Source organism: Schistocerca nitens, chromosome 4 (genome assembly GCF_023898315.1).
Source record: "Schistocerca nitens isolate TAMUIC-IGC-003100 chromosome 4, iqSchNite1.1, whole genome shotgun sequence".
NCBI classification, from domain to species: Eukaryota; Metazoa; Arthropoda; class Insecta; order Orthoptera; family Acrididae; genus Schistocerca; species Schistocerca nitens.
In genome coordinates this window covers 694,488,789-694,777,146 of record NC_064617.1, presented here as the reverse complement: position 1 = coordinate 694,777,146, position 288,358 = coordinate 694,488,789, and the positions used below count along the sequence as shown (strand labels likewise).

The window sequence follows — 288,358 nt, the reverse complement described above, 5'->3', positions numbered from 1 at the left end:
GACAACTTGGGGTACAGCACCGCCTTGGCTTCGTCCCCGGATCTGTCTGCTCCGTGATCTTTGTCAATTTCCCAAGGATGGTACGCCTTCACTTGTTTATCGTCGGGCATTTGCTGCTCTATGTGCACAAATGACAGACGCCACCTTTATTTACACCGACGGCTCGAAAACATCGTTGGGTGTAGGGAGTGCCTATATTGTTGGCGACGCCCCAAATCACTTTCGGCTTCCCGACCAGTGTTCTGTTTATACTGCGGAGCTTTTCGCTGTTCTCCAGGCTGTCCACTACATCCGCCGCCATCAGCGGATACAGTACGTAATCTGCTCAGATTCTCTCAGCTCTCTCCTCAGTCTCCAAGCTCTTTACCCTGTGCACCCTCTGGTCCACCGGATTCAGGACTGTCTGCGCTTGCTCCACCTGGGGGGCGTCTCGGTGGCGTTCCTCTGGCTCCCGGGACACGCTGGTATCTGTGGGAATGAGGCGGCTGATATAGCAGCCAAGGCTGCAGTTTCTCTTCCTCGGCCAGCTATTCAGTCGCTTCCCTTCACCGATCTACGGAGCGGTTTATGTCGCAAAGTTGCTCATTTATGGCATGCGCATTGGTCAACACTTCCCCGCAATAAATTGCGGGAAGTGAAAGCCCTTCCTTGCGCTTGGACCTCTTCCTCCCGAACGAGTCGTCGGGAGGAGGTAATTTTAGCTAGACTCCGGATAGGGCACTGTCGTTTTAGCCATCGGCATCTTTTAAGCGGCGATCCTCCCCCACTCTGTCCCCACTGCTCTCAGCTGTGGACGGTAAGACACCTTTTAATTGAATGCCCCTATTTTAATCCGTTACGCTCCCGTCTACAGCTATCGCCTGATCTATCGTCGATTTTAGCAGATGACACGCGCTCAGCCGACCGCGTTCTCCAGTTTATTAGTGACAGTGAAATGACGTCAGTCATTTGAAGTTTTATCGGGGACCATCAACCCCTCTCTGTAGTGGACTTTTAAGCCTTGTTTCTGCTTTTCGTGTCCAATTTTTTGAGTTTTGTTCCCATTTTTGCTGTTTTCCATTTTCAGTTTTTATTCTTTCCTCAGTCGCGGACCGGGCGCGAATGACCATAGCAGTTTTGCGCCCGAAAACCAAAAAAAAAAAAAAAAAAAATTCCTTCTCTGTGTACTGTATCTACCCAAGTATGTTCAGAAACAGTCAGTAGGTGTGCCACTTATCCCAAATGTTTCTATATGTTGTAGTAGAATCTTATGCTCAATTGTATGAAAAGCTTTAAAATGCTCTGAGAATATGTTCGTGACATATTTATTCTGTCAAGAGAATCGGTATCATTTTTGTACTTCTGTAACTTTGGAACCTGAACTTAGAAGGATCTATTTATTCAAGTAGGCTAAATCATTAATCTTCCTTCCACAAATTAATCTTATAGAGGAGTATGACCACAGGGATATGGGCCTTTAGTCTGCCTCTTCTGGATTACCCTCATGTAACAGACACATCTTTTGCCTGGTTTAAATACTCTGAAAAGTTCGCAATGCTTTTATTCTTTACATTGTACATTATTTTGTCATTATATGGCTTTTTGCACCTTACGAAACATCTTTTGGTACCTATGATAGGTGTAGTAGCAGTAAAGATTGTATGTTGTTTCATTGCTGGAAGGTCTTTACGGCATTGCATAATCCAAAATGCACCCTACTGATCTCAAATAAACCAAACGTAACACAAGCTACAGTCCTAGGTATTTCTTCTGGGGCAGTGGATATTTGATAGAAAGAAGGTACCACATCTGTTGTTGAAGATTTGCTTGCTGTGGATTCTGAGTGAGAAATCTTAACATATGGGACTGTGCACCATTTAGAAATTGTTCTGATGTTTAGTTGGTGATAATTATTACATGAAACAATGTGGAGAGAGAAGGTGCAGCTTCTGGCAGATGGACAACAGATGCCACGGATGAGCCTGAAACAAAATTTCTGCTTCACTTCCCACAGTTACTTGATTGGTAGCTGATGGGACCAGGTGTGAACTGATGGGTCTACTATTGTTCGAGCATTTTGCATTGTTGAATGCTGTATGGGGTCTGGGAGCAGAGGTGCTAAGAGAAATCTGGGTACTATTAAAGGCATCTTAGATGATCAAAATCGCTATTGATCAAGCATATGGCAGTGTTGTCTAAAAGGTGTAGACGTGCCCATGGTTAGCCAACTTGGTGGTTTCATGAAGGATGTCTGGTAGCACCCCATGGCAAGATAAGATTTGCTCCAGGGGTGTGTTATAATGTGCCTGCCTCTGTGAATCACTATACACTTATGGTGAAAACTGAAGTTCAGTAGAGGACAGGGCAATATGACTTGATTGTAGAACTGTTGCCAACAAAGAGGCAACAGTAATCAATGTAGGTAGTCGCGAAGGTGGGAATGCCAATACTGCTATTGTGTTCTCTAGAAACTGTAATTTTATTTAATATTCTGTGACAAACAATTGATGGTTGCCATCTGCAAAGCCAGTTGCAATCATTACCAACTTCCTGGCACATTTCCCATCTCATACAGGATGACATTATTTCTCTTCTGAGACAGATCAGTAGTCATGTCAGACTAGAATAACATAAGATTCTGTGTTGTTGATCAAGCAATTGATAGGAATGCCTCATAAGTTTCTGGTTTCTGTATGTGTTTCCCCAAGACTTCATTGTATTTTACTCAGTTCTTCATATAAATTTTGTACAGTTCATGTTGTGATCTTAAATGAACATGGCAAAACATTATTACTGTCAGTTATAGTATGTTGATAATACTGTAGCATACAAAAACAGGTGCACTGTTTTAATTTTGATAAAAGCTCGGGTAGGTGACTGTAGATGGCACTGTAGATTACAGTGTTTTTTTTACTGACTCTTGATGTTTGGTGCTAATGTTATAGGTTTTATACTTCCCAAATTTAGGTCCACTACAGCAATGTGATTTCTTCATGGTGCTTCACAATGCCCTGGAGCTTAAGTCTGGCATTGTAGAAATTGTTCAGTTGAATAATTCTTTGCCTAAGGGACTAATTTTGTATCCGGATATGCCTGCAATTAGCATTGTGACTAACATAATACACAACATTAAAAGTGCCTTCTGTATTAATTACAGGCTCTCGTCATTCTGTCTGTACTGCATAATAAATCAGATGGGTTGAAATTTTCCTGGGAAAGTGTTTCCTTACATGGCCGTCAACATGATGTTACGGACAGAGAATCATTGGACTTCACATGGATTCTTTCTGCTAGTAACTATGTTACCCCATCCAGTGCTATTTGTAACACTGTCAGATTAAAAGGGCCCTTCACTGGGTGGACTGCTACAGAGCCCCATAGCTTGCCACCTATTCTTCTTTAGAATTTAGTCAGATGTCTGGCATTCAATACTCTGTTGTCTACCAGCACCTTCACTGCCATCATCCACTTTGAACACTTATTAATGACAACCTGTGAATATCTCATTAGTGTCACATTTTTCATTATATTTGATCTGAACTTTGGGTAATAACAGTCAACTGAATGATTTATATGTGTATTAAACATCTGTTAGATACCTTTTGTTATATGTCATGGTCTCATCACTATCATATAAGTGTGCTCTTTCTGCTACTAGATGGATTTGAATATTATAACTGTGTATTACATACAGTAGTTTTGCTGCAATGCTCTTCATTCATTGTATGTGTTGCTGTATAGCTGACTTGAAAAGAAGTGTAATACACCTTGGAATGTAAAATATGTGATGCAAACAGAGTGAGGTAGCTCATTCTGGAGAACAGTAATTCAAAGCCCCATTGACCATCCAGTACGCAATTTTCCATTGTTTCCTTAAATCAATTAAGGCAAATGCTAGGATGTTTTCTGTGGAAAGGACACAGCCAATTTCCTTCCCCAATCTGAGTTTCTGCAGAGTTTCCAATAATCTCACTCAATATTCCTTGTATTTAATGAACTTTTCATATGATCTCCTTCAACTGGACAAAGTACTCAGAACCATATATTCTTTTATCTGTGATTATTTTCTGTAAATTATGTGCATTATGAGATGTGTACGTGGGAGGAAGTCCAAATAGTTTTTTCTGAAAACAGGTTTTAAATTTTATAAAGGCTGTGTTTTGGCTTTCACCAAATTCCTTCTATGCAACTGAGTATTGTAGAGGAAGTGTTAGCAGAATTTCATAAGCAGCGTCTCATAGAAAAAAATTGTTCTGGATTCTCTTTAACTGAGATCATTTCAACTAGTCCATCAACTATTTTATTTCTGCCACACTAGAGATAGTGATAAACTTGAAGTAATTATGTATGCAAGAGAACTTATTTGCTATACTGTTCCCATTTAGGAGAACAGTGGTTCAAATCCCCATCCGGCCAACCAGATTTGGGATTTGTGTGATTCCCCTACATCACTTGAGGCAAATGCTTGCAAGTTCCTTTCATAAGGGCACAGCCAACTTCTTTCCCCATCCTTCCGAGCTTGTGTTCTGCCTATAATGACCTCATTGGCGAGCGGATGTTAAACTCTAATCTTCCTTCTTACCATGGAGTAAAAGACCCTGGACCGGTTGACTTGCCAAGGGGCTAAATGTAAATTTGAACGATTACACCCCATTCGGTTGACATCCACATACGCTGCAGCTACATTACCATCACCATCACAAGCACTAGTTGTACCACACTCTGTGCCACAAACAGTGGGCCCTCCGGGCCTCCAGAATGCATCTGCCCCCTTGGTGGTAGGGGGAAAATCTCCTTCCATTACTCCCAAAGCACCTACTTTGGGAGCAAGGTCCCGCCAAAAGCAGGGGTCATTGGTCCCCTCCCCCCAGCTGGAGAAGCAACCGCCTCCTCTGGCTCCTCTTGTGTGGAAGGGATCCCTTGGGACCCTACCTCCCGAGGTCTCCACTAATGCTACAGCGGACACTCGCCAGTGGCTAAAGGAGCCAAAAGCTGCTGGACAAAGAGCTTCAGTCTTCCTCCGAGCCTGAAGTTACTTTGGAGAAGTCCTCCCAGCAAGCCCCTAAAGAGAAGCGAGAGAGCAAGCAAACAAAGAAGTCTGCTAAGAAGAAGGACCCTCTTGTGACCCCAACACCACCATTCCCTACCAATTCTGCACCTGCGGTTGAGGTGGAGATCTCGGTGTCCCCTGAGGACCTGGATGTCACTGATGCCTCGTCCACAGTAGGAATGGATACAAATACCCAGTCGGTGGTAACAGGTGACCCTGAGGTGTAACCTGCCATCTTACATGCTTCATGGCTTCTAGCCTCACAGTAATGTTGTTATCCAGTGGAATTGCTACATATTTTTTTCCACCACCGGGCTGAGTTACAGCAGTCGTTAAGCTTTACACCTGCTTTCTGCATTGCCCTCCAGGGAAACTGGTTCCCGGCAATGCGGACCCTTGCCCTCCATGGCTATAGGGGATATTACACGAACCCTAGTGACTATAATAGTGTGTCAGATGGAGTTTGTGTCTGCCCTGAACTCAGTATGCAGTAAACCTGTGCCCCTTCAAACCCGTCTTGAAGCTGTGGCTGTTAGGATAAGGACGATGCAGGAAATAACTGTCTGCAACATATATCTTCGTCCAGATGGTGCAGTACCCCTGAACACATTGGCTGCACTGATTCATCAACTCCCTAAACCCTTCCTACTTTTGGGAGGTTTTAAAGCCCATAACCTCTTGTGGGGGTGGCATCGTGCTTACTGGCCGAGGTAGAGATGTCGAAACTATCCTGTCTCAACTCGACCTCTGCCTCTTGAATAACACTGGACTTGCATTCGGGAGGACAACAGTTCAATCTCGTCTCCAGCCATCCTGATTTAGGTTTTCCATGTTTCCCTAAATCGTTTCGGGCAAATGCCGGGATGGTTCCTTTGAAAGGGCACGGCTGATTTCCTTCCCCATCCTTCCCTAACCCGAGCTTCCGCTCCGTCTCTAATGACCTCGTTGTCGACGAAACGTTAAACACTCTCCTCCTCCTCCTCCTCCTCCTCTTGAATACTGGGGCCCCCACACATTTCAGTGTGGCTCATGGCACTTACTCGGCCATTGATTTATCCCTCTGCAGCCCAAGACTTCTCCCATCTGTCCACTGGAGAGCCCATGATGACTTGTGTGGTAGTGACCACTTTCCAATCTTCCTGTCACTCCCCAAACGCCATTCCCCTGGACCTCTACCAAGATCGGCTTTAAACATGGCAGACTGGGAAGCTTTCACCTCTGCTGTCACCGTTGAATCTCCCCCACAAGGCACCATCGATGTGGTAGTTGACCAGGTCACTAGAACGATCATTTATGCGGTGGCAAACACAATCCCTTGTTCTTTAGGGTGCCCCTTGCGAAAATCAGTACTTTGGTGGTCACCAGAAATCATTGAGGCCATTAAAGAGTGTTGGCAAGCTCTAAGCATCATAAACAGCATCCTTCCCTAGAGCACCTCATATCTTTTAAACGGCCCACATTCGCCAGCTTATAAAAAGACGGAAACAGAAGTGTTGGGAGAGATAAGCCTTGACCATTGGGTGCCATACGTCACCTTCCCAAGTCTTCATGAAAATCAGACATGTTTTTGGGTACCAGACCCCAACAGGTGTTACTACCTCCACCATCCTTTGGTAGAGATCATCCAGTAGTCCATCTTTGTGCTGGAACAGTCCAGTTGTTCCATAGTGTTTGTGTGGACCCCAGGCCACGTCAGAATCCCAATAAATGAACTTGCCGAAAGGCTGGCCAAACAGGCTACACGGAAACCGCTTGTGGAGATCGGCATCCCTGTAACTGACTTGCGATCATTATCATGCCGCAAGATTTTTCAGCTTTGGGAGACAGAATGGCATAATCTCAGTACATACAACAAACTGCATGGCATTAAGTAGACTATGAATGTGTGGAAGACCACCTTGCTGGCCTCTCGCAGGGACTCTGTGGTTCTCTGCCAGCTCCGCATTGGCCATATGTGGATGATACATGGCTACCTTCTCCATCGTGAGGACCCACCTCGATGTCACTGTGGCTCACATATGACTGTCGTCCACATCTTGCTGGACTGCCCATTTTTAGCTGCTCTTTGGCGGAGTTTTAACCTTCTCAGCACCCTACCTTCAGTGTCGGGCAACAATACCTCAACAGCAGATTTAGATTTATGTTCTATTCGTGAGGTTTTTTTTTTTATTGTACCATTTAAGGGTTGGCATTTAGCCTTCTCTCAGAGGCCGCCACCCTCCCTCCATTTTAACTCTGTCGCACTTTCTTTGCAATTGTTTGTCCTGTTGGCCGTCTTTTCCCTACATGTGTTCATCTTGCCTTGTATTTTTGGGGTGGACATTTTAACGTGTTACAGAGTGGCTGGGTCATCCTCTTTTTTTATTGTTGTGATCAGCCAGCCCAGACCATCTGCACTGTGGTTTTAATACCCACTTCTACTTTTCCTTGTGGTGTATGTTTCCTCCGTTTTTTGTTCATTCCATTCGTTTTCTTTTTAGATGCAGTGTTGGCTGTTTTTGTACCTTGAGCCTTGCTTGTGTCAGGGAAAAGGGACTGATGACCCCGTAGTTTGGCCCCTTTATACCCCAAACAAACCAACCAACCAACCAACCATCATCACTCAGTGGAGTGTTCACAATTTATAGTTTGTACATCTTGCTTTATAGGAATGATGTCATTTGATCAGATGGCTGCACACTGTTACTTTCAGGTCTTTAGGGTGCTCGTCAAACTGTTCCAGTCCAATTTGGAAACAGTGACTTGGGACATGGTGTTGCTAAAGGTGCAGGTAACCTTCAGGGTGCTGTAGGTGCACATCTCCACCACATGCCTAAATGATGTCACGTTAGCAATCAGGATTCATTGCCTCATGTTTTCCTGAGTGCTCTTACCCTGGCATCTGCATATACCAATCTGTACTACCTCATCACTCCAGGTAATCTTTTCCTATCGTCTGTGTGTTCTGTATTCTTATTAATTTTTATTGCTCGTCCTGCACTTGACTATCATGCTGACGGTCAGTGTAGGTCATATGGCATGTGGAGAACATCCATTTACCAGCCTACAGAAATACTGTCTCTTAAAGTCAGCAGCTGTGTATTATATTTTGGGGCAACTTTGTGCATTCACCAACATTTTTAACTCAGAAAAGAGCAGTCAATGTGATCTTTGGTTTCAAATTGCTAACTTTAGCAGGCCATTTTTCAGATGTCTCAGAATTCTAACTCTGCAATTCCTGTGCATACACTCCATCATGTGATATGTTGCTGACAATATTAACTCATCCAGAAGAAACTGCAACTTTTGTTATGTGAACACTACACAGACAAATGTTGTTCGCCTAGATAACACTTCTTTTAGCATCGCACAGAAAAATTTGTGCTATTCAGTAAGCGTAATTTTCAGTAGTCTTCCAGTAGAACTAAAAAAATCGAATGAGAAATCACAAGTATTCAAATCAAAGTTCAACAGTTTCCTTGCAGCACACTCCTACTCTGTACAGGAGTTCTTCACAAAAGTTGAAAATGTTTTTCTGTAAGTATTATTTATTCATATATTCTCACAGTTTCTTGGTGTTTTATAAATCCTTTCATTTACAAATATTCTAATGAGCCTTCTGTAAACTATGTATTGACTCTTTCTGTGGCCAACTAGCTGTGGCTCATATTACCCCATGGAAAATGATAAGATTAATTAATTAAATTGCTTCTGAGTGTAGTTGCCATCTAGAGGTTCCTAATTTGCACCAGGAAACTGCATAACCGTTTTAGTAGCATAAAATACACATTCAGTACACTTTTATAATGTGTGAGCAACTGGTCATTCATGTAGTGTTAATTTATTTTGTGCAATTCGTGTGGTTACAATTTGTTAGTTATGATTGTAGTATAATATTTTCAGAGTCTACATTTTATAGACTCATGTAATTTGCTTTGTTTCAGAAATCACAACCAAATGGGCCAGCAACAGTTCTGAATGAAGAGCCAGTCGAAAGTAAACATAAATCAGAATTGGGTAAAACTGTTAAAGTGCCAAAGCAACCAAAAGATAATAAGGCAGAGTCAGAAAAATTGTTGAAAGCAGAAAGACAGGCAAAGTCAAACAAAAGTGAACCTTCTTTGAAAGAAAATGTTAATAGGACAACCAACAAGGAACAGAAACTCATTCAGAAAGAGAGGGAAAATGAAACAGAGAATTTGCAAAAATTAAAGGAAAAAGAGACAAACAAAATTGTAGCTAAGAATGACAGTAATATAACAGCAAAGAAGGTAACTAATAAGGGAAAAGAAAATAAAGTCGAAGAGATAAAAAACAAGAAGAATGAAAAAAATCTTGCAAAACTGAAAAAATCTGTGGAAAAACCATTGGATTTTGATGAAGGTAATAATTTAGTTAAAAGGGTCCACTGAATCCTAGTTAAGTTTGTGCTATCTCACTATTCCTATTACAGATCGGTAGAGCCAATCACTATCGATAAACCACCTTCTTTAGAAATTGTATCACCACCTACAATATTATTGAAATCTGAAAAAGTAAGGGCTTGTAGAACGCAACTGTTCAGCTCAGTTGCCTTATGTATTTTGTCTAAAATGCCCCTCTTCACATTACCAGCCGATAGAGGTTTAAGATTCTTTTGTGAATATATGTGTGGTGAGCATAGAGCTCTAAACTTTTGCAGCACTGCTTCAGTTTTTTGTGCTGTAATCTCTGATCTCCAATTATCTGTAATTGCCTTACTTTCAAAACCATGGTGAAAATCTTTGAAGCTGACCTAGCTGTTTCTGTAGGTTGTTCTTTCTTTTGTTTACACCTTTAAAGTCTTTGAAGCTGACCTAGCTGTTTCTGTAGGTTGTTCTTTCTTTTGTTTACACCTTTCTTGTCATTTTTTCGTTATAATCTTGTGGCTGAAGCAAGTTTAAGTTCCCTTTTGGATCTGACCTCCATTTGTCTAATTTTTTTTCCTGCAATGGGATCAGTTGGCAAAGGACACCTAGATAGTACCAACTTACCTAATAACACTAAACACACAGAAGTGCTGTTACAGCCTATGCTGTATCCAGTCAGTTGTGGTGGGTTCATCTTGTACCATCTTACTGGAGTCCCTCCAAAACAGAGTATATAACTTTTAATTGAGAGCTGTTAATTCCCCATGCACACTTAGGAGTAGACACCTGTCTTCAGAGGGTGCCAGGACTCTTGGAAATGGCTATCGTGGCAGATGACCTTTGCTGCAGCTGGGTGGTGACCCTGGGGAGAACCCTTTGTGGAACAGATGTTTTGCAGATGGAATGAACCAAATTGACCTAAAACAATGGCTGTAATGACCTGCTTGTCTCAGTGAATAGAAATAAATTCTTTAATGAAGGAATGTGTAACCCCATTGTGTTCCTACTCCTGACCATGCCAAAGAGTGAGCAAGAAGCACAGTAAAATAGTTCAGACTCACTCAATACCTAGAATGTACTAGAATTCGTGGAGATGCCTTTGTAGCAACAAAACCATTACTTCCTCAAATATATTAAGGATAAATTTAGTGAGATAGCCACACTGGAAAAAAATATAAAAGGATCCCTGCTTATCAAAACTTCAGTGGCTACACAATGATATCCACTCCCAAAATGTGGCAGATTTAGTGATATTCTTGCCACTTGCTACTCCAGTAAGCTTCAGTATAATCCAAGGTTGAAATTATAAATAAATAAACCTCTGACTGCAAGCATGTTTTTAAAATGTGGCAGACTTAGTGATATTCTTGCCACTTGCTACTCCAGTAAGCTTCAGTATAATCCAAGGTTGAAATTATAAATAAATTAACCTCTGACTGCAAGCATGTTTTTAAATTTCTATATTGTATTATCAATTTCAGGACCATTTGCCCCATATTCAGATGCTCCTATTCACATTAACTCAACAAGAAAAATACAAAATTACAGTACAGCAGTGCATATATGAAACAATGGCATCTCTGATAAACTGCATGTAACAGACTTTTAGACCTCTGATACTCATAAGATCAGATTAGTTTTCTAAATTTAAAGGAGTCAGGTAATTTCCTGTTACTATAACTATTCTTTGTGTACCTGCAGAGAAGTAACTAGCTCTACACAATGAAGTGACCTCTGGTTACTCTATTAGGACCTTTGGGTTTGACATGTGACCGTCAATCAGTTCACTGTATACATAAGTCTGCTGCTGACTGCTGAGTATTCAGTTTTATATGATGTTGTAAAGGCAGATTTATTTAAATATTTTGTTCTTGTTGAGGTGGCTATTTACAATTTGTACAGAAACCAGATGGCAGCTATGAGTCGAGGGGCATGAAAGGGAAGCAGTGGTTGGGAAGGGAGTGAGACAGGGTTGTAGCCTATCCCTGATGTAATTCAATCTGTATATTGAGCAAGCAGTAAAGGAAACAAAAGAAAAAATCAGAGTAGAAATTAAAATCCCTGGAAAGAATTAAAAACTTTGAGGTTCGCCGATGACATTGTAATTCTCTGAGACAGCAAAGGACCTGGAAGAGCAGCTGAATGGAATGTACAGTGTCTTAAAAGGAGGATATAAGATGAACATCAACAAAATCAAAACGAGGATAGTGGAATGTAATCGAATTAAATCGGGTGATGCTGAGGGTATTAGAGTAGGAAATGAGATGCTTAAAGTAGTAAAAGAGTTTTGATATTTGGGGAGCAAAATAACTGATGATGGTCGAAGTAGAGAAGATATAAAATGTAGACTGGCAATGGCGAGGAAAGCGTTTCTGAAGAAGAGAAATTTGTTAACATCGAGTATAGATTTAAGTGTCAGGAAGTAGTTTCTGAAAGTATTTGTATGGAGTGTGGCCATGTATGGAAGTGAAACGTGGACGATAAATAGTTTGGACAAGAAGAGAATTGAAGCTTTCAAAATGTGTTGCTACAGAAGTATGCTGAAGATTAGATGGGTAGATCACATAACTAATGAGGAGGTATTGAATAGAATTGGGGAAAAGAGAAATTTGTGGCACAACTTGACTAGAAGAAGGGATCGGTTGGCAGGACATATTCTGAGGTATCAAGGGATCACCAATTTAGTATTTGAGGGCAGCTTGGAGGGTAAAAATCATAGAGGGAAACAAAGAGATGAATACACTAAACAGATTCAGAAGGATGTAGGTTGCAGTAGGTACTGGGAGATGAAGCAGCATGCACAGGATAGAGTAGCATGGAGAGCTGCATCAAACCAGTCTCTGGACTGAAGACAACAACAACAACAACAACAACAACAACGAGTTCAAACTATTTGAAATACAATGCAGAATGTCATAACCAGGAATAACATGATAAACATATCACTATTCTATGATTTATTGACACAACACTGTTACCAGGCATCAAGTTGTAAATGAACAATTACCAAAATTATATAAATTGATGGTGGTTAAACCAGTGTCCAGGAGGAAGAAGTGAAATTCAGAATTCTGGTAAAAATCACAAGTCCATTGACATAATAAGCCTAGTGAATATTGAAGTCCAAGTTCCAGTAAAGCATTTAGATTCTGACTCCAGAGAGCAGCCAAATCAACATTGAAGAGCTGTTACACCGCAGTGTAGAACTTCCTGGTTGTGGAGTAGAACATATCATGATGAGGACTGGCTTGTAGTTGTCAGTAGCAGTGTTAAATAAGGCTCCATAGTTAACAGAGCTGGTGGTTGGGGTCATTGTATATTCTGGACAGACAGTCGCTGAGTGTTATGGGTGGCCAGTTGCTGCGATGCTCGCAACGGGCTGCGCAAGGAGAAGTGCGGCCAACAATGCATTTTTTTACAACACTGCTGTTTGGTGGGGAGATTTGATAGCGGTGGATGCCACACCCCTTCCCCCTTAGGGAAGTGGGGAAGCATCTGCCGCGAATGAATGACACGTCCATGGAGTCCGCCTCAGGGCCCTCAGGGTCGTTAGCAACTTGGGGCATAGGAGCATATGGATGAAGAAGCCCTGGTTGGAGACGAAGGTTGTGTGGTGTGGATCTCAGCAGTGGAACAGGAGGAGCCAGCTGCATGTCTTCATCTTCATGCGGAATTACTCGTGGTTGGTGACTTCGTGACATCTTGTAGCCTGGGAGGGATGGCCTCTGGGGCTGGGTGATGTCGGGGGTAAATCTCGCTTGTTGGGTTGTGGTGCTGGTCAGCTGGCTGTGGACAAAAGGCATGTATAAGTCTGGTGTTACACTGGCTGGGTGGCTTGGGAACTAGGGGACTGGCAACAATGGTGTGGAGAGGGGGGCAGAAAAAGTTGTTGGGAGACTAGTGAGAGACAAATTTGGTTGGCATGTCGCGGAAGCTCCCGGTTCAGATGCTTCAGACGCTGCACCCAGAAGACCTTCTGGCCCTGGTGCTGAATGGTTGTTCCCGGAATCCAGGCTGGTTTCCAGCAAAATCCTTTCACCCATACCAAGGTTCCTTGGAAGTAGGTAGTGGTGGTGCTGGCCATGACTTCGACATGAGCGGGCTCAAAAGGGTCCAGGTCTGCCATCCATGGAAAAGTAGTTCTGCTGGACTTTTGTCTCCCATGGGTGTGGACCTGTAACTGCTCATAAAGTTGGGGATGCATCAGTGGAGTGATCCTGGAGGTATTTCTTCATCTGAGTTTTGAAAGCGTGGACCATCCTCTTGGCTTCTCCGTTAGATTGTGGATGGAAGAGGGGCACTGAAATGTGGCGAATGCCATGCTGGCCACAGAAAACTCAAAATTTCTCATTACGAAATTGTGGACCCTTGTCAGTTAAGAGCACTTCTGGCAGACATTCAACCAAAAATAAATATTTTATGCCTGTGATGGTGTTGGTGGTTGATTTGGCATTGCATCGGACAATGTATGGAAATCTGGAGTAAGCATCATTCACTATCAACAACACAGTGTTAAACAGGGGCTTGGCAAAATCAATGTGTACCCACTCCCAAGAGCAAGCACTTGGGGGCCAAGAGGTAACGAATGTCGTGGGGCTGCCTGCTGGCTTTGGCAGGATGGACACATTCAGGTGAGTCGTTCAATATCTTGGTTCATGCCCAGCCAGTAAGTGAACCTGCGAGCCAGGAGTTTAGTTCAGGATAGCCCCTCCCCATTGACCTTGGTGCAATAGTTGCAGGACATGCTGATGTAAAGAATAAGGAATTACTACTTGGGTATGTCCCTCATCGGAAATGAGTAGAATTACTCAGTTGATCAACATGAGCTGATGGTGGGCATTAAAGAACTGACAGTGTGCCACGGAAGTCTTGGGAAGTTGTCATTAGGACCATCCATGAAGTATGTGACTCTGGACTTGTTGGAGTACCTTGTTGCCACTGGTTGCATCTGTGGCCTGTGGTCTGGTAATGAGAAAAGAATCTATGGTGAATTCTGCTTCTTCATCGATGTTGTGAAAACACAGAATTTCTTCTTTGTCAAACTCTGTATTGGGTCCCCATGGAAGGTGGGAGAGGGCAACAGTGATGGCATGCTCAGTCGTGTTACGGAAGTGAATCTCTTACTGGTAGTGCACTCAAAATAAAGCCCAATGCTGGAGGCAGTGCGCAGTGTGGTTTGAAATCTTTGCTGCTGGATTGAATAAAGAGATCAGCAGTTTAAGGTCTGTGATGAGGTGAAACTTTGTGCTATAAACAAAAACGTGGAATTTCTTTTACACGAAGATGATGGCCAGTGCTTCATTTTCTATTTGAGAGTACCTGCATGTCAGTCAATATTCTCAATGCATAGGCCGCAGGGTGCTTGGAGCCATCTGCTGCCCTGCGTGCCAGGACCACTGCAACACCTATATCAGATGCCTCCATTGCAGTAACTATGTGCTTTGTTGGATCAAAACATGTGAGGCATGGGGCCATAAACAACTAGAATTTCAACCTGTGGAAGGCACACTCACAAGCTGGTGCCCAGTGGAAAGGCACCCCTTTTTTGCATAACTGGGCAAGTGGGCAGTTTCTGTTGCTGCTGGAGGTAAGTGTGTTCAGTAATCTGATATCTTCCCAAGAAAGGATCGAAGCTGCTTAAGCGTTTTTGGTCTGGGAAGTTTGTGTATGGCTTTGACATGTTTATCCAGTGGATGAATGCCTAAGCTGGTAATGATGTGGTGATGTGATGATAAAGCCATGCAGCATGTTAAGGTTAAGAAACTGTTGAGATTCTGCGTCAAGGGGAACTTGGAGGTATCCATCCACTAGGTTTATTTAAAAGTAGGTTCCACCTTTTAATTTTGGCAGTAATTCTTCCAGCTTAGGAAAAGTATATGTCTCAATCTCTGATTTGTTGACAGTTCCTCTAAAATCGCCGCACAGGTGGATCTTCCCCAATGGCTTTCACACTGACTAATAGGGTGGCCCATTGACTAGAAGGAATAGGATCTAGAACTCCAATTGGAGCTAGGCAATCCAGTTCTTCCTTTACTTGTTCTCGGGAGAGCTAACGGAACGGCGCGGACTCGAAAGCACCCAGGCCATGCATTATGTTTCAGTGCGATGTGCACCTTAAAATCCTTTGTAGAACAAAGTTCCAGGGTGAACAGGTCCTCATAATCTTGCAAAAGTGTCTCTAGGTCCGAGCGTGGTTCATCTTTAGATACCAAATTCAATGAATCGTCTATTGAAAATCCAAATTTCTGAAGAGAGTCCTGTTCAGACAAGTTTGCAGCAGAATCACTCTTAACGATTAAGAAGGTAATATGGCGGGTGACATTAAGATATAAAATTATAAAGAATGTAGCAACCAATCACGGAAACTAATTTATTTATCTTGCCAATCTATTTCGACTGATATTGGTAATCATCGGTGCATTTTTGTAACCAATACATGTCATAAGTAGAAGTACTGTCCTTGGCAGATTTCTATCATGATATTACTGAAATTTTTAGTTCTACACACGCAAGTACATTTGTACATTTAAAGGTGCTTTTTACCAGTTCTGAAACAGAAACTCGCCTATGGAATAGACAAATACTTGGTTAAATACTGATGGTGACTGCTTCAAAAATTGTAAAGGCTTTGGCCACACGCACGCACATAGAGAGAGAGAGAGAGAGAGAGAGAGAGAGAGAGAGAGAGAGAGAGATATTAGGCCAACAAATGTCTGAGATGATAGATGTTGATCCCAGAATCAGTTTCACTAAGGCAGTGAATAAAGCCTGCTTTGCATTAGATAACATTATTATCAGAACATTGACTAATAAATGTAATATGTAGAACATCTGAAATACAAAGTCAAATACAAAAAGGTGCGGATGCATGTGACAGTCAGAAGTAGAAGTGGAATTTTCATAGAACATCTTAACTGTTTCAGTATGTGACCAGATGGCTCTTGTCACAGGAATATGCATAAATGATGATGTACTTGGCTTATGGTTAATTTAACTAGTATCAAAGCACAGTATTGCCTACGTTGCTACTGAAAGGAAAATAATTCACAATAAATAAATAAGTAAATAAAAGTATTGCTATCAACTGTTCTAAAACGTTTATTATTAAAGAAGGTGGGTTACATAATGACTTTTCATATGCAAGATCTCTTAAAGTATGTGTAATTTCAAGAAGAGACTGGGTTACTGTACTTACATTTCAACTTAAAAAGTAACAATACACTATGTAATGTACCAATTGTTTGTTGTAGTACACACAGAACAGTTTCTTAATTAATGTTAAATGCTATGCAAAATGTATAATCACAATGTCATCACTTAGTGATAGTCCTCACTCATGTTGCTGGTGATAAACTTTTGGGATATTTGTTGGACAATTATTATGTATCTAATCTCATGGGTGATTTGTTCTAGGTGAATGGGAACAAGCATATTCACGTAAAGATAAGAAGAACCGCAAGAAAGATGACATTGAAGCCTCTGCTGGTAAGTTACAAAGCTATTTAGATGTGTCAATGTTGAGGTGGTACTTGCAGTGTACAGTCTCTCTCTCTCTCTCTCTCTCTCTCTCTCTCTCTCTCTCTCTCTCTCTCTCTCATATGATTCCCTGTCTCCTTTCCCACTCCTCCTCCTCCTCCTCCTCCTCCTCTCCTTTGTCTCCCCAAAGCCTCCCCCTTCATCTTTGTCTCCCCTCATCTTGACTACAGTTGGGTTCCTCACAGCCTGTGGTCTGAGAGACCTTGCTCCCCCTTTTCCAACCTCTCTTATCAATTCTGTAAGCTAGATTTAGTTTTTTTTCCTACTTTTAAATGTCTATTAGTAGTACTTGTAATTTTTTTGCTCCTGAAAGTAAATACCAACCTACTACCTTTTCTCCCTGTAAATTCTGTTTTCTGAAGTGACTTTTCCTTTTGAACAAATAATGGACCAGCAGACCATTTAGTTACTTAAAATAATGACTTTAATGCCAATACACAAAATAAGTAAACAAATGTAGCAGAAAACCTGGAACAATCAAAAGGCTCCTAAAAGTTAAAATGTGGAGGAAACATGAATAAAATTTTATTAAAAGGAAAGAAAACCATGCAGTTGGGCCCCAAAGAGCATGTGATAGTTGACAGACTGTTATGTCATCCTCAATAATTAATCGTCGGATGCAATATAGAGGGACATGGTGTCAGCACACCACACTCCTAGCCATTGTCAACATTCCAACTCTAGAGCCACTACCTCTCTGTCAGCTAGCTCCTCAGTTGGCATCACAAGGCTGAATGCACCCCAGCCCAGTCAGCCCATCAAGGAAAAGTCCCTGCCAGTGCAGAGAATCGAACCTGGGTCCCCCACATGAGGGTTGGTTGCGTTGACAATTTGCCAATGGAGACGAACATAAAATTTTATGAGATGGATAAACTCCTAATATTGATGTATGAAAATGAATCGTAGGAAACAAGAAAAATATATATTGATAGTGCAGGAATAAAATAAAAGTATGTAGAAAGACAATACCAGAAATGAGTCGGTTAGGAAAGAATACAAAAAGTCTGACTGACAAAAGTAAAGTTGTACATGCATGCGCGTGCTCATGTGCAGCCGCAGGATGTGAAGTTGTATTTTACAAGTGTCATTGTACCGAAATTTTTCACTGAGAGGCCACCTGTGGGCCCTGGGATTAGAATAGGCCCAAGGTATTCCTGCCTGCCGTAAGAGGTGACTAAAAGGAGACTCTCACATTTTGGCCTTTATTGTGACGGTCCACTGTAGGGTTTGACCTCCATTTTTAAAAATTTTCCTGAAGAGGGACTCGGTTGGGGAAGGGCGCCTTATATGGTGCATAGTGTCCATGATGCATTGAGATGTTTAGCCCACTTTCTCATTGTGGCATTGCAGTCCCGCTCATTCTCCATCTCTTTGAGCAAGGACACCTTCCTGGGTGCATTTTTCTCCATCCACTATGCACTGTTGTTTTCTGTGCCGACGATGGCTGTGGACTACTTTACACCTCATATCCAGCGCAGTAGCCAGTCCATTGTGGTGGGGCCGCCATGTACCCTGTTGGGTGTTGCCCCCCGACTGCACAGGGATTGCTGTGCTGATACCTGTGCCGTTAACTCACCATGTGTGCCCAGGAGTAGATGCCCATCTCCCTGGGGCATCAGGACTCCCGGCAGTGGCCATCCTGCCAGGTGGCCCTTGCTGAGGCTAGTGGCACCTGTAGAGATGGCCTTGGTCAGAGTGGGTGGCATCAGGACAGATGAAAAGCCATGAAGCGTAGTATGTCATCTCTTGGTGGTGGTCCACCACCAGCTGTCTCTAAGTGGTCAAAGTCTTACTTCAATGCTAAGAAATAAGACTCCAAATTGTTTGCCTCCCTGGCCACACCATGGGAGGAATGCCAGGTTAAGGATGGCAGCGAAGCTTATTCACCCCGGTACCTCGTCTGTATGAGAGTTGATGGGGAATCTTTCATGTCAATGAAGCCTCAGTTCTTTGTGGAGCATTTAGAGGACAAGTTTGGGGAGGCGGAGTGCTTGTCCAAAATGTGGTCAGGGTCAGTCTTGATAAAAACAGCATCATCTGCCCAGTCATGGGCATTACTCACTTCTGACAAGTTGGGGATGTATCTGTTACCGTCACACCCGTAAGAGCTTAAATATGGTCCAGGCGCATCCATCGGGGTCCAAGGGATAATCAGGGTGACACATTACCCAAAAAGGTCAAGGTGATGGTATACCGCTGTGATGTCAAGCCATATATCCCTCCCCTGATGCGGTGCTGGAAGTTCGGCCATATGTCTTTCCACAGTACTTCCAGTTTCTGTGTCGAGAGTGTGGACTACAATCACATACCAATAATCCATGTGTCTACTGCGGAGAGGATCATTGACCTTGCTCTCCAGATTGCAGGATCTTAAAGAAAGAGAGGAAAATCATGGAATACAAGATTCTGGACCAACTTAACTACACTGAGGCTAAGCGAAAATATGAGAGGCTACATTCTGTGCTTATGACATCCACTTATGCTGCCACTGCGACAATGGCTCTAGCACCTTCCATTTGGCCGCATACAGTTGGCTCTCAGAGCCGTCAGACTCCAACTGCGCTGTTGATGGTGGGGGCACATCCCTCCCTGTTGCTCCTGCACCTCCTACTTAGGGAGAAACACACCCCTCCCCCTCCAACCTTCGGGGACATTAGTTCCCACTTCTCAACCGGAGAAGCGTGAATCTTCTTTGGTTCCTCTCGCTAGAAAGGGGTCCCTTGGGTCACTCCCTTCCCACGTTCCTAACAGTGGCAAAGCAGACACCTGCCAGTGGATGAAGCAACCACAGGTACCTGGTTGTAGGGCTTCACGGTCCTCCTTAGACCCCAAGACTGACTCAGTGAAGCCCTCCCAGCCAGAACAGCCAAAGGTGCAGCAAGAGAAAACCAAAAAGAAGAAGACCCCCAAAAACCTAGATATTGCGGTGGCACCCATACCAGCACTTGCCTACAAGCTGTGCATTGGAGGATGAAGTGGAGATTCTGGTGTGCTGAGGACCTAGATCTCTCTGGGCCCTCAGACACAATGGATGTTGATAACACAGTTACTCATCTGGTGGCAGCAGGTGACCTTGAGGTGTAAACAGCCTCATTGAGTGTTGCATGCCTACCCAGTCTCATGGGCACGTCATCCTCCAGTGGAATTGTGGCGGTTTTTTCCACCACCGCCTGAGCTACTTACAGCAACTCATAAGCTTGACACGTGCTCTCTGCATTGCCCTGCAGGAAACCTGGTTCCTGGTAGTGTAGCGAACCCCTGCCCTCCACAGCTATAGGGGATGTTACAAGAACAGTAGCGGCTATAATAGTGAGTCAGGTGGAGTTTGTGCCAATGTCCTGAACTCGGTATGCAGTGAACCTGTGCCCCTTTACACCCCTCTTGAAGCTGTGGCTGTCAGGATAAGGTCGACACAGGAAATAACTGTCTGCAACGTATATCTTCCTCCAGATGGTGCAGTACCCTGAACGCATTGGCTGCATTAATTGATAAACTCCCTACACCTTCCCTACTTTTGGGAGAGTTTAATGCTCATAACCCCTTGTGGGGTGGCACCATGCTTACTGGCCGAGGCAGAGATGTCGAAACTTAACTGTCTCAGTTTGACCTGTGCCTCTTAAATACTGGGGCCCCCACTCATTTCAGTGTGGCTCACAAAACTTAGTCGACCATTGATTTATCCCTCTGCAACCCAGGACTTCTCCCATCTGTCCATTGGAGAGCACATGACTACCTGTGTGGTAGTGACCACTTCCCCATCTTTCAGTCAGTCCCCCGGCATTGTACCCACAGACACCTACCCAGATGGGCTTTCAACAAGGCAAACTGGGAAAACTTCACCTCTGCTGTCACCATTGAATCTCCCCCACATGGTGCCATCCATGTGGTTGAGCAGGTCACTACAATGATTGTTTCTGCTGCGGAAAACGTGATCCCTCATTCTGTAGGGTGCCCCCAACGAAAGTCAGTGCCTTGGTGGTAGCCGGAAGTTGCTGAGGCAATTAAAGAGCGTCAGTGAGCTCTACAGCAGCATAAGCAGCACCGTTCCTTAGACCACCTAATAGCCTTTAAATGGCTCCGCCCACATTTGCCAGCTTATGAAAAGACAGAAACAGGAGTGTTGGGAGAGATAAGTCTCGACCATTAGGTGCCATACGTCACCTTCCCAAGTCTGGACGAAAATCAATGTGTTTTTGTGTACCAAACCTCAACAGGTGTCCCTGGTGTTACCATCAATGGCATGTTATCTACCGACGCAAACATGATTGCCGAGCACTTTGCTGAGCAGTATGCTCGAGCCTCTGCATCGGGGAATTACCCCCCAGCCTTTCGCACCCTTGAACAGCGGATGAAAGGATAGTCTCCTCATTCATTACACGCCCCCTTCTACAGAGTGGGAGCTCCTCAGCACCCTTGTACATTGCCCCGACACAGCTCCTGGGCTGGATCGGATCCACAGTCAGACGATTAACCGTCTCTTGTCCGACTACAAGCGACATCTCCTCGTCATCTTCAACTGGCTCTATTGTGATGACATCTTTCCATAGAAATGGCAAGAGAGCACCATCACTCTGGTGTTCAAACCTGGTAAAAACCTGCTTGATGTGGATAGCCATCAGCCTCACCAATGTTCTTTGTAAGCTGCTGGAACGTATGGTGTGTCGGTGGTTGGGTTGGGTCCTGGAGTCACGTGGCCTGCTGACTCCATGCCAGGGCGGTTTCCGCCAGGGTCGCTCTACCACTGATAATCTTGTGTCCCTCGAGTCTGCCATCCGAACAGCCTTTTCCAGATGCCAACACATTCTTGTCATCTTTTTTTATTTACGGAAAGCATATGACACCACCTGGTGATATCATATACTTCAAGGCAAGCTCGCGATTTTTATCTTATACTTGCTGTCAATTCATACTGTCCGTTTCTAAGTTGGTACCTCCCATAGTTCCCAACATATCCAAGAGAACAGGGTCCCGCAGGGCTCTGTATTGAGTCTATCTGTAGCTTTAGTTAACGGTCTAGAAGCAGCTGTAGGGCTGTCCATCTCACCTTCTCTGTATGCAGACGACTTCTGCATTTCGTACTGCTCCACCAGTACCGCTGTTGCTGAGTGGCACCTACATGGAGCCATTCACAAGGTGCAGTCATGGGCTCTAGCACGGTTTCCAGCCCCAAATTCGTGTGTTATGCACTTCTGTTGGCGTTGTACTTTTCATCTGGAACCAGAACTTTACCTTCATGATGATCTACTCACTGTAGTGGAGACACATTGATTCTTAGGACTGGTTTTCGATGCCCGATTGACTTGGCTTCCTCACCTTCTTCAGCTTAAGCAGAAGTGGTGGCAGCACCTCAATGCCCTCTGCTGCCTGAGCAACACCAACCGGGGTGCAGATCGCTCTACACTGCTGCAACTCTACAGAGCCCTTGTTCAATCCTGCCTTGACTATGCGAGTCTGGTTTATGGTTCGGCAGCGCCCTAAGTGTTGCATTTACTAGACCCAGTGCCCCATTGTGGCGTTCGATTAGTGACGGGAGCTTTTAGAATGAGTCCGGTGACCAGCGTCCTGGTGGAGGCTGGAGTCCCTCCGTTGAAGGTTAGGCGTGCACAACTGCTCGCCAGTTACATTGCACATGTTCATAGTTCTCCTGCGCATCCGAATTACTGTCTCTTTTTCCCACCCACGATGGTTCATCTCCCGCATCAGCAACCCAGGTCAAGGCTTACAATTGCAGTTTGCACCCGATCTTTTCTATCCGAGTTAAGAGTCCTTGCCTTTACTGCCTATACTTGAGGTCTATTCACTTACACCTCCATGGTGTACACCTAGGCTGTGGCTTCGCATGGACCTTTGACATGGCCTTAAGGACTCAGTTAACCCAGCAGCTCTCCGTTGCCACTTCCTCTCAATTCTTGACGTGTACTGAGGCCATGAAGTGGTTTACCCTGACCGCTCAATGGCTGATGGTCTCATCGACTTCGCGTGTGTCCGCGGAGGACATATTGAACAGCATTTCTTGCCCGTTGGCTGCAGTGGTTTCACTGCAGAGCTGGTGGCTATCTCTCGTGCTCTTCAGCACATCCGTTCATGCCCTGGGGAGTCATTTCTTCTGTGTACTGACTCCTTCAGCAGCCTACAAGCTATCGACCAGTGCTACCCTTATCATCCTTTGGTAGCGACCATCCAGGAGTCCATCCATGACCTAGAATGGTCCAGTCATTCAGTGGTGCTTGTCTGGACCCCAGGTCACATCAGAATCCCAGGCAACGAACTTGCTGACTGGCTGGCCAAACAGGCCACACGGAAACCGCTTATGGAGATTGGTATTCCAATAACTGACCTGCGTTTGTTTCTATGCCGCAAGGTTTTTTGGCTTTGGGAGACAGAATGGCATAGTCTCAGTATGCACAAAAACTACATGCTATTAAGGAGACTACAAATGTGTAGAAGTTCGCGATGAGGGCTTCTTGTGGGGACTCTGTGGTTCTCTGCTGGCTCTGCATTGGCCACCTCCTGCGCTGTGATGACCCGCCTCAGTGTCAGTGCGGTGTCTGGTTGACAGTGGCCCATATTTTGGTGCACTGTCCCACTTTGAGTGCCCTGCGACGAAATCTTGGGTTACTGGACTCACTGAAATCACCTCATCGGCTGATTTAGTTTTATGTTTTATTCGTGAGGGTGGGTTTTATCATTTACTCTTAGTTTTAGCGCATGTTCTTTGTCCCTGTATGTCCTCCACTGTAGTGCTTTTAGGGTGAAGGTTTCAGTATGTTGCATAGTGGCTGGTTTCTTCTTTTTATTCTCATGGACATCCAGCCATGGTCCCCCCAGGGGGTCCACAACTCTTTTGTGGATACGTGCGTAGCGAGCACGGGACCCTGAGCTAATGTGGCCTTCCTTCCTTTCCGGGCTGCATACCTTCCCTTTCCGCATCCTTCCCCATCCCCCATCTTCGTGCCCCCCCCCCCCCCCCACCTCCGCCTCTTTCCTTCCTTTTCACCCCCTCTGGGAGTATGTTTTGTGCCTACGTCGGGAGACGGACGCTCGAAACTGTAACAAATTCTTTGCTTTCTCAGCTTGCAAGTCTTCGTCCTTCCCTAGTCCTTCTCTTTTCCTTACCTCTTCTCTTTGCCCTTTTCTCCGCTACGGCGTTTGAGACCTCTCTCCTTTCGTTTCCCTTTCTCTTTTTTCCTCCCTGTGCGTGTCTGAAGGCCGACACACGCATTTCCATGCGTAGCCGATGACGGGGTAACGCGTAATTCCCCGCCCCGGGTAGACAGGTAGGACACGTACGTACCCCCTGGTGACGGCCAGGCCCAGGGAGGGGTGGTTACCCGAGCTGATACCTTCTGAAAGTGCCGATTGGTCCCTCTGTCCGTTTGTCGGGAGGTGTGACCTGAGGTGTGAACAGTCACCTAAGGCGGGAGTGCCCTCAGAGAGGGCCCCCACAAGGAAGGAGCGCGCCATCGGAGACGCCGGTAATCATGGGGGATACTTTCGCAATGGTTTCCTCATCTTCTACTATGTCAGCTCACAAGTGTAAGTTCAATGAGTCTCAGCCACAGACAGTCCTTCCATCGTTGCCACAGTTCCTTGTTGTTTCTCGGTCTGACGAAGGTCACGACTTCTCCACGGTCAACCCTTTCATTATTCAGAAAGGTGTCGACGCAATTGCGGGTCCTGTAAAGTCTTGTTCCAGATTACGAAATGGCACCGTGTTTTTAGAAACAGTCAGTGCCCTCCAGGCACAAAAATTGCTGCGTACTTCACTGCTACACACCTTCCCTGTCCGGGTGGAACCGCACCATACTTTAAATTCATCACGTGGGGTCGTTTATACATGCTCCCTCGACGGATTGTCCGACGAGAAAATTCAGCACTACCTGTCTGACCAGGGCGTAACGGCTGTTCATAGTCGTGAAAAGGGTTGACACGAACATCATTCCAACCCGTACTGTCTTCTTGACATTTGACAAAGTTCAACTCTCATCGAAAATCAAAGCAGCCTATGAGATAATTTCCATTCGCCCTTACATCCCAAACCCTACGCGTTGCTATCAGTGTCAGCGGTTCAATCACATCAGCCAGTCCTGTTCCAATCCGGCCAAATGTGTTACGTGTGGCAAGGATGCCCATGAGGGTGCTTGTCCACCTCCATCCCCTCGTTGCATCAACTGTATGGGTGACCACGTTGCTTCCTCTCGAGATTGCCCCATTTTTAAGGATGAAAAGCTCATTCAGGAAATCAGAGTGAAGGAAAAGGTGTCGACCTTTGCTGCTCGAAAATTATTCGCCAGTCGACAGCCCACCGTGCCTCAGACAGGAAAATACAACACTGTCCTTGCCTCTCCTCGGCCAACAAAGGAGGCGGCCATGCAGACTTGTGACCTTACCTTTAGTGCCACGGTCGTCAGATCGGCCAGCGCAAAGATCACCCGTTCAACCTCCCCACTTTCGCCTGCCCACTCTATGGCTCACCCTTCATCGGGTTCTGCTAAATCTCGAGCCCAAAAGTCAGACACGAAGACTTCGAAAAAAGAGCATACTCGTGAAGATTTTTTACGTACCCCAACTTCACAACCATCGATTCCCCCTTCATCTAAACATCATGTTTCCAAGAAGGCTAGTAAGAAACCCAGTTCATCTCCTTCTCCGCCAAGGCGTGTCTCATCTACAGCACCACCTGGTGGTAATCGCCCTCGGCCGTCTTCTGTGTCACCGAGGCGCACTGCTGGCGGCCGATCAACCGGCAGATTGCTGGTGGCAGGAGCTGCTCCTGAACAACCTATGGATGAGGATCTTCTGCTTTCGGCTGAATGCCATTCCATGCTGTCGGTCGCATGCTCTGAGCAGTCGCTGAGTTGATGGCAACCTTGGTCACATTCCTCCATTTTCTGTTCACCCTATGTCCATTATCCACTGGAATATCTGCGGCCTTCGAGCCAATCGGGATGAATTGTCGATCCTCTTACGATCCTACTCGCCGGTCATCTTCTGTCTTCAGAAAACAAAGCTGCGTCCCCATGACCGCTTTGTTCTCCCCCATTTTCAGTCCGTCCGATTTGATCTCCCCTCTGATGAAGGCACTCCGGCACATGGAGGACTCATGATTCTTCTCCATGATACTCTCCATTATCACCCAATCCCCTTAAACACTTCCTTCCAAGCTGTCTCTGTCCGTCTTTCCCTATCTGGATATACCTTTTCTCTTTGTACTGTATACATGCCATCGTCCACACCAATGGCACGAGCTGATCTCCTTCATCTTCTTGGTCAGCTTCCACCCCCCTATTTGCTGGTTGGGGACTTCAATGCCCACCACCCGCTTTGGGGATCTCCACATCCTTGTCCGCGTGGCTCACTATTGCTAGACGTCTTCCACCAAGCGGATCTAGTTTGCCTCAACACTGGGGACCCTACATTTTTGTCTGCCTCCACAACAAATTTCTCTCATTTGGATCTTTCGGTCGGTACTGTTCCGCTAGCTTGGTGCTTCGAATGGTTCGCCCTTGATGATACACACTCAAGTGTCCACTTTCCATGTGTCCTTAGACTGCAGCCTCAACAGCCATATATGCGCCCGTGACACTGGAAGTTTGGCGAAGCCGATTGGACACTTTTTTCATCTCTAGCGACATTCGATGACCGTCACTTTCCTAGCGTCAACGATGAGGTCACACATATTACAGACGTTATTCTTACAGCTGCGGAACGTTCAATACCACGCACCTCCGCATTGCCCCGGCGCCCCCCAGTTCCTTGGTGGAACGCGGCACGCCGTGACGCAATACGTGAACGGTGACGTGCTCTTCGCGTTTTCCGCCACCATCCTACTTTGGACAACTGTATCCGCTATAAGCAGTTCCGAGCGCGATGCCATCACGTCATCCGCAATAGCAAGAAGGAAAGCTGGAAATTCTTTACTAGCTCATTTAACACCTTCACTCCCTCCTTGGAAGTTTGGAGTCTGATTCGACGGTTCTCAGGCGCGCCTAGTTTCTCCCCGGTCTCTGGGCTCACTGTCGCACATGGTACATTAGTGGACCCCGTCACAATTTCTAACTCATTGGGTCAACACTTTGCTGAGATTTCGAGCTCTTCAAATTACCTGCCAGCGTTTCTCCCGAAGAAACGTGCAGCGGAAGTGCGACCTCTTGCTTTCTCCTCTCAAAATTGCGAAAGCTACAATACTGTTTTCTCCATGCGGGAACTCAAACATGCACTCTCTTCTTCTCGCTCCTCCGCCCCAGGACCGGATGGTATCCACATCCAAATGTTGCTCCATTTGTCATACCATAGTCTGCGTTACCTCCTTCGCCGTTATAATCGAATTTGGACCGATAGTACTTTTCCCAGACGATGGCGGGAAGCTATCGTCGTTCCTGTTCAGAAACCTGGAAAGGACAAACATCTCCCCTCTAGCTATCGCCCCATTTCTCTCATGAGTAGTGTATGTAAGGTTTTGGAGCGTATGGTGCATTGCCGTTTAGCCTGGTGGCTGGAGTCCCGCAGTCTTTTAACACCTGTCCAATGCGGTTTCCGAAAGCATCGTTCTGCAGTTGACCATCTTGTTGCTCTCTCCACTTATATCATGAACAATTTTCTCCGGAAACGCCAAACAGTAGCAATATTTTTTGATCTGGAGAGAGCATACCATACCTGTCGGACAGGCATCCTCCGCACGCTGTTCTCTTGGGACTTTCGAGGTCGGCTGCCCATTTTTCTTCACAAATTTATGGCAGAGCGCACGTTTAGAGTGCGGGTGAACACCACTCTCTCCCGTCCTTTCTCCCAAGAAAACGGGGTACCCCACGTGCTGAGTGTTGTACTGTTTGCCATTGTCATAAATCCCATTATGGATTGTCTCCTTCCTGATGTCTCGGGCTCCCTCTTTGTGGACGATTTTGTGATCTACTACAGCTCTCAATTGACCAGCCTTCTTGAACGACGTCTTCAAGGATGTCTCGATCGCCTCCACTCTTGGAGCCTCGAAACCGGCTTCCGTTTTTCTCCCAGTAAGACCGTTTGTGTTAATTTTTGGCGATGTAAGGAGTTTCTTCCACCCTCCTTACATCTAGGACCTGTCAACCTTCCGTTTTCGGACGTCGCTAAATTCTTGGGTCTTATGTTTGACAGAAAACTGTGCTGGTCCTCTCATGTTTCCTATCTTTCGGCTCGCTGTCTGCGATCCCTCAACACCCTCTGTGTCCTGGATGGTACCTCCTGGGGAGCAGACCGAGTGCTCCTTCTCCGCCTCTATCGCGCCTTAGTGCGCTCGAAATTGGACTATTGAAGCATAGTGTACTCCTCTGCTCGGCTGTCTATTCTTCGGCGTCTCGACTCTATCCACCACCGTGGATTACGTTTAGTGTCTGGAGCTTTTTACATCAGCCCTGTGGAAAGCCTCTATGCTGAGACTGCTGAGCCTCTGCTGTCCAATCGGCGAGCTGTCCTTCTGAGTCGTTATGCTAGCCATCTGTCTTCCATGCCTGCTAATCCGGCCCATGACATTTTTTTCGACACCTCCTTGGATGTAGGGTATGCAGGCTGCCCTTCCTCCCTACTACCACCGGGAGTCCGCTTCCATCAACTGCTCCATTCTCTTTCCTTCCACTTTCCTAAAACCTTCTTAGCAACTTGGGGGCACAGCTCCGCCTTGGCTCCATCCCCGGATCTGCCTACTCCGTGACCTTTGTCAATTCCCCAAGGATGGTACCCCTTCACCTGTTTATCGTCGAGCATTTGCTGCTCTATGTGCACAAATGAAGGAAGCCACATTTATTTACACTGATGGCTCGAAAACATCGTTAGGTGTAGGGAGTGCCTATATTGTTGGCGACACCCAAATCTATTTCGGCTTCCCGACCAGTGTTCGGTTTATACTGCGGAGCTTTACGCTGTTCTCCAGGCTGTCCACTACATCCGCCACCATCAGCGGATACAGTATGTTGTGTGTTCAGATTCTCTCAGCTCTCTTCTCAGTCTCCAAGCTCTGTACCCTGTCCACCCTCTGGCCCACCCGATTCAGGACTGCCTGCGCTTGCTCCATTTGGGGGGCGTCTCTGTGGTGTTCCTCTGGCTCCCAGGACACGTTGGTATCTGTGGCAATGAGGCGGCCGATATAGCGGCCAATGCTGCAGTCTCTCTTCTTCGGCCGGCTATTCGATCGATTCCCTTCGCTGATCTACAGAGTACTTTATGTCGTTGTGTTGTTCTTTTATGGCATGCACATTGGTTGACACTTCCCCATAATAAATTGTGGGACGTGAAAGTTCTTCCTTGTGCTTGGACCTCTTCCTCCCGAACGCGTCGTCGGGAGGAGGTAATTTTAACTAGACTCCGGATAGGGCACTGTCTTTTTAGCCATAGACATCTTTTAAGTGGCGATCCTCCCCCACTCTGTCCCCACTGCTCTCAGCTGTGGATGGTAAGACACCTTTTAATTGAGTGCCCCTATTTTACTCAGTTACGCACCCGTCTACAGCTGTCGCCTGATACATCGTCCATTTTAGCAGATGACACACACTCGGCCGATCGCGTTCTCGAGTTCATTAGTGCCAGTGCGATGACGTCAGTCATTTGAAGATCTTTTTGGGGACAACCAACCCCTTTCTGTAGTGGATTTTTAAGCTTTCTTTCTGCTTTTAGTTTCTCCAATTTTTTGAGTTTCGTTCCCATTGCTGCTGCCTTCCATTTTCGTTTTTTACCGTTTCCTAAGTCACACACAGACCAGGCTCTAATGACCATAGCAGTTTTGCGCCCTAAAACCAAAACAAAAACAAAAAAAATCCAGCCACGGTAATCTACTTTGTCGTTTTAATCTCTTCTACCTGTTTCTTGTGTTTCTTGTGTTTCTGTGGTTTTCTTGTCCCCTTTCATCCATTTAAGTGTAAGTGTTTGTTGCCCTTCCGTCGTTCTTGTGGTTTTTTCTTTCATTCCATTTTGTGTTGTAAGTCTTGTTTGTTTTATTCTCAGCCTTGGGGCATTGTTTAATTCGGAACTAGGGACCGATGACCTAGCAGTTTGGTGTCTTCTCCCCTCCCCCCCCCCCTCCCCCTCTCCTGCCTCTTTTAAACCAACCAACCATCTCACTGAGGTCTGTGTTGTAAACAGTATTGTGAGAAAGCTGTAAGGGTCAATGAATGTTCCGTGATTGTCCCTGATGTGGAGATTTGTCCAAAGTTCATAGTATGATAAGGAATCAAACTCAGAAACCATACAGTAAAGTAATTTTTGTGGCAAGGATGCCACATATATTGTCAGGGGATAGCAGATATATTGTCAAGGGATGCCACATACATTGTAAATGAGAAAGCTGAATAGCCCTTACTATCATTCTGTTTCTCTTCGCAGAAGCCACTGTTAATAAAGAACTGTTTTGTTAACATTGCCATGCGCAGAATTCAACAGATGCACAAAATTAATATTGTGTGCGCTTAAAGTTGAATCCCTGCCAGTCAATATTTTTCGTATCATTGTATCATAGGCTTCTATTAAATATTGATTGATCACACAATTGATGATTGCAGAGAATGCAAATCCACTTGTATTTTTCACTTAACTACTTGTGAAGAGTTCTAGGTCATCATGTAGCAGTTGTCGACAACTCAGAACTAATTACCAGTAATGTTGTATTGTAATATTTTTTTTGTAAACTGCTGGTAAAATTCTGTTACTTCTTAAGTCAAGTCTTTGTCACTTAGTAAATAAAAATGAAGTAAATAAGTTGTTTAGTAATTCCTCACAGTATCACTTAAAGTTTTACAGAGTTATTGGGATTTGTTACCATTTTGACAAATTAAATGAGAAATAGCTGCTTGTACTTAATTATGCAAAAGTTGAACAAGTTTGAAATTTCCAAGTATAAAGAGCAATTATATAAATTTTAAAAGCTTGAGATCAGACTTTGTGACTTTCTGTAAATGAAAACAATATTGAATTTTTTCAGTATCCTGTAAAAGATGTCATTGTTCAGCTTCTTTAATTTTACTTTTAAAGTGTTGATCATTATCACTGCAGTCAGACCAGTCTAAACAACTTTTATCCATCCTAACTTGAAATGCCCTTTCTTGATGAGATTGTGGATAAATTGTGGGCAAAAAAAAAAAAGTACTTGCTTTAACTGTAGCCACCATAAGTTATTTTCAGTAAATTATTGAATGAGCACTCAACTTGTGAGAACAACAGACTAATCATTGATTCCATTTCTATGTGTTAAAAGATAATTAGCACTGAGGTCACAATTCTTAGTTAAATCCCTGTTTTAAACCACAGAATCGCATTAATTAAAATCTAAAAATACCCTTGCATGTGAGCTTTGTACCTACCAGACAATATTTTCCCACTTCCATTTTATATAAAGTAAAAATTCTTCTGTCAAAATGTTAAGCTGACTGTTGAACAAATTAAATGATACGTTATCTGAAATAGGAGAGCAAAAATTTTGTGGAATTCTTCAAAATTTCTATACAAGTCTTTTAAATATTGCACCGACATTTATTTGTTCTTAGCTGGTTAGATGTCATCAGATACAACTGCTGTGATCTGTCAGTGCACAAATCGAAAGCACTTGTTGCCAAACATAAAGTTAAAGAGTGGAGACAAAATGTAACCTAAGAACTTTTGTGGACAGTGCTTTTTCTTTACAGCAAATCTCATTTCTTTTGTTTTTTACACTAAGGTTTAGGCAACTATTGTGCAAATAAAGTGTAAACAATTACTGTTACTATTTCTTTTAGACTTTCTATATCTTATTAGCATAATTGTATTTTTCCAAGTTTTCTGTTATGGTGAACTGTTTCAGCTTTCATTAAAGAAGAAATTGGGACACCAAGCAAGAAGAAGAAGAAAAATAAGACTTCAGAGACCAATAATGAAGGTGGAGATGAAAAAACTGACAAGGGAAAAGAAGACAAAGTTGCAGTTGATGAGAAATCTAATGAGAAAGGAAAAAATAAGATAAAGTACGTAATTTTTATTTGCGAAATTTTGTTGGAGAATTTATCATCCAAACGTTTATCTTATTTTAACATTTCAACAGGTAAAACTCCACTTGTCATAATTTTAGTTGTCCCTAGAAAAACCATTAATTTGAAAATAGTGAGCTAATATGTAAGACTTTTTGAATTGCATAATGTGTTTTTAATTTTGTTTTGTTCTTTTAATTCAGTCTTTATCTGTTTTAGGGATGATGGTTCTGTTGAGCTCATATTGACACCATTCACTGTGGAGCCGCAGACAGTGGTCTCTCCAGACACACCAACTAAGTCAAAGAAAAAGAAGAATAAGAAAGGTACTGAAACATCAGATAAAGACAAGGAAGTTGATAGTACTGAAGATACAGCCCCAAAGAAAAGTGATTCTAATAAAGGTAAAGAGTTGAGTACATCAGAAGGAAAAAAACAAGATGCCAAAAGTGAGAAAAAATCAGAGAACAAGGCAGATGTGAAACAAGACAAGAAAACTGGGGCAAAGGCAGAAAAAAAGGTGGACACAAAACCAGATAAAACTAATGAAGGTAAAGGAGATAAAAAGGCTAACCAAAAAATTGAGCCAGAAACAAAACCTGGCCCCAAGAGTGAAAAAAATGAAAACAAGACTGAGAAGAAAGGTGAAGAGAAAGTAGATTCAAAGGCTGAAAAGACGAAGGCCTCAAAAGCTGATAAATCTGAGAAGAAATCAGATGGAAATGGAGACAAAAAGGTAGAAAAGAAGCAGGAATCTAAAACCGAAAATAAGGATGTGAAAGGGGAAAAGAAGACAGAACCTAAAGCAGATGGTATGTACTACTGGCTTAAGATTCAGTGGGAAGTATAAACCTTCACATAATAAATAAATGTATGTATGTTCATTGTCTTCTTGCCAAGCACTTCACTTGAAAAAAATCCTAAATATTTGGATATATCTACAGTCCTCATATTTGACTTGTATGTTTGTGATGTTCGTGTTACTTTTAGTCAAATATTGCTTGTGAAAATTGTTTTTGTTGCATCTTACTATCTCCTGGAGTAGTAAAGTTGTCTTTAATGTTTGAGCATTAGAATAGCATTTCTGGGACACAATTGTCCTATGAATAACAATGTAGGAAGTTAAGTCATACTGGTAGTTTAGTTCAGTGATGGCATGACGTATTGGATGAATTTCATTTGTCAAGCACAAAATCACTGTTCACTGTTTGTGTCATGGGATAGTTACCTACACTATTCACAAATAAGACTAGTTATTTTAATTGAAATGTATGGCACCCCAGCAAGAAAAGTGACACAAGGTAAAAAAATAGTAATTTTTAGTGTGTCACTGAAAAATCTATGTGAAATACCCCGTCGTGCATTAAAATATAATGGAAATTTCTGCCAACAATGCTTTAATTGAAATTTAAAGGAATGTTGTAGAATTAATTGTCAAGTTTTCTCATGTATTGCAGTGTGTGATGTGTAATGTTGACACTTTGGTATTTGAAGATGGAATCCAATTTATTATCCATATTGGTATCATCTCCTTGCCATTAAAGTAACAGATGAAAAGTGTATGGGGAGATACTAAACAGATATTGCTCCCCTGGAAGTATTACCTCTGTCATGGAAGAATTTGCGTTGCCATGAGAATAATTGTAGATAATTATTCTATTTTACATACTTTCATCCATATATTTATACTCATGTTTAACGTAAAAACCACAATAATGAAGGGGCCCTGATATAAACTGGCAGCAGTAAACAAGGACTCCGTATTCTAAAAAGTTTAACGTCCCTTTTAAGAAGGCATTAGTAAACCGTCTAGGAAAAGTCGTCTCGACATACATTAACTTAAAGGACAACTGTATAGACTCTGTTTCATTCACTAGATGACCTAATAGGTACAGGCCATTGGTAATAGGCTTGACAATTTTGAATATTGTCTGTAGTCATCATTCATTAGACGTCCACTGATGGAGAAAGGCTGATCGCTAGACTTTTCTGTCTTATATCTTCAGTTGTATGCCATTTGTGTTAATACTGCACATTTTCTTGTATGATTTACTTTCTTTTGTTTGGTTGTTGTCTTAATTTTTCCATATTTCTTGGAATCCTGCAAACAACGTACTTGGTCCATCTACCATCTATTAACCTGGCTATGCGTTCTTTTAGTGTAATTACATCTTCTATTCCAGTCTCCTCCCTATGTATTTCTTCTTCTTCTTCTTCTTCTTCTTCTTCTTCACCTTCAACTTCACCGTCAGAGGAGGTGGACTTTGACTGTTAGGGAGCACTGTAGCCATGTAGTGCTGTGCTCAGATGGTGAAAGCACCACCATCTTGGGCCACATGAATATGGTAGCCAATAGCATGCCACACAGCTGATATATAGGCGGCCATCCACTGCACAGCTGGTCAGTTCAGTGCTCGTGTGTGATATTTTTGAATCTATCTCTGCTTGAAAACTACCTTGCTTGTCACCTGGTTACTATTTTTGGTTGCATCTTGCATTTGTCCCTCCGCTTCTCTGGGCCTTGACTTCATCATTGAGGTGAAGGCTTCACTTAGTGTCTTGTTGTCTAGATTGTTTGTCCTTGTCCTGGTCTGTTGTTTTGTCCACTGTCTGTTGCATTTTGCTCATATGTCTTTGGTGTGAGTTACTCTTCTGCAAGTGGTTCTCCTGCCTGCAGGCTTCTTACATTTCTCCATTTTCTTCATGTGCACCAATATCCAGCTACCAGAAGATGTAACAGTGTTGTATTGAATTGGTCCTATGAACTAAGCAAGCATCCTGTGTGCGAGATGCTACACACATCAAGTTACTTACAAGATAAGTGCATACATAGCCGTAAAGCATACACAGACGACTCAAAACTTGGACTACTGCTCAGAATAAGATTTAGTGCCACCTGGTAACATTGCAGGCATGTGATGTGGTAAGCAAAGTAAGTGAAGCAGTTTTGTCCATACATAAATGGTATGGGAAACAGGTGAACAGCAATCTGCACGGATTATGCTATGGTGTACGAGAAGGTGTGATTGTTGAGTGACTGTAGGAGGATACAGATGACTTAGACAGAATTTCTAGTTGGTGTGATGAATGGCACCTAGCTGTAAATATGGAAAAATGTAAATTAATATGGATGAAAAGGTAGAACAAACCCGTAATGTTCAGATACTGTATTAGTAGTGTACGGCTTGACAGTCATGTTGTTTAAATATGTAGGCATCATGTTGCAAAGTGACATGAAATGGAATGAGCATATGAGGATTGTGGTAGGGAAGGTGAATGGTTGACTTTGGTTTATTAGGAGAATTTTAAGAAACTCTGATTCAGGTGTAAAGGTCTCCTCAGAGAGCTCACAACTCTTTGGTGAGTTTGTGCTTGGCTATCACGGGGTCTCAGCCTGTGCAGCACCTCTTCCCTTTCCATATTGAATGTCTATCCTCCTGCTGTTCTTTTTCGCCTCCCTTGGGGAACATGTGTGGGATAATTTTGGGAATGTGTTCAGCGGTTTTAATAGCCTAGCATCAGAACAACCCCTCATCTTTTTGTTTACTTTCTCTCTTTGTTCCCCATCTCGTACCCTTTCTCCGCTTCAGAGTTTGAGGTTCCTTTGTTTCTTCTTCCTCCCTGTGTGCTCCTGAAGGCTGGCCCAGGCATTTGACATGTAACAGGTAACTGGGTACTGCGTAATTCCCAGCCCCAGGTCTACAGGTTCTGCCCCTGGCACAGGTCAGGCCCAGAAAGGGGTGACTGCCTGAGCTGTGACTATCCAAATTGCCAATTGGTCCCTCTGTCAGAAGTTCAGGAGGTGTGACCTGACGTAGGTGAGCCCCCCTCCTAGGGGGTCCTGCAGTTGGAAGGAGTGCACCATCGGACATGACGGCAATCGTGGAGGATTTTTTTTTTTTTTTTGTAGTGAGCCACTCATCATCATCTCTGTCTGTGTCTGCTAAATGTAAACAGAATGAGGCTAAAGATTCAAAGACTCTCCCAGCTGCACCTCAGTTCCTCGTGGATCCGAAGGAGGTCTGTCCTTTGCTAAGATTAATCCGTTTATTATTCAGAAAGTTGCTGGCCCTGTGAAATGTTAATCTCGTTTATATAATGGTACTTTTCTTTTAAAGGCCAATAGCAGTTTTCAACCTGCACACAATTTCTCTCCTCCACAACTATCCTGTTTGTTTCAAGGCCCATTGAATGCTGAATTCTTTGAGTGGTGTGATTTATGCTTGCCTGCTTGATGGTCTGATGGAGGGAGGATTCCAAACTTACTTCTTGGATCAGAGCGTCACTGCAGTCTATCAGGTAATGAAAATGGTTGATACCACTTTGTTCCTATGCGTACCCTTTTTCTCATTTTTGATCGAGCAGTGTTTCCAATCGAAGATGGAAGGAGGCTGTGAAGTCATCACAGTCCGATCGTACGTTCCAGACCCGATGCGTTGCTATCAGTGTCAATGTTACAACCATACTCACTGCCAAATATGTTACTTCTGGTAGGAATGCTCAGAGGGTGATTGCGTACTTCCTTCTTCCTGCTGTATTAATTGTGATGGAGACCATGCCGCTTCGTCCCACGAGTGTCCTGTGCATGTTGATAAGTGGGCTATCCAGGAGATCTGGGTGAAGGAAAAAGTACCTTACCCTGTTGCTCGCAAGTTGTTGGCTAGTCAAAAGCCCTAAATTTTACTGTCTGGCACTTACAGTACCATTGTTGCTATGCCTACCTCCACAAAGGATGTGGCAAAGCAGACTTGTGACCTCAAATTCAGCACTCCAATTTATAAGATTGCCCAGTTTCGTGATGGAACCCCTGTCTTCTTCTCTTCCAGCTGTGCAATAAGCCATCAAATCTTCACCCCCACTAACAAAATCCCATGTATCACAACTGGCAGGCCATAAAGGACGAAAGGAGCAATCCCATGAAGACAACTCGTGTTCCTCCAGCCAACAAACATTTCAGTCTTCATCTTCCAATCACAAAGGCTCTCAGAAATCAATCAAAGAGAAACAGTCTTCTCCTTTGCTGAGTCAGAGATTCTCTTTAATGGTGTTGCCGCATCATACCCTCACCTGGCTGACCTCCATTTTGCCAGTGTGCACCGCCAACCATTTTTTTGCCCTGGAATCCACAGACTGAACCAGAGTGTGCCGATGCCTCTGTAGATCTCGTGGAGCGGGATCCTCCAGCCTCTGCATGCTGCAGCAGTGAGTCTTCGCAGGCTGGCACTCAGCAATTGCTGAGGTGATAACCTTTCATTTTTTCCTTCCTCCCCTTTCCTCATCATGACTGTCTTCCAATGGAATGTTCGCGGCATTAGATCAAACAAGGAGGAATTACAGCTACTCTTGGAATTGCAGCATCCACTTGATTTCTGCCTCCAGGAAACAAAACTGCGTCCTCACTTTCGCTTTGACCTCTTGGATTTCTTCCCAGTCTGTTTTGACCTTCCCTGAAGACAGAATTCCATTCCATGGGGCAGCAAAGCTTCTCATCTGGATGACATTCATAGTCAAACAGTCTCACTGGACACCCACCTGTAAGCTGTTGCGGTCCACATTTTCCTTCTTTACTTCACATTTTCTCTCTGTTATGTCTCCATCCCACTGTCATTTGGTGTCACCAGGGCAGACTGCTTCCATCTTGTTGGGCAACTCCCTCTTCCCTTTTTGTTCCTCAGTGACTTTAATTTTCGCAATTCCCTTTGGGGCTCTTCCAGAACCCGTCCAAGAGGTGCCCTCTTGGCTGACCTTCTCAGTAAACTCAACCTCATTTGCCTTAACACTGAAGCACCCATTCCTTTCAGATTCCACGAAAACCTATTCCCATTTGGACCTCTTGTTCTGCACAGCCCAGCTTTCCCATTGTCTCGAGTGGTCTGTTCTCTCTGACACATATTTGAGCGACGATTTTTCCATATGCTATCTGGTTGCTGACTCCTACCCACTTATGTGTAAACTCAATTGTCAGCTTTCTAAGGCCAATTGGCAGCTTTACTCCTCCCTTGTGACCTTCAATGTACATTTCCCCAGTTGTGACGAGTAGGCAGAATATATTAGAGACGTTATCCAACCACCGCAGAATGTTCTGTTCCTCACAATTCATCTTCACTATGCTGTGGCCCGGTCTCTTGGTGGACTGAGGTGTGCTGTAATGCAATTCACACATAGACATGCTCTCTGCATTTTTAACCATCGTTCTACAATGGCAAACAGTATTAGTTATAAACGATTGTGTGCACAGTGTCGTCACATTATTTGGGATACCAAAAAATCTAGCTGGATTTCATTTACTAATTCTTTTAACAGTTCCACTCCCTCGTCCATTGTGTGGGCCAACCTCCGATGGCTCTCTGGGACCATAGCAGATGACGTCATTGTGGACCCAGTTGCTATCTCCAATGCCTTAGGCTGCTATTTTGCGGAGATTTTGAACTCCATCCATTCTCAGCCTGTCTTCCCCATCAAAAATGAGTGGAGTAGGCTTGGGTGAAACCCTTCTCCTCTCAGAATCCTTAGTCCTACAATGCTGTGTGACGGAGCTGGACCATGCTCTCACTTAATCCTGATCTTCTGCCCCAGCTCCAGATGGTGTTCACATTTAGATGTTGCAGCACCTCTCTCTTGCAGGCAAGCACTTTCTCCTTCATATGTACAATCGCATCTGGGCAGATGCAGTGTTTCCCAGATGCTGGCATGGAGCCACTGTCATTCCCATACCTAAGCCTGGTAAGCTACTGACCAATTTCTGTCACCAGCTGTGTGTGTGTGTGTGTGTGTGTGTGTGTGTGTGTGTGTGTGTGTGTGTGTGTGTGTGTGTGTGTGAGGTGATGGAACATGCCTGGCTAGTATGGTGGCTCGGATCTCACAATTTACTAACCACTATACAGTGTTGATTTTGAGCATGCCTTTCTGCAGTTGACCCTCTCATTACCTTGTCAACCCATGTCATGAATGGGTTTTCTGTAGAAATACCAGACCGTGGCCATGTGTTGTTGATTTTGAGAAAGCCTATGACACCTGCTGGAGGACTAGTACCATCCATACTCTCTACACATCGGACTTCCAAGGCTGCATGCCCCATTTCCTTCATGAATTTCTAAAAAGCAGAGTTTTCAAGATATGTGTGGATTCTGCCTTGTCGGACATCTTTATCTAGGAAAACGGGTGCCTCAGGTCTCTGTCGTGAGCCTCGATCTCCTGGCTATACCCATTAACCTTATTTTGGTGTAACTCCCACCGGACATTGATGGCTCCTTTTTTGTTGACGATTTTGCGATCTATTGCAGTTCTCCACAGACTTGTCTCCTTGAGTGGCATCTTCAGCGGTGTCTCAATTGTCTTTACTCATGGGGTGTCAACAATGGCTTTCGCATTTGCTCTGACAAAACCATTTGTATGAATTTCTGGTGGTGCAATGGGTTTCTTCCACCATCTTTACATGTTGGCCCTTTTGCTCTTCCATCACTGAAACTAGAAAATTCCTGGGGCTCATGATTGATAGAAAATGTTCTTAGTCCTCCCACGTGTCTTACCTGGCCACCCGCTGTACCCAGTTCCTCAATGTATTACATGTCCTCAGTGGTACGTCCTGTGGCGCAGATCAGACCATCCTCCTCTTTTTGTACCAATCCTTTGCCTGTTTGAAACTAGACTATGGGTGTTTAGTTTATGCATCTGCACATCCGTCCATCTTATGTGATCTAAATACAATCCACCATCATGGAGTCAGTTTGGATGCAGGTGCCTTTTACACTAACCCAGTTTAATCTCTGTGCAGCATTGCCGAACTACTGCTGTCTTACTGGCGCGATGTTCTCCTGTCATATGCCATTTGTCTGCCATGCTTGGCCACCCATGCTATGCCCAGTGGTTCAATGACTCCTTTGACCACCATCATGTGACACGCCCTCTTCTGTTACCTTCTAGAGTATGCTTTCAGCTATTGCTCCAGGAGCTTAACTTCACGCTACCTGCGTCTTTCCCAGTGGGTGTGAACCCTTCATCATCTTGGTTTCGTGTGGTGGCCCATGTTCATCTTGGACTTCATTCACTTCCTAAGGAAACTACACCAGATTCGATCTATCACTGTAAGTTATTCTACCTTCTCATGGAACTTAGCGATACTACCTTTGTGTACACTGGTGGTTCCTGGACTGACAGTGGTGTCGAGTGTGCCTTCATCATTGACACCAATGATTTTTGGTATCGGCTTCTGGACCACTGCTCAGTATTTACAGCAGAGCTCTTCGCCTGTATCAAACCACACAGTACATTCCGTGACAGTGTTTTCAATTGTCACCTGCTGCGATTCTTTTAGTGCCCTTCAGAGGCTTTGTGTGCTGTACACAGTCCTTCCCTTAGTGCAACAGGTCCAAGAAATCTTCCACTTGCTCACTCTTGAGGGACCCACTGTGATGGTTATACGGTTTCCTGGTCATGTCGGTCGGACAGGAAACGAGACTGCTGCCAAGGCTGTAGTCGTCCTACCGCAGCCCCCTAGTTCTTCCATTCCTTCTGAGGATCTCTGTGTTGTCGTATGTCAGCAGGGGTTGTCACTTTGGCATCACCACTGTGCTTCTTCTCATGGGAACAAGCTCTGGCGAATTAAACCTCTTCCAGTGGCTTGGCTGACTCCTTTCGGCCCTCTCGCCATTAGGAGATCGTTTTAGCTAGGTTGTGTATTGGGCACTGTCACTTAAGTCATTGCCATTTGTTAAGTGGAGATCTCTCGCCACTTTGTGCACATTGTCCTGAACCTTGGATGGCCGTGATGGAAAAGCCCCTTTTTAACCACTTATATTCTAATGTATGTTTGCCATCTGAGTTGTCAGGTGTATAAATTAAAAGAATCAAAAGGTGGTGTCATTTTCCACTTTGGTTCAGAATACTGGGCTCTCTCTCTCTCTCTCTCTCTCTCTCTCTCTGTGTGTGTGTGTGTGTGTGTGTGTGTGTGTGTGACCAATAGTTTATTATCTACTGCAATGTGTCCATCTGCTTCTGAATGCTGCTTCTACATGGTGAGTAGTGCTCTAACCTCTTTCATTGTGTTATAATACACTTTATACATAGTGTGATGATAAAAAAAAAATGAAAATTTTTTAAAGTTGTGGGATTTATACATCCAATGTTCAAAAATTTTTTTTGTCTTGTTGGTACACATGTTTCTGATATGTTTTCATTTTCAGCTATTTTGAATATTTAGTTTGTTGACAGTTAAAAGATTATACTTGTTTTTGAGTGCTCGGAGTATTTTTACTTTCAAAAAAGGTTGTTCTTAGAATTTCTGTTAAATTATGCCTGAAACATGAATGAAAGCCGGCCGAAGTGGCCGTGCGGTTAAAGGCGCTGCAGTCTGGAACCGCAAGACCGCTACGGTCGCAGGTTCGAATCCTGCCTCGGGCATGGATGTGTGTGATGTCCTTAGGTTAGTTAGGTTTAAGTAGTTCTAAGTTCTAGGGGACTAATGACCTCAGCAGTTGAGTCCCATAGTGCTCAGAGCCATGAATGAAAGTACAGTATTGCAATTGAAATGGTGACTGTGGCTTTTACTGAATCTACTATGAGTAAGACAAGAATTTAAGAGCTTCAAAAAGGACTGAGAAGATGTTGAAGACAATGACTTCCCTGGATGCCCTAACACATCAATTATTGATGAAGTAAAAAAAAATGATTGTGGAAAATCACCAAATCACCATCAGAGAGATTGCTGATGATGTCGGCATATCCTTTTTTGCCTCATGCCAAACATTTTTTTCGCATGTTTTTGGCATGAAACATGTTTGTTCCAAATTGTTGAATTTTGACCAAAACCAGTTGCATAAACATTGCTCAGGAATTGCTGACTGAAGTAGTCAACGATCCAGGGCTTCTAAAGGTTCTCGCAGGTGACAAAATTTGGGTGTATGGTAGGATGTTGAAACCAAGGTCCAATTGTCCCAATGGAAACTGCATGAAGAGCCAAGATCGAAAAGAATTCCACAAGTTTAATCACATGTGAAGGTTCTTCTCACTGTTTACTTTGATTACAATGGGATAGTGCATCATGAGTTCCTACTGTATAGTTTTGTGGTCAGTAAGGAATACAATCTGGAAATTATGCTTTATTAGCATGAAGCAGTCCAAAGAAAAAGACCAGAATTGTGGCTAAACCACTCCTGGAAATTGCATCATGATAATGATCCTGCTCACATTTCAGTGCTTCATGATTTTTGTCAAAAAACAATACCATTATGTTGTCTCAGCCACCGCATTCGCCAGACATAATCCCCTGTGCATTCTTTGTATTCAGGCTGAAGAGACCCATGACAGAACGCCGCTTTGCCCCCGTTTATGAGATAAAAAAAAAGAAATGCTGAAGAAGCTGAACACCATAATGAAAAGTGAGTTCCAGGAGTACTTAAAAGATTGGAAAAAGCATTGGCACAAGTGTATTATGTCTCAGGGGGATTACTGTGAAAAATGAAAATTACTTTTTGATCACACCTGATATACTTAAATATGAATCTATATAATGCAGGCATTGATGCTTTGAATGTTACACTAAAGATTATAATATCAGAGAGTTCATAATGTTCTACTCCCATGTGAAAAGTAAATTTGTGATACACTAATTGCTGGGATAGGTCAAATAGAAGTTTCTGTTGTGTATCGTAGTAGGGCCACAAATATCAATTTGCTTTAATAGTCAGTTGCCCTTAACTATACTAAACTCCACCCAAACAGACCATGAAGGCCCAATGGTACCAACCAGCAGCCATGTCATCCTCAGCCCAAGAGCTTCACTGGATGCGGATATGGTGTGGCATGTGGTCAGCTCTCTGCTCTCCCAGCCATATGTCTGTTTACAAGACTGGAGTCACTACTTCCCAGTCAGGTAGCTACTCAGTTTGCCTCACAGGGGCTGAGTGCACCCTGCTTGCCAACAGTGCTCGGTAGACCAGATGCTCACCCTTCTAAGTGCTAGCCCAGCCTGACAGCACTTAACTTCAGTGATCTGATGGGAACCGGTGCTACCACTGTGGCGAGGCTGTTGGCAGTTGCCCTTAACTATTTACATTATTTTAAGTAACAGAGGAGTTATGTAATTTATGTACATAATAAGGAAGGAATAAATTATACCTGAGATTGGTTTACAAATCTCGTGGTTTGGTTTCTTTGCAACTGGGAACTATGAATAGCTGCTGTTGAGTTCCCCAATATATGTTCCTGAGTTAGTGTTGGAATTAAACTAGACATGATAAACATTCTTTACCGTTTTCTCACAGTTGCTGGTTAACATACTAACTTTATGGAAGCTTTTGCTTAATTTTGCATTTGAATATACTAAATGCTTATTCTACTGTAAAGTCTGTAAGAATTTAGTTTATGTTCTGTTACAAACTGTTTATTGTTTATGGAGATAACTGTGAAGTAAAGATGTTTGTTCTGAGTATTGTGCAATCATAGTGAGCTAGTCTTTGTGCTGCATCTCATAAGTTGAGTAGTCTGTAACCAGTTGCTGAGCTGTTTCATTCCTGTCTCTTCTAGTAATTCCCAAAATGTTCTATTAGCATATGTCAGAAATGGTTCTACACTTTAATTGTAAATTTAATGTTTCATGCAAATTTTAGACTTGGTTTTCAAAACACTGTTTAGTTTCCCATAACCCTTTCAGATAATTTTTAGTGTTCTGTTTATTTCTTTATCTATACAGTCATCATCTTCACCTGCGCTAAATACAAAAACTCCTCAACTGATCATATAACTTCACTGGCAATGTATACAACTTTCATTTGATTTGTTCCTTGTACCCAATTTTTGTATTATTGTAGTTGACTTTCAATCCTACTGTCGGACTTCTTGTATTAAGTTTATTTGTTGTTTAGTTTTATCCATACTAAAGCAAATCAGTAAACAAAGGTGGTTTATATATGTTCTATGGGCTCATATTTCTTTTTTGCTTTCCATTTTTAAGGAGTTGAGAACTTCCTCCTAAACTCCTCCTTTTGTTCAGAATTTTGTACTGTGCTGATGATTTGTAATAGAATCAGTAGTATTTACATATATTCTTCAATATCCGTATAGATTTAAGAAATGTGTTGTTTCTGTCTGGTTGTTAGTAAAGATGGTGCTATGTTATTCCAAATGTAGAATGTTCCTTTTCTCAGTTAATATCTAATGATTTGCTGTTTTGTTGAAGACAATTTTAATAAGTACATTGTCTAGTCACATTAATGTGACCACCTGTCAAAAACTTGAATAACCACCTTTTGCAGCATGGACCACTGCGAGACATGCAGAAAGAGTCAATAAGGTTCTGGAAGGTATTGACATGTGAAACCATGCCGACTCGAGTGCCATGGCCAGCTGTGCAAGGTTTCTTGGTTGAGGATCTATGGTGTGAACAACCTGATTGAAATGAAGTGGTCCCTCAGATTCTCAAGTAGGTTTAAATCTGGGGAGTTTGGTGGCCAGAGGAGTACGGTAAACTCGTGCTGGTGCTCTTCGAACCATGCATGTACACTGTGAGCTGGTGACAGATAGCATAGTCATGCTGGTAGATGCCATTGTGCTGAGGAAAAAACAAACTGCATGTAGTGTTGGACATGGGTCTCCAAGGATAGATGCATACTTTTGTTGATCCATTGTGCGTGCCAGTATGGCAAGATCACCCAGGAAGTGCCACAAAAACATTCCCCAGAGCTTAACGCTCCCTCCTGGTTGCAGTATTTGGTTTCAGACGTTTCACACTGTGCACACCAACGACCTTCTGTCTGATTTAGCATAAAACATGATTCATCTGAAAAAAAAAAAAAAAAAAACACCTGCCACCACTTGGGGGATGTCCAGTTGTGATACTGACATTCAACTTCCAGCCTTCATCTCCGATGAACAGCAGTCAGTACAGGTGCTGCCTATATCCATATGCAGCAACATTCACTGATTGGTAATTGAGGAGACACTGCTGGTAGCCTGATGGTTCTTTGGGGTAGTCAGTCATTGAGATTGCCTGTCCTCATTTCTGCAACCGTCATCTATGACTGGTGCACAACAGTTACCTCACTGCTGGTTTTGGATAGCGCCATTTTGCTATGCATGGTATACTTCAACCATGGTGGTACTCAAATGATTTACAAACTTAGCTGTTTCGGAAATGCTTGCACCCTCGACCTAAAAGCCATTGATCATGCCATTTTTGATGAGAGGTAAATCACTTCATCTCCACATTACAGTGCTATTTTCCACTTAACACCCAACATACTTTATATACCCTCCACTGTTAGTGCTGCCACCAGTCGTGAGTGATTGGTTATTGCATATTGACACACAACATGGCGGTGGTCATATTAATGTGACTGGACTGTGTATATTCTTCATTTTGCAGAGCTTGGTGATAGATGCAAAGTACTTTTTAACAGGGCAATTGCAGTGGTCAGATTTGGGGAAGTAACTTTCTCCAAAGACATTCTAAAAATAGTTTTGCAAGTATCCTTTCCATCACTTTACTTTTGTATACCATTCATTTTCACCATTCTTCAAATGATTTCATACAACTAATTTAACATTACTTCTGGTATGCCATTATTTTCATTATTAATTAATCTGTGTTTTGTGATTCATTACTTAAACTATACTAATATTTCTTTAAATGTGTGAATGCTTACAAAATGTTCTCTCTGTTGTCAGTTTTGGTCCTCATCTACCATCAAAAGAAAATGAATGTTGTACCTACGTGTCATATGTTCTTGTTTTATTTTCTCCATGGAATTTTTCAGTTGCTCATCTTAAGAAATTTTCATTGTATTTTCTCACACCCTTTTGAAGATATTTCCAAATATTTTTACTTAGTTCAGCATACCTAAAATATAATTACTGCAATAGATTAAATGTAGTAGAAAATACTGCATGATTTAAAGGGTCACAGCAGCTGCAATTATTATTGAGCAACACTCCACTTCCAGGTAAACGGAAGGACCACTGGCTTCATGTAAATGATTCTCATGTAGAACGAAGATACTAAAACTGTGCCAAGCAGCCAGTTTCCAAGCCTATGCATCCAGTACAGTTATGCACTGTTGCCTAATGAAAAAGATTTGAACATGTGTAATGTGAGACCAGCTTTGTGATTGGACTGAAGTAGTCAAGGCAAATAGACCACAGCACATCATTCTTCGGTTTTACACCAATGGATTGAGGCCAGACTGAGATTTATTGGAAGGATCCTCAGAAGATGTAGGAGGTAGCTTAAAGAACCTTCGTTTGGTTGATACCTGAGTACTGCCTATCAGTCTAGTTCCTGTACATATGGGATTGACAGAGGAGATAGAGAAGATCCAAAACAGAGCATTGCGTTTCATCACAGATTTGTTTAGTAATCACAAAAGATGCCACAAGAGTTTTGTGCAACATGATGCGGTTTCTAGAAGAGTCAGCAATCTATTGCTGCCTTTTATGTGTATCAGAGCTCATATGAAGGCTTACCAGAAATTGTTCTTTCTCTGCATCATTTACTTTTGGAACAGGATAGTGGAGGATATGACAGTGGTACACAGACTGTCCTCTGCCACACATCATAAAGTGGCTTGCCGAGTGCAGATTTATATGTAGAAATATTACCATTTATCTAATAGATATCATAGTGAAACAAGTTTTAATCAGAAGTTACTAGAATTGCAGGCGGAGTGACACCTTTGCACATGTGGAAAAATCCTTGAGATTTTACTCATCAAAGGCAACCTATATTTTGAAATTTATTGTAGCTAACTCCACTGAGTTTCTTGTTCAAAACCTTCCACTTGACTTGAAACCAGGGGGACCAGAATAGTTCTGGGGACAACACTGCTAATTGTGAGCAGGGCTGGTCTTCTTAACATTGTCTTCCAGTCACTGGAATAATCCAGGTACAATCTCAGAGCACAGACAGTAGACGTCATTTCTTCCAACGTGCCATAATCTGCAGTTAGAAACAAACTTCTTGGCAGATTAAAACCATGTGCCAGACCGAGACTGGTATCGTGACCTTTGCCTTTCATGGGCAAGTGCTCTATTAACTGAGCTGCCCATACACTACTCATGACATGTCCTCATGACCTTATTTTTACCAGTACCTCATCTCTTATCTACCAAATGTAACAGGTCTCCTGCAAAACTTGTAGGACTAACACTCCAGGAAGAAAGGATATTGTGGACACATGACATAGCTACAGCCTGGGAGAGAAGGTAAGAGTCAAGGTATTGGTGGAAGTAAAGCTGTGAGGATGAGGATGGGTTGTGAGTCACACTTTGGTAGGTCAGTTGGTGGAGCACTTGTCCACAAAAAGCAAAGGTCCAGACTTCGAGTGTCGGTCCAGCACACAGTTTTAATCTGCCGGGATATCAGTGCACATGACACTGCAGGGTAAAAATTCATTCTGGTGACAGTCAGAATGATAACCTACTACTTCTGAACAATTACTAACTGAACGTGTGTCTGAGAAATGCATTCACATTGAGCTGCATTCCAACTGGTGCATTGTATTTTTGAACTGTAAGCAGCTAGGGCTTAACTTGAAACTAAAAAAGAATTATTGTGGTTAATTTCAAGATCTGTTGTGGTACAAGCATTAAAAAGTCCCTTTAAGGACTGAAGTTACAACACACGTGGTTTTTTAACACATAGGACAAAATTTACTGGTTTCCTGAAGCTACTCAGAAGATTGTGTCTGGCACTTTCGTATCAGGGCTTTGCTCACAAACACTTATCTAACAAACTCATAATAGTAGAATGCAGACAGTGTTCACTTTGAAACGGGTAGCCAACTGGAACACAATATGACCATTATAATGTACCCAAACACAGTATTATCCCACAGCAGTTGACTTTGCTTGAGTTATGTTTACATTGTGAGCTTAAACTTTCAAACACATCCTTAGAATGAACTGGTAAAAAGATTATAAAACAGTAGAAAAGGTGGATTAATTATGTAACACTTATGCACTTAGGGGGTGATTATCATCTGAAAAAGATATTCTTGCCAAAGTTAATAGGATACGCAACTGAGCTCACAACCATCAGTTTACTATGAAATATGTTATGCACAAAAATTGTAAGTGTATTATGCACAAACTTGAAAGTTTCCAATAAATTCTCAAAATATACCAAATCATGTTATATAGACTGAAATTAAGGGGAATGATTGCCTGCAAAAATTTGGACAAACACAAATGTAGTATGTAACTGTCAATGCTGTATGAATTTTCCATGGCTGTCATAGGTACGTAGAAATATTTCGAAGGAAATTTGATATTTATAGCTGCTGTATCAAAAACATTGTGGTGTCTGTACCATCGGACATGTCCGACAGATGACCACACACTTATGCAAACATAAGTGCTAGGTAATATGTAAGTTTCAATATAGTTTATGAAATGTAATGGGGAATATATGTGCATGATTTTTTTTTTTTCCCCACACTCCTGATTTAGAGAACTTCTACTCTAGAGTGCCCAAGATGAGAACTGTAGTGTCAGTCTGTGGTAAGACATGTCTCCCCTTCAAGACCAAACTACTTTGGTTGAGGCTTTCAATGTTAAGATCTGTCAGTGATCAAAGAATGTAGTAGCGATTTTCAGGTAAAACAGTTTGATTTTGAGCACTAAAACTGTAACTACGGTGTTCTTGTAGAGGTGTGCAGATAAGAAGGCAGATACATGATGGATTCTGCATGTAAGATATAGAGAATTGTTGTGCTCTGTTCGTCTCTGTCCCATGCCATATGCTCCAGCCATTGCCTATCCTGGAAACTGGCAACAGTGACGTGAATGCCACACTGGGCCAGTCTTTCTGCATCTAACTCCCTAGAAGGATTGATATGCTCAGAAAACCGCTGTTCCTTAACATAATACTTCTGTCTTTGCTTTATGCTACCCACAATGAACACCATGGTCTCAAAGTACCTTCACCATACCTAAAATAAAGTGGACGTCAATTCTAGATGTTATATGCACACCCCGTAGTGCATTTTAAGGTCAACCCACTGTGCATCAACTCCCATCTGCCTTCTTATACTGTCCATCCAGAAAGTTCTGAGGCTGATTTTATTCCTGGTTTGTAAGTGACGTCAGTGTAGTAATTACAGTGGCAGCTTGAACTAACAATTGTAAGCAACAGAGGTGCAATTGATCAGTCAGTTGTGAGCATTGGTGTTTAGTAATGGATATGTGGCCATAGTGTGTCAACGTTGTCGTCGCAAATTGCAATGGGACAGTGAGTAGTGATTTGATTTCATGTTTTACTGTGTAAAAAGGTTATTGAGACATTAGTCCATTGGAGAGGCTTACGGTGATAACTGTTTGTCATGTGTGAGTGTTTGAGTGGTTTAAACGTTTCAAAGAGGGCCGATGTCCCCCAAGGACAGCGAGGTCAGTGCATCCCATCTGAAGATCATCAGATGGAAACATTGAGAAAATTTCTGATCTTCTAAAACAATCATCTCTCGTGCAGAGCTGTTTTGAAGAAGAGAGAAGTGTGTGCAGAGTTCGTCCCCCACACCCTGACTCTCTGATAAGGACGACATTGTGTAGTTGCCTGCCACGAGTTGATTAAAATGAAAAATGTGAACAGTTACTTTCTGGGAAAAAACTCGTCACAGGTGATGAGACTTGACGTTATTTATAAGAAGATGCAAATGACAAAATCAAAAGTGAAGGTAATGCTCATTGCCTTTTATTGATGCTTGCAGCACTATCCATAGGGAATTTGTCCCCACGAGCACCGCTATAAATTCCCAGTATTATTTGGGTATCATGGATCAATTGTGCAATATGAGTCAGAGGGTTTGCTCACAAGAGTGGAAGGGGAGGGAGTTCTTCTTGCTCCATGACAATGCGACAGATCACATGGCTGCAGTTGCAGTGCAATTGCTAGTGAATAAACAAATTCCCATTGTTATCCATTCTTAATGTTCACCATATTTGGCACTGACTGACTTTGTATTTAATTCTCAAGAATATTAATTCATGTGAAGGATCAGTGTGTTGACTGCATGATTGAAATTCAAGCCAATGTGACGTGCAAGTTGAACATCATCCCAAGGAAGGACTATTCTGACAGTTTCATGTGACTGCATGAACATGCTGTGCATTGTAATCAGATGGGGGGGGGGGGGGGGTAGGTAGGTTTGTGTGTGTGTGTGTGGGGGGGGGGGAGAGAGAGAGAGAGAGAGAGAGAGAGAGAGAGAGAGAGAGAGAGAGAGAGAGAGAAGGGGGGGGGGGGAGGTCTTGAATGTAGTTACATAAAAATGATCACATTTTTATCTGTTCTCATTGAAAGAAGAGGAGGCCAAATATTAGAGACAGCTGCATATTAATATTATCTTGTTCAGTTTGTGCTCTGAAATTAAATAATTGAAAATTTTTCAGTGACTTCAAAATCTGCCCCAAAACAGAAGGTGGAGCCAGAGAATGCTGTAGCTTTCGATGAACTTGGAGGTAATAATTTGTACTTTTTTTTAGTTTTAAAAAGTTTGCCTGTATCTTAACTGAAAAAAAATTATACTGTAGCACAGTACAAGGATTAAAAATCCTGGAAAATAATTGTAGAAACTGAGGCCTGTAATATTCACTGCACTGAACAATCTACTGAATAGATGAGCTGTAATGTATATTCCACACACTTCTTTGTTGTACATTGTATGTGAAACTATTTAACCAATTTATGTATTGAATGAAGGGAAAAAATGTTGACATTGCTCTTACATTGCCTTTGTTACGTTAAATAGTACAGAAAATGACATGCAGTATTATGGAGGCAGTAGAATTCTATCACATCATTATCCTGTTCTGTAAACCTGCCTGATAATAGTTTATAGCTATAAATGTCTGTCTTTCAAAAAATTCTATTTTTATTTTTCTCTGCATCTGTATTTCATCTAATTGATCATGTGATGAAAGTTTCCTACTGTACCAATCGACCCAGCCCTCCCTGTTGTCTCCATAAACACACCCCATATTTCTGTTGTGTTCTCTATAGGGTGCCTATGAGCCGTAATTTGTAAAAAGTGCTCATCAACTTGACTGTAGGTAACTGCTCTGAGATAAATCATTAGTGATTTATGTAACATGATACTGTTGAATGTTTGAAAGAGGTTGCTGTTGCATATGCCAATTTGATAGGCAGTCTACCAACCTGACAACAGTTTCTGTTGTTAAGTGATGGTCTAAGCTTGAAATGACCCTGCAAGGCATGTTGATTGACTGAACTGCCAAGCTGTTTCTTTTGGGCAGGTCTTGCCAAGTTCCTTTCTCCTTCTTTGTCCATATTTGAGCTGGTATACTAATCATAGTATGTTGCTAAGTTTTTATTGCACTTTACTCAGTTTTAGAGAGCTTTTAACTTAAACATATAAAAACTTCATTAGATATATAAGATGTTATTCATTTTACAGATGTCTGGAAAGAGGCAAAGCCTGATAAGAAAGCCAAGAAGAAAGTCAGGAAGGATCTCTGAAGAGAGATACCACACCATGAAGGAGGGAAGAAAACTTAAATTTTGTCTTGAGGATTTCAAGATTTATTTTTGTACAGTCCTGGGCAACTAAAATCTGGAAGTTATGTATGCTATAGTGGTTGCTGTTTGTTTTCATGGCCTACATGCTGTAGCATTTCAGCCTTAAAATATTGGTTGCTGAGCAATCACATTTAAATGGTACTACTTTTGACTTCCTTTCTGGAGGTTGTGTTCTTTTAGGGCAGTGTGAAAGGTCCATTGAACTTCTGCAGTTCAAGGCAATTTGTGGTAGAGTACCTCCTATGTACATGTGGGTTGTCAGACAAGAGTTGAACAAGTGGAGATGCATTGGACAATCTTAAGTACAGTCCAAGCTGTAAAAACCTTAAAGCCCATGTACTAGAGCAAAGAATTTCATTATTTTTTTCAAAAATATTAAGTGTTCGAAAACCTCATAGATTTTTCCTGTATTTCAGTAGGCAGTGACTCGTAGTGTGGGGAACAGTTGCTAAATGTTATTGTAGTACAGATTTTGTGCCACGTGCAAATCTAAAGAAAAAGTTAGTACCGAAAAAAACTGGGGCCAGACTTAAGATTAGTGTTAATTCACAGTGTTGGTCCTTATACCTCTAAAGTGAGCGTAAAGAGTTTGACTTGCATAAAATATTGGATTGGACTTCAAATAAATCTTATTTTTAATAATTTCCAGTATTTGGGGAAAGAGAAAGAACAGGTAATTATTTTTCATCGCCTGTACTTCAATTTTCATCTTAGTGAAAGTATTTAAACCTCTGCAGAAGAATATAGATGTAGAACTGAATCACATTGCCTTTGCTTGTACTTCATTCTTGTTTAAAGACAATAAGATCTCATATAATTAATTTAAAATCAAGAATATTTAATTTTTGTATGGTTTAAAGATAACAATAAAAATATTTTGTTGGGTTTTGTAAATGTGTGAAGTATAATATATGAATTATTGAGAAGTGCAATCTGTCCTGTGGAACTTGCATTACTAGCACCATTTTTGGGGGCACATACATGTCAAAGACACTTAAGGCCATCTCAGAGTTATGAGATTTACAGCAGTTACAAAAGGGGAACAACTGTCAGTACAGTCAGTATCTTTTCTATATAATAACATATACACTGAAAAATTTGCTGATATTATATTTTCATAATGTTCCCCTTATTTCACAAGGCTTTCACATTATGCATGTATCTACTTGTATTAAGGGCATCTTACGAGACACTGACAGTCCTTTTGCATTACATTTGTGGTGCATTCAACTGTGTCATAGTGCTGTTTGTGCAATATGTATAAGCAATGCATATCTGGAGATTCATAAGATATATGAAAATTATTTTTTTACAAATGTGATCATAGTTATATCATTTAATGCTGCATGTGATATGTCAACTAAATAATGTACAAAGTTTGATCATATTTTTTTGTAAATCATATATGCATTACCTAGGGAATAAGAAAGTGTTCAACATGAAACTTCTTTCCTGTAAAAGTGAACTGTTTTTACAATGCTCTGTTAAGAAAAATATTCCGGTGCTAAATTTTGTGCATGAGCTAATGTGATTTAAAATTATGATCTCCGTTGAGAGTGAGTTAAACATGACATACTGTTATGAGTAATAAATTAATCCATATTAAATTAAATTGGAATAGTAGAAAGCTTGTGCCAAAATGATATGTGAAAGTAATAGTTTGCATACATAAGAACTTTGGGATCCATTTTTAACATATATTGGAAATAGCACAGATTGTTTTAATATATGTTCCTTTATGTGTTGTGCATTCTCTCTCTCTCTCTCTGTGTGTATGTGTGTGTGTGTGTGTGAGAGAGAGAGAGAGAGAGAGAGAGAGAGAGAGAGAGGAGAGGGGGGTGGGGAGCTAGCTTCATTTTTGGCTGTTTTAATATATATTGTAATTTATTTTACTGCTTTTTACAAAAAAAAATGAAAGAAGTTAACTGAAGTTACTGCTATTTTTGACCAGTGTTTTCTTGCAATCATTATGTCATTATGTTGTGTGTATTAGTACTCTCTTACTATTGGGAATGGTGTAACGCAATATCAATGTTTCACTGGAAATGTGTACAAATTAATAAATGTGAAGATGGCAATACATCCTTGTTTCCATAAAAATGAGTTTTCTGCTTACAAACATCCATTATCAATATAAATATTGTGTATTTTAGTTTTATGTTAAGAGATGTGAAGTGTACATTGGCAGCAGTAAGATCACTCTGTCAGCTTCAGATGCAGGTTCTCTGAATTTTCTCAGTGGTGTTCCTTGCAAAGAATGTTGCCTTCCTCCGAGGGATTCCCATCTTAGTTTCTGAAGCATCTCCATAATACTTTCTTGTTGTTCGAACCTACTAGTAACAAATCTAGTAGCCCACTTCTGAATTGCTGGCATTGTTTAATAAGGATACACTTGATCATTTTAGATTTCTCAGTGTACAAAAAGAACTATACCACAGGCTATGTTTTTAGTTCTGTGTTTTATTTGAGCACTCAATTGGGTTTTAGTTTACACTGATAGTTCTAAATAGGGAAATTCACTTGGCTGCACTGTGTTATTTCCAAAATATGCTCTCAAGATTTGCTTGCCTAATACATTCACAGTGTATGACACTGAATGTTATGCTAATTTGAGGGTGCTGGAGCAGATGTGGTGTCACTGTGCTACCAAATTATTCATCTCCACAAACTCCCTAGATCTCTTCAAGCTATCCGTTACATGTGCACAGCGGAATGCTATATTCAGATCACCCATGACACGCGTTTCCAGTTAGAGGGTGCGGGGCAAGGAAGTGTCTTTCTGCCAGGTACCATTGCATATGGAAATGCAGGATAATGAAGCAGCTAAAGATTCCTGCTTGGAAAATACAATTTATGAATGTGCTGTCCCTGTGCATGTATTTATCTTGCTGTTGAGGCATAGATCCTGCACCTGTCCGAAGAGAAGTGGTTAGTGTTGACGAATGACAAGCTGTGGTTGGTGAGTCAAATGTCATGGCTATGGTGTTCTTCGTCCAGCTACTGTGAGGGGAGGAAGTACTTCTAACTCCCCTCCAGAATAGGCACTTTCCTCTGATGCGTGGATTCTTCCTCAGGCCGCAGGAGCCACCGTTAAGCAGTGCTCGTGGTGTAAAGAGATCTGTACACTGTATTTGAACTGACTGTTTATCTCAATATATGAGGACCACAGTCATCTTACCAGCTGACCTCCCATCTATTTTGGAAAACAATGAATTGAATGTGGTTCATGTTTTAAGATTCTGTGTGATATCCATCCATCTACATAGTAGATTCTAATGTTTTTCCGGGGGCGTCTGTTTTAACTTTTGTTTTCCCATTGATGAACCAGGCACTGTTCTGTGTTAACATTTTAGCTGTAGCATAGTTATAGTTTGTAATTTTAACCATAAAATGACTTAAGACATAAATCTTAGGGTCATTTGTGTGAAAGTGTTAAGTGCTTTAATGTTCCTTTTGTTGGTTATCGTGGTACTAAGCGGTGGTGTAAAGTTTCTTTGGGAGCTATGATTTCTCATTCATTTGCTCACATTGTTATTTCTTCACACTCTGCAGTATTTCATGGTCAGACTTTGTTTCTCAAAGTGTTGCAGTTATTGCTGGAAGTTAGACTACAATTAAAGGTGCCCATACAATAACTTGTAGGGAGGGAAGGGGGGTGTCTAGACTTGACAGAACAGAGTACTTTTCATATTTTGATAGATGAATGGCCACTTGTAAGTAGCCATAAAAAAGCTGCAGCTCTGTCCCTGTTAAAAACCTGCGCAATACTGACTCATAATATTTTTTTGTAAGACAAATACCTGATTGCACTAATTTTTTTCCTTTCCCTGAGACCCTGGGGGAAGGGGGGAGCATGGACCCCTTGCCCCTGGTATGAGCACCCTCAAGTACAATACAGTATCCAAATTCTCGAAGTAAATGTGACGCTTTTCAGAAACAATGTGTTGTACATTCGATTCTCATTTACAGTGACCATGCATAACAAAGGCTGTTCGTTATTCAGAACATCACAAATACATTAATATGGACTACTTCCAAAACTGTCTGACAAAGTTAACAGATTCTAACTATTGCATCATACCTCCAAGGCAGGACTCAACAACAAAATAAACCACCCAACCAACAGGTACTACAAATGTAGTAAGATTGTTATCAACCTGAGTTGCAGACCCATCCACTCCAGAATGCATGCACATAAGTAAAAACAAACTACTGAATAGCAGACTACGCCAAGTCATTACTGAAATAAACTTTTTATCATGATGATCATCATTTGTTGGTTTCGCAGATGCTTGTGCAACAGATCACTTTGCCAAAGTGGCATGTCTAACTACAGATTCCTCCTCTTAGGCAAATGATGTCATCACTATTGTAAAAGACAAATATACAAGTAACATTTTAAGTTCAAAACTAAATTTAACCTTCTTAACTAAAACTATCAACAGCTCATCTCTGCTTGGTGCATAATCACAACTGCAATTGTATCTCATATGTAATAGATATACTTATGAATATGAATCCTCAGATAACAAATATTTACAACCAGTATTGTTGTGGTCCTCAGTCCAGACACTGGTTTCATGGAGCTATCCATGCTACTCTATCATATGCATGCCTCTTCATCTCAGAATAACTGCTGCAACTTCTGAATCTGTTTAGTGTATTTATCTCTTGGTTCCCCTGTATGACTTTTACCCTCCAAGCTTCCCTCCAATACTAAATTGGTTGTCCCTTGATGCCTCAGAATGTGTCCTACTGACCCATCCCTTCTTCTAGTCAAGTTGTGCCACAAATTCCTCTTCTCCCCAGTTCTATTCAGTACCTCCTCATTGGTTACGCGATTTACCCACCTAATCTTCAGCATTCTTCTGTAGCACCACATTTTGGAGGCTTTACTCTCTCCTTATCTACACTGCATATCATCCATGTTTCACTTCCATACATGGCTACACTCCATACAAATACTTCCAGAAACGACTTCCTGACACTTAAATCTATACTCGATGTTAACAAATTTCTCTTCTTCAGAAATGCTTTCCTTGCCATAGCCAGTCTACATTTTATATCCTCTCTACTTTGACCATTATCAGTTATTTTGCTTCCCAAATAACAAAACTTATTTACTACTTTAAGTGTCTTATTACCTAATGTAATTCCGTCATCACCCCCTTATTTAATTTGACTACATTCCATTATCCTTGTTTTTCTTTTGTTGATGGTAATCTTATATCCTCCTTTCAAGACATTGTCAATTTCATCCTGCTGCTCTTCTAGATTCTTTGGTGTCTCCAACAGAATTAGTGTCATCAGCAAACCTCAAAGTTTTTATTTCTTCTCCATGGATTTTAATTCCTACTCCAAATTTTTCTTTTGTTTCCTTTACTGCTTGCTCAATATACAGACTGAATAACAATGGGGATAGACTACAACCCTGTCTCACTCCCGTCCCAATCACTGCTTCCCTTTCATGCCCCTTGACTCTTGTAACTGCCATCTGGTTTTTGTGAAGACTGTAAATAGCCTTTCACTCCCTGTATTTTACCCCTGCCACCTACATATTTTGAAGAGAGTATTCCAGTCAACAGTGTTAAATGCTTTTTCTAAGTCTACAAATGCTAGAAACATATCTTCTAAGATAAGTCTTATGGTCAGTATTGCCTCGTGTGTTCCAAAACTTGTACGGAATCCAAACTGGTCTTCCCCAAGGTCAGCTTCTACCAGTTTTTCCATTTGTTTGTAAAGAATTCGTGTTAGTATTTTGCAACTGTAACTTATTAAACTGATAGTTCAGTAATTTTCCCACCTATCAACACCTGCTTTCCTTGGGACTGGAAGTATTATATTCGTCTTAAAGTCTGAAGGTATTTCCCCTGTATCAGACATCTCGCTCACCAGATGGTAGTGTTTTGTAAGGGCTGGCTCTCCCAAGGTTATCAGTAGCTGTAATGGAATGTTGTCTATGGCAGGGGCTTTTTTTTTAACTTAGGTCTTTCAGTGCTGTGTCAAATTCTTCACACTGTATCATCTCTTCCATTTCATCTTCATCTATGTCCTCTTCCTTCCATAATATTGCCCTCAAGCACATTGCCCTTCTATAGACCCTCTACATACTCCTTTCATCTTTCTGCGTTCCCTTCTTTGCTTAAGACTGGATTTCCATGTGAGCTCTTCATATACACACAGATGGTTCTCTTTTCTTCAAAGGTCTCTCTAACTTTCCTGTAGGCAGTATCTATCTCACCCCATAGTGATATATGCTTCTACATCCTTACATTTGTCCTCTATAGGCATACCTGCTTAGCCATTTTGCACTTCCTGTCACTCATTTTTGAGACATTTGTATTCCTTTTTGCCTGTTTCATTTATGGCATTTTATATTTTCTTCTTTCGTCAATTAAATTTAATATCTCTTCTGTTACCCAAGGATTTCTACTAGACCTCGTCTTTCTAACTGCTGCCTTCAATATTTCATCTCTCAGAGCTACCCATTCTTCTTCTACTGTATTTCTTTCCCCTGTTCTTGTCAACTATACCCTAATGCTCTCTCTGAAACTCTTTATGATCTCAGGTTCTTTCAGTTTATCCAGGTCCCATCTCCTTAAGTTTGTACCTTTGTGCAGTTTCTTCATTTTAATCTATAGTTCATAACCAATAAATTGTGATCAGAGTCCACATCTGCCTCTGAAAAAGTCCTAAAATTTAAAACCTGGTTCCTAAGTCTGTCTTACATTATATAATCTAACTGCAACCTTCCAGTGCCTCCAGGCCTATTACACATATACAAACTCCTTTCCTGATTCTTAAACCAAGTGTTAGCTATGATTAAGTTATGCTCTGTGCAAAATTCTACCAGGCGACTTCCTTTTTAATTTCTTACCCCCAGTCCATATTCACCTACTAAGTTTCCTTCCTTTCCTTCTCCTACAGTCGAATTCAAAGCCCCCCTTGCTTATTAAATTTTCGTCTCCCTTAACTATCAGAATAATTTCTTTTATCACATCATACCTTTCTTCAATCTCTTCATCATCTGCAGAGCTAGTTGGCATATAAATATATACTACTTTGGTAGGCGTAGGCTTTGTGTCTATTTTGGCTCCAATAATGCATTCGCTATGCTGTTCGTAGAAGCTTCTGTCTCTCTCTCTCTCTCTCTCTCTCTCTCTCTCTCTCTCTCTCTCCTTTTCTTTTTTATTTAAGCTTACTCCTACATTACTGTTGTTTGATTTTGTATACATAACCCTGTATTCAGCTGACCAGAAGTCTTATTCCTCCTGCCACCGAGCTTCACTAATTCCCACTATATCGAACTTTAACGTATCCATTTTGCTCTTTAAATTTTTCTAGCCTACCTGCCCAATTAAGGGATCTGACATTCCATGCTCCAATCTGTAGAACACCAGTTTTGTTTCTCCTGATAACAATGTCCTTCTCAGTAGTCTCTGGCTGGAGATCCAAATGGGGGACTATTTTACCTCCAGAATATTTTACACAAGATGATGCCATCATCATTCAACCATTCAGTAAAGTTGCATGCCCTTGGGGAAAAAATATGGCTGAAGTTTGCCATTGCTTTCAGCCGTTTGCAGTACCAGCACGGCAAGGCTGTTTTGGTTGCTGTTACAAGGCCAGATCAGTTAATCATCCAGACTGTTGCCTCTGCAACTACTGAAAATGTTGCTGCTGCCCCTCTTCAGTAACCACATGTTTGTCTGGCCTCTCAACAGATAACCATGCATTGTGGTTGCACCTGGCTATCTCTACCGCCGAGGCACACAAGCCTCTCCACCAACAGCAAGGTCATTGTCCATGGTTCACGGAAACCAATATAGTTCATTAAACAGTTTTACAGTATCTTGCTATTTTATACTCGCGGACTTTCTCAAATTGTCCATATCTCACTTAACCAACTATATTTTTCATGGAACTTGGGCTTTACTAGCCATACTTGTTATTCCTTTGGAAATCACTGGGTGTGTGCTGTGCTATCACTTAGAATCTCCAATAAAGTTGGAATTTCCTCTAATAAAAACAATTAGCAAAGTAAATTCCCTTCCCTCTTCCCCTAGGATTGGTATATGAAAGTCTACAAAGCTGTAATGGCAAATTGGCCTAGGTTAAGTTGTTATGGGAAATACATTCATTGTAATGAGGCTGGTTTCCTCATCAGACACTTGTGAGCTGTGTTAGAGCATACTTTTAGAATTCATGGAACTGTTGCCAGACCAGAGGAGTCATATGTTTTGAACACTTAACAACTCTTGGTTGTCTGGCATTCTATTATCAGTTGCCTATTTTTCCAATCCTGAAGAATAGCATACAAAACTCAAGATACTTGCTTGTTTATTATTCCATTTTTAAGTTGGCTTATAGAACAGGTTAACAAACTTGGGTAAGTTCATCTACTGTGTTACTATTGAGAAACCTCTAAACTAATGCTACATACTTCTGTAGTAACTGTTAAGATGCACACCTTTCCATTGAAAGGTTATTACTAAACAATCATTTAACTGTCTGCAGTGACGATGTGCCTATTTGTGTATCCTCCTTTCTCTCTCAGGTATAGGTCATCCTTTTCCTTTACATTTACCTGTCCTTTCCAATGCAACATACATACATACATAAGTACTTACATACATACTAACATACATACATAAGTACTTATATACACACGTAACAATAATGGAAATTTGTGGATGGAAGAATACATAAAATAAGGGAAAGGCAATCAGTTACAGAGAATTTGTGTGTGGTGTACAGAAATACAAAATGGAAAACAGTTAACTCTAGTTTTTGAGCTCTGGCTCTTTTTCCTTAGGAGTAACAAATCCATGCACCCCCCTGCGGGTCCGGGGGTAACAATAGGCCCGAGGTATTCCTGCCTGTCATAAAAGGCGACTCAAAGGAGTTTCACACATTTAGCCCTTTATGTGATGGTCCCCTGTATGGTTTGACCTCCACTCTTCAAAATTTTCCCGAAGAGTGAGCCAGCTGGGGAAGGGTGCCTTACATGGTGCATTGTGTCTGTCGTGCATTGAGATCTTTAGCCCACTTTCTCGTCGTCACATTTCAGTCCCGCTCATTCTCCATCTCTTGGGTGGGGACACCTTCCTGGGAGCATTTTCCACCATCCACTATGCAGTGTCGCTTTCTGCATCAACGATGACCATGGACTTCATTGCACCTGCATGGTAACCAGTCCGTTGTGGTGGGGCTGCCATTTACCCTGTTGGTTGTAGCCCCCTGACCACACAGGGATCGCTCTGCTGATGCCTGCGCTGTTAACTCCTCACATATGCCAAGAGATAGATGCCCATCCCCCTGGGGCATCGGGGCTCCCGGCAATGACCATCCTGCTAGGTGGCATCTTTGCTGTGGCTGGGTGGTGCCTGTGGGGAGGGCTCCTGGTCAGAGTGGGTGGCATCAGGGCAGATGACATGCGATGAAGCGTAGTCCATCATCTCTTGCTGGTGGTGAAACACCAGCAGTCTCTAAGTGTTCACGAGCTCAATTCAACACACTTAAGTACGACCCCAAATTGTTCCCCTCCCTGGCCACACCATGGGAGGAACATCAGGCTAAGAATGGCAGCGGATCTTATTCGCCCCTGTACCGTGTATGTTACAGAGCTGATGTGGAATCTTTCATTTTCAGTTTTTTGTTGAGCATTTAGAGGACAAGTTTGGGGAGGCAGAGGGATTGTCCAAAATGAGATCTGGGTCAGTCTTGATAAAGAAAAACTTCTTCTGCCCAGTCACAGATGTTACTCGCTTGTGACAAGCTGGAGGATGTTTCTGTAACCACCACACCCCACAAGAGCTTACATATGGTCTAGGGTATCATATTTCACAGGGATCTTCTTTTGCAGTCTGATGACGAGCTGCACACCAATTTAGAGCAACGAGGTGTACATTTCGTCTGGCATGTTCTCTGGGGTCCGAGGGATAATCAGGTTGACACCAGTGTCTTCATCTTAGCCTTCGAGGGTGATAAATTACCTGATGGTGATGTTATACCGCTGTGATGTAAAGCCCTATATCCCTCCTACAATGTGGTGCTTTAAGTGCTGGAAGTTCAGCCATACATCTTCTTGCTGTACTTCCTTTGTCACATGTCAAGATTGCGGATGCCCATCACATCCCAATACTCTGTGTGCCCCGCCTCCTATCTGTATCAACTGCAGAAAGCACCATTCGCCTTGCTTACCAGACTGCAGGATTCTCCAGAAAGAAAGGAAAATCATTGAGTACAAGACCCTGGGCCGACTGACCTACACTGAGGCTAAGAGAAAATTTCAATGCCTGCATCCTGTATGTATGACATTGTCTTATGCCGCTGCTACAACAGCTCCGCCAACCCCAGTCACCTCTGAGCCAGGAAAACTACACCTACCGCCTTGATGGTGGGGGGGGTACTTCCCTCCCTGTTGCTCTCGCACCACCTTCCACCTACTTCGGAAGCAATACCCCCCCCCCTCCCCCGAATCATTGTGGACGTCTGTCCTCACTTCTAAGCCTGAGAAGCATAAGTCCTCTTTGCCTTCTCTCGCTAGAAAGGAGTCCCTTGGGTCACTCCCTTCCCAGGTTTCTGCTAGTGGGAAATATGAGACCCACCAGTGTCTGAAGAGCTCAAAAAGCTGGATGCAGGGCTTCACACTCATCCTCAGTCCCGGAGACTGAGCCAGTGAAGTCCTCCCAGCCAGGAAAACCCAAGGAGCAGCGAGAGAAATCCAAAAAAAAAGACCCCTAAGACCAAGGAAATTTCAGTGGCACCCACACTACCACTATCTACAAGCTCTGCGTTTGAGGATGGGGTGGAGATTCTGCCATCTGCTGAGGACCTAGATCTCAACAGACCCTCAGACACAATGGATATAGACTGCTCAGGAAAAAAGTCGGTGGCAGCAGGTGACCCTGAGGTGTAAACTGCCTCATTGAATGTTCCATGCCTTCCCAATCTCAAGATGATGTCATCCTCCATTGGAATTACGGCAGTTTTTTCCACTGCCTGGCTGAGCTACTGCAACTGTTAAGCTTTACACCTGCTATCTGCGTTGCCCTCCAGGAAACCTGGTTCCTGGCAATGCGGACCCCTGCCCACCGTGGCTGTAAGGGATATTGCAGGAACATAGTGACTATAATAGTGTGTCAGGTGGAGTTTGCGTTTATTTCCTAAACTCGGTCTGTAGTGACACTGTCCCCTCTTCAAACCCCTCTTGAAGCTGTGGCTGCTAGAATAAGGATGACACAGGAAATAACTGTCTGTAATCTGTATCTTCCTCCAGATGGTGCAGTACCCCTGAATGAATTAGCTGCTCTGATTGATCAACTCCCTAAACCTTTCCTACTTTTGGGAGATTTTAACACCAATAACCCCTTGTGGCCGAGGCAGAGATTTCGAAACTTTACTATCTCTGTTCGACCTCGGCCTTTTAAATACTGAGGCCGCCAAACATTTCAGTGTGGCTCATGGTAGTTACTCGGTCACTGATTTATTGATTATAGCCCAGGACTTCTCCCATCTATCCACTGGAGAGCACATGATGACCTGTGTGGTAGTGACCACTTCCCAATCTTCCTGTCACTGCCCTGGTGTCAGGCCCACAGACGCCTGCCCTGATGGGCTTTAAACAAGGCAGACTGGGAAACTTTCACCTCTACTGTCACCATAGAATCTCCTCCACACGGTAACATCAATGTGATGGTTGAGCAGGTGACTACAACAATTGTTTGTGCGGCAGAAAACATGATCTCTTGCTCTTTAGGGTAACCCTGGCATAAGGCAATCCCTTGGTGGTTGTCGGAAGTCACTGAAGCAATTAAGGAGCATCAGCGAGCTCTACAGCCTCATAAGTGGCACCCTTCCCTGGAGCACCTCATAGCCTTTAAACGGCTCTGTGCTCGCGTTTGCCAACTTATCAAATAACAGAAGCAGGAGTGTTGGGAGAGATACGTCTTGACCATTGGGTGCCACACGTCACCTTCCAAGTCTGGGCAAAGATCAAACGTATTTTCAGGTACCAGACCCCAACAGGTGTTCCCGGTGTTACCATAAATGGCTTGTTATTTACCGATGCAAATGCAATTTCCAAGCACTTTGCTAGAGTCTCTGCGTTGGCGAATTACCCCCCAGCTTTTTGCACTCTCAAACGGTGGCTGGAAGGGAAAGTCCTTTCATTCACTACACGCCACAGTGAATCCTATAATGCCCCATTTACAGAGTGGGAACTGCTCAATGCCCTTGCACATTGCCCCGACACAGCTCCTGGGCTTGATTGGATCCACAGCCAGACGATTAAACACCTCTCATCTGACTACAAGTGACATATCCTCGTCTTCTTCAACTGGATCTGGTGCGATGACATCTTTCCATCGCAATGGCAGGAGAGCACCATCATTACAGTGCTCAAATCCCGTAAAAACAAGTTTGATGTAGATAGCTATTGGTCCATCAGCCTCAACAATGTTGTTTGTAAACTGCTGGAACGTATAGTGTCTTGGCGGTTGGGTCGGCCATTAATGGTCTAGTAGCAGCTGTCCGGCCGTCACTCTCACCTTCTCTGTATGTAGACGACTTCTGCAATTCTGATGGCTGCTCCAGTACTGGTGTTGCTGAGTGTTGCCTACAGAGAGCCATCCACAAGGCACAGTCATGGGCTCTAGCCCATGACTTCCAGTTTTCCGCTACGAAGACGTGTGTCATGCATTTCTGTCAGCGTTGTACCGTTCATCCGGAACCCGCACTTTACCTTAATGACGATCCGCTCACTGTAGTGGAGACATATCGATTCTTGGGTCTGGTTTTCGATGCTCATTTGACTTGGCTTTCTCATCTTTGTCAGCTTAAATGGAAGTGTTGGCAGCACCTCAATGCTGTCCTCTGCCTGAACAACACCAACTGGGGTGCTGATAGCTCCACACTGTTGCAGCTCTACAGAGCCCTTGCTCAATCCCGCCTTGACTATTGGAGTGTTATTTATGGTTTGGTGGCGCCCTCAGCATTGCATTTGTTCAACCCATTGCAACATTACAGAGTTCTACTAGCGACAGGAGCTTTTAGGATGAGTCCGGTGACAAGTGTACTGGTGGAGGCTGGAGACCCTCCATTGAAGATCAGACGTGCACAACTACTCGCCAGTTAAGTTGCACACATTCATAGCTCTCCTGAACATCCTAATTACAATCTTCTTTCCCCAGCCACGGCGGTTCACCTCCCACAGAGGTGGCCCAGGTCAGGTCTAACAATAGCGGTTCGCCTGGACCTTTCGTGTGGCCCTAGGGACTCCGTTAACCCTGCGGCTCTCCGCTCTTACTTCCTCTCAATTCTTGAAGTGTTCCATGGCTCTGAAGTGGTTTACACTGATGGCTCGATGGCTGATGGTAATGTTGGCTGCACCTTTGTCGACAGATCCCATATTGAACAGCATTCCCTGCCCAATGGCTGCAGTATTTTCACTGCAGTGCTGGTGGCCATACTTCGTGCTCTTGAACACATCCATTCATGCTCTGTGGATTCGTTTCTTCTGTGTACTGACTCCTTGAGCAGCCTACAAGCTATCGACAACTGCTACATTTGCCATCCTTTGATGGTGTCCATCCAGGAGTCTGTCTATGCCCTGGACAGTCCCATCATTCGGTGGTGTTTGTGTGGACCCCAGGACACATTGGCATCCCAGGCAACGAACTTGTCGACAGGCTGGCCAAACAGGCTACGCGGAAACTGCTTCTGGAGATGGGCATCTCTGAACCTGACCTGTGTTCTGACTTACGCCACAGGGTTTTTCAGCTTTGGGAGACGGAATGGCATAACAGTACGCACAACAAACTGTGTGTCATTAAGGAGTCTTTGAATGTGTGGAAGTGTTCCATGCGGGCCTCTCACAGGGAATCAGTTGTCCTCTGCCGGCTCCGCATTGGCCATGCTTGGGTGACCCATGGTCATCACCTGCGCTGTGAAGACCCACCTCAGTGTCGGTGCGGCACCCGGTTGACAGTGGCCCATATTCTGGTGCACTTTCCCACTTTGACTGCCCAGCAACGAAATCTTGCATTACCAAACTCATTGCCGCTCATTTTATCTGACAATGCCTCATTGGCTAATTTAGTTTTATGTTTTATTTGTGAGGGTGGGTTTTATCATTTGATCTAAGTTTTAGCGCATGTCCTTAGTCCCTCTGTGTCCTACACCATAGTGCTTTTAGGGTGGAGGTTTTAATTTGTTGCAGAGTGGCTGGCTTTTCCTTTTTATTCTCGTGGTCGACCAGCCGCTGTAATTTGCTTTCTTGTTTTACTCTCTTCTGTTTCTAGTGTCTCTCTGTTGTTTTATTGTCCTCTTTTGTTCCTTTTAGTGTTCATTGCCTTCCCTTCATCTCTTGTGGTTTTTCCTTTCTTTCCGTTTTGTGTTATATGTCTCATCTGTTTTATTCTCACACTTGTGGCATTGTTTTAGTGGAACAAGGGACCATGCAGACACCCAAACTTACGAGCTTGCAGTAGTAGTAAGACTTGCTTTATATATGTGCAATTTAAGTAATTTAACTCCTTAGTTAATTATTTATAGACAAGTTCAGTAATTTTTCTGTATTTTTTTCTGTTTCTGCATTAGAATGAGGCATACCGACAGATGATTCAATCTTTTTCCATACTTTATAACTAATTAACTCAACTATACACTCCTCCAAGCTAACAAAAGTAGCATCTGAAATAACAGCCACATCTGAATCTTTGCTTTGTTCCAATGCTTTTAACCTTAGTTGTGTGGATGAGATTTGTTTGTGCACTGTATTAAACTCCTGCTCTGTTAATTATTTTAATGGTTTTAAGTCTACATCGACATCTCTAAATTACTCGTTCACTTTGTTACAAACTAAACCACAATGTTTAATTATCTCAGAATTTAACACCTCTGTTAAGATGGAAAGTATTGTCAGCAGTTGCGACATTAATGTATTTTTTGTTTTTATTTCATTTTTTAATTCTAGTTTAATATTCTATATACTAAGAATTGACTTCTCTAAATCACTACTTAACTGCACACTAAATGTTTTGAACCATTGCCGCACTTCTGTCTACATATTTCTTGTGCCTCTGGCATATGATATCTACAGTAATTCCTGGTTAATTAAACTTAGTTTAACACTGTAACAATGCCAGCCATGACACTGTGGTACATCCAAAAACTCTGATTGTGAATCCACTTACAGTTTACCCCACAACACAAACACCACCACCAAAAAGAATTGCAACTAATCAAGCTATATTTCATAAATCTCTCTAAATTTTCTGTGAAGCCCACCATGTTGAGATGCTGACAGGAGACTGGATCAGGGTGGTAATTGGACTGTGTTGTCAAAACACTGCTGCTGTAGTTTTATGAGCCAGAGCTGCAATCCGCGATTGATGCTGAAAACTTGTGGGATTAATAATATAACTGAAGCCCTCTGAAGTCGTAATTGAAAATCTTCAGACTCATGGACCAGAGTGTTTCTTCTTCATTGTAATTGTAGCAGGAGGATTTAATACTTGGTCATCGATTACTTAAATGTCCCCAAAATCCTTAAGTTGCCATACTATCGATTGCTTTTGCACAACAGTGAAATCTAGGCCGTGCACCTCCAATGTTAAGGACAACAGCTGTCAGCTCCACTAAATCTTCATACAAAAATTATTGTTGTTCTTCAAAAATTTAAATTTATTACTCTTAATCAATTTAATTACTCCCAACATTATTTGTTCTGGGTCCTTTCATGGTCTCTCTATGCATTATTTCTTTTGCTGGCTATTGTGATATTGAGTGGTGATGTAAAGCTTGCTTGGGAACCAAGATTTTTTATTATTCATTTCCTCACTTTGTTATTTATTCACACTTGCCAATCTCTCTCTCTCTCTCTCTCTCTCTCTCTCTCTCTCTCTCTCTCTCTCGATTTTATGGTCACTCAACGGCGATGTTATCAGTACCCATGTCTGTTGTACTTTATTTCTCAATGTGCTGGAGTTATTTCTAGATGTGGAGTACAGATTCTTGAAATAAGTACAGTGTTTCTCAGAAAAAAATGTCATATATCAATCATACTCTCATTTAAGTGACCATGCATAACAGAGGTTGCTTGCTGTTCGGAACATCATAAATACAATGATACGGACTATGTCCAAGTTAGATTCCAATTGAATATTGAGATAACAGTTTTTCTCATGTCCCTCTGACTTCATTAGAATTGTCACATCATTCTTCTTCCATGGCTCACCTCGTATCTCAAAGACAGAACCCGACAACACAGAACAAACCACCCAACCAGCAAGTACTGTGTAAATAGTAATATTGATGTAGTTGTCCTGGCTTGCAGATACACTGTGTCCATCCACTACCAAATACATGCACATAAGGAAAACAAATTTCTAAACAGTAGTCAATACTAGTTTGATATTTAAGTAAACTTCAACTTTTTATATGCTGTTGCAGTGCCTGTGTTGTTCTGAATTACAGTGCAATGTTCCTTTGGACGTGTGTGCAGTTTTTATGAAGTACATGAAATGTATATAAATGAACAACCATCAGGTGTATAATGGAATGACTACAATGAAACTGTGTCAGACAAGAAGCCGAACCCAGATTTCCCACTTATTGCAAGCGGTCACCTTATCTTTAGGCTATCCAAGAGCATCTCATGGCCAGACCAAAATTACCATATTTTGTCAACTGTGTGTCTACAGCCTGTATTCGTATGACCATTATGTATATTCTCGTAAAAGCAAAACATTTTGCTTGAAAATGAAGTTTAAGTAAAATGTCTCACCTGTAAAGGAATATAAATAATGGATGTAAGGTCCAGGTTGTAGGCACATGGTTGACGACATATGGAAGTTTGGATCTGGCTGCGAGTCATGTTCGGGTAGCCTAACAGTAAGGCAAATCCCCACAATAAGTGGGAAATCCAGGTTTAAGTCCTGTCCGGCACAGATTTTTCATTCTCGTCATTCCATTGTACAACTGATGTTTGTTCATATTCTCAATTGTGAATACATTTCATTCATAAACTTTTTATGGTGGTCATCATCATGCAGCAGTTCAATAAATGCTTGTGTAACACATCACCTTCACCAAAGTGATATATTGCACTACAGGGCAAGTGACAGAGGGTGTAGCAGGGTGCAAAGAATTACATTTTAATGCATGTTAGTTTCCAATTAGTTTTATAAGGCCACTGATGGCCTCACTGTTGGGTACCTTATACGTACCACCACCAGTAAAGCTGAGCCTTTAGAAGTGAAGAGAAACAGAAAAATTAATCGAAAAGTAGGGCATGAATTAGTCATTGCAAATGCACTTTTTGGAAACACTTTGAGAAGAACGTGTACCTGAAAGATGAGTGGTTCAAAAATGATAGACTATGTTTTTGTGAAACAAAGGTTCTGGAATAAAGGTGAGGATTGGAAGTATTGTCTATAAGTTGATTTTGATAGTGATCATACAGTTAATCTAATATATAACAGACAATCAAAAAGTTTCTGTTGAAAGGCCGTACAGCCCAGAATTGGTATGCCAATTAGGCAAATTCACCATGAGCACTGAGGCACCAGATTGAACATAACCATCTGGTAAAACACCATGTACTGCTTTGTGAGGAAGTCCGTAAATATCTGCCACACGTTTTCGTCTAACAGGAATTGTCAGCTCTTCAAGGCCTTTTTTAAGGGACCCAAGGTGTGATCATTGCATGGGGAGAGCTTGGTACTGTAGGGCAGGTGCTCAGCTGTCTCCCACTTGAGTTGTTGTAACTTCTGCATTACAACATTTGCAATATGGGCACTTGGTTATCATCAAGCAGAAGCATCCCAGCATGGAACTTGGCACACCATTCCACAACTGTGGTTTTCGACTGACATGCTGGCCCATACACATTCTTCACCCCTAATAGATGTCTACCAATGTTCTCTGTATGTCCTTTTCAGAAATGGTTGTGAGACTCAACTGTTCAGTGCAGGATATCAAATTAAAAACCTTTTAAGTTACGTTGTGCAAGACGCGACAGTTGGCTGCGACTGCGACGCTGCCCCCTCCTCTTTTCCCACCCTGGCAGACGGCGACACGGCCGCAACACGACTGGAGTCGTCGCCGTTTCCCAAGCTCCGGTCGGCGGCGGCGGATTCAAATACATAAGAAAAATAAGAATTCCGATTTTCTTGCTGTAAAAAATACTGTATGTTAATGCAACAAAGTTACATCGGCTCCCAGAGTTACTTTTTCGATACAGATTCTCCTTTTACTTTAAAAAATTGAAAAGTATCTCTTCCGGTTTTGCGTGGTTTTTTCGCTGTATATTACTTCTCTATCAATTGTGAGGAAAGTAAAAGGCACAAAAAATTGATGTTTGCGTATCTTACAGTTTCACATCACAGCTTGATAATGAGGTGTCTATTTTTCCGATATTCGTCACAGTTATTCCGATACTTAATTTACAAGTAACCTACTGCATAAAATTTGAATTGTGTACAGTGAAAAATGTGGTCGCTGGCTACTTTACGTATGGTTCACGTTAGGTCATACATCGTTGCCGATGAAAAGAAGCTAACATATCGAAATTATTTTTAAAGTTGAGATCAGAATGATATCTATCTCCGTTTCCGAGATTTGGGCTCATATATCTCCGGGAGCGTCGCGACTAGCCGCCAGTTCTGTCGACGCGCAACGAGAATCGTGTGGTCATCACACGATAGAGAATGCATTTGTTTTGTTTCGCTGACACATTTCGACCTAATGAAACCATTTTATGTCATATATTTCTCCGGTATGAGTTACTAATATTTCTCCATATGCTCTTGACAATTTCATTTAAAATGCCACGAAATGTAGGTTTCTTAAAGCCAAGTGATCAAGCAGAACCCATTTTCTTGGTTTTGCTGAGGCATCTGAACCTGTTCCAAGCTTTCTTTCTCGTTTATTTCTCTGATACGAGTCCCGAATATTCCTCCATGTGTTTTTGCACATTTCACCTAAAATTCCAATGAAAGATAAGTTTATTAACAATAAGCGCACGCTAGCGTCATTGCATTGTTTCAAGTTCTTGACAACAAGATAGGGTTACACCTTAAACATTTCTAGAATTTTCATTCTGAACGTCTACAGTATACACTAGCAGAAATGTGGAAGAAATAATGTCCGTGCTTGTTCACAAAATTTCCCCAAATTATACTTGTCAGTTTCTCCCATGCAGAAACTTTTGGAACAAGCTAAGGCAACTTTCATAGCCGGCTGACTCTTTATTCCCATCCAAATGAACTTCCATACTCTTATATTCTGACAGCATACATCGTTATGGATGACATGAACATTTAATCTTGCCAAGCTGCACTCAAAAGATGACTCCAGGATTTACAAAAGACGAATTTCAATTGTGAACTGTGTCAGACCAGAAGGGTCTTGTAAAACAGTAGTGCACTTTTGGCACAAGTTTTTTGAGCACCATCTTCTACCAATGAATTGAAGTGAATGTGACAAATTACTTATTGCAGCAAACTGTTTGCGCAATCTGTTGAGAAACGCCTTCCTCAAAAACGATTTTTTGAGCACCATCTTCTACCAATGAATTGAAGTGAATGTGACAAATTACTTATTGCAGCAAACTGTTTGCGCAATCTGTTGAGAAACGCCTTCCTCAAAAACGAACATCTATTGATCACAGAAAGCTGTACAACAATCTGGTGGTGGTTTTTCACAACTAGAAGGTATCAAGACACCAATCTACCGTTTACTTTCGAAGTGAAGGTATTGTAAAATGTAACTTTCTCGTTGTACTTTAGATTGTTCATTTTGTAATGTACTTGCCGTTTTCAATTTTTATCGTCACAAAAAAGAGTAATGCGAAAATTGACCTTCAAGTTCATTTTCATCATTCTAATTCTACATCTGCATGGATTATATGATTTTCATAACAGGCCTGAAAAATTTGCATTAGTGGGAAAATATTATATATTTCACTCACCTGCCAGTTTCAAATGTGCACCAATTTCTTCCCAAATTCTGTGTCTGAACATAGTGTCTATATTTAGGGTTCTTCAAATCGTAAAGGCAAGGATGTTGCGAGACCAGCTCACAGAGCATCACATCCTGTGAGTGGCTCATTTCAGTTTTCCTTGACTGGCTCGACATCTTTCTGGCAGCCGTACGTCTTTGTGTCGTGCGACTTCCGTCGCAACACTGCTCACTGGTGCAGTGCTGCGACGGCTGCCGCAACAGTCGCGCGTCGCATCCCAAACTCGAACTGCGCATGCGCCAGCAGGCAACTTCTGACGTCACGTAGCGACCCGTCGCAGTCGCTAGTGTGCGTCGCGTCTTGGACAACGTACCTTTAGCCGTCTAATTTCCAAACTCGTTTTATTTGGCTACTAGTTTTGGTGATTTACTATGCCATCTTCAGGACCCCTGACCAATGATTAGCAAGATTCCAACCTTGGTTCCAGTCAAAATAGGGACCAGCATTCAAATACTGGTATCTGAAGATATCTGCTTGATATAGTGCAGAACCGAGATTGCAATCTTCCTACAAGTCAGTCAGGGGGCCTGCAGATGGCGTAGTAAATCACCGAAACTGGTAGCTAAATAAAATATGTTTGGAAATTAGATAGCTGAAAGGTGTTTGATTTGAAATCCTCTACCAATGTTTGTCCTTCCACAGCCAAGAAAAGAATAACACCACGTTGGTCCTATGTGGACACATTTGATAATAATGTCACTATAGTTCATGTTTCTGCATCTACAGCAAACGTGTTTGAAAGACACAATCCATTGCCTACATGTCAATGCTTATATACACACACGTCAGTCATGCCACATTGCATATACACTGCAGCAATGTCCAGAAACAGAAAATTTTTGATCACCCCTTATATTAACAGTTGAAACAGTAAAGAAATTAGAGCGCAGCTAAAATGTTGAGATCTAGGCAAGCTATAGGAACTAAAACTCAGTGTCTGACAGCAAGCAGTTACTTGAGTGGAAAACCAATGTAATCGCGGCCACAGCAGAACTGCACACCTGATGTCATGTGGCTGCCCTGGTGGTGAAACATCCACCACCAAGTATGTGGCAATCAGTGTATTAAGAAGTGTAATAAATGCAACAGTAATAGGTTTGAAAAAGGTACAAAAGAGGCAGCCATGGATAACAGATGACACACTAGAGTGAATAAGAGATTGATAAGAATGTAAATTGTTGAAAGTGAGTAGCAACAATATAGGTGTCTCAAAAAAGAAATTATTTGTGAGTATGGAAAAGCTAAAAAAAATAATTTGCAAAGAATAGATGCCATGAAGTAAGATACAAAATTGAATAGGGTAATGTAGATTTTTTAGACAGACACTTAACAATCACTTGAGGGAGCAAAGAAAAAGAGAGAATAATAATGAGAGATGAAAGTGTAAGTGGGTAATGCAAGCCGAAAATTGGATCAGAAGAAGGAAACAACACTGGAAGAAATTTTATAGTTGCTGAGAACAAATTATGCCAACTGACAATGAAGATGTTATGCAAAATCCAAAGCAAGATTCATTATTTATTTCTAAATTTCAAACAGCTGCGTGAGTACTCAGAAAGGACAAATGGGAAGTTACTGACGAAATTCCAGCAAAACTCTTAGTCAGGCCAAAGGACAGATCTACAAATATACAAGCTTGTTAATGAAATTTATACAACTCATGAAGTTTCATCTGATTTTGAAAATAACATAATTATTACACTTCCAAAGAAAGCAAGAACAGGTAGATGTGAAACTTAGCGCATAATCAATCTACTATCACAAGCCTCAGAAAGAGAGTTACTTTACTGAAGAATGGAAAGGAAATACAAAAATAGATTAGGAGAGGATCACTTGGGTTTTAGGAGACGGCATATTTCAGAAGCAATTTCAGACTGAAGATTTAGGAAAAATAACAAAATGTACAAGGCATTTGTCGATTTGGAGAAGCTTTTGATAATGTGCAATGTAATAAAATGTCTTTTGTGCATAGACAATGTGATAACTTCTTGATGGAAGGACAATCTAGCCAAAACTGATGTGATGATACAAGAGACTCAAATCAGACTCATTATCATCACTGATACTTAATTTGTAACAATATTATGAAAAGGATAGTTGCTACTCACCATATTGGAGATGCTGAGTTGCAGACAGGCACAACAAAAAGACTGTCAGCAAGTGAGCTTTCTCCCAACAAGGCCTGAGTTGAAAATAGATAACGGGGTAGGGCTTGGGGACTGTAAAGTGCTGCTTGTGGGAGTGTACAGGGCATTTGTCGATTTGGAGAAGCTTTTGATAATGTGCAATGTAATAAAATGTCTTTTGTGCATAGACAATGTGATAACTTCTTGATGGAAGGACAATCTAGCCAAAACTGATGTGATGATACAAGAGACTCAAATCAGACTCATTATCATCACTGATACTTAATTTGTAACAATATTATGAAAAGGATAGTTGCTACTCACCATATTGGAGATGCTGAGTTGCAGACAGGCACAACAAAAAGACTGTCAGCAAGTGAGCTTTCTCCCAACAAGGCCTGAGTTGAAAATAGATAACGGGGTAGGGCTTGGGGACTGTAAAGTGCTGCTTGTGGGAGTGTACAGGGTTGGGGCGGAGAGAGGGTAGGGCAGTTATGTACAGTCGGGAGGTTAGATGCAGGGCAGGGAAGGGGGGAAAGAGTTAATGGAAAAGGAGGAAGTAAAAAGACTGAGGGTGCATTGTTGGAATAGAGGGCTGTGTAGCGCTGAAATGGGAACAGGGAAGGGGCCAGATGGGTATGGACAATGACTACCAAAGTTTGAGGCCACGAGAGTTACGGGAATGTCCCAACCCTGACTGTATCTAACTGCCCTACCCACTCTCCACCCCATCCCTGTATCTTCCCATAAGCAGCACTTAACCACTTCCTCCTTACCCCCACCACCTGGCTGCCTATCCCATCACGCACTGCTGCTCGCAGTCTGGCTTCGACAGCCAGAGATGTGGTCATGTGTGTGTGAGGTGCACTTGCATGTGAGAGAGAGAGAGAGAGAGAGAGAGAGAGAGAGAGAGAGAGAGGGAGAGGGAGAGGGAGAGGGAGAGGGAGAGGGAGAGGGAGAGGGAGAGGGAGAGGGGGGGGGGAGAGAGAGAGAGAGAGAGAGAGAGAGAGAGAGAGAGAGAGAGAGAGAGAGAGAGAGAGATTTTCTTGTGCCTATCTGTTACTCAGCATCTGTGCTATATGGTGATTAGCAGATTCATTACTGATTTTGAAAAAATGCAAAAAATCAGATAGGGGGTCTGACAAGAAAGTGTGACCTCACCAGCACTCTCCAATAGTCATGGGCAACAGCATAAGGAAACTTAGCCAAACAGCAGATGATATGAAAATCATAGAATATGCATACAGTGTGATGATATGGGAAAACAATGAGTAGAAATTGGAAGAATAACTTAAGATAATGAAAACCAGATGGAAAATGAATGATGTAAGCTGTAATGGAAAAATTATTAAAGAAGCAGCTGCTTTCAGATATCTAGGAAGTAAGCTAACCAGGCAAGAAATCATTGAGGAAGGAATTTGGAGCAGTTAGAAAACTGATCAATATTTTATTATTGTGTATCAAAGATAATTAGGAATTGGAAAATCATGAAATACAAATCATATTATCTACCAATACTGTCCTGTGAGTCAGAAAGTTGTATCTGGACAAAGAATGGTCTGAACAGAATACAAGTGACAAATAGGCTTTCTATGAGGAATTCTAGTTGAAACAAGAAGGGCCAGGATAAGAAATGAAACAACACAAAAGAAAATTCAGAATGGAATGTAACAATATTATGAGAAGGAAAGTTGCTACTCACCATGTAGTGGAGATGCTGATTCTCAAATGGGCACAACGAAAAGACTGTCACAAATAAGCTTTTGGCCAACAAGGCCTTTGTGAAAAATAGACCCCCCCCCCACACACACACACATGCACACACACACACACATGCACACGCACCAGCAGCCTCTGGCATTTGAAGCCACACTGTGAGCAGCAGCAGCAGCAGTGCATGATGGGAGTGGCAACTGGGTGGGTGTAAGGAGGAGGCTGGGGCAGGGAGGGGGAAGGATAGTAGGGTAGGTGGGGGAGGGGCAGTGAAGTGCTGCTGAGGAGTGCACAGGGACGAGGTGGAGAGAGGGTAGGGCAGCTAGGTGCAGCTTAGACAGAAGGAAGAGGATATGTGGGAGTGGGTGGAGCAGGGTAGCGGAAAAGGAGAGAAGTGAAAAGAATGGGAGCATTGGTGGAATGAGTGACAGAATGGGAACAGGGAAAGGGTTGGATGGGTGAGGACAATGGCTAATGAAGGTTGAGGCCAGGAGAATTACACCTTTTCTTTGATCACCCCAAATTTAGTGTGTGTTTGCCTTTTGCTATTGTCGATTCCCTCGGATTTCATCTTATTGCCCCCCTTTTTCATCCATTTCATCCCTATTGTGATCTTTACCACATACTTGGGTGTATTTTTTCAAATTTTTTCAGACATAATTCTATGTTATTTATGTAATTTATCACATTTTTTTCTACCACCATGGATCCTTGCTCCTTCCATCAGCATCAATACAGAAAAGTTTCATGTGCCTGCGCTGTTGCTTGGGTCATGGAATATCCCCCTCCCCCCTCCCAAATGGCCTTACCATCAAATTACTCATCTCCAACTGCTACCCCTCCTTTCACAATGACCTCCATGTGTTCAGATTCTGCCAATCCTTAGCCCTCACCAACATAATCCTGCAAAACCATATCAACCAAGCCCAAACCTCCTTGCATTACCTTCTCTCCATCTGCAAAATTCTCCTGCTGTGCAATCCCAAATTCCTGGAATCCATAACACACATTGAAACCCTTGCCTTCCAGGAACTAGAGCAAGATGCAGAATGCCGCCTCAAAAAACTCTCCACCCTGCTCACTTCCTACTCTCACGTTGGAGCACCACTGTCCACCATCTCTACAACCACCTCCAAACCTCCCTCACACCCCCTCATTGGTGACAAACCCTGTGTCACAGACCTACTACATTTATCCCACCCTCCAACACTCCCTCCCATCGTCACCACACAGAATCCAGAACCTAAACAGACCCAAATACAGTCATGAACCTTTCCTGCACAAGCCTTAGCCCCACAGAAATATCAGTCCCTTCCAAAGGCCTCACCTTTTGCCCCCACTCCCAAATTCAATCATGCAGGACTTGTTAAAGACCTTCTCTCCTACTCCCGCTCCGTACAGTGGAATCACTTTTTCACAACCAACCCTACCTATCAGACACAACCAAAGACCAATGTTGAACCTTGCACAACTCAGTTCACTCCTCCATCCAACCATGATCCACCTCCACTGCACCCACTTCAACCTCCAGTAATTTTCCAGAATTTCTTAACTTCGAACCTTGCCTCATCAAGATTCCCCAAATCCCTCAACATGCAGGTTAACCTTACATCCACAGAAAGAACCACTGTCCACCATCCAAAAACTTATCCTGACCATATAAACCTACCTGCAGACAAAGGCAGCACCATTGTTTTTTTGAACTGCATCGATTACCTGGCACGAGGACTCTGCCCGCTGTTAGATGCATCCACCTACAAACCTTGCCTCAGTGACCCCATTACAGACATCCAGCATGATCTCCAATCACTCCTCAAATCCTTAGACCTTCCGAGAACCTGTCCCTGGAGTCCATCTCTCTGCTCATCCATACCAGTCCCTGAAGTCCATCTCTCTGCTCATCCGTACCAGTCCCTGCTCTCCTACTTTATACATGCTTCCTAAAGTCCATAAACCCAACCACCCAGGATGCCCCATTATGGCCAGTTACTCTGCCCTCAATGAGAGAATCTCTTCTCTCATAGACCAACACCTTCAACCTATTACCTGGAACCCACCCTCCTATGTAGAAGATACCAACCATTCTTCCACTAACTCTCCACAGTTCCTGTCCTTTTACCACATGGCGCTCTATTCGGCACTATCGATGCCACCTCTCTTTACACTAACATCCCTAATGCCCATGGCCTTACTGCTATTGAACGCTACCTTTCCCAATGCCCAACTGATTCCAAACCAACAACTTCTTTCCTGGTCACCATGACCAAGTATATCCTTACTCACGATTACTTCTCCTTCGAAGACATCACCTACAAACAAATCTGGGGTACAGCTATGGGCACCCACATAGCACCATACTACGCCAATCGTTTTATCCTAAACCCCTCACCTGGTTCAGATTCATTGACGACATCTGACACACCTGGATCAAGGATGAGGACACACTATCCACATTCCTCCAGAACCTTAACAGCTTCTCCCCCATTTGCTTCACCTGATCTTGCCGAACCCAACAGGCCAGCTTCCTAAATGTTGACCTCCACCTCAAAGATGGCCACATCAGTACCTCTTGTCCATATCAAACCTACTAACCAACAATAATACCTCCACCTGACAGCTGCCACCCGTTCCATACTAAGCAGTCCCTTCCATACAGCCTATCCACCCATGATCGTCCCATGTGCAGTGATGAGCGGTCCCTCTTGAAATATACTGGGAGTCTCACTGATACCTTCTTAGACTGTAATTATCCTCCCAACCTTGTACAAAAACAAATCTCGTGTGCCTTATCTTTCCTGACTCCCACCACCTCGTAAAGTCTCACTGTCTGGTCACAGAGGAAATTCCCCTAGTAACTCGGTACCAGGAGCAACTGAATTACATTCTCCACCAGGGTTTCAACTATCTCTCGTCATGCCCTGAAATGAGAAGTATCCTGCCCACTATCCTTCCCACAGCTCCCACAGTGCTATTCCACCATCCACCGAACCTACACAATCTACTTGTCCATCCCTAAACAATCCCTGCTCCAAACCCCTTACCTCATGGCTCATATCCCAGTAATAGACCTAAATGCAGGACCTGTTCCATAGAAACTCCCACTCCAGCCTGGCCACAAACATCACCTATCCCATCAAAGGCAGGGCTACCTGTGAAACCAGTCATGTGATCCACAAGCCAAGCAGCAACCACCATGATGCATTCTATGTGGGCATGCAACCAACAAGCTGTCTGCCCACATGAATGGCCACTGACAAACTGTTACCAGGAAACAAGTGGACCACCCTGTGGCTGAGCATGCTGAAAAACATGACATCCTACACAGCCTGTGCCATATGGATCCTTCCCACCAACACCAGCTTTTCTGAATTGTACAGGTGGGAACTCTACGTGCACTATATCCTATGTTACTGCATCCGTCCTGGCCTCATTCTTCATTAGTCATGGTCCCCACCCATCCAGCCTCTTCCCTGTTCCCATTCCAGCACTACACAGCCCCCTTTCCATCAGCACATCTAGTCTTCTTACTTCTCTCCTTTTCCTCTTCCCCCTGCCTCATCTCTCCCCTGCCTTCTGTCTAACCTCCTGACTGCACCTAGCTACCCTACCCTCTCTCAATCTCGTCCCTGCATGCTCTCCAGCAGCACTTCACTGTGCCCCACCCCTCTCTCTCCATCTCCCTGCCCCAGCCTCTTACTTACTCCCATCCAATTGCCACTTCCATCATGCACTGCTACTGCTACTGTTACTGCTCACAGTATGGCTTCAGCTGCCAGAGACTGCTGGTGTGCGCGCATGTGCACCTGTGTGTGTGTGTGTGTGTGTGTGTGTGTGTGTGTGTGTGTGTGTGTGTGTGTGTGTGTGTTTGGCAAAGGTATTGTTGGCTGACAGTGTATTTCTGACAGTCTTTTTGTTGTGCCTATCTGTGACTCAGCATCTCTGCTACGTAGTGAGTAGCATCTTTCTTTTCCATGGTATTGAAACAATACAACGAACACTTCAGATCAATCCCTAAAAAGAAATTATGGAGAGAAATAGGCTGAAATTGTTTTGTCATGTTAAAAGAATTGGAAAAGAAATATTACAAAGAAGAGTTTAGATTGGACAGAATCTGGATGAAGAAGAATTGGAAGACTATGGATGAGACGGAGAGACCAGGTGAAGGATGATGTGAATTGGAGAGGATTACAATGGTTGGAAATGCTGAATGATAGATGGTGGAAGAAAAGAGAAGATTGGAAGAGGCTCTATGAACAACCTACATAAGCAGAAATGTTTCAGGAACAATAAGTAATAAGGGAAATGAAATATCAAAGTGAGTGTATGAGGTGTGTTGAAAAGAAGACAGAACTTTCTAAACAGCACATCAACTGGAAGAGGGAGCATGGTGCAGCTACTGAGTGCACCTAGTGACAGGTGTGATATCACATATCTATGCCACCCTACGGGCATAAAATTTGCCAACGGAATTGCAAGTTTCCATCGAATGCTGATTTGGTTGCAGGGGATGTGAGGACACAATGGCAAATGTACTATAGGCCATGCCTCCAGCAGCTGGGTAACACGAGTGTCCTCTGCCGTCACAATACAGGACAGTCAGCAGCAGCACGGCTCCATTACCATTGTTTGTGCTTTAGTTCTGAGGGCCTCTTCCTTGTTGACTTGGAGAGCTGGATTCTCTTTCTTGCTGCACTATTTGTAATGAGTCTTTGAACTCTTGGAGAAAGGCAAGTTAAGTAAATGTTCTGTTTACTGTGTTTACTCATTCGCTAATCTTTTCTGCTCCTGTCTAGCTTTCCTACAATAACAGTTTCCACATCACTCTGCAGCCCACCTCTCCTCACCATAGTTTGTGAATCTGTACTCAACAGAAGGTTTAGACAAGAGATTATCATTAGTGTGTTTGGCTGTGACTGTTAGTTGTCAAGCTACAGCAACTGAAATGAGCACTTCATAAGTTATTTACCGGATTAGTGACAAAGTGCCACAGAAAAAAATTGAGGGGCAACATGTATGAGTGAAATTTTGCTACAAAGCTGCCAAAACTTTTATTGGGGGCATTTTGGTTGCTTAGTCAAGCATACCAGGAGTCAAAGCAGAGGGTGGACAAAGGGTCTCCTCAGCCAAAAAAAGGACACATGGGTCAGTCAGAGATCAAGCTGACATCGGTTGTGTCTTTTGACTGTACAGGCATCATGCATCAGGAACTTGTACCACCTGGTTAGGTGGTAAACAAGGATATCTTTTAGGGAATTTCAGTGCATTTGAAGGATTCTGTGTACAGGAAGAGGCCTGAACTCTGAAAAAACCTCATTTGGACGTTGCATCACAACACTGCACTGTCTCATGTCACCCTAGGACCTAGTCCCGGCAGACTTTTGCTGTTTCCCAAACTTAAAACCACATTGAAACAAAACATTGAGGAGATTCAGGGCAATACAGCTAGAGACATGTAACATCCCAGAAAGTGTGTTCCAGGATGCTTTCCAAAAATAGGATAAATGTTGAGGACAGTGTATTGCTGGTGGAGGAGACAGCTTTGAGGTAGACAGTGCTTAAATTGTAGAGTTATGATTAATAAAGCTTTTATAATCAATTTCAGTCTTTTTGGGTACTTAATCAAACTGGTGTTGGCATATAGCCTAATCCTCTCGAAGAGCGCCAAGCGGTCTGCCAAGCTTAACATTCCCAACTGACGGATGTCACATGCCCTCACTTCACGAGACACTTTGGAGAGGTTTGGAATTTAATCCAGGACACTAGTGCAAAGACTAGTGACCAAAGAGTTTATGCTGCCATTCCTCCTCTCCCCTCTGCTGTAAAGGCAAAGGGAAAATGGTCAACAGTGCAAGGCATACCAGGACAGTCACCCATACAAGTACTGGTCTTGCCCAACTGTCCTCAACTTCAGTGACCTGGTGGGAATGGGAGTACCCACCTTGGAATGGTAGTTGATGGTTTTCCCATTAAATGTCAGATCTCATTCCGACCCACTAAGTTAAAACTGGATTGTAAACTTTGTTGTCAGATACATTAGAAGATTAATTTTTTTACAGATCATTTTTAGTCTTGTTATTTCATTTGTGTCCTTTCGGTAACAGTCTTCGGCACCTCTAGGTACAAAACTGATCATACAGTCCTGTAGCCTCATTGGTAATTTCCTCTGTTATCTTGTTAATGTGTTGAGCACACATTACTTTAGTCTTAAAATTGATTTTAATACCTACATTTCAACTTGCAGTATTATTTCTTTCATTAGTTGCTGAAGTTCATTGGCACTCGAAGCAAACAATACAGTGTTATCACCAAAATAAAAATGTTCCATTAAACTGTACAGCTCCAAAGTTTCCTCGTTTAAAGATCAGAGAGTAGTTTACTTGCTGTGGAATCCCCGTACTTGACTCCTCTTTCAATGCAGTTCTGAAATTCCCCTCTCCTGATGAAAGCTGTAGCATTGATGTATATGTTATTTAGTTACTAACATAGATTTAATAAATGTTCTGATTCTCAAAAATGTTAATATAAATTTTGCTGAAATTAAATAACAAGCTCACTCAAAATCTCCGAATCCTAGGCAAAAGGGTAATTCACTACTTGTAAATAGTCCACTGTGCTACATCCACTTGTAAAGGCAGCTTCTTTCTTCACATGATTAAAAGTATTTTTTCTGTAATTGATATAATTTTAGTGAGTATCTTGAACTTTAGATAGAGGAGACTTACAGGTCCTAGTTTTCAATGTCTTGTCTGTTTCTTTTGTTGTGAAGCAGAACAATTACTGCTTTATTGCAGTTGTGGAAGTTTTTTGTTTTTTTATTTATTTATTTTTGCACACATTTTCTAAATAATTTTAAATGTTTCTTTTGTATTACTTGCCTCCAACTTTAATCATTTATGATGAAATTCTAACCTCTCGAAGCACCATTCGCTTCTTCATACTTTGAGTGGCTTTACATATCTCAATTGACTTTATTTCTGGTATCTCGTTTTTGCATTATTACTTAATCTGTCTTTCTTGGTTCATCTCTTAAATTATAAAAACATTTAGAGAAATCTTGAATTACTTGTACATTTTTCTCTTTCTTGTTAATTACTGTGCCATCTAATGTTTCAACAGATGAAACGGGTTGTCTATTCTACATAATTTTTTTTTTTTAAATTTCAGTTGTTTCTCTTGCAAATTTTTCATTACTTCTCACATCATGTCAGAGACCATTGGGAACAGTTTTGCTAAATTCAGCATATTTTATCATTTGCTGTTTGCTTGAATCTCTTGTCTTCTCTTTAATAACTGCCTCATTCAATTTGAGATTTTCCTTTTTTTTCTTTCTTTATAGCTGCAAAACAAGAAATTGCAGAATGATAATTGGACCTGGATAAGTTGAAAGAGGCAGAGGTAGTTGACAACTTTAAATAGTGCGTTAGGCTACCACTGACTGTAATAGGTAATAGAAATTCAATGTACATAAATGTGTAATTATGTTAAATAAAATGTTGAAGGTAGCAGACAAACAATTAGACATAAAGATATGGCCTAGTAGGAAGCGAATCATGCAAAATGCAATATAGTCACCTAAAAATTGGGTTTATAGAAACTGCAAAATGGTAAAGCAAGAATGGCTACAGGAGAAATGCAAACTGTAGAAATATGCATGACTATGGAAATGATTGATAGTGCACACAGTAAAATGAAGAAACCCTTGGAGTAAAAAGAAGCAGCTGTATGGATAATAAGAGCTCAGATGGCAAGCCTATACCTGCTAAAGAAATAAGGGAAGCTGGAAAGTGAAAGGAAAAGAGACCTTGAAGAAAACAATTTGGAAAGGCAGAGAAAATAGATGAAGATGAGGAGGGAGATGTGATATTGCAAGAATAATTTGACAGAGCAAGATGTAAGTCAAAACAAGGCTCCTGGAATAGACACTATTACGTTCAAATTATTAAGACTCTTCGGAGAATCACAGTGACAAAACTGTTCCACATATTATGCAAGATGTATAAGACACACACAATACTTTCAGGTTACAGGAAGACTGTAATAATTCTAATACCAAAGACAGCAGCTGCCAACAGGTGTGAATATTAGCAAATTGTCAGTTTAATAAGTAGTAGTTGCAAAATACTAACACAAATTATTTATGGAAGAATGGAAAGACTGGCAGAAGCTGACCTTGAAGAAAGTTCAATTTGGGTTCCTGATACTTTACAGCAACACACAAGGTAGTACTGACTTGGTGACTTTTCACACGAAATAGACCGAAAAATACAAACTGACATTTATAGATTTAGAGACAGCTTTCAGTAATGTTGAGTGGAATACACTGTTTGAATTTTAAAGGTAGCTGGGGTAAAAATACACAGAGGAAAAGGTTGTCTACAATTTATACAGAAATCAGGCTGCAGTTGGAAGTGTAGTGGGATACAAAAGGTAGGCAGTAATTGAGATGGAAGTGAGACAAGGTCGTAGCCTACCCTAGATATTATTGAATCTGCATATACCAGATGGTTATAATTAAGTGCAGCTTCTCACAAAAGTCCAGTCTGGGCTGTAATTATCATATGGCAGTGAAACTTGGTTGACATGCAAATGCATTAACATGGAACTGATTTATGCCAGAAAAAAAAACTTACAATTTTGGCCACCAGTTGCATATTTGTCACTGTACAACATCTTGTCGACATCTCTGGTGCCCATACTAAACAAACTGTGAGTTGTGTAAGTGGCGGTTAATAATAAAATCAGCATTATGCCTTTACACTTGTTTGACCTTTTCTACCTATATCCCATTCATAATCCATTACATATGGAAACATTTCTATATGTGTTTCTTGCATTCACAGCAACAGATTTGCACATGGTGGCCAAAACTGGGACTAATTTTTTCCAGCATAAATCAGTTTATCATTAATGTATTAGAATATCTACCAAATTTCACTGCCATATGACAATTACAGCCCACACTGGACCTATGTTAATAGCTGCACTTTAGTTATTCGCCCAGTACATCAAGCAGTAAAGGAAATTAAGAGCAATAATGAAAGCAAATTAAAGCTCAGAGAAAAGATTTAAAAACCATTTAAGTTTGCTGAGCACATTGTAATTCTGTAAAAGACAGCTAAGGACTTGAAAGATCTGTCTTGAAAAGAGATTATGAGGTGGCCATCAATAAAAGTAAAACAAGGGAAATTGAATGTAGAGGTCTTTTCAAAAAATTCCAGAAATTTGTCCACAACATTTTTCTATACTTACCTTTTCCTTATTATGCATGGTCTTCTTTGAAATACTCTCCTCCACAACTGATATACTGCTACCAACGCCATTGTCACTTCCAGAAGACGTCTTCGTATGCCTCTTGCTGGATTACATGAAACAATATTTGTGAATTTTCTTTTCTCGTTTATCGTTGCAAATCTCCATCCTTTCAATGAGCTTTCAACTTTGGAAACAACAAAAAATTTCCACAGGGGCCAGGTCTGGAGAGTATGGAGGAAGAGGCAGCACAGTGATTTCGTATTTTGTGCAATAGTCATTCACCAACACGGATGAAAGTGCAGGTATGTTATCATGATTACAAGAGCCATGAATGATCTCATCACATTTCAGGCAGTTTCCTTCCCACATTTTCTCGCAGGTGTCATAATATGTATCAACAGTACCATCAATTAACAGTTTCTCTCTGTGGCAAGAATTCATGATGAATTAATCCTTCAATGTCAAAGAAAACTATCAGCATGACTTTGACATTTGACCTGACCTGATGAGGTTTTTTTTTTATCTTGGAGAACATTTCCCAACCCATTGTGAAGATTGAACCTTGGTCTGAACACCATAAACATAGACCCATATATCGTCACCAGTTGGATTGTCTGATGGAATATCTCATTCTCATTTGTGTGATCCAAAAGCTCTTCAACAACTTCCAGGGGACAGTTTTCTGGTTTTGACTCATGAGTTATGGGATGAATTTGAACAACACAATGCATTCCAAGATACCATGTCAGGATTTCATGACATGATCCACCTGAAATGTTACATTCTTCTGCAATCTATTGGACAGTCATTCTCTGATTCACACACACAACTTCATAAACTTTTATGACATGAGCGTTGTTGGTAGATGTCAAAGGGCATCCTGAACTAGGATCAACTGTCACTTCCATCTGGCCATTTGTAAACCATGTGAACCATTCATTACTCCGAGTACAACATTAGTTCTCATAATTGTAGGCTTTCTGCATCATGTGCTGTGTCTGTGTAAAGGTTTTCTTGAGTTTCATGTGAAATTTGATGCAGATATGTTGCTCCGCTATCACTGACAGCTCGAAATTCTCAAACTATGCAACACAATGTTCTGCTCAATACAGCACTGAGCAATAACTAACAGACATGCAACAATGAAACTTCCACTTCAGATTAAATCAGGTGAAGCAGAAGCACTAGATCAGGAAACGAGACACCAAAAATAGTAAATTAGTTTTGTTATTTAGGGAGCAAAATAACTGACAAATACAGAAGTAAAGATTATATTAAATGTAAATTGGCAATAGCAAGAAATGCTTCTCTAAAAAAGAGAGTTATGTTAATATCTTCTTTTTCTTATGCCTTTGTCCTCCATCTACACGGGGTGACTTGGTTACTATTGGATTGGCATGGTTAGTTGAAGGAATGGCTGGATACCCTCCATGTTGCCATCCTACTACCCACCTGGGACAGAATATGTGCACCCCAAGGGTCTGCATGTAGAGTTATCTATGTGAAAGAGTGTGAATGTTTTCAAAATGTTGGTGAATGTTGTAGCTGTGGCAGTGCTTTGGTACCAGCCAGATATGAACCAAGTGGGAAGTCACCTGAAAACTACATCCACAATGGCTGGCACATCAGCCCACATTGTGAATCCAATGGGGGATTCGATCTGGAGCTGGTGCACTGACTCAAGTCCTGGAAGTGGTGCACCAGCACACATGATTATCTGGGTGGATGGAAGTATTTTAAAAAAGAATATAAATTTAAGTGTTAGAAATTCATTTCTGGAAGTATTTTTCTGGAGTGTCACATGTGATTGATGGGTACATCAGATAATTATTAGAGGTGCTGAGTTGAATCAGGGAGGAATAAATGTATAGCACTACTTGACCAAAAGAAGGGATTGGCTGATAGTACATGACCTGAAGCAACTAGGAATAGTTAATTTTCTAATAGAGGAACTGTGACACTTAAAATATGTAGAGAGAGACCAAGAATTGACCAGATTAAGCAGGTTCAGGTGTATATACCTTTCTGTCCTGACTATTATTAGAGTTGTTGTAGACATCCTCTTTCCTGCTGTTTTGATATTAATTTCCTTCCAGTCTCTCAAGTTAATTTTATACTTATACTTTCTAGCTTTGGAAGTCTTATATTATACTGCAGGATGGACTATAATTTTCATGTTGCTCTTATGAAGTGCTACACCATATTCTTCTGAAGGAAAAGTTTTAGATTCCACATTATTAATCTCATATAGTATAGATTGTGGACATGACTCTTTAGCATTATCAGTATCTTCTGTCCCTTGTACCTCTTTGAAGTAGTATTGTTTTGTTGAGTGCCAGTGTGATTCCTTACACTTTCATCTGGGGTAAGTTTGTGATTAACCATTTCCTGCTAAGGGGACTGCAGTACCTCACTCGGTGTGATCACATACGAGAACAGGATGCATACTATGCTGTGCACTTGCACATGTCTTCAGGCACAAGGTATCAGTAGGTTATCTGATCTAGATGGCTAATGCACAATATACAAATAAATCTATAAAGAACAGAATGTGCTTCATTAGAACAACTTTAACTTACCTTTTAAAAAAAGGCAAGCTATAACTGTTTCTCTACTTCGAATATTCTCCTAATGCAGAACTTCAAACCCGCATATGATGTTTTAACGTCTAATAAGGGAGAGCCGACAACTTACCTATAGCAGATCGATGCATGGAACACAGAAATATGTTACAGAAAACAACATTCTTTTTCTTGCAAAAGTGCACACATTCACACATGCAACCACTCAGACACCCAAATGCACACTCTCGCTCAGAGGTGGCAATGGGAGCATGTGTTTGGGTGTCTGTGTGGTTGTATGTGTGTACATGTATACTTTTTGGTAGAAAAAGCATTAATGCTCGAAAACTAGCATGAATACTGTTTTTTGTTACATGTTTCAGTACTCCACATATCAATCTGCTATAGTTGAGTGGTTGCTTTCCCTTATTTTACATATTGCAACATCCAGGAATTTCCATTATTGTTACATTTTAGTGTGTGTATTCTTCATATAGCCTCTGGTATTTTCCATTACATGACTGCACAATTTGCAGTCTTTTAGTTTAATTAAAATCACAGAAGCAAGCTTGAAAGACATATTCCAGTAATACCTAGTAAAGAAATTCTAACTTTCTCAGCAACAAAATTAATAAATTCAAGAGCACTAGGTGTCAGACAACTGAGAAGATGTAAATGGAAGTGTATGCATTTTTAAATTGGTGTGATTTTTAGCTTAAAACAAAGAAGGGATTGAAATCAGATTTACGTTAGAAAATGGATGTTGACACCGCTAAGTTATTGATCAGCTTACAGAACAATCTACTTATATTGAAGGAATATTCAGTCGAGAAAACTAGTAAATTATGAGACAGAATGTTTGACCATCACTTTCCATCAGGAAGAATAATGTGCAGTATTGCCAACAGACACACACAAAAAGTATAGCTCGATCCCCCCTGAGGAAGGAACTATTAGTTTTGAAAATTAGGAAGTGTATCACTTTTACTTTTATGTGTGTTTATTGGTACCACTACTTATTTCATCTTCAGAGGGAAAGTACTGCCAACAATAATTTATTGGACCAAAATAACTGCTAATGTTCAGCAGTAACCAAGTATACTCATCTTATTGAGAGTGTTTTAGTGAAGGGAGGGTTTTCTGTAATAGACTTTTATACTAATCATATAGAACATGTGTAAATGGAAGTGTATTGATTTTTGTCTTATTTATAGAACAGCATGTCAATTATTGAACTATATGGAAAAACACAAATTAATTACAAACTACAGTGTTCACACACTGTATACAACATGTAAATGTCACAACAGACATTCAGATTTAGATTAATGGTGTGTTCAATATGCCTGCCATCATGGCAATGATGTGGCACCATGAACAGCGAAATTCTGCATGACCTGCTGAAGTGTCGGAATATTGATGCTGTCGATGACCTGCTGAATGGCTGTGTTGGGGTTATTGCTGTACATCTTGTCTTTAACATAGCCCCACAAAAAGGAGTCGCATGTGTTCCGATCTCGAAAATATGGCGGCCAACTGAGGCCCATGCCAGTGGCCTCTGGGTACCCCAGAGCAGAAATGTTATCCCCAAAGTGCTCCTCCAGGACATCAAACCTCTCCTGTCAATGGGATCAAGCTCCATCTTGCATGAACCACATCTTGTTGAAATCAGGGTCACTTTTGGTAACAGGGATGAAAGCATCTTCCAAAACCTTCACTTACCTTTTGGTAGTCACCTTGCCATCAAGGAATATCACACCGATTATTCCATGACTGGACATTGCACACCACTCAATCACCTGTAGAGGGTGAAGACTTCTTGATTGTGAAATGTGGATTCTCAGCCCCCCAAATGTGTCAATTTTGCTTATTGATGAACCCATCCAAATGAAAGTGGGCTTCATTGCTAAACCAAACCATATTCACATCAAAGTCCTGTTTGTAAATTCTGTGTACAATAGTGTTGGTGACATACAGCTGCTGTTGCATGGCCATAGGGCTTAATGGCTGATGGGTTTGAATTTTGTATGGGAAGAGATGCAGGTCTTCAACAATAATATGTCGCATTGTCTGCCAGTTGATTCCCACCTGTTGTGCAGATCTTCTGATCTATTTCCTGGGACTGGTGTGAAATGCATATTGTGTCTTGTTGATGTTTTCAGGTGTTTTCACTCTTTTTGGATGACCAACATTGCCAACACTGGTTCTCTCAAACTTGCGAATCAAATTCTTGATTGATAGCACAGCAGTTGTCTTCAGCTTGAACTCACTCGCAAACTTTCTTTGAGCTGCAGTTGGGCTGTTAGTGCTTGCATAGTAAGCTTCCACAAGCACTACATGTACAGGCATGCTGTACTGTGACATTTTCAGATGTGAATGGCCGACAACAATAAGGCATGTGGACATGTGCATACTAATTACCATCTTGCCCTGCAGCCAACTGTGCAGTTTGAACATCCTAACGCAAACCATTCAGAAGTTACAACAGTTTTATTTCATGAATTCAATAACTGTCACCCTGTAAAAAGAAAACAAAAAGCGTCTTCGACAAATGTATTAATCTGCTTATTTGTAATAATGAAGCTAACGATAGATACATTTCTGTGGTTATTTATATTTTGACTTATTCAATGACCCATTCAGTATGACATCTATGGAACCAATGTGTGAATAAATTAATCCTGCACTCTGGGCTTTCACAGTGTGTCCTTTTACAAACACAAATAAATCCTTTTGTTTTTCCATCATGGCTGGATGCTCACTCTGTGATAAGTCCTGTGAACTGTGGGGTTTGTACTGTGTTGTGGACACTATGTGGTCACCAAGCTGAGACTACAAGACTAGTGAAGTGATCATAATTAAAATTGATCACTCATTGTATTTTTGAGCAAAAACGGGAAAGTGCTGCAATTGTAAATTTAGAGTGTGCATGAAGGCTTTGTGAATAAGCAATATTTGTAATTGTAGGGAGCAAACTTGTTACCCCTACATGTAATAAAGCTAATCATAATTTTGAATAACTAATGGCCATTACCTTCCAGACACAAAGAAACCACAGTGATAGTAAATTTCCTACCAAGATCAGATCTTGGAAACCTCATCGGTAGGGTGCCATATGATGTATTCAAATCAAAGAACACAGCAACTGGATGGCAATTGTGTATAAAGGTGTCCTTAACTACAGAGATTGAGGGCATCAGTTACTCAGCAGTGGATCAAAATTTTCAGAAGCTGCATTATTGACTCAAGTAGCCAGAGAAGCTTGCAATTTAGCCTACCATCTTTTGAAGTAGCTTGCATAATCCATTTGTCAGACTGATTGGTCTATTGTGGTGTGAAAATTGTAGGTTCATTCCAGGCTTCAGTAGCGGGACAATAGTACTTTTTTTCCACTAGAGAGGGGATTGGGAGGGGGGAGTTTCTCCTCTTGCCACATGCAACTGGAAATGTTGAGGATGCCTGTTTTTGATTTCCTCTTTAAGGTGTTTGATCATCTGATTCCAAGTTGTGTCTGATCCTGGAGATGTAGGTCTGCAATGAGTTGGGGCAGTAAGGAGTTTCTGTTCACCAAAGTCTGCTCAGAACATTGTGTGTGAAATGATAGGTTGGAAGACTATGCTGTGCACTTATAAAATAGAAATGTGGGATGATAATTACTGGATGCAGATGTTTCAGCAGAGTTTTCAGTGATGGCTAGAAGGTGAGTGATGATGTCTCCATTAGAGATTCCTGTGATTGTCTTGGGGATAAGATTAAAGACTTACAAAAGTATGACAGGACTGTCTGGTCAGCCTAAACTTTTTTGTGGCCTAAATTTCTCCAGTCTCATCCTCAACTTTTTTGTGGCCTAAATGTCTCCAGTCTCATCCTCAATATGCTTGGCAAACAAATGACTTCCCATCATTCTACGAACAAACCAGATACAGATCAAACCATTTTGATCCTCATCTTTTCATTTGGTCTTCTTCTCATGGCACAGAAAGTGCTACGAAAACAATGGTATTTGTAATTCCTTGTGTTAAGCACACTATTTGCCACAGTCACCACTCAACAAAAGTTTGCTCTGCTTCACTGCAGGTCACCCATATCAATGCCACTTCTTCTGATTAGACACTCTATTTGTCATACTGAAGGTGGTGATGCAGGGGCTAGCAAACAGGCGCCACATTCAAGATGACAGTAGTCCAAATTCTTGTCCAGCCATTCAGGTTTAGGTTTTCAGTGGTTACCCTAAACCACTTAAAGAAAGTGCCAGGATGGTATTCGAAAATACACAATGCAACCATTTCGCTTTTACATCAATCTCCCAATCTGAGCTTGTGCTTTGTCTGTAAGGCCTCATCATTGATAGGACGTTAATCCCTAATCATCCTTCCTCTTCTTCCTGGTTTTCTACCTAGCATGCTAACTGTTTAAGTCCAAGTGATCCATCTTAAAAGAGGCACAAACACTGTAGATTCTATGCAGATGGCACAAATCAAACATGAGTATGTAATATCTGTGTCACCTATGGGTTGTAGCCCCAAGAGTACATCATGAATATTTTATGATGGACTGGATATCACACTGAAATTTAGTTAATGGCATTTTATCCCTTTGAATGTAAGGTGCTCAGGTCTTTAAAAGATACTGGAAATATTTTTTGTACCATATAAGATGCCCTTCCCCAAATGATTCCACCTCTGTAACTCTTTTTGCAGGGTGAGAAGAGGAGTAAAGAGAGAAATGAAAAATTTCACCACATCACTATATAATGTTTTGTCCTTATGTTGCATAGTCAACTCTTGAGCATTAATATCAGATTGGTTGATACAGAGATACTAAACCCACTCCAGAACAGGCAGGTGCTACCACCGACTTAACACAGAGGGTGGAAAAATGAATGCCCACTGTTGGTTGCCTTCTTCAGTCCATCAAGCAAAGTTGACCAGGTATACTAACCTTCTTGAAACCACTCTTGTTATCTTTCTAAGTTGTTGTTATGTCTGTACATACAGTATGCACAGGCACATCCTGATCCTATGTAGCAAATGCACTGCCCTTATTTGATTTGTTGTTATTTATTTTTTTTCTTCTTAGAGATTCCAATTGATTGAATTGTTGGGTGGGTTAATCAAGCACAATACCCAAGAGCAATTTAATTTAGATATTTACTGGGGAAAAATCTCCAATTGCGTAATCCTAGTAAATTGTTAGCATGTAGCTATGTTTGAAAGTTCTGACAGATTAAAACTGTGTGTCAGACTGGGACTCAAACCTGGATTGCTAATCCAACAAGGTATTGTGGTAGCCCTTTGCAGCACATATGTCACAGCAGTTCTGTACATTCCTAGCTTGCTGTGGCCATCTGTTAAAGCAGTGAGTTTCTTCTTTTGTGCTTTTACTTCCATCCCCAGCTGCCATTCTGCCATGCAATCGAATACCTGCCTACTACAGTCACTGGCTACTGGTACAGGGCGATGGCTGGGCTCTTGCTGAGGTTTCCACTGACCTAGCATCACTCTCAGTCTTAGTCTTCCATTCTCAACATCAGCATTGACATTGTCCCCATGCCCATGCCACAACGAACACGCCATGTGGTGATGTGTTTCAAACCGAGATGCTTATTGAGAAGTTGTAAGACTCACCCATGATGTACAATTCTATGCCTGCTACACAGCCCAGTGTATAAATTCATTTTTCACAGCACAAGGTATTCTGACCGGTGAGTGTTAGTGAACATTTGACTGCTGTCCTAGTTCCAAGCTCTGCCCATCAATACCAACTCGCTAATGTGTTAAGTGTATGCCTTTGGTTCTGATCTTGCCCAGACCATTTCTTTTGTGAGGGATGATTAATTCCACTCCCCACATCAACAAAAATCTTTGTCATGCTGATGGATACTCTGGACAAGTTGTGACTTTGTTCAGTGTCTGCTATTCTTACTATGCCAGTGAATTTGTTTCATGTCTGCTATTCTTGCGCTTTTATCTAATGCTATCACATTGGTGAGTGTCTTTTGCCAATACCTGTTAAATTTGTGACTATTCATGTTTTTTTTTGTAGCAGTTTATTTGTTTAATAAATGTTATTTCTTAACCACTTGCAGTCATTGAGCTCTGTTCAGCACCTGTCATGCCTTATTTCACAATTTTGTTGTTATCTTAGCTAATTAAGTAGAGAAACATTCCTACAGCATGCAGGAGAACATCTGAGAAGTTTGGAAGGTAGGAGATGAGGTACTGTGGAAGTAAAACTGTGAGTGTGGGTTCTGAGTCATGCTTGTATAGCTCAGTCATTAGAACACTTGCCGGGGAAAGGCAAAGGTCCCACACTTGAGTCCCGGAAGTTTCAAATCAATTCATACTCTGCAGAAAAGTGAAAATGAATACTGGACGCAGCTATGTATTCACATAAACAAATTATTTTCATAAACTAAACATCACGGTATAACAAGACTTGCCTACGATATGCTTTTCCATCCTCTTTTGAAGTACTGTTACATGGTCTGGGATCCTTACCAGATAGGATTAACAGAGTTCATTGAGAAACTTCAAAGAACAGCAGCACATTTTGTATTATCGTGAAATACGGCAGAGAGTGTTACTGACATGATACAAGATTTAGGGTGGACATCATTAAACAAAGCCATTGTTCGCTGTGGCAGACTCTTCTCATAAAATTTCAGTCGCCAAGTTTCTTCTCCGAATGCAAAAATATTTTGTTGACACTGACCTACATAGGGAGAAATGATCATCATACTAAAATAAGGGAAATCAGAGCTCGCACAGAGAGATATAAGTGTTGGTTTTTTCTGCACACTGTTCAAGACTGAAATAATAGAGAATCATTGTGAAGGTAGTTTGATGAACCCTCTGCCTGTGACATGCAGAGTATCCATGTAAATTGCTATCACATATGTATCCTCCCATTGCAAGATTTAAACTTGTTATTCATGGAGACATATTCATACTTATATTGCAGGATATGATGTCATCTCTTTTTTTTTTTAAAAAAAAAAAATACCTATGTGTTATAGAAACTGGACATGAAAAGTGACAATGGCAAGGAGAGCAATGTGCTGAACACATGCCCCTCTGTATCCGCATCCATTGACGCCTAAGGGCTTAGAATGACATGGCAGTTCGTTGGTATCATTGGGCCTTCAAGGTCTGTTTGGGATGGTGTTTATTTTTTATATGTAACAGAAATACCAAACATGACATGTAGAAAATTTCAGTCACTGTCAGTGTAGGTGTGACAAATAAAGTGTACTAAAACAATATTTCCAATATCGTGTATGATAGTATTTTAACAATGGCACACTGCCCTCTACATGAGATGTAACATAACCACATTACACATGAAGGAAATATAAATAAGTGTTAATCTATTTTTTATACACATACATAATGATTTTGTAAGGAAATCTTATTTTTTTGAGAACATTATTCAAATCTACACATTAAAAAAGTTTTTACAGCTATATTTCATAATATATTAATTAATTTTATTTTATTTGAGAAAAGGCACAAAACATTTTCATTTGTGTGTTTGTTATGCTGCTGCATACAATGAGTTTTTTAAAATTTGTCTTGAGAAAAGAAATACCTTACACAACTGCAGATGTGAAATACAGACGTAACATTTCTGAATGTACTGAGTTCTGTATCCTTATGCTCTTGTCATTTCATCCTAATTATGAAATTATTTGTTCTTGAAATGAAAATGTTAACATTAATAAATGGTAATCACTATGAGAATATAATGGTTGTCTAGCTGAAATATATATATTTTTTAAATCTGCATAACACATAATTTTCTTTTCATACATGATTATTATTTACCCTTTTGCCATTTTGTGATTAAAATATGACATTTTTTACTTCTGTTTTTACTTTTGTAAAGTAGCATTTGACTTAACATTAATTTTAATGTATTTTTTCCCATTGCAAGTGACCTTGCTTGGAACTCACACTTTAAAATGAGTACTTCCTGTATTCGCCCTAGTACTGATACGTAGTTTGATTTCAGCATCTGATTAGTTCTTTCTGGAAGTTAAAGATTTGTGTGTTGCATCTGTTTATAAGTGAACACTATTATCTTATCAGATACTTTTCGGTCTCTAAAACTGCTTATATGTGTTCTTTCTGCTAAGATACTACACTTTTTTTTATTTTCTCAGATACATTTCTATTTGGAAAATTTCCTCAAAAAGTAGGTCCTAACTATATTTACAACTAAGAAAGAAATTTAAAAATAATGTTGATAATATTGACACTGAGTTTGCACCAAAGCCACTATTCTTTCTCTTCTGTATTATTTGTTTTGCTTTTTTTTCGCCTCTTCTTTCCTTTCTTCCATCGTTTACCTGTTCCTGTTCCCATGGCCTTTCCCTTTTGGCCTCTATGTTTCTTTCCCTGGTTCTTGGACCGAGATGCAGAGTTCCCATTCAATTTCATTACATCTTCTTCATCTTTATTTATATCACAGCGAAAAAAGGAATCATAAAGGAAATCTTGACAGGCAGTTCCATCACAAAACTCGTCCAAACACTCTAGACAGACTGGAGGTCTTGAATCAAGAATACCAGCTCGATTCTTCACTCGGTTTATCAGATTTTCTGGCTTGTTCTGGGACTCTTGAGCAGCAGTGTAGAGATGTAGTTTTCCAAGGAGCACCAGTCTGGCATTATAAAGAAAGATTTTATAAATTATTATAAAATTTGATTAAATAAAATTGATATAATAATTTGTCTACTGTGGCAGAAACTTATGTCATAAGCCTTCCACTTTGTCCACAAACCATTTGGAATATAGCAAATTAGGCTAATTAAATGTATATAAACATTAGTCTCTACTTGTGTTCAGTGAAAATATGTAAATTCCTTTTTTACATAAATTTATGACAGATGAGTTCCAACCCATTAATTTGCACTGATGAGCCAAAACATTATGACCACAGCAAGGTTGTATGCTAACTGGTGGCACTGAGGGAACATGACCTGGTAAGAGAAGTATGTGAGTGGAGCAGAGATGAACTCTAGTGACGAAAAGTGGCGCAAATGTGAAAATCCGATGACTCAAGTGACTTTGACAAAAGCCAGATTGTGGCTCAGTGTCTGGGAGCAAGCATCTCAGAAATGGTGAAGCTGGGCAGTTATTGGCATGCTACTGTTGTGAGCATCTATGGAAAGTGGTTTAAGAATGCTGAAACTATGAGTAGGTGGCAAGAAGTTGGACGTCCATACCTCATCACAGAACATACGGATTGGAGGCTTGCCCACTCTATAAAGCAGGATAGATGATGATGTGTTGCAGATCTGACAATAGAGTAAAGTGCTGGCGCTGGTGAAAGTGTTTTGGAGCACACAGTTCAGCGCTCAGTGTTAACACAGTGTTCCGCAGCAGAGGACCCAACATCATCATCAGTTATGGTTACAGTAGGCATGGGATCATCAAGGTAGGATCAAGGAGCAATGGAATTGTGTTGCCTAGGCAGATGAATCCTATTTATTGTTAACCAGGTCGATGGTCATTCCAGATACACTTTCAGCCAGGTGAATGGCTGCTCGAAACATGCAGTGCGTCTTGGATGCAGGCTGGTGGGAGCAGTATTATGTTATGGGGGATATTCATCTGGGCTTCCATGGGACCTGCAATAGTAATTGAGGGCGCTGTGACAACTGTTGACTATATCAACATTATTAGGGACCATCTGTAACCCCCTATGTTTGATGTCTTCTCCAACAGTGATGGCATCTTCCAGCAGGATAACTGTGCTGCAGTGGTGTGAGGAGCATGATAGTGAACTCACGCTGACATCTTGGCCATCAAATTCAACTTATCTGAATCCAATGAAACCCAACTGGAATGTTCCACACCCACGAACCAACTGCCCATAAATTATCGGAAGTGTGTGACCTATGCATAGGCATCTGGTGTCACAAACCTCTGTAAACCTGTCGAGTACTTCTCAAATCTATGGATGGCACAATCACTGCTGAATTGCGTGCCAGAGGCAAACCGACACGCTTTTAAGTAGGTGGTCATAATTTTTTAGCTCATCTGTGTAGTTCTCAAGTGTTATGATGAAAAACTAATAAAAAATGAAGAAAGACACCAGAGATGGTAGTTGAAAAATGACCAATGGAGCTATATTGATGTCTTGTCATTTACATGACAGAAGAATTTATACACAAATAAGGAAAACACAAGCCTCTAAAATCTGAGGTTACTCTTTTACATGTCCAATAGAAATATGCAATCTGCTCATTTATTTTTGGGCCAGTTTAATGTGGAAGTTTTGTGATTAAGATGGAAGGGCCAGAATTCCAGATTTATATTTCCTGTGGTTTTTCTAAATTGCCAATACCAGGAAAAGGATCTGTCTAATTGCCTCTGCTATCCTAACCCAACCCGAACTAGTACTCTGCTTCTAAAGATGGGATACTACACCTGATTATCTTTCAGTTTGTTCGAAACCAAATGGACAGAAAGAATTGTTTTCTCACATTGTGGCTATAGTATAACATGGCTTTCTTAAGTTACAGGTCAGCATACTGATGGAGATTTCTTCCAATGTGTTGCACATGAGGGATCAGCTGATGAAATACACAGATAACTGTTGTTCATAAATACAATTTATTTGTTCAACACAACATATGTAATTAATTACAATACATAATTGTAAGACTACATTGAGAATCAATATCTATCATTTGTTTGTAGTTCAGAGGAACAATGAAGAATTAGAGAGTTTACACTGTGTGCATGAAATGTAGCAGCAGATGGTCCACTGTCCACATCACTACACCCCCCTCCCCCCTTTCCCCATTTGTGAACGATATTTGGGGTTGAAACGTACACGGTGCTCCAAATGAGTTGTGACATGAGGTTTACTTGGAGGCAGTGGCAGTGGAAGACTGGATGTGTCCAGCGTCATTGTAGAATCGCTTGTCAGTAGAATCTCAGTATTAGCTGCTGCACCTGTAGTGATGTAAGTCTCAGCTAGGCTAAAGGATGGCTAGAGTCTGTCAATGGATATTGTAATTGTAGATTGACTGATATCAGTATCAAATGTTTTGTCATGGTGTGCCAATATTTTGTATGGATCTTCATATGGTGGATGGAAAGGTTTTCAAATGGCATCATGTTAGACAATAACCCTTGACTGTGACTGTAAGTCTTCAGGAAGCAAATGGTCACTGGGTAGAATGTTCTTTTGAAATGGCAAGATGGAACTTGTGGATCTGCAAGTGCAGACATTGCACAAAGTTTGAGGCTTCAATAATACTGTTGGATGTGTGTGTCACCAAAGAAGTTGTGGTAGTTGAAGTGTTTGTCCGTACACTAATTCTGCCACTGTTGTGTTGAGATCTTCTTTGAAAGCTGTCCAGAGGCATAGTAGCACAACAGGGAGGCTGTAAGTCCAATGGCCTGTGGCATGGCATCTGACTGAGACCTTTAGCTGTTGATGGAGTTGCTCCAAGAGACCATTAGTAGTGGGGAGTAGAGTGGGGTAGTAGACACAGGTTCGAATACATTCCTACCAAGCAAAGCTGAGTGCACTTTTAAGAGATATGACATGCACTGTTTGACTTGGTTGATAGTGACATGGAGATGAATAATGAACCATGGGATCCACTCACAACAGAAAGCTGTGTTACAGCTGCTGTCGTTGCATCTTTTATAGAATAGATTTCAGACCAATAAGAGAAACAATCAGTCGCTGTCAGGCAGTAATGGTACCCTTCTGATGGTGGCACAGGTCCAATGATGTCATGTGGACATGCTCAAATCATTGATTTGTTGGGATGAAGGACTGAGCAGAGCTGTAATGTGCCAAGTTGTTTTGATTAACTGACAAGTGCAGCACTAGAAAATCAGTGCCTTGCAATCTTTCTCAACATCTGGCCAATAAAAGCATTCTTCACAAGTCGTACAGTAGCGCCCTTACTCCTGGGTGGAAGAGGCTGTGAAGAAAGGAAATTACTTGTTTGCAGAAATATGACAATGAATGGTCATGCTTGTGGTGTTAATACATCACAGTAATGCACTATGTTCGAGCTTGGTATGTGAATACATTGCAGCTGTAAGCCTGAAACTGTTTTGAGGCATACCTTCTGTTTGCCGCCTCCTTCCTGGGCATTGGCAAGTTCTATGGAGTCAAGTTCCTTCACAATAGCATCAGTGTGAGACAGTGCTTCTGCTAGTCCATTCTGCTCACCTTAAATATGTCACAATTGGCAGCGTGATGCCTCGTCTGGCTTCTGACAGAAAGCAAACACGAGTGGCTTATGGTCTGTAAAAAGTGTAAAATATCTACTTTCAAGCATGTGACCCTTTTTTTTTTTTTTTTTTGAGATATATGCCACGTAGAGGTCAGAGTCATACATTGGGCAATTTGCTTTGGAAGGTGATGATCTTTTGCTGAAGAAAGCTTTTGGCTGACAGCCTACATCTACATCTATATACCGGTACATACTCTGCAAACCACTGTATGACATGTTGTGGGGATACCCTGTACCACTACTAGTCATTTCCTTTCCTGTTTCAGTTGCAAACAGAGTGACAGAAAAATTACTGTATAACTCCAAATGAGTCCTCATTTCTCATCTCTTATCTTTGTAGTCCTTATGCAAAATGTATGTGGGTGGCAGTAGAATCATTCTTAGGCAGCTTTAAATGCCAGTTCTCTAAATTTTCTCAGTAGTGTTCCTCGAAATGAACACCACCTTCCCTCCAGAAATTCCCATTTGAGTTCCTCAAGCATCTCTTTAACACTTTCGTATTGTTCAAAACTACCAGTAACAAATCTAGCACATTCACCTATGAACTGCTTTTATGTCTTCCTTTTTAATCTGACCTACTATGGAACCCAAAAACTTTAGCAGCACTCAAGAATGGGTGGCACTAGTGTCCTATATGCAGTCTACTTTATAGAGGAACCACACTTTCCCAAAATTCTCACAATAAACTGAAGTGCACTATTCACCTTCCCTACCACAATTCTCACATGCTCATTCCATTTAATACCTCTCTGCAACATTGTGCCCACATATTTAAACAATGTGACTGTGTCAAGAAGAACACTACTAATGCTGTATCTGAACATTAGGGTTTGTTTTTCTTTCTCATCTGCATTAACTTAAGTTTTTCTATATTTAGAGTTAGCTGCCATTTATTACACCAACTAGAAATTTTGTCTAAGTCATCTTTTATCCTCCTACAGTCAATCAGCTTTGACACCTGCTTGTATACCACAGCATCATCAGCAAACAACCACAAATTGCTGTCCACCTCATCTGCCAGACCATTTTATGTATAAAGAAAATAATAACTATCTTATCACACTTCCCTGAGGCACAACTGACAACATCCTTGTCTCTGATAAACACTCTTCATCAAGGACAACATACTGGTTTCTATGACTTAAAAAGTCTTTGAGCCACTCACATAACTCAGAACCTATTCCATATGCTTGTACCTTCATTAACAGTATGCAGTGGAGCACCATGTCAAATGCTTTCCAGAAATGTAAAAATATGGAATCTGCCTGTTTCCCTTCATCCATAGTTTGCAGTATATCATGTGAGAAAAGGGCAAGCTGAGTTTTGCACAAGTAATGCTCTCTAACTCACTGATTCTCAGTCTCAAGAAAATTCATTATATTCTAACTGAGAATATGTTCACAGATTCTGCAGGAAACTGATGTTAGGAATATTGGTCTGTTATTTTGTGGGTCTGTTCCGTTCACCTTCTTATACACTGAAGTGCCAAAGAAACTGGTATAGGCAGGCATATTCAAATACAGAGATCTGTAAACAGGCAGAATATCGTGCTGCGGTCGGCAACACCTATATAAGAAAACAAGAGTCTAGTGCAGTTGTTAGATCGGTTACTACTGCTACAAAAGCAGGTTATCAAGATTTAAATGAGTTTGAATGTGAGGTTATAGTTGGTACATGAGTGATGTGTCACAGCATCTTCGAGGTAGTGATGAAGTGGGGATTTTCCTGTATGATCGTTACATGAGTGTACTGTGAATATCAGAAATCCAGTAAAACACCAAATCTCAGACATTGCTGTGGCCAGAAAAAGATCCTGCACGAAAAGGACCAACAACAACTGAAGAGAATCATTCAGCGTGACAGAAGTGCAACCCTTCCACAAATTGCTGAAGATTTCAGTACTGGGCCACCAACAAGTGTCAGCATGTGAACGATTCAGTGTAACATTGTTGATATGGGCTTTCAGAGCTGAAGGCCCACTACTATACCCTTGATGACTGCATGACACAAAGCTTTACACCTCACCTGGGCTCCTCAACACTGACATTGGACTGTTGGTGACTGGAAACATGTTGCCTGGTTGGACGAATCTTGATCAGATTGTATCAAGCGCATGAATCCATGGACCCTGCAAGTCAGCAAGGGACTGTTCAAGCGCTGGTGGGGGCTCTGTAATGGTGTGGGGTATGTGCAGTTGGAGTGATATGGGACCCCTGATATGCCTAGATATGACTCTGACAGGTGACACGTAGGTAAGTATCCAGTCTGATCACCTACACCTATTAATGTCCATTGTGCATTCTGACAGACTTGGGAAATTCCAGCAGAGCAATGAGACACCCCACATGTCCAGGGCTGCAACAGAGTGGGTCCAGACATGAACATTGTTGAGCATATCTGGGATGCCTTGCAACGTGCTGTTGAGAAGAGATCTCCACCCCCTCATACTCTTATGGATTTATGGACAGCCCTGCAGGATTCATGGTGTCAGTTCCCTCCAGCACTACTTCAAACATTAGTCAAGTGCATGTCATGTCTTGCTGTGGTGTTTCTGCATGCCTGTGGGGGCCCTACATGACATTAGGCAGGTGTACCAGTTTCTTTGGCTCTTCAGTTTATATAGGAGTCACTTGCACTTTTTTCATTCACTTGGGATTTTACACAGGGTGAGGTATTTACGATAAATGCAAGCTAAGTAATGGGCCATTGCTGTAGATTACTGTTTGTGAAACCAAACTGGGATTATGTCTGGGCCTAGTGACTTATCTGTTTTCAAATCTTTCAGTTTTTTCTCTATTAGGGATGCTTATTACTATGTCATCCATATGAGAGCCTGTAAGATTGTCAAATGACGATATGTTTCTATGAGTCTTCTGTGTGAATTAGTTCTTAAATGTGAAATTTAAAACTCTGGCTTTTGTTTTACTATCTTCAGCTGCCACATCAGACTGGTCAATGATTAACTGGATGGAAACCTTAGAACTGCTTAGTGATTTTACATAGGACGAGAATTTTCTTGGGCTCTCAGACAAGTCTTGCTAAGGTATGACAGTGGAAGTAGTTGTATGCTTCATGCATAGATCTTTTCACAGATGAACAAATCTCTACTAACCTTTGCCTGTTGTCATTTGGTCATTCTCTTTTGAACCGAGAGTGCAACAGCCTTTGCTTCCTTGCCATTTTCCAAATTTCATTGTTAAATCATGGTGGGTCTTTTCCATCCTTAATCCACTTACTAAGCACATAGTTTCCAGACCACGATTTACAATCTGCATAAACTTTGCTCATAATTCCTCTACATCCATCTTACTGGAACTAAGTGATGTCAGTTCACTGTGTACATGAGATGTTAAAGAGTGCTTATCTGCTCTTTCCCACAGGAAAACTCTCCTAGCCTCCTTGACTGATTAACTTTTGTAACCATAGTTGCTATAACGACGTCATGATAACTAATCCCTGTTTCTATACTGTTGTTGCTGATAAGGTCTGGCCTGTTTGTAGCTTCAGGGTCTAAGATATTTCCACTGCATGTGGGCTACCGATCTAGCTGCTCAAGACAGTTCTGAGAAAACATGTTCAAAAGTACAGTCATAACATATGCATTGCTGTGACACAGCACTAGTTTCAGTTGCTGATGTGTCCACAATAATGGCAAGAAGTGTGTCAGGAAGAGGATGAGCTAACTATGCAGCTTCTGCAATAACAGCGTTGACTCTGGCCAAGGATGATTTTTTCGTCAAACCACCAGCATAGCTCCAAGTTCAGGTGAACCTTCTAGCACTTCATCAAGCCCAAGACTTATATTGTAGTGCGCCTGGGGGGACTCAGAAATAGCTTCCACACTGTCTTCAGGTGGCAGGATTCCTTGTGCATTGATGAGGTACCCTGGGAATTTTACTTCCATCATTCTGAAGGCACATTTTTGTGGGTTAATCACTAAACCATGTTCTTGTGGTCCAGGAAACAGTTGTTGTAGGTGTGCTAGGTTCTTTGCCACACTAGATGACATTACCAACAGCTCATCAATGTACCCATAACCAAACTCTAAATCTCTAATTACTTCTTGTATGAAGTACTGGAAAATCCGGGCAGCACTGCACAGTTTGAATAGCAAAAGTCTGAATGAGGTACAAACAGCAGTTTTGGGTACATCTTCCAGTGCAATTGGTATATGAAGAAAAGCATGGATGAGGTCGGTCAGGGAAAAAGCAATATTACCATGATTGTGCACAGCAAAGTCTTCATTATAACAACGAAAATTTACATTAATTTCTTCCATCTCAGCTTTTCTTCACTGTGACTACTCTTTGCTTCACTCTTGTTTTAATTTCCTACATCTTTCATTGTCTTTTCCGTCTATTTTTCACTGCCCCCTCCCACCTCTGTTATGTACAATGCACTTTGCCTCTCACCTTTATCAACTCATGCATTATGTTTTAGTAGTAATCTCTGTCTTGCATATTACCCCGTCTTCCACCTTTAAGCTCTCAGATTTTCAAATCTCATCTGATGCAGTCCCCAACAATCAGTCTTTCCTTCTGATCTCTTATGGTAAGACCCCCCTGACCCACAGTTCTGGGTGACTTTCCCAAAATCTACCCCTTTTACTAGACCTCTCCAGTCGTTTTCCTTCACTCTTCTTCCTTCCCCTTCAACCCATCTGCCTGAAGGAGCCACTGGCTCCAAAAGCTTGTCAATCACAACAGTCTTTTATGTGTGTGTTCTGCTGCCACTTGGTGAGTAGATTTGTTTATCTGTCCAGTTAAATAATTTTTTATCAAAGTCTTCATTATGTTGCACAAGCTAATGATTAGGTATCATTCTGGTGTTAAGGTGACAATAGTCACCACAAGGGTGTCACCTGTTATACTTCTCAGGGACAATAAGGAGTAAAGAGGCCCAGCTACTACTTAAAGGGCAATATCCCTTGTACTAACACGAAAGAGAACTCTTGATTTCTGATCTTTAGCTTTTCTGGATGCATATGATGAAATCATGCATGAACTGGTGGTCCTGGAATGATGATGTACCACTGAATGTCCTACCAGTACTGGTGTATGCAATGGACAGGCGACTTCAGGCAATTGACAAAGCAGGTTGTTGTACAGTAGTGGATATTTGTAGGAAAAGTAACATTGTTGGCTGGAATAGTTGTGCACAGTGTATATGAAATAGTATGAGATCCAGTGTGCTGACAAACAGTATCACATTTGACATCAGGTTGTAAAGGGTGGAATTCAGTACAAATGCTGTGTGTGTGTGTGTGTGTGTGTGTGTGTGTGTGTGTGTGTGTGTGTGTGTGTGTGTGTGCGCGCGCGCGCGCACGCGTGCAACATCGCGCGCGCGCACGCGTGCAACATCGCGCGCGCGCACGCGTGCAACATCGCGCGCGCGCACGCGTGCAACATCGCGCGCGCGCACGCGTGCAACATCGCGCGCGCGCACGCGTGCAACATCGCGTGCACGCGCGCGCGTTCGCGCACGCGTGCAACGTCGCGCGCACGCGCGCAACGTCGCGCGCACGCGCGCACGCATGCGTGCACCAACGCGTGCGCGCACGCTTGTTGTTGATTTACATTTGTTATGGACTGCCAGAGGTGTATGACAAATTTTGTCAAATGACAAAAATACTGTATTCAAAAAATTACTGCACAAACCTGTTGTAATATCCAAACATAAATAGGCTAGACTGAAGTTTGCTGAACAATATTTGTCATGGACTTAAGATTGTGATAAAGTGATCTTCAATGATGAGAAGATGTTCAATTTAAATGGACTGGATGGATTTCAGTGTTATTGGCATGATATGAGAACAGAGCAGCAGGTAAGAATGGACAGAAATCTTGGGAGTGGAAGTGTTAAAGTCATGCATTGCTCAACTGAACACTACAATGAGCTCTAACATGTACACTGAGATGCTAGAGACAGAATTGATTATAATGTATGAGGGCCTAGGGAACGGAAGTCTAAAGTTTGAACAAGATAATGCACCTGTGCATGTTTCTGCTACAACCAAAACTGATTTGAAGATAAAGACATGATGTATTGCCCTGGCTTGCAGGTAGCCCAGATATGAAACCCAAGGAAGACCATTGGGGAATACTTGCAAGCCATGTTTATTGCAATGGAAGGTAATTTGAGGCTGTATGTGAGGTGAAAGTTGTGATACACGATAGTGGGTGACAGTTTCACTGCAATTCGCTATTCGTCCACGAGACTCAGAGTGCATTAGACACGGGTTCACAGGTAAATGCCGTGTTTCTTGACTTCCGCAAGGCGTTCGATACAGTTCCCCACAGTCGTTTGATGAACAAAGTAAGAGCATATGGATTATCACACCAACTGTGTGATTGTATTGAACAGTTCCTAGATAACAGAACACAGCATGTCATTCTCAATGGAGAGAAGTCTTCCGAAGTAAGAGTTTACTACCTATTTTTCACGTGGCTCATCTGTAAAGGGGGTTGGTAGTAAACGGTTGCATTTGCGACCCTATTATTGAGTCTGATATTGGCTGGCTTTTGAAGAGCAGTGAATTGAACTATACACGTTCAGATTGTAACTTATTTATTCAAAAGAAACACTTTAACGTTGTGGCCATGCATTTTTAAGTTCACAAATAATAATCGGTGCAATTCGTACACTGTTTGTCTCACACCCACACTCTTTCACTTTGTTCCTTCGCATACCCTGGCGTCCATGCTTGCACTCGCGGCACTTTGCCGCTCCCAACTCACCACCACAACGGCCAACGACAAAGGACCCCGATTTTCCCGCTCACATCCACAGTCCTGAGTCGGGTCACATGACACCACAGTAGTCAAAATAATTGCTAAACATGGCCACAATTCGTTTACAATATTTTATAATATTTAAATACTTAAATCTAAATACATTATATAATTTTACAAATTATCACCACACTTATATAATTCGTTGCAATTAAAAGAAAACCAAAACACTATCCAACGGAACTACAACGTCCATCAAAACACAAACAAGTATTTTCCGGTCTATTTTGCCCAGCATATTATCTCTGCTGCCGTGCTTTAAATTTTAAATTACTTGAAAGAGTTCCATATTATTCCCTGTTACCTTACATACCCCCACTTCATGGAGACATTACCTTAGTAACGGCAACATGAAGTAGCACCAAATGGAGTGAACCCATATTACTTTATATATTAAACATTTTAATTATAACTATAATGGCACCAAAACACGTAGAACAGTGTTATAGTGGTGAGTTAATCAGTGTATGTACTGTCATTAGGAAACATACATACATAATCCAACAACGTATCCAACTCAAATATACAATTAGATAGTATCCTATTGAGTGACTGGGCAGGCAAAATAAATGCCCATGTTAGTCTATATGTAGGTTGCCCACTCACTGCACATTAACACTTCCACTTTTTACACAGTTGTTTCTGTAAGTTGCACGAAGTTGTTGTAACCAGATCCTTGTGTTCACAGGTTTATGCATTGGAATACAGTCTTTCCAAACTTGTCAGCCAACAGCACTGTACTTCCTCTCATTAGCCAAGTCATCCTATCAAAATTTAATCAAATCCTCATAAATCTTGCCTAGACATGCAGACCCACATTTCCCAGGAATCAGGCTATCCAAATCCTCCCTGGAACATCCTGTTTTCACTGATCAGTTCTTATTGAGGTTTGTACAAATGACAAACATGCACACAAATCAAACACAAACATGGCATAGTTAAATATATTCTATTTCACCCTTCAAATGTTCCCAGATCAGGACCTCCGACACTTCTACCCCCACGCACCAGTATCAACTCCAGGTGCCACAGATACATTAGAAATTTTAATAAAAATCTCAACTATTTTTTTTAACAAACTATTTGCAGATTTCCTCCCTCCTATATTCTCCACATATTTATACAGAAATAGACTATATGTACAGTAGGTTTCAGTTCCCGTATGACTTTCAACAAGGCTTTTATCACACCCACACCAGTTGTGCAAATCCATTGGACAACAGATTCCCTTATTGCAAATATATACAGTATAATGAATTTTCTTGACCACCAACAATGGCATCGCAACATACACAGTAACACAAATAATACTCCAATTATAAATACACGTATACATAGCCCCCAATAATTTTTTTTTTTAACTCGACAATAGTGTACATGGGAATCTCACTTCCTTAATCTTTATTCTTTTACCACATATTTTTTCAACTCCGTTACATTTCTCAGTCCAAATGGCTTTTTGGACACTGGATATACCAACCTATATGCATTAGGGTGTGGACAACCCATTATCTCAAAGGGTCCATGGTATAATTCAAATAACTTTTTGATTTCGCCATCAATGTCACTGGATTTTTTCTTGTTCCTCACCAGCACCTTATCTCCCTCCTTGAACTTTGTTGTCTTATACCTTTCTCCATGCCTCCTCTGTCTCTCATGTCCTTTCTTTAACATTTGCTGTCTGGCCACCTGCATCTTCTCTTGACTTGTCAAGTCTTGAGATGGAGGAAAATCTATGTTTTCTGCTATTAGATTGTCAGGCTTGATATCTTTCATGAGCTCATAGGGTGAGAATCCTGTTGCACAACTCTTCACTGTGTTCATAAGATCCTCAAACACAGTTATATATTCTGCCCAAGTACTATGCTTTTTACTGCAATATGTCCTACATAGCCTACCCAGCTCCCTCATATACCTCTCAGCAGGGTTTCCCGCAGGTGATACACTGAAATCCTTATATGCTTCATCCCAGATCTTTGCATAAACTTCCCCCCACACACTAGATACAAATTGTGCTCCATTATCAGACAGAACATTCTCTGGTTTTATAACATTCACAAAGTAATCTTTCTCTAGCAAGTTAATTATATTCTGGCTAGTGGCCTTTTTCAGTGGATACAGCCTTACAAACTTTGAGAATACATCAACAGCTAAAAGAACATACTTTACACCCCCTCGACCTGTTGGCAGCCTCCCAAATAAATCAATAGCCAGCAGTTCACCATTTCTTTTAGGAACAATATTCTGCATCTCTCCTTGTACTGCAATAGTATTATACTTCACTTTTTGACATTTGTCACAAGAAGCCAACTGTCTCTTTACTCTCCTGGCCATGTTGTTAAAACTAACATAGTCCTGCAGTATTTCCAAACATTTTTGAGCCCCATAATGCCCATGGCTAAGGTGGATGTAATTTATTAATTTTTCCACATGCTCATCTGGAAAACATACCTTCCACTCCTCTTTGTCCAAATTTCTTCGTCTAAATAAAATACCTTTATAAATTCTATAATATTTAGCAATTTTTTCATGTTCTTTACTTCCAAAGTTTGTTTTGATAAACTTCAAGGTTTGGTCCCCATTCTGAAGTCTCCTCATGTCCTTACAGATGGATCTGATTTCCTTCTCTCCACCCACTCCTTTCATATACAATATCTGTAGTTCTTTCTTGCCTCCATTCGTTTCATGTTCTTCTCCAATCAAAGGTAATCTTGATAAGCCATCAGCCACATTGTTGTCTGTGCCCTTAATATATCTTATCTCATAGTTAAACTGCTGCAAAAACATGGCCCATCTCATGAGTCTATTATTTAACAGCTTACATTCTTGCAAATAGCTCAGAGCCTTACGGTCTGTGCAAACAATCACTTTCATACCTTCCACATATATCCTGAACTTCTGAAATCCAAAAACTATGGCTAACAGTTCCTTCTCTGAGATACCATACATCAGTTCATGTTTGGACAGCATTCTGCTTGCAAAAGCGATTGCCCTGTGCTCGGTCTTCCCATCTACTACCCTCTCCTGAAATAGCACTGCCCCTATCCCATAATCTGAGCTGTCTGCCCCAATACAGAAAGGCAAAGACAAATCTGGATAGAACAAAATTTTGCTGTTTTTTAAGCTATTCTTGATGGCTTTAAATTCCCGGTCACAGTCAGATGTCCAGCACCAGGTTACACTTTTCTTTAATAGTCTACATAAGTTAGGTGAATTCAGGCTATAATCACTTATGTACTTCCTATAGAATGAACATAGTCCTATAAATGATTTCAATTGTTTCCTGTTCGTTGGCACCTTGCAGTCAACAATAGCCTTGATTTTCTCTTTATTGGGCAGAATGCCATCAGGAGTTAACTGATCACCAAGAAATAGTAATGTTGCCTGAAAAAATTCACACTTACTTAACTGTAGGGTCATCCCCCCTTTAGATATAGCCTTGAATACATCCTCCAACAGCTGACAGTGCTCTTGCCAATTGCTACTCGTAATCAAAATGTCATCTACGTACACTGTCAATTTTCTCATTAGTTCATCACCCAACACATGACTTAAAGCCCTTACAAAGACTGCTACAGATATTGATAAACCAAATGGCACAACTGTAAACATATAAGTCCTGCCCTCAAATAAGAAAGCAGTGTACTTTCTGCTCTCTTCAGCCAATTGCACCTGCCAGAACCCTGAAGTCAAATCAACACTTGACAGAATTTTAACATTATAAAATTTTTGCAACAGCTCATCCATGTTCTCTGGCTGATCATTTTCTTTGACTATTATTTTATTTAGCTTTCTTGCATCCAGTACTATTCTTATAGAACCATCCCTCTTTTTCACCACTACTATTGGATTACAATACTCACTCCTCCCCATTTCCAGTATGCACCACTTCAACATCATCTGTATCCTTGCCCTTACAGCCTCTCTGTATTATCTATTGCTATAGGATAAGGTTTGGCCCTTATCACTTCATGTGGCAATACCCTCAAAACGTAACTGAAATCCATGACTTTTCCAGGTTTGTCAGAGAACACATGCTTATGCTTACACAATAAACCTGTAAGCTGCACCTTTTGTTCCTCATTTAAATGTCCCATTTCATTTACTTTGTCATGTATCTGCTGTTCAGTGCAGATCTCATCACCTACCTCTTCTAGCCTTTGTAAATGAGTAATTGTCTCACCTCCTTTTAATTCCCCTTTAAATTTTATTCTTCGTCTATTTCCACCAGCATCAAATTCTACCACTCTGTCCTTTACAAAAATGCTACAGTCATACTTGTACAAGAAGTCCATGCCCAAAATTACATTCAATGCCAAACCCTTCACCACAAAGCAACTAATATCAAAACAATACTCATTACTATTAAATTCCAGTAATACTTCCCTGCTGATGGGCTTGCTACATGTCCCAGTTGCTGTCTTAATTTTGACTCCTGTAACTGGTAATTCTATTAATCCTAAACCTTTAATTTGCTGCCAGAAAGATTCAGAGATTGCAGATAAACTTGAGCCAGAGTCTAATAATGCTACATCTGCAACTCCTCCCACACTGATATCAATTATTGGCTGTATCACCTCTATTTCTACTCTGTTCAGCCCTGATTCCTGTAATAAATCTCTTTCTACTTCACTCCTGCTTTCCTCTTGCATAATGCAAATATCTTTAGGTCTTTCTCCAAAACATACATCAGTATCCCCTTCAAACAGATCCTTAATAGCAAACTCAACATTCTCTTCTTCACTTAATTCTTCCAATTTTCTGGCAATTTTAAATTTTATTTCACCCCATTCTTCAGGCATCAAAGCTTTATGTAATTTTGCATAGGACACCCAATCACTCAAATCATAATCAGCCTCCTCCTTTCCTAACCATCCACAATTAACATCTTTGAGGCTTGCATCATCAGTTAAGAAAACATAGGTCTCAATTTTATCTTCTGGGCAACCTACAGCAACATTCTCCATATCATTACACATTTCCATATCCACACTGAAGTCATTATCACTACCACAGTTAACACCTGCACCCACAAGCACAGTAACATTATCAGTAGGTAATTTACCAGCATTTTCCACATTGTCAAATACACCACTCATATTAGCCTTTACATCACACTGAATAACCCTCTCCTCACCTTTTCCACAATTCTCCATACTATTTCCAATAGACATCTCTACCCATTCATCACACCCATTATTACTGTGAACATTGCCCCTTAATTCCATATCCACTTCTGTTCCCCCTTTTGATGAAACTACCTCTGTCTCTGATCTTTCAATGAATTTTGCTGCACACAAACCAATATTGTCCTCCTCTGCTTGTAATTTCTCTTCCCTTTTAAACATGTCATCAATGTAAAACTCACACTGTTCATTGCTGATATTAGCCTTGTTCCCTTTTTTCCTCTTATACCTTTTATCTGTATTTCTATAATTGTTAACCCCCCCCCCCCCCCCCCCCCCATAGATTTTCATTTCCTAAGACAGCATCCATATGACATATCCCGATTTCCCTATTTTCCTTGCTGACTTTATTACTCATCCCATCATGTCCTTGTCTGGCCCTGTTCACATAATTACCAGCCCCCCTGCGGACCATAAGTGAGGCATCAATTAGTTTTTTGATTGCCTATCCTGTCCATTTGCATCTGGCATTCCCACTCTCATACCTTCTCTATCACTCCTCATTTGATCAAAATTGTCTCTTCTCCCTCCAAAATTTCTGTTATATCTTTGTAGCGTGCTTCTCCAATCTCTATCCTGATTATTCTGATTACTTCTATCTTCTCTCCACCTGTTATGGTTATTACTGTATTCATAATTAATACTGTTTCCCCTTTCATGATACCTTCCACTCTCCCTATGTTCCATGTATTTAGGTCTGTAGCACAATGCCCTGTCCATATTATCCACAAAATTAAGAAATTCTTCCACTGAATCTGTTGCACTGTGAATCAAATCCCATTGCAAATGCTCTGGTAATCTTCTCTTTAGTGTAGATATTTCTGTTAATACACCCAGTGGCCTATCCAGATGATTTAATTTATTCAGTTCTCTAACACAGAACTCTCTCATACTTTCCTTTCCACTCTTGTAACTGGATCCATTCAAAAAATCGTTTTGCAATCTTAATTGTTTTGCTTGGCCCCAGTATTTGTTCAAGAACAGGTTTTCGAAAGTTTTAAAATCACAAAATTTATCATCATTTTGGTTTGCCCATGTTTGAGCTCCCCCTTCCAACTGCCTCTTAACATATTTAATTTTTGCCTGCTCACTCATCCCTGTCACAAAGTTATCCTTACATGCAGCTAGGAAGTCAACTGCATGGTATTTATTCTCCCCATTAAAAGGTTTTGACTGAAATCCATGCCCCAGAGGATATCCCAACAATAAATTTCCATTCCCTGCTGCCACAGTATTAACTGTTTCCCTCAAGACATTTATTTCCCCTTCTAATTCCTTCTTATTGTCAGTAATTCCCTTATGGCAATCCAGCACTCCTATCTTAATGGATTCAATGTCTGCCTCTGTTTGTCTTTGAAATAATGTGCATTTCTGTTCCTGTACCTGAATCTGCCCCACAAGATTACTTTGCACAGTGTCCACCTTGGCTACCAGGCCTCTTTCAACCTCATCAACTCTCTCAATAATTCCCTCAACAATTTTAACTGTGTTTTCAACTTTATCTGTAATTTGAGTGAATTTGAGATCTAGCTGATCAAATTTTTCACTCACTGTCTTTATTTTATCACTAAGCCTTAATTCCATATCCCCTATTTTCGAATCCATTTCTCCAACTATTGCAGTTTTTATATTCCCTATTTTCGAGTCTATTTCTCCTAATTTACTAGTAAGTTTTACAAAAAAATGTGCTGAGGTCACTTCCTGGTATCCAGCCTATTTCTTTTGGCATGCTAGGGCTACTACAGGTACTCCTAACATCCACTGATTCGCCTTCACTTTGAGATTCACGCATCTCATCGGCCATGGCTAATGAAAGGACACAATTTTGCAATGTAGCTGCTGGCTGTACTTATCTTTTAAATCCTCGTGTGACGTAACGTCTGCAGTGAGCTCCACGGCACAGCTATGCAATGAATCTTAATCGGCGGCGTGGACACACAGCAAACTGAATCAGGAGCGAGAACACGTTGCGTAGGCCCCTGGCAGCATGTAGTAGTGTTGGTCGGTAGCACGGACGACGGCGTTGATCGTCGGCAGCAAGCGGATACAGTTTCGACTGCTTTACCCGTAGCAACACATGGACGTGGCACGGACGACGGTTTCTTCTCGCGGCAGCACGTATCGCGGCACGGACGACTGTTTTACCCACGGCAACACATGGATATGGCAAGCACAGCGGTTTTAACCGCGGCAACACGTGGTTGACTCATTAGACTGTGTAACTGACTGCTTCACAATCATGGTGGCCTTATATCGGCGTAACCACGGGGCAGCGCGTATCTTGTCCAGCACAAACATTCTAGTACTCCTAATGCACCGATTTAGCTCAGAGCCCCCACACTGACTGTTCAAAAGCCTAACATCAGACGGACATTCGATTCCGAAATACTATGGAATATGGAAGAAAGTCCTATCCCGGACGAGCCCCCAATTGCAACAGTACTCGGGCTCGTTTACTACCTATTTTTCACGTGGCTCATCTGTAAAGGGGGTTGGTAGTAAACGGTTGCATTTGCGACCCTATTATTGAGTCTGATATTGGCTGGCTTTTGAAGAGCAGTGAATTGAACTATACACGTTCAGATTGTAACTTATTTATTCAAAAGAAACACTTTAACGTTGTGGCCATGCATTTTTAAGTTCACAAATAATAATCGGTGCAATTCGTACACTGTTTGTCTCACACCCACACACTTTCACTTTGTTCCTTCGCATACCCTGGCGTCCATGCTTGCACTCGCGGCACTTTGCCGCTCCCAACTCACCACCACAACGGCCAACGACAAAGAACCCCGATTTTCCCGCTTACATCCACAGTCCTGAGTCGGGTCACATGACACCACAGTAGTCAAAATAATTGCTAAACATGGCCACAATTTGTTTACAATATTTTATAATATTTAAATACTTAAATCTAAATACATTATATAATTTTACAAATTATCACCACACTTATATAATTCGTTGCAATTAAAAGAAAACCAAAACACTATCCAACGGAACTACAACGTCCATCAAAACACAAACAAGTATTTTCTGTTCTATTTTGCCCAGCATATTATCTCTGCTGCCGTGCTTTAAATTTTAAATTACTTGAAAGAGTTCCATATTATTCCCTGTTACCTTACAAGGTGTGCCGCAGGGGGGTGTCGTAGAACCATTGCTATTCACAATATACATACATGACCTTGTGGACGACATCAGAAGTTCACTGAGGCTTTTTGCGGATGATGCTGTGGTATATCGAGAGGTTGTAACATTGGAAAATTGTACTGAAATTCAGGAGGATCTTCAGCAAATTGACGCATGGTGCAGGGAATGGCAATTGAATCTCAATGTAGACAAGAGTAATGTGCTGCGAATACATAGAAAGATAGATCCCTTATCATTTAGCTACAATATAGCAGGTCAGCAACTGGAAGCAGTTAATTCCATAATTTATCTGGGAGTACGCATTAGGAGTGATTTAAAATGGAATGATCATATAAAGTTGATCATCGGTCAAGCAGATGCCAGACTGAGATTCATTGGAAGAATCCTAAGAAAATGCAATCTGAAAACAAAGGAAGTAGGTTACAGTACGCTTGTTTGCACATTGCTTGAATACTGCTCAGCAGTGTGGGATCCGTACCAGATAGGGTTGATAGAAGAGATAGAGAAGATCCAATGGAGAGCAGCGCGCTTTGTTACAGGATCATTTAGTAATCGCGAAAGCATTACGAAAATGATAGATAAACTCCAGTGGAAGACTCTGCAGGAGAGATGCTCAGTAGCTCAGTATGGGATTTTGTTGAAGTTTCGAGAACATACCTTCACCGAAGAGTCAAGCAGTATATTGCTCCCTCCTATGTATATCTCGCGAAGAGACCATGAGGATAAAATGAGAGAGATTAGAGCCCACACAGAAGCATACCGACAATCCTTCTTTACACAAACAATACGAGACTGGAATAGAAGAGAGAACCGATAGAGGTACTCAAGGTACCCTCTGCCACACACTGTCAGGTGGCTTGCGGAGTATGGATGTAGATGTAGAAGAACTACAAATGCTAACAAAATCAATGCCGAAGAGAATTTTTGAGATAATTAGGAAGAACAGAGGTTGGACAAAGTACTAACAATCCAATAGCACAACACGATAGTAAGTGCCTTTATACCAATTTCCATCCAGGAAATGCAAACACCTTATTTTGTTACATATGTTGTGAAAGAAACTATATAATTCCATCATGATTGTTTTATATCTTATATGTATCTACTACTTTAATAATAAATCCAATACATTATACTACAGATAATGTACTAACACTTTTGTAGGATCCCCGCATTTTTACTGATTTCGACTAATGTAACGTGAATCACCTGTAATCACTTTGACGCATGGTCGACATAATGTCAGCAAATATTCTCCCCAAAGGTCAAACACCTGTTTCTGCTGGAAGAGCATTTCCATCATGATGCATGTCAAGTGGCATATTTGTAGGGCCAAGTATTGCTTAAATAATTAAGTTACTTGTGTTTGCAGTGCTTCCAGAGAAGTCTCTGTTCTGGTGGAGACAGTTGCAATGACTTTTCATGGATATCTCAACTATTTGGTCAGCAGTATGAATGAAAGCACCAGGATCACCAGTGCAAACTGTGAGCATTTTCTGTACTCCAACAGGCAAGCATAACAGCCTTACATTCTGCAGAATATCACTGTCAATAGCGTTGCCTGTGAGTGTGTAGAGATGATGAAGTAGTTGAGATGGTGTATGGTCACTGAAATCTTCAGTGCAGAGCAATTTTTCAAGTTGCTTGGCTTCTGACTGCAACAAGTTCATGCTTGATAGAGGTATATTTTTTAGTGCTTGGTGGTGGAGCTAGGATGCCTTGTACTTCTATAACCATTTGCTCTTTAAGTGCAAGTACCATACCACCATATTTAGTTTCCTTTGAGGTGACAAGGGCCAAAGCAAATTGACTCTCAAGTTGGGCAAATCATAATAATGGAGTATCGTACCAGAAGGGCAGAGTTTCATTGCAGTCAGAGTAAGGATCATATTTGCCACCAGTAAGTCAGAGCTTTCAGAATTCTGTATGTTTGTCACAGTAGGCATTGATTTTGATCAACACAACAAAACTGATTAATTAGAACATGTAATCATAAGACTGCAAGTAGCATTTGACTGTAGTTCAGAGGCACTATGAAGAATCAGTGTGTTTTAACTGCACACGTAAAATATAGCAGACAATTCAATGTTCACATAACTAAGTTACATTAATCTACAAGTAATCTGTAAAATATGACTGACCATGCATATTTATTTCTTTTGCTGCAGTATGAATTAATTAGTGTCTGATAGTTATATCTAGCATTCTCTTGTTGGGAAATTGATACTCATGACATCTTCACCCATGCTCATTTTGTCACCTGATGCCATTTGGAAGTCTGTAGGAGGAAACTTATTTTAATGTTTACGTATGGTATGAGAAATTCTGGCAGAATGTAAATAATTAAGGAGTGATGGTACTGTTTCACAAAGAAAACTTTGTTAGCTTTTGGACAAATCCATTTTTGAGCTACACACACACACACACACACACACACACACACACACACACACACACACACACACACACACACAGAGCTATTGAAGCTTTCTTTCTTTTCTGTGTGCCTGTCAATGAATCAATGCTGCCACTATTTTGTGAGTTATTACCTTGTTTGATTGACTGATTTAGGCATGGAGACAGAACAACAGTGGTCTTAGCCTAGTGTTGCCCACACTGAAACTGCATTTATTCTGTGGTCTCTCTCCCCATAATTCTACTGAAGCCATCCAATACCTTTAAATAGTACCAGGAGGCCTTTTGAATGAATGATGTAGTACCATACTTATGATATGAGTGTAGGGATCAGATACACAAACCCTGCACCACTGCTCATGATAAATTCCAAGTAGACATGGTTTCCCACTGCCTTCCTTTGATCTGTTATGAAGTGCTAAGTGTGTGTTTGTTTTGTGGATGACTGTGATGAGTGTTCATACAGAGTAGTGCTGGGTTTGTGTTATTATGAATAAAAGGAAGGGAGAGAGTGAAACCCGGTGTCAGCATACAGCCTACTCATTGGAAGTAGCAAGAAGGGGATCAAGGAGGCCTTTTACTAGTTCTGTATGTGTAATGCGAAAAGTAAGTAATATAATGATTTCTATTGTATCATGCCATCAATTTAAAGCCAGTTCTGTGATATGTGGTCAATGGCTAATAAAGAATCTGAATTTATTAGACACAATTTCTTCAGGAAGTAATGACCCGAATATTTGGTGCCCTTTGGCCTCCAATGCTTCACAATGGAAGATTAAATGTGGTGTGCTTTTAACCTAACTCCCTCCCTCCCCCCCCCCCCCCCCCCACTAAATAGTCTACAATTATGGGCTTCTTTCTCTACACCCATCATTTCTAACTGTTTTTTTAAAGTCTCCATGGGCAGTCATCAGTCTTACCATGTGTTTAATTTGTCTCCATGTTCAAACCAAAGATCGCAGAATTTCTCTTGAAACATCACTTCAGCCTCATTAGCTTACAATGTTTCTATTTTTGGATCGTAAGTCAAATATTCTGCACAATGCCTCCTAATCCAGCCATATATTTTTGTCCTTACCATTGCTTTAGTGGCAGTCAGAAAAGTTTACAGTCCAACAGATGGAGTCATTGCACCTGTCCTCACTAGCCTGTCACCTTGTTCATTGTTGCTGCTTCCAGAGTGACTAGGAACACACAGCAGATTTTGCTGTTGCTTCACCCTAGCCTTACAACGGCTTCATGGCATTCAGCAACAATCTTTGATCTTATTGCAAAGACTGATAGAGATTTCAGAGCTGCTTGGCTGGCTGAATGAACACAGATGCCATGGTCCTTGTAGCACCAACACAGATTCTCCTCCACAGACTCTCTGATGGCGATATTTCCAGCTGGAATACCATGGCTGAATTCCCTAGAGAGACTGTGGTTTCTAGTCTAGGCTGTACCCCATATATGCTGCCCCCACCACCTTTGTTTGTTTTAAATCCATCAGTAGACCAGACTATACCTCCTGAGCAGTATAGAGGTTTGTTCTTCCACTGCTTTGTACTTCCAAATATTACCCTGAGATGTTTACTTATGCAGATGGTCATTGTTGTGTAGTCAGCTGGCATTCCTCGATGACTCCTATAAGTAACACATTTGGGATTCTGAATTTCCTAAAGGATTCCAGTTGTTTTCAGCTTTTAACCTTTATGCCCATGCTGGTGCCTCCATTGTAACCCAAAGGTGCAATGGGAGGCATGTCCAGCATTCTCTCCATCCCAGTAGTGGGTGTGCTGCTAATTCCACCCGTTACGGCTCAGCAGCGAATCTCTGGGCCTTACCAACACCTTAGAAGCTGCCATCAGTTTTACTTTATTTCATCATGCTATAGCACCATAACCTATCATAGGTTTTATTAGAGTTGTGTATACCCAATATATGCTTGTGAGGTTTAGAGCCAAGTTTTTACTACAGGCCCTTTCATCTCGGAACATATATTCTTTATATCTTAGGTCCAACATAGTTTCACATCCAGGATTGCTGCTAGATACTCCACTACTCCCTCTACTAGTAGAGTTTTGGTGAAGAGTTTGAGATTCCAGTACATGCCCTGGAATGCTTCCTTATGAACAGCACCACAGCAGTTTTCTTGGAAATGACCTTTAGGACCTTCACTCCTTAATTATTTACAAGTTTTAATGCGTCACAGTATTGCAGCATGTAGAAATGTATTGTTTGGCTTACATAATTATGACTTATATAATTAGTTTTGATAACTTACCTGGAAAATAGTTCTTCATCAACCTTTGAACGCGGCCTTACTGAAGTGAGCATTTTCCAGTCTATTGGAACAGGGCTTAGATCTTCCAGTGCAACAGAACGCATGTCAGGAGGGACAGGGTTTGCATAAGAGTATTCTCCCTGTCGGCGAAATTCTCTTCGTTGTGGTCGAAATGTAAAATCCTTTTCACGCATTCGGATCTCTTCATGTCGTACCTTTGACACAAATGAGTTTAAAAGTACAGGAGGTGTATATGTAGTAGGACTGTGAAAAACTAATGTTACCAGGGTAAAAAAGTATTTATGTGGCAGGTCAACAGATGACTACAGATAATGTTATGGGATAAGGTGAAGTAGCAGTTGACTAATTTGGTAACAAAGGCAACAGTGCAGATATAGTCTTTGTATAACATGGCCATTATGATGGTCTGCCGAAAGGAACGACTGCTTTTAAATGTGTCACAGAACGTCCTGAGAAGGTCAGCCCAGACAGCCTTGTGTCTTTAAGTGCTGGTTGCAGAACGAGGAAGTGTACCATCCCAAGGTATACATACACACCTTCATCTACATCTATAATCTGCAAACCACCATGATGTGGATGGCAGAAGATACGAGTCAATGTACCAGTTATTACAGTTTCTTCGTGTTCCATTCATGTATGCAGTGCAGGAAGAATGATTGTTTGAATGTCTCTGTGAATGCAGTAATTACTCTAATCTTATCTTCACAATCCCTATGTGAGCAATACTAAGTATATTCCTAGAGTAATCATTTAAAGCTAGTTCTTGAAACATTGTTAATATCCAAACTGCCTATTGGCTTCTGTCTTGGGTTCTTCGGCCGACGTTCATCTAATGATTTTTCTGACGTTTCGCCAGCACGAGTGGCTGGCATTGTCAAAGCTTCACCTTCCATTGCCGGTGGTGAACTGGAGGCGAACTCGTGGCCGCAGTCTATATGTACCTGGCGCGCCAACGTCCGAGGGCTTCTCCGCGGTCATTTCCGGTGCGGTTCTCCTCTTGCTACCTGCGACGGTCGTTCGCTGCAGTACGGGAAGCCAGGATCCGTTTACCTTAAGGCTTTCCTCTTTCTTGTTGAAACTGTTCACGTGTTTTTGTATTTCTACAGCTTCTCTGAACAAGCACGTGTGATAGTGCTTCTCTACAGCTAGAACTTCCGTGTCGGCGAATTTTATTACGTGGTCGGTCCCATTCAGTGCGTGCTCTGCCACGGCCGATTTCTCCACCTGCCCCAACCTGCAATGTCGCTTGTGCTCTTTGATCCTGGTGTTAATTGATCGTCCAGTCATTCCGACATAAACTTTTCCGCATGTGCATGGTATACGGTATATTCCCGACCTTGCAAGTGGGTCTCTTTTCTCCTTCGCCGATCTAAGACACTCTTTGATCTTCCTTGTCAGTTTGAAAATCGTCTTTACGCCATGTTTGCGCAATGTACAGCCGATTCTGTCCATCACTCTGGGAATGTATGGCAGAAAGGCCGTACCCAACATTTCTTTTTCTGGTTCCTTACTTCGCCGAGTGTTGGGCACTGTTACACTTCTAATGTAATTTGTGGAGTACCCATTGCTCCTCAGAACAGTTTTCAGGTGTTGCATTTCTCGTTTGAGATGTTGCAGCTCACATATTCGTCCTGCTCTCGTTACGAGCGTACTAATCATGCCTCTTTTCTGGCTGGGGTGGTGGTTTGACAGTTTGTGCAGGTATCGGTCCATGTGTGTCGGTTTTCGATACACGCTGTGTCACAGGTTTTTGCCTTCCCTTGTGACCAGCACATCTAGAAAAGGCAGTTTCTTGTCCTTTTCTACTTCCATGGTAAATGTTATGTTGGCATGGAGGCTGTTCAAGTGTCTTAGGAAGTCACCGAGCTGTTCTTCACCATGGCTCCACACCACGAAAGTATCATCGACGTACCTGTACCACACCTTAGGTTTGCAAGTTCCCGAGCCCAGTGCCTGTGCTTTGAATTGTTCCATGAAGAAGTTGGCCACCACTGGACTGAGAGGACTACCCATGGCGACGCCTTCCAGCTGTTCGTAGAAATCGCCATTCCACGTGAAATAGCTCATGGTGAGACATGCATGGAAGAGCTTTTTGATGTCTTGCGGGAACATGGAACCGATGTGCTCCAGAGCGTCACTGAGTGGCACTCTCGTAAATAATGAAACAACATCAAAGCTGACCAGGATGTCGTTTAGTGCAAGTTTCAGTTTCTTCAGCTTCTCAATGAAATGTCCTGAGTCCTTAATGTATGTGTCGGTCTTCCCCACGTGTGGCTGGAGCAGAGAGGCCAAGTGTTTTGCCAGTTTATACGTTGGTTAGCCAGGAGCGCTAACGATCGGTCTCAGTGGAACGTTGTTCTTATGGATCTTGGGTAATCCATACAGCCGAGGTGGTAGGGCTTCCGTGTTGCGCAGGTTTCTCTGTATGTCCGCCGGCAGAGAAGACACCTTGATTAATCGATTCGTATTCCGAGTGATATGCTGCGTTGGATCTGCGCTTAGTTTTCGGTACGTCGTCAGATCTAATAGGTCTCGGATCTTTTGCTCATAATCTTCGGTCTTCATTACGACGGTCGCATTCCCCTTATCGGCAGGCAGTACCAATATATTCTTGTCGGCATTGAGATCCTTAACGGCTTGTACCTCAACGCCGACAAGAATATATTGGTACTGCCTGCCGATAAGGGGAATGCGACCGTCGTAATGAAGACCGAAGATTATGAGCAAAAGATCAGAGACCTATTAGATCCAACGACGTACCGAAAACTAAGCGCAGATCCAACACAGCATATCACTCGGAATACGAATCGATTAATCAAGGTGTCTTCTCTGCCGGCGGACATACAGAGAAACCTGCGCAACACGGAAGCCCTACCACCTCGGCTGTATGGATTACCCAAGATCCATAAGAACAACGTTCCACTGAGACCGATTGTTAGCGCTCCTGGCTCACCAATGTATAAACTGGCAAAACACTTGGCCTCTCTGCTCCAGCCACACGTGGGGAAGACCGACACATACATTAAGGACTCAGGACATTTCATTGAGAAGCTGAAGAAACTGAAACTTGCACTAAACGACATCCTGGTCAGCTTTGATGTTGTTTCATTATTTACGAGAGTGCCACTCAGTGACGCTCTGGAGCACATCGGTTCCATGTTCCCGCAAGACATCAAAAAGCTCTTCCATGCATGTCTCACCATGAGCTATTTCATGTGGAATGGCGATTTCTACGAACAGCTGTAAGGCGTCGCCATGGGTAGTCCTCTCAGTCCAGTGGTGGCCAACTTCTTCATGGAACAATTTGAAGCACAGGCACTGGGCTCGGCGACTTGCAAACCTAAGGTGTGGTACAGGTATGTCGATGATACTTTCGTGGTGTGGAGCCATGGTGAAGAACAGCTCGGTGACTTCCTAAGACACTTGAACAGCCTCCATGCCAACATAACATTTACCATGGAAGTAGAAAAGGACAAGAAACTGCCTTTTCTAGATGTGCTGGTCACAAGGGAAGGCGAAAACCTGGGACACAGCGTGTATCGAAAACCGACACACACAGACCGATACCTGCACAAACTGTCAAACCACCACCCGAGCCAGAAAAGAGGCATGATTAGTACGCTCGTAACGAGAGCAGGACGAATATGTGAGCCGCAACATCTCAAACGAGAAATGCAACACCTGGAAACTGTTCTGAGGAGCAATGGGTACTCCACAAATTACATTAGAAGTGTAACAGAGCCCAACACTCGGCGAAGTAAGGAACCAGAAAAAGAAATGTTGGGTACGGCCTTTCTGCCATACATTCCCAGAGTGACGGACAGAATCAGCCGTACATTGCGCAAGCATGGCGTAAAGACGATTTTCAAACCGACAAGGAAGATCAAAGAGTGTCTTAGATCGGCGAAGGAGAAAAGAGACCCCACTTGCAAGGTCGGGAATATACCGTATACCATGCACATGCGGAAAAGTTTATGTCGGAATGACTGGACGATCAATTAACACCAGGATCAAAGAGCACAAGCGACATTGCAGGTTGGGGCAGGTGGAGATATCGGCCGTGGCAGAGCATGCACTGAATGGGACCGACCATGTAATAAAATTCGCCGGCACGGAAGTTCTAGCTGTAGAGAAGCACTATCACACGCGCTTGTTCAGAGAAGCTGTAGAAATACAAAAACACGCAAACAGTTTCAACAAGAAAGAGGAAAGCCTTAAGGTAAACGGATCCTGGCTTCCCGTACTGCAGCGAACAACTGTCGCAGGTAGCAAGAGGAGAACCGCACCGGAAATGACCGCGGAGAAGCCCTCGGACGTTGGCGCGCCAGGTACATATAGACTGCGGCCACGAGCTCGCCTCCAGTTCACCACCGGCAATGGAAGGTGAAGCTTTGACAATGCCAGCCACTCGTGCTGGCGAAACATCAGAAAAATCATTAGATGAATGTCGGCCGAAGAACCCGAGACAGAAGCCAATAGGCAGTTTGTCAACAAGTGGCCACGAAAGCCTTAACAATTTTGTATTGTTAATAGACTTTCTCAGGATAGTTTATGTCTACCTTCAAGAGTCTTACAGTTCAATTCCTTCAGTATCTCTGTGACACTCTCCCATGGTTTAAACTAACTTGTGACCATTCATGCTGCCCTTCTGTGTATACATTCAATATCCCCTGTAAGTCCTATATGGTATGGGTCCCACACACTTGAGCAATATTCTGGAACTGATTGCAGAGTAATTTGTAAACAAACACCTTTGTAGATTGACTGCACAGTCCCAGTACTCTACCAATAAACCAAAATCTACCATCTGCTTTACCCATGAATGAACCTATGTGATGATTCCATAGGCCTTCAACAAGGTCTGAGCAGGCACAGGGGGAGAGGGGTTTATTAGTGATTGGGAGCTCCAACATTAAGCGGGTGATGGAGCCCCTTAGGGAAATAGCGGAAAGGTCGAGGAAGAAGGCCAGTATTCACTCTGTCTGCTTGCCGGGGGGTCTCATCCGATTTGTGGAGGAGGCCCTGCTGGTGGCGATAGAGAGCACTGGGTGCACCCAACTGCAAATTGTTGCTCGTGTCGGCACCAATGACTCCTGCCGTCTGGGTTCAGAGGTCATCCTCAGTTCATACAGGCGGTTGGCAGAGTTGGTGAAGGCGGAAAGCCTCACTCGTGGGGTGGAATCTGAGCTAACACTTTGATTTGTAGTATTGTTCCCAGAACCGATCGCGGTCCTCTGGTTTGGAGCCGAGTGGAAGGCTTAAACCAGAGGCTCAGACGATTCTGTGGAGATCTGGGGTGCAAATTTCTCGACCTCCGCTATCGGGTGGAGAAATGTAGGGTCCCCCTGAATAGGTCAGGCATGCACTACATGCAGGAAGCGGCTACAAGGGTAGCGGAGTACGTGTGGAGTCACATGTGGGTTTTTTAGGTTAGAGAATTCCCTCCCTAGGCCCGACAAGACAGCTCCTGAGACGCGGCAAGGTAGGAATAGGCAAAATGCAACAGGGAATAACAATATTAATGTGCTAATAGTAAACTGCAGGAGCATCTATAGAAATGTCCCAGAACTGCTTTCATTAATAAACGGTCACAATGCCCACATAGTACTAGGGACAGAAAGTTTTCTGAAACCAGATGTGAACAGTAATGAAATTCTAAACTCAGATTGGAATGTATACCGCAGAGACAGGCTGGACAATGAAGGGGGAGGCGTGTTTATAGCGATAAGAAGTGCAATAGTATCGAAGGAAATTAACGGAGATCCGAAATGTGAAATAATTTGGGTGAAGGTCACGGTTAAAGCAGGCTCAGACATGGTAGTTGGATGTCTCTATAGGCCCCCTGGCTCAGCAGCTGTTGTGGCTGAGCACCAGTAACAACAATAAAATTTGTGAAACAAGACAAAAAACTGTATTTGTTTAGTTAATTCACAATGTTTCATCAGGAACCCACAGTTGGTTCAATAAAATGATTAAAATGCTGACAATATTTCCAGGAGTGAGACTGAGAGGTTGTGCAGTAATATGGAGAACTTCAACAGCTTTGGAAATGTATTGCACTGCTTGGATATTATGCATCTACAGGCAGTGCTGACAAAGTTCTTCACAGTCTCTTGCATGCTATGCAGACCAAGGAGGTTAGGTTATGTTTGGTTAAATTTGTGGTGGTAGTGTGGAAAATGAGTTAAAACAAGACAAAAGAGCATTATTATTACTATAATGCATAAGAAATTCCTGCATTATGAGATGTTATGGCAGATAGGTACAAAAACAAAATTGTTAAGAATAATGTATCATATGATTTGTTTCTCAAAAAACGTAGGGAGAGCCATGAAGGAAGTGTTTCTAAAAAAATTAATCAATGCAGATGTATGAATAAAAGTATATATAAAAAACAAAGATGATGTGACTTACCGAACGAAAGCGCTGGCACGTCGATAGACACACAAACAAACACAAACATACACACAAAATTCAAGCTTTCGCAACAAACTGTTGCCTCATCAGGAAAGAGGGAAGGAGAGGGTAAGGAGTCATTCCGCTCCCGGGAGTGGAAAGACTTTCCTTAGGGGGAAAGAAGGACGTGTATACACTCGCGCGCACACACACACATATCCATCCACACATATACACACACACAAGCAATAAGGAGATGTCTGCTTGTGTGTGTATATGTGTGGATGGATATGTGTGTGTGTGTGCGAGTGTATACCCGTCCTTTTTTCCCCCTAAGGTAAGTCTTTCCGCGCCCGGGATTGGAATGACTCCTTACCCTCTCCCTTAAAACCCACATCCTTTTGTCTTTCCCTCTCCTTCCCTCTTTCCTGATGAGGCAACAGTTTGTTGCGAAAGCTTGAATTTTGTGTGTATGTTTGTGTTTGTTTGTGTGTCTGTCGACGTGCCAGCGCTTTCGTTCAGTAAGTCACATCATCTTTGTTTTTAGATATATATATACTTTTATTGATACATCTGCATTGATTAATTTTTTTAGAAACACTTCCTTCATGGCTCTCCCTACGTTTTTTGAGAAACAAATCATATGATACATTATTCTTAACAATTTTGTTTTTGTACCTATCTGCCAAGTCACATCATCTGTGTTTTTAGATATATTTTTCCCACGTGGAATGTGTGGTGTCACTGCCAGACACCACACTTGCTAGGTGGTAGCTTAAATCGGCCGCGGTCCATTAGTACATGTCGGACCCGCGTGTCGCCACTGTCAGGATCGCAGACCGAGCGCCACCACAAGGCAGGTCTCGAGAGACGTACTAGCACTCGCCCCAGTTGTACGACGACGTTGCTAGCGACTACACTGACGAAGCCTTTCTCTCATTTGCTGAGAGACAGTTAGAATAGCCTTCAGCTAAGTTAATGGCTATGACCTAGCAAGGCGCCATTAACTATTTGTAACGTTGCATGTACCTCAAGATAGAGTCTCACTTGTATCATCCAGAATGCTGTATACCAAAGGACGATATAAAAGTTAAGTGTTCTAGTAGCTACGTTCTTTTCTTTATCACATTCATCACGTATCCTGTTCCAGACTTAACGCCAGACGGCGTGAGTTGACGCGTGCCCTTTCGGCTACTTCACTGTGGACTGGCTGCCTTTGTCAGTCCACTACATTGGCGACGCGGATTAATCAGGATCTTGTTCTTTCTCATTGCTTACATTTACTTGTCATGGCTTCGCCACATTCTCCAAATGTACTGTCCGAATTTTATCGCTTGCAGAATCAGCAGACGCAGGCGTTATTGGATGCCCCTGGACAGCTCGTCCAGGGTCAACGTGCGCTGCAAAACGATGCGGCCGCTGCCGCTTCATCGCTACCGCAGCCACAACACGCCGTTGCACCGTCCTTCCATAGTTTTGATGCAGCCATCGAATCTTGGACAGAATGGTCCCGACAATTTGGATTTCATCTCGCCGCCTACAGAATTCAAGGTAATGAGCGGCAGCCGTTTTTGCTTTCGTGTGTAGGTGTGTCCACCTACCGTGTGATAGTGAAGTTGTTTCCCCGACGCGATGTAGCAACTCTGTCATACAAAGAAATTTTGTCTGCTTTAGATGCCTATTTCAAAGAAACAGTTAATGTAGTTGCAAAACAGTATACGTTCTTCCGTACAAAACGTACGGCCGGTCAGACTAATCGTGAGTGGGTTGCAACTTTGCAAGGCCTTACTAGGGAGTGTGCATTTGAATGTGACTGTGGCCTCCCTTATTCAGATACTATGGTGCGTGATGCAATAGCACAGAATGTTTCTGATGTTCGTATACGGGAACAGATTTTGAAACTCGTCAATCCTTCCCTTCAACAAGTGATAGACATATTGGATAGGCAAGACACACTTGACTTTGCTCAGGAATCATTTGCAACTTCGCCAGCCGTGTGTCACATTAACCGGCCCGCCGGGCCCACTGCACGGAACGCTAACCTGCCCTCGCGCACGTCCGCGCAGCCACGTGTCCCGCGCAAGCAAGCAAATGCAGTGAAATCATGCCCGCGGTGTGCAACTAGACATTCACGTGAGAATTGCCCATCACGCCAAGCTATTTGCTTTTTCTGTAATATGAAAGGGCATGTTCAAAGTGTTTGCCAGAAAAAGCTCAGATCAGACAATCACTACCATGTTCAAAGTGTTTGCCAGAAAAAGCTCAGATCAGACACTCACAACCATTCCAGGCCCTTTGCTTCGCGCCGGAATCGAATCAAGGACACACAGGCTCGGGAACCTTCGCCCATGGACATTCATGTAGTTACTGCTACTCCGCCCAGTGTTCCTCTCGCTAACAGTGACTGTGTTCGTCCCACAAAAAGTGTGCGTCGACGTCGACGGAAGTCCCATCACGTCGCACGTGATTCTGTACCAGTGTCTGTTCAAGTTGCACAAAACAGTCGCTCTTGTCGTCAGCAGGACAATAAGCTTTTTGTAGATTTGGACTTTGCCGGACAAGTGATACCATTCCAGCTCGATACCGGAGCTGCAGTTTCATTGCTCAATCACGCCACGTACAAACAACTGGGCGCACCACCGTTGCGTGCTGCACGTGTTCAGTTAAATACTTATTCCGGACAAGCTATCCCTGTGTTAGGACAGTGCAACCTTCTTGCGACATACAAGGGACAACCAAAACTAGTGTCATTTTACGTTCTTCGTTCTTCTACTGCAGTGAACTTGTTTGGTTTCGATTTATTTCAATTGTTTAACTTGTCTATCGTCAATCAGGTCCTATCAGTGCATCAGACTGTGCCTTCAGCCGGTGTTTCTAGTCTATGTGACGAATTTGCAGACATTTTTGCACCGGGCCTTGGTTGCGCTAAGAACTATGAAGCACATTTGGAACTGAAAGTGAACGCGCAACCGAAATTTTTCAGGGCGCGCAATGTTCCCCACGCATTGCGTGATGAGGTCGCCAATCGCTACGATATCTTGTATTGGTCCGCTGCTAAGCACGGCGACGCTGCTGCGCTGTCCCGTTTGCCTGTTGCTGAGGATAAAGCATTCGATTCTTCTGAACTTGCTTGCATGTTCATTGACTCGGAAACCAATAACGTGGTCGAATCGTTTCCGATTGATTTTCGTCGTGTAGCTACAGCCACAGCTTCTGACCCTGTCCTTGCTACTGTTTTGCGTTTTGTTGCTACGCAATGGCCCTTGTCGAAGTCACGGATTGAGGATCTGTTGGTTCGCCGATTTTTTGCTCACAAGGAGAGACATTTTGTACGACGTGGTGTTTTGTAGTTGCGTTCTGATAATTATCAGTCCAGAGTCGTGGTCCCACATTCGTTACAGTCCTCTGTCTTACGGCTTCTTCACCAAGGACATTGGGGTATAGTGCGCTCGAAACAACTTGCTCGTTAGCACTGTACTTGGTTCGGAATCGATGTTGCGATTTCGAATATGTGCTCTTCTTGCATGGCGTGTGCCGAACAACAATCCGCACCGCCGCGGAAATTCTTTGCATGGCCGAAAGCCACTTCTCCTTGGCAACGCTTGCACATCGATTTTGCTGGTCCATTCTGGAATGCTCGATGGTTGGTTGTGGTCGATTCCTTCAGTAATTTTCCTTTTGTTGTCCGGATGTCTTCTACGACGTCTTCTGCCACAATCCAAGCGTTGTCCGCTATCTTTTGCATTGAAGGTCTACCACAGACTATTGTTTCTGACAATGGCCCACAATTCATGTCCGCGGAATTTCAGTCATTCTGCAAGGCCAATGGTATTCAACATCTAACATCCGCGCCGTTTTCGCCTCAGTCAAACGGTGCCGCTGAACGATTGGTCCAGACTTTCAAGTCACAGATGTTGAAGTTGAAAGAGTCGCATTCTCGGGAGGACGCGTTATTGCTCTTTTTGTCCTCGTATCGCTCTCAGCCCCGCGATGGTCGCTCGCCGGCTGAGTTGCTCCATGATCGTCCTCATCGAACCTTGATGTCTTTGCTGCATCCGCCGCATCAGGTTCCTGTGCAGCAGCAGTCTCCTGCTTTTGCTCCTGGCGACGTTGTTTTCTATCGCAACTATCGAGGTTCACGGCGTTGGCTTGCAGGACGCATTCTTAGCTGCCTCGGCCGCACGATGTATTTGGTTTTGGGGGCCTCTGGTGAGGTGCGTCGGCATCTCAATCAGCTGCGCCTCTGTCGTCGCGCGGGTTCTGCCGCTCCCCATCTGCTTTCAGCGACGGTGCCGTCCGGTCAGCGCCCTGGGGACCCATCTACTGGCTCGCCTCATCCCCAGGTGTTACCGACGCTACCTTCCATTTTGCCTCATGGCGACGCGACGCCGCCGTCGCCTGTTCTCCCGCCGGCGCCACCCGCAGTGGACGCTTCGCTGCAGCCGCCCAGCGCCTCCCTGGGTCACGCGCTGCCGATCGCTTCCCGTGACCAGATGTCCTCCGCCATGGAACTCTTGCCCGCGCCGGACCAGTTGTCATCGCACGTCGGATCCCCCAACGCGATGGAGGTCGACCCTTCGGCCCCTCCTGTCTCATTACGGGCGCATGCACCGCATGTTGACGTGCACCCTGGACTAGGTTTTCAGGCATTTCCTAGCTCCCCTCGGACCGAATGGCAGGGTGCGGGTGGCACGGCCTCGAATGTTGTTAGGCTCCCCACCCCATCGCATACGTCAACATAGGGTCCTCCCCACGGCGGGCGGAAGCCTTATCACACGACCGTTCGCCGATTTGCGGGGGAGGAATGTGGTGTCACCGCCAGACACCACACTTGCTAGGTGGTAGCTTAAATCGGCCGCGGTCCATTAGTACATGTCGGACCCGCGTGTCGCCACTGTCAGGATCGCAGACCAAGCGCCACCACAAGGCAGGTCTCGAGAGACGTACTAGCACTCGCCCCAGTTGTACGACGACGTTGCTAGCGACTACACTGACGAAGCCTTTCTCTCATTTGCTGAGAGACAGTTAGAATAGCCTTCAGCTAAGTTAATGGCTATGACCTAGCAAGGCGCCATTAACTATTTGTAACGTTGCATGTACCTCAAGATAGAGTCTCACTTGTATCATCCAGAATGCTGTATACCAAAGGACGATATAAAAGTTAAGTGTTCTAGTAGCTACGTTCTTTTCTTTATCACATTCATCACGTATCCTGTTCCAGACTTAACGCCAGACGGCGTGAGTTGACGCGTGCCCTTTCGGCTACTTCACTGTGGACTGGCTGCCTTTGTCAGTCCACTACAGAATGTTTCCCTATATATATGCAACAAACTGTCCATTCGCGTGAATGGACACAGGCAGACAGTGTTTGTTGGTAATGAGGATCACCCTATGGCTAAACATGCCTTGGTGCATGGCCAGCACATCTTGGCACAGTGTTACACCTTCCGGGTTATCTGGATACTTCCCACTAACACCAACCTATCCGAACTCCGGAGATGGGAACTTGCTCTTCAATATATCCTCTCTTCCCGTTATCCACCAGGCCTCAATCTCCGCTAATTTCAAGTTGCCGCCACTCATACCTCACCTGTCATTCAACAACATCTTTGCCTCTGCACTTCTGCCTCGACTGACATCTCTGCCCAAACTCTTTGTCTTTAAATATGTCTGCTTGTGTCTGTATATGTGTGGATGGATGTGTGTGTGTGTGTGCTAGTGTATACCCGTCCTTTTTTCCCCCTAAGGTAAGTCTTTCCGCTCCCGGGATTGGAATGACTCCTTACCCTCTCCCTTAAAACCCACATCCTTTCGTCTTTCCCTCTCCTTCCCTCTTTCCTGATGAGGCAACAGTTTGGAAACATTCCACGTGGGAAAAATATATCTAAAAACAAAGATGATGTGACTTACCAAACGAAAGCGCTGGCAGGTCGACAGACACACAAACATACACACAGAATTCAAGCTTTTGCAACAAACTGTTGCCTCATCAGGAAAGAGGGAAGGAGAGGGAAAGACGAAAGGATGTGGGTTTTAAGGAGTCATTGCAATCCCGGGAGTGGAAAGACTTACCTTAGGGGGAAAAAAGGACGGGTATACACTCGCACACACACACATATCCATCCACACATATACAGACACAAGCAGACATATTTAAAGACAAAGAGTTTGGGCAGAGATGTCAGTCGAGGCAGAAGTGCAGAGGCAAAGATGTTGTTGAATGACAGGTGAGGTATGAGTGGCGGCAACTTGAAATTAGCGGAGATTGAGGCCTGGTGGATAACGGGAAGAGAGGATATATTGAAGAGCAAGTTCCCATCTCCAGAGTTCGGATAGGTTGGTGTTGGTGGGAAGTATCCAGATAACCCGGACGGTGTAACACTGCGCCAAGATGTGCTGGCCGTGCACCAAGGCATGTTTAGCCACAGGGTGATCCTCATTACCAACAAACACTGTCTGCCTGTGTCCATTCATGCGAATGGACAGTTTGTTGCTGGTCATTCCCACATAGAATGCATCACAGTGTAGGCAGGTCAGTTGGTAGATCACGTGGGTGCTTTCACACGTGGCTCTGCCTGTGATCGTGTACACCTTCCGGGTTACAGGACTGGAGTAGGTGGTGGTGGGAGGGTGCATGGGACAGGTTTTACACCGGGGGCGGTTACAAGGGTAGGAGCCAGAGGGTAGGGAAGGTGGTTTGGGGATTTCATAGGGATGAACTAAGAGGTTACGAAGGTTAGGTGGACGGCGGAAAGACACTCTCGGTGGAGTGGGGAGGATTTCATGAAGGATGGATCTCATTTCAGGGCAGGATTTGAGGAAGTCGTATCCCTGCTGGAGAGCCACATTCAGAATTTGATCCAGTCCCGGAAAATATCCTGTCACAAGTGGGGCACTTTTGTGGTTCTTCTGTGGGAGGTTCTGGGTTTGAGAGGATGAGGAAGTGGCTCTGGTTATTTGCTTCTGTACCAGGTCGGGAGGGTAGTTGCGGGATGTGAAAGCTGTTGTCATGTTGTTGGTGTAATGGTTCAGGGATTCTGGACTGGAGCAGATTCGTTTGCCACGAAGACCTAGGCTGTAGGGAAGGGACCGTTTGATGTGGAATGGATGGCAGCTGTCGTAATGGAGGTACTGTTGCTTGTTGGTGGGTTTGATGTGGACGGACGTGTGAAGCTGGCCATTGGACAGGTGGAGGTCAACATCAAGGAAAGTGGCATGGGATTTGGAGTAGGACCAGGTGAATCTGATGGAACCAAAGGAGTTGAGGTTGGAGAGGAAATTCTGGAGTTCTTCTTCACTGTGAGTCCAGATCATGAAGATGTCATCAATAAATCTGTACCAAACTTTGGGTTGGCAGGCATCCTGGTACCCATGGCTGTTCCCTTTAATTGCTGGTATGTCTGGTCTTCAAAAGTGAAGAAGTTGTGGGTCAGGATGAAACTGGCTAAGGTAAGGAGGAAAGAGGTTTTAGGTAGGGTGGCAGGTGATCGGCGTGAAAGGAAGTGCTCCATCGCAGCGAGGCCCTGGACGTGCGGGATATTTGTGTATAAGGAGGTGGCATCAATTGTTACAAGAATGGTTTCCGGGGGTAACGGATTGGGTAAGGATTCCAGGCGTTCGAGGAAGTGGTTGGTGTCTTTGATGAAGGATGGGAGACTGCATGTAATGGGTTGAAGGTGTTGATCTACGTAGGCGGAGATACGTTCGGTGGGGGCTTGGTAACCAGCTACAATGGGGCGGCCGGGATGATTGGGTTTGTGAATTTTAGGAAAAAGGTAGAAGGTAGGGGTGCGGGGTGTCGGTGGGGTCAGGAGGTTGATGGAGTCAGGTGAAAGGTTTTGTAGGGGGCCTAAGGTTCTGAGGATTCCTTGAAGCTCTGCCTGGGCATCAGGAATGGGATTACCTTGGCAAACTTTAACCAACACTTTTTCGCCTTTCTTCACAACAGATCTCCAGTTATTTTCATTTTCATCTCAACCTAATGTTACACTTTCCACCTTCTAATACCATGGCACCCTTACAACACCTCCACAATGACCCCATTAAGTTTTATTTACATTCCCTCCGCAAACATGCCTTCACCCTAGCCAGATTATGCTCGCATATTTTATTTTCTCAGGCTTGTCTGACATTTGGCATTACCCCCAAAGGCCTCACACTTAAAGTTCCCATCTCTGGCTGCAACCCTTCTTTCCATCAGTCCCTATACCAGTTCCAAACTGAACAATCCATTGCCCTCACCCACCTAATCCTTCACCTACACATCAACTCAGCCAATGAACACACCCGTCAACTCCTATCCTTAATAAAAGTCCTCAATATTTCCTCTCCCACTTCCACACCGGCTGTTCAGAGCATCCTCCTACAGGCCAACCGCAAATTAGAACAACATGCCACCCTTCACCTCAAAAAACTATCCAATCTCCTGGTTTCCCACCTCCGGAAAGGCAACTCACTCACCCTTCACAACCTTTCCAGCAAACCTCAACCTCCTCTCATTGCACACAAACCCAGTCTCTCCCATCTACTCAACCTCCCACTTCCAGCTCCACTCCCTCGTAAACCTCAAAATTCCAATCAACACAATCTGGAACCACAACACCCTAATTCAGTAGTTAACCTTTCCTCCAAACCTCTCTCCCAGTCCGAAACCTCTGTCCTATCCAAAGGCCTCACCTTCAGCCCCACTCCCAGATTCAACCAAACAGCCCTCGTCAAAGATTTACTGTCCTACACTCGTACTCTCTGCTGGAAGTATCACTTTGCCACGAAGAAAAATGATCCTAATCCTACTCCTAATGATCCAACTCCCCAAGACACTATCCAAATTGAACCCTGCCTGGAACAGTTCCGTCCTCCGTCACAGCGGGACCCACCTCCTCTTCCTCAAAATCACCCTCTCCAAACCTTCCAGGAATTTCTGACTTCCAGCCTTGCCTCTCAATCCTTCTTAAAAAAAAAAAAAAAAAAAAAAAAAAAAAAAAAAAAAAAAAAAACCTTAATCCTACTCCCAACATCACCACTGCTGAAGCCCAGGCTATCCATGATCTGAAAGCTGGCCGGTCCATCATCATCCTTCCGGCGGACAAGGGTTCCACGACCGTAGTACTTGATCGTCGGGAGTATGTGGCTGAGGGACTGCGTCAGCTTTCAGACAACACCACATACAAAGTTTGCCAAGGTAATCCCATTCCTGATGTCCAAGCAGAGCTTTAAGGAATCCTCAGAACCTTAGGCCCCCTACAAAACCTTTCACCTGACTCCATCAATCTCCTGACCCCACCGACACCCCGCACCCCTACCTTCTACCTTCTTCCTAAAATTCACAAACCCAATCATCCCGGCCACCCCATTGTAGCTGGTTACCAAGCCCCCACCGAACGTATCTCCGCCTACGTAGATCAACACCTTCAACCCATTACATGCAGTCTCCCATCCTTCATCAAAGACACCAACCACTTCCTCGAACGCCTGGAATCCTTACCCAATCCGTTACCCCCGGAAACCATCCTTGTAACCATTGATGCCACCTCCTTATACACAAATATCCCGCACATCCAGGGCCTCGCTGCGATGGAGCACTTCCTTTCACGCCGATCACCTGCCACCCTACCTAAAACCTCTTTCCTCATTACCTTAGCCAGCTTCATCCTGACCCACAACTTCTTCACTTTTGAAGACCAGACATACCAGCAATTAAAGGGAACAGCCATGGGTACCAGGATGGCCCCCTCATACGCCAACCTACTCATGGGTCGCTTAGAGGAAGCCTTCTAGGTTACCCGAGCCTGCCAACCCAAAGTTTGGTACAGATTTATTGATGACATCTTCATGATCTGGACTCACAGTGAAGAAGAACTCCAGAATTTCCTCTCCAACCTCAACTCCTTTGGTTCCATCAGATTCACCTGGTCCTACTCCAAATCCCATGCCACTTTCCTTGATGTTGACCTCCACCTGTCCAATGGCCAGCTTCACACGTCCGTCCACATCAAACCCACCAACAAGCAACAGTACCTCCATTACGACAGCTGCCATCCATTCCACATCAAACGGTCCCTTCCCTACAGCCTAGGTCTTCGTGGCAAACGAATCTGCTCCAGTCCAGAATCCCTGAACCATTACACCAACAACATGACAACAGCTTTCGCATCCCGCAACTACCCTCCCGACCTGGTACAGAAGCAAATAACCAGAGCCACTTCCTCATCCTCTCAAACCCAGAACCTCCCACAGAAGAACCACAAAAGTGCCCCACTTGTGACAGGATACTTTCCGGGACTGGATCAGATTCTGAATGTGGCTCTCCAGCAGGGATACGACTTCCTCAAATCCTGCCCTGAAATGAGATCCATCCTTCATGAAATCCTCCCCACTCCACCAAGAGTGTCTTTCCGCCATCCACCTAACCTTCGTAACCTCTTAGTTCATCCCTATGAAATCCCCAAACCACCTTCCCTACCCTCTGGCTCCTACCCTTGTAACCGCCCCCGGTGTAAAACCTGTCCCATGCACCCTCCCACCACCACCTACTCCAGTCCTGTAACCCGGAAGGTGTACACGATCAAAGGCAGAGCCACGTGTGAAAGCACCCACGTGATCTACCAACTGACCTGCCTACACTGTGATGCATTCTATGTGGGAATGACCAGCAAGAAACTGTCCATTCGCATGAATGGACACAGGCAGACAGTGTTTGTTGGTAATGAGGATCACCCTGTGGCTAAACATGCCTTGGTGCACGGCCAGCACATCTTGGCGCAGTGTTACACCGTCCGGGTTATCTGGATACTTCCCACTAACACCAACCTATCCGAACTCTGGAGATGGGAACTTGCTCTTCAATATATCCTCTCTTCCCGTTATCCACCAGGCCTCAATCTCCGCTAATTTCAAGTTGCCGCCACTCATACCTCACCTGTCATTCAACAACATCTTTGCCTCTGCACTTCTGCCTCGACTGACATCTCTGCCCAAACTCTTTGTCTTTAAATATGTCTGCTTGTGTCTGTATATGTGTGGATGGATATGTGTGTGTGTGCGAGTGTATACCCGTCCTTTTTTCCCCCTAAGGTAAGTCTTTCCGCTCCCAGGATTGGAATGACTCCTTAAAACCCACATCCTTTCGTCTTTCCCTCTCCTTCCCCTCTTTCCTGATGAGGCAACAGTTTGTTGCGAAAGCTTGAATTCTGTGTGTACGTTTGTGTGTCTGTTGACCTGCCAGCACTTTCGTTTGGTAAGTCACGTCATCTTTGTTGAGGGAAACATTCCACGTAGGAATCAGTTTGTTGCGAAAGCTTGAATTCTGTATGTATGTATGTTTGTGTTTGTTTGTGTGTCTGTCGACCTGCCAGCACCAAATGATGATTGTTATAAAAATAAGTTGCTGACCCATTTTTCCTGCATCACACTGGATGTTCAAAAGCACTGCCAGTAGCATGATATCATAGTGTAGTAGATAAGCACTGATTTGGTGGAACTGCATCACTCATTGCATTCTTTTGTTTTTTGATGATGGGGATGGGGTACCCAGAGAAATTTATCTACGAGAAATGGGGGTGGGCAAGTGCCTATGTATGGTGATGTCAATGTATGGGAAGAATTGTTTCCAGTAATGTTTAAAATGTTGGACCATCAACACACGGAAGATACAATAATTATTTTTCTTTGTTCGCCCTCAATTCTTCCAACAACTTTTTGCAAGTGATTTTTGACACCCCTTAACCCAATGTCTTCACATATCTTTTTTTCTGCTTGTCAGAATGTAGTGAAGATAGGCTTAAAACAATCTTTAATAAATTTTACAATGCATCCCCTGGTAAATGTCAGCAATCTAGACAGAGACCTGCACACAACTCATAATATGCACATGAATAAAAGATGCAAAAAGACTCTGCAAATTAATTGTCAAGGAAATTAGATGAAATTCTCCACAAAGTGGTGTAAGTTTAGTCGTAACTGAACATTGGTACATTGAAGACCTAATTAGCATTAGTCAACCACTCTCCAAGAAATTTTGCTCTGCCGTTAGTAGGGAAAACAAGTCTGAGGGTGGTGTAGCAATCTTCACTGTTAAAGCAAGTAATTTCAGTGTTATTGATGTAAGTGCATTCTGCATAGAAGTAATCACAGAATTTGCTGCAATAAATTTGAAATGAGGTAGAGAAACTATAGCAATTATCGGTGTGTATAGGCCACTAAGGGCATGTATGGAAACATTTTTTTCAAAAATATATCTGATTTGCTGATATATATAGACAGTAAGTTTTCTGGGTTAAATGGCCATGTAAATACTATAATAACAGGGGATATAACTATGGACTTATTAACCAGTGATGCCAACACCAAAAGGCTACACCACCTACTCCATGAATTCAACCTGACCTCACTTATCCATGACCCAACTAAAGAGATTGGCAACAGCAAAACATGTCTGGATAATATAATAACAAACATGACCCATCTTTCTTATAGTAAATCTGTTCTATAACTAGTCATCTCAAATCACCATGCAGTACAGCTTCAATTGGAGGCAAATGAAATGTCCCTTGTCACTAAAAAGAAGCTATATGTAAGCAAAAGAATTATGTATAATGATAACATCAATAGACTGAACTGCAAGTCAGCACACATACCATGGTTTGAGAATGTTAGCTTTTCCTATGATAGCTTTGCTGCTGATTTATACTACTGTTTTGATGCTGCATGCCCAGTTGTAGCCACAAAAGTTAAGCAAACTAAAAATATAAACAAAAGTATCTGGATAAATAATGATGTCATTGAAGCAAGGGAAAAATTAAAATTATTCCATAGTGAAATGTTGAATAATAGACAAAATCTTAAGCTAAAGGATGCCTCCAAAACTTATCAAAAATACTATAAAGATTTATTAATACAGACCAGGAGCAACTACAGTGCAAACAAGCTTCAGGCTTCACACAGTGCTACTACTGATGTCTGGGGAGTGATAAACAGTTTTAGAACAGGCAGAGACAAATCCTATATGGACTTCATTATTGAACGCAATGGGATGGTAGTAAAAGATCAACTTGAAATTGCTAATATATTCAATCAATATTTTTCTTCAGTGGGGAAAGCTATCAATGACAAACATAATAACCTGCAGTATAATTTTAAAGGCAATCCATCTGAGCGTAGCACATATCTAGCCCCCCACAAATTGCAAAGAAATAGCCAACATCATCTGTAAAATCCTCCAGTTCCACAGGGCATGGTAGCCTCAGTATTAATGTATTAAAAGATTGCAGGCAAAATGTCTCTCTACCTCTGTCTGCAGCAGTAAATAATATACTACTGACCATTAAAATTGCTACACCATGAAGATGACGCGCTATAGATGCAAAATTTAACTGACAGGAAGATGGTGCTGTGATATGAAAATGATTAGCTTTCAGAGCATTCACACAAGGTTGGCGCCGGTGGCACCACCTACAATGTGCTGACATGAGGGAAGTTTCTAACCGATTTCTCATACACAAACAGTAGTTGACCAGCGTTGCCTGGTGGAACATTGTTGTGATGCCTCATGTAAGAAGGAGAAATGCGTACCATCACATTTCCGACTTTGATAAAGGTCGGATTGTAGCTTATCGCGATTGCGGTTTATTGTATCGCGACAATGCTGCTCGCGTTGGTCGAGATCCAACGACTGTTAGCAGAATATGGAATCAGTGGGTTCAGGAGGGTAATACGGAATGCCCTGCTGGATTCCAATGAGCTCATATCACTAGCAGTCGAGATGACAGGCATCTTATCCACAAGGCTGTAACGGATCGTGCAGACACGTCTCGATCCCTGAGTCAAAAGATGGGGATGTTTGCAAGACAACAACCATCTGCACAAACAGTTCGACAACATTTGCAGCAGCATGGACTATCAGCTTGGAGACCATGGCTGCGGTTACCCTTGACGCTACATCACAGACAGGAGCGCCTGCGATGGTGTACCCAATGACGAACCTGAGTGCACGAATGGCAAAACGTCATTTTTTCGGATTAATACAGGTTCTGTTTACAGCATCATGATGATCACATCTGTGTTTGGCGACACCGGAGTGAACGCACATTGGAAGCGTGTATTCATCATCGCCATACTGGCGTATCACCTGGTGTGATGGTATGGGGTGCCATTGGTTACACGTCTCAGTCACCTCTTGTTCGCATTGACGGTACCTTGAACAATGGACGTTACATTTCAGATGTGTTAAGACCCGTGGCTCTACCCTTCAGTCAATCCATGCGAAACCCTACATTTCAGCAGGATAATGCACGACCGCATGTTGAAGCTCCTGTACAGGCCTTTAAGGATACAGAAAATGTTCAACTGCTGTCCCGGCCAGCATATTCTCCAGACCTCTCACCAATTGAAAATGTCTGGTCAGTGGTGGCCAAGCTACTGGCTCGTCACAATACACCAGTCACTACTCTTGACGAACTGTGGTATCGTGTTGATGGGCAGCTGTACCTGTACACCCCATCCAAGCTCTGTTTGACTCAATGCCCAGGTGTATCAAGGCCGTTATTACGGCTAGAGGTGGTTGTTCTGGGTACTGATTTCTCAGGATCTATGCACCCAAATTGCGTGAAAATGTAATCACTTGTCAGTTCTAGTCTAATACATTTGTCCAATGAATACCCGTTTATCATCTTCTTGGTGTAGCAATTTTAATGGCCAGTAGTGTATAATAGAATTAGGCACCTTCTCAGGCAGACTAAAAATAGCTCAGGTAGCACCAATCTTTAAAAAAGGAGACAAACACAAAATTCATAACTACAGACCAATCTCAATACTTCCTGTCTTTTACAAACTAGATAAAAAGGCATACACAGCGGAATTATAAATGTTCTCCAGATGCACAATCTAATATTTGAAAATCTAAATGGTACTGCTCATGATCTAATAAAATCTTACATGAGTAACCAAAAACAGTTTGTAATGCTTAAAACTGAAAGTGGTGTTCACAAACCCAGGATCACTAATATAAAATATGGAATGCCTCAGGACTCAGTACTGGGTCCTCTTCTGTTTTTGATTTATTTAAATGACATTAGATATTGCCCTCAGAGTTCCAAAATAGTTCTTTATGTGGATGATACATCCATTGTGTGTAAAAAGGAACAATTTAACGAACTAGAGACCCACTGTAATAACATGGCAAATGAAATTGTTCAGTACTTTAATGAGAGTCACTTACATGTAAGTAGTAGTAAAACATGTCTCATGGAGTTTAACATCAATCATATTAATGATGAAATTAAACTATACATAGGCAACGAATTAGTAAAAACAGAATTTAGTGTAAAATTCCTTGGTTTGAGAATTCAAAGCAATCTAAAATGGGACACACACGTTGACACTCTAGCATGTAAGTTTTCTAAAAATATATTTGCAATTAATATGATTAGCAAGTTCTGCAAAGACACTGTTGTCCTACAGACTGCATACCATGCTCTGTTTTCCTCTCACCTGAATTATGGAATAGAAATTTGGGGAGCAACAACCAAAGAAAACGTAAATAAGCTATTGCTACTTCTAAAAATGGCTATAAGAATCATCTATGAAGCAAAATATAAGGTATTGTGCAGTGGCTTGTTTCCAGAAAATGGTGTGCTAACCGTAATAGACATGTACATTCTAAAAGCCATATTACTTATTAAAATACTGCAGCCCAACATTTGTTCCTATTTGTATCAGTACAATACCAGAAATAAAGAAAAATTTTACATCGGCAGCCACAGAACAGTACTCTATCAAAACGGTCCACAATATGCAGGTTTCAAGTTAGTCAACGCACTATCCAGTAAAGTTACGACTCTACCCACAATGAAGCTTAAATTTCAGCTAAAGAAATTCATGTTACAAAATCCATTTTACACATTAGAAAATTACCATACTTACATTCAGAATAAGAAGTGCTTCGGAAAAATATGTAAATAGTGTTAAGCACTATCTTATTTGTAATTAATCATTTTATCAATCAATGAGATATTCAGAAGAATGTATTATTGTGCTTTGTATCAAGAATTGTAATCTGTTTTTATGCAAATACAATGAATCATTCGATGTTGAATAAAGTATTATTAAACCATAGTACTATTGCACAATATTATTGAGGTGTCTATGGAAACCATGAATAATAATGCATAATTTTACTGACCATCTGAGCCCGAGTGCTATTACCATTAGCAGGCACTTGCATGATGCAGGGCTCACAGCATACTGATCCTTATGATGTGTGCCATTTACTCAATCACAGCTTCTTGCCTGATTCACCTGTTGTCAGTAATGACAGACATTGGGCCTTGCAGACTGACAGTGGGTCACCTTCTTTCTTGGAGGCAACAACCACTGGGTTCATGTCTGAAGGCACAATGGAGAGCACTACAAAGAGCGATTCGTGGTTTCTCATCACACATCCCACCAACCTGGTGAGATGATGTGGGAAGCAATATCCTACGGTGCCTGTTCACTGCTAGTGTTCCTAAGGGACTCTGTGATAGCTGCATGGTACATGTATGAAGTTCTGCAACCAATAGCTCTACTGTTCGTCATTGCCCACACCAATGCCCTGTTGCAACAGAATGACTCTTGTCCTCATACTGCTGTCACCTACTGAGCATACCTTGCAGCTATGGCTACTCACTCATTACCAGCAGCATCGCAGTATCTCTTCCTTATCAAGAATGTGTGGGATTGCCATGGAATGTATCATCAGGACTCCACCTTAACCCACCATTCTGTGGGATCAACACACTCGGGTGCATGTGGCATGGGATAGAGTATTACAAGAGCACATCCGTAATCTGTACAACTCCATGCCATGAGATTTGAGTGCTTGTATTCAAAAACATGGAGGACTGATTCCATATTAACTTGTACATTTTTTGACCATGTAGCGCAATACACGCTGATCTTTTGTAGCTGAAAGTGTAAACATTTCATATGTGTGGTACCATCTACCTACCTTCCAACAATGATTGTAATCTGCCTTGTCATTATGGATGCAGCTCTTTTCATGACAATGAGTGTGTAATACCCTGTCACATTACAATATATGGTAACAATGAAAATGATGTGCCAGAGACCTATAGTGCATGGCAGCAGTATCTTGTCATGCCCCTGAGCTCATCATCTCATTCAGTATGAGGGGCTGCTGACTCAGTTTTTCAGATGGAATATATGGAGGACCTGAAGACATGTATGGGGCATAGTTGCATGTTTACACAGGCCTAGAGTAAATTTTTCAAACAGACTGGAGTTAGTGCAAGGGGCACAGGAGTGTCTTAGTGGTCCAGGATTTACCAGCGGGTGTTCTTAGTGTGAGCAGTGATGAAGTGCAAAACTATTATTTACATTATAAGTTATAGGGAGCAAACTGTGTGTAAATAAAAAAACAATGTACGATAGGGACCAACCAGATATTGTGTCATGCAGACGTCAATATGGGGGGGTGGGCGTGTGTCGACACATTGCTTTCCTGGCCACTGTCAGCTCTCCAAACATTGGAGCTGCTACTTTTCATTCAAGAGAAGCTCCTCAATTGGAATCACAAGGCCAAGCACACTCTGCTTCAGTTCTCCCACCTCCCATGTTACAGTAAATAAATCAGAACAGTGTGTTCGCTGTAGTTTCCTATGGTGGTGCTCGATTTTATGTCATGTAAAATTCTTTGCTCATAAGGCTTTCTTTTTCATGGTTCACTCTGTCACATTTTATTGATATGTGTCATCTTTTTAGACATTAAAGGAAGAAGATCACTGCTCGTAAAAGTGTTGTGCTCTTGCTGTAAAATTATATCATAAGTTCACCATAAAAGGTTATGGTCTCAGGTTTGAAAGCTTTAGGTTTTTAGAATTGTAGTGCTTGTTTGCTAGACTATGTTTCCATTTACTAGGATATTCATGAGACTGCAAGATTTGTGAAATGGCAGACACAACATGTCAGTTGAATGATGATAGTAGTCATATAAATATTCACAAGTTGTCAAGTTAAGATCAGTGGGAAATGGCAGATTCAACTTTGTTTAAAGGAACATTCTCTATACTCAGTTATAGATGGTAAGTGTCAGTGTATATCATTAGTGGATGGATCTGATGCTGGCGACAGGACAATGCTCAGGCAACTCATGTTATTTGAATGGCACTTTAAGAAGAACCTGGTATTCTTGTACAAAAAAAGACTGCTGCAAAAGCAATTTGGGACTCCCCTACATCAGAGTATGTACAATCTTCATTTCGGCAGCTATATACATTGTTCAATTGTTTCTATGAAACATCAGAAGATGATGTCACATCTATAACAAAACACACATCACTACTTGCCAACATTTTCCATGACTTATGCAGTGAATTGAACAAAATTAATCCAAACACAACTTGCCCCCTTCACTGCTTCACTATTGTATTTTCAAAACATTAGGATCTGAAAATCAGTTTTACAGGATGATCTGAATCTAAGCAGGCAGCAAAGCAGCTGATTGAGAATTTGCATTCAATTGAGAATTCACTAGCTACAAAGGCAGCTGCTTTCTGTGCAAAATCTCTGATGAGCAACATCAAAAACAGGAGAAATTTGCAACAGAGCAGAATAAATCTAAGAAGAAAGAAAGTCGTACATGTCTGTACTGCAAGAAAGCTAGACATATTACCACTAAGTGCCAGAAGTGCATGGTTGCAGGAGAAGTAAAAGTAACAGCCAACAACAATAATAACTCAAGTTCCAGTTTAAAAGTGAGCAACAAACCAAATACATTTCTAGTCGCTAGCTTGTTGTTTCACGTTAATTTTGCTAGTAAAGATGCTTAGATTTCAGAATCTGGCACGATACATAATATTTCACCAAATAAATGGCATTTAGCTATATTCAAAAAGTTTCTGATTCCACAATGTGTACAGACAACTGGCAACAAAGTTATTTTTTCTCTTGGGACTGGCAGATTCATATTGAAATATTCATAAACAAAAAAGGTTATTTGTGACAGTCTTTTTGTTGTGCCTAACTGCGACTCAGCATCTCTGCTATATGGTGAGTAGCAACTTTCCTTTCCATAATATTGTTACATTTCATCCTGTATTTTCCATTGTTTGATTTTTGCCTGATGGTTTTTCTTCAAACCTAACCCAGTGCTGTTTTCCTTCATTACCATTTTGAAATGCGTCACTATACTCAATGTCCGTCCTTCTTTCTTTTCTTTCCTGCATTTCTCTGTTGCCTTACAAACTGAATGGCAGACACTACTTACAAGCCAAACAGTATCAATAGTCTTGGCTGGGCACAGCAGATGGCTACAAGACCACACTGATTATTGGTGCAGCATCTTATGTCCCACAATACTCCCGCTGATATCATTAATCGTGTACCTTCAAATAGATCACTCTCCTTGCATCACAGTCCACTATTTTCACGTGTTATTTGCCGCATCTCTCTGGTGCCACATGATCTTGTATCTCATCCTACAAATCCCTATCCACCCCCACTCTATCTCCGAGCTATCCCAGTTTGAACCCACTAATTCCACCTCATCCAGTCACATCTGCCATCCTCCTCTTTCACACTTATCCACCCTCAGATCTGCTATTCGAATTTTTTTGGACATAATTATATATCATTTACATAACTTTTACATTTTTTCAACCACCATGGATCCTTGCTCCTTCCATGTGCATCAATAAAAAAATGTTTCCTTATCCCTAGCCAAAAACCAGCCCCACATACTGTTCCTGTTTTGTTGTTTGGCTCATGGAATCCCCCCAATTGGACTTACCATCAAATCACCCATCTCTGGCTGCCACCCCTCCTTCCACAGTGACCTCCATCTGTTCAGATTCTGCCAATCCTTAGCCCTCATTAACATAGTCCTGCAAAACATATCAACCAAGCCCAAACTTCCTCTCCATCCACAAAATTTTCCTACTATGCAATCCCAAGTTCCTGTACTCATAACACATATTGAAACTCTTGGCCCAAGGAACCAGAGCAACATGCACAATGCCACCTCAAAAAACTCTCCACCCTGCTCACTTCCTACTCCCACCTTGGAGTACCACTGTCCACCACCTGTACAACAAGTCTCCAAACCTCCCTCACATCCCCTCATAGCTGACAAACCCTGTTTCACAGATCTACTATGTTTACTCCACCCTCCAACACTCCCTCCCACCACCACACAGAATTCAGAACCTAAACAGCCCTGAAATGCAGTCATGAACCTTTCCTCCACAAACCTTAGCCCCACAGAAATATCACTCCTTTTCAAAGGCCTCACCTTTTGCCCCACTCCCAAATTCAGTCATGCAGGACTTGTTAAAGACCTTCTCTCCTTCTCCCAGTCTGTACAGTGGAAACACATTTTCACCACTAACCCTACCAATCAGACATAATCAAAGACCAATATTGAACCCTGCATATCTCAGTTCACTCCTCCATCCAACCATGATCCATTCCCACTGCACCCAAATCACCCTCTGTTAATTTTCCAGAATTTCTTAACCTCGAACCTTGCCTCATCATCATTCCCCCAATCCCTCAACATGCAAACTAACCTTACATCCACAGAAAGAACCACAGTCCACCCTCTTAAAACTGATCCTGATCTTATAATCCTACCTGCGGAGAAAGGCTCCACCACTGTTGCTTTGAACCACAATGATTACCTGGCACAAGGTCTACACCAGCTGTCAGATACGTCCACCTACAAATCTTGCCACAATGGCCCCAGTCCAGAAACCCTGCAGGATCCCCAGTCACCCCTCAAATCCTTAGGCCCATCCCAGAGCCTCTCCCCAGAGTCCGTCACTCTGCTCACCCCTACCACTCCCTGCACTCCTACCTTCTACATGCTTCCTAAAGTCCCTAAACCCAACCACACAGGATGCCACATTGTTGCTGGTTACTGTGCCCCCACTGAGAGAATCTCTGCTCTCGTAGACCAACACTTGCAACTTATTACTTGGAACCTACCTTCCTACACTCCTGGAAATGGAAAAAAGAACACATTGACACCAGTGTGTCAGACCCACCATACTTGCTCCGGACACTGCGAGAGGGCTGTACAAGCAATGATCACACGTACGGCACAGCGGACACACCAGGAACCGCGGTGTTGGCCGTCGAATGGTGCTAGCTGCGCAGCATTTGTGCACCGCCGCCGTCAGTGTCAGCCAGTTTGCCGTGGCATACGGAGCTCCATCGCAGTCTTTAACACTGGTAGCATGCCGCGACAGCGTGGACGTGAACCGTATGTGCAGTTGACAGACTTTGAGCGAGGGCGTATATTGGGCATGCGGGAGGCCGGGTGGACGTACCACCGAATTGCTCAACATGTGGGGCGTGAGGTCTCCACAGTACATCGATGTTGTCGCCAGTGGTCGGCGGAAGGTGCACGTGCCCGTCGACCTGGGACCGGACCGCAGCGACGCACGGATGCACGCCAAGACCGTAGGATCCTACGCAGTGCCGTAGGGGACCGCACCGCCATTTCCCAGCAAATTAGGGACACTGCTGCTCCTGGGGTATCGGCGAGGACCATTCGCAACCGTCTCCATGAAGCTGGGCTACGGTCCCGCACACCGTTAGGCCGTCTTCCGCTCACGCCCCAACATCGTGCAGCCCGCCTCCGGTGGTGTCGCGACAGGCGAGAATGGAGGGACGAATGGAGACGTGTCGTCTTCAGCGATGAGAGTCGCTTCTGCCTTGGTGCCAATGATGGTCGTATGCGTGTTTGGCGCCGTGCAGCTGAGCGCCACAATCAGGACTGCATACGACCGAGGCACACAGGGCCAACACCCGGCATCATGGTGTGGGGAGCGATCTCCTACACTGGCCGTACACCACTGGTGATCGTCGAGGGGATACTGAATAGTGCACGGTACATCCAAACCGTCATCGAACCCATTGTTCTACCATTCCTAGACCGGCAAGGGAACTTGCTGTTCCAACAGGACAATGCACGTCCGCATGTATCCCGTGCCACCCAACGTGCTCTAGAAGGTGTAAGTCAACTACCCTGGCCAGCAAGATCTGCGGATCTGTCCCCCATTGAGCATGTTTGGGACTGGATGAAGCGTCGTCTCACGCGGTCTGCACGTCCAGCACGAACGCTGGTCCAACTGAGGCGCCAGGTGGAAATGGCATGGCAAGCCGTTCCACAGGACTACATCCAGCATCTCTACGATCGTCTCCATGGGAGAATAGCAGCCTGCATTGCTGCGAAAGGTGGATATACACTGTACTAGTGCCGACATTGTGCATGCTCTGTTGCCTGTGTCTATGTGCCTGTGGGTCTGTTAGTGTGATCATGTGATGTATCTGACCCCAGGAATGTGTCAATAAAGTTTCCCCTTCGTGGGACAATGAATTCACGGTGTTCTTATTTCAATTTCCAGGAGTGTATATAAAAGATACCAACCATTTCCTCCACCACCACTCCACAGTTCCTGTCCTCTTACCACATGGTGCCCTGCTCAACACTATTGATATCACATCCCTCTACACTACCATCCCTAATGCCCATGGCCTTACCACTATTGATCACTACCTTTCCCATTGCCCAACAGATTCCAAACCAATTGCTCCTTCCTAGTCACCATGACCAACTATATCCTCACCCACAAATATTTCTCCTTCAAAGGCATTACCTGCAAACAAATCTGAGGTGTGGGTATGGGCACTCGCATGGCACCACCCTATGCCAACCTATTCATGGGACATCTAGAGGAATCCTTCCTAAATACCCTATATCCAAAAACCCTCATGTGGTTCAGATTCATTGATGACATCTTTGTGGTCTGGATTGAGAGTGGGGATACTCTATACACATTCCTCCAGAACCTCAACAACATCTCCACATTTGCTTCACCCAGTCCAACTCAACCCAACAAGCCTCTTTCCTAGATGTTGACCTCCACCTCAAAGATGGCTACATCAGTACCTCCATATCAAACCTAATAACCACAAGAATATCTCCAATTTGACAGTTGTAACCCAGTCCACATCAAGAAGTACCTCCCATACAGTCTAGACACCCATAATTGTCACATCTGCAGTGACAATCAGTGCCTCTCCAAATATATTGAGTATCTCACTGCGGCCTTCACATACCATAATTATCCTTCCAGTCTTGTACAAAAACTAATCTCCTGTGCCTTATCATTCCAGTTTCCCACCACCTCCCAAAGTCTCACCGTCTGGCTACAGAGGAGCATTCTCCTCATAATTCAGTACCATCCAGGACTGGAGCAGCTGAATTACATTCTCTGCGAGGGTTTTGCCTATCTCTTGTCATGCCCTGAAATGAGATATGTCCTTCCCACTGCTCCCACAGTAATATTCCGACGTCCACCGAACCTACACAATATACTTGTCCGTCCTTACACAACCCCTGCTCTCCATCTCTTACCTCATGGCTCATACCCCTGTAATAGACCTAGATGCAAGACCTGTCCCATACATCCTCCCACCACCACCTACTCCAGTTGGGTCACAAACATCACCTATCCCATCAAAGGCAGGGCTACATGTGAAACCAGTCATGTGGTCTACAAGCTAAGTTGCAACCACAGTGCTACATTTTATGTATGCATGACAACCAACAAGCTGTATGTCTGCATGAATGGCCATGAATAAACTGTGACCATGAAGCAAGTGGATCACCATGTTGCTACGCTGCCAAACATGACATCCTTCATTTCAATGACAGCTTCACAGCCATATGAATACTTGCCACCAACACCAGCTTTTCTGAATTTCACAGGTAGGAACTTTCCCTGCAATACATTTTACATTCCTATAATCCCTTGGCCTCAACCTCCATTAGTTGTCATCCTCACCGCTCCAGCCCCTTCCCTGTTCCCATTCCAGCACTATACAGCCTTCATTCCACCATTACACCCAGCCTGTTTACTTTTCTCCTTTTCTGCTACCCCATGACCCCCCTCTCCACCTCTCCCCTGATCTTTGTTCAACCTCCTGAGTGCACATAGCTGCCCTATGCTCTCTCCACCTCGTCCCTGTGCACTCCTCATCAGCACTTCACTGTCCGCCACTCCTACCCTACTATCCCTCACCCTCTCCACCCCAGTGTTCTCCTTATCTCCACCCAGTCACCACCACTGCCATGATGCACTGATGTTGCTGCTCGTAGTATGACTTCAGTTGCCAGAGACTGTAGTCATGTGTGTGTGTGTTGCGTTTGCATGATTTTTTTTTTTGTATGATTTTATGTGTGTGTGTGTGTGTGTGTGTGTGTGTGTGTGTGTGTGTGTGTGTGTGTGTGTGTGTGTGTGTGTGTGTAGTCCATTTTGATGAAGGCTTTATTGGCCAAAAGCTTATTTGTGACAGTCTTAATGTTGTGCCTATCTGCGACTCAGCATCTCTGCTATATGGCGAGTAGAAACATTCCTTTTAATAATATTGTTACATTCCATCCTGGATTTTCCATTGTCTGATTTATAAATAAAAGGTGGACATGTGCTTTGCTTGAAAATTTCTGGTATGTACCTGATGGCAGACACTAAATTTTCTGTGTCTGTCAATCTGCACATTGTGGGTATAATGTGACATATGATAACAAAGTAGTTATCATTCGGTGACATAGTGAAATAGTCCCAACAGGAAGACTAGTTGGTTCAATATATATTATGAATAGGTGTGAGTGCTCGATTCACAAGTAATGATTAATGTAGCAACTTTTGAAGAATATCTACAATGTTGGCATGAGAGACTCACTCATCAAGATAAACACCTGGTACAAGATTTGCTCTCTCTTTTCGGTATATCAGTTAAGTGCTCTGATAGCCTTTCATTTTGTGATGGATGTGTCCTTGGCAGATCCCACTGCAAATGATTTAGCCATCACAGAGATCATGCACAAACAGTCAGTGAGCTGATCAATGGAGATGTTAATGGGCCAATGTCTGTTGACTCTAGAAATGGTTTTCGTTCCTATGTAATTTTCAAAGATAAGTATTCTCATTTCGTTTGGATATAATTTCAGGTGAAATAAATCTGAAGTGGGTGACAATTTAAAAACAGTTTTGAAGGAGTCTGATGCTCTCGGTCGTAAGGTAAAAGTATTTCGGGTCAACTGAAGAATGGGATACAACCCATCAGCTTTGACCAATAACATCATAGTTTATTCATAGCTATCAATATCTTTATTTTTGAGTCATATATAATAAATCAGTTGTCTTCTGTGGTGAGGGTCATCATTGTAAATTGAAATAAAACAATGTGTTTTTAAAAGACAGGATCAGACATTGTGTACGATTTTTGTCGTTTGTATTAATTTAAAACGTTTGTTTGTTCCAATTCATTCAGTACTTTTTTTCAATTTCGCTGGCACTAGTTTGCTGTTCTTCAGTTGACTTATGTAGCTCGACTGAAGAATAGGTTACTACCTTTATAATTCTATTGAGGTACAGAATGTTGGTTTTCTCGTCTTCGCTAGCAGTAGTATCCTGTTCATCAGTTGACCTATGTAGGTCAACTGAAGCACAGTATACAAATTTTACATATGTCGAGTTTTTCGCCTTCACTAGCACTGGTATCCTATGTAGGTCAACTGAAGTACTGGATACAAATTTTACTGTTGTCAGTTTTATCGCCATTGCTAGTACTACTACCATACTTTTTAGTCAATGCTATTACTATCAAAGGCAAAAAAAGTATGGGATGCCAATTTTATGTATGTCACTTTTTTTGCCTTTGTGTAGTTCAGCTGAGGTACAGGATGCCAATGTTATGTACATCAGTTTTTTGTCTTTGCTAGCATTAGTGTCCTAGTTTTTAGTATGGGAGACAAATTTTACATATTTCAGTCTTTTCACCTTCACTAGCATCAACTGCAGAATAGGATGCTAGTAGTAGTGGAGGCAAAAAAAGCAACAACTGTAAAATTTGTCCCCCTTACTTAAGTTGACCTACGTAAGTCATTTGTAGATTAGGATGCAAGTGCTAACAAAGGTGAAAAAGTTGATACGTGTTAAATTTGTATCACGTACTGCAGTTAACCTATACAGATCAACTGAAGTTCAGGGGCTCATATCTGTCAACTGAGGTAGTCCATGCTAATGTTACATCTCTCCATTTTTTTTTTCTTTTTTGCACTAGTATCCCATTCTTCAGTTGAGCTATATAAGTCAACTGAACAATAGGATACTGGGACTCAAAGAAGCGATATACATAACATGTTGTTGTTGTTGTTGTTGTGGTCTTCAGTCCTGAGACTGGTTTGATGCAGCTCTCCATGCTACTCTATCCTGTGCAAGCTTCTTCATCTCCCAGTACCTACTGCAACCTACATCCTTCTGAATCTGCTTAGTGTATTCATCTCTTGGTCTCTGGTCTCCCTCTATGATTTTTACCCTCCACGCTGCCCTCCAATGCTAAATTTGTGATCCCTTGATGCCTCAAAACATGTCCTACCAACCGATCCCTTCTTCTAGTCAAGTTGTGCCACAAACTTCTCTTCTCCCCAATCCTATTCAATACCTCCTCATTAGTTACGTGATCTACCCACCTTATCTTCAGCATTCTCCTGTAGCACCACATTTCGAAAGCTTCTATTCTCTTCTTGTCCAAACTGTTTATCATCCATGTTTCACTTCCATACATGACTACACTCCATACAAATACTTTCAGAAACGACTTCCTGACACTTAAATCTATACTCGATGTTAACAAATTTCTCTTCTTCAGAAATGATTTCCTTGCCATTGCCAGTCTACATTTTATATCCTCTCTACTTCGACCATCATCAATTATTTTACTCCCTAAATAGCAAAACTCCTTTACTACTTTAAATGTCTCATTTCCTAATCTAATCCCCTCAGCATCACCCGATTTAATTTGACTACATTCCATTATCCTCATTTTGCTTTTGTTGATGTTCATCTTATATCCTCCTTTCAAGACACTGTCCATTCCGTTCAACTGCTCTTCCAAGTCCTTTGCTGTCTCTGACAGAATTACAATGTCATCGGCGAACCTCAAAGTTTTTACTTCTTCTCCATGAATTTTAATACCTACTCCGAATTTTTCTTTTGTTTCCTTTACTGCTTGCTCAATATACAGATTGAATAACATCGGGGAGAGGCTACAAACCTGTCTTCACTCCTTTCCCAACCACTGCTTCCCTTTCATGCCCCTCGACTCTGATAACTGCCATCTGGTTTCTGTACAAATTGTAAATAGCCTTTCGCCCCCTGTATTTTACCCCTGCCACCTTCAGAATTTGAAAGAGAGTATTCCAGTTAATGTTGCCAAAAGCTTTCTCTAAGTCTACAAATGCTAGAAACGTAGGTTTGCCTTTTCTTAATCTTTCTTCTAAGATAAGTCGTAAGGTTAGTATTGCCTCATATGTTCCAACATTTCTACGGAATCCAAACTGATCTTCCCCGAAGTCTGCTTCTACCAGTTTTTCCATTCGTCTGTAAAGAATTCGCGTTAGTATTTTGCAGCTGTGACTTATTAAACTGATAGTTCAGTAATTTTCACATTTGTCAACACCTGCTTTCTTTGGGATTGGAATTATTATATTCTTCTTGAAGTCTGTGGGTATTTCGCCTGTCTCATACATCTTGCTCACCAGATGGTAGAGTTTTGTCATGACTGGTTCTCCCAAGGCCATCAGTAGTTCTAATGGAATGTTGTCTACTCCCGGGGCCTTGTTTCGACTCAGGTCTTTCAGTGCTCTGTCAAACTCTTCACGCAGTATCTTATCTCCCATTTCATCTTCATCTACATCCTCTTCAATTTCCATAATATTGTCCTCAAGTACACTGCCCTTGTATAAACCCTCTATATACTCCTTCCACCTTTCTGCCTTCCCTTCTTTGCTTAGAACTGGGTTGCCATCTGAGCTCTTGATATTCATACAAGTGGTTCTCTTATCTCCAAAGGTCTCTTTAATTTTCCTGTAGGCAGTATCTATCTTACCCCTAGTGAGACAAGCCTCTACATCCTTACATTTGTCCTCTAGCCATCCCTGCTTAGCCATTTTGCACTTCCTGTCGATCTCATTTTTGAGACGTTTGTATTCCTTTTTGCCTGCTTCATTTACTGCATTTTTATATTTTCTCCTTTCATCAATTAAATTCAATATTTCTTCTGTTACCAAAGGATTTCTATTAGCCCTCGTCTTTTTACCTACTTGATCCTCTGCTGCCTTCACTACTTCATCCCTCAGAGCTACCCATTCTTCTTCTACTGTATTTCTTTCCCCCATTCCTGTCAATTGTTCCCTTATGCTCTTCCTGAAACTCTCTACAACCTCTGTTTTTTTTTTTCAGTTTATCCAGGTCCCATCTCCTTAAATTCCCACCTTTTTGCAGTTTCTTCAGTTTCAATCTGCAGTTCATAACCAATATATTGTGGTCAGAATCCACATCTGCCCCTGGAAATGTCTTACAATTTAAAACCTGTTTCCTAATTCTCTGTCTTACCATTATATAATCTATCTGATACCTTTTAGTATCTCCAGGATTCTTCCAGGTATACAACCTTCGTTTATGATTCTTGAACCAAGTGTTAGCTATGATTAAGTTATGCTCTGTGCAAAATTCTACAAGGTGGCTTCCTCTTTCATTTCTTCCCCCCAATCCATATTCACCTACTATGTTTCCTTCTCTCCCTTTTCCTACTGACGAATTCCAGTCACCCATGACTATTAAATTTTCGTCTCCCTTCACTACCTGAATAATTTCTTTTATCTCGTCATACATTTCATCAATTTCTTCATCATCTGCAGAGCTAGTTGGCATATAAACTTGTACTACTGTAGTAGGTGTGGGCTTCGTGTCTATCTTGGCCACAATAATGCGTTCACTATGCTGTTTGTAGTAGCTAACCCGCACTCCTATTTTTTTATTCATTATTAAACCTACTCCTGCATTACCCCTATTTGATTTTGTATTTATAACCCTGTAATCACCTGACCAAAAGTCTTGTTCCTCCTGCCACCGAACTTCACTAATTCACACTATATCTAACTTTAACCTATCCATTTCCCTTTTTAAATTTTCTAACCTACCTGCCCGATTAAGGGATCTGACATTCCATGCTCCGATCCGTAGAACGCCAGTTTTCTTTCTCCTGATAACGACGTCCTCTTGAGTAGTCCCCTCCCGGAGATCCGAATGGGGGACTATTTTACCTCTGGAATATTTTACCCAAGAGGACACCATCATCATTTAATCATACAGTAAAGCTGCATGTCCTCGGGAAAATTTACGGCTGTAGTTTCCCCTTGCTTTCAGCTGTTCGCAGTACCAGCACAGCAAGGCCGTTTTGGTTAATGTTACAAGGCCAGATCAGTCAATCATCCAGACTGTTGCCCCTGCAACTACTGAAAAGGCTGCTGCCCCTCATCAGGAACCACATGTTTGTCTGGCCTCTCAACAGATACCCCTCCGTTGTGGTTGCACCTACGGTACGGCCATCTGTATCGCTGAGGCACGCAAGCCTCCCCACCAACGGCAAGGTCCATGGTTCATGGGGGGATGCATAACATTATACATAATACATAACATTATGTTCAAAATGTGGTTGTACACAATATATGTCTACCATCTGTTTTCTCTGTCCTGCATTCCTTTGTTTCCCAACATTCGTCTTTGCCGTTAAATCCGTCCAATACACCATGTCTGGTAACTTCTGATGTCATCAGTCAAAACCACTGGGTTGCATCACATTCTTCAGAATCCCAGTATTTAAGTCTGATGGTGGAGGAGAGTTTAATTGTAACATAGTAGCTGCAGTGCTACAAAACTGTGGTATTGAGTTTTGTCTTACATCTCCAGACACTCCTGAGCAAAATGGTGTTGCTGAATATGCAAATTGACATGTAGTTGAATTAGCATGCTCGGTGTTAACATCTAACAAGTTACCTAAACTATTATGGGCTCATGCATGTGACACAACACCTATTATGCTGTCTGTCAGACAAAAAGAAGAAGCTATTAATCTGTGGTGATTTCAATGTAAACACTCTAAGTAATTCTGACAGGAAAATTGAACTAGAAGTGATATTAACAACATATGACTTAGAATCAGTGGTCAATTTCCCTACACGTATAACTCAAGACAGTAGCACTCTAATAGAAAATGTTTTTGTACAGAAAGAGGATTACATCAAACACGTTTTCCCCATGGTAAATAGAGTGTCAGACCATGATGCACAACTGATTAACTTACAAAATGTAACAGGGTGTACCATTCAGAAGCCATTAAGTAAAAGAATGAGGTTGCTTTACCCAGTATCTATAGAGCACTTCAGAGAAAGGTTAAGAAATGTTAATTGGGGAGATGTATATAATGAGCCAAATGCTAATGATAAATGCAACATATTTCTTGATAAATTTACATCCCTTTTTGAACATTGTTTCCCAAAGAAAATTACTAAATGTAACTGTTGTGACAGTGCCACGACATTTACAGTGCCGCCATGACAGTATGCGCAAACGGCGATAGAGGCGCTCCGCAACTCGGCTGAGCGCGGGAGCGCCACGTAGCTACAAACGGCGCCGGCCGCACGTCACGGCACGGCAGTCGAATAAGAGATACTGAGTTGTTATCATGTAACCAGCTATTGTTTCCAAGTGAGTGTGTTTGAATATCCACGCAATTATTGGTGATTAAAGGTTATAACACTTTTTGGCGACGAGGGTGGTATATTTTCACTGCGTTGTGGATTTGTGTGTTTGTGACGGGGCAGACATGGAGCAGCTTATGCAAGTACTCATTGAACAACAAACACGGCTGACGGCTGCTATTCAGGCACAACAAACACAGCTGACGGCTGCTATTCAGGCATTGTCGACGTCGCTTACTCATCGTCTGTCTTCCTCTTCTCTGCCTCCATTCCCTCCTTACGACAAGGCCGCTAAAGACTGGAAGGATTATGAGAAGCATTTGCGGCAACACTTCTTGGCTTTCAGCGTTGTCGATGCTCCTATGTGTAAGTCGTTATTTCTACCTTGGATTTCCCCACGGATCTATCAGCTGCTATCTCATTTAGCCCCTCTGCGGGAACCTGCCTCTCTGTCCTTCCAAGAAATGTGTGACTTATTGTGTGCTCCCTGCCGCCGTTGGATAAGCAGCTGCAGCAGCAAGTCGTATACTCCTAGCTCACTCATTTCTTACATAGTTTAATTCTTAATTTCTTTGCGTGTTTTTGGTACTTGCATTGTTTAATTCATAAATTTCGGGCGTATTATAGTATTTGAGAGTTGTAGCATCGCGTTTTAGTACCTGAATAGTGTTAAATCGCGTAGTCTCCTTCCGCTGTCGAGCAGTGTGTCAGCAGTGTGCAAGTAGCAGCATTACTGCATTTACTAGGCAATCTTGTATTTTAATAACCGTTTAATTTTGTCGATTTGTTTGCGCTCTCTGTCGATTAGTTCAGACGTTCTTTGCAAAACAGTTTTTAGCATGGATAGAGACTGCAACTGCTGTGTTCGGATGCAGGCTGAGTTGGCATCCCTTCGCTCCCAGCTTCAGGCAGTGTTGGCTTCGGTCACACAGCTTGAGGCTGTTGCCAATGGGCATCACTGTGGGGGTCCGGATGGGGGTTTGTCGGGGACGGCCAGCTCGTCCCACGCATCCCCCGATCAGACTACGACTGTGGTTGCCCGGGATACTGCCCCCATTGAGGCTGATCCCTCACCTGTGGTAGAGTGGGAGGTCGTCTCAAGGTGTGGAAGGGGCGAAAGACATTCCGGAGGGCTGAACGGAAGGCCTCTCCAGTTTGTCTGACGAACCGGTTTCAGGCTCTGTCTCAGGCTGATACTGATCTTTGGCCTGACATGGCTGCTTGTCCTGTTCCAGAGGTTGCCCCTCAGTCTGCAAGATCCGGGCGGTCGCAGAGGGTGGGCTTACTGGTAGTTGGGAGCTCCAACATCAGGCGCGTAATGGGGCCCCTTAGGGAAATGGCAGCAAGAGAGGGGAAGAAAACCAATGTGCACTCCGTGTGCATACCGGGGGGAGTCATTCCAGATGTGGAAAGGGTCCTTCCGGATGCCATGAAGGGTACAGGGTGCACCCATCTGCAGGTGGTCGCTCATGTCGGCACCAATGATGTGTGTTGCTATGGATCGGAGGAAATCCTCTCTGGCTTCCGGCGGCTATGTGATTTGGTGAAGACTGCCAGTCTCGCTAGCGGGATGAAAGCAGAGCTCACCATCTGCAGCATCGTCGACAGGACTGACTGCGGACCTTTGATACAGAGCCGAGTGGAGGGTCTGAATCAGAGGCTGAGACGGTTCTGCGACCATGTGGGCTGCAGATTCCTCGACTTGCGCCATAGGGTGGTGGGGTTTCGGGTTCCGCTGGATAGGTCAGGAGTCCACTACACGCAACAAGTGGCTACACGTGTAGCAGGGGTTGTGTGGCGTGGGCTGGGCGGTTTTTTAGGTTAGATGGCCTTGGGCAAGTACAGGAAGGGCAACAGCCTCAACGGGTGCAGGGCAAAGTCAGGGCATGCGGGGACCAAGCAGCAATCGGTATTGTAATTGTCAACTGTCGAAGCTGCGTTGGTAAAGTACCGGAACTTCAAGCGCTGATAGAAAGCACCAAAGCTGAAATCGTTATAGGTACAGAAAGCTGGCTTAAGCCAGAGATAAATTCTGCCGAAATTTTTACAAAGGTACAGATGGTGTTTAGGAAGGATAGATTGCATGCAACTGGTGGTGGAGTGTTCGTCGTTGTTAGTAGTAGTTTATCCTGTAGTGAAGTAGAAGTGGATAGTTCCTGTGAATTATTATGGGTGGAGGTTACACTCAACAACCGAGCTAGGTTAATAATTGGCTCCTTTTACCGACCTCCCGACTCAGCAGCGTTAGTGGCAGAACAACTAAGAGAAAATTTGGAATACATTTCACATAAATTTCCTCAGCATGTTATAGTCTTAGGTGGAGATTTCAATTTACCAGATATAGACTGGGACACTCAGATGTTTAGGACGGGTGGTAGGGACAGAGCATCGAGTGACATTATACTGAGTGCACTATCCAAAAATTACCTCGAGCAATTAAACAGAGAACCGACTCGTGGAGATAACATCTTGGACCTACTGATAACAAACAGACCCGAACTTTTCGACTCTGTAAGTGCAGAACAGGGAATCAGTGATCATAAGGCCGTTGCAGCATCCCTGAATATGGTAGTTAACAGGAATATAAAAAAAGGGAGGAAGGTTTATCTGTTTAGCAAGAGTAATAGAAGGCAGATTTCAGACTACCTAACAGATCAAAACGAAAATTTCTGTTCCGACACTGACAATGTTGAGTGTTTATGGAAAAAGTTCAAGGCAATCGTAAAATGCGTTTTAGACAGGCACGTGCCGAGTAAAACTGTGAGGGACGGGAAAAACCCACCGTGGTACAACAACGAAGTTAGGAAACTACTGCGAAAGCAAAGAGAGCTTCACTCCAAGTTTAAACGCAGCCAAAACCTCTCAGACAAACAGAAGCTAAGCGATGTCAAAGTTAGCGTAAGGAGGGCTATGCGAGAAGCGTTCAGTGAATTCGAAAGTAAAATTCTATGTACCGACTTGACAGAAAATCCTAGGAAGTTCTGGTCTTACGTTAAATCAGTAAGTGGCTTGAAACAGCATATCCAGACACTCCGGGATGATAATGGCATTGAAACAGAGGATGACACGCGTAAAGCTGAAATACTAAACACCTTTTTCCAAAGCTGTTTCACAGAGGAAGACCGCACTGCAGTTCCTTCTCTAAATCCTCGCACAAACGAAAAAATGGCTGACATCGAAATAAGTGTCCAAGGAATAGAAAAGCAACTGGAATCACTCAACAGAGGAAAGTCCACTGGACTTGACGGGATACCAATTCGACTCTACACAGAGTACGCGAAAGAACTTGCCCCTCTTCTAACAGCCGTGTACCGCAAGTCTCTAGAGGAACGGAGGGTTCCAAATGATTGGAAAAGAGCACAGGTAGTCCCAGTCTTCAAGAAGGGTCGTCGAGCAGATGCGCAAAACTATAGACCTATATCTCTGACGTCGATCTGTTGTAGAATTTTAGAACATGTTTTTTGCTCGAGTATCATGTCGTTTTTGGAAACCCAGAATCTACTATGTAGGAATCAACATGGATTCCGGAAACAGCGATCGTGTGAGACCCAACTCACGTTATTTGTTCATGAGACCCAGAAAATATTAGATACAGGCTCCCAGGTAGATGCTATTTTTCTTGACTTCCAGAAGGCGTTCGATACAGTTCCGCATTGTCGCCTGATAAACAAAGTAAGAGCCTACGGAATATCAGACCAGCTGTGTGGCTGGATTGAAGAGTTTTTAGCAAACAGAACACAGCATGTTGTTATCAATGGAGAGACGTCTACAGACGTTAAAGTAACCTCTGGCATGCCACAGGGGAGTGTTATGGGACCATTGCTTTTCACAATATATATAAATGACCTAGTAGATAGTGTCGGAAGTTCCATGCGGCTTTTCGCGGATGATGCTGTAGTATACAGAGAAGTTGCAGCATTAGAAAATTGTAGCGAAATGCAGGAAGATCTGCAGTGGATAGGCACTTGGTGCAGGGAGTGGCAACTGTCCCTTAACATAGACAAATGTAATGTATTGCGAATACATAGAAAGAAGGATCCTTTATTGTATGATTATATGATAACGGAACAAACACTGGTAGCAGTTACTTCTGTAAAATATCTGGGAGTATGCGTACGGAACGATTTGAAGTGGAATGATCATATAAAATTAATTGTTGGTAAGGTGGGTACCAGGTTGAGATTCATTGGGAGAGTGCTTAGAAAATGTAGTCCATCAGCAAAGGAGGTGGCTTACAAAACACTCGTTCGACCTATACTTGAGTATTGCTCATCAGTGTGGGATCCGTACCAGATCGGGTTGACCAAGGAGATCGAGAAGATCCAAAGAAGAGTGGCGCGTTTCATCACAGGGTTATTTGGTAACTGTGATAGCGTTACGGAGATGTTTAATAAACTCAAGTGGCAGACTCTGCAAGAGAGGCGCTCTGCATCGCGGTGTAGCTTGCTCGCCAGGTTTCGAGAGGGTGCGTTTCTGGATGAGGTATCGAATATATTGCTTCCCCCTACTTATACCTCCCAAGGAGATCACGAATGTAAAATTAGGGAGATTAGAGCGCGCACGGAGGCTTTCAGACAGTCGTTCTTCCCGCGAACCATACGCGACTGGAACAGGAAAGGGAGGTAATGACAGTGGCATGTAAAGTGCCCTCTGCCACACACCGTTGGGTGGCTTGCAGAGTATAAATGTATATGTAGATGTAACTATTACCGAAAAAACACCCACGTCGTTGCCGCCCGCGTGGCGTTCTACCGGTGTCGTAAACAGCCCCATCAATCTTACCGGGCTTGGGCGGCGGAACTACACGGTCTGAGTAGGAAATGTCAGTTTGTCACGGACACTCATCATGAGCCTTATGCTGATTCAATGGTTAGGGATGCTATTCTACGTCTTGCTGCTGATAAAGAAGTTGGGCAACGTGCCCTACAACTGCCAAACCCGTCATTGTCAGAAGTTCTAAGCATCGCTCAATCCTTTGAAGTGTCTCACGCTGCTGGCACGCAAATAGACGTGTGGTGTGATGTAGGCACTGTACAGTCAACTTTCAACACAGACAATTTGCCTGTTTCACAGGAGAACGAAGATGTGGCGGCGGTTCACTCATGTAAACAATGTCGCATTGGGCCGCATCGCTCGCAGCGAAAACAGCAACCACAGAAGCAGGTTCGTTCCGCACTTCCTTCTTGTCCACGTTGTTTCATACAGCATGACAGGGCCGTGTGTCAAAAACGTTGGGCCATGTGTAATTCCTGTAGGAAAAAAGGCCACATTGCTTCTGTGTGTCAGTCCCCTAGCGTTCCTGTCGACGAGGACGAGGCATTGGACATGGATGTTAATTGTGTGCTTTCTCAAACAAATAAGTTGTTTGTTACTGTTCGTGTTATGTATAAAGACATTCGCATGCAAGTGGACACTGGCTCTACAGTAACTCTCATTAATTCTCGCACGTATTTGGAGTTGGGCTCCCCTCCCTTGTCTCCAGTTACACGAAATCTGAGAACTTATAATAAACAGAAAATTCCTATCATTGGCCAGTTTGATGCTTCCACTGCCTACAAGTCTGTTGTTAGGCCCCTCACGTTTTATGTGGTGGATTATGCGGGCACTGAGAACCTGTTCGGTTATGATGCTTTCCAGTTGTTCGGGTTCTCCATTGATGATGATGTGCACCTCATATCTGAGGATATTCCGTATCAACAGCTGGATGGATTGTGTTCTGAATTTTCGTCCGTGTTCTCTGCTGGTCTGGGTCGTGCCAAGGATTTTGAAGCCCACATTACTCTTAAACCTACAGCTCGCCCTAAGTTTTTCCGGGCACGCCCTATTCCGGTGGCGTTGCGTGTACCTGTCAAGGCTGAGATAGACAGGTTAACAGCTTCAGGGATTCTCCTTCCTGTTACCTCCAGCGAATGGGCATCGCCCATCATGGTGGTTTCTGAACCAAATGGGAGTCTGCGATTGTGTGGTGATTTTAAAGCCACTGTCAATGCTCAGAGCCTCATTGACACTTATCCTCTTCCCCGTCCTGAGGAGTTATTTACTAAGCTCGCTGGGGGCCAGTTCTTTTCCAAACTTGACTTATTGGAGGCGTACCATCAGTTGCCATTGGATGCTTCTTCCAAGGAATTTCTCGTCATCAACACTCCTTGTGGGTTGTATCAGTACCAGCGGTTACCATTTGGCGTCGCTAGCACGCCAGCCATTTTTCAGCGGTTTTTGGAACAGCTCACAGCTTCTGTTCCCGTCTGCATAAACTATCTGGATGACATTGTTGTCACGGGGGCCTCCACTGAGGAGCACCTTCGCAATTTGGGTTCCCTGTTTCGGGTTTTGCATTCGGCTGGGTTAAGGTGCAATCTGGACAAGTCACAGTTCTTCCAACCCTCCATTCTGTATCTTGGTTTCCACTTGTCCCGTGAGGGTATACGTCCTCTACGTCAGCACATTGCGGCCATTAATGTTCTGCACCGGCCGTCTACCGTCAAAGAACTTCAGGCGTTTCTAGGCAAGATTGCTTATTATTACAAATTCATTCCATCCACGGCGGCGGTAGCTCATCCTCTGCATCAGCTGTTACACAAAAACGTCCTTTTCTGTTGGTCCATCGAGTGTGAGCAGGCTTTTGTCTGCCTGAAGGCTCATTTGCAGTCAGTGCCTTGTCTTGCCACATTCCGTCCGGGTCAGCACTTGGTTCTGGCGACTGACGCGTCAGAGTATGGCCTAGGGGCTGTTCTTGCCCATCGGTATGAGGATGGGTCAGAACAACCCATTGCCTATGCTTCCAAGACCCTCAACGATGCGCAACAGCATTACTCTCAAATCGAAAAGGAGGCGCTCGCTATCATTTATGCTCTAAAAAAGTTCAGTGTTTTTTGTATGATTCTAAGTTTCACCTCATCACCGACCACAAGCCGCTGGTCTCTCTGTTCAGCCCATCAGCGTCGCTTCCAGATAAGGCAGCTCACCGCCTGCAGCGTTGGGCCTTATACTTGTCTCATTTTCACTATGAGATTCACTACCACCCCACGGCCCAACACACCAATGCTGACGCATTGTCGCGATTGCCGATGGGCCCCAACCCGGTTTTTGATCGTGATGACCTACTCTGTTTCCACATTGATGAGGAAGAACGTCGTGCGGTCGAGGGTTTTCCACTTACAGGTTCGCAGGTAGCGTCGGCTACTGCGCGGGACCTGGTCCTGCGTCAGGTGATCGGTTTTGTTCAACGGGGTTGGCCGGACAGGACCAAGGGCCAGGCATTGGATCCCCTTCGCAACTACCATGCCTTGTGCCTTCGTCTGTCTGTTCATGATGGTGTTGTTCTTCTGGCCACGGATGCCACATCTCCACGGGTCATGGTGCCAGCCTCTCTTCGCAAAGATGTTCTCAAACTGTTGCATGAAGGCCATTGGGGTATTTCTCGGACTAAGTCCCTGGCCCACAGACACGTTTATTGGCCCGGTATTGATTCGGACATTGCCCACATGGTTGCTGCGTGTGGTCAGTGTGCTTCACAACTGGCTGCATCTCGTACAATGCCCTCTCTGTGGCCTGATCCGGTGCAGCCATGGGAACGGGTGCACGCTGACTTTGCCAGCCCCTTCCTCGGTACTTATTGGCTACTGTTGATTGACGCCTTCTCGAAGTTTCCGTTTGTTGTTCGATGTCGGTCGCCCACCACTGCGGCAACGACGCTGGCTTTGTCCAAAATCTTTGCGCTAGAAGGTCTTCCATCCACGATCGTCACGGACAATGGCCCTCAGTTCTCTTCGCAGGCCTTCCGTGATTTTTGTACTGGACAAGGGATTCATTATGTTACAGCACCGCCCTTCCATCCGCAATCGAATGGGGAGGTCGAGCGCCTTGTCCGCACTTTCAAAAGCCAAATGAAAAAATTCCTTAGTGATTTTTCCACAGATGATGCTCTGCTGCAATTTCTGAGTTCTTATCACTTCATGCCTGTGGGTGATCGCAGCCCTGCTGAACTCTTGCATGGCTGCCAACCGTGCAGTCTACTGCACCTGCTTCACCCTGCCAGGCCTTGTGCTGTGTCCCCTAGTGCGGGAAAATATTTGGTGGGCGCCGACGTGTGGGCACGAGGGTATGGATCTCGCCCTAAATGGATTCCAGGGGTGGTCAAGGCTCTTCGTGGCCACCGGCTTTGTGAAATACGTACGGACGACGGCATGGTTGTTCGCCATTACGACCAGATGCGCCCACGAGTGGTGGCCACGCCAGTTTCACCGCCCCTTCCTTCGCCTCCACCAGCTCAAGATGCCAGTCCTGTCACTGCTGCCGATCTACCGTATGTGTTGCTGCAGCCGACATTGCTACCGCTTCCGAGTACGCCGGAACCAGCCCCAGTCACGATGCCGCCTTCTCCGGGACCCATCTCGCTGGAGCACAGCCCCAGGTCCACGACACCTATGGATGCTGCTCCAGAGTTTTCACCCATCATCTCGCCCAGGAGGCACGTTCCATGCACGAGCTTCCGTCCTGGACATTTTCAACCATACTCTCGTGTCTCTCCGTGGGATCTTCTCGGGGCCTCACAAGAGGCCATGGATGTCTCCGCACTGTCCATGTCTCCAATGAAGTGAGTGTTTTTTTTTCAAGGGGGGAAAAGTGTTGTGACAGTGCCATGACATTTACAGTGCCGCCACGACAGTACGCACAAACAGCGATAGAGGCGCTCCGCAACTCGGCTGAGCGCAGGAGCGCCACCTAGCTACGAACGGCGCTGGCCGCACGTCACGGCATGGCACGGCAGTCGAATAAGAGATACTGAGTTGTTATCATGTAACCAGCTATTGTTTCTAAGTGAGTGTGTTTGAATATCCACGCAATTATTGGTGATTAAAGGTTATAACAGTAACACCACACACTTTTCAAAGAAACCTTGAATTACTACAGATATTAAAGTGTCTTCAGAAAGAAAAAGAAAACTGTATGAGACAGCAAGAACTAGATAAAGATCCGATAGTAGTTTTACACTATAAAAATTATTGTAATACATTGAGTAAAGCTGTAAGGAAATCAAGAAATTTGTGTTTTAGAGAAGAAATTAACAACTCCGGCAATAAAATCAAATCAATATGGAATATCGTTAGAAGTGAGACAGGAAAAGTAACCACTGGGGTAAGTAGTATTACTATTAAAGAGAATGAGACCATCCTAACCAACAGTACTGAAATAGCTAAGTGTAGGAGAAAAAATTGGTGAGAACAGTTCAAAAGAAAAAGCCAGGCAGTACATAGAAGTCAGTTTTGAAAATTTTTTGTCAGATTAAGTTTCACCTAACAACCTCTTGTGAAATAAGTAAAATTATTAAATCTTTTGGCTCCCCAGTCAGAGGTTTGAGTCCTCCCTCAGGCATGGATGTGTGTGTTGTCCTTAGCGTAAGTTAGTTTAAGTAGTATGTAAGCCTAGGGACCGATGACCTTAGCAGTTTGGTCCCATAGGGACTTACCACAAATTTCAATTTCATTAAATCTTTGAAAAATAAATATTCTGTTGGAGTAGATGACATCTCTAATACAATATTAAAACAATGTGGAGCAATTACAGCTGATATTCTGAGTCACATATGTAGTGCATCACTAACTCAAGGGATTTTCCCAGACAGGTTAAAATATGCCATTGTCAGGCCTCTCTACAAAAAAAGGGGCCACAACAGATGTCAATAATTACTGGCCAGTATCCTTGCTTACAGCATTTTCAAAAATCTTCGAGAAAGTAATGTACTCAAGTGGTTAGCCATCTCAACAGTAATGGGATACTTAGTACATCACAGTTCAGATTTCAAAAATGCTGTTCCACTGAGACAACAATACACATTTTCACTGTTCTCATAATAGAGTCTTTAAATAGTAAAATGTCACCAGTAGGAATTTTCTGTGACTTGTCTAAAGCATTTGACTGTGGGAACCATGACATTATGTTACAGAAATTACAATTCTATGGTATAAATGGAATAGCATGTGAGTGGTTTAAGTCATACCTACAGAACAGGAAACAAAAAGTTTCTTTATATGGGTCAAGCGATTTCAATAAGTTTGCCACTTCGCCTAACTGGGGTGAAATTACATTAGGTGTTCCACATGTTTCAGTCATGGATCCCCTTCTGTTCTTGATATATGTGAATGACCTCCCTGCTTATCTGAAACAAGAAGCTGAACTGACACTGTTTGCTGATGATTCAAACTTCATTATTATCCAGTAAAAGAAACTCCAATTGAAAATGATACAAATAAGGTCTTTGGAAAAGTCATTAATTGGTTTTCTGCAAATTGGCTTGCTTTAAACTTTGAAAAAACACAGTACATCCAATTTTCTGCTGCAAAAAGTACAATTCCTTCAATAAATATAACACATCAACAGAAGTCAGTAGACAGGGTAGAGCATACTACGTTTTTGGGTGTATATATAGATGAGAATCTTAATTGGAAAATTCATATTTTGGATCTTCTAAAGTGATTAGGTTCAGCAACTTTTGCAATCAGAATAATTGCCAATTTTAAGGATATACAATTAGTAAGCTAACATACTTTGCATACTTTCACTCTCTGATATCATACAGAATAATATTTTAGGGTAACTCAACACTTACACAAAAAGTATTCACTGCTCAAAAGAAAGTGGTTAGAATAATGTGTGGGGTTCATAGCCACACATCTTGTAGGCATCTTTTTAAAAGATTGGGAATTATTACAACGGCCTCGCAGTACATTTACTCACTAATGAAATTTGTTCTCAACAACATGGATCAGTTTAAAAACAACAGTGATATTCATGATTATGATACCAGAAACAAAAAAGACTTACACTATCCTTTACTCAACCTATCTTTGGCACAGAAAGGGGTAAAAAATTCTGTTATAAAAATTTTTGACAAATTTCCAGATGAAGTAAAATGTCTGATAGACAGCAGTAATAGCATCAAAAATAGATTGAAATCATATCTCCTTGACAACTCCTTCTATACCACAGATGAATTCTTGGATAGGTATAAATAAATCTGTAAATATAGTGGCCGGTGTGGCCATGCGGTCTAGGCGCTTCAGTCTGGAACCGCGTGACCGCTCAGGTCGCAGGTTCAAATCCTGCCTTGGGCATGGATGTGTGTGATGTCCTTAGGTTAGTTAGGTTTAAGTAGTTCTAAGTTCTAGGGGACTGATGACCTTAGATGTTAAGTCCCATAGTGCTCAGAGCCATTTGAACCATTTAGTATATGCATGTTGTGCCATTTAAGGGAATGGGGTAAATAATAGAAATATTAATCTTTAACACTGTACTGTAATGTATATATATATATATTTAAAAAAATTGATTCATATGTGTATTTCTTGTGCACTTGACACATTCCACATCACAATGGCTGCCATTAAAGGGCCGGGGTTCGATTCCCGGCTGGATCGGGGATTTTCTCCACTCAGTGACTGGGTGTTGTGTTGTGTTATGTTCATCATCATTTCATCCCCCATCTGGCGTGCAGGTCGCCCAATGTGGTGTCGAATGTAATAAGACCTGCACCAAGATGACTGGACCTGCCCCGTAATGGGCCTCCCGGCCAATGACGCCAAACGCTCATTTCCATTTCCGTGGTTACCATACCGTGCAGTTGATCAATGGAACATGCAACCAACTAACTAACTAACATAACATCTGTTTTTCTATTCAATCATACTGTGAAGTCAATTGTTTAAGGTAAAACACCACTGGAATTGTGCATTGGTAAAGTGTTTAAGAGTTTCAGCCATCTATGCATTTTTGGATCAAAATGCTATTTTTAATTGTCAAAGAAATTTTGTTTTAAGTTCAATGACAAAGCTATATCTGGGCATTTCATTGGCTATGTTAATGATAAAGATGGTTACAAAGTGTGGATTCCATCAAAATATCATGTGATGAAATCACAAAAATGTTGATTTTCACCTAGAAAAGCTACATACAGCTAGAAATTTGATTGAATTGGAATTTAATTTCATACCTGAAGAAATAGGAGAGGAAAGTGAATCTACTGTTGATGAAATTGACAGTAGTGTGCTGGTGAATGCCTTCGGCAGCACACTAGCACTAGGAAACATTGTATAGAATTTAGTTCAGCAACTAAGCGTACATGTGACAAGAGAAGAGCAAGATGTGCCCCCAAACTATGCGCTGATAATGCCCCATGGGCAGCGTACATATACACTGCTGCCACCGACCAAGCTGTCTCAGTCCCTCACTCACTATCTCCGCATGTCATTGGGACTCAGTTCGCATTGCACCTCAATACGTCGCACTGGGCTCATCTCTCACAGTGATAGCTGCTGCCTCGCATCTTAGATAACTGTGAGGGAATGCTATATATGTATATGGTTGTGATATGGACATGAACAAGATTCAAGAATTAGTATATGATATTTGATTGCTGTTAACCACAGTACTTCAGATTGTTTGGTAATTTGTTCTCATTGTTGCATGTGTTACAGGAGGGGAGCTGCAGAAGTAATCTATTTCTCTTTCCAGAGGCTTTGCACATTGCTTTTCTATTTGTCTTTTCATATTTTGCTATAATTTGTTAGCATTAGAATGGCTACCCGCCCCCTCCAACCCCTGCCCTCGCACCTCAGCCACAGACTGCTCCTGCTCTGGAACTAAATCAGATTTTTCAGTTTCAGACCCAGCAAACTGCTGCATTGCTGTCTACTGTACAGCAATTGCCTGCTGCACAAGATGTATTGGCTGCCCAACCAACCAACCAACCGCTCCAACAAGTGCCACCAAACAACATTCCATTGTTTTGGCACTTTGATGAAAATGAAGAGGAATTGTTTGAGTATCTCACCCAGTTCCAGGCCCTCTGTCAAGTCCATCGAATTCAGGGTACTGTAAAATCTCATTATTTCTGTCTGTCACGGGAACCCCTGTGTTTCACTCAATTCAAAAACTCTTCCCTAAGTCATCTCCTGATGCACTCTACTATGATGAAGCAGTAAGTGCATTAAGTCAATATTATGAACAGCAGATTCAGGTTGCAGCAGCCAGATTTAAGTTCTTTTGCCTTAAGAAAAAGCCAGAACAGATGTACCATCAGTGGTATACCAAATTACGGGGTCTCACTAGGAAGTGTAAATTCAAGTGTAACTGTGGTAACTTTTATAGTTACATGATGATCCTTGATGCAGTCACATACAATGTCCCTGATAGCAGAATTAGAGAACAGATTCTCAAGTACTCAGATTCCTTGCTTCATCAAGTGTCGCAAATATTAGAACAATTTGTTTCTGGCACCATAGTTGCCAATAAATTTTATCAGAACCCAATTTGTCGCGTTGAGTTACCTCTTGCCCGTGACTGCCCTACCCAGCCACCACAATGAGTGCTCACACAGATGTGCAGACAGCTTTGTAAACAAGTAGCCAGGCCCATATATGTAGTGAAGTCTTGCCCTTGCTGTTTTGCTTTCCATAAGTGGCAAGACTGCTCGTCATGGAATGTGACATGTTAATCATGTAGAAAGAAAAGCCATGTCCAGCAGTCTGCTTGCAACAGCAAAAGAATGCCAATTCTGCCCACTCTTGTAACATCAGGTCTCGTGCATATTCTATGAATGCAGTGTTTTCAAAACTGACTACAGGTTCTAGCGGTAATTCAAGCAAGGTTGTGCCCTCATCTCGCCCCAGTACAGTGTGACACCATTCCAACAAACTATTTGTAACACAACAAATTGCTGGCCATTGTGTTGACTTTCAATTGGATACAGGTGCTTCTGTATGTTTGCTTAATCATGCCACATACAAATGGTTAGGCTCACCACACCTGTCAAAATCTAGCATGCACCTCACTGCATACAACAGACAGGAAACCCCAGTACTTGGACAGTGTAGTTTGCCTGCCAGTTACAAATCTCTCATGATGACAGTGAAATTTACTGTGTTGCAATCAAGAGACAGTGAAAATTTTTTGGCTTAGCTTCATTTGACTTGTTTGATCTTAACATCCAAGGCAATGTACTTTCAGTGACTGCTTTTAATCCAAAAGACAGTGTAGCTAGTTTGCTTAAGGTATTTGCTGAATCCTCTTCTGATGTAGTTGGAAAAGCTAATAATTTTGTAGTGCACATTATGCTGAAAGACAATGCACAGCCTAAGTTTTGCCAGGCTCAGCCCATTCCCGTTACTTTACGAGACAAAGTAGCCAGTGAATTAAAAGAATTACAAGACCATGGTGTGGTTGCTCCAATGCAACTACTTAGTGGACAAGTCCGTTGGTTTCGATTCCCAAGTCTTCTGGTTGCATTCACATTTGTGTTGACTTCAAAACTACTGTCAATCCACAGACAATAACTGACAGTTATCCATTGCCTTGCACTGAGGAACTTATGGACAGGCTTGGTGCAGGCTGTTCATTTTGTAAGATAGATTTGTGTGACGCTTATTTGCAAATACCACTAGAAGAAGAATCACAGAAAGTGTTTGTTGTTATTACACACTTAGGCCTATTCAGGTTTTTGCATTTGCCCTTTGACACCGGTTCCGTACCCACCATTTTTTAACTTTACTTGGAAGTGCTGCCTGCTCAAGTGCCATTCTGTTTAACTAGCTTGACCACATTGTCATCTCACGTCATATGCCAGAGGAACTCATTGCCAATTAGTGTACTCTTTTTCGAGTATTGTCAGATGCAGGACTCAAGGGTTGTGTCAAAAAGTATAACTTTTTTCAGACGGAACTACTGTACTTAGGTAATGTGATAAACAGTTAGGATGTGCACCCCTCCAATCTCACTTGCTTGCAATCCATGACCTGCATGTTCCTCACCATGTATCAGAACTGAAGTAAGTGCTGGGCAAGTTGATATAGTACATTTGTTTCATTCTGAACACTTCACAGATTGTGGCTCCATTGCATTGCTTGAAAAGGAAAAATGTGTGTTTCATGTGAACCAAAGAGTGTCACAACACATTTCAGAAACTCAAAAATGCCTTGCTCAGTGACAGATGTTTAGTACATTTTGATCCTGCCAAACCAGTGGTTTTGCAAGTAGACGCTTCCTCTTACAGAATCAATGCTGCATTTTTGGTGCACATTACAGACCTATTGCTTTTGCCTCAAAAGTTGTTAACTCAAACACAGTGCAGTTATTCACAAATTGAAAAAGAAGCTCTCACTATTGTGTATAGTGTGACGAAATCCCATCTCTATGTGTTTGGTTGAAAGTTCTACTTAGTGACAGATCACAAGCCTTTGCAGCCTTTATTTCATCCATCAAAGCCGCAACGTTGGGCTTTGCTTCTATCCCAGTATCAGTATGAAATTGTATAGAGACCTATGGAAAAGCATGGCAGTGTTGACACCCTTTCTCACCTTCTGATCAGTCCTGACTCTGATTTTGATTCCTCTGACACATCTTGTTGCCAGATCACTGCACAGGACTCTGAATTGCTGTAAGCTTTTCCATTCAATTACAGAAAAATTGCACAGGCCACAGAAGTGGACTCTGATCTGGAGATTTTTTTTTGTTACATTTGATGTCTTGGTCTTGCTTATTAAACAGTATTCAGAATGCAGTAGTGCACCGATACTTTGCTCGTTGACATAACCTTTCAGTACAACGAGGTGTAATTGTAGTACAATTTGCGTGTACTCATTCCCGTAGTGTTGCAAAACAATGTGTTACAACTGCTTCACCAAGGACATTGGGGAATTTTTCACACTAAACAGTTAGCGTGCCGGCACTGTACTTTGCAGAACAGGGAGCCCACATTGAACGGATGATATCACAGTGTCATGCATACATGGAAAACCTATCCACTTCACCACAGACATTCTCAGCTTGACCTAAGACTCAATCCCCATGGCAACAAGTGTACATAGACTTTCCAGGACCATTTTGGAACACTCGTTGGCTCATAGTGGTCGACTCTTTTAGCAATTTCCAATTTGCTGTGCCTATGAACTCACCATGTCATGTAGCACCATTCAAGTGTTGTCCTCAATTTTTTGCATTGAAGGATTACCTAAAGTCATTGTTAAGGACAATGGAGTTCAGTTCATGTCACGTGACTATGGCTTTGAACAGTTTTGTGAATGAAATAGCATTCAGATCTACCCCCACTCCAATGGAGAAGCAAAATGCTTCATACGCACTTTTAAACAACAGATAACCAAGCTTTGCACCTCCCGCATATGGTAACAGGCACTGAAACTCTTTTTTGCCTCCTATCCCTCCCATCCACATGACAGATGATCACCGGCAGAACTTCAGCATGGCCGCAGCCATCGGATGCTGCTCCACTTGCTCTTCCCAGGGCAGCATCTGGTGCTGCGGATGGTTCACAAGTATTGCTTTGTGCGATGTGATCTTGTTCTTTACTGAGTTTCTGGTCAATGTCAGTGCTGGGAGTGAGGTGAGGTCCAGAAATGCATTGGCACATATATTTATCTAACTGCAAATCACGACGGTTTGCAGCACTGTCACCAGAATTAAATTTGCATTTGTCATTTGCCCTGTGATTCTGCTGCTTTTCTTCCCCCAGATCCATGGCCTCATGGAAACACAAGCCTTTTTCCACGGCACCCCATGACAACCCAATGGACGTTGTGCCCTCGCCACCACCATTGCCACTCTCTGACCTGATGGACCATCGCCGTCACCTCATCACCCCAGAAGACACCCCCAGGACTGGATGTGTATCCTGAACGGTGTTTTTGGGAGGACTTTCCTCTGCTCTCACAAGCCAGATGGTGGCATATGGCTGGGAGTATGCCATTCTCCATAGCTACAGCTCCCGTCTCATCTCTACATTCAGCTTTCTGTCCCCCCTGTTATCGTTCGCATCTCTAGTATATGACAACAGTGCGGTGTTTCGGAGGGTGGGGGTGGGGGGGGGAGGAGTGTGCTGGCATACACTTTTGCTAGCACACCAATTGGCACTAGGAAACTTCATATACCAGGCACTGAACTAAGTACGCGTAAGACAAGAGAAGACCAAGACACGCCCCCAGGCTATGCATCAACAACACCCACTGGACAGCATGCATTTAGGCTGCCGCTGCTGACTGAGCTGTCTCAATCTCTCACTCAGTATCTCAGTGTGTCACATCAGGACTCATTTTGCATTGCACCTCATACGCTGCACTGGGCTCTAGTCTTCCACAGTGATAGTTGTCACCTCACACTTTAGCTACCTGTGAGGGAATGTTAGCCATTGTATATAGTTGTGATATGGACACAGACAAGATTCAATAATTAGTACATGATATTTGATTGCTTTTAACCACAGAACTTCAGATTTTACATCACTGAAATTAAGTACTCAATTTGTTCCTGTAATAAAGTGTATTTTAACCATATTTGACATCACTGAAATTAAGTACTCAATTTGTTCCTGTAATAAAGTGTATTTTAACCATGTGTGCTTTAATCAGGTATGCATTTTGTGTTGTAGTGAGAACAAACTGGCCACCCACCTATCATACCACCCTCTCTTCATCCAGCCAGGAACCACAAAACAAGAGGGCACAGCCACAGCAACTAGTGACCAAGAATATTTGAATGAGTTACCAAATCAATGTCCAGTTTGTGAAATAAATCTCCAGTAGAATTTAGTGACTATGAATTAGAGTACCAGTCTCATCAGTCTCAAGAAGCAAATTCATTAATTTGCCTAATAAAAGCAATCCATAAAGAGCTTGCACCAGCAAACTTCAATGAAGGTATGGAAAGTGGTAATTCTAATATATGGTTTTACATGATGAAAGAAGAAATGAAGGCATTTGGAGAAAATGATTCTTGGGACTTGGTAGAACTGCACATTATTGATAATCAATGGGTCTTTAATGTTAAATATTGACCTGATGGATTGACTGATTGATATCATGCTCACTTGGTTGTGTACAGTATGTTTCAATGTGTTGGGCTTGTTTATGATGAAACTTTTAGTCCAGTTGCTTATTATGATGCTATTCATGTTGTAATAGCGATTGCAGCAGAGGAAAATTTGAAAGCCGGTCAATTCAGCATTAGAACTGAATTTCTTTAAGTGACTTGGATATAGAAATATACATTCCTCAACTAGGTGGTTTCAGTGACAGACCAGATAGTGTTTGTAGCCTCAAGATATCATTATATGGACTCAAGCAATCACCCTATTGCTGGAATAACAAGTTCCACTCATTCATGAAAAAAAGGCTTCATTAGTTCTGTGGTAGATCCTTGTATTTACATGCAACAAAAAAAATTCCTGATTGCTATTTATTTCAATGGTGGACTTATCGCAGGAACAACTCAAAGCACAGTGAATTCATCCTTAGATATGTTAAAGTCAGAATTCAAAATAACAGTAGGATCTTTTGATTCATTTTTAGGCATGCAATTACAGCAATGAGAGTGTGGCTTGTTTATTTCACAGTGAGCATACACAGAGAAGATACTACATCATTTTAATGTGGCTGATTAGATACCATTAAAAACTCCTTGTGATAATGAACAATGTGCATTATATATGTTCTGAAAATCAACTTGATGACGTTCACAAAGCCTTTAAAATCAAACAAATTTGAAGTGTTATGTACCAAGATAGGACTTTGTAACTAATGTGTTTTGATGTATTATTTTTTATATAAAAGTTGTTCTGTACACCACAGTTTGATTTAGGGAGAAGCAATAATGTAAATAAATCATAACTGTATGCTTTCTGTCCTCTCCTATGTTGGTGCTCAGTTTTGTGCCATGTAAAATTCTTTTCTCCTAAGAGTTTCTTTTTCATGCTTTTTATTCTATGAAGTTTTGTTGCTTTGTATCAACTTGTTAGATATTAAAGGAAGAAGATAAATGCTCCTAAAGTGTTGTGTTCTTGCCGTAAAATTATATCCTAAGTTCACCACAACAGGGAGGGGGGGCACCTTGTCAGGACATTGCTTTCTGGTCACTGTCAGCTCTCCAGACTTTTGAGTTACTACTTTTCATTCAAGCAGCTCCTCAATTGGCATCACAAGGCTGAGCACATCCCACTTCAGTCCTCCCATCAAGGAAAAACCCTTGCCGTAGGTCTATGGGGAAAGAATTGAACTTAGGTCCTCCACGTGGGAGTCAGAGACACTGATCACTGGGATAAAGAACTGGACAAATAAATAATCAACTAAATAATAATGACACAGAAATAGATTAGGGAGTATTAAATTCTAAATTGAGAGGTCAGTCAAGGTGACTAGTTGGGAATAATTTTCCAAAATGGCTGTCAGGGACTATTCAGAAACTAATCTAATGAGATTTGCATGCTAGTTAAAACTCGGCCATTACATATTCATTTCAGGGGATTGCTGAAGTGGCCTACAACTGACACGCAGAAAACTGGCTAAATCTTAATCTCACAAAGGCACATGTTATGCAACTTTCAAACAAATAAAAATACAAGGAATGTAAATTAATTGTCATATATAAAACAAATGAAACACTACCTGCAAAATTTCCTAGGATCCAGCCACACAACCTAAAATGGCGTCAGTATGTAGACAAAAAAAAAAAAAAAAAAAAAAAAAAAAAAATAAAAAATAAAAAATAAAAAAAAATCAATGAAACTCAGTTTGCACTTAGAGTTATTTATCGTTGTGTTGGTATGAAGACCAAACAGTTGTCTAATTTGCATACTTTTGACTTTGTTACCCTATGGAAATATCTTTGTGGTTAATGCAGCTAAAGCAAATATGCATTCCACAATAGTGACTAGAAAGAATACAGCATAATGGTCATAAATGCATATCTTGCAGAGGCATTTTCAAATTCTCAGAAACTAACACCTCTGTCCGTTTACTCTTCTGTGTTATTTCTAGCTAGTAATAAAAATCAGTTTCAGCTGAATAATGATTTTCACAATGACAATACAAGGCAGAAAAATAATTTTCACTTAGAATTTACCTCTTTGTCTAGGTTCAGTGTGCTAGAAACAAGAGACCAACTTCTGTCTCTATGCTGTTCATTTTTGGAAAACAACCTATGACCAGCTTAGAGACAGAAGTGATGAGACTTTCTGCAGGACCTGACCATCATTCTGCAGGACAATGCTCAAGCATGTACAGTGAAAGCTGTTATTGATTTGTTTGACTGATGGGACTGCTAAGTGCTATACCACCTACTGCACTCCTCTGACTTAAGCCCTAGTGAGTTCAGCTTAATTTCTAAACTGAAGGAAACACTTCACGGCATTCTCTTCAGAACTGCTACAAATTCGTCGGGCGACAGAAGGCGCCGCTCGAACTGACAACACAACTGGCACTGCTAAGAGTATCCTATGACTTCCACATTACTGGCAATAGGTTATACACAATGCTGGTGACTACTTTGAAGCTCAGTAAAACTTTGAAACACGTATCTATTTTGTATGAGCTGTAAATAAATAGTTGCCACTATTAAAGTTCCAACCCTCATACAATACCACTGATAGCATTGTTGATGTTTCTACAACAGTACTAGATAGAACAGTCTCCCCCTGTTAAAATACACTTAGAATAAAATATTATTTTTAGGGATGTTATTGTAGATATCAGGGTTACAACAACATCTGCTAAATGTCTCAGGTCACACATATTTTGTGCAAGTAACAAGCCAATTAGATGGTTATCATGTTTGGTCAATGTTATAGCAAAAGTAGAAAGAAATATGTATGAAATATGGCCTTTTAATACTATGAAGCCATCATATCTTGAAGGGATATTATTGATTTAAAAAAAAAAAAAAAAAAAAAAAAAAAAAAAAAAAAAAAAAAAAAAAAAAACACACACACAAAGCGAAGCAAACAACCCAAGTACATTAGAATTATTAATAACACTAATATCAAAGCTTTCAGATTACAGTCGCCTATGACAGAGTGGTCCAACTTCCTGTCTCACTTTACAAATGCTGATGAAGTTTTTGACAGACTTGTTGATATTCTTTCTAATATGCTTAGTAATTATTGTTCTAAAGTATTAAAATTACACAAAAGGAAACCAAACAAAAGTAGTCATAGAAGTATACATCCATGCTTCACACTTGACCTCTAAAGATTGAGAATGTCTACAACAGATCAAAGAATAATGAAGAAGATATACTTCACTACTTCAACTAAATAACAGCTACAGATCAAATATTATAAAACAGAAAGAAATGGCAGATGATAAACATAGTCCCAAAACAAAAGCAGTTCTGTTTGGGGTGTTATCAAGTCAGAACTGGGTAACAGTAATAGAGCCACTTGTGATACAGTTAATATCATACATGACAAAATGAATCACTTATTTATCAAATTTGGTGATAAGGACACTCAGCACGACAAAATAACAACAACAAATCAGACATTAATAAACATCTAAAAAGTACAAAGTTATTCCTATCACATAATGAACCTTAAACATCTATGTCCAAGTGGGCATAAATTGCTGTCACTAATATTGCAGTAGCTATAGCAGAATTAAGCAAATCAAAATCATAAGACTTGTAAAGTCTGTCAAATTTTGTTATTAAAAAGATAGCTATTAAAAAGATAGCTATACTACAACCACTTTCTATATTAATAAATTAGATATTTATATACTACTGTTGTCCAGCTTACTTAAACATACTTTGTATACTACATATCCTTCCTAAGTGTAACTCACTATTCTGTTAATTGAATATATATTATTTACCTGATACCTTATCTACATTGTATCTTTAATTGTATTTATGTGAATTAGGGTATATCTGATTTTGCCTCAGTGGACCACAGTACGTATTCTGTTAACTGTCTGTATGTTTCTTATTTTGCACCTTATTTACAGTATATCTTTTACTGAATTTATGTAAGTTACATCTGAAATGTGTACAATTTGACACACTCCATATCCTTGTGATTTACTTGGTACCTGGGTCTATAGAACACAAAATAAATAAACAGTAGTTGTTCCCCTAGGTAAAAAAAGGTGACAAGTCATATATTAATAACCTACTGTCTGATTTCTCTTGTGCCATTACTTTACAAAATAGCAGAACACTGCATATATAAACAAGTTTATAAACTTTTAACCTGTAATGGAAAATTGACTAATATTCAGTAAGATTTCATGGAAAAGTGGAAGTTGTTGAAAATTTGTTATGGCAGTGCTTAGTGCCTTTAAAATAAAATCAGCTTTTGATACCCTGCTGATTGATCTGAGCAAAGCATTTGACTCTGTGGGTCATTGAATACTAATAGATAAACTGAGGTACCATTGCATTTGAGATACAGAACTCTCTTTTGTGGAATCATATCTTTGGAATAGGAAGCAGAAGGTATACTTATATCATATCAGCTCTGTACTCCTAAGTATTTCAAGAGGCATGCTGGGACCCTTATTGTTTATAATACATGTTAATGACTTGCTTAGTATGCTAATGACACCACTTTCATTACAACTGGAAATGACTAAGAGGATCTAAAGGAAGAAAGCAAAGCCAGTCTAAGAATTTCCAGTATATGGTTTAAAGTCAATGAATTAACTGTAAATCAGAATAAAATTAAAAATGTCTTGTTTACTTTGTGCAATACTAACACAGTGTGGTGGCATGCAATCAGTTGAGTGACCTATCTTTGGAATGCCTTCTTTGAGGTTTGCTGCCGATAGTGCGCGGACCTTCAGTTCATTGTGACGATTTGAATTGGAGTGACTGTGTATAAATGTATAGGGTCTCAAGCCGTTCATTAAAGTACTCATCTCTACACATGGAATCTTAGCATACTCATTTAAGCCATTGTACCTACTTTCACATTGGTGACCCAAATGACAAGTGTTCTGAACTCTTTTTGTGTTTTTTGTATCATCTTTTGTTGCTATGCCATGTGGCCCTTCAACAGCCAGCAGCAGCTACCTTTGCCTACCATGACCAAAGCACCTTACATATCAGTGAACCAGATGCCATCGCAGCTTCCAGCTATGCAACCAGAACTTCTGAACATGAACTTTCATCATTTTTCTACTGTGCCTGTGAGTGCTCAGGTTAATAGGGCACACACGGCTGCCACCATATTGCCTCAGACTGTGCCTTCGTATACATACAGACATATTGAACAAGTGAGTGATGTACCACGAACTGTGCCTCGTGCTCCATTATGTACTGCATCCTCTCCCCATTGTTACCACTATCAAACAAACAGTCACACACTATCACCCCCAAGTAACGCTGTGTTATCGGACATTCCACATGCCGAATTTCTGAAATTGCCTATATTTGTAAAGGACCAGCCACACACTTGGTTTGCACTCATGGACTCTCTTTTTCATGCTACTGGTGTCCACTCTGAGGAATCTAAATTCGTGTGTCTCACCAGCCATTTACACAACCATTTGGACTTAATCAGTGCCATTGTGGTGTATCCGCCCTGCCCCCCCCCCCCCCCCCCCCCCCACCCACCCCCTCCACCCCCTCCGCACCACACAAATTCAAAACGAGTTATCTGTGAACATTTGTCGCTATCTTCTGATGAGATCATTCACCACATTATTCACAAGGAACATTTAGGTGACCTCACTCCTTCCACACTGTGGTGTCGTCTATGTGCCCTTGCAACACGTGACTTTCTGCCAGACACAGCACTGATCGATCAGGTTAATGAAACTCCCAGAAACATTACAACTGTAACTCCTGCCTCTCATATCAAGATCGCTTGATGAGAAACTATTAGTGGCGCACCGCGCTTTCAAGATAATTCATTCCAGCTTCCCCCACCCAGTCGAGTGATGTCAACACTGTACTGCCCCTTCCACCACCCGGTATTGGACATGCTCGTCCATGCAGCCAGCTGCCAGACTAAACCATGAACCTCGTGCACTGCAGCCTGCTCCACCTCCGGTGGCCTCAAGTGACATGCAGAATAGCATAGCAGCTATCTCCGGTACTGCTACGGCCATTCAACAGCACCCCCATTACTCCTTATGCTGGTTTCATGCCACGTTCGGCGACACTGTTCACAACTGTCACTTTCAATGTGCGGTGAAAAACACACAATACGAGATGCATTAGGCACCTCATCTCGTGCGAAAACTACATGGCACCACAGTCATGAACAGTCAGCACATATTGTTTCACCTGTCAGCAGATGCCTCTAGTGCACAGTGCTACCAGTAACCAAAAGTTTTTGATTGACAGTGGGGCTGACACAAGCGTCATTCCCCCATCATTTGCCCCTCTGAATCTTTACATTACTACGGGCTGCAAACAATTCAAACATCACCGTACTTGGTACAGCTCCACTCACGTTGAAATTTTCCACCCCTCTGCAGTTTCCATAGACATTCCACATAGCAGAAGTCAGTTACCCAGTCCTAAGCACGGATTTTCTATGCCACCACTTGTTTTCTATCAATATGTCAGACAATACCCTGTGTCATCTATCTACTGATACGACTATTCCTCTCACGCCTGCTTCTCGATCACAACCCCCGCCCCCTCATGGTAGTTCTCTTAGCTCTTTGACACCCGAGTGTGTTCTGCTTACAGCTAAATTCGTGAGTGTAACTTGTGACATTGAAGTTCAACGCCAACAGATTAAAGACCTCCAAACCAATTAAGCCACATTACAATGGCTCATCAAGGATACTACTCGTGCCCTCGTCCTCACCAGACGTGAAATCTCCAGCCTTCGCAGCACCAGCTGTTCAGCCTCGCCCTCTATCGCCGACACCAACCACCATGTGACAGATGATGTTAAGCACCCCCAGCCATGAAGTGTTTTGGCTGTCACCGACGGTGCGTGTCATAAATTGAACACTACCGAAGGCCCCTTGTTGGACATAAAGCTTGGATACTGAACCCTCATAAACTCAAGATCACAAAGTCTACTATTCAGAAACTTTTAACTGCAGGAATTGTTTGCCCCTTATCCAGTGATTGGTCATTACCAGTTCAACTCACTCCAAAAACACATGGCTGATTCAGGCTCTGTGGGGATTACCATAGACTAAACGACAGAACCATTTTGACAATTACCCAGTTCCCCATATACAGGACTTTGTACAACAACTGAGTGGTTCTAAGATGTTCAGCGTGGTAGATTGCAAGAATGCATATCATCAAATCCTGATTCCCCCTGATGACACACATAAAACTGCTAGCATCACGCCCTTTTGCCTTTTCGAGTATTGCTACAGGCTATATGGTTTAAAGAATGCAGTGCAGACATGGCAGTGCTTCTTTGACTCCCTCCTTCTTGCGCTCCAATTTTGCTATGCATAACTTGGCAATATTCAAATTTTTTTATCATCAGCAGAAGAAAATGAACATCATCTCTGGGCATGTTTTGTATCCTACCCAATAATGGTGTGTTAATCAATGAGGACAAAACGCAACTATGATGCACTTTGGTCATTCTTCTTGGCCAAAAAGTGTTGACTGCAGGTATTAGACCGACGCTGGATGGAATTGTGCTGGTTAGTCAGCTGCCATCACCTGAAACATAACATGAGTCGTATCGTATTTTGGGGATGATTAACGTCTTCCGTTGCCACATCCCTGAGGCTGTGCCACTGCAAACTCCATTGACAGATGCTCAGTCAGGCCCACATACAATGGGCACATGCAAAGTACGTGGACCAAGGAAATGGAGTGCACATTTGTGGATTTGAAACAGGCCCTCATACAAGCTGTCACCTTAGCTCATCCAGTCGTGGACGCCAAAGTCTCTGTCACCACGGACGCCAGCCATTCTTACTTTGGGGCCGTCCTGCAACAGCACAATGGAGATGAAGTACAACCCCTACATTTCTTCTCAAAAAAGTTATCGTCCTCCCAGAAGAAATGGTCGGCATTTAACCGGAAGCTACTTGTTGTGTACGAGGCTATACGTTATTTCTGTGAAGACACTGAGAGTAGAGACATTACAGTCTTCACTGACCACTGCCCCCTCACAGATGCTTTACACAACCCTCCTGTGGATCCCCCTCCCAGCCGGCCTCACCACATGGACCTTATTGCGCAATACACCAATGACTTTCGCTACACATGGGGAGCAGACAACATTGTGGTCGATTATCTCTGCCACATCTCTGCCATAGATAGTGTCATTGCTTTGATGCACTCATTGTGTGCAACATCATGGCGCAGAAATCGTGAAATTACTCATAGACAGTTCCACCACTCTTAAGATCGAGTCTCGCATGCTCCATGGGTCAAGTGTCCACTCCAGTGTGATGTCTCAACTGGTTTATCCCACCCACTCATCCCATCATCTGTGAGATGACAAATTTTCGATGCCATACACAACCCCACCCACCCAGGCATCAAGGCCATGACCAGGCTTATCACCGAATGCTTCATGTGGGCCGGAATTAAAGCTCATTGCCACAACTGGACACGAGCATGTGTTTCATGCAAACGGTCCAAGGTTAGTTGGCAAGCACAACCCCCAACTGGCAGGTTTGATGTACCCCAGGTCACTTCAGACAAGTACACCTTGATTTGGTCAGTCCACTGGCCCTCTCAGAAATGTGTAGATACATCTTGTCAATTATTGATAGGGCAACCCATTGGGTGGAGGCTACCCCTATGGTGGACATTTCTGCAGACTCTGTTGCTCGTTCTTTCGTAGCCACAAGGATTTCTTGCTTTAGCTGTCCATCCTATGTTACAACAGATCACAGCTGACAGTTTGAATCTGTACTCTTTTCCAAATTATGCAAACTCTGTGGAGTCGTGTGACTCTGGACTACTGCCTACCACCCCCCAAAGTAATGGCCTTGTGGCATGATGGCATTACTTTTTTTACTTTTTACTTTACACGTGGCTAAGGCCTTATCGACCATACACCTGCTCTACGAGCCTCTTCCAATTATTTCTATCCAGGGAAATTGTTGTCCAATCAGAGTTGATGCCCATCCTAGCTGCATCTTCCCGGATATTCTCCATCCACCTAATTCGAGGTCTTCCTCTTCTTCTCTTTCCTTCTAATTTCTTAGTGGATGCTATTTTGGGTAGTCTGTTCTCCGGCATCCTTGCTACATGACCAGCCCAGTTCAGTCTTCTCTTCTTTAACATTTCCACAATGGTACTATGTTTGTACAGCTCCCGTAGTTCTTCATTTTTCCTTATCCTCCACTCCATGACATTTTCATCGAAGATTGGTCCAAATATTTTTCTTAGTATTTTTCTTTCAAATATCAACAGTTTTTCTTCATCTTTTTTCCTGAATGTAATAGCTTCACATCCATATAATACTACTGGTACAATAGTTGACTGATAAAAACAGATTTTGAATTCAGTACTAAGTGATCTCATCCTTAAAATTTTGATACAGCTGTAAAAAGTTCTATTAGCTGCTGCTAGACGGGCATCTATTTCTATTTCTGCTCTATTGTCTCTGCTAAAAAGACTCCCTAAGTACTTGAAGTGGTCAACTGCCTTGAAAGTGAGACCATTTACAGTCAGTGGTGTGTTCTTTTGGAGTTTTTTTACTTATGACTAGATATTCTGTCTTTTCTTCATTCACATGAAGTCCAGCTTTCTCAGCTATTTTGTAATAATTTTTCATCATCCTGATTAATTCAGCTTTTGAAGTGCTTATTAAGGCTACATCATCTGCATAAGCAAGTCTAGTAATGTTCTGTCCCTGCAGTTGGATCCCTTGTGGATTAGTTTTGGTGAATTCTCTATCAATCTTCTCTAAGATAATATTAAATAGAATAGGTGAGATGGCATCCCCTTGTCTCAGTCCAGTGTACACCTTAAAATTTTCAGTCTCTCCTGCAGGTGTCTTAACTTTGCATATGGTTTCTTCCAAACACATTTTAACTAATTTGATTAATTTTAATGGTATTTCAAATTCTTTCATGGTGTTTAAGAGTGTTTGTCGGTGTATGCTATCATAGGCCTTCTTGAAGTCTATAAATAGAATATGGATATCTACATTAAATTCCCATGCCTTCTCATTTATTTGTCTCAATGTGAATAAGTGATCCAAAGTGGATCTGTTAGTGCGGAAACCACATTGGTAGTCCCCAATCAGTTCTTCGGTTATGGGAATCAGTCTGTGTAGTATACACATCGACAAAATTTTATACGTGACATCGAGTAGGGCAATTCCTCTGTAGTTATCACAGACAGGGGGATCATTCTTCTTAAAGATGGGGCATATAATTGCAGTTTTCCAATCGGCCGGTATGTTTTCTGTCTCCCAAATTGTTTCAATTAAGGAATGTAATTCTATTTCCAATTGTGGTCCTCCATTTTTTAAAAGCTCAGCATATACCTGGTCTTCCCCACAGGCCTTGTTGTTCTTTAATTTCTTTATTGTTTGTCTTATTTCATTTACTGATGGTGTGTTGACTTGTATATCAACTGTATCTGGTACTTCAAATGTAAAGTAATATTGTGGATCATTGCAGTTGAGCAGCTGTGTAAAGTATGTCTTCCATGTTTCTTGTATGTCATTCTTATTTGTAAGTATTTTCCCATTATGGTCCTTTATAAACTGTTCCCTTTTAGTGAATTTTCCCAAGGACTTTTTTATATTCTGGTACATCTGCCTTGCTCTGTGATGCTTGAAATCATCCTCCGCTTCTCTTACCATGTTGTTGTAGTGTTTTCTCTTCTCTTGTCTTAGAGTTCGTTGTGTTTCCTTGCGGATTTTATAGTATCTCTCCTTTAGTGTAATATTGTCCATGTCTTGTAACCATGCCTTCCTCGCATTTTGCCTCTCCAGTACTCTTTCTTGGCACTTTATATTAAACCAGATTTTGTTAGTTCGTTTTCTTTTACCTATAGTTTTGGAAGCTACATCTTGAATACTGTTTCTAAGGTGTCTCCATCTACTTTCCACGTCTTGCTGGTCACTATGTGTCAGTCTAGATTCCGATAGGTTAATTTCTATTTCTTTCCTAAAGTTTTCTTTTATTTTTTCTTCTGCCAGATTTTCTACATCGTACCTTTTAATTTCAACCCTATTTGTACTTTGTTTCTTTTTTAGCTTTATTTTCATTTGAGCTATGATTAACATATGGTCTGTCTCACAATCTGCTCCCCTAAAAGTTCTAACGTCTTTAATACTGTTTTGAAATCATCTTTGGATGGCGACATGGTCAATCTGGTTCACTACTTTTCCATCTGGTGATATCCATGTCCCTAAATGAATGCGTTTGTGTTGGAATTTTGTGCTGCTTAATGTGAGACCATTTGCCATTGCAAAGTTTATGAGTCGCACACCATTCTCTGAACTTTCATCATGTAAGCTGTAATTCCCAATGGTTGGTTTGTAGATTTCTTCTTTTCCTACTTTGGCATTAAAGTCTCCTAACACTATTGTTACGTTATGTCTACTTATTGAATTATATGTCTGTTCCAGTTGACTATAAAATTCTTCTTTCACGTCATCTTCCTTATCTTCTGTGGGTGCATGAACATTTATAAATGTAATATCAAACCACTGAGCCTGAACTGTAATGTGTGATATTCGGTTATTAATTGATTTGAATTCCTTTATTGTGTCAATTGCTGTTTTATGAATGTAAAAGCCCGTTCCAAATTCATGGCGCTGACCGCAGTCTCCATACATTATTGTCCCGTCTCCTATTTTCATTGATCCCGTTCCCTGCCATCTTATTTCTTGGAGCGCTACCAGTTGTACCTTGTATTTTCATAGTTCGTTTATTAGTATTTGTGCGCTTCCTGGGTGGTATAGACTTCTGACATTCCACGAACCAAAAGAGAAATCCTTGTAACTTTGCCAATTTCTGTTCCAGTAAATTCTGTCCTGTTTCCGAGGCATACCTTGAGTGTCCTGACCGGCCATTGTTTTACATGAGTGGGTTGGTAGCCCTCTGCACAACCCCCAACCTGGAGGACCAGGAGTCTTGATTTTGGGGTACTCTACCCCTAGGGATTTGCCTTCACCATGGCTTAACGAGTCTTCCCTACCCGTGCTAGTTTTGGTCCACCCCGGGTATTTTATTTCCCCGGTACCCCCCATATCTGGAGAGCATTCCCCAATCCGCCACCTGGGGAGGTGCCCGATGGGGGACTAGCAACCCCACACGGCATTGGACCTCCAAAATCCCTCTTATGTGCCACAATTCCTTATGGTCTGATGCATTACCCTGGGTAGCCACGTGTCCTTCAAGGAGGACCTCAAGGCCTCCCTGGCCAAAATATTGTGTGGTGAACCATTGGTCATTCTGGCCCATTTCGTTGAGGACTCGCCTCTGCTTGCAGACACTGAACTCATTCCCCTAGTAGAGCAGGTGCACTCCCATATTTCTCGACAGTGCGTGCCGCCTCTTGGTTCTCACTCCACTCCGAACATGTTTATCCACAATGAACTAAACAAGTGTGATTATGTGATGGTACACAACAATTCGGGGTGCGCAGCTTTACAATGCCCACATTCTGGCCCTCATAATGTGTTAGCGCATGCAACAAACAAATTTGACATCCTCCTATGAGACCAACCTCTCACCGCTTCAGTTCACTGACTGAAGGCAGCATGGACAGTTGCAGACAGCGCTGTGGATGTGCCTGCTCCTGCTGAGCTACCTACATCACTGCACGAGGTCTCTGCCGACACCGACGTCTCGCCGCCCGACATCTGCTTGGCACTGGCTCCAAGTCCAGCCTGCCCGAGTCCGACCCTTTATGGCGAAGGTTCCCCTTCCTCACCACTCACCCCTTTTTCCCCTTCCCGTCCTTGCTCTTGTACCCTACAAACAGATGTGTCCTATTTTGGCCTGGATGACATCTCTCTACATGTACATGACAATTTTATTTTCATCCTCCTGCCTGCTCAACTGACGACCCTCCCACCTCTTCCATTTCTATCATCAAACACCTCCAACTCCCCCCCCCCCCCCCCCAGGTGTGGAGATCATTGCAATCTCTTCTTTCATTGATACTGCAGGCCTTCTAACTGTCACCAACACTCACACTCCCCCCCCCTTCCCGACCAATTCTGATGGTCAAATAGTCCACCCTGCTCACACGTGAGCCGCTTATTATGCCCACCCGTAACATAAGAACTACATCATTCCTTCCTCCCCCCCCCCCAGCCCTCCCCCTCCCCCCCGCCCATCAGCAGGGACTTGCACAGGCCCTGTCTATAGACACAGACACACCTACTGCTCCTGGATCTTCGCCTGTGTGCAGTGTCCCTGACACCTTCCCCCTCCATAATGCAGCGAGTGCTCCGCACTGCCAGGGAGGGGGGCTCTGTGGCAGCATGCAGTCAGTCAAGTGACCTGTCTCTGGACTGCCTTCTTTGAGTTTTGTTGCCGATAGTGCATGGACCTTCAGTTCCTAGCAAAGATTTGAATTGGACTGACTGTGTGTAGGTGTATAGCAGTATCAAGCCAATCATTAAAGTACTCATCTCTACACACAGAATCTGCATATTCATTTAAGCCATCGTACCTACTTCCACAACTGATTTTATGTCTGTCAAATTTCTGGTTGTACCAGCGGTTTCCAGATTAACTCGGAACCACCACTACACACATTAAGCTATCAACAGTCATATACTTTTTACATAAACTTAAAGCATGTCTGTGTGAAAACATCTTCCTTAGCTCCTATTATTCATATTTTCATAGTGACATACCATACATATGCTGCTTTAGGATAGCTCCAGTGGGACAAAAAAAAATTTAATGTGACAGAAGAAGGCAATCAGATGTGCAGCAGGTGTTTTCAAAAACAATGTATTTTGTAGGCCATTTTTCAAAAAAATGGGTGTTGTAAATGGACACCCTCCTCTAGCGTTACTTTTCTTCAACAGAAGCTATCGATACGATAAAAACTTTCTATCTTTGAAACACGTAATGGGACACCCTCTTCTAGCATAGCTTTTTTTATAATAGAAATAACCGATACCATGTATACTATCGATTCTTGTATAGGTGAACATTCTTGGCTGTTTCAATGAAAGAATTTTGTGTGATTTCATATGTGATGTATTATATTTCAGACTAAAATGTATCAAAGAAATTAATTTGGTAGTATTATGTATGTACAGCTAAATGGTTCAAATGGCTCTGAGCACTATGGGACTTAACTTCTGAGGTCATCAGTCCCCTAGAACTTAGACCTACTTAAACCTAACTAACCTAAGGACATCACACACATCCATGTCCGAGGCAGGATTCGAACCTGCGACCGTAGCGGTAGTGCTGTTCCAGACTGTAGCGCCTAGAACCGCTCGGCCACCCTGGCCAGCAATGTACAGCTAAAATTAGTCTTCTTTTGGAAATAATTTAAATGATGAAATTTTTGGCATACTTAAAATTCCTATTATTCATTTGCAGAATCTGAAGATATTTATTAAATTTATTTCTGAACTCATTTATAAAAGACTGCTATAACCTGGTGAAAATTCTTCTTTTGTCAAGAAAATTTGTGAACTCTCTTGTTTTGTAAACTCTTTGAAATATTGTGAGTACCACAGAATGTAAGGAGTAGTGGGCATGCCTCTGATGGAAATACATGTGGCTTTTAATTTTGTCTACAACAATGTAACTGATGGTTATATGAAAATGGAAATTGTGAACTCAGTGTGATATAGAAGAATGGGATAAAATAAAATAAAATCGTGGCAACAGATTGTACTTCATCAGTTATTTAGTCATCTGGAACCCAGGAAGTAGAAATTTCAGCTGCAAGAATGTACCCCCAGATCAGACGTGCCAACTCTCCCGATTTAAGCGGGAGACTTCCGATTTTTCTTCTTCCTCCGAATCTCCCGACCATGAAGACCGATCTCCTGATTTTCAGAGCAGTTTCAATACTTTCCTTACTATTTGAAAGCCCTGTGCCTTCGGTATACTGGTGGATGACAAGGTATGGCTGCTACTTGACTATGTTAAGTAATACTCTGACTAGCGAAAGTGAACACTTAGATACAGAAGTTGATATTCTCCACTCTCAGTACTGTAACTTTCAGCTTGAAGAAACCAACTTGGCAGCAGAGAGAATTGATGTTCGGTGGGCGTTGGTAGGTCATATGAAATCGGCTGTTGGGTTTCTTCAATATGATAAACTTGCAAAGGTGATGTTGTCTATTTTGTCAATTCCACATAGTAATGCGGAATGAGAGAGAATTTTTAACACAGTTACAAAGAGCAAAACTCAGCTCAGGTCCATGCTTCCAGAAACGTCTTTGGAGATATTTTTCATTTTAAAATCATTTCAAAAAGGCAAGTGCTTTGAGTAGAAATTTAGTTCAGGGTTTTGAAGAACGCAAAGTCAGCTACGGGTATGCTGAATAAGTAATTACCGTAATCAAACAAATTCAGACTGATAAACTATTCAGATTATTTGCTAAGCCTAACAGGTATATCCTGGATAAAATTGATTTAAATTAGGGAAAGATGTCTTACAGATATAAGATGCGACGCAAATATGGGTTGCATTATGAAATGAATACGTGTGATCATTTAATAGTGATTTATTCATGCGAAAGTGTGCTAATGTGAAAACAGAAATCTAATAGACGTTAATTTGTTTTCTTGGATCGTAATTTCGAACTGTAGTTCTCTCAAGAGTGCTTCACTTGAATGTGTGTGAATCCAAAGAAACATACAGAGCTCATCATTCATGTTGTTCAGCATGTTGAATGATAAATTATACAGTCTGAAGGCTCAGGTATGTCCATTATTTAGTACTTACAAGTAAATAATGAGACAGGTGAAATACCCTCAGACTTCAAGAAGAATATAATAATTCCAATCCCAAAGAAAGCAGCTGTTGACAGATGTGAAAATTACCGAACAATCAGTTTAATAAGCCACAGCTGCAAAATACTAACACGAATTCTTTACAGATGAATGGAAAAACTAGTAGAAGCCAACCTCGGGGAAGATCAGTTTGGATTCCGTAGAAATATTGGAACACGTGAGGCAATACTGACCCTATGACTTATCTTAGAAGCTAGATTATGGAAAGGCAAACCTATGTTTCTAGCATTTGTAGACTTAGAGAAAGCATTTGACAATGTTGACTGGAATACTCTCTTTCAAATTCTGAAGGTGGCAGGGGTAAAATACAGGGAGCGAAAGGCTATTTATAATTTGTACAGAAACCAGATGGCAGTTATAAGAGTCTAGGGACATGAAAGGGAAGCAGTAGTTGGGAAGGGAGTGAGAGAGGGTTGTAGCCTATCCCCAATGTTATTCAATCTTTATATTGAGCAAGCAGTGAAGGAAACCAAAGAAAAATTCGGAGTAGGTATTAAAATCCATGGAGAAGTAATAAAAACTTTGAGGTTCACCGATGACATTGTAATTCTGTCAGAGACAGCAAAGGACTTGGAAGAGCAGTTGAATGGAATGGATAGTGTTTTGAAAGGAGGATATAAGATGAACATCAACAAAGGCAAAATGAGGATAATGGAATGTAGTCGAATTAAGTCGGGTGATGCTGAGGGAATTAGATTAGGAAATGAGACATTTAAAGTAGTAAAGGAGTTTTGCTATTTGGGGAGCAAAATAACTGATGATGGTTGAAGTAGAGAGGATATAAAATGTAGACTGGCAATGGCAAGGAAAGCGTTTCTGAAGAAGAGAAATTTGTTAACATCGAATATAGATTTAAGTGTCAGGGAGTCATTTCTGAAAGTATTTGTATGGAGTGTGGCCATGTATGGAAGTGAAACATGTACGATAAATAGTTTGGACAAGAAGAGAATAGAAGCTTTCGAAATGTGGTGCTACAGAAGAATGCTGAAGATTAGATGGGTAGATCACATAACTAATGAGGAGGTATTGAATAGAATTGGAGAGAAGAGAAATTTGTGGCACAACTTGACTAGAAGAAGGGACCGGTTGGTAGGACATGTTCTGAGGCATCAAGGGACCACCAATTTAGTATTGGAGGGCAGCGTGGAGGGTAAAAATCGTAGAGGGAGACCAAGAGATGAATACACTAAGCACATTCAGAAGGATGTAGGTTGCAATAGGAACTGGGAGATGAAGAAGCTTTCACAGGATAGAGTAGCATGGAGAGCTGCATCAGACCAGTCTCAGGACTGAAGACCACAACAACAACAACAACTACATGTAAATGATAAAGCAAATGTAATTGAGTTGTTACAGGTATTGAATTATTGCAACTTTAATTGTCAGGGATATGTTGTAATTCACAATAGTACACCACTAATATTCTCCTGGTTTTTCACTTTTGAAAGTTGGCATATCTGCCCTGGATGCAAGAACTGGAGCCAAATCAAGAGAAAATGAAGATAAGGAAAAAGTTTTTCTTTTGTACATCTTAGGCCTCTCGAAGCTTTCAAAACTTGTGTAGAGACAGAAAAATTTAATAGTAATATGTGGGGGGATAAGATTACAAGTGGGGGCTCAGCTGGGATCTGTTCACTGATAACAAAGTTTTGTCTGTTGCAGAAGAAGAAAGGACAATTATTTGTGTATTTGTATTTTTTATGTAAATGAACTTCAATGTCTTGACAAAAAAACCCGAGGACTGCCCAACAAAGTCAACAGTGATGAGATAATATCAACAATGATGGACTGGATGAACTGAAAGAGGACATTTCAGCTACGACAAGGGACATCAATAAGAAAAAAAGATGAGTACAAACTATTTGTGAAGTTAATTTCTTTTCGGTGGACTCGTGTGATTGCTAGGAAAATGAATAGAAATGAGTGTAATGATGGAGATGTGAAAGCTGTAGGACCCAGCCAGAATATGTTAGAACCAAGTGAAATTGTAGTCAGCAAAGAAAGAGTGAAAACCGATATTTTGTCAGTTGATTTTAGCAAAATTAGAGGAAATGAAGACGGATAACAATAGCAAATTTAGTGCTGTTAATGATCAGTTAACAGAAATAAATACAGATAACAATATAAAATTTAGTGCAGGTAATGAGCAGTTAACTGAAATAAGGTTGGACAATGATAGCAAATTTACTTCACTACAACAACAATTAAACAACCTAAAAACTGAAAACAATTGTAAAATGGATCAAATAGACCAACTTAGTAATCAGGTTTTGGAGCTAAAAATTGGTTGTCAGATGGATTAAAAAGTGTGGATGAAAAAGTCAATGTATTAGTTAATAAATTTATTGTTTTGGAAAAAGTGTTAGTTGAACAACCTGCAAATCAGGAGAAGAATGTTGATGACAAAAGTGTTCAACAGAAGGCCGTAGATGAAAAAAATGGAACAGAACTTTAGTGGTTTAGATCAAAAAATTGTAAATGTTGAAAACATTATGCTAATTAATGTAAATGTTTTAGATCAAAAAACTTCAGTGGTTCAGGAAAATTGTGTTCACAATAATCTCTATTCAAATTATGGTATTGCGTGGTCCAACATTCCAATCGAAAGTTTTCCATCAGACAATTTACAGCCAGTGGATTTTTTGCAACCACTGTAGAGACAGTTCTGTGTTGAGCAGGAGACACAAGCAAAAGATTAAATTTGTTAAAAGATGTCTTGAAGGTGAAGCTCTGTCTTGGGTAAATTAAGTTTGGGTAACTTAAATCAGTGGGAAACACATAAAAGTTTCGAAAAAAGTTTGTAAATAAATTTTGGTCAGAAACTGAACAAGGGAGAATTAAAAGTAAATTTCTAAATGGTCCAAATTATAGGAATACAGACAGTATTGTGAAAGAGTTTTGTAAGAATCAACTTAAGAAACTAGCTCATGCTGACAAACCATTTGATGAAATGACTTTGATTGATGCACTCAAAAGGAGATTACCAGAGAGATTGCAGTGAGATTTAGTACACAGACCTGACAACTGTTTTGAACAATTTTTACGATATGTTGACAGGCTGGGCAGGGCAGTAGAAAGAAGCATGTACCATAATAATTGAAATGATAGAGATCACAATGATAATAGAGACAAAAATTTTGAACCTCAGCAGAATTGGAATAATGGAGATAATCATGGTCAGTTTAATAGAAGAAATAATCATAGAGGTAGCCCTTCAGGAAACAGCAGTCTGCCTTAATGAAGGTCTGCAGTTTTGGGGTGAGGAAACAGTACAGGACCCCAGTTTACACTTATAATCAGACAATAATAACAGTATTAGTAATGTGGCACAGGTATCTGAAGTTGAACAGAAGGAACATCAGATTTCTTGTTCACATTTTGATCAAAAGTTTTGGAATACTGTGTTTAATTATAATGATGTAGATACTAATCACAACCAGAATGTGAGAGTAATGAGAATTTTGATGTAGTGTGTACTAGTGATTTGTACTCTTGGTCAGGAAACAGTGTTATTGATGTATGTAAATCAGGTAATGACTGTATGGGATCTGAACTAGGTGGTATTTTTGACTAGATGTGACCTTGATGGAGGTGAGACTTGTGTTGTTAATGATTTTGTTGGTGCAGTAATTTTGGAAGAATATGATGATGGTGATGATGATGATGATGATGATGAGTATCAGGTATTTGTGTAATGCAAGAACAATGAAGTTTCAGAGTTATTTGTGAATGATGTTGACAGTACAGATAAGGTGAGTAATGTATGTTACCTATCTGTTGGAGTGTGTAATGGGAACTCTAGGGAGCAAACTGAAAGATGTGGGTAGATCCACTCCCCACTCTAATGTATGGCTGTACCCTGCTGGACCAGCCAACTTACAATGGATCATAGGTGCTGTCTAATATATTCAAGCATCTGTCAACTACATCAGTGTTGTGACGGAGATATGTAAATTGTTAGCCAAGACTGCCAAAGACAGTGTTATTCCAAATAAATGCATGTTTTTTCAAGTAGGGGGATTAACTTCCCAATGCATTAAGTAACATGAAATCAGTATGTATTTTTTTATCAAGTATAAACAAATTTTCTAGGCTGCTATGTATGTTGGTTAGTTTGTATGAACCATTATCAGGTAGTGTGGAAGACATTTACAAGTATAGACAACATAACAAGATGTATACATGTCTGCTTTCATACACTGATTTTGGTCCTCAAGGTACTTGATTATGTCATCATTCAAAGCTATTTATGACTCTGTTTACCAGCATTTATCCTTAGTACTGCAATACTGTATCTGACTGAAACTTGAGCTGTGGCCAGACTCATACTTAACTCTGTTTTGGGTACCCCTGGTCATCACAACTGTTTGTGTGTATTCAAGGATAATACTCTGGTTTATGTGGTTGATGGATTTTGTGCTATATTACTACTCATGATTGAGTATGTTCTGTGCCTGTCGTGTTTTTTGAGTCAGCTCACTTGGTCCTACACTTAGGCTCTAAATTTTTTCTCTTTTCTTTTGCAGATTTTTGAAGGTGTGATTTTGAGGATATAAACTTACAATTTGTATTTCTCATAATTTACATTGTCTCTGCATTTATTCCTGTAGTTCAGTGTTATAACATTGTAGTTTTGACTTTGTACTATTTGTCTTGTGACTGAATGTTCCACAGACCTGAAAATCAGAATGCCATGTCCTGGTATATGTATAGCTTATGACTTATTTGGTAGATATTTTCCTTATGCTTTCTGTAACATGTTATGTATAAGATACCTGTATTCATTTATATTCTATCTTTTGGCATCACTTTGTACACCGTTTAGCAAACCTTATAGTCTGTCACAAAATATTGTAAATATATTGTTTCCAAATTTTGTGAGGGGGATATTGTAAAGGGACACTCTCCTCTAGCATTACCCCCTCTTCTTCAACAGAAGTTATCAATACCAAAAATACTTTCTACCTTTTAAACAGGTTAATATTATCTCAGCTGCTTAACTAAAAGAATTTCATACAATTTTGTACACAATGTGGTATACTTCAGGCTACAATCCGCAAAAAGAAATTATTTTTGTTGTTACAATCAATATGTACTAGCTTTGAATGTACAGTTAAAATTACTTTTCTTTTAGAAACATTTGAAAATTATGAAATATCTGGCACACTTAAAATTCCTGTTATTAATTGTGCAATTGGACAATATTTATTATGATTACTTCTGGATTCATTTATAAAATAATGACATAAATTGGTGGAGACTCATTTGTCAAGAAAATTTGTAAACTCTTTGGAATATTGTTAGTACCACAGAATGGATTAGTAGTGGGGATGAATTTGATGTGATTGGATGTGTTTTTATTTATTTATTTATTTATTTTATTTATTTTTTTCTAGCAATAACAATATAGTTTTCGGTTTTGAAGAGGAAATTGTAAAGACAGTGTGATGTAGAAAAATGTGAAAGAATAAAAATCAACAGGCAATTCTTCACAAGTTATTAAATCAATTGGAACCATGAGAATCTACATGTCAAAAATTTCAACTTCAAGAATCAACCCCTAGATGTGAAGAACTGGAGCCAACTATGAGAAAAGAAGGTAAGTAAAAAAGTTTATTGTAAATCTAACTACTCTCAAAGATTATTAAAAGAGTTTATTATGATGTCAGTGACAATCAACAAATGAGGGAGGGGTAGATTGCAGTGTCATGACAGCCCCATCATTATTTACACTTAGTTGGGTAGTCCATTGATACTAAAAGAGCTACAAATTAAGCAGTCATATTATTATCAAAATACACATCACAAAGAAATGATCAACCAGCTCTTTACTAGATTAATCAAGAGTCATAATAGCTATATGTAGCTTGGAGTTAAACTGTTCACTGGACTGCCTCCAGACGCACACACTACCTCACTGAAAACTTTCAGAAATGTTATATGAAACTGGCTTAAAAAGAAGGTTCTTTTAGGCCACAGAAGAGTACTTGGACTGTGAAAAAGAAGATTCTAAATTTTGCCTTATACTTGCTGTACATCTGCAATGCAAATATACATGAATAAAGTGCTATCTTTATTACTCAGTTAGATTATTAGCTGTTTCTTCACGTCTTTTTAATTTTTACAAACTATTGAAGTTAAAGCATGCAAAATGTGTGCTACAGAGGATTGTTGGAGATTGTATGGGTACATCATCTAACTAATGAGGAGGTACTGAATAAAATTTGGAGGAAAAAGAATTTGTGGCTCAACTCAACTAAAAGAAGGGATCAGTTGAAATGTCATGTTCTGAGACATCAAGAAGACACCTACTTAGTGTTGGAGGGAGGTGTGTGGGAATAAAATTACAGAGAGAAACCATGAGATGAATACAGTAAGCAGGTTCTAAAGAATATAGGTTGCAGTGGTTCTTTAGAGATGAAGAGGCTTGCAGAGGAGAGAGTAGCAGAGAGAGGAGTATCAAACCAGTCTTCAGACTGAAGACCACAATAACAACAAACAATAATAATCAATTAATGAACCATAAAGCATGGTGTTGTTATTCAAAGGCAGGTTGTGCAAGTGTTCTATACAAAGTCAAAAATGGAATTTCACTGACCTTTTCAGGACGTATCTTGTATTCTGGGACTCTGTCCATCAATTTTCGCATTTCCTCCTTTGACTGGACTACACTACGAGACAGGTCCAGCACTTGAGGAGCTTCTTTCTTTTTCCCCAGCAGATCATCAAGCTTGATGGTTGCCATTTTGTTGTTGTTTTTTTTACTTTAATAAGTTAACAAAATTAGCATAGGCTATTAAGCAGAAAGAAGATTCATCCTTAATTATTTTGTTTCAATTCGGTGCAAGAGCTTTGTAAATATTAATCTTCTTGTAAATATAAATCTTCTACTACAGTCACCTTCCAAATTAACAGAAAACTTGTGCATAGGATGACATGAAAGTCTTTGCAGAAATTATTGTCTGCTGTTCAATGATCATCTGTGATGTAAGTAAGCATCACTGGTCTTCACAACCCAATAGCTTCCATTTCCATAGTTTAATTGGAGCAAGATGTTTCTATTTCTTCAAAGAACAGATCCCTGGAATTAAAGAAAGACAATCCATCTCATAGAATTCAAAACCTTAAATTCTAGAATTATTTGTTTTACAACACAATGATATACAATTACTTGGCTACAGCTGGCATTTCACTTACATAAACTGTAAATTCAAGGATGCAGAAATATTTAACCAAAGACTGCATCTTTTGCAATAGTCAAATGATTGTTTTAATGTTAAATACTTTTGAAGAAAAGGAGACCACTCACTGAAAAGCAGGAGTGCTAAGTTAAGACCCAAACAAAAGAAAGAAAACTGGCTAGCCTCACTTTCGGAGTAGTCCTCTGAAGACCTAGAGTGAAACACCCCCCCCCCCCCCTTACACACACACACACACACACACACACACACACACACACACACACACACACACACACACACACACACACACACACACACACACACACACACACACACACACACACACACACACACACACACACACACACACACACACACACACACACACACACACACACACACACACACACACACACACACACACACACACACACACACACACACACACACACACACACACACACACACACACACACACACACACACACACACACACACACACACACACACACACACACACACACACACACACACACACACACACACACACACACACACACACACACACACACACACACACACACACACACACACACACACACACACACACACACACACACACACACACACACACACACACACACACACACACACACACACACACACACACACACACACACACACACACACACACACACACACACACACACACACACACACACACACACACACACACACACACACACACACACACACACACACACACACACACACACACACACACACACACACACACACACACACACACACACACACACACACACACACACACACACACACACACACACACACACACACACACACACACACACACACACACACACACACACACACACACACACACACACACACACACACACACACACACACACACACACACACACACACACACACACACACACACACACACACACACACACACACACACACACACACACACACACACACACACACACACACACACACACACACACACACACACACACACACACACACACACACACACACACACACACACACACACACACACACACACACACACACACACACACACACACACACACACACACACACACACACACACACACACACACACACACACACACACACACACACACACACACACACACACACACACACACCCCCCCTCTCTCTGAACCCACAAGGTGCTGGCTGGACGGAGAGTGTCAATGGACTGGTTGTGATGGGGGTAGTGTCGGGTGGGATGGGTAGAGGGAGAAGGAGATGGAAGACAGGGAGAGGGACTGTGGGTGGTGGCTAGTGGCTCAGAGGGAGGCAACTGGTTCAGTTAGGAATGCGTAAGGGAGAAGTGGCCGGTATATTGGCTAGGCAAGTAATGCATGATTGTAGAGGCCATTGGGAAGCAGCACACACAGAAGGCAATGTGGGAACGTAAGTTCAAAGATGGTGACAGGATAGTGAAAGGGGAAAATGTTGGGTGAAGGGTTTAGGGCAGTGGGCTACTTGAGATTGAGGCCAGGATGATTATGGGAGAAGAGGATGTGTTTTAGGGATAATCCTATCTGCACAGTTTGGTGAAGCTGGTGGTGGAGGGAAGGATTCATATGGCCTAGTTGTGAAGCAGCCATTGAAACTGAGCATGTTGTGCTCAGATGGGTGATGACTTTGTTTTTGGCAACAGTTTGGCAGTGGCCATTCATCCTGGTGAACAGCTGGTTGGTAGTCACGCCAATGCAAAAAGCTGTGCAGTGTTTGCAGCTGATTTGGTACATGACATGCCTGCTTTCACAGGTGGCCTGGCCTCTGATGGGGTAGGATAAGCCTCCAACAGGATTGCATTAGGAGGTGCTGGGTGGGTGGATTGTGCAGGTCTCTGCCGCATGGATATGATCCCCTTGGCAAGGAGTTGGGATTGGGAGTGGCATAGGGATGGACTGGGATGTTGTGTAAGTTGAGTGGGTGACGGAATACCGCTTTAGGAGGGCTGGGGATGATCTTGGATACGATGGAGCTCATTTCAGGGCAAGATGAGAGATAATCAAAGCCTTGCTGAAAGGATGATATTGGGTGACGAGGGGGGGGGGGGAGGCATTCCTTTGTAGCTGACTCTTGGGGGTGTGTGAAGATATGGCATGGGAAATCTGTTTGTGGACTACGTTTGGGTGAGGTTACCTGTCTGTGAAGGCCTTTGTGAGGCCTTCAGCATATTGGGCAAGAGAGTTCTCGCCACTGCGGATATATCATCCATGAGTGGCGAGGCAGTATGGAAAGGACTTTTTGGTGTGGAAAGGATGGCAGCCATCAAAATGCAGGTACTGTTAGTGGTTAGTTGGCCTAATACAGACAGCAATGTGTATGGACCCATCAGAGAGTTGGAGGTCAATGTGCAGGTGTGTTGGCATTAGGAGAACCAAGTGAAGTGGATGGCTGAGAAGGTGTTGAGGTTGTTAAGGAATGTGGCTAGGGCGTCTTGGCTCTGAATCCTTATCATGAAGACAACATCAATGAACCTGACCCAGACTAGGCGTTGGAAGTTTTGGGAGGCTAGGAATTTTTCCTCTAGATGGCACATAAACAGGTTGGCATAGGAAGGTGCCATGCAGATATCCATGGCCACAACCAGACTGTTGCCAAGAACAAAGTGACCACCATGTGGCACAACACGCAGCTGATCAAAACATGCTCTACTTTAATGGTTGCTCCACAACATGGCCATCCAGATCCTCCCCTCTGCTACCAGCTTCTCTGAACTATGCATATGAGAGTTATTCCTACAACACATTCTCTGCTCCCATAACTGTCCTCACCTCAATGTCAGGTAAACCACTGCCCCTGCACCCTCCACCCAACAGTTTCTCCCACTTCCCCTTACTGTCACCCCCTCCCAACTCATGTTCTCACATTGCCTTCAGTGTGCGCTGGCCCACGTTGATCCCTACAGTTGTGTATTACATGCCAAACCCATATGCCTGCCACCCCTCCCTTCCACATTCCTAGCCAGCAAACTGATGCCTCCTCTGAGTCCCTATCCACCCACCCCCAGTCCCTCTCATTGCCTCCTGCCTCCTTCTTCTTCTGCCCACCCCAGCCAACACTACCCCCAACACAAACAGTCCACCGTTCCGCAAAGGATAACTCAGAAAGCTTGTAAGTTTTATTTGTTCGTGTGTGCCTATTGACAACTCAACACTTCTGCTTTCTGGTGAGTGGTCTCCTTTAACCCAAAAGTATTATTTTGTACATGAACATTCCTACAGCATTGATTGTTGAAATATGCTTTGTGAGACTGCACTCTAGGCTAGAATGAGAATTAAAATAATCATATGGGTTAAGCCCATATTCAGCTGCAGAAATACTAACATTTTATTCTATACACTGCATTTTAAACAAAGCAGAAGTGGAGTCAGTTGCGTAACTACAACATATGATTTTCTATATTCCATCTGGGTTGAGAAATGTCACTAAAATTAAAAGAAAGGTTACACTAAAAATGCGAAATTGTGTGAAACAAGAGTGTACAAGGATGGTGGACAACATATTGTGTCAGAAGGGTGAGCATTGGGCCTAACTGGTTTCCACAAACATAAAAATGTTGTGAGGTATTGTCAGCAGATACATAATTTACAAAATTTAATGGACATGAGATAAAGATTGCCTCAGGTACTGAGTGGTGGTTTTACAGCTTATTGACAGTAACTGGCATTTGACTCACCACAGCTGTCATTAAAATGGCATATGAAATACACCATTGTAATCAAACAAACTGACAATTTAATAATTAAGTCATACAACAAATTCCATTAAGATTACGAAGCAGTGAATGTATAATAAATGAAAATATATTGGAAGTAGAAGCTCATTTCAGAATTGAAAATACAAAATTAAAATGTAATACAGTAATCTTTCAGAATTCAGTGCTACACAAGTAATATGGGACTTTAAAAAATAAATAACAAAGGTATATTTCAAACAATTTCAATCATACAAGGAATGCAAGAGCTCTTGAAAATTTGAAAGTAATGTACATAATAATTTGTGAACAATGTATTTAAAGACAGTGATTTGTTAAAAGATTGTCTTTTCTAAATCACTTGACTAACAGTTGTCTGATGAATATCAACATATTCTCAGAGTGGATTAGAGAGTTCATGTTGTAGGAGAATTAATGAAAAGATTTCAGTGTCAAGATAACTGATTACATTGGTGACATGATGCAAGAGATGTACAGCCAATTTAAGTTGTACTTTCTCACTAGACAACCATACAATCTATATGAGGACTGATCAATACAGTTCAAGAGAATGAGACAAAATTATGTCATTCCTATTAAAAATGTATGCAGGATTTAATTCCATCACTGGTTCATTTAATAAACTGTGTTTTCCAGGAAGGTATATTCCCCAGTAATTTGAAGCTGACAATTGTGTGTGGCCTTTGTTTGAATGTGGAGATAGTAAACTTCTCTAAAACTATAGATTTTTGTTCTAATTTCCCACTTCAGTAAGCTTTTTGAAAACAGTATAGGAAAACACTTGCTGGATCATTACAACATAAGGACACATTATGGGGTTTTCAACATAGTTTTAGAGCAAGGTGGAGCACAACATCAGCAGCAGTGCAGTTTATGCATAAGTCTCTACAAAATAACTGATAGCAGCCTTTTTAGACCTTCCAAAAGCTTTTGACAGGGTGTACAATGATTAACTGCAAATGCTGATCTCTATGGAAATATTATGTGCCTACTAGAGTCATATTTGACAAATAGGCAACAACACACTGAAACTGTCTATGACAATGGGAACATCATGGACAGGAAAATGTTCAGAATGAGAACAATTAAATTTGGTGAGCAACATTGCTCAATATTAAGACCTTTATTATTTTTCATTTATGCAAATGACCTTCCCAGGATTCACGATAATGAACAACTCTTCACCATGAATGCCAACAATACATTTGGTCTTGGCTGGGAAAAAGATTCAGGTAATCTTAACAAGGAAGTGCAAAAATAAATAGGGAAAATACAAGATCATTTGGAAAGTGAAAATTTAATGGTTAATTTCTCAAAAAGCAAAGTAGTTTACTTTCAGTCTCATGGATCAAATAACCAAAAAGTGATAAATGAAAGTCCACTGAACAACACAACCATTGTTTGCAACTATTTAGCATGTATAAAGGTACTAAACTGACCTGAAAACATCAATTTAATAATGTGTATAATAAGCTAACATCTAATCTATATGTCTTAAGGAGGATAACTCCATATCTAAATTCAAAATTAAGTATAATAAATTTTGGACCAGGAGAACAAGGGTAAGTCAAATGAAAATCTGAGACAGAGGGACATATATAATTGGAAAGAAAAAGCATAAGATAGAAGCATTTGGAGGCAACATGTGAGATTGGAAGTCTCGGAGTCCCTTGGAAGCCAAATAGAACCTTTTATGTCGTACAGTATTATATTTCAGGGTGGAAAATATCATACATACATCAACAGAGTTTTTGTGTTAAAGGAAAGTAGCTTAAGTGAGAGGATACAATATGTATAGATATATTTTTAATTTGCATTATCATGGCTGTATAGGCAATATATATGTTCCAAATGATTACAATAGTAATAAAGGAGAGAAAAAATTCTAGCAGAAATGTACAATTTCATGGTTATAATAAAGGAGTAAGGAAGACTTTTATTTAAACTGTAGAAGACTCAGACTGATTGAAAGCAGTTCATATTTGAAGGAGTCCTGTACTATAACTCATAACTAAATTTTAGGAGAGACCTCAAGAAATGGCTTACAGCTAAGTATCCATATGACTCAGAACCGATCAAGGAGCCAGATAAAAGTGAAATCTAAAGTATTGTGCTGCTACTCTTTTGTTAGTATTAAATGTCCTTGTATATCGTAAGAGTATGTGCACTTTAAATCCACAGTGTTGTGCAGTTAATTTGCACATGAAAGGATTACACTGAGACAACAAAAGTCATGGGATGCCTCCAATATTGTTCAGATCTCTTTTTGCACAGTTTAGTGCAGCAACTCAATGAGACAACGATTCAGTCATTGGAAGTCCCCTGCAGAAATATTGAGCCATGCTGCCTCTATAACTGCCCATAATTGCTTAAGTGTTGCCAGTGCAGGATTTTGTGCCTGAACTGACCTCTCGATTATGTCCCACAAATGTTCAATGGGATTCATGTCAGGTGATCTGGGTAACCATTTCATTTACTTGAGTTGTCCAGCATGTTCTTCAAACCAACAGTGAACAATTGTGGCCCAGTGACATGGTGCATTATCATCCACAAAAATTCCATTGTTGTTTGGGAAAATGAAGTCCATGAATGGCTGCAAACGGTCTCCAAGTAGCCAAATATATCATTTCCAATCAATAATCTGTTCAGTCGGACCAGATAACACAGTCCATTTGATGTAAACACTGCCCACACTATTATGCAGCCACCACCAGCTTGCACAGTACCCTGCTGACAACTTGTGTTCATGGCTTTGTGGGGTCGGTGCCACACTCGAACCCTGCAATCAGCTCTTACCAACTGAATCAGGACTCATCTGACCAGACCATTATTTTCCAGTCATCTAGGATCCAACCGATACAATTACAAGCCCAGGAGAGCTACTGCCGGTGATGTCATGCTGTTAGCAAAAGCACTCATGTCAGTCGTCTGCTGCCCAAGCACATTAACACCAAATTAAGCCACGCTGTCCTAACAGATACATTCACTGTATGTCCCATATTGATTTCTGCAGTTATTTCATGCAGTGTTACTTGTCTGTTAGAACTGACAACTCCCCACAAATGCTGTTGCTCTCAGTCATTAAGTGAAGGCTGTCGGCCACTGCATTATCTATGGTGAGAGCTAATGCCTGAAATTTGGTATTCTTGGCACACTCTTGACACTGTGGGTCTCAGAGTATTCAATTCCCTAACAATTTCCAAAATGGACTGACCCACACATCTAGTTCCAATTACCATTCCATGTTCAAAGTCTGTTCATTTCTGTCATGTGGCCGTAATCACATAGGAAACTTTTTCACATGGACTATCTGAGTATATATGACAGCTCTGCCAATGCACTGCCCTTTTATACCTTCTGCACATGGCATACCACCATCTGTATGTGTGCATATCACTATCCCATGACTTTTGTCACATCAGTGTATACACAAAAGATTATAAATTAAGCTCGTATATGTTTTGTTGTTTGCTGGGAGCAAATAAATAAATATGAGCCATGTGTCAGAGGAGTGGTCACTGCCACCACAGGACAATAGGCCAAGAAGTTGGAGTTGATTCTGCTGTGATTGTGCTTGTCTTTTAAAAAGGATTTATAGGCAAAGACAATTTCATACAGCCCAACACTATTATTACCAAGAGGATTGTTTGGCAACATGTCTGCTGGAATTGTAAAAATGTCTAAATCTGTTATGCAGCTCAAGCCACAACAAAGTAATGTGGTTCTTGGTGGCTGTCTGTAGCCAAAGAGTTGCAGTCTAGCAAAAAAAAAAAATTCTGTGTCATGATGTTAATGTAAACTGCTATACAATGGCTTATGCCCTGTACTAGTGTGGAGAAAAAAGACAAATGATAATGACATGGATGGCTCAATAATCACAGCTTCAGGTGACAGACTTAAATTGGTTTTAGTGAAATGGAGACTCTGACATTAAAAAGAGATGAACAAAGCCCAATCATGAGCAACACACCACAACCAATGATTGCCCCACACCTGCCATCATCACAACCATTACCTACAAATGACAAAATAGTAGCCATACATAATGGTGAAAGCAGTTCAGCCTTTGTAGCTGTTGACGCTCTGACTAGGAACCACTGACACTAGTTGGAGGCAGGGAGGGCACAATATGGATGACTTTTGTGTTGTAAACCATTTTATAACAATGGTCCCTTTTTATGTTAATGTTTATAAAGATTCCAGTCTTGTTTCACTTAATGACATTAATATGTGCACGCTTAATTTTGAAATTAACATCTGTGCAACAATATCAATAACCTAACACTTCATTTATATTCAGCATACACAATACAGAGCATTCAAGATATTAGCAAGTCTATAGAAAGTATGAGCATTGGGAAAATTCAGCTATTATTTTCATACAGAAACATACAACTGACAGGAACTGTAGAAAATTTGGTCTTGATGCTTCATCTATTCTCCAATGAATAATTCCATAACAGTCTTCCCAAAATACAGTTCATCATAATTTGCAACATATTAAAAAAATTGTGTCTTCCAGTGTTTGCTTTCACAACACTACCATTGCATTGCATGGCTAGGACGTCACACCTTCAATGGTGCAATGTGCTTCAGAAGCTACATTGGCTTCTAGTATATTCACATGGTTTTTCACTTTAGTTGTTACTACAGTGATGCCTGTGATTGGTTACTTCTACATCTACATACATACTCCACAATCCACTGTATGGTGCATGGCACAGGGTACATTTTACCACTACTAGTCATTACTCTTCCTGTTACACCTGCAAATAGAGCAAGGGAACAATGACTGTCTATACTCCTCTATATGAGTCTTAATTTCTCTTATCTTATGTTCATGGTACTTGCGCAAAATGTATGTTAGTGGCAGTAGGGTAATTCTATTGCCAGCTTCAAATGTGGATTCTCTAAATTTTCAAGGTAGTGTTTCTCAAAAAGAACATCGCCTACCATCCAGGGATTCATATTATGCTTTCCAAAGCATCTCCATAATACTTGTGTGTTGATCGAACCTACTGGTAACTAATCCAGCAGCCACCTCTGAATTGCTTTGATGTCTTCCTTTAATCTGACTACCAATAATAAATCTTGCATAAGTCATTTTGTATCCTTTTACAGTCACTCAACAACGATATCTTCCCATACCTCACTGCATCATCAGCAAACAGTGTCATACTTCTGCTCACTCTATATGGCAGGTCATTTATGTAGGGAATAATAACAGTCCTGTGACACTTCCCTGGGGCACTTCAGATGATACTCTTATCTCTGACTAACACTTGCTGTCGAGGACAAAGTACTGGGTCTTAAGTAGCTCACATATCTGGGAACCTTTTCCATATGCTTGTACCTTCATTAGCAGTCTGCAGTAGGGCACCATGTGAAATGTTATTCAGAAATCTAGGAATTTGGAATCTGCCTGTTACCCTTCATCTATAGTTCACAGGTTACCATGTGGAAAAATGGCATGCAAGTTTAACATAAGTGATACTTTCCAAAACTGCTGATTTGTAGACAGAAGCTTTTCTATCTCAAGGAACTTTATTACATTCAGACTGAGAATATTTTCAAGAATTCTGCAGCAAACTGATATTAAGGATGTTGATCTGTAATTTTGAGTATCAGTTCTTTCACCCTTATTATACACAGAAGTCAACTGCATTTTTTCAGTCATTTGGGATTTTTCTGGGCGAGAGATTAGCGATAAATGCAAGCTAAGTAATGTTTAGTTATGCATTTGTGGTAATGCACTCAAATCACTGGCATACACTGTTAAGCCCTTCAGTACATCTGTTGGGAGACATGAATACTCCCAAAACTAAGATTTTTTTGCAGCTTTTCCAGCTTGTATATGGAGCCATTGGGGTCAATGAAATGGGATGCAATATTCAAGTTCTTTCATTCATAATAATGTTCATATCCATTTAGTAGCCATGGGAAATAACTGGCTGATCAGTGTTTGCTTGATTATATTATATTTCTCTGTCACTGGTGATAATACCAGTTTGTCACAGACCTCAGTAGCCTTTGTTAATTGAGGGAAGCTGCAGCATAATATACAAGACAGTCAGAAATCATTTTTAAACAAACTTACTTCCCTGGTACTTCTTAACATGCCACGCTGATTCAGTATTCCACATTCAAATTTTTGCCAGTTTCCTTTATTATCTATGTCATCATCAATACATGAGTGTATGAAATGTACAATGCCACCTTGTGTCCCATCTCAAATTCCATGTGTCACTTATATGGCATAATATAAACAACACGGACTGTGGACAAAGATTTAACATATCTTCAGCTAGCCTGACTACAAGCAAGAGAATAATGTCTGCAATTAAGGCTGATAATCCTAAGCTTATAGTGAAATACACCATGATCAATGTACTTTGGTACAAAAGCTGTCTTGTATTTTGATTGTAATGTCAACTTTTGTAAGCCATTATCATTGCCATCTGTATTCCTTATAATTCTATTACACCATCTCACAATATTTTTTGTCTTTATGGTCTTTTCTTACTTCATCCATATCCTTCTTTCTGGTTTTTGAAAACAACTTTATATTCTTCATTGCTCTCAACTAAATTTATTGTTCTGCTCCCTTGATATATTTTCATCCTTTTTATTTCTCACATCTCTGGTGGCCCTTCAAATTCCATGCTTCATTTTGGATTATGCTGACTGTGACCCCTGAGCCAGTATGAGATTTCATACCAACATAACCCATCAAATTCATCCATTCATTATAGCCAAGCAAGATGGAGCAAAGGTTAGATCACTAGATTCATATTTGGAAGGAGTGAGTTTCAATTACTTATTGGTACAACTTTATTTAACTTTCTCATTGTTTCCATAGATAATTTGAGTTAAATGCCAATTTTCATGCATATAATTGTACAGTTTGAGTATTTGCTCTATATCTTAAGACAGAATGTTAAACAACAACATTCCATACATTTCTCTTCCATATGCCTATACGGCAACTATTAACGACTCTTCACTGTAACCTCAGTTTAGATATAGAATAACTTTTACTACATATAAGGCATTTACACATAGATGTGGTCCTCTCTTCCAAGTACTTAGACACTAAAAGGGAATTTTTAAAGTGATCTCATCATTAAATTAAGTAAAAGGTCCTTAAAAAAAAGGTCTGTCACCAGCTACCTAGGCATAATTTTAGATGATTGACAGAATTATAGTGCATAGACTGAAGAATTGAGTAAGAGATGTGGGAATATCATGAACAAAATAATTAGCCTAGTCAGTCATCTATAGAAAATATCTATGTAAACAATAAGGATGTATTGTAATACTATCCTAACTACAATAATAGGATATTGTACAAGTTCTTATGCACAAAGCCTCCTGATAATGATACCACTGAGAACAGTTGTTAGCATGCTAAATGGGATACATCTCCAGTTCACAGAGACTTTTGGTACGGTGTCAGTTGAGGTAGTGCAGTAATGCTCAGAGTACACTAATTTGATCTGCAGATGTGAAATGATGTGTGATGTACTACATGAAGAGAGAAGAACATAATCATGTGCAGAATATAACATGTACTGTAAGCAAACAGCAAATTTTTAATAAGATGTTCCTCCTGTGGTAGAAATGATGAGATGATGTCCAAAAAGAAAGGCACATGTACAGCTTCCTCCTCAACATAAAAAGTCTGGGAATAGGTTCCTCAAACCTACCCTCCTCTCCACCAAGAAGAGTACATGCTTCTTGATGGACCATGACACTTATGCCATATACTGGCATCAAATTGGGAGAAGGCATATCTACGAATGTGCATATGATGTAAAGGTACACCATAACACAGTATTTGGTGATTCCCACTGTATGCAGATGTGGTTGATGCTGGCTAGCAGCAAATTAATTAACATGAGAAGACACATCTGGGAGATATTGGCAATGTGAGACAACATAGCAGATCCTAGATGATAGCACCAATGCCATTTCAACAAAGGCTTGCATAGTGTGTCATCCTATCAGTCAATCTCCATCCACTGAACAATATGAATTTACAACAGAAGGCTAAGAAGCAGCATAGCAAAGGCAGTTGGAGTCAACAGCCACAGCAGATGGATAGCTAGAAGTGCATGCTTGACAGATGTAACCATAACATCAGAGTGACAGTACATTTGTAGGCCCATCTCATGCTACACACGGAGCCATGACCTAAAGACTTGATACTGGTAACAACCATGCTCTCTCAGAAGAGGGAAGCTGTCTCCTGCATTCAGTGACACAGGAGACAACATCATAATTAGATCCCACCACAATGCCATATGTAGTGCCCAAGGAATCAACAGGATGTACCCACAGACTTGGAAGTTCCCTGTGGGATCTGGCATGCAAAATACTGTTCGCATACTGTTCATAATGCACAAGAGTGCACTGAAAGTAATGCCTCCAGATTTTTTATGTGAAAACTCTTAAAGAACTTAAAACATCCATCCCAAGAACCAACCACAAAGAAGCACCCCCTTTGTCACCTGATACCACCCAGGACTGGAACAACTGAGCCATGTCCTACATCTAGCCTTTGATTATCCATCATGATGCCCTGAAATGAGAGACATTCTACCCAAAATACTTCCAGCCCCTCCCAAAATGGTGTTCTGCCACTCACCCAACTTCCACAACATCCTAGTCCATCACTATTCTACCCCCAGTCCCCTGCCACAGGGATCATACCCAAGTGGAAGACCCAGATGGAAGACCTGCTCAAACCACCCATCCAGCACCACCTACTCCAGTCCCATCATAGGCTTATCCTACCCCATGAGAGGCTGGAACACCTGTAAAAGCAGCCATGTTATATACCAGCTCTACTGCAACCACTGCACAGCATTTTTCAATGATATGACAACCAACCAACTGTCAACTAGAATGAATGGCCACCGCCAAACTGTTGCCAAAAAGAAGATGGACCACCCAGTGGCACAACATGCAGCAGAGCATAACATGCAAGATTTAAATGGCTGCTTCACAGTATGTGCCATCTGGATTTCTACCTCATGTCTACATATTTATTTCTCAACATGGTCACCTTGGTGACAAACACATTTCCACCAATGAAAGACCAGTTTGCTGATACAATCACTGTAGAATGTTTGACTTCGTTGAAGGAGCCACAACCTCACCTCTGTGTGGACCAATTCATTACTATGCAAGTGAAGTTCTTGAAGGTATACTTTAAGTTTTAAAAACAGGTGAAAATCAGATGGGGCAAAGTCGGGACTGTATGGAAGACAGTTGATGACAGCAAACCCAAGGTACCAGATTGTTGCGGATGTTGCAGCACTCATGTGGTCTGGCTTTGTTATGCTGAAGGTGTGGATGCGCCATATGTGGATGAACTCTCTGAATTTGAAACTCAATTACAGCACGCTGTTTCTCATGCACTGATACAGTTACATTATACACCACTGTGTTATGCATCACAATACGGAGGCCTCTAGCACCAGAGGGCTATAAATATGTAGTCATGTAGAATGTTAATAATATTTGTTTTATTTAAAAAGGTTTATGAATTTCCACATAAAAAATCTGGAGGCATTACCTTTTACCACACCCTCCTATGATGTAAGATTATAAAATTGCCATTTTTGATGCAAATGAATGGGTCAGTTTTGAGACCCGTCATGCCACAAGAACTAAATTTTATAGGTGACACAGAAAACTTATTATGTACCACAGAACTGATGGTTATCTATTCAATAGTGTATGACAGATTCAGGGGAGGGGGCACAATGGCCCCTCTTTCCCCTTCTCCCCCCCCCTCCCTCCACCCCTTGTAGACACCTATGGAAATAGCTATGATAACAGTAAGTAGTTATATGTTACCAGTAATAGTAATGTAGATTTGTTGGTTCCCAATGTAAGAAAATAATGTTAATTTTTGACAGTAGCATTCTTAGTAAGCACAAATACAGCCTCTGTTTAAGTTATATGTGACAACTAAATGTAATAAATACATAAATGTAAAATTCTATTCTAAGTAGGCAGTGTAGAATGTCTAGACATATCTCAAAAAAGCTGCACTAACAGCTTCAGACATAAAGTAGAACTAGAAGAATAAGAAAAAAATAAATAAAATAAAAGCTTATGACAGTAATTTTTCATGGATGAACAAGTTGTAATATTAAAGAGAGGCACACACAGAAAATAAAATACTAGTAGTGTAACAACGGAAAAAATTTATCCTGCTCATACTCAATGCTCCTATGGATTATGTTAGTGATTTATCATCTATTAAGTTCTGTTATAAATATATTTACAACTAATATTGTGCAAGATGTTATCACAGAAGTTAATTTATGATACACATCACACAGTCACTCAAAAATTGTATCACCTGCAGCTTGGGTGAAATGAAATAAATTCAGTTAGTAGCTTGTTGCTACATTATACTCTTAAGCATATGCAGAGGCTTTTAGCACATAAATGAAATGCATTCAAGTTTTGTGCTGATGATGTAATAAGTGATTTGTTTGAATTACTCTAGATAATATATTTAGCAAAAGCAAAGGTACTTCAAATACTTCTACACATATTCACCCTACATGCAACATTTAAAACTTAGTTACAGTGGAAGTTCAGTTTATAGGAATACATGTCACATGGTCTTATTTTATCTTGTACTTGGTACACAATGCTACATAAGGTATTTTATAATATAGATCACAGATGAGAAATCTAGAAAAATGTTTTAGCTGATGATGTGATACTCTTCTGGAAAGTTATATAAGAGAAATGTACAATGCTACCAATTTTTATAATTATATTATTTATCTGTTTTTATTAAACAGCAATATTTATGAATGCATTTAAACACTGTGATTTTTGTTGACAATCTTAGTCATTTCAAGTATCCGGGAATATCAGATGTGAGATTGCAGAAATACTTCAACATGCTTATTCTGGAAAAATGGCATCAGGTGCTGTAACTTACCTTGTTCATCATGTTTCCAAAAAACAATACATAATTTCACAAATTTAAATAACAGTTTTCTGTAAATACAGAACATAAATATATAACTAATACAGTTCTGTTTCTGATAAAGGAAAAAAAAATGTATGAATACTGTTTGTACAAAAATGTATTTACTGAATAAACTTTTTTGCTGGAGCTTGCTGATTACACAGTTACCAACAAACAAGAACAAAATCAGTTTTGATAACTAAGGACTTGCCTAGTGTAGAAGACACACTTGTGCATTCTCATGAATAGATTAGGTTAGATTAATACTAGTTCCATGGATCATGAATACGATATTTTGTAATGATGTGGAACGAGTCAAATTTTCCAATACATGACATAATTAAGTTAATTTAACAACACACTTAAGTTAATATAACAACTTTTTTTGTGTTTTTTAATTTTTTTAATAATTTTTTTTTCTTAATTTATATCTAAAAATTCCTCTATGGAGTAGAAGGAGTTGTCATTCAGAAATTCTTTTAATTTCGTCTTAAATACTTGTTGGTTATCTGCCAGACTTTTGATACTATTTGGTAAGTGACCAAAGACTTTAGTGGCAGTATAATTCACCCCTTTCTGTGCCAAAGTTAGATTTAATCTTGAATAGTGAAGATCATCCTTTCTCCTAGTATTGTAGTTATGCACACTGCTATTACTTTTGAATTGGGTTTGGTTATTAATAACAAATTTTATAAGAGAGTATATATACTGAGAAGCTACTGTGAATATCCCTAGATCCTTAAATAAATGTCTGCAGGATAATTTTGGGTGGACTCCAGCTATTATTCTGATTACACACTTTTGTGCAATAAATACTTTATTCCTCAGTGATGAATTACCCCAAAATATGATGCCATATGAAAGCAATGAGTGAAAATAAGCATAGTAAGCTAATTTACTAAGATGTTTATCACCAAAATTTGCAATGACCCTTATTGCATAAGTAGCTGAGCTCAAACGTTTCATCAGATCATCAATGTGTTTCTTCCAATTTAATCTCTCATCAATGGACACACCTAAAAATTTGGAATATTCTACCTTAGCTATATGCTTCTGATTAAGGTCTATATTTATTAATGGCATCATACCATTCACTGTACGGAACTGTATGTACTGGGTCTTATCAAAATTCAGTGAGAGTCCGTTTACAAGGAACCACTTAGTAATTTTCTGAAAGACAATATTGACAATTTCATCAGTTAATTCTTGTTTGTCATGTGTGATTACTATACTTGTATCATCAGCAAAGAGAACTAACTTTGCCTCTTCATGAATATAGAATGGCAAGTCATTAATATATAATAAGAACAACAAAGGACCCAAGACTGACACTTGTGGAACCCCATTCTTGATAGTTCCCCAGTCTGAGGAATGTGCTGTTCTTTGCATATTATGAGAACTGCTTATTTAAACTTTCTGCACTCGTCCAGTTAGGTATGAATTGAACCATTTGTGCACTGTCCCACTCATGCCACAATATTTGAGTTTGTCTAGCAGAATTTCATGATTTACACAATCAAAAGCCTTTGAGAGATCACAAAAAATCCAAATGGGTGGTATTCGGTTATTCAGATCATTCAAAATTTGATTGGTGAAAGCATATATGGCATTTTCTGTTGAAAAACCTTTCTGGAAACCAAACTGACATTTTGTTAGTACTTCATTTTTACAGATATGTGAAGCTACTCTTGAATACATTACTTTCTCAAAAATTTTGGATAAAGCTGTTAGAAGGGAGATTGGACAGTAATTGTTGACATCAGATCTATCCCCCTTTTTATGCAAAGGTATAACAATAGCATATTTCAGTCTATCAGGGAAAATGCCCTGTTCCAGAGAGCTATTACGTAGGTGGCTGAGAATCTTACTTATCTGTTGAGAACAAGCTTTTAGTATTTTGCTGGAAATGCCATCAATTCCATGTGAGTTTTTGCTTTTAAGCAAGTTTATTATTTTCCTAATTTCAGAAGGAGAAGTGGGTGAGATTTCAATTGTATCAAATTGCATAGGTATGGCCTCTTCCATTAACAGCCTAGCATCTTCTAATGAACACCTGGATCCTACTATATCCACAACATTTAGAAAATGATTATTAAAAATATTTTCAACTTCTGACTTTTTGTTCGTAAAGTTTTCATTCAATTTGATGGTAATACTGTCTTCCTGTGCTCTTGGTTGACCTGTTTCTCTTTTAATAATATTCCAAATTGTTTTAATTTTCTTGTCAGAGATGCTGATTTCAGACATGATACACATACTTCTGGATTTTTTAATAACTTTTCTTAATATAACACAATAGTTTTTATAATGTTTGATAGTTTCTGGCTCACTACTCTTTCTTGCTGTCAGATACATTTCCCTTTTCCGGTTACAAGATATTTTTATACCCTTAGTAAGCCATGGTTTGTTACAAAGTTTCTTATGAGTATATTTAACTATTTTCATGGGGAAGCAGTTTTCAAATGCATTTACAAAAATGTCATGAAATAAATTATATTTTAAATTGGCATCAGGTTCACGGTACACCTCATCCCAGTCTAACTGCTGTAGGCTTTCCCTGAAATTTGCAATTGTTAAATCGTTGACTGAACGTACTACTTTGGAGGACTGTTTAGTATTGCTGAATGGAGCTATGTCATATATTGTAACTAGCTGTGCACCATGATCAGAAAGACCATTCTCAACAGGCTGAGCATTTATCTGGTTAAACTTATCTTGGTCTATAAAGAAGTTATCTATCAGTGAGCTGCTATCCTTTACCACCTGAGTAGGAAAATCAATAACGGGTGTCAAATTGAAAGAACTGAGTAATACTTCAAGGTCATTTTTCCTATTACCCTCTTTCAGAGAATCTACATTGAAGTCTCAGAAATAATAATTTGCTTCCCCCTGTCTGACAGATAGCACAACAAGGAGTCCAAATTTTTCAGAAACAGATGAAAACTTCCTGATGGGGACCTATATACAGTTACAATTATAAATGGGCCTTTATGTAATTTAAGCTCACAGGCACATGCTTCCATATGTTTCTCTACACAAAACTTTTTTGCTTTTATACTTTTTGCACAATGATAACTTTTGACATATATGGCAACTCCTCCTTTCTCCATATTTTCTCTCATTACATGTGCAGAGAGCTTATATCCACTTACATTTACCTTATCCATACCAGTAACAATGTGATGCTCAGACAGGCATAGTATATCTATTTCATCCTCAGCTTCTAAATCTTCTAAACAAACCAGAAGCTCATCTATTTTATTCTTTAAACTCCCAATATTTTGATTAAATATACTTACATTATTTTTAATTATACTTTTATGAGAATCTTTCCTTATTCTAACATTTGCAGTACTCTCCTGTCTGAGTTTCTCATTGTGCTTAGGCCTAGTTCCTATACCAGTAGTCACATGGTGTTCAGAGAGGCAGATTATGTCAACTGGGTTGGGTGACTTTAATTCATCAATGCAATTACCTAGGACTGAGATACAACTTGGTGGAGATAAAATTTCTGGTGATTGGTGAAAATTTATAATTGACAGCTGTGATTGGTGATCCAATGTGCTAGAATTGTGCTGTTTAATTTCTTTCCTTAACTGAAGATTTGTTTCAATCCTGACCTCTCGTAGAACTTGACATCTTTCTGTCTTACCTATCCTAAAAAAGGTGCTGCTCCAACACCTGTAACCACTGATATTTTACCATTCATGGCAGTGCCTCCCCCCCTTAAATTTCCTGCTATTGCCCCAGCCAGTTTCCCCTTCCCTTTCCTGTTGAGATGTAGTTGAGAAATCACATCGCATGGAAAATCAAATCTTAGTTTGCTATTGAGTTATTCACTTAAATTGTAAAATTATTCACTACTGCCATTTACTGTGTTCAGGGTCCAAAAGAGAATCTTATGAACTGAAGTAAAGTAAGGGATTTAATAAACTCTGCCTTCTCAGCCTTTACTTTCCATAGCATCTTACATATTAGAGAAATTCTGTTATTTCCCATCAACTAACCTGACTGACAAAGTTAACAACCAATGGAAAGGACAAAGGCAACAACTCACCATATAGTAGAGGTGCTGAGTGATTGACAAGCTCATGAACAAGATTGAAACATAGCACTCTAAGGACTCTTCAACATCAAAAAACAGCTGCATATTAGTATACTATGACACACAGTTCCTTAGCCATGTGAGCAGTCTCATTTCTTTTTTGTCTAATCTTATTTATTGTACAAGTGAACACATTTCTGCACAGAGTTGCCTGTGTTTTTATAAGAGAATATACAATATGCATGATTATGCCACAGATGTAGATTTTAATAGCCATCAACACTGAGGTCAAGTCTGTAGCATGTAACCAAATGACTTAGCATCGTACTATATGTCAGGATTCCTTTCTGTTCCAACTGTGTATGGAGTATGGAAAGACTGACTGTGTCACCATCTCTTTGCATGCTGTAATTAGTCTAATTTTGTCTTTGTGGTCTGTACAAGAGCAATATTTAGGGGCTGAAGGATATAGCTAGATTTTTCTCTTAACACTGGTTCTTGAAATGTTGTATGTTGGCTTTTGCGGGATAGCTAGAGTCTACCTCTGAGAGACTGCAGTTTCAGGTTTTTCAACATTTCTGTGAAGCTCTTTCATGAGTCAAACAAACCTGTGTCTATTTGTGCCACCTTTCCTTGTATATGTTCAATTGTAAGTCTACAAAGGAGACTACATTTTCCCAGTATCCTGACAATGAACTGAAGTCTACCACCTGCCTTGCCTGTAACTGAACCACTGTGGTCATTCTATTTCATGCAGCTCATTACTCACTGATACCGTGTAGCAACAATAACAACATCCGATGTGGATAATAGTTTTATTTAGCTGCAGCTGGTTTTGGTGACACAACTCACCGTCTGCAGGCGTCTCTAGAACATAGGATTATCACACTTTCAACAAGCATCATCATCTCTAATAAGAGGATCAGGAGCTACACACATCCAAGGAATTTATCATTTATGGAGTGACTGATTGCAACAAAACTTAACAACAGGGTTTGACGAAGGCTGTCCATATGAGTGGTTACTTATATAATGCCACACACTTTTCCTTAATGTTGATTAATCAATCAGGAATCTGTTGCCCTCAGTACTTTTGTAGAAATCATGATATTCAGGCAGCCTGGTATGTATGCTGCATCCATAGCAGAGTGATTATTATGGAAAGATTCATTTGTGGAGTTTGGAGTTCTTTGCATCTTAATCAATAACATTTGTTCCTTAGACAACTACAGTGCTTTATTTTTTGCGTGTGCATTGGCATGTATTATTTTGATGGAGTTGGGACTTTACAGAGCACCCAATCTGCTTGCTATACACTCAGTGTAGAACAAGCAGTGAAAGCATCAGCTAATTTAACCCAAGGTATTAATTTATGTTATAATTTTGATGGAAAAGGAGGCATCATGAACACAAATAGTCATGATCTCTAATGAAGCATTATCTGTCAAACTCTTCTTGGTACACAAACTCCTTAGATCTGCATCAAGAGAAGTTGCTAGTTGTTGGAAACATTCAAGGAAATAGTCTTTTGTTTGCTCCACCACCAATCTTGACAGCACATGAAGCCCTTTACTACACACAATAATGGCCACTGCCATGCTATAACAGTATTGTCATATTGCTTTGCTTTAGAGAATTGAAATTCCGAATCAGAAAATTAAGCAAAATCTTTCATAATCCAACTCAATGTGCAATTAACCATATTTTATTGCACTGTCATTTTTAAAGATAATTTAGCCTACTGAGGGTAATGGGAAATATGAATATGCATAAAAAACAAATAATATGTAATTTTTTAGACTCAAAACAAGAGAAGTTACAGCCTTAAGTTTTCTCCCAAGGGCATACAGCTCCACCGTAGGGCTTAATGATGATAGCATCCTCTTACAGCGTCACGAACAGCCTCATCTTAATACAGCCGTCAAGCATAATAACATGAGACTTGGGGGTGCGCTGATGACAGAAGGCATGAGTCACATTTCAGTGGTGTCAGTGGAGTCTATCAGCAGGATGGGTTTCACTAGACAAGGCCTGCACTTCAACAGGTATGGAAAGGGGAGGTTGGCAAAGCTTATATGTGACAGCATAGGTGGGGGTGGAGGGATCACTCATGGGAAAATTCCTGTACTAGTGGGTGTTAAGAGCTGCACCTTTTTTAGATTGAAGTCAGCTGATAGGTATTCCTGCTTAAGGGAAGTCTCTCTAACAAAGAAACCACTTTCGACAAAGCTTAGGTATCCAAGTAATGAGGGAATTAGTATATTTCATCAAAATATACAAGGTATTAGAGATAAAGTTAGTGAACTGCTTATAGATGTTGACTCTGAAATTATTGGTATATCTGAACACTTCTTAAATAAGGAGATAATTCAGAGGCTTCCTTTACCAGGATACAGGTTGGCTGGCAGCTTTTCTAGGAGCTCTTTGCGCTGTGAGGGAGTAGCTATGTATGTGAAAAACGGTATCCCATTTGATTCAACTGATGTTTCAAAGTACTGCACTGAAAAGGTAATTGAATGTTGTGCGGGTGTGGTTAAATTTAGTGGAGTTAAACTTCTAACTGTTGTTATTTATAGATCCCCAGACTCCAATTTCACTACATTTTTGCTAAAGCTAGAAGAGGTTCTTGGTTCACTTTATAGGAAATACAAAAAGTTAGTTATATGTGGTGACTTCAATATTAATTGTACAAGTGATTGTGCAAGGAAAAGGATGCTGGTAGACCTCCTTAATTCATATAATCTTATGCAAACCGTATTCTTTCCAACGAGAGTGCAAGGGAACAGTAGAACAACCATAGACAACATTTTTGTTCATTCCTAATTACTAGAAGGGCATTCCGTTAGCAAAAAAGTGAATGGCATTTCAGATCATGATGCACAAGTTTTAACTCTAAAAGATTTTTGTGCTGCAACTCATGTTAAATATAGTTATCAACTTTTTAGGAAAGCTGATCCAGTTGCTGTAGAGACCTTTGTAAACCTTATCAAGGAACAAGATTGGCAAGATGTTTATAGTGCTGATACAGTAGACGATAAATATAATGCTTTCCTCAAGACTTTTCTCGTGCTCTTTGAAAGTTGCTTTCCATTAGAACATTCGAAACAGGGTACTAGCACAAACAGGCAGCCTGGGTGGCTGACTAGAGGGATAAGAATATCCTGTAGAACAAAGTGGCAGTTATATCAAAATATTAGAAACAGTCAAAATCTAAATGCAGCAGCCCATTACAAACATTATTGTAAGGTGCTTAAAAAAGTTATTAGAAAGGCAAAAAGTATGTGGTATGCAGATAGAATAGCTAAGTCTCAGGATAAAATTAAAACCATATGGTCAGTCGTAAAGGAAGTGGCTGGTCTGCGGAGACAGGTCGAGGATATAGAATCAGTGCGTAGTGGGAACGTCTGTGTTACTGATAAGTCACATATATGTACAGTATTTAATAATCACTTTCTGAATATAGCAGGTGAACTAAATAGAAACCTAGTCCCAACAGGGAATCATATAGCGCTAGTAGAAAAAAGTGTTCCGAGACTGTTACCTGAAATGCTCATCCATGATACTGACAAGAGGGAGATTGAGTTAATAATTAAATCACTAAAGACCAAGAACTCTCATGGATATGATGGGGTATCTAGCAGAATACTGAAGTATTGTTCTATGTATGTTAGCCCAGTACTTAGCCTTATCTTGAACTTTTCCTTTAGGAGTGGTCGGTTTCCTGACCGATTAAAGTACTCGGTAGTGAAGCCACTTTATAAAAAGGGAGACAGGGATAATGTTGACAATTATAGACCTATCTCTATGGCATCAGTGTTTGCTAAAGTTATCAAGAAGGTTGCATATACAAGGTTACTGGAGCATTTAAATTCACATAATTTGCTGTCAAATGTACAGTTTGGTTTTAGAATTGGTTTAACAACTGAAAATGCTATATTCTCTTTTCTCTGTGAGGTTTTGGATGGATTAAATAAAAGGTTGCGAATGCTAGGTGTTTTCTTTGATTTAACGAAGGCTTTTGACTGTGTTGACCACAAAATATTACTGCAGAAGTTGGACCATTATGTAGTAAGAGGAGTAGCTTACAATTGGTTTGCCTCTTACTTTAAGAACAGAAAGTAGAAGGTACTTCTCCACAATAGTGAGAGTGGTAGTGATGTTCAGTCCCAATGGGGCACTGTTAAGTGGGGTGTTCCCCAAGGGTCGGTGCAGGGGCCACTGCCGTTTCTTATTTATATAAATGATATGCCTTCTAGTATTACAGGTGATTCAAAAATATTTCTGTTTGCTGATGACACCAGCTTGGTAGTGAAGGATCTTGTGTGTAATATTGAAACATTATCAAATAATGTAGTTCATGAAATAAGTTTGTGGCTTGTGGAAAATAATTTGATGCTAAATCACAGTAAGACTCAGTTTTTACAGTTTCTAACTCACAATTCAACAAGAATTGATATTTTGATCAGACAGAATGGGCATATTATAAGTGAGACGGAACAGTTCAAGTTCCTAGGCATTCGGATAGATAGTAAGCTGTTGTTGAAAGCCCATGTACAGGATCTTGTTCAGAAACTAAATGCTGCTTTATTTACCATTAGAACAGTATCTGAAATAAGTGACAGTTCAACACGAAAAGTAGTCTACTTCGCATATTTTCATATGCTTATGTGATATGGTATTATTTTTTGGGGTAATTCTTCTGATTCAAAAAGGGTATTTTTGGCTCAAAAATGGGCTGCTCGAGCTATATGTGGTGTAAGTTCAAGAACCTCTTGTCAACTCCTATTCAATAGTCTGGGAATTCTGACATTGCCCTCACCGTATATATTTTCTTTAATGTCATTTGTTGTTAGCAATATTAGCTTATTCCCAAGAGTTAGCAGCTTTCACTCAGTTAATACTAGGCAGAAATCAACTCTGCATGTGGAATGCACTTGCTTGACTCTTGTGCAGAAAGGAGTGCACTATTCTGCTGCATCCATTTTCAATAAGCTACCACAAGAACTCAAAAATCTTAGCAGTAGCCCAAACGCTTTTAAGTTTACACTGAAGAGTTTCCTCATGGCTCACTCCTTCTATTCTGTCGAGGAGCTCCTGGAAGAGCTGAAAAATTAAGCAAATTCCAGTGTTACATTGTTGATTTTCTTTATTTAAACTTACAAATTGTCGCCTGAATACGTTTCTTGTATTTCATTTTATCTGTTTCTACTATCGTGTTATAATTTCATGTATTGACTCGTTCCATGACCATGGAGACTTCTCCTTAATTTGGTCCCATGGAACAATAAATAAATAAAATAAATAAGATATTCCAGATGTAAAATAGCTCCATTTGGAATGCAGAGCAGAGACTAATCAGGAGAATGTTGTCATCAGATCAAACAAACTGGCATTCTACAAGCTGGGGAGTGGAGTATCAGATCCCTTAATCAGGTAGGTAGGTTAGAGAGTTTAAAAAGGGAAATGGACAGGTTGAAGTTATGTATAGCGGGAATTATGAAGTGTAGCAGAAACCTCAGGGCTTCTGGTTATATCAGTGCAGGGTTATCAACACAAAATCAAATAGCAGTAATACTGGTGTTGCCCTAATAATGAATAAGAAAACAGGAATGTAGGTTACCTGCTACAGACAACACATTGAACACATTATCACAGCCAAGATAGACATCAAGCCAACACCCATCACAGTAGTACTAGTCTAGTACTGCAGGTGATGAAGAGACTGAAACAATGTATGATGAGGCAAAGGAAATTATTCAGGTAGTTAAGGGAGACAAAAATTTAATTGTGATAAGAGACTGGAACTTGATAGTAAGAAAAGAAGTGAAGGAAAAACAGTAGGAGAACATGGACTGGGGGAAAGGAATGAAAGAGAAAGCCACCTTCTAGAATTTTGCATGATTTAATCAGCACCAACAGCCTTGGTTTAAGAATGATGAATGAAGGTTGCGTATTTGGAAGAGACCTAGGGACACTGAAAGGTTCCAGATCAATTATATAATGATAAGACAGAGATTTCAAAACCAGATTTTAAACTTTAAGACATTCTAACAGCAGATGTGGACTCTGACCATAATTTATTGATTACAAACTGCAGATTAAAACTGAAGGAATTATATAAAGATAGGAATTGCAGTAGATGGGACCTGGCTAAATTGAAAGAACCAGAGGTTGTTGAGGGTTTCAGAGGGACCTTATGCAATATTTGACTGGAAAGGGGAAAGGACTGGATACCTTTGGATACTAATGGCAGCTGATGATTATATAGGTAAAATGGCAATGCTCAGTAGAAATCGTTGGATAATACAGGAGACACTAAATCTAACTGATGAGAATAGAAAATAAAAATTCAGCATAAGAAACAGGCGAAAGAAAGTACAGCCTTCTAACAAATGAGATTGGCAGAAAATGAGAACTGTCAAAGCAGAAATGGTTAGAGAACAAATGAATGATGTAGAAACATGTATGACTAGGGAAATGATAGATGCTACTTACAGGACAGGTAATGAGACCTTTTAATGAAAGCAAAGCAGCTTTATGAGTGTCCAGAGCTCAGATGACAAGTCGATACTGAGCAAAGAAGGGAAAGTTGAAATGTGGAAGGAACACATAGAAGATCTAAATAAAGGAAATAAAATTGAGGACAACATTACAGAATGAAAAGTGGAAGTAATGGAAGATCAAATGGGAGATATGATACTGCAAGAAGAATTTGTCAGAATACTGAAAAACTTAACTACAAACAAGGCTCTGGGAATAGGAGACTTTCTCACAGAATTATTGAGCTCCATGGGAGAGAGAGTCAGCCATGACAGTATTATTCCACTTGATGTGTTGAATATATGAGGCTGGTGTAATACTCTCAGACTTCAAGAATAATTGCAAAAAAGACAGGTGCTGACAATCACAGTTTAATAAATCGTCAATTCCTGACATGATAATATCGTCTACAGATAAAAAAACACAAACCTCAGTGTTTTAATACATAAAATGTATTTACAATTATGAATATGGAAAACCATCAGCTTTATAGTAGAATGATGACAATGAAAATCTGTGCTGGAAGAGGACTTGAATCCACATTTCTCAGTTATCGCAAGCAGTCGCCTTACCATTAGGCTATGCGAGCATGACAGAACCAGAACCAAACTTCCATATGTTGTCAACCATGTGTATACAACCAGTACTCATACATCCAGTATGCCCACTGGTGAGCCGAAACACTATGACTACCTTCTTAATAGCTTGTTGGGCCATCTTTGTAACATAATACAGCACTGTCTCTGCATATCATTGATTCTACTGGCCTTTGGTACAATTGTTAAGGTATGTGGCACCAGATGTCTATGCACAAGTCACGTAATTCCTGTAAATAACTGGACACTGTTTTTTGTACACTGTGATGGGATTCAAATCAGGCGAATTTGGTGGCCAAGACATCAATGTGAGTTCACAATGATGCAGCTCAAACCACTGAAGCATGGTTCAGGCTTTGAGACACAGACAATATGCTGCTGAAATATATCACCGTTGGCGAAGACATCAAGCATGAAGTGATGCAGGTGGTCAGGAGTCATCAGCTTGTCTTCTACTGCTACCATAGATCTCATGCAAGCTCAGGGGAATGTCTGTCATAGTGTAACACTGCTCCCAGTGGCTTGCATCCATGGTGCATTACACACTCTGAGCAGCCATTTGCCTCAATCATGGTGTTTGTGGACACTTACACTGACCTGGTGTAGTAAAAACATATTTCATCCACTGAGCCAAGACATTTCTATTGATCCATGGTTTAATCTTGATGATCCCATGCCCATTGCATCATAACTGGTGACGTTGGTGGGTCAGCATGTGAATCCTACTTTACAGAGCAGGCAAGCTTCCAATCCCCACATTCTGTGAAGATTCATGGTCATCCAACAATTTGGCATCTAGTGGTAGTTTTCTGTACTTCTATCACTTTCTGTAGCTGCTCATGACTGTAGCACATGAACATTCAACCAGCTTTTCTGTTTTTGAGATACTCATTCACTGGCTCCAGGTGATAATAATCTGCCCTATGTCAAAGTTGCTGAGCTCAGTGGTTTCCCCATTTGCAGTCCCCATTTGCAGTCTGCCAGACGGAGCACTCTTCTCTTCCTCCACCCATACCCTGCTATCCCTCCCCTTCCCTGCCCCACTCTGGATTGCTGCTTTTATTCAATGTGACAGCTGCATTCTGGCTATAATGGCCAGAGATAATGATCATTTATGTGGGAGATGTGCTTGCTTGCATGAACATGTGAATATTTATTTTCTGAGGATTGCTTCAGCTGAAAGCTCATGTATAAAAGTCTTTTTGTTGTACTACTGAACGTATCACTTACGTTGAGTAGCAATCTATGCTTTTTGTAGTATTGTTGATGTTATATCTTGAAAGTTCTTCAGGTTGGAATGTCAAGATGTCAGATGAATCTGAGTTCCACTTTTCAATGGAAACAATTTCAGAAACTGGAAATTTCTGCTAGACAAATTAAATTTGTTTGACCTCACTGCAGAAAAATACCCAGGCAAATGAAGTTTCTAGATAGTGACATGGAAAATAATTGAACAGAGAAAGCTAAAAAATCTCAGAAAATGTGACAAAAGTATTGTTCAGAAACAATATAACAAATTTCAGACAGCCACTTGGAATACATGAAAGATTGCAGCAGTGTGGTTTGAATGTGGAAAAACTTGTGTGACACATTTGAACGAAAAAACAACGCTTCTCAGTTACTTCAACATAAACAGTTACTGCAATTGAAGTTCAGTCCAGCAAAAAGTACAATGATTGTGCATTTCTTATGATTTGACTGGTTGACACAGGCTCTGTGGTGAACAGTTGCAGTAGCTAAAGAAACTGATGCTATGTCATCTTTAGTTAACAATGCCTCAGGAATATGATAACATTGGAACTGTACTTGAGAAATTATCTACAGAAAATCTGAAGTTAAGTTTCATGAAAAGTTATGTTTAGGGGTCAAAGTAAACACACAAACTCTAAGAAGAGACCTACAGTGGAGTCAGGACAGAATACAGTGATTAACATGTACAGAAAAAGTTTATCATCGGAGAACTCAATGGAAAAACAAATTCACAAATATCGGCCAAAATGATTAGTGAACTTCAGGCAGAAAAAACAACTTTGTTCTAAATGTCATACGAGTGATTAATTTGCACACAAAGGAGCTGACTGTAATAAAAGAAGCAAAAACAAAAAAAGTGCTGCAAATTTAGTAAATTGTAAGTAAAGAATTTTCTGTGAGTTCAGATGCATGTTGTTTTGTGAGTGGTGCATTTAATAAAGCTGTTCCCTGGTTTTTGGACCTTGCTGTGAGTGAGCACTTTGTGAATGACTTAAAAGGTGTTGATACAGTGCAAACACTTGAAAGACAGGTTGTGATTAACACTGCAAACACAGGAACTACTTTGAAGGCAACATAGTGCAATGAAATGAAAAAGAGCTTCCAAAACATGTGAATGGTATGAACATTGAAGATGTGAAGACAGCATAATTGTGCACCATCTGTATGGAAGGGAAGCAAACAAGACTTTCACACAATCAGAAGAGGACTTCAGCACGATGTCCACTGGAGCTAGTACACAGTGACATTACTCTGAGTTACAGCACTGTGAGATGGACGTGAACATTTGTCAAATGAAATGAAAAGGTTCTTTAAATAGAAGGGAATCCATTATGAACTGACAATGAGGTAGGCATATACACCACAACAAAATTGAGTGAATGACTGCACAAATAGGGAAGAAGTGGGAATGTGCAGGTATCACCACTTACATGTCACTCATGCAGTGAGCCAGCTTTACTGCTGCACCCTTGCACTATGCTCGTGGAAGAGGGTGTGGTGACAGTATGGTGATGGGAGTTGATAAAGTGTGTTTGCCATATATATTTATTTTCCACAAAAGAGTAAACGAAACAACTGTCAAATGAAATCTGTTTACAATGTCTATTAGCTGGTGATCACAGAAGATGGTGTTTACACAGTAGTTTCATTTGAACACTGATCCTGAAAGGAATAACTCCTCAGTGCATTATCCAGTCACATGACCACAGGAGGACAGTGGACATGTGCCCAAAATGAAGCAAATTTTCTTTATGACCTGTGGCACAGCATGCACTTTGCAGATAAGATTAAATGAAAACAAAAACAAGTCGACACACCAAATAAACATCCACACACATTGGTGAGGAGCTCGCATTGAGCTTGACTCACAAGGTCGACGGCTTGCAGAATCAGAATTGTACCATGCATTTGTATGGTACCATTGCCCAGCTTGCACTGCTCTGTTTCCTTTGCTCCCACACATGCCACAGAGTTTCCAGAATTTGGACTAATGGTAAATTTGCTCATCAGCAGATTGCAGATGCTGCACACTTTGTGTGGGCTGCAATGGTAGTTCTGCCATTTACGCATTTCTGTGGTACAGCTGCCACAAAGATCACACAGATCCCCCCTCGGAGAGCACAGCTCAGGAGCTGCAAGAAAGTGTGGGCATCCAGCCTGTGGCCAGCTTGTGTGACAGGTGTTTGGAATGTGCACACTTCGTAGTGATGCCTGCACGAGCGGAATGGTGACGAGTCTGTCAGCAGTGATAGGGCACTAGCACATCACATCTGACCTCGATGCTTCAACAGTGGAGGCACAGATACTATGTGAAGTGTCTGTACTTGTTCAAGTATGGAACTATGACACATAAACCCAGCAGTGGAGAGGGCTTGATGTGTGGACAATATTTCTAGTAAAATACTGAAACACTGTTATAAATTTGTTAGTCCCATCTTATGCAACATATACAATACATCCCTAAAAGAAGGGATTGTCCCTGACAGACTAAAATTGGCTGTAGTGATTCCTCTCTTTAAAAAAGGTGATAAAAGCATTGTTACAAACTATCGCCCAATATCCCTATTAACTACCTTCTCAAAAATTCTTGAAAAAATCATGCACAGGAGGATTGTAGACAATCGCAACTTCCACAGTATCTTAAGCAAAAATCAGTTTGGTTTTCGTGCCGGTCTTTGTACTGAACAAGCAATATTCTCTTTCAGCAACCAAGTTTTGGAAGCCATTAACAAAAAAATGTCTCCAGTGGGTATTTTTTGTGATCTTACGAAAGCCTTTGACTGTGTAAACCACCAAATTCTTTTGAACAAGGCAGAATACTATGGTTTAGGAGGTACTGTTGGCTTGTGGCTACAATCATATCTAAAGGATCGGAAGCAGACTGTAATGCTAAATGGCTCTTCTGGAGAACCTGCCTTGTCTGAATGGGGCACAATAACGTGTGGTGTGCCTCAAGGCTCCGTTTTGGGCCCACTGCTTTTCCTCATCTTCATTAATGATCTTCCTCTTTGTTCTGAGACAAACAGCAAATTTACCCTGTTTGCTGATGATACCGCAATTCTACTTGACGATTTGATAGATCACAATCTTGAACAAACTACAAATACTGTTTTTAATGACATCTTAAATTGGTTCTCCCCAAATGGTCTCTCACTCAATGAAAATAAAACTCATTATATGAGGTTCCATACATCACAAAATAATCTTGATGAAATTAAAATAAAATGTAGAGATCAACCAATACAGAAAGTTGAAAATACAAAATTCATGGGTGCGTATATAGACAGCAAATGTAATTGGTCAGTTCACATTCTTCATTTATGTAAAAAACTTAGCTCTGCAACATTTGCATTATGGGTAATTTCTTCAGTGGCTGAAGTTGACACAATTAAGGTTGCCTACTTTGGCTACTTCCACTCATTGATGTCATATGCTACCATATTCTGGGGGAACAAACCACTTGCAAAAAAAGTATTCACCATCCAAAAAAAAAGAAAAAAAAAAAAAAGCAATCAGAATAATGTGTGGGGTCCAGCAAAGACACTCTTGCAGGCACTTGTTTCAGAAGATAGGTATCCTAACAACTGCCTCATAGTATATTTTTTCCTTGCTGACTTTTGTGTGCAAAAATTATTCTATCTACCAAGACAACAGTAAATTCCATGGCTATAACACCAGAAACAAAAACAATCTACATTTCGAAATGAAACGTCTCACTCTGGTACAAAAAGGAGTTTACTACTCCAGCATTAAGCTGTTCAATCCTCTCCCACCACATATAAAATGTGTTCATACATAACTGCCAAAATTTAAAGAAGTTCTCAAAGATTACCTGACAGAGAAATCTTTTTATACTGTGGATGTATATTTGGAAGAAAATGTATACCATCACTAAACTTATTGTGTCTAGAAGTAGTTCAATTGATTTTATTGTACATTTGAGCATTAGCACACTTTTTGTAACAACAGATTGGCTGTACCTGTATTTACTCCTGTAGGCCTAATGTCTGATTTAACTTTGTGCTCTTATTTTTAATCTTTATTTGAAACTCCTTTTTCTGTTAAATGGTTGTTATGTTACCTAGCTGGCATTGTATCTATTACTATATTTATAGTATGTCTTACTTAAACTATGTACAATTTGGCATTGAATTGCCCTTGTATTTATTGTAAGTTTAAATTGAAACCTATACAATTTGACATGTTCCATATCCTTGTAATTGATTCACTAACTGGATCTACAGAACATGAAATAAATAAATAAATAACACAAAAATGGATGTGGAAGTTGATACAACTTTGATGCCCGACATGACAGAGGCACAGGGATGCAAACAGCAGTCCAAAAGCCGTGACAGATAAGCAGCCAGTTATGCAGGAGGTGATGTCTGGATCTCGACTGGAGACAATTTGCTGATGTGGTTGCCCACTGGAGACAGGGTCTCTACAGCAGGTGATGGCTAGGGTGCCAGATTTAAACCTATTCAGTGGCTGGGGCACATGTGGGCTGCATCCCATGGTGGGACAGTGTGTTAATGATGCAGCAAGGGTGTTTGAAGCAGACACAGTGCTGGCGTGTGTGACGTAGCCCACTTGCGGCTATTGTGGGGGTGACCCTGGCACCTGTGGTGGCCACAGTATGGGCTGCTGTGCCAGCTGGGTGGGTGAAATGATGTGAGGCTGAGGAGCATGTGGGGGTGTGGTGATAGCTGGCAGGATGTGTGCATTATTGGCAGTCATGGGTTCGGTCTCTGCCTGACTGATGGCAGAGAAGCATTGTCCTTTGATGGGACTTCCACTAGGATGAAGGAGTGAATAGCAGTCTGAGTGGTCAGGACTCGGGCGATGGAGACTTTGGTCAGCTTGCTGTTACATTTAGTGTCAAGTGTTCTCTTGCTCATGATGATCACACAATGTAGCCCTGAGTAGGGCAGCCAAAATGGTGGCTGTAACATGTAACTATGCAATATCATGCATGTACAGCACATAGACTGGCATCTACAAGTACTTTGATGGTGCCATGCCACATTGGTGGATGTGTTTGAGGCCAGCCGTGTGTGTGTGTGTGTGTGTGTGTGTGTGTGTGTGTGTGTGTGTGTGTGTGTGTGTGGGCGCGCGTGTGTGCGCACATTCTTGCAGTGGTGGGGTTGAGGCACCATGAGGCTGTGGTACTTTCTCCACAATATCACCAGGGGTGGTGAGAGGTTGTCCTTATACAAGGTTGGCAGGTGAGGTAATGATCTTTTGTTTTGTGTTACTCACAGGCCAAGGGGTACCAGTGGGACTGCTCCCATCCAAGTGGTGTCGTGGTAAGTTAGGGAGGCTTTCAGTGCTCAATGGAGCTACTTGACCATGCTGTTAGACACCAGATAGTGGCTAGTCTTCTTGTGTAACTGCGTGCCACACAGTCGGATGATGTGTGTGAACAGTGCGCACTCAGACTGGTGGCTGCTGTCTGTTATGATATGACTGGGACAGCTGAAGCATCCCACCCAGATGCTGACAAAGGTGATGGCAGTAATCTCAGTGGTGATGTCCACTATGGAAATTGCCTTTGACCGGTGAGTTAAGTGGTCCACCATCATCAGCAAGTAATGCTTGCCATGGGGATCTGGATCTTGCCCTGTATCACCAGCTTTTCTGAACTGTGCAGATGGGATTTATCCTTACAACAAATTCTTCTCTCCTAAAATTACCCAGTCTCAACTATGGTCATCTACTGTTCCCACACCATCCACCCAACAGTTTCCATCTCTCTGTCCTATCATCTTCTCCCAATGCATGTCCTCTCACCTTCATTGTGTGCCACTCTCTGCCAATGCATTTATCGGTTCTTTTTCTCCTTCTTTGCTCCTCTCCTTTCCTCCCCCCCCCCCCCCCCCCCAAACTTCTCCTATGCCTCCTGATGCTGCACCTGGCAGCCTTGACCTGCCACCATCTAGTCTCTGCAAGTTCCACACGACAGCATTCTTTTCTCTCCCCATCCACACCCTGCTATCCCTGCCCCTTCCCTGTCCCACTCCAGATTGCTGCTTTCATTCAACATGACAGTTGTATTCTGGCTGTAGCAGACAGAGACAGCAGTCATGTGTGTGGGAGGTGAGCTTGCTTATGTGAATATGTGTGTGTGTTTTCTTTTCTGAAGAAGGCTTTGACTGAAAGCTCTGGTGTAACAATCTTTTCATTGTGCCTGGCTGCTACTGAACATGTCGTCTTTATGGTGAGTAGCAATCTACCTTTTCAATAGTTGATGATATTCCAACCTGGACTTTTCATCATAAGATATAACTTCAGTTTTATTATATAACTTTGTATCAGTTGTTATGAACTGTTACCTTTCTAACAGGAAATTGTAAAGCCAGTCACACAGTTAAGACAATATCACAAATACACACAATTTGTTTAGAAACTGCCTGTGAGGAATAGTGTCAAAAGCCACCTGGAAATCTTGAAATATAGAATCAACCTGAGATTTCTTGATGAGAGTACTCATTACTTCATGTGAATAAAGAACCAGTTGTGTTTAACAAGAATGATGTTTTCTGAATCCATGTTCCTTATTCATCAATAGATTATTTTCTTCAATGCATATTATAATGTTGGAACACAGTATATGTTTTAAAAAACTAAAAACCCACCTCAATTGCGAAAAAAGCACATAGTGTTAAGTTTTAACCCAGGTTTCGGTGTAGATAACTAGACCTTCTTCAGAACAACAATAAAACCCACAAGTACCTAAGAAGACCTTTGTCAATGATTAAAAGAATACCATAGCTATACATTTATAAACGAAAAAGAAAAGGAAAACACAAACAGTACATATGTACAAAGTCAAAACCACTACTTAACTTAATGGTGTATGCTCCACCTCACACCAGCTTATGTTCGATGGGGCATGACCCGCCATAAACTGCAGTTTGGGTCATGGCCCATTGAACATAGGCCGGTGTGAGGTGGAGCGTACACCATTAAGTTAAGTAGTGGTTTTGTCTTTGTACATATGTACTGTTTGTGTTTTCCTTTTCTTTTTCATTTATAAATGTATAGCTATGGTGTTCTTTTAATGATTGACAAAGGTCTTCTTAGGCACTTGTGGGTTTTATTGTTGCTCTGAAGAAGGTGTAGTTATCTATGCCGAAACCTGTGTTAAAACTTAACACTAGTTGCTTTTTTCGCAGTCGAGGCAGGTTTTTAGTTTGTTAATATATTAACCAACGATTGCTGACACGCTGCGATGTTGAAGGTTCTTACAGTATATGTTCCAAATCCTACTAGAAATTGATATTAATGATATAAGTCTATTATTCAGTGAATTATTTCTATTTCCTTTCTTGTGTGTTGGTGTCAGCTGTGTAACTTCCCAGTGTTTAGATACAGATCTTCCGTCAAGTGAATGGTTGTTTAATGGTTGTTAAAAATAAAGCTGTTTAATCAGCATACTGCGAATAGAACATAATTTGTGCACAATATGGACCAGAAGACTTGCCAGTGATACTGTCACTGATAGCATTTCCATTGCTATCACACAGCAAAGACATTGATTACATCCTGTCACTTATATACCTTATATACAACCAGAATCTCTTCAGATTTGCTGCCAGATTTTGAGATGGAGTTTCAATATGGTAACTATTAAAAACATTTCACACTGAATTCTACACTGGGTCTGGAGCATATATAAACCACCACCAGTGTTGTTTTAAACCTGGTAAGCTTTTTTCTTATTTCTTCAACTACGTTCTGACATGTTTTGTGTACCATGGGGTCTGTTATGTCTTAGTAATTTAACTGGTATAAAACTCTCAGTTTTCACCACCACTATTTGTTTCTGACAGTTGGAAGGTTGGAGGAATGGGCAGAGAAGAATAGTTTTAATTTTTCATACGTGAGGGCTGTGTGTGTCCCATTGCCACAACTTAGGGACTTGAATGCACAGTCAAATATTTTATGTACATTAGTCATAGTATGTGTGCATGGTGGTCTATCTTGCTTATTACCTGTACAAACCACAAATAGATGTATGGGAACATACTCAGAATATTCATACTAAATGTGCCCCATACACCTGATAATTGTGGATTACACACATTGTAAAAAACGAAGTCAACATATAACAAACAGACCAGTTGTATATGATACAAGTTGTAACTATGAGAGATGATATAAGGAGCTTCAGCCAAATGGAAGTACTTATATAGTGAATAATGTCATTTAGTTCTGTCAAGCAGACTTTTTCCCAAAGAAATATTTAATTTAGAAATATTTAATTTCCAAATAGCATATTGCCTTTCATGGACTACATAATTTTGTCTTCTAGAAAGATGATTCGGTTTTCCTTGCTGAGGGGCACATTCACAATGGCAGTGTTGTCAGGATTTATTCGTTCCTACAAAATGAAATTTTGTTTTCAAGAAGAATATCTATTTTTTTAAGAACAGAAATTTACTTTTTTAAGAATTAAGAACATGTTTATTTGCAAATTTGAATTACAAAGACGAAGAAAGGAAGCTATCCCTTTACCTTATACATGGGGAGTAAATTGAATCCAAGTTCTCCACTATTCCACACTATTCCAGAGCCTTCAGGCAATCTTGGTTTGGTAATGTGTGTGTAGTGTGTAGGTCTGAAAGACACATACATTCAAAAATTTTGGGAATATGGGGAAATGAGCAAGTGTACCAACCATCCAAGGAGGCATGTTGGGAACACAATGTGTTGTTCCACTGCAGGCTGTCAAAGTGACAGAAGACATCAGAAGAGGACCTGCTGGCAGTGCAAAATAATTAACACATAGCTTCATTCTTTGGCAAGAGGACCCTCCTGTCTGTGACACCTATGGTATGCAAACTAGTGTATGCCAAGACCAAGAGCATTTCATATTTTGACTGGTTTGGTTTTAGACCATAAGTGTTGGCCAAAGGTTCAATGGATACAGTAGTTTATGAAATGATTTTCAGAAATGGCATGTAATTCTCACTTAATAATTACATACATAAGATAACAGTGTTCTTCCTACTCAAGATCATGGTGTTTCACCTGCTCAAGAAGATGTACATATGTTTCACAACCTGTTTTGAAGTAGTCTTGAAAAGGACTTCTGTTACCATAACAACACATTTTTACAAACAAAAATGTGACATATAATGGGAACCCAAGGGTATCTAGAATTACTTTCCAGCAAACTAAGGGGCATTAGTGATTGTGTCTCCCATTAAATGCCTCTACTGAACACTCCTGCATGACCCCATGTGGAAAGAAGCTGCACTGTAAATATCTAAGGATTTGCTCCTCTACCTTGCTCTTGGTGCCACAACATTGGGTGTCGGAAAGGTTTTTAGCCAAAGGAAACAGTATTGCACCCACCCTCTTCACTGGATCTGGCTCCTTGTGACTTTTCCCTGTTCCCTAGAATAGAAAGGGAACTAAAAGGAAGTGTTTTCATGATACATAAGACACGAAACAAAACAACTGAGCATATCAAACAGCATTTATTATGTAGAATAGCAATGAAAATAGGCCATAAGGTGAACTGTCAAGTATAAAGCCACCGATTGTGTTTCTGAGTTCTTTGGAATTGATTACATTTAGCACAGACAGTACTGGATCCCATTACTTGCTTTGGTCGTAGCCATGCTCTGTTAATTGCATCATCACTTGCTGCAGTTGTAGACAGTCTTACTGATACACAGTCCCAGAGGTAGTAATGCAGAGCCTGGTATTTTGAAGCCCATCCCATTTACTAGGTTATATTTAGCCAGCATAAGCATAAACCATACTAAGCAATATAGTGATAGTTTATTGTTAGTGCAACACACATATAAAGTTTTCTTTTGTTTATACCTTGGCTCATTCCAAATCCCTGGAGGCTCTACTTCTACAGAACAGAATGAATGAATATCTTGTAATCAGACAATGCTTGGCATGAGTTAAGTTTTCCATTTCTTAAATGTGTATGATACTAGTGTTCATCACATATAACGGTGTAGGTCTGACCAATGTAGGATTTCCCATGGTAGCCTAGAATCTCAAAAGTTTCCGTCTGAGAGCCAGTGTGTCTAACCAAGCCCCATGCATGCCAGTTATCAAAACCACCTCAACTACAGAAGATGATGCTAAAAGAGAACTAAGAAGCCATTACTTTGTGATTTCAGAGAAACTAGCTCATCTGACAGCCTGTTTACAATGCCCCATGCTAAGTATACTGTTACCAAGATAATGGGATTAATGGCTGTTAGCACTTGTGGACTCATATTAACATTCTGATGGAGTTTTCCACTAACAAGTGAGTTAAACCAACTGATGTAATACCTGAGAGGCTCAACAACATTTGTTATGTTGGGAAAGCTTTAAAAAATACAAACAAATAAATGCTTATATATGCCATAAACTATTTCCACACACAAATTGGGGAATTTATTCAGTAAAGCTGGAAAGTAAACTGGTGAGTGCATTAAAAATTGACAACAATGGTTTGCGTGTGTTTAAAACAGAAGCAGAAATATGTGAAATATCCTTACGCTGAAATATTATAAACATTTATACCAAAAGCATTGTAGCATGTAAGAATTACATTAAAATAAAGATTATACTCATGTTGAGAAAAAACCCTGTTTATGAAATACCAAAATGCAAAGAGACAGTTGTAAATTGAAGGGTCTCCCCTTACCAATTTCGAATGCCACACAACTCCCATAGTCCAAGACTGTGAAAATACATTATGACTGCCAAGACTGTTCTGAGTATGGTGTCTGACTCCGAGAAACTTCCCATTCTTGTTGTTTTTGAAGTAAACTCTGAAAACACACAATGTTTATATCTAAGGGAGAGAGTAGAAGATATTTTGAGGTCTTAAGTGCTAACAGTATTCTATTACTTCCTCTTAAAAACAATTTACACTGATAGCCAAAACATTATGACATTGTCCACCGCAAGGTTGGATGCTGCCTGGTGGAGTTGCAGAATCCTCATAAACACAATTTATACTGATAAGCCAAAACAAGAAGAGAATAGAAGCTTTCAAAATGTGGTGCTACAGAAGAATGCTGAAGATTAGATGGGTAGATCACATAACTAATGAGGAAGTATTGAATAGGATTGGGGAGAAGAGAAGTTTGTGGCACAACTTGACCAGAAGAAGGGATCGGTTGGTAGGACATGTTCTAAGGCATCAAGGGATCACCAATTTAGTATTGGAGGGCAGCGTGGAGGGTAAAAATCGTAGAGGGAGACCAAGAGATGAATACACTAAGCAGATTCAGAAGGGTGTAGGTTGCAGTAGGTACTGGGAGATGAAGAAGCTTGCACAGGATAGAGTAGCATGGAGAGCTACATCAAACCATCTCAGGACTGAAAACCACAACAACAACAACAAGCCAAAACATTATGGCCATTGCTCACCACAACGTTGGATGCTGTCTGGTGATGTTGCAAGCACGTGATGTGCTACGAAAAGTATGTAAGTGGAGCAGAGATAGATGGGGATGACGCTAGCAAAGCTATGGGCTGCAAATGGGGAAATATATTGAGATAAGTGATTTTGTCAAAGAACAGATTATTATTATGCAAAGCCTGTGAGCAAAAATCTCAAAAGCAGTGAAGCTGATTAAATGTTCACATGCTGCTCTTGTGAGCTTCTAAGGAATGAGGTAGAAGGACAGTGAAACTACCATTAGGTGCTATATGGTTGGATGTCCACAACTCTCTACAGAACATGGGGTTGTCTGCTCTGTAAAGTAGGATAGGATCTGTGGCATCTCTGCTGAAAGGCCACATTGCTGGTGCGCACACAAGTGTTTCGGAGCACACTATTCATTGTACATTGTTGAAAGCTCTGCAGTAGACCACCCTATATTTTCACGTATTGATACAATGGCATTGTCAGTGATGATTGCAATGGTCATAGGACCACTGGGATTTGACCGTTGATCAATGGAAATGTTTTGGCTCTTTGGATGAATCACATTTTTGCTACACTAGGTCACTAGTTATCTCCACAAATGCTGTCACTGAGGTGAATGGCAGTTCCAAAAAATGCAGCATGCCATGGATGCAGGCTACTTGGAGCAGTATTATGCTGTGGGAGACTTTCTCCGACATGGCAGGGGCCTGTGGCAGTAATCAAAGACACACTGATAGCTGCAAACCATCTGCATTCCCTCATACATGATGTCTTTTCCAATGGCGATGTCATCTTTCAGCAGAATAACTGTCCATGTCTCAGAGTCAGAACCATGATACAGTGGTTTAAGGAGCATCATAGTGAACTCACACCGATGTCTCAGTGGCCAAGTTCACCTGGTGTAAATTCTATGGAACCTATCTGGGCTGCAATTGGGCACTATCACCATATATGCAAATAAACGGCCCATTATTTACACAAATTATGTGACCTGTGCATAAACATCTAATGTTACATACCTCCACAAAACTAGCAAAAAACTGTTGGCTCTGTGATAAATAAAATCAGTGATGTATTTCATTCCAAAGATGGACAAACAAGTCACTAAGCAGTTGGTCATAATGTTTTGGCTCATGGTGTACATACAATTTCAATGAATGTTTACCTTTATGCTTTACTTATGAGAGTCAATGGGTGACTGTATGACTTGCACATTCCTATGAAAATGTCTGAATTATAACTAACATTTTTCAACACTGTTGACCTGAGTACCCTTTTCGTCTTTTCTCAAAATTTTGGTTAAACAATATCATTTGGTCATTAAAAGGCAGAGATTATGTGCTGAGCTCTGTCAGATCTGTACAAAAGATTTATGATAACTTCTATAACAGGTAAAATAATGAATACTGTTATTTAAATTTCAAACTGATTCTGTTCTTTGAGTAACAGTTATTTGCAAGAGCTTCAGAATGAGGTAAGCTGGAACATCCAACATTTCACAATCATTACAATATGCCATATGATATAATTATTCATAGAAGGTGGGATCTGAGGAGATAAGCTAGGGGATGTAATCAGAAGATACTAAAGTCTGAAAAAATGGGGAAGATGAAGCAGTGTTTGGATTGATTGAAATTGCAAAGAAACTGAGAATGGTGGTATATAGACAAAATAAAAAGTGGCATAACAAGAGGTAGTGGCTGGAGCAAATTACAGGGTGAAATGGACACAATGATAACAATGATAATGTGGAAGAGTGACTAATACACTGCAAAGTGTAAAGAAGTGAGAAGCACAAAAAGTATGAAACAGAAATAAAAAAAACATGAAACTCTTCATCAGTATATGGCTAGCAGTTCATTCATTTTGACAAATATATCACTAAATCACTGTGCTCTGTAGTACCTCTCGAAGTGTTGATAGGCGTGTCAAAAGTGGTCGCTTCAATTCCCAGCTTTCACTCCCTTCTGGAACACTATCTTGTACTATAGTTGGTGCACTTTCCTGCAGTCTCCTATTCAGCAGTTTTACTGAGACATTTCCTTGAAATGAAAAGTATAAACACACACAAATATTTTTGTTTATTGTGTCTCCAGAAAAGAAGAATCAATAACATCCTAATATTGTGGAAAAGTCAGGAATTTTGCCAAGGAACACTATGAACTGGACATGTATCATACTAAAGAACAGAATAAATTGAGAACATTTAAACTATATCTGAAATACACTAACTGACCAAAAAAAGTGAAGTAATCAGAAGGGGAGGAGAAAATGAAGTGAAACTTCATGGGTTGATTGGGTATGTGATGTTACTTCAGTGATTTGAAATTCAAGCCAAATTTACAAAGAATGTGGGAGTGTGCCCACTTATCAGAATGATGTTGCACCCCCTCTGGCCTAGATGCAAAAACTGATTTGGCTGAGAAGTGTGTCATAAAGCTCTTCTGAGGCAAGCTGACCCACATCTGTTGAAACCGTTCTTTGATAACCTGGATACTGGCACTCAGACAAAGTTGACATCCGAGCTGGTCCCACACATATTCCATGAAGGGGACAGACCTGTGGCTCTTCCTAGCCACAGAAGTACTTCAGTAACATGCAGAAAGTTCATAGAGACATGTTATAAAGTTTTTAAGACAGTGTATCAGATATTTCAAGCCTGAATCTGATTATGTATCGAGTAGTATGGCAACTTTTGCTGTGGATCAGGTTCCACGCTAACAGTTTACATGTTCAATAGTCAGCATATAAAAGCTGTAAATAAATTAAGAAACCCAGAATTTCTATCTTTGAAATCTATACTTTACACAGTTCTAATGTTCAGCTTATGTTCTTATGATTAGCAGAGAAAATAAAGATTTTTTAATGAACCATAATTACAACCATATTTGCAACATGCAATTACTCATAAATATTACATTGTGAAGCAATTTAAAAATGAATATTTCTTGAACTACCTTGATAATGACAACAACTCTTGTAAGATACAGAAAAGCCATCACACCTACTACAGAATAGAAAATAATATGTAGTTTAATAAAACTTCAAAATCTGTACATTTACAAAAAGAAATGTCCTCTTGAAAAATTATTGCTGCTGATAGAATAAACCAAAAATTTCAACTAAATTTATGACCAGAATTTTATTTATGACAAGAAAGTTCCATTTTATTATGAATCTCACAGAAGAAATTTTGAACCTGGAGAAGACAACTATATCGTTTCACCAGCTACCAGCACACTGATAACTAATATAAGTATCCTGAACTTCCTTTCTGCATAAAGTATCAACATGCCATGAAATTTCCTGGCAGATTAATACTGTGTGCAGGACCAAGTCTTCAACTTGGGACCTTTGCCTTTCTTGAGCAAGGGTGCTACTGACAGAGCTACCCAAGGATGACTCACAACCCATCCTCACAGTTTTACTTCCACCAACACCTCATCTCCTACTTTTCAAACTCCACAGCAGCTCACCTGCAAAACTTGCAAGACTAGCACTCTGAAAAGAAAGGATATTGTGGAGACATGCCTTAGCCACAGGGATACTGTGGAGACATGATTTAGCCACAGCCTGGGGGATGTTTTCAGAATGGAATTTTCACTCTTCAGTGGAGCGTGTGCTGATATAAGACTTCCTACCAGATTAAAACTATGTGGCAGACTGAGACTTGAACTTTCATGGGCAAATGCTCTACCAACTGAGCTACCCAAGCATGACTCACAACCTGTCCTCATACACTCTGCTGCAGAGTGAAAATTTCATTCTGGAAACATCCCCTAGCATGTGGCTAAGCCCTGTCTCCACCATATTCTTACTTCCAGGAGTGCTAGTATTGTAAGTTTTGCAGGAGAGCTTCTGTGAAGTTTGCAAGATAGGATATGAAGTGCTGGTAAAAGTAAAGTTGTGACAATGGGTTGAGAGTGATTCTTGGGTGGCTCAGTTGGTAGAGCACTTGCCTGCAAAATGTGAATGTCATGATTTTGAATCTCTGTACAGCACACAGTTTTAATCTGCCAGGAAGTTTCATACCAGCATACACTCCACTGCAGAATGACAAATTCATTCTGTATAAACATACTATGTGTGGATGAGCAGTGTCCTGTTGAAAAATGACACCATGATACCGTTGCATGGGAGGTAACACAAGAAGCTATAACTGATTGCTCCCCACACTATAATGACAGGAGTAACACTGCTGTGCTTCTCCTGAACTTTGGAAGGAGAGGACCTCTCCCTTGGTCACCTCCATAATCAATAATGATGGTTACCTGGGGTAGTGGAGAACCAGATTATTGCTGTACACAATGTGATACCATTCATCAGCAATTCATGCTTTTCAGTCGTGGCACCATTCCAAATGCAGCCATTTGTATTGTGGTTTTAATAGCTGCCTAAACATGGGGTGATAATTCCATAGTCTGGCTGCTGTTAGTCTCTCACCATAGCTGTGGGAAACAGAATATTGCAGGGAGATCTCAAATGGTAGATGCAGAGAGGAAGAGGTTAAAATGAATTTTGGTGGTTGGACAGGGGTGACCAAAAGCTTAACAATGAGTATGCATGCCTTCACGCAGTCCAACTTTGGGTCTCTGTCACATCTGAGAGCTGCAAAAATGGAAATTGCAAGATTTGACCAGCCAGCCAAATAGAGACCCACAACGAGGCCTCTTTCAAACTCTGTCAGGTACTGATAACATTTTCTCATATGAGTATGCATCATCTTTGTCTCCTTCATAGAGATTGGTCAAAATGACACTGTAAATATCCCCTATATGCCTTACCAGCCCTTTTAACAACACTAAACATGCACACAAACAACTATATTGCTGTCTGTTTTCCATTCTACCCGTCACAGTGAATTGCAACTCTAATCAGTTATATATCCACCCTTTGTGTACATATGTTCAAAGTTAGAATGACATCTGACCATTTATTCTGGATGCTTCATTGTCTTTTGACAGGTGGTATAGTACTCTTTAAAGTTAAATATACATTCTGAAATTTCATCACAATTTTATTCTATGTATCTGTCATTACAGGTATTTCTGTTCCTAAACAGAATAAAATTATGTTCACAGTATAGATGCCTTTGCATGCAACATACCTTTAAACATTCAGAAAAAATTCAGGGATTGAAGACTGAAGAATGCAATTAATTATAATTACCTTAAATTGTAATAAAATTTTCACATTTTTGTGACAATATGGACTACGAATATGTGAAATTGATGTGCTAATAGTACTGATCACTTCAAGTCTATGGATCATTCAGTTCACAAATTTAGTCTACTTGTGAAACATTCTATCAGTCTAGATCTTCAGCTTAAGATCTCTTTTGCACCCTGTGTCCCCCCTTTGCATTCCATATAAATGTGTAGGAGAATCTACTGACTGACTTTTTGCAATGGAGCACATCTATTTTTATAGTTTCTCCACTCCTTCACACTAAAACTTATGTTTAATACTAGTCCATGGAAGGAAACCTATAAGAACTTTGCAGCAGATACTTATTCATCTACAACTTTTGCTTCATAATGAATTCCATTTCAATCCATTAATCATGCTACTGCCACTACTACATCATTCAACATAAATTGAAACAAATCTTAATGCACATCTCTGCATGTTCTGAAGATCCAAAATCAAATGTGATTGGTATGAATCTCATGCATATCTGCAGTACTACAAATCTGGTATGGCCATTGAAAATTATGCTTCATTCTTCTCATATGGGGATCTGAATATAGTTACCACTCTATCATCAATTCTAGCAGACTACTGTTCATGTGTTGACAGCTCACTTTAAACACCGTCATGATAAATACAAAGTAACAACAATATAAGGAAAAAGATAGATTTCTGCTCAGTGTAACAATGATAGCTGAGTTGCAGGCAGGCAGGCATGCATTCCAGTCCGATCTGCCAGAGATGGCAGTCATATGTAAATGAGATGTGTTTGCTTGTGTGAATGAATGTGTGTGTGTGTGTTTCCTTTTCTGACAAAGGGTTTGGCCTAAAGCTAATGCAAAAGTGTCTTTTCGTTAAGCCTGTCTGCAACTCAGTGTGTCAAATTTACGGCATGTAGCAATCTATCTTTTCCCTATATTGTTGATATTGCAACCTGGAGTTTCCATTGTTAGAATACAAGGTAATGTAGCTTAGTTGATTCTCTTCGTTTAATGTATCTGCTGAAGCTCAAGCAAACTGAATGCACTATCAGCATGATTATTGTTCCCTGGAAACTTTCTTGGCTTCCTTGAGTCAATGAGACCTGCTGCATACTATACACATATATCTGGGTAACAGCCTTTTCATCATATTACTGACCATCATAGTTAGTGTTAATTATTAATTAGTTTGTAGGAACAACAATATTACTGCCCAGTGAAAGGTATGGTGCAGACTCTGTCTGACTGTACAGTTCGGTCTGTGGCTTCGTAGCACAAGGTGGTGGAGTCCTGTACGTGTCACATCATTTCCTTAAATAAAGTGTGTTTTGTACTCTATATGTATAGTGTTCTTTATTATCTGTCATCACTATGCACTGGAATTCTAGAATTGGTGATGCCGAGTACCATGTAATGTTCATTTGTGCAAATTCATTTAGTTCAATCTGATATTGTGGCCTTCCTGCACCCACTGTTCTACAAATTTTGTAAATCATGATGCTGTTCCACATTCTTTGCTAACAGAAAACACAGACAATGAACCTTATGCTTCACGAGTGATAGAAAGTGACAGTGACACTCCACATACCAGTGTTTTACTGACGAACGTGACTGCACAACAATGTTGTACAGTGGACAATCCTCTTACTGACTTTGCTGCAGTGACTTCTGCAGCCTCACATAAATGTTTGCATTGGTGCAGTTCAACTAAACTCCCAACTGCTTTCGTGTTTCCATTTGCATGTACTAGACTTTGTACTCACTGGCCACATATCATATTCCAATCGTGACACCTCATTCGGTCCATGTTCATGCATTACTGGCTGACACACCAGCTGTATGCACAAATGAGCTGATGACACTGATGTTTGGTTTGCTATCGTGGAAAGCATCTTTGCTGTGAACCTTATTGTCTCTGATGATATGAAATATGTAGCCTTACTTAACCACCTGGGTAGCCAAGCAGACACCATCAACAAGACCATTCTTGTACAACCACTCAGTGACAAGTATCTGACAGTGAAAACAATGCTCCTATGGTGCTTGTCATGCACCCTTGATGAACAACTACATCATGTGATGCATGATGAACATTTACAAGATTGGACTCCATTCCAACTGTGGCAGGGCCTCTGCATAAAGATTGACCCACATCTAATGTCTGATCAGGCCTTATGGACACTTTGGGTGGTTAAACTCCCTAAGCAAGTTCCAATAACGATAGCAACAACTGACCATCAACCTCCAGATACCAATCTTCACTTGGCTGATCAAATTTTTGCCCTTATTCAACACTGACACTGAATCAACAATACCAACAATAATGGTGCCAGTTGTGATGCATTACCACCACAGACCTGTCTGCATGCTGCCTTCAACTGCCGCCAAGCACTCCTAACACTGTCCGATGCTGACATCACTGTAAGTAGCACAGTAAATGCCCGGAGTGTTGACAAAACATACACTGCCACCACTGTTGCCTCCTTTGCACCAGATGCTATGAATGTGCAGTCGTTCTACTGGTGGTACTATGCGCACTTTTGGTGTACTTCACATAGCTGCCAACAGCCCTGTCAACAAACAAACTTGGCGCATTGCAGGGGAGAGGCAACCCAAGCCATCACATGCCTATGTTGCCTCGATCACCATAAAAATGACTCGCACTCCTCAATACAGTAAATAATATACTCTATATCCTTGACCAATACAGTAGTCTTCCTCATTGATGCCAGTTCTCAGGTTAGCACTTCACTGCCTTCACCTTCCCTACTGATGTCAGATGCAGGCCACCAATGACTTCATCATTACTGTTCACCGTTCTCAATCCCACACACTCAAACTGAGATTCTCCACACCTCTCACTAGGATTTTCATAATTGATGGCACGAGCAAACCAGTTCTCGGCACCCATTTCCTTCAGGCCTTCCACCTTGTTCCCTTATTGCACACAAGTGAGTTAAAACACTCACCTTCTGGACATTCTGTCAAGAGAATCAGTGATCCTGCCACTTCGCCAATGTGACACAAAGGCACCGACCTGTGACTGTGTGGTGCAACTAAATCATCTTCTGAGCAGTATCTGAGACAAATGTGTCGATTATGTCAGACACATTCAGGATGTCCAACAGCTCCATGTGGACACTCATGTGGCATGGACTCAACCCCAGAATGATGATGAAATGCTCCACCGCCGCATCTGCACCAATGAGGATGAACTTTCTGAGACACACCAGCTCTCTGACTGCCTTTGTTACTCACTTCCCATCAGTACCCACAGACATGCATCAGCCACAAACCAACAAGAGTTGCCTGACACACTCACTGTGCCCACAGAGGTACTACAGGCGCCAATCTTTTCGGGGCTTCACTCCTCACAGCCCTCGCAGTTGAACTGCCAACCACTCGGATTCTACCATTGTGTTACCATCTTCGTGTGACAGCTCTTTGTCACGCCGTTCAATCCACGCTGGCTCCTCGTTGCCTTCGGTCACGCTCCCTCGTATGTCAGCTGATCGCCCGAGGTCGTCTCCTGCGCAGTCCAGTGCACCTGCCACCCCCTCTTAGCAGATGCTTCCCCCTGCCATGGCTTTCCCACACCTCCTTGCCTCCCTACCATTACTCGTACAGGTGCCATCCAAGAATTCACAACACATGTGCACCCTGATGACATAGATAAATTATCTGTTGTCGTAGATGGCAATACGGTGTGTGTGGTACTCGCGTGTGACAATGTTGAGGGAGGAAGTGCAGAATCTCGTGTGGTGCGCCGCTTTAAATTGAGCGGAAGTGCTGCATGTGGCAATTTGCGTGCCTTTGTTAGGCCTTCTGGCAAGGTGATTCTCTGCCTGCCGCCCGACGAAGTGCTACACCTCCACTCCAGGACGGGAAGTCGTCTTCAGCCGCCGGCGTTGCTTGCTGACTTCACCGTCGACGTACCGGGTTTCACCCCCCGGTCTCCTACCAGTCGACCACTTACGCCTGACGCAGAAGAACTGTACGTTACCTTCCTAACTTCTCACCCCCCCATTCACAGGGACGTACTCCATACTGTGCGGGGGGGGGGGGGGGCTATGTGGCGTAGAGCGCCATAAATATCGATATTTGTTCTGTGCGTAAGTGTGCTATCTTTGAGGAGAGGGCTTTGGGCAGGGTGTTCGAAGCTAATGGCAGTTAGCTTCCAGACTTGTATCTGTGTAGAAGCTAAGTGTGAATAAATCTGTATCTGAGTGAATTCTAGTTGTTTACCTACAACTATTCCATATTCTCTCAAATGTAATGCAGATATGTGAATAAGAGTATTATGAATGATGTAACTGTTATTTATCCACCCCATAATAAACACCAACACATTCTAATACCTGCCCACATCATACTAACTTTGGAATTTCTCTTCTTAAACTATTCCTTCTCTTATTGTTGTTGTTGTTGTGGTCTTCAGTCCTGAGACTGGTTTGATGCAGCTCTCCATGCTACTCTATCCTGTGCAAGCTTCTTCATCTCCCAGTACCTACTGCTACCTACATCCTTCTGAATCTGCTTAGTGTATACATCTCTTGGTCTCCCTCTACGATTTTTACCCTCCACGCTGCCCTCCAATGCTAAATTTGTGATCCCTTGATGCCTCAAAACATGTCCTACCAACCGATCCCTTCTTCTAGTCAAGTTGTGCCACAAACTTCTCTTCTCCCCAATCCTATTCAATACCTCCTCATTAGTTACGTGATCTACCCACCTTATCTTCAGCATTCTTCTGTAGTACCACATTTCGAAAGCTTCTATTCTCTTCTTGTCCAAACTAGTTATCGTCCATGTTTCACTTCCATACATGGCTACACTCCATACAAATACTTTCAGAAACGACTTCCTGACACTTAAATCTATACTCGACGTTAACAAATTTGTCTTCTTGAGAAACGATTTCCTTGCCATTGCCAGTCTACATTTTATATCCTCTCTACTTCGACCATCATCAGTTATTTTACTCCCTAAATAGCAAAACTCCTTTACTACTTTAAGTGTCTCATTTCCTAATTTAATTCCCTCAGCATCACCCGATTTAATTTGACTACATTCCATTATCTTCGTTTTGCTTTTGTTGATGTTCATCTTATATCCTCCTTTCAAGACAATGTCCATTCCGTTCAACTGCTCTTCCAAGTCCTTTGCTGTCTCTGACAGAATTACAATGTCATCGGCGAACCTCAAAGTTTTTATTTCTTCTCCATGAATTTTAATACCAACTCCAAATTTTTCTTTTGTTTCTGTTATATCCTAGCCAGTAATGCCACCCGCGACCGCTGCCAAAAGGTTGGCAGCATCAAAGTCCGGATGCCGTCCGCATAAGCAGCGCCAGCGAGACAGGAAATCGCCATAAGTCTGCGCGCGCCACCGCTGGCTTCTGGCTTCTTAAGCGCTGGAGTCGCGAGCGCTAGGACAGTTCTGTATTCGCCGCTCAGTTGTATACTCGCCACCGAATTGTGTACTTGCTAGTCAGTTGTGTGTTCATCGCAGCAGATTTGTTGTTTGTCGTCAGCCGACGCTGGCCTAGCCGCTCCGACTCGAACTAGACAGATTTCTGTAGACACGGAGTTCACTACTGTGTTTCTGTATCTTCGTTAATAAAGATAAGTACCGACTTTTATTTAATCAGAGTGTTTGGGTTTTCATCTTTCTGATCACTGTTCCAGCGGACCGGTCGGCCCGCTATTAAAAGTGTGGCGGTGACTTCGTAAGCCGTTTCTACAGCGAATTGTTTGTCGCTACGAACGCCGCCACAAAACTGGCGACGAGGGCTTCCGAACTCGTGTGCAGGGCTGGTTCAACTTGTTTCTGGTTATATTAATTATAGCGATAAAATTTTGGGGGCTGGTTTAATTTGTGTTCACTATGTCTGCCGAATTACAACAGTTGATCTTGTTACAGAGTCAGCAAATACAATGTCTGGTGGAAGCAATCGCCAAACAAGCGGCTAATCCTCCAACACAAAAGGAACAAGCACAGGCAGCACCGCCTTTCCGTGCTTTTGATGCATCAAGAGAAGAATGGCGAGAATATTTCGCGCAGTTGCAGGCGCACATGACAGTCTACAAAATCACGGGTACTGAGCGGCAGCTTTATTTAATTTCCACTGCAGGCGTGGAAGTCTATCGACTACTTTGTAAGTTGTTCCCGGAATCCAAGCCAGAAGCTTTAGACTATGACGTTGTTGTTAACAAGCTTGCTGAGTATTTCGAGTCGCGAGTTCATGTGGCAGCAGCCAGATTCAAGTTCTTCAGATTAAAGAAACTGCCACATCAATCTAATAAACAGTGGATAACAGATTTACGGGGCCTCACCCGTCAGTGCCGATTTAATTGTGTGTGTGGAGCTTCCTACAGTGATGTCATGTTACGAGACGCTATTACTCAAAACATTGCAGATTCTCGTATTCGTGCTGCTATCTTAAAGTTGCCTGACCCGTCATTAGAGACTGTGATGAACATTATTGAAGCCCAAGATACTTTTGACTATGCTGAGTGTGAGTTAGATCAGCCATGTATTTCTCAAATTGCCTGTGCTAAGCAAGTTATGTCACGCCCGCGGCCCCACCGGCAGAGTTAGACTGTAAACACTAGCCGGCCGCGTCATGTTAAACACATTCGTCAGCCGCGTGTGCAAAATGATAGAGTTAAGTCTTGCCCTAAGTGTGTTCTTGCTCATCCTCGTGAACGTTGCCCGTTAAGAAACGCGGTTTGTCACTTTTGTCAAAGGAAAGGACACATCCAGACTGTTTGTTTGCGTAAACGCAAGAACAATTCTAGTGCTGCCCAACCCATGGATATTCATGTTCTTCAAAGCCAGCCCGCCCAGAAGGTCGCGTTTAAAGACTCTTCCACGGTTCGTGTGGGTAATAAACTTGTTCGCAATAAGCCACCCACCCAGCCCTCTGCTATGCGACCCAAGCGTAATTCAAACGCTGTAAAAAGTAATGTACAGACTGCAAGTGAAGCGGGAGTAGTTGTTCCACCCGCCCAACCCACGAGTTGTCGTAAGCAGCGAACACGCGCTAAACGCGCTGATTTTGCGTCTTCCGCCTCCGCTGCACCGATCCAGAGACAGTGTAATAAACTATTTGTGAAGCTACGCATCCAGGATAAGACCTTCAATTTTCAATTAGACACTGGTGCGTCTGTGACTCTCATAAATAGTGCTACGTATGCGGCTATCGGCCGCCCTAAACTTTCAGCGGCAAAACATTCTTTGGCTACTTATAGTGGAGAACAAATTCCTGTGTTAGGTGTATGTAGCGTGCCAGCCACATTCCGTGGCAATACAAAAACAATTTCATTCACAGTGCTCCGCGCTACAGACAGTGTAAACATTTTCGGATTAGACTGTTTTGACTTGTTTGGCCTGTCTATCCAAGACAATGTGTTGCAAATTAATTCTGTTGTTGTTCCTCAAGACAGCATAACCGATTTGTGTAAACAATACAGTGACATATTTAAAGACGAACTAGGTTGTGCTGCGAACTTTGCCGCTCATATTACGTTAAAAGATAATGCTCAGCCTCGATTTTTTCGTGCTCGTCCAGTGCCTCACGCCCTCCGGGCACCTGTAGCAGATGAACTTCGTCGTTGGCAAAACAACGGTGTTATTCAACCCGTTTCAGCGAGCCAGTGGGCTTCTCCCTTAGTTATTATAAAGAAACTGTCTGGCAAGTTACGTTTGTGTGCTGATTTTAAGTCGACAGTTAATCCTCAGACTGTCATTGATTCTTTTCCTTTGCCTAGACCGGACGAGCTGATGGATAAGTTAGGGGAAGCTCGTTTCTTTTCCAAAATTGATCTCCGTGAAGCATATTTGCAATTGCCCCTCGACGAGCAATCACAACAGTATTTTGTCATAAACACGTCGCTGGGGTTGTTCCGTTTTCTGCGTTTGCCTTTTGGTTGTGCGTCAGCTCCAGCTGTTTTTCAGCGTTTTTGTCACAACTTCTGGCTAATGTGCCATCGTGTTGCAACTATTTAGACGATATTGTTGTGTCCGGTCGGACGCCTGCTGAACATTTCCGTAATTTGGAGTGTTTGTTTACAGTGTTGTCTCAGGCAGGCCTACGTTGCAACATCGATAAATGTTCATTTTTCCTTACGGAGATGGAGTATCTGGGACATGTTATTAATGCTCAAGGCATTCATCCCTCCCAGTCACATTTAGCAGCTATTCGTGATTTGCCCGCCCCTCGCAATCTGCATGAATTGCAAGCAGTTCTTGGCAAATTGACATATTATATTAGGTTTATACCTAATGCATCACAGATTGCTGCACCGTTGCATCGTCTCCGCCGTAAGAATGTTCCGTTTGTGTGGTCAGCTGATTGCCAATCAGCCTTTCAGCAGCTTAAAGAGGCTTTATTGAATGATCGTTGTCTGGTCCATTACGACCCTAACAAGCCTCTGGTGTTAACTTGTGATGCCTCCTCTTTCGGCCTCGGTGCTGTGTTGTCTCACCGAGTCGGTAACACCGAACGTCCTATTGCGTTCGCCTCTAAATTGCTAAACAAAGCTCAGTGTCATTATAGCCAATTGGACAAGGAAGCGTTGGCTATTGTGTTCGGTGTCACAAAATTCCATCACTACCTCTATGGTAGACCATTCTATTTAATAACATATCACAAGCCCCTGACGTCACTGTTTCATCCGTCTAAACCAGTTCCTCAGCGGACAGCTCAGAGACTACAACGTTGGGCTCTTTTGTTATCACAATACCAGTATGAGATACTGTATCGCCCTACAGCTCAGCATGCAAACGCTGACGCGCTTTCTAGATTGCCGATTGCTGCGGATGATGTCTTCGATTCCTCTGACGACTCTTGCCATCAGATTGACGCTGATGAGCATCAATCCCTCCGGGATTTTCCGATTGATTATCGTCAGGTGGCACGTGAGACAGCTACGGATCCTCATCTGAGTTTACTATTACGTTTTGTTCAACGTGGTTGGCCGTCCAAGGCAAAGGACATATCGGATCCTGTGGTTCGTCGCTATTGTCCGCAACGTCATCTGTTGTCTGTTTCGCACGGAGTTTTGCTGTTACGCACCGAGAATGACCAGCTTCGTGTAGTGGTTCCCCAAGTGTTCCAATCCAAGGTCCTCGACTTGTTGCATCAAGGTCATTGGGGAGTGGTCCGCACCAAGCAGCTTGCCCGCCGTCATCGTACATGGATCGGTATTGATAAGCAGATTACGCAGATGTCTACAGATTGTTCGACGTGTGCCGAACACCAAGCTGCTCCGCCTCAACGCTATTTTGAGTGGGCACGCCCTGCCGGTCCCTGGCGGCGAGTACATATTGATTTCGCTGGTCCATATTGGAATTCTCGTTGGCTCATCGTGATAGATGCATTTAGTAATTTTCCGTTTGTTGTGCCCATGCAGTCTACAACGTCTGCACAAACTATACAGGCGTTGACTTCAATTTTTTGTATTGAGGGTCTTCCAGAAGTTTTAGTGTCTGACAATGGTCCACAATTTACCTCTGCTGAATTTGAAAGTTTTTGTTCTGCCAATGGCATTCGCCATGTTCTTACTCCACTGTTCCACCCTCAATCGAATGGTGCAGCGGAACGTTTTGTACGCACATTCAAGGATCATATGGACCGCCTTCGTGCTACGCACTCTCGTCAGCAGGCCCTCATCACGTTCCTGTCGTCGTACCGGACCACGCCACGCGACGGCCCTTCGCCTGCGGAGCTTCTCCACGGCCGTCGTCATCGCACCCTACTACGGTTGTTGCACCCCCCGGATCGACCCGCGGCTTCTGAGCATCGCACGCGTTTTCAGCGCAACGACGCCGTTTTTTCAGAGTTTATCACGGTCGCCGTCGTTGGGAACGTGGTACCGTGATAAGTGTCCAGGGTCGCGGTTTTTATACTGTTCAAGGTGCTACTGGGGTGCACAGGAGGCATCAGAACCAGTTACGCCGCGCTGGCCGCCCGGATTCTGCCGCTCGTTCTTTGTCCACAGATTTGGTCCGCGGCGGGTTCCAGCCGCGCCTTCCGACTTCGCTGCCGCCCGTAGGGCAGCAGCAGCAGCCGTCGCCGCTACCACGCCGACAGTCCGTCCCGTTGATGCCTCCCGCGCAGCTTCATCCGGGAGCGCCCCAGGTGGTCGCTCCGGCGCCTGCGGTCCCTCTTCAGTCGCCACCGCCTTCGGAGCTGATGGACGTAGACTCCTCAGCCGGGCCGCCTTCCCAAGCGGTGGCTGTGCAGCCTGTCCTGCAACCGCTTTCCTTGGGCACCCCCAAGGAGTCTGACACCGCAGCGCCTTGTCCGGCGCCCACTCGGCAGCCGTCGACGCAACGTCAGGAGACGCTGCCTCTCTTCGTGGGTCCCGACGCCCCGTCGCGTCCAGTACCAGAAGCTGCGCCCGTGGTCACAGGCGTGCACCCTGACCTCGGTTTTCAGTCGGTGTTTCCCGAGGCCCCGCGCAGCCAATGCTGGGGTGCGGACCGGGGACTGCCACCGACAACAGTCTCCGCCCCGGTCTCTTCTGCTACGCCTGCGGCCAGACCCCTCCCCCGCCGTCGACGCTCGCCACGTCATTATTCAACGACGGTGCGGCGATTTGGGGGGGAGGAGTGTTATATCCTAGCCAGTAATGCCACCCGCGACCGCTGCCAAAAGGTTGGCAGCATCAAAGTCTGGACGCCGTCCGCATAAGCAGCGCCAGCGAGACAGGAAATCGCCGCAAGTCTGCGCGCGCCACCGCTGGCTTCTGGCTTCTTAAGCGCTGGAGTCGCGAGCGCTAGGACAGTTCTGTATTCGCCGCTCAGTTGTATACTCCCCACCAAATTGTGTACTTGCTAGTCAGTTGTGTGTTCATCGCAGCAGATTTGTTGTTTGTCGTCAGCCAACGCTGACCTAGCCGCTCCGACTCGAACTAGACAGATTTCTGTAGACACGGAGTTCACTACTGTGTTTCTGTATCTTTGTTAATAAAGATAAGTACCGACTTTTATTTAATCAGAGTGTTTGGGTTTTCATCTTTCTGTTCACTGTTCCAGCGGACCGGTCGGCCCGCTATTAAAAGTGTGGCGGTGACTTCGTAAGCCATTTCTACAGCGAATTGTTTGTCGCTACGAACGCCGCCACAAAAGTTTCCTTTACTGCTTGCTCAATATACAGATTGAATAACATCGGGGAGAGGCTACAACCCTGTCTCACTCCTTTCCCAACCACTGCTTCCCTTTCATGCCCCTTGACTCTTATAACTGCCACCTGTTTTCTGTACAAATTGTAAATAGCCTTTCGCTCCCTGTATTTTACCCCTGCCACCTTCAGAATTTGAAAGAGAGTATTCCAGTTAACATTGTCAAAAGCTTTCTCTAAGTCTACAAATGCTAGAAACGTAGGTTTGCCTTTTCTTAATCTTTCTTCTAAGATAAGTCTCTTAACAATGGAAAATTCGGGATGGAATAATGATAATATTATGAATAAGATAGATTGCTACTCTTCTTTTAGTGGAAATACTGAGTTGTAGTCAGGCACAACAAAAAGACTGCTAAAAAAAAGTGATCTTTCAGCAAAAAGGCTACTTTTTTAAAAAGACCTTTTGGCAGAAAGCTCACTTGTTTAGCAGTCTCTTTGTTGTACCTTTCTGTGACTCAGCATCTCCACTATATGCTGTCTTTTCCTTCTTCCATCTTCATGAAACATTGGCGTCTACATACCCAAGATAAATGCTGTATCTAAGTTGGTATAAATTCTTATACCTAAAGAAGATTCTGAGAATGCCATCACTTCCTCTTCTGCTACTGTAAACTACTTCATTGACAGAACACTTACGTAAATGTTCCTCAACAATATATTTCAGTATATTTGTATCTGTGACAGTGTTTTGTAATATATTTACAATTTTTATTCTGGGCATCTCAGATGAAATAGAAACCTAAAATTAAACAATAACTTCAAAACTGACAATGGCTAGTAACACAAATGACTAAACTGAAGACACACACAGATACCTCCTTCTTTTTTTAAGAAGTTTCTGATTTGCCTGTTCTGATCACAGACAAAGTTGTTGCGAGTGTTTCCTTCATCTTCCATTATCTTTTACCATTTTACCTTTGTAATAAAACATCTCTTGGTAGCTTTCTCAGGTATGAGTGTCACTTTTTATTTCTGTTAATTATACCCTCTATTTCAAAAATAATCAGTTCCCTGCACACATTGTCATTTATAAATATATCCAATCTTGTGCAACATTTCACAGATCTCAAAAATCTTGTTTCTGATCCTTGTACCTTACTAAGAAGTTTAATACTCATTACCCATGTCTCTGAGTGATGGAACAAAATTGACACAGCCATCATTTTATTAAATTTAATTCTAGTTTCTTTTCTGGTTTTCCTTGACAATGTTTTTTGGATTGTACCACATATAACCTCGTACTTATTCAGTTTGTGATCAAGTTCAAGATCAATGACTTAAGTTATGGCACAGCTAAGGTATTAGAAATGAGATGCTTGCTCAACAAGTCCGTTACTTAGGGCTACTTTTGTTCAGTGTGGATATTTGCCTCCAGAAGCCATAGTTTTGATCTTTTGTGTAGAGATTTTCATGTTATAACCCAAGTAAATATTTTTACAGCAGTACACAGAACTTCAAACACCATCCTCAGTTTGAGTTATAACCTGATCATCAACAAACGGTACTGTATTTCAGTGTACTTTTTCATTTCTTTTAATTGCTGGACTTGATCAAGCTATTATTTTCAAATACCACTGCCTGATAAAAGAAGTGAAGCACTTAGAAGACAGGGTTGGTTGTCGATGTAGCTTCATGCATGTATACACCATCAGAGACACTGTAAATGATGAGAGCTGCAACTCTCTGTGATAGGCATAATGAATATTTCTTCAGGCTACAATCAACGGCAGAAATATACAAGGGGCGTTTGAAAAGTCCGTGCAAAGTCTGAGAGCTGGCACCACTAGCGCGTATCAAGGTCATGTTTAGTTAATAGCATCTTTGGAAAGAACGCACACCAAGTTTCAGCCATATTGGTCTATTTCTTTGTGTTTGGCTTTCATGTGAATCAAGGAAGTCGAGTGATTGTCAAAAAAATGGACGAAAAAGAATTTCATGTGGTGAGTAAATTATAAACATTACGGTGACTCTGCGCGTTCAGTTTATAAGTGGTTTCAAAATTTTCAGAGTAGCCATATGGGCACAAGTGATGCTGAACGTTCTGGACGCCCTGTGGAGGTTACGACTCCAGAAATCATTGATAAAATCCATGATACGGTGATGGATGACAAAAGAGTTAAGGTGTGTGAGATTGCTAGTGCTTTGGGCATCTCGAATGAATGGGTACATAATATTTTGCTTAAACATTTGGACATGAGAAAATTATCCGCAAGATGGGTTTCGTGATTGCTCACGCTTGACCAAAAACAGAATCATGTGAAGTGTTGCAAGGATGGTTTGAAGCTGTTCAGGAAGAATCTGCAGGACTTTAAGCATCGTTTCGTCACTGTGGATGAAACATGGATACATTACTACTCCTGAGACCAAACAACAATCTAAACAATGGGTTACCAAGGGAGGATCTGCACCAAAAAAGGCAAAGACCATTCCTTTGGCCAGAAAGGTTATGGTGACTGTCTTTTGGGATCCGCAAGAGATAATCCTCATCGACTATCTGGAAAAGGGTAAAACTATTACAGGTGCATATTATTCATCGTTATTGGACTGTTCGAAAACCGAGCTGCAAGAAAAACGCCGGCGATTGGACTGCAAAAGTGTCTTTTTCCATCACGACAGTGCACCAGCACACACCTCAGCAGTTGTGGTCGCAAAATTGATGGAAATAGGATTCCAACTCATTTCACATCCCCCCTATTCTCCAGACTTCGCTCCCTCGGACTACTATTTGTTTCCCAATTTGAAGAAATGGCTCACAGGACAAAGATTTTATTCAAATGAGGAGGTGATTGCAGCAACTAATAGCTATTTTGGAGCCTTGGACAATTCTTACTATTCAAAAGGGATCAACAAATTAGAACAGCTTTGGACGATGTGTGTAAGTCTAAAAGGAGACTATGTCGGAAAATAAAAATGCTTTACCCCAAACACGTAAGTAGTTTTAATTTTTGTATGAACTTTTCAAACACCCCTCGTACCATATCCTGTTGTGCACAATAATTGTGACTGTGGTATTGATGGTATTCTCATGTTTCGTGGTATATATCATGCAAAGGCTTTATTGTTTTTATCTCTCACAAGTAGGCTACCAAATTACGATTGGTTTATTGCATTAGCTTTCAACATTGTACGTTTTTCAATTTTGTTTCTTCTTTATTTCACATTGGTATAGATCCTGGATGATGGTAAAGGACCACAGCTCATCAGAATAAATATGAATTTACAATAACACTGTGAGCTAATGGGGATGTGAGGGCAGGGATATTCGCCGTTAAGGCTCGAGTTGACAGTATCTGGCAATCACTGTATTGTGCACCAAGAACATTGTAACCATTCACATCTGCACTTGCCATCTGGGAACAAGTAATGGACTCCCTGCAACGTTGTGTCATCCATAACCATTGGTTGGAAACTAGCACCAGCTGGACTAGATAATTACCATTCCAATCTTAGACTGTCATTAACACCGCAACACAAACGGCTGTCTTTGGAGTGGTGTTGTGACTGGGAAGCACGGACTGCTATTGAATGGCGACACATTGTGTTCAGTGATGAATTGTGATCTCCAGGACACCAGAGGAACAATGGCGAGTATGCTGGTGACCTGGAAAGAGGTCCCAGTCTTCCAATATTTTGGAGAGGCGTCACGGTCTGGCGATCCACTGAGTAGTTCAGGTTATGGCTGGTAGTGATTGAGAGAACACTAGTGACACATCAGTATGTCACAGGCATCCTGTGTCCTCATCTGTTATCTCTCATTTAACAGTATCGTGGCGCCGTTTTTCAACAGGATAATGATTGTTTTCGCACAGTATGTCTCTATGAACTGTCTGTTTGGTGTTAAGGTACTCCCATGGCCAGCAAGATCCTCAAATCTGTCCCCTATAGAGCATGTGCAGGACCAGTTCGGACGTCAACTCTTTCACAATGCCAGTATCCTGGATATCGAGGGCCAGTTACAACAGTTGTGTGCCAGCTTGAGTTAGGAGAACATACAACGGATTTGTGACAACCTTCCCAACATAATCTGTGCATGCAGCCAGGCTAGAGAGGTAGCAAAGTCAAACTGATACGTGGACCCATATTGTCAAAGTTCTTCGAAAATTTGACTTGATTTTGTAATCACTAAAATAACATCACATACTCTCAGCCTGTGACCCTTAATTTTGTTTCCTCCTCCCCTTCTCGATCTTTCATTGTTTTGTCGTGCAGTGTACTACTTACTTACTTTCTAAAGAGCCACGGTGTGGTGACTGATACGTGTTATGTTTCGGTATAGCGGAGGAACGCCCAACTCTATGGTACCAACGGCTGTTTCTGTGCTTAACAACCATAGTTAGCAGACGGCAGTCTGTTAGCCGCGCCTTCGTACTTCTAAACAAAAGCAGACGTAGCACACGCAGTTCGCGATCGTAGACATGTTTTATGTATTTCAATTTGAAATCGTTTAAATTTAATGATATGTTGAATGTAGCTACTCTGTGCTATAAAATACGCAAAAGTTACCGATACTACATAAATTCGCCAGAGTGAGTAGTAGCAAACTTCTGTGTCCTCTTTAGGCTGCCACGCTTTCACCTTTATACAACTTGTGAATCATAACTTAGCTCACGCTAGCCGGGAAGGTGGGGTGGGAGGCGGGGAGAAGATACAAGATTTGCAGTAGTGAGAGGTGGAAATATGATTCTACAGTTTTTTTTAACAACGTAGAGTATATACATAAGATTAAGTCGTACACAGATGCGAAGTTTCGTATTGTATATACGCATTACAGGTGTCACAAACCATCGTTTTGAGCTTCCACGAACAGCTGATAATCGGCTTCCTTTTCTGAACCAGAGCAGATGGTAACCCTCCCGTGATGGGATAGCCTGTGCCGCATCATCACTTATTTCCGAAAAAAAAAAATGGAAATAACACAACAAAACACAGACAGCGGCAGCACAGCTTAGTGACAAAGTAGACAACAATGCTGCCGATCGGAACTGGGAGGTCTGCAATCCTACCTAAGCCCTGGTCACCCATGTACGGGCCGTGTCAGGACCGAGAGTTGGACGAGTTACGCCTGTGTTCCGGCCCGTTCCTTTAGCAACCACACATAACTGAGGCTCGTTCGCGTTTCTGTTGTTCCTTGTAGTTACTACGAAAGGATGGTCTGTGTTTCTGTTCGTGAAAGTTGTAAATATGTTCGCTAATTTTCGTAATAGTGAAGTAAGGCTTATTGCACTTGCTTTAGAGGAAGAAGAAAAAGACACAAGGAGAATAAAAGAAGAAATATGTAGATCCACAGTGCCTTGAAAACAAGACCATTACAGGGAGAGTTTCGAACATTATTTCCTCATGTCATGGATGATGAGAGAAAACTTTACGAACATTTGAAGATGATGCACACACCTTCTGTCAGCTTTTAAACAAACTACCGTAGAAACAAAACTGACAAAAAACAACACTTTATGGAGACTGGTCGTAAAGCACAGGAAACTTACGAATTTCCTCTATTAGCCTTTCCACATTCAGTTTTTGTACACAAAAGGCTCTTGCCAGTTGCACAGTCTACAAAACAGTTCTACCGTCGCGTCGTCCGTTACGTGAAAAATTAAACAGAACAAATTCCGCCTGGTACACTTTCGGCTCACTTACGTTCCACGAGCACGGCCAGGTCAGGTCTGGACTGCGATATTTATTTTAATATACTTTCGTCCTCCGTGTGACGGCCGATACACGGACTTATCTCGGTATGGACACAGGTTGGACATTTGTGAAAGAAACCTTATTCTGCAGTTCCCACATACACTATGTGATCAAAAGTGTGCTGACACCTCGAAAAACATACGTTTTTCATATTCGGTGCATTGTGCTGCCACCTACTGCCAGTTACTCCGTATCAGTGACCTCAGTAGTCATTCGACATCGTGAGAGAGGAGAATGGGGCGCTTCGCAGAACTCACGGACTTCGAATGTGGTCATACGTCTATACGCGAGATTTCCACACTCCTAAGCATCCCTAGGTCCAATGTTTCCGATGTGATAGTGAAGTGGAAACGTGAAGGGACACGTACAGCACAAAAGCATACAGGCCGACCTCGTCTGTTGACTGACAGAGACCGCAGACAGTTGAAAAGGGTCGTAATGTGTAATAGGCAGTAATCTATCGAGACAATCACACAGGAATTCCAAACTGCATTGGGATCAACTACCAATACTATGACAGTTCGACGGGAGGTGAGAAAACTTGGATTTCATAGCCGAGAGGCTGCTCATAAGCCACACATCACGCCGGTAAATGCCAAACGACGCCTTGCTTGGTGTAAGGAGCGTAAACATTGGACAATTGAACAGTGGAAAAACGTTGTGTCGAGTGACGAATCACGGTACACAATGTGGCGATCCGATGACAGGGTGTGGGTATGGTGAATGCTTGGTGAATGTCATCTGCCAGCGTGTGTAGTGCCAACAGTAAAATCCGGAGGCGATGGTGTTACGGTGTGGTCGTGTTTTTCATGGAGGAGGCTTGCACCCCTTGTTGTTTTGCGTGATACTATCACAGCAATGGATTGTTGGATGATTAATGTCTACACTGATGATTACAGTGTGATTGGGCAACTTACATAGAAGTGAACTGAGGCTTTTTCTAGAGTTTTTGGTTACATCACGAGATGAGTCTGGTACACGAGAGAAGGATCCAATTAGCATTTTATGCCCACCCCTCATACTAAGCCTTGCTCAAACAATCTCACATGCAGCTTCAATTTTTATGTTGGTGGAGTTGAGTGTTTTTGTCCACTGCAGCAAACACAGGACTTCCATTTTGCTTATCATTTCAGTATACACTTAAATTTTCTCCCAAAACCTCACAACTTTCAGTTTCAGATTTCAACCAGCTTTCTGTACCTAGTATTATGTGAGCTTCATTGCTTTTCATGAGCACTTCAAACTCTGGCACTTTGTTGAGAGTGCTTCAGCAGTCTACCACTAGGATTTTAATACTCTCACCTGTGCGAGGATTTCTTTGGATCTTTCACTGATACTTCTGTCTTTCCTACAGATATCGTCATCTGGATGGGATGGAGAGTTGCCTAATGTAAAAAACCTTTACGTGCACCCAACACACAGTCAGCTACCCGAGTAGCAGCCTCTGATGTGCAGTGCCCATCTGACCCATTTACATTTCTCAGCTACATGGCACAAGTCCAGGAATTTGCAGCCTAGCTTGTCACAGAACTTTAGATGTCTCTGGATCAGTCCTTCCACTCGACTCAGAACCAAAGGGCCACAATCAGTTCTGGGGACAATGCTGCAAATTGTGAGCTTGCTTGAAACTCCACGCACAAGGCTGGTCTTCTCAACCTCCTCTGCCAGTTGCTGGAATGAGCCACGAATGACCTCAGAACTCTGACAACAGGCATCATTTGTTCCAACGTGCACCAAAATCTGCAGTTCGTTGCACCTTTGTTGCCTCTTCAACATGTTGAAAGAGGCTCTCAGTCATACACACTGAGTGCATCTGTTGTCGTTTCCTGTCCCTTGCTGCCATTTCCCTAAGAGGTACCTGTAGTGTCGGCAGACTTGCCAACACTAAGCACACTAATTGAAAGAGGCGGCCAAGATGCACGCGCTAACTCACGAAGGATGGAGTGAGGTCTGAAACAGGAGACTTAATGAATGTGATAAAGAAACTACGTATCTTTGGAATATACTTAACTTTTAATACATCCTTGTATACATCGTTCTTGATGAGACATCTGGAGATTGTGGCGATACAAGTGACTCTTTATATACAAGCTATTTAAGGCTAATGGCGCCTTGCTAAGTCGTAGCCATTAACTTAGCTGAAGGCTATTCTGTCTCTCGGCAAATGAGAGCAAAGGCTTCGTCAGTATAGTCGCTAGCAACGTCGCCGTACAACTGGGGCGAGTTCTCGTACGTCTCTCGAGACCTGCCGTGTGGTGGCGCTCGGTCTGCGATCACACAGTGGCGACACGCGGGTCCGACATGTACTAATGGACCGCGGCCGATTTAAGCTACCACCTAGCAAGTGTGGTGTCTGGCAGTGACACCACAGTACCATCATTCGTTGTATGTTTGAACTGCCAATGATTAATAGACTCTACCCTTTTACGTTTGCCTTCTCCTGACACCGGACAAAACAGGTTTCCCCAAAACAGGTGAAGTGAGTCCCATTGGATCGGTTTCAGTCTCAGTTAAAGACAGCACCTCAGACTTGTTGGGATCTGCCCTAGGTGAAGACCTGGTACCTATGTTCTGCCTCAGTTACATGATTGCACACTCTTAGAAAACTTTTATTTACTAGCACTTGAGTAACATCACATGCAAACAATTGCAATACACATATTCCAAACAAGGGGGTAACAGGGTGGTGACAGTAAGAGCATCTAGTCGTACTTTAATTTAACAATGCCAAATCCATCACTAACTGTGCTGACCCTGTGCCAAAGCAGCAAAGAGGCACAAGAAAAAGAAGGAGATATGTCATCCTGAGAAGTAACTGGTAACTTCTGTAAAGGTATGTCTGCATAATGTTCTACAGGTTCGACAACAGTGGTAGATATGGCGGATTGTGACTGTCAGTATGCTTCCTAGCTCATGACTATGAATCACTTTATTGGCAATCAGGAACTGTTGAAAGAAGACAAAGTTTGTTCTCCTTGATACTGATACACATTAGCTCGCTTTATAGACTGAGCAAGCTAGTGTAGCAGTTCGTACTCCTGTTTTTAAATCTCACAGCATTTTACAACGTGTTACTCTTCATGAAGCAGCGTCAGTTTCGTCACTCAGTTTCAAAATAAACACAAATCGATTCACAAAACATATAAATATCCCTCCGAAATTATACACAGTCTTTTGGCTTTTATCGAAGTAGCGACTCCTGTCGGTCACTGCACTGTAGCTCAAAATGGCTCTGAGCACTGCTGAGGTCATTAGTCCCCTAGAACTTAGAACTAGTTAAACCTAACTAACCTAAGGACATCACAAACAGCCATGCCCGAGGCAGGATTCGAACCTGCGACCGTAGCGGTCTTGCGGTTCCAGACTGCAGCGCCTTTAACCGCACGGCCACTTCGGCCGGCTCACTGTAGCTCTTTAGGAAGTTAATAAGCAGGATATTAATTATGTAAGTATTAAAAACCGTAGAGGAGAAATCTACAACTCTAAACTTAGGCTCTACTACTTGGTTCATGTAAATTCCCTCGGAGATTTTTCGTTTGTAATATCACTTGTATGTCACGCCACAAGCTTTTCTTTGGCATCCATAAGATAGATAGACTGCCTGCATTTAATTGTAGCATTCCATAGTAGGGAACTTTTGACCCTACCAAGGAACTTTTTCGTAATCAATGAACGCAAGGTATGTCTCAAGGCTATATTTTCGTCTTTTTTCAGTCAGTATGCATGATCAAGCTATTCAGAATCCTTGTTCCACAAGCAATAAATTTTTCATCAAGTATTTTCACGTATTTTACACACTGTGTTTAATAAACAAATACATGTAACTAAAAATTATACATTCACAGTATTACTGATTATATAAAGGCCCCCATAAACGATCAAACATGTTTGGAAAAACTGCCTTGGCTTTTTCAAGCAAACCCGTACACGTTCAAACAAAATTTGTCAGTTTAACCTCACTTTCAAGCAGACGCTGTCCGTCTTCGTAAGCAGTGAGAACGGCCACAAACGCAAGCAAACCATTCCTGGCATTGACTTTGGCACTGTGTTTAAAGACGAAGAAGAAGAACAAGAAAAAGACTCTGGTCCAGGGAATGACTTAAAATGAGAGATTTGCCCATTAATATCTACTAAAGGAAATATTACCCTCAGAACCCGATGATTACATCAACTTTCTTAGAACGGATAATGAAATTATTTTAAATTTGTTAAGGCCCTCTTCAAGGAGCAAACTTGTCTGTAGAGTTCACTCTTATCTAGCCACGGATGTGTCAAAGAAGCTCATACACGTACCCAGAAAGTTTGTCAATTTAACCTTACCTTTGAAGCAGAAGCTTTTCGCGTGTGCTGTATTTTGGCACTAGTAGAATGGCTAGAAATGCAGATAAGGCATTTTTAGTAACACGGAGAGCTGCACCAAACCAGTCTTCGGACTGAAGATCACGAAAGCAATAACACTGACTCTGGCACTGTGTTAAAAAAAGAAGGCGAGAGGGCGCTAGTCAGGGGATGGTTTAAAGTGAGAGAGAAATATATAACTGAAAATCTGTTAATGGAAATACATCCAGAACCTGATGATTGCATCAACTTTCTGCGTATGGACAGGGACACGTTCAATAACTTCTTTACCGTTACTTTGCCCTCACACTGTAAAAGAAGACACGTGTAAGCGAAAATTTATTCTCTTCTACTTCTTCCTCTAAGACAGTTCATTAAAGTATCACAACTTAGGAACATATAGCCACATCGTCCGTTGAAGAACCTAAGATCTTCGATTTCTTTTATTTCTTTCACTTCGGCTTGTATATGACTGCATGCTTAAAATATTGATTTTGTTCATTCCCTTTTCAAGAGTAATATATGGCTGGGATAGGTGCTATACCTCTACCATTTTGGTAATTGTCAGTGCAAATTTATTTTTATACTTGACCGCAGTTTCCACGATTATGGAAACTCACCATATAATGAGATAAATTGTAATAAATCGATTTTTCACTAAACATATACGGCGAAATATCATCACAGATGACGTCCTCCGTCTTGTCAAACGTCAAAACTTCTGGCAAACATGTCAAACACGATTTATGCTTGACAAACACATCAAACAGCACAGTACAGGGTCAGATGTTTTGCAAGCATAGTTGAGTCTGACAAAATGTTTGATCGTTTATAGGGGGCCTTAAAAGACGTTTCAAGAGATTTTCGTCTCTGTGAAGCAGAGATTTACAGGAAATACCTTAACAAGCAGAAGGGGAGTGGGGGATTTTCTACACCATATTTATAACCCAATATAAAGCAATGTTAGCACCCTAACGACCAAAAAGTAAATATTTTACTGTGCGGCACAGAACTGAATGACCATCAGACAAATTTAAAAGCAAAAATCGATATATTCGTCGATCTTCACTATCGACTCCTCTTAATGCTGCCACCTCACTGCACGCCGGCATGGTCCGGCGATGCTGAAACAAGTCAATTGACAAGGGGAGGCCACGACGTCGGGACCACAGATTTACTTCAAACTTTGTACACCTTTAGTAGGCCACTAAAAGTAGTAAGGTGTACTATGTTAAATCCGAGAAAATCCCCAGAGAAGGTTTACGCGTCTATTGTGTACCTGATGCGAAGGCAACGTCTACATAAGTCGTCGTGGTCTTAACGGTCGGTACGCCTTTGGCTGTGGTGAGGCGCGCACGCCTTGTTTGCGTCTGGCTGTTGCGCTGCTTGCGAGCGAGAGCGCGTTTGTTTACTTCCACGTAGCGAATTGTCTGAGTCCGATTTCATTGACTATCTTGGCGTTTTCTTGCTGCCCAGTCACAATTAAATTAACTTTTCCCATCGAATCACGAACGACCGAAGGCGTATGATGTCGAACGTTTTATACAGGATGAAATGCGTCTCCCGCCACAAGACGTTTCCGGAATACATGTTTCGATCCTCAGTATTACTGTTTACATGAAGCTGGCGAATGCGAACTGTGCGCCGACGTTGTGCGCTGCCACGCTAACGATCACAAGTTCCGATACTCTGACGGACATATGGGGACTGTCGTGGTTGACCACGCTGGTTTTGGCCTCCGAACGTTGCGGGTTTTCGAACTCCCGTTTGAAGTACCGTCGGACGCCGTGGTGGCCACTTTTCAGTCTTATGGCAACGTCGTCAGCCACGTGGTTGAAACGTGGAAGACGTTAGAAACATACCGTGTCCTCAATGGTGACCGCCGGATAAAAATTGAACTACGGGAACACGTGCCTTCCTACTTGGTTACTGCTGGCTGCAGGGCTGTCGTCATGAACGATGGCCAGCCGTGCACCTGTTCAGGTTGTGGCTAGGAAGGCCGTGTCCGTTCTGAACGTCTTCGACGTAGACTGGTTCAGATGCCGATTGGAGACGTCGCTCCTCCTGCAGCGCCCACTGTGTTACCTCTGTCTTAAGCTTCTGCGACGGTGCTGCCTGCTACGCCCCCTCTGAATCAGTTGGTACCGGTGGCGGTTCCTCTTGACGACACGATGGACCTTTCGCTTGTCTCTTTTAGTCCCCTGCCGGGGGCAATACGAATGAACGACGACCGTCAGCAGGCACCGACCCCATGGTTGTTGATCATGGAGCTGTACCCACCTTCGCCTTTCTGCCATCTGGCACCCCGCCCGCCATCCAACATGGAACAGCATGTTAGGAAGCAATAGTCGCCTAGGAAACGGAAGAGACAATGCCATACCCGTTCTGATGACTGCGTCCATCGGAAGTCTGCACAGGATGACGAACCTGCTACTAATAGTGCGCTGTCCTCTGACGCCCTGATATCTGACGACACGACGTACTTCCCTGCCTCCATCTCCAGTCAGTGTCCACCTCTAGACAACGACTTTCGCCGGCCGATATGGCCGAGCGGTTCTAGGCGCTACACTCTGGAACCGCGCGACCGCTACGGTCGCAGGTTCGAATCCTGCCTCGGGCATGGATGTGTGTGATGTCCTTAGGTTAGTTAGGTTTAAGTAGTTCTATGTTCTAGGGGACTGATGACCTTAGATGTTAAGTCCCATAGTGCTCAGAGCCACCGACCTTCCCCCGCCTGCATCTGATGCTGTTGCCTCGCTTTCTGTATTCGACGCTACCTGTGGGCGTACCTCTGACAATGCTCCAATGAACTGGCCCAGTGACACGACTGTTTCCTGGGTGGACGACATCGATGCTGAGGATGGACATTCTGGAGTTTGCAGAACGATGGACCCCCGTTGGCGGGGTCGGCTCCCTCACTGTCACAGTGATATGGCCTTCCGTGGGGGCCTAACAGGGAGTCCTCTGTGTTTCCCCTTGTTTGAATCGCCTTTCCTCCTGGCGATGGCAGCTTTCCAGACCTATCGCATAGCCGTGGCCAATGTCAACACTATTTGCATATACCACTGGCTTTACCCCACGACATACTGTATGCCGCGGACGTTGGTGTAGCTCTCCTTCACGAGGTGCCTGTTGCAACCTTCTGTGCTCCCCATGATTTTACAGCACATGCCTCTCATACTTTCCCAACTGGTGGTGGGGTGGCAATCCTCTAATGTGACGGTATCTTCGCTGCTGCAGTTGCCTATCTTCCTGATGCGAGAGGTATGGCTCTCACGTTTACTGTCGTCAGGATCGTCAATGCCTATGCGCCATCTGGTTCTGGTCGCCGCCGTGAACGTTCCACCTTCTTCTCAGAGATGGTCACGTCTCTCTTTCTGGGTCGGCACGATGCATTGATCATGGGTGGTGGTTTCAACTGCACCCAGGCCCCCAAAGACCAACTACCACGTCACTCTCCGTGCGTGGCGCCAGCAACAATTCTCCAGCATCTCCGCCTAGTGTATTCTTGGGAAATGGTTCATGGTGGTCATCCGCGGTTTACGCATTTCTCTAGGCATTCTTCCAGACGACTCAATTTGCTCTGAGCACTATGCGACTTAACTTCTGAGGTCATCAGTCGCCTAGAACTTAGAACTACTTAAACCTAACTAACCTAAGGACATCACACACATCCATGCCCGAGGCAGGATTCGAACCAGCGACCGTAGCGGTCGCTCGGCTCCAGACTGTAGCGCCCAGACGACTCGATCGTGTTTACATCTCTCGTGATTTTGTCAGTGAGGTGCAGGCTGCTGAGGTCTGGCCCACTGTGTTACTGTCTTCTCTGAGCATGACACATATTCGAGGGTTGGAACTTTAATAGTGGAAACTATTTATTCACAGCTAGTACAAAATAGATATGTGTTTCAAAGTTTACGGACCTTCAAAGTAATCACCAGCATTGTGTATACCCCGTTGCCAGCCATCTGGAAGTCGTAAGATACTCTTAGCAGTCCCAGTTATGTTGACAGTTCGAGCGGCGCAGTCTATTGTCCGACGAATTTGTAGCAGTTCCGAAGCGAATGCCGTGAAGTGTTTCCTTCAGTTTAGAAATCAAGTTGAACTCACGAGGGCTTAAGTCAGGCGAGTGCAGTAGGCGGTTTAGCACTTAGCAGCCGCATCAGTCAAACAAATCAGTAACTGCTTGCACTGTACGTGCTTGAGCATTGTCCTGCAGAAAGTGTCATCACTTCTGCCTGTAAGCTGGTCGTAGGTCCTGTTCCAAAAATGAACAGCATAGAGACAGAAGTGATGACACTTTCTGCAGGACCTGACCATCATTTTGCAGGACAATGCTCAAACACGTACAGTGCAAGCTGTTACTGATTTGTTTGACTGATAGGACTGCTAAGTGCTGTACCACCTACTGCACTCCCCTGACTTAAGCCCTCGTGAGTTCAACTCGATTTCTAAATTGAAGGAAACACTTCACGGCGTTCGCTTCAGAACTGCTACAATTTCGTCGGACAATAGACCGCGCCGCTCGAACTGTCAACATAACTGGGACTGCTAAGAGTATCTTACGACGTCCACATGCCTGGCAACGGGGTATACACAATGCTGGTGATTACTTTGAAGGTCAGTAAAACTTTGAAACACATATCTATTTTGTACTAGCTGTGAATAAATAGTTGCCACTATTAAAGTTCCAACCTCCGTAACTGCATCATTAATCTCTGCCGCCAAAGCGTGTGGCGCGGCCGTGGACCATGAAAACTGAACACGATCCACCTTACTTCAGCCGACTTCCAGCAGCTTATCGAGACCACGTGGGCAGCTTGTCGTCGACGCCTTGATGCCTATCAGTCTGCCTGTCATGGTGGGTGCTCTGTGCAAAGCCTGCTCTCCGCAAGGCCTTGATTGGTTACAGAAGGGAGGTTGCGACGTGGCGGCGACGGACTCAGGAATTGTACTTCACCCTTCTCTGGGAATGTACCATGATGCAGGATTCGCCAGAGTGCCAGGAGATGGCGAATCGTGCCAAGACACAGCTCACGTCCCTCTCTGGCCGCCATCTTGAAGGGTTTATGGTAATGGCGCGCACACATGATGGGTTAATGCAAGAGCGTCCATCTATGTATCATGTCATAGCGGAACGACGCCACAGTCGGAGGAAAATTAATTAATGTTCTTACAGCTGATGATGGGCAGCGTTTTGATACCCAACAGGACATCAGTTTTGCCCTCCATGCACCTTATTTTACGCTGTACTCTGAACAACGTCACTGCCCTGCCAACGTTACGGCGGTCTCCAGACTATTCTTTGGCTCGGTTCCCGTGGATGTGACGATGGATTTGACTGCTAACTTCACGGCATCCAGGCGGGTTCTATAAAGAGGTCGCCTGGCTCTGACGGTCTCCCACTGGAATTTTGTAGGATGTTTTGTTCCCTTCTGGCGTGGACGGAAATTTGTCAGGACCTTATATCACCTTTCGTGGCGATTTCAGACGGTTTCCTCGAAGGTTTCCTCATTCCCATCCACAAGCCTTGGGGTACTTCACAGATATGTGATTACCGCCCCTTGACATTACTCAACAGCGATACAAAGATCTTTACTCAGCCGTTGGCTGCATAGCTTAAACTGACAGCTCGGTACTTGGATTCCCCCGATCAAACTTCTTTGGGAGGTACCAATAACATTCGCAATGCCCTCTGCCTCTATCGGTACATAATCGCTCTTGCTCACGCTCGTCGTATGCCTAGACTTTGGGCAGCTCTTGACTTCAGCCAGGCGTTCGATTTAGTCGATCACGACTTCCTGGAAGGGGTGCTCCGCAGTATGGTCTACCCTGATACTACCGTCGACATCGTAATGATTCTACTCCATGGAGCTATGTCTCGTGCACTCTACAATGGTCGTCTTACTCCTCCCATCTCGATCCGACAGTCAGTGCGTCAAGGCTGCCCGCTCTCTGCACCGTCGTATGCTTTCAGTTGCTATGCGGCCTCCGTCAACGCCTCTCTGGGATGTCTCTCAGTGACCATGGATTTAGCTGCATTGCATATGCAGACGATCTCGTCATCGTTCTTCGTAGCGGTGCTGAGGTCAGGGAGTCACTGGCGACGGCGAAGCTTCTGGTAGCTGCCTTAAAGTCCGCGAATCGAGCGTCATGGATATAGAGGCGGGACTTCCTGCGGTCAGCGGTGCTCCTTTGCGTGTAGCTAATACTTTCCGATGCTTCGGATTTGATTTCGCAAATGATCTGCGGCGGACAATTGCCCTCACTGGCGACGTCTACTTTCCCAACTACGAGCTGGGCTCTTAGATCACGTTTTCGAGCACTCGAGCTTTTGCAACACACAAAATACATAAACGTATATTTGGCATCACGTATCTCCCACGTGGCACAGACACTTCCTATTCCACCATCCGCATGATAGCGGCATTGGATTTGTTTGTTTGCCACGGCGTTCTGTTCAAGATAAGGTACGAAGCCCTCACCCTCCCGCGGTGCAGGGGCGGTTTAGGTCTGTATCATGTACCTGATAGAGCAGTAGCCCTTTTCATTGGCTCTCACATGACGTTGTGGCGCCGTAGTCCTACGTGCCTTACCTGCCTATTGCTGGAGGCCCTTGCACCACACTCTCTCTCAGCACCTATCCAGCTTTCGGAAGTCCCGCCGCCCTTTTTTTCTTCCACCACTTTTTCCTTTTATTAAGCTACGTCCGCACTGTGATACTGCCGGCGCAATTGACATCCATGAAGGCGATCTATGGTTTCCTTCTTCAGGAGCACAGTTCACCGAATGTGGGGAAGCTTCCCCACGTCGATTGGCGTGCCATTTGGCGATCGGTGTGCGCTCCTTACCTTGACACTGACGTCCAGTCTGCGTGGTACCTTACTGTCAATGGAAGCAAGTATGCCGGTCACGCCTTCATAGGATTCACCTCGCAGACACCACGATCTGTGTCGACTGTGATGTTATGGACACAGACGAGCACCGCCTGGTGTGCAAATCGGCGAGAGTTGTCTGGTACTTGGTGCGACAGATGTTGTCCCTAATTACCTGTACGACTCCTCATCAGATACCTACTCAGCTGATCCTCTTTCCGGACGCGGGGTACTTCACGCACGTGAAGAAGAACTCTGTGAAGTGGATTTGTGGACACGCAGAACACTACTTGTTTGCTGATGGCGAGAAAAATATCGTTGACTTTGGGCTGTTCCTTAATGAACGCCATTGTACAGTTTTCCAAAATACAGAAAATTTTTCTCCAATTTCCTCTGCAGTGTCTTCCTTAACCCACTCCAGAGCTGTGGTGTTCCTGTCATGAAGAGTTGATCCCCGCCTCTTCCACACTTAGAACCGGTATATTTACTGGTCATCGGAATGCTCTTACCTATACGTTGATAGTCTCAATTAGTCTGACGTCTTGCTACGCCCTCCTCATCACGTGACGCTAGTTTCCTGATAATGTCGGTGGTATTAATGACAAAATAAATAAATAAGTAAATAAAAATAAAAGAGAACGAAAAGGAAAATAAACGCTTTCCTTGGTTCCTGGAGGGTGGGGACGGGGCATGGTATCCAGGCTTCGGGTTGCAACCCCTGCCCACTTTGCCCCATCCCTCCCTTTAGGTGCCGGAAAGGTTCCTTAAAGAAAAATAAGGTCGAGGTGTCAGTTCTGATCCCACCAACTCTTATTTTTGAACCTATATTTTTTTCATCACTGGTCACATAATTTAATTTATATGACATTTGAGGGGTAATATAATGAAAAATTAAACCACTGCATTTGTACGAAGTTGTAGTGAATTTCAGATGTTATTCGACAATTTACTATTTTGAGTTGAATTTTCAAGGGCGGGGGACAGGCTTGAAAAGCCCAAATCAAATCTCGATGGATGATGATGCAAATGATGTTATTCACAATCAGTAATAGACTACTCGTTGGATGTGCTCTCAATGTCACAATCAGTAATAGAGTAAGTCACAATGTGGCAGACCACAAGAATAATGTACAGTTACTCGTTGGATGTGCTGTCGATGTCACACGTTGCAGGATGGTATTTGTCGTACAGACGTGGAAAACGTAAATTGGAATGACATACACTACATCGAATGAATGCAGTTTTCCCGCATTTACAAGGAATGTTCAGAGTTCCTAAGGCAAAACACACCTCGCCGACATTTTGAACATTAAATAATATGACCAGTGGCGAAAAAAAGTACATTAATACCTAAGTTTGAGCGGGAAACGAACCATCGCTTCATACACGCTCGTCTTACGATGCTCGAACGCTAATCACTTGACCACCTGTACCTAAGCACACATACAGGGTGATTATAATTGAAATTAAAGTTTCAAACCGCTGTAGGAATAACACCACTGGTCAGAACGACGTCAAATTGCAACGGAATATTATCGGAAAAGGGGTAAAAACGTATGGCAGAAGAAAAATAAATAGTTACAAAATGTAGCAATAGATGGCACTGTAAACGTCATAATTTAATAGTGGTCGACTGCAAATGACAAATGCATCATATAGCAGTGCCTAAGGGGTACGTTTGACGTTAAACAAACTGTACTGCTCAGTGTGCATGGGTGTTAGTTACGTAAGGCCATCCACCGCGGCAAGGCCATATCACATAGGATGGGAAGAATTGGTTTTTAACTGTCCTGAGGCCAAAAGCCGCATAAAAATCATCAATCACATCGGTTTTTAACTGTCCTGAGACCAAAAACGGCGCAAAAAGCATCAATCATAATCAAATCGGATTATTAGTTTCCATGTGACTGGCGCAAAACATGTTCAATATGCTGTCCACCGTTTTTTGCAACAAGTTGAAATCGAGAAACAGCATGTTCCACAACTGATCGAAGTGTTCGCGGGGTCACGTTACGGATGTGTTGCGCAGTGCGTGCCTCTAAGTTTGCAATCGGAACACTGAACACAACATCTTTCAGATAGCCCCACAACCAGAAGTTACACGAATTAAGATCAGGTGATCGGGACAGCCAGGTTGTAGGGAAATGGCGGCTAATAATTGTAGCATTTCCGAAATGGAGCCTCGGCAGCTGCTTAACTGGATTTGCAATGTGCGGAGGTGCGCCATCTTGCATAAAAATCATCCCATCTACACATCCACGCTGCTGGAGAGCTGGATTGACGTGGTTGCTCCAAAGACTCTCATAACGCTTACCAGTGACGGTACAGGTAACACGACCGAAAGCACCTGTCACTTCCAAAAAATATTCCCCTATGATAAATGATGCCGTAAACCCGCACCACACAATAACCTTTTCAAGATGAAGTGGTACTGATTGATTTGCGTGTGAATTTTCTGTTGCCTATATTAGACAATTCTGTGTATTGACATATCCTGTCTGATGGAAGTGGGCTTCGTCGATCCACAAAATCTTCCACGACCAATCATTGTCCACTTCTATGCGAGCAAGAAATTCTGAAGCAAAGTTCTTTTGCTGGCACGTCAACAGGAAGCAACTCGTGCACATGGGTAATTTTGAATGGACAACAAAGAAGGATGTTTCGTAGGATTTTACGCACCGTGCTCACGGGTATGTCGAATGTTCGGGCGATCCTATGTGCAATACACGTTTGCACACCACGTCTCGTCTCTTCCTGCATTGCTGTGGCCACTGCTCCCACTAACGTCGAATCAATTCGTTTCCTCCCTCTACCAGATTGCACACCGGAACAGCCCGTGTTTTCGAATTTCCAAAATGGTTCAAATGGCTCTGAGCACTATGGGACTTAACTTCTAAGGTCATCAGTCCCCTAGAACTTAGAACGACTTAAACCTAACTAACCTAAGGACATCACACACATCCATGCCCGAGGCAGGATTCGAACCTGCGACCGTAGCGGTCGCGCGGTTCCAGACTGTAGCGCCTTTAACCGCTTGGCCACCCCGGCCGACTTCGAATTTCCGAATCATTTTCTCCAGACCCACGGCAGTCATCAGACCACCGCCTTTTTTCAAACCCTTCAGTGTCCGGAACTTCCGCAGAGCGACGTGTGCACAGTCATTATTCTTGTAATACAGCTTTATAAGCAGAGCGCGATCCTGCATTGAGACAGTGATGGCGAACGTCGCAGACGCGAAAGGAGGAAAAGCCGTGTACCTGGCGTGTTTATACCAACTTCAGTGGTTCGTGCGCATGACAGGTGTTTTTATGTACGTATTCTGAAACATACAGAGCCGTCTATTGATAAATTTTTACACTATTTTTTTTTTTGCTTCTGCCATACGTTTTCCCTCCATCTTTGATAATATTCCGTTGCAATTTGCGTCATTTTGAACAGTGGTGTTATCTCTACAGCGTTTTGAAAGTTTAATTATAATCACCCTGTACATATGCCACATAATAGACGCGTAAAACTTCTCTTGCGATGTTCTCGGAATTTCCAGAGTAGTGCACCTTAATACTTGCACATTACGTTGTTTTAATGGCCTACTAAATGGCCTACTAAAAGTGTATAATGTTTTAAGTAAATCTGTAGTCCCAATGTCGTGGCCTCCATTTGCGAGTCTTACCGCCCATTTAACTTGCACCACTGCTGTTCGCTACGATCCTCGTCGGAGGATGATATCAATCTGGTTTGATTTTACCGCTGCCGTCTTCGGCACATTTCCTGGAACTTGTTCCGCGACTTGCTGCTTCAAGGTCGCTCGTGCAGCGCCATGTCTGACTGTGTTAGCTCTGTGAACAGCAGCAGCATTAATTACTACCGACGAGCAGTGAAGTTGCAGCATTAAAGTGCTCTTAACCAGCACAGCGAGTGTTGCCCCGCGCAGCACACCAGAATAGCAGAAGTGCAAGGCGCAAAACGAAAGCCGCGCTCCACGTGACGTGCCAGTAAACTTTGAATACGAGAAATATGGTGCGCAAATCCATGTCATTGCTTTACGAAATACCAGTAGTAGACGATAATATTTTTCATTTTATGTTTTGGGTGGGTCTGGTAGTCTGATGGTAAAGTGTTATTATTTATAAAACTCAATATTGCAAATTTCGACTGCGTGGCTGTTGTCAAGTGGAAATTATGTTCCTGATTAAGTCCTGGTGCATATTGCACTCTTTGAATTGCAGCGTAAATATGTTGCTCGCATTCTGCTTAGTTTTTGCTCTCATTCCAATGTTGGGTGGGGTAAATGATTCCATATTTATTTTTGTTTCTTATGAAAAAGACGCTGGTTTCGACGTATGGTGTACTATGGACTCATGTATATTTGTTAATGCTTATGAATCCGTGTGTGAACTGCTCGATTTACATGCACTGGACGGTTCTAGGCGCTTCAGTCTGGAACCGCGCGACCGCTACGGTCGCAGGTTCGAATCCTGCCTCGGGCATGGGTATGTGTGATGTCCTTAGGTTAGTTAGGTTTAAGTAGTTCTAAGTTCTAGGGGACTGATGACCTCAGATGTTAAGTCCCATAGTGCTCAGAGCCATTTGAACCATTTGAACATGCACTGGAAGTATATTGCTTGTATTCTACGTTATTGTGTTACCATTCGTTTTTTGTTCTCTCGCATTGAATGGAGACCACCGAAATTTTCATTAACTTCTATTAGTACGTACTGATTGCAGTACCTGTTAATAACGTTTGAAACCATTTGCGTAATTACTGTCGCATTTTCTGCATTTGCAAGGAAGAATGCTTTAGTCATCAAGACTTCATCTGTATTCTGCAAGACACTGTGAAATACATAGCACTCGGGAGCAACAAGCCACACCATTCAAAGCAGAATTACGAACTCATTCCTTGGCAAGATATAATAAAGTTAATATCAAGACTGACAAAACATGCAAACATGGAGTTCTCCATTAAATGCGAGAAAGTACGGAAAACGGATAGAACCAAAAATGACGCAGAATACGAATGGTTCGAATGGCGCTGAGCACTATGGGACTTAACATCTACGGTGATCAGTCCCCTAGAACTCAGAACTACTTATATCTAATTAACCTAAGGACATCACACACATCCATGCCCGAGGAAGGACTCGAAATTGCGACCGTAGCGGTCGCGCTGCTCCAGACTGTAGCGCCTAGAACCGCTCGGCCACACCGGCCGGCGTAGAATACGAGAATATGCTGAAAATGACCGAACTGTCAGTTTAATAAGCCACGGCTGCAAAATACTAAGACGAATTCCTTACAGACGAATGGAAAAACTGGTAGAAGCCGACCTCGGGGAAGATCAGTTTGGATTCCGCAGAAATGTTGGAACACGTGAGGCAATACTGACCCTACTACTTACCTTAGAAAATAGATTAAGGAAAGGCAAACCTACGTTTCTAGCATTTGTAGACTTAGAGAAAGCCTTTGACAATGTTAACTGGAATACACTCTTTCAAATTCTGAAGGTGGCAAGGGTAAAATACAGGGAGCGAAAGGCTATTTACAATTTGTACAGAAACCAGATGGCAGTTATAAGAGGCGAGGGACATGAAAGGGAAGCAGTGGTTGGGAAGGGAGTGAGACATGGTTGTAGCCTTTCCCCGATGTTATTCAATCTGTATATTAAGCAGTAAAGGAATCAAAAGAAAAATTCGGAGTAGGTATTAAAATCCATGGAGAAGAAATAAGAACTTTGAGGTTCACCAATGACATTGTAATTCTGTCAGAGACAGCAAAAGACCTCGAAGAGCAGTTGAACGGAATGGACAGTGTTTTGAAAGAAGAATATAAGATGAACATCAACAAAAGCAAAACGAGGATAATGGAATGTAGTCGAATTAAGTCGGATGATGCTGAGGGAATTAGATTAGGAAATGAGAGGCTTAAAGTAGTAAATGAGTTTTGCTATTTGGGGAGCAAAATAACTGATGATGGTCGAAGTAGAGAGGATATAAAATGTAGACTGGCAATGGCAAGGAAAGTGTTTCTGAAGAAGAGAAATTTGTTAACATCGAGTATAGATTTAAATGTCAGGAAGTCGTTTCTGAAAGTATTTGTATGGAGTGTAGCCATGTATGTATGGAAGTGAAACGTGGACGATAAATCGTTTGGACAAGAAGAGAATAGAAGCTTTCGAAATGTGGTGCTACAGAAGAATGCTGAAGATTAGATGGGTAGATCAAGTAACTAATGTGGAGGTATTGAATAGAATTGGAGAGAAAAGAAATTTGTGGCACAACTTAACTAGAAGAAGGGATCGGTTGGTAGGGCATACTCTGAGGCATCAAGGGATCACCAATTTAGTATTGGAGGTCAGCGTGGAGGGTAAAAATCGTAGAAGGAGACCAAGACATGAATACGCAAAACAGATTCAGAAGGATGTAGGTTGCAGTAGGTACTGGAAGATGAAGAAGCTTGCACAGGATAGAGTAGCAAGGAGAGCTGCATCAAACCAGTCTCAGGGCTGAAGACCATAACAAAAACAACATGCTAACATTGCGTTTAAATAGAGCGTTCACCTTCAGATTCGTAAGGAACAACAAATACATGTAAGTCCGCGGAACTCCATGAAACGAAAGCAGCTTCTGTTTTATATGAAGTAAAAACGAATTTGGAATCATTTATCTCAACCAATATTACGGATGCGAGTAGAGTATAATTAGAACACGAGTAACATATTTACTAAAAACAAACATGGAAGACTAAGTATCAGCCCATAAGAAAGTGTGATGAAGGATAAATAAATTTGCAGCGCTCCAAGTGGCGTGACAGTGAACTGGGAGCGTGTTACAAGAAGTCTCTATATGAATTTCATACCGTGCTGCCCCTGCCTACCTCCTGGGTCAGCTGGCCGCCGAGGCGTGCGGACCTCGAGCGAGACGACGCGCTGCAGGCTGCGCCGCCCAGGCGCATGCGCAGCCGTGGCTGCTGCTCCTGCCGTGCCGTCCTTCAGCGACCTCGCCGCTGGCGTCGTCGTCGCAGGCGGCGACGGCGACCTAACACACCAAAAGTGTCGACTCTCCGTAGATTTCTACATACATCATTCACTAGTTTTTTTTTCTACAACTGACAAGGGATCACTCCATGCTGTAAATCACGTATTTTGATGCGCTTCAAACATGTTGCAGAGGCACTTACCCTTAGAACCTGGCTATCCAGTTTTGTAGCGACAGGCCTTGGTTTTTGAGAAAGTTGATTTTGAAGTTCATTACGTCCTTCGTATACCCGTAAAATTACATACACTACTGGCCATTAAAATTGCTACACCACGGAGATGACTTGCTACATGTGCGAAATTTAACCGACAGGAAGAAGATGCAGTGATACGCAAATGATTAGGTTTACAGAGCATTCACACAAGGTAGGCGCCGCTGGCGACACCTACAACGTTCTGACATGAGGAAAGTTTCCAACCGATTTCTCATACACAAACAGCAGTTGAACGGCGTTGCCTGGTGAAACGTTGTTGTGATGCCTCGTGTAAGGAGGAGAAATGCGTACCATCACGTTTCCGACTTTGATAAAGATCGGATTGTAGCCTATCGCGATTGCAGTTTATCGCATCGCGGCATTGATGCTCGCGATCCAATGACTGTTAGCAGAATATGGAATCGGTGGGTTCAGGAGGTTAATACGGAACGCCGTGCTGGATCCCAACGGCCTCGTATCATTAGCAGTGGAAATGACAGGCATCTTATCCGCATGGCTATAACGGATCGTGCAGCCAAGTCTCGATCCCTGAGTCAACAGATGGGGACGTTTGCAAGACAACAACCATCTGCTCGAACAGTTCGACGACGTTTGCAGCAGCATGGACTATCAGCTCGGAGGCCGTGGCTGCGGTTACCCTTGACGCTGCATCACAGTCAGGAGCGCCTGCTATGGTGTACTCAACTACGAACCTGGGTGCACGAATGGCAAAACGTCATTTTTTCGGATGAATCCATGTTCTGTTTACAGCATCATGATGGTCACATCCATGTTTGACGACATCGCGGTCAACGCACATTGGAAGCGTGTATTCATCATCGCCATACTGGCGTATCACCCGGAGTGATGGTACGCCATTGGTTGGTATGCCATTGGTTACACTTCTCGGTCACTTCTTGTTCTCATTGACGGCACTTTGAACAGTGGACGTTATATTTCAGATGTGTTACAACCCGTGGCTCTACACTTCATTAGATCCGTGCGAAACCCTACATTTCAGCAGGATAATGCACGACCGCATGTTGCAGGTCCTGTATGGGCCTCTCTGGATACAAAAAATGTTCGACTGCTACCCTCGCCAGCACATTCTCCAGATCTCTCACCAACTCAAAATGTCTGGTCAATGGTGGCCGAGCAACTGGCTCGTCGCAATACGCCAGTCACTACTCTTGATAAACTGTGGTATCGTGTTGAAGCTGCATGGGCAGCTGTACCTGTACACGCCATCCAAGCTCTGTGTCACTCAATGCCCAGGCGTATCCAGGCCGTTATTAAGGCCAGAGGTGGTTGCTCTGGGTACTGATTTCTCAGGATCTATGTACCCAAACTGCGTGAAAATGTAATCACATGTCAGGTCTAGTATAATATATTTGTCCAATGAATACCCGTTTATCATCTGCATTTCTTCTTGGTGTAGGAATTTTAATGGCCAGTAGTGTAATTAGAAAGGTACCCACCAACGTTCTTACCTTAGTCTTGACCTGTCGAGACCTGGCATGCATTTAAACACGCAGTCAGCAATTATTAAACTCGTCTGATATATACTGACGGAAAAATATCGCAACACCAAACATGATAAATGCAGAGTAACGGAATTTTCGGGATACATCTGCCTAAATAACATCTTTAAGTGATTAATATCGGAAGATCACAGGTTAATGTAAATCCGAGGTGGAAATGCTGTGTGGCTAGGGCCTCCCGTCGGGTAGACCGTTCGCCTTGTGCAAGTCTTTCGAGTTGACGCCACTTCGGCGACTTGCGCGTCGATGGGGATGAAATGATGATGATAAGGACAACACAACACCCAGTCCCCAAGCGGCTAAAATCTCCAACCCAGCCAGGAATCGAACTCGGGCCGTTAGGTACGGCATTCCATCGCGCTGACCACTCAGCTACCAGGGTCGGACAAATCCGAGATAAGCCATTGCAGATGTGGAATGCTGGTACATTAACAACCGGTGTAAGTGCGAGAATGTTGAATGCAAGCATGCAAACCTGCAGTTTATGGGATGGAGTTCCATGCCTGTTGCACTAGGTCGGTTAATACAAGGACGGTTAATGCTGTTTGCGCATGACGCTGGAGATGTTGTCCGTGATGTCCCATATGTGCTCGATTGGAGACAGATCTGACGATCGAGCAGACCAAGGCAACACGCAGACACTGCTGAGCATATTGGGTTACAAACAGCGGTATGTGGGCGAACGTTGTCCTGTTGCAAAACACCCCCTGCAATGCTGTCCATGAATGGCAGCACAACAGGTCAAATCGTCAGACTGACGTACAAATTTGCAGCCAGGGTGCGTGAGGTGACCACTAGAGTGCTGCTGCTGTCATGTGAAATCGCACCCGAGACCATAACTCCAGGTGTAAGTCCAATGTGTCTAGTATTCAGACAGGTTGGCTTACAGCCCTCAACTGGCCTCCTTCGAACCAACATACAGCCATAACTGGCACTGAGGTAAAACCAGTTTTTATCAGGAAACACAACAGACCTCCACCCTGTCCTCCAATGAGCTCTGTCTCGACACCACTGAAATCGCAAAGGGTGGTGGTTTGAGGTCAGTGCAACGCACGCTTCAGGTTCAAAAATGGTTCAAATGGCTCTGAGCACTATGGGACTTAACATCTGAGGTCATTAGTCCCCTAGAACTTAGAACTACTTAAACCTAACTAACCTTAGGACATCACACACATCCATGCTCGAGGCAGGATTCGAACCTGCGACCGGAGCGGTCGGGCGGTTCCAGACTGTAGCGCCTAGAACCGCTCGGCTACTCCGGCCGGCGCACGCTTCAGGGCGTGTGGCTCGGAGGTGTCGTTGAAGTAAACGATTTCTAACAGTTCTTTGTGTCACTGTGGTGTCAACTGCTGTTCAAATTAATAATTTTATCTAGGAACTCTTCCATTCGGTCCATGTTTGCATAGAAAAAAAACAAAAAACAAAAAAAAAAACAATATCAGAAATTGAGTCCGCCTTGATGCAAAACACCTTGTTCGTTTATTTCTTTGTCTTCCTAAGTTAGTTTTGGCGACAAATATCACCCTCATCAGTGGTTTTTTAAAATGTAAAACATGCAGAAAACAGTATGGTTATACAAAAACAGTGACACATTATTACATTTTTACTATTCGTTTTTTTAAATATAGTTTTCTATGGATAATTTCACACTACCTTATTTATTGTATGTTACAGCATGTTTTTGAGAATTACTGTCACTGTTTGCGACATATTTTCTGTGCGTATTTTTTTTTTGCCGTTCCCACTCAGGGAACATCATGTCATCTGCAACTGTATGAGCGGCTGTTAGTAAACAAAATACTAAAAGGTGAACTTCCTATGTCAGCAAAATACACTTGGGGTTGCGGTAGTGTTGTGGAATCCAGTTATTTGGTGTGTACTGAGCTGTTACTTAGCTATTCGTGTACTCACGTTCGTTGGATGGTATGTAGCTACTGAGCTGTTACATAGCTATTCGTGTACTCACGTTCGTTGGATGGTATGTAGCTACTGAGCTGTTACATAGCTATTCGTATACTCACGTTCGTTGGACGGTATGTAGCTACTGAACTGTTACTTAGCTATTCGTGTACTCACGTTCGTTGGATGGTATGTAGCTACTGAACTGTTACTTAGCTATTCGTGTACTCACGTTCGTTGGATGGTATGTAGCTACTGAGCTGTTACATAGCTATTCGTGTACTCACGTTCGTTGGATGGTATGTAGCTACTGAGCTGTTACATAGCTATTCGTGTACTCACGTTCGTTGGATGGTTCGTAGCTACATACCATCCAACGAACGTGAGTCCACGAATAGCTATGTAACAGCTCAGTACACACGAAATAACTGGATTCCACAACACTACTGCAACCAAATCAAATCAAATGGCTCTGAGCACTATGGGACTTAACATTTGAGGTCATCAGTCCTCTAGAACTTAGAACTACTTAAACCTAACTAGCCTAAGGACATCACACATATCCATGCCCGAGGCAGGATTCGACCCTGCGACCATAGCGGTCGCGTGGTTCCAGACTGAAGCGCCTAGAACCGCTCGGCCACAGCGGCCGGTCTACCGGAACCCCAAATGTATATTGCTGACATAAGAAGTTCATCTTTTAGTATTTTGTTTACTAACAGCCGCTCATACAGTTACAGATGACACGATGTTTGCTGTGTAAAAAAGGCATAAAAAACTGAGCACAGAAAATATGTCGCAAACAGTGACAATAATTCTCAAAAACATGCTGTAACATACAATAAATAAGGTAGTATGAAATTATCCATAGAAAACTATATTTCAAAAAACGAACAGCAAAAATGTAATAATGTGTCACAGTGTTTGTATAACTATGCTATATTCTGCATGTTTTAGATTTTAAAAAAACTCACTGATGATGGTGATATTTGTCGCCGAAAATAGTTTGGGAAAATAAAGAAATAAATGAACAACATGCTGTTTTGCTTCAAGACGGACTCAATTTCTGATATTGTTGCTGTTCATATTGCTGCTGCAGATGCAGCGCCCAGAGCCGTAAGCCGAACACGATTGTCTTCCCTCTCGAGCCGGCCGGAGTGGCCGAGCGGTTCTAGGCGCTTCAGTCTGGGACCGCGTGACCGCTACGGTCGCAGGTTCGAATCCTGCCTCGAATGGATGTGTGTGATGTCCTTAGGTTAGTTAGGTTTAAGTAGTTCTACGTTCTAGGAGACTGATGACCACAGATGTTAAGTCCCATAGTGCTCAGAGCCATTTGAACCATTTTTCTTCCCTCTCGGTAGTGTCACGTGGCCGCCCGGAGCTCGTTCTTCTTGCGACCATACTTTCTCGTGACCACCGCTGCTAGCAGTCATTTACAGTGGCTACAGTCCTGTCATGTCTTTCTGCAATATCGCAGAAGGAACATCCAGCTTCTTGTAGCTCTGTTACACGACCTCGCTCACACTTAATAAGATGATGATATTAGCGTCTTTGTCGCCTTAATGGCATTCTTGGCTAACAACTCACCAAGTCCGATCTGGAAGGTAACTAACGCTCACGACCGTTACAGCGTGTACTTAAGGGGAGATTTACAATCTTTTGGTTAAAAAAATCGTTATTTTTTAAAATTGCATTTTTTGATCCCTAAAAGTGTTTAGAATCCACCCCTGAAACGTGAAAAAAATGCACCTGCCTGAAATCGGCCTTTTTCATGCACCAGTTTTTTTTTCTTTCGGAGGACGAGTTATTGTACCGGTGCTTGGGAGGAAACAAAATTCAAATGAAAGTTTGAACGCGTGTGTTTGTTAGTTAGCCCCCAAGCATTTGCATTCTGGTGCGAAGACTGTGGAGTTTGCGACTTTCCTGGCAGTGAGCAGCTTCAACTTCTGAAGACCATGACAACGATGGACGTCACCCTGAGACTCTATTCCACACGGTTGACCAAGCATTCGGACAACCACCCGATTCAAGCGGCCGAAAACAGCTTGTCACCGCCCGTATGATCGCCTCTGGAGAAGCGCAGGATGGCTCAGATCGAGCAGAACGCCCTCAGTGAGGAAGAGGAAGGACTAGTTTATGGATCCGGAATAACAGATTGCATGTAAGTTGCATAATATTGCATTTATATGTAGTAAAAACTTCAAACGCGTTTTTCTCGAAATGACTTTTTTATCGCGCGGTACGGTAACTTCAAATCTACTGAGCCGATTGGCGTGATTTTTTGTTTCCGACGAAGCTAACTAAATTGTCTAGGAGTTGTACTACTTTTATTCTGGTCCATCAACTAGAGATATTTTTACTTGGCCGACGAAGTCGAAAAATCGATGAAAAACCCTATTTTTTTCAAATGGCCGCCATTTTGTTTCCAATGGTCCAAATAACTTAAGGGAGGTACAGCTTCTAAAGAACCTTATGTATTTCGCTAACGTCAACTCAATTTTGATTTCAGACGAGCCGGCTGACCTGTGACATACCACTCGTGGAGGTCTACACCGAAATTTTGTTTCGTTCCGACGGTATTTCCGCCTTTGCTCTTCGACATTTCCGGTCGAAATATTGCAGTTTGTAGGGGAAATATCAATAAACATTTTGACCAAATTTGACATTGATATCTATAACAGGTCTCGAGAAAAAAATTCTCAAAGAACATGCTTTTTTCGGGCTAAAGATAGTAACCCTCCCCTTAAAGCAAATCTGATTCGCATCCTCATAGTGGCACTGATAGTACCACTCTAATGCGACATAATCTTTCAGATGAAGAAAGACGCCTACCAACTTTCGTTAATGTCGCAAAAGTCCTTCTCGTGCTGCAATCCCCCCCCCCCCCCCCCCCCCCCCCCCCCCCCGTCAGTGTAGATACTCAGACACTCACTGCCCTCCGGAGACGGCTGTTGGGCTGTTGGTACTCGTAAGACCTTCAGATTCACGTACTGTAACATATGCGCTGCGGCCTGTATTTGTAAGGATTCGAACGTACTCCACTGGCCGAGCGCTTGCGGGCAGAGGTGGCTGGGAAGCTGGTGCATGTGGAGAACGCGTGCAGTAGGCCCCCTGGCGTATAGTCTACATTACCTGCGCCATCCACGAGCGCGAGGATGGGCGACACGGGACTCCTGTTCCTTTGGGTCAGACCTGGAACGGTCTACTTTTAACTTGTGCAGACACTGCACGGACTACTGCAATGCACTGAGAATGTAGGCTTCTCTCAGAAGAAGAGCACGGCAAGTACCATAAGCAGATTTCGCAGAAACTTCACTCAGCGGAAGAGTCAAAATAAGCTAACATGTGTCTCGGCTCCACCGTAGATACTCAACCGTTTCTGATAAAAGGACAGTCAAAATTTTAGACGTAATTTTGATGCCTTTTAGCACGCAATATTCTCAGTCGAAATTGTGCTACGGTGCGTAGTGGTGCGATCTCTCATTTTTGCACCTGTGTTCGAAATCCGAAATCTGTTTTTCTTTATTTTATTTTACTTATGTTTTAATTTATCTACTCATGACCGTAGAAGGTTACTACATGAATGTTTCTTATCGAGTTAGGGGACACAAGGGTACTATATTAACTCTAAAATTACTACTGGATTTCACGATAAGCGTCACACATTTATTGTATAACATATATTTGTATGGTATTTTGGGGGGTTAAAATCTTTTTAAATACTCATATTCTTGTATTGCATTCTTATATGAATTGTTATATTATTTCTTATATTTTATTCTTATATTTATTCTTCAGGAAGATTTTGTGATGACACCGATCGTAGAAACATCCGAAACACAGAAATTCCGTACCTCACGAGCATCGCTCGAAGGCAGGTATGCCACTGTGACAGATCTTCCGATGAATGTCAATAGGGAGAAACGCCATTAACGCTGGTGAAGATTTCACGCTTTGGCAGTAATTTCACGACAGACGATGTATGACGGATCACTTAACCTAAATCTGGCACCTGTAATTGATTATGAATCACAATACACTACAGGAATTTCACCGAAAACAATTTCAAATAATTTTCTTTTTCAGTTATTGCTTCTTTAATTCCTTCGCCAGGTATGCAATTAGTAGGGTGATTATTTGAATATATGCTGGGAAACATTCGTGTAGTTATCTTCTACGGACATGGGCAGATACAAGGAAAACAAAATTTTAAAAAAAATCGGGTTTCGAAAACGGAGCTCAAAAATGTAAAATTGCCACCCCCGACACTGTGCAACCTCTTCGGTTGAACTATTTTTTCGGTAAAAGGCACAGAAACGATCGGGCATCAACACCTAGCGAGGTGGCACACTGGATTCGCACTCGGGAGGACGGCGGCTCAAACCCGCGTCCAGCCATACAGATTTAGGTTTTCCGTGATTTCCCTAGACTGCTCTAAGCAAATGTCGAGGTGGTTCCTAAAGAATCCGCCGTAGACGGAACTAAAGTCACTAATTTTTCACAAACACAATTTATTGGATGGAAATAATATGCTGGTCTGCTCCGACGAGCCAAACACAATTAACACTCAAAAATTACTGACACGTTGTACGCCTTTGTTCAACACATCAAAGTTTCGTACTTGCTCGAGTTTTTCACAAACTATTATTTACAAAGTTTTGCTGCTGCACCTGGAAAACAAGTTCCACAAGAGTTTTGTTTTTAGTACGGGCACAGAGATATGGATCCTTGGAAAAACAGAATACATGCAACGTTCTACCAAAGTTTGTGAACAAGGTTACGACAAGTACGGAGACTGGAACGCTGTCGGAGCTCAGGGGCCAAGAGGTGTTCGTCGAAGAGACAGCTGGTCGGCAGCAGACAGCGGCGTCGTGGTGGAGAGGGTGCCCTGTGGCTCTGGGGAGCTACGCTATGTGATCAAAAGTAACCGGTCACCTGGCTGAAAATGACATAAAAGTTCTCGGCGCCCTCCATCGGTAATGCTGGAATTCAATATGGTGTTTACCCACCCTTAGCCTCGATAACGGCTTCCACTCTCGCAGGCATACGTTCAATCAGGTACTGGAAGGTTTCTTGGCGAATGGCAGCCCATTCTTCACGGAGTGGTGCACTGAGGAGAGGTATCGATGTCGGTCGGTGAGGCCTGGCACGAAGTCGGCGTTCCAAAATATCCCAAAGCTGTTCTACAGGATGCAGGACTGTGTGCAGGCCAGTCCTTTACAGAGATGTTATGGTCGTGTAACCACTCCGCCACAGGCCGAACATTATGAACAGGTGCTCGATCGTGTTGAAAGATGCAGTGGCCTACCCCGAATTGCTCTACAACAGTGGGAAGCAAGAAGGTGCTTAAAACATCAATGTAAGCCTGTGCTGTGATAGTGCCACGCAAAACAACAAGGGGTGCAAGCCCCCTCCGTGAAAAACACTACGACACCATAACACCACTGGCTCAGAATTTTACTGTTGGCACTACACACGCTGGCAGATGACGTTCACCGGGCATTCGCCATACCCATACCCTGCATCCGATCGCCACATTGTGCACCGTGATTCCTGACACCACACAACGTTTTTCCACTGTTGAATCGTCCAATGTATACGCTCCTTATACCAAGCGATGCGTCGTCTGGCATTTACCGGCGTGATGTGTGGCTTATGAGCAGCCGCTAGACCATGAAACTTTTCTCACCTCCCGCCTAACTGTCATAGTACTTGCAGTGGATCGTGATGCAGTTTGGAATTCCTGTGTGATGGATTGGATAGATGTCTGCCTATTACATATTACGACCCTCCTCAACTGTCGGCGGTCTCTGTCAGTCAACAGACAAGGTCGGCCTGTACGCTTTTGTACTGTATGTGCCCCTTCACGGTTCCACTTCACTATCACATCGGAAACACTGGACCTAGGTATGTTTAGGAGTGTGGAAATCTCGCGTTCATATGTATGACACTAGTGACACCGAAGCACCTGACCACGTTTAAAGTCCGTGAGTTCTGCGGAGCGCCCCGTTCTGCTCTCTCACGATGTCTAACGACTACTGAGGTCGCTGATATGGGGTACCTGGCACAGGGTGGCAGTACAATGCACCTAATGTGAAGAACAGATGTTTTTGGGGGTGTCCGGATACTTTTGATCACATAGTGTATTTTAGGTCACGTGGGTCGCGGCCTAGTGGAACTGCTAACTGATGCAAAATATTTATTCTCGTGCAGCACGGCTGCGTGGCGTGTAGGCAACCCGTGACATTGTTATGCCAGATAGATCGCCGACCATACGGGCGGAACGGAGCAACATGTCAGTTCCTTTGAAAGGCCACGGCCGATTTCCTTCCCCATCCTTGACACCATCCGCGCTAGTGCTCCGTCATTAATGACTTCTATTTGGACAGGCTGCTAAATTTAATCTTACTTTCTTCTTCCTTCGAGTACCTACAGGTAAGCCGAGACACGTGTTCGCCTATTTGGACCTCTCTTCCACTGAGCGAAGTTTCTGGAAAATCGGGTTATGGCACTTGCCGTGTTCTCTTCGTCAGTTACGTAGGTAAAGTGAATGGAGTATTGACAAGAAGTTTCCGATCAGAAAACGCGAAATACGCGTATGCAAAACCTTTGTTTGGAGCGATTTACACTACTTACCATTAAAATTACTACACCACAAAGATGACGTGGCGGTAGCGTTCTCGCTTCCCACGCCCGGGTTCCCGGGTTCGATTCCCGGCGGGGTCAGGGATTTTCTCTGCCTCGTGATGGCTGGGTGTTGTGTGCTGTCCTTAGGTTAGTTAGGTTTAAGTAGTTCTAAGTTCTAGGGGACTAATGACCTCAGCAGTTGAGTCCCATAGTGCTCAGAGCCATTTGAACCATTCGCATGGCTGTAACGGATCGTGCAGCCAAGTCTCGATCCCTGAGTCAACAGATGGGGACGTTTGCAAGACAACAACCATCTGCACGAACAGTTCGACACGTTTGCAGCAGCATGGACTATCAGCTCGGAGACCATGGCTGCGGTTACCCTTGACGCTGCATCACGGACAGGAGCGCCTGCGATGGTATACTCAACGACGAATCTGGGTGCACGAATGGCAAAACGTCATTTTTTCGGATGAATCCAGGTTCTATTTACAGCATCATGATGGTCACATCCGTGTTTGGCGACATCGGTGAACGCACATTGGAAGTGTGTATTCGTCATCGCCATACTGGCGTATCACCCGGCGTGATGGTATGGGGTGCCACTGGTTACACGTCTCGGTCCCCTCTTGTTCGCATTGACGGTTACTTTGAACAGTGGACGTTACATTTCAGAAGTGTCACGATCCGTGGCTCTACCCTTCATTCTATCGCTGCGAAACCCTACATTTCAGCAGGATAATGCACGACCGCATGTTGTAGGTCCTGTACGGGCCTTTCTGGATACAGAAAAAGTTCAACTGCTGCCCTGGCCAGCACATGCTCTAGATCTCTCACCAATTGAAAACGTCTGGTCAATGGTGGCCGAGCAACTGGCTCGTCACAGAACGCCAGTCACTACTCTTGATGAACTGTGGTATCATGTTGAAGCTGCATGGGCAGCTGTACCTGTACACGCCATCCAAGCTCTGTTTGACTCAATGCCCGGGAGTCTTGCGGCCAGAGGTGGTTGTTCTGGGTACTGATTTCTCAGGATCTATGCACCCAAATTTCGTGAAAATGTAATCACACGTCAGTTCTAGTATAATATATCTGTCCAATGAATACCCGTTTATCATGTGCATTTCTTCTTGGTGTAGCAATTTTAATGGCCAGTGGTGTATGTGCTGAGTACGCAGACGCGCTGGCTGCCAGACCTGCTGTTGTCGTCGCTGGAGTGCGGCACGGCCGGCGCCGGCGGCCGCGTCCTCGTGGGCCGCCTCTGCTCCGCCGCCCTGGCGTGGGCGTGCGCGTGGGGGGGCGGCCGGGCGCCCCAGCGGGGGCGGGCGTCGGGGGCGGCGCGGGACTGCGACTGCGAGCGGCAGCGCGACGGCAGCCGCACCGGCCGCTGCGCGCGCTCCAGGCTCGCCGACCTGCAAAGTGGCCAGGGCTGGCAGCGAGGGCGGCTGGCTGGTCTGACAAAACTGTCACACAGTGTAAGCTCTGTGGGGGCAGGTAGGGGTAAGAGGCCACACTGCCCAATTTTATGTTGAGGGGTGCAACTGGACTTAGTAAGACATACGCTATCTGATCGAAAGTATCTGGACACCTGTTGGTGGACATTACGAGGGAGGGTTACAAAGTAATGCTTCCCAATTTTTTATGTGACAACTCGTGAAGCTTTTTAAACAAAACAAACGTTATTAACGTTCTATATCTTTATTATTTGTGTCTACGTATTTATTTCTCAACGTACAGTAGTCACCCTGGCGACGAACACTTTTCTGCCAACCAGAGACTAATTTGTTGATGTCGTCACTGTAGAATGTTTGACTTTTCGACGGAGCCACAACCGCACCTCTACTTGCACCGCTTTATTGATATCAAAGTGAAGTCCTCGAAGGTGTTCTTTAAGTATATATGACGCTAGTATCTGTTCCCGAAAGAAGAGTTACCGTTGATGACCATGCAACTTTGCTAGAATGAAAAGATAATTAAAATGGACACCCTAGCTGCAAACAGGCGTTGATATACTTCATTGGGGACATGTTGAAAATGTGTGCCCCGACCGGGATCTCCTGTTTACATGGCAGACGCTCTATCCATCTGAGCCACCGAGGGCACAGTGGACA

General features: G+C 42.0%; 2 protein-coding genes and 1 long non-coding RNA gene across 7 annotated transcripts in view; 2 read left to right on the top strand and 1 right to left on the bottom strand.

Annotated features, from left to right (window-relative positions):
• Positions 1-53,497, top strand: part of LOC126251976 (cylicin-1-like) — a 73,159-nt gene extending 19,662 nt beyond the window's left edge. Inside the window, exons 2-7 of the mRNA XM_049952748.1 lie at positions 8,953-9,391; positions 16,810-16,881; positions 31,733-31,892; positions 32,115-32,707; positions 50,271-50,339; positions 51,296-53,497. Of these exons, the coding sequence (XP_049808705.1) occupies positions 8,953-9,391; positions 16,810-16,881; positions 31,733-31,892; positions 32,115-32,707; positions 50,271-50,339; positions 51,296-51,357 (1,395 nt within the window). The 3' untranslated portion in view covers positions 51,358-53,497. The remainder of the gene's footprint in view (positions 1-8,952; positions 9,392-16,809; positions 16,882-31,732; positions 31,893-32,114; positions 32,708-50,270; positions 50,340-51,295) is intronic.
• A 41,252-nt stretch (positions 53,498-94,749) lies between these two features.
• LOC126253191 (uncharacterized) lies at positions 94,750-275,896 on the bottom strand. 5 transcript variants are annotated; one of them, XM_049954356.1, is made up of 7 exons: positions 275,827-275,896; positions 237,599-237,735; positions 234,962-235,088; positions 196,788-196,968; positions 196,486-196,680; positions 119,178-119,392; positions 94,750-95,759 (listed from the first exon to the last, which is right to left on the bottom strand). In XM_049954356.1, exons 5-7 carry the CDS (start codon positions 196,630-196,632, stop codon positions 95,375-95,377), a joined length of 747 nt encoding a protein of 248 aa, XP_049810313.1. In that variant the 5' UTR covers positions 196,633-196,680; positions 196,788-196,968; positions 234,962-235,088; positions 237,599-237,735; positions 275,827-275,896; the 3' UTR covers positions 94,750-95,374. The 5 variants fall into 5 exon arrangements, with proteins under 5 accessions (XP_049810313.1, XP_049810312.1, XP_049810314.1 ...); XM_049954355.1 differs by having other exon boundaries at positions 196,486-196,968; XM_049954357.1 differs by lacking the exons at positions 234,962-235,088; positions 237,599-237,735; positions 275,827-275,896 and adding an exon at positions 233,590-233,694 and having other exon boundaries at positions 196,486-196,968.
• LOC126253193 (uncharacterized) lies at positions 168,938-173,806 on the top strand. The gene is made up of 2 exons (XR_007545916.1): positions 168,938-169,068; positions 173,636-173,806. It is a non-coding gene; the product is annotated as an uncharacterized LOC126253193 (long non-coding RNA).
• Positions 275,897-288,358: the final 12,462 nt, after the last annotated feature.

What these genes read in the sequence shown, in the direction of transcription:
- LOC126253191 (XM_049954355.1), bottom strand. Translation starts at nt 196,632, where the DNA reads ATGGCAACCATCAAGCTTGATGATCTGCTGGGGAAAAAGAAAGAAGCT. An exon ending in ACAAGATACGTCCTGAAAAG is followed by an intron (nt 119,393 to 196,485) that starts GTCAGTGAAATT and finishes TTTGTGTCAAAG; the next exon opens with GTACGACATGAAGAGATCCG. An exon ending in GATGAAGAACTATTTTCCAG is followed by an intron (nt 95,760 to 119,177) that starts GTAAGTTATCAA and finishes TTATAATGCCAG; the next exon opens with ACTGGTGCTCCTTGGAAAAC.